The sequence below is a fragment of the Aphelocoma coerulescens genome, chromosome 7 (assembly GCF_041296385.1).
Source record: "Aphelocoma coerulescens isolate FSJ_1873_10779 chromosome 7, UR_Acoe_1.0, whole genome shotgun sequence".
Classification (NCBI taxonomy): domain Eukaryota; kingdom Metazoa; phylum Chordata; class Aves; order Passeriformes; family Corvidae; genus Aphelocoma; species Aphelocoma coerulescens.
Window position 1 is genome coordinate 11,030,190 of NC_091021.1, and position 288,358 is coordinate 11,318,547.

The window sequence follows — 288,358 nt, forward strand, 5'->3', positions numbered from 1 at the left end:
CTTTTAAAAAATCACTTATTTAAGAATTACCTAGCAAAACATTTTCTCATCAATAGCTTTGCATAAGTCTCATCAATGCTAAAATTAACTATGATTTGCTATCAGTGTGAATGTGTACGTGAAGAAATTACAACTTTTTCCCTATTGCTTTCCCTGCCTTGCAAATTAGATGTTCACACAGGAAAATACGTCAGTTTTCACACTTCATCAGCTCTGTTCAATTGGTACAGGAGAACCACTTTTTGGCTCCCAGGAGAACACTTAATTTTAAGAGCTTCCCAAAATGCAATGTCTGGGTGCAAGTACTGGCTTACGTAAGCTATACTTCAGCACAGCTCCAAGACAACTGTATTTTCAGCCTGTTTATGATACAAACTACTCCCACTGAGGAACAATTGTGTGCCTTAAGGATGGAGATGGAGTAAGATGAATGTAAAAAAAAAAAATCCACATTAAAATAGATATTGCAGGCACTTGCTGACTTGTGTTCAGACAAACACATAGATGTTTTTATCTATCTTACCTTTCTTAGTTTGAGTGGACTGTGACTGTTCTCAAAAACCTGTTCCTATCTGAAGTAGGTGTAGACAACCCAGCAGTGTCTTTGTACAGTGGACTGCATCAGACCTTCTTGAAACTGATCACAGAAACCTGTTATAGACACCAATCTTAATTTTTTAAAACTTTCTATGCAAGCAGTTTTACTGTAAAGCTTCCTTTTGTCAACTCTCTTTTTTATTAGACATCAGGAAGTATCAAAACCAATTGCTCTTTTCCTTCATAATTCATGGCTCTCCATGAACAGAAGCACATAGATGCAGATGCCTCAGAAGCATCTAGAGATGCACAGTCAGAAAATAGCCTTCCTTTTCTTCTAGAAAAGAATTTAACTAAACCCTCACTTAGCTGTATCATACATAATGCTAAAACCTCTACATCTTGTGGACAAACAGATCAAAATTACAATTTGTTCAGTGTTCCCTGTAGGTTTGATGTTTATGAAACTTAAAATCTGTAGATTCCCTGTAGACCTTTTCCAGTTAAAGACTTCAGGTGTCAAAGGTTATAATGTAAGGTGAGAATTAAATGGTTTTAAACCTTTAATATCAGAAACAATACATTTGACAATAAATCTCCCCCTAATATTAAATGTGTAAAACACAACCTAGAAAGGATAAAGTTCTTTAATATCCTATGTGCATCTGTCTGTGCAACATGCTGCAGAGTTTCTGGTAGAGGCAGATTTCAGCTATGACAGCACTGTGCTGTTCCCAAATAATTAAATCAATGATTAAACTTCATATGATTTCACAAAATACAGGAAAGATCTGCAACATATTTCTACACAAAGCAGTAATTCCCTCTATTAAAATACTGCATGGTAATTTCCTTCTCTATTGTCTTTAAATTAGTCTTCTTAGGTCAGTCTGTGTGACAGTATGTGATATGTAATAAGCTTTTATTAGTTGGTTTGGGGTTTTTTCCCCCCTTTTTGTTGCAGTGACTTGGTAAGATGTTCTTTCTCTTGTACAATCCAGGCTGGGGTTAAGTCCTCCATTCCTTCACCAGTCTCTTCTCTCTGGTATTGCTTAATATAGATGCTTGTTCAAGGTGAATATTTTCTATCTTCTTTTAGCGTTACTTATTTTGTGACATTTTTCACTGAAACAAAGCAAAATAACGGTAGTGTGCATGTATCTTGACTTTTTTTTACATAAAATTTAGAAGGAAGCTAATGAAAAAAGTTCAGTGGTATTTAGATCTGTCCCTTAATTAGCATTTCTTTGTGCTGAATATGATGAATGCCTCAATAACTTTGGCAGAAGTTCTGGACCTTTGTTAACATGGAATTCAAAACTTGTATATGTATATAAATATATAAATTTCATATCTTTTAAGTGGCAATCGTGCCCTGTATCCAGGCATTTGCTAGTAGCTAATGACTGGTTAAGGTAAGGAGGTTCTCTCTTATTTTCTTCCTTAATCAGTGACTGCCAACAGGTACCAAACACATTCATTAGGGAATTACTTCAGAAACCAGGGAGAAATTAACATTCCCCCAGAGTCTTACTGCCTTTAAAGCTGGTAACTGTAATTTTGAATAGCCTTGCATCCCTAGTGACTACCAGCTTGCCCAGCCCTACCCGTCCTATTTTCCATCTCACTATAATCTCTTCCTCACCTCTTTCCTGTACTTTCACCCTCGCTGCACTCCCCTTCACCCCACCTTTCCTGAGGTCTCCGCGTGGATAATCTCATTATAACTAAATACCCCCTGAAGAATTGCAAGGGACAGCACCACGCTCGCACGAACTCTTCCAAAGGCTGGCGGCGGCTCCCGCCCTTCCCGGAAGGTTCCTCTTCCCCGCCTCCGCCGGAGCCCCGCACCGGCACCGAGCGGGGGGACCGCGGCCGCCGCGGGAGCGGGCGCGGGGCCCGGCCGCGCCGCCAGGGGGCGGTGTCAGCCCTGCCAGCGCCCTCCGCGCCCGGGGCTGTGAGGGGCAGAGCGGGAGCGGGTCCGCCCCGGGCCCGGCGGCCGACAGGGGAGCGAGTAGCGGCGAACGGGCGGCGGAGCCGCAGCCCCACGCAACCTGCTTCGTTTTTGGCTCGTTTTTAAGAGGCAGAGGAATCCCAACGTGAGTCTTCGCCGTATTTTGCGAGCTCTCCCTTATGCCTCGCACCCACCCACTCTGCTGGCAAGCTGTCAGCAGCCTTAAGGTTCCCCTTACACCCGCAGCCCGCACGACCGGCGCTGGCAGCGCCCCTGTTCCTATCACAATACCTCCACTTGAGGGCTACGCGGGCTGCAGGGTGCTTAACCTAAGTCACCTCTTCCACACGCTGCTTTTACCCTGGCACAGAGGCAGCCCAAACCTGCCTAAAACACGCGCAGGGAAGCATTCCCGCGGCTGCCTCAACACACAACACTCTCGACAGGCGGCACAGCCCTCCACCGGCCCTGTTCTTCAAGGTCGTGGCGGGGCCACCAGGTGCTACAAGACCTCCTACACCGCCCCAGCTGCGCCCCGCGCACCGCCCCGACCGCCCGTCCTGGAGTCCCGCGGGCACGCCCCTCCCCAAGGCCATTGGCCGGCTCCGCGCCGCCGGGGGGCGGCCGCGGCGCTGATTGGCCGGGAGCGCCGTCCGTCAGCGCCGCCCGTCAACACAAGCCCGGCTTCTGTCACAACAGCGCGGGGCTGTGGCTGCACTTCCTGCGTGCTCTCCGCGTCCCCCGCCCCGCTCCTCCGGCACCGCGGAGTCCCGCGCGGGCCCCTTCCCCCTGGGGGCGGGCATGGCTCCTCCGGGGAAAGTTGGCGCTACCGTGCCGTGAGAGGAGCGCCGCGGGACGCCGTCCGTTTCTCTGTCTGTGTGACTCCCCCGCCCTCTCAGCGCCCCGGAGAAGTTGACACCGCTCGGCGGGGCGATGGCAGAGGCTGCCGGCGGCAGAGACCAGCCGGCGGCGGGCCGTGCTCCTCCCGATGCCGCTTACCATGCTGAAGAGGAGCCCGAGCCGGCATCGCTGGACGCTCCGGCGGCGGCCGGGGGCAGGAGGCGGGAGCGCCGCAGCGGTGTTTCGGCCGTGGGTACCGCGGAGCGCTTCCCCGGTGGCAGCCTGGGGCCGGCGGCAGCACCCGACCCCGACGCCTGCTTGCTGGAGGCGGCCAAGGCCACCCCGCGGAGGAGCAGCATCATCAAGGTAAGGGTGTGCCGCCCCGCCAGGAAGTTTCCGCGGGTCCCACCGCCGGGTTACCCGGGCTGAAGCCGCCCTCCGGTGCGTCCCTGCCCGCGGTGGGGGGCCGGGGTGGGCAGAAGGGTGGTGGGAGCCCTCCGGGGATGGGCTGCGCGCACCCTCCGCGCAGGTGAAGCGGCCGCGGCGCCGCGCAGCGCTGCTGCCCTGCCTGCGGTGAGCAAAGACGGCGGGGCCGCCCCGGAGCCCCCGGGCAAGGTGCGTGCCCGGACCGACCGAGCGGCTCTCCGGGGTCTGTGCTGGGGTGCCCCTCCCGTTGCCACTGAGAGGGGTCGGGGTCCCTCCCGCGCTCGTGTGTGACCCATGGGGCAGCTTCCCGCCGAGTTGTAAAGTTTTTGTGTAGTAGCTCGTATCTGTTCTTATTTAATATTTATGAAGCACCTGGAGGGCGGAATAAATAGCTTCTACAGCGCTGGCTTTCTTCGTTCTTGAGCAGCAAAATATGCAGTGTCAAAAATTAACAGAAGGTGTGTTTGGAGACGGACTGTAGTACAGGTTGTTGCGGAGCAGCACCGGCTGTTTAGCACCTATAATGTGAAATTAACTGGTCGGGCGTGATCTTAAAGCCTTCGCCTTTGTTATGATCTGGTAAGGAAAATGGCTTTATGTCTATGTTAGTTTTTTTTTTTCCCGGTTTAATTTTTTTTGAATAAACTATGTGGTTTTGAATTAAATGGCATCTCCTTGCAAGAATGTAGGCTTAATCGCCAGTTTTTGGGGAACCGATGAATGAAATCTCCTGGGCAAACTTAATTTAGCATATGGTCACACGTGATCTTCTTGTAGTGATTTGCACTGGGAAGGCATCGGGAGAACAGCAGAAAATGAGACTTCTCATCTGTAAATGTGTGAAGGCACTGGGTAGAGCTCTACTTCAATGCCAGAAGCGCAGGACTCATGCTTAGCTCTTGCAGCTTCGTATGTCTATTCAGAGAAAGAATAGATAGCGAAACACTTGCTTTTAACATTTTAAAGCTTTAACGTTCAGAGGATACCGAACTCGTTAAATGCAAAAGAGCCTCGAAGATCCTTTGTAAGTTTCACCTTGAAATATTAACCCATTAAGTCCAGCAAAGCGTTGAAGGGTGGTTTTAGTTTTCTAAAGACATTCACTGAGTGTGATGGGAAAGCTTCCAGTCTGAAGTTGCATAAATGTATAAATGCTTTACTAAATCAGGACCAAAGTTCTGTAACTGTACTGGTATGGATATGATATTTTCTCTTAGATTTGTGTGAAGATTTCAAAAATTGAAAATACACAGTCTTGGATTTCAGTTAAAAATGTATCATTTTTACAGACTATACCAGTTCCACGTGGTAGATATGTTTTAATGTCATATATGGTGTATTATTGTTAATAACTGAGTAGCATTTTCACTGCAGCTTGATAACTTGATATTGATCATTTAGCATGTCTACTGAGAGTGATAATGATCACTCTTCTAACTGGAGGAAGTTTCTTGAGCTATATCCTAGGATGGTGTTTATTAGGAGAAAGATTCCTGACAGAGGTAAGAAAGTACTGATATTCTTATACAAGGAACTGGTAAGGCCTCATATGAAATACTGGGTAAACTCAGTTTCCTGTGCTTAGGAATGGTGCATTCAAACTGGAGCAGGTGCATAGAAGGATAGCTAGGATGGGCTGATAAGGTCACTGGATTGAGTACTGTATGAGGGGAAATTTGATTTCTTGGACAAAAGCAAAGGATTCCTATACATAGATCTAGTCTGGAAACTAGAAGGTTATTCCAGGCCCTGTAAGGGTTTGGAATGGTCTTATGATAGAAGTGGAATGAAAAATGCCATTGTTAATCTTAAATTTATTTGTTAAATAGATGGATTAAATTAGATAACATGGCCGTGTCTGATAGCAGGTGTCTGAACTTGAGAATTCACAGGCTGTGCATCTCTAATGTACAGTGTTGAGACCCTATACAGAGCATTGCATTTCTTTTCCCACAAGGTTGTCTCAGTGGTATATAAGTGTTTTAAATCACAGTTTTCCTTGGGCATTATACTAGGAAATGCTATTAACTTGGGGTAGGAATTAAATAATTTATTTTTCTGCATTTTTTGGAATTTCTAATGTCCTAGGACATACTCATCAGGTGTTAAATGCAAATTTTAGTTGGACTTAAGATAAACCCCCCCAACTTATTTTACATTTTTTCTTTTTCAGGATTTCAACATGCAGGATTTCTGCTCAAGCATTGTGTATATTACAGGGAAATGCACTTTGTAATGATTTATTATATTTATTTTACCATATGTTCATATAAATCTATAGTCAAAATAGTATTCTGTTGCTTTCTCTAAGCTGATCTTATCCGCTGAAAAATGCAACTTAAGGAAGCAAAGGAAATTGCACAGTAAGGATAAGCTCTTACTCTGTGAGAGTTGAACACTCTTGCTCTGTTTTGTCATTTGTCTCCCAACTATTTGAAGGTGTACTTTACACATGAGTGGTCTTGGTCAATTAAGCAAAAAGTTAAAATTCTGTAGATTTAGATGGTCAAAGTACACTTTTAACAGCATTTTTTTTCCCCAACTGGCTTTTGGAACTCTGCAAGTCTCAAGATTAGCATCTGAGAGTTCAATTCTAGTGGAGGCCAGACTTGCTTACCTTGGAGTGTTCTGGCACCCCCAGTGTAACTGTGAAGTACAAAGACTGAACAGGGACTTGCTTTAAAAACCTTCCCTGCAGCAAATTCCACTTGGCATATATTGTAAGTAAAATATGAACCCTTCTAAATAATCTTCAGTGCATTCATGTGCTCTATATTTGGCTTCAGAACCAAGAGAACTCGTTTATATAAAAAGAACAAAGTGTAGCCAGAATATTTTTATTCCCATTTTGCTTTGCTGATGTTCACAGCTTTGTAGATTGAGGTAAATTCAAAATAAGATTCATGAGAAATAGTTGTAGCTGTTCTTGTGCGTTAGGTCATTTCCCTAATACTTGTGCATTAGTTGGTTTTTTTAGGCTTTGTGTTTTGGTTTGGGTTTTTTTTTCTAATGCAAGGAAGAGGTAAATGATCTTACTACAGAACTGGAACAAGAAAGGGAGTTTGCCATGAGGAACCTGAAATCAGTGGACAAGAGTGCTTGGAGACAAAACTAGAGAAATGGCAAGAAATCATAGAACTTGACCTGTTTTCTAGGAAGCCTCGAGGTGGACTGTGCATTGACTAATTATTTGCCAAGCATTTCCTTTTTTGTTGTTGTTTTTTTTGGCTTGTGAATAATTCAGGGCCAGTTTTTTGCAAATAAAATAATTGCAACCACTTTTAGGCTGCTAGGAGAGTGGAAGACAGTGCTTGGAGAACTGGATTTCTGCTTTCTTTACATGTGATGCTTTGCAAGCCTTCCTGTGTGGGGGGTTCTAAACAGAGTTGGCTGATACTGTTTTCCTTCTGGCATGTTCCTTCTGACATTGCCGTGTATGAGCACTTTAATAAATGAGTAGGAAGGCTGTGTAATTTGTTATATAATGCTACTGAAATACTTTCTGCCAAAATATTTCTCTGTCAATTCTTATCAGGCCTCTCTCTCTCTGCTTTGTTTGCATGCAAGACAAACTTTTGGGATCATGTGTTTGTTTTCTTCCTGGATCTTTGTTTTAAGATACTGTAGCAGATAACACAGCAGACTGTGCCCATGAAGTGAACTTGAAGTAGCAGCTGCAGGCTCTTTGACTCGAGAGACTTTAACTTCAGTCACAGTAGAGCTATGAGACCTTTCACTGAAGCTCTTCCAAAGGCTACTTGCCTGCTTCATGCAGAGATTTTTTTTTTTTCCTTTAAAAGCCAGTTGAGTTGTCCTTGCTCATAATATACTATTAGCCAAAGAATTGCAAGTTTTAGGGTTTTGCAATTGAATTAATCAGTAGAAGTGTATCAAGATAGCCAGCTGTCTTATTTCAAGACTTGTATTTATGCTTGTGGCATTCTTAGCTTTAAAAAACCAGACCTGCAATACAAGCAATGAGGCTTAGTTTCTTTGTTTGTGTTCTGAAGTGTGGTGATGGAATTTAAGTGTTTTAAATATGTGCCACATCTGTCTATGCAACGTAACTGTTTAAGAGTTTGTTTTCAGAAGACAGAGTTCTTCAGAACTGTAATGATTCTCCAGTAGCTTTTACATAGCTTTTCATTGTATAAGCTTGCATTTAGGCACTTGTTGCTTAATAATCTATGACTGTGTAAGATTCATTAAAGCTGATCAACTATTTGATAGTCCAGTGGTGATTTTATCACGATTGCATTCTTTGACATATATGTACCAGAGAAAAAAAAGAGAATATTTAAGTTGAGATTGCATTAAATAATGCGGTAGAGCCTTAAAAGGTCTTTAGAAGGGCAAGAGTGACGTGTCTAGCCATGCAAAGACTGCCACAAAATGAGAAATTTACCAGATGGATCTGGAAAAAGGTAACTGGTGGGTGTTATTTTTAAGTATATAAATTCCCAAACATTGTGGAGAGAGAAACAGGGAACTAATATCCACTCTCTTTCCCAGGATGTGAAGTCAGGGAAAAAAAACAGTGATAATTCTTTAGCAGCAGGTTGAAAATAAATGGTAGTATTTCCTGATGCAGCATGGGAGTAAATCATGTGCTTTACAGCCCCAGAAATCTGTGCAGTCAGACATATAAATGGGTTTGAGCAGGTTTGAAATGACAAATTGATAAAGAGAGCTTCACAATGCACCCAAAGCATCTGGCTTAGAAAGTTCTTAAACTACAAGTGCTTGAACTCTAGGAAGCCACAGCAAAGAACTGACCACTTTGTACTTCCTTGCTTCTTGTGTCTCCCCAGCATGTACTTGTAGCTGGGATACCAGCCTAGGCTGACCTTTATCTAACCCAGTATCTGTTAAAAAAAACTTAAACGAACTGTTAAGAGACCCAGGAAACTGGTTTCCATTACTGCTAGTGTAAAACTTTCTTCGAGTTTAAAAGAAACTTCTTTGTTAACTTAGTTATTTAGAATAAATGTTTGCCAGCTTTACAGAAGAGAGGCAGTTTGGAGATTTTTTTCTTTGATTGCTGTGGCATAGCTGTTTATATTTTCATAACACTGCACCTGTATTCCATACGCGACTATTTTTTCAGTTAAAGCATCTGTTAAAGACAGGTTTGGCCAGAAAAAAATACTGGTTGTAGACCTGCTTTTGTCAAATGAATTATATCAGTACTTAGTATCAGTGAGGATAGACTTTGAACTGTTGCATTTATCTGTAAGCTACATTCTCATGGGGGCAGTAGGCATTTTGGGGTTTAACCTCCATCTCTTTCCTCTTTGATCGTAAAGCAACATTGGTAGATCCAGTATGGCTGTGCCTAAGTTGGTAACACTGTAGTGAGAAAGATTTAGGTCTTGTGGAATTTTTTATGTCAAGCAGTCAATAATAATTATCCATAGCAATGGAAACCACTATATGTAAAATGATTCAGGTGCAGGATTTGGGCACATGGGTCTTGTGAAGCTGTCCTAAAGGCTCATCTGGCTGTGTATGATTTTCAGAGATCTAGGTTTTGCCAGAAAAGTTTCTTACAGTTTTTTTTTTTTTTCTGTGAAGGCCTGGAGTCACTCTTGCTGCTGGGCACTTATCATGTACCTTGTGCCCAAGTTAATCTGTCAATAATAGTTGGAGTTTTCTTTCCATTCAGTTTCCTGGAATTTTTCATGTTTAGTTTAGACTTTCTGATGGTTACATTTGCCTCAAAATACAGCAATTCTAATTTCCAGGCATCTCTGCCCTCAAGTTACTGAAGTTGTCTTCTTTTCAAGGAGAACATGGGGCCTGGCTAAAAGTCTCTTAAAAACCAATGGGTGCCTTTACACTGACTTACCTAAACTTTATTACTTGAAAAATTTTAAACGAACCCAAACAACCTACATCCAGGCCAAACTGCTTCCTTTGAAGTTTATAGCAAACTTGTCTGCTGACTACTCTAGAGTTAGTAGTCAGTATTTCTTGTCCTTTAAACATGAGGGTACAGATGGATAAAGCATCGTGTTTGGAGTGTCTTTTCATACCAGTTCATAATAGTCAAGGTGATTTGCATGTCTTGCACTGAAATTACTGAAAGGTGACCTTTCTGTAGGATAACAGCAAATCCAGTGGTTCTGCAAACACAAGTTCTAGCAGGTCTTTCCAGGAAGTTGTTTGATAGGTTTCCTAGGTAAGAGCTAGGAGCTGTTAAGGTTGGGAATAAGAGATGAAGTTGGTGATAGTGGTTGATTCGTGTTTGAATTATGTACATGAAGACTTTTGTGCAGAAGTACATAAATAATAACAAAAAATAATATTCTGATGAAGTAATGGTGCTGGTGGACAGAGCAATGGTGGAGGAGGAAAGCTTTCTACTGTTTTCCAAGTATGTTTAAAAGCTGTTAATAAAACTGAGTTTTCATATCTGTGCAGAGATGCAAATCCTGTTTCTCCTGCTAATATTTTATTCATTTTGTAGTTCCACTGAGATCAATGCAATCTGTAACAAAAATGTTTTAATTGAGGTAATGGTATATTTTTTTTTCTGTTCTTCCCTACAGTAGATGTGAAAATGCAGGCAGTTACTGTAGAACCAATAATACATCTGCCGTGGTGAAACATTTAGCTGATCCTTCTTATAAACTTAATCAACATATTTGATTGGTAGGTGTAATTTCTGCTAATATTGGGTGATTTCTCTAAGAAATGAGGAAGGATGATTAATATTACTTTTAATTACACATGTATTCTAGGTTTCTTTTTTTTTAGCTTATGTGACTTGGAGGTTTTGACATGCATGACAGTTTAGAAATGTCTCAGACTTGATTAAAAAAATAGGTGCTACAAATGGCTAAATGCCTTTACTAAATGCTAACAAGTTCTGAAGGCTCATAGAGATCTTTGTATGTATAGGTTTGGAAATGTATTTACAATCAAAACCTTGTTCTTAAATCTGTCTGTGTCATAAATATTTTGGGGTTTGAAGCCTACTTATGTAGAATCTTGTTTTCTGGAAGAGTCTTATGTCAGAAGTTTGCAGTTTTAAGTGATTATTAAGCCCCTTCCTGAAATGTGTTTAAACTGCTGAGATTATTGTAATATCTTCATTTAGTCATGGTTCATTGTTTAATGTGTATTTATTAAGTTGAAAGTCTCTGATCATTAAGACTGTATACAGGCCCTAACTAACTGGAATCAAACAGGTAAAATATTACTCCTGTTCCAGAGCCACTTACATCAACAAAATTAGCCTTGGGATTATTATTTGAGGCAGCATGCATCAGGTAATGTTATTGTGGCATGCCTATTTAAAGGTGTATCACAGTCTAAAAGGTAACTGGCACCAAAGTATTACTACTTTATTACCATGCTGAGGGGATTTAAAAAAATATATTCTAGCTGTAAAGGTCTACTGTGAAGATTTGATCCTCATCCTGAAGGAGGAGAGTGCCTGCTCAGGGGAGTACTGACACAATGTCTCTTAGATAATGCCAGCTGAAACAGCTACAGAAAACACTCATTAGAGACATAGTGAATTTTCCCCAGAGGCTCTCCATCCTGCAGGATCCTGGTTGACCTTCTGGTTGATCTATGTTATGCTGCTTTGGTCCTTCTTGAAGGGTTAAAGGAGCATGTTTTTGCTGCCCAGTTCCTTGTTCAGAGATTTGTTCAAAGTGGAAATGTGTTTGAATACTTCAAAGTTGTCATATATTGATTTATGTGGGTGTAAATGGCTTAAAGAAGCAGAGTGGTGGGTAATTAGGACTCTAAAATCATCATTGTTCACTGGATGCTTGTTTTGGTAACTTGGATATAACTTCTGAATGGGAAATAAGAATCTCAGTTTGATATCTATTCAGTATGAAGCTGGCTACTTAATTGCATACCTTTCAAATAAGTCTAGAATCAGGTAAAGTGCAGTGCTCAACATTTATTATTTTACGGAGTCAAAGTCTGTGAAGCTAATGTTGAATGGTGATTCTCCCAGTGTAATTTGGACCTATTACCTGTATTGTATTATAGGTGGGCACGCCATGTTTTTAATTAATTAGATGGGTTTGATGGACTGGTAATTTGTTTTGATTGTAGGCTATGAAAAATTTTTATGCTATTTCACTCTTTAAGATAGCTTGGAGGGAAAATACAACAAAAAAAGGAGTTCCTTAAGTAAAATGCAGGGTGCATTTGTGGTATGAGATGTGTGCTGCTCATGGAAATGTGTCAATATCCATCTCGCCTTTGTGTATACTGGTGGACCTTTCTGTTTTGTGTTGATGCATCTCTTAGAAAGTGTGTCTGCTTAAAACCCAAACCAAAACCAGAAGAAAAAGCAGCCAGACAAACTTCTGCTAGGAGTATTGATGAAGAAGATTCCATGAATTTGAGAAATTCTGTTATATTGGATCCTACTTCAGTCCGTGCATTTTGAGGAGTAGATGGTGCTTTGGAGACTGCATGAGAATGTCAGCTACACCATGCTTGCAAGCAAGAGGCAGGAAGTAAATAGCAATCGGAGGTAAAACTCCTTGATCAGGAATCAGATGCTAGTTCTTGAGTACACCAGGAAAGCCACAGGATGGAGCAGGGTGAGAGCATGTCTAGAAGCTCAAGTGAAATTCAGAAAATTGGATTATATGTAATCAGAGTGCTGCTGAGAGCAGAGACTGTCACAGGGAGCAGGCAAGGCTGAAATAAAAGCAGGGAGCCTGGCTAGGAGGTTGGGCACTGAAGTCAGGAGTCGGCCAAGAGTGCACAAGCAGGGCAGGGGTGAGGTGAAGGACCAGGACTTGAGGAAGAACTTTGAGCACAGCCATGGGGATCCCATTTGCAGACCCAGCGCTGAGCTCCTCTGCAGGGAAAGTCACACAGGACAGAAAAATAACAGTTTGTTGCCTGAGCTGAATTGCTCTTGTTTTTTGGTCCTTTGGGCATGTACCCTGCTAGAGGTGTGTTGGTGTTAAGAGGACTGGCAACGGAATGATGTCAAATTTTGGGGCGGACTGGGGAACCTGTGAAAGGGCCCAAGGTGGCTGCTAGGAGGCCAGAGGGCTTTTTTTTGCCACAAACATTTATGGCAGCTCTGGTTGAGAGCAAGGGGAGGATGATAGAGGGCTGCCTTGGTCCTGCTCTTGTCAGCTTGGTGGTGATTCCTTGCATCCTTCTCTTCTTAAGTGAAGATTGCTGCCTGTTTGGGCATCACCTAGTAAGCTTTTCACACCCCTGTAGCATTTAGGCAACTTTACCATTGTACATTAGTATCACAGTGATGCTTTAGTTTTGTTTTTGTTGTTGGGATAATTTTCTGAGACAATAGATATTCTTGATGGATTCTGTCAGTTTTAACCTATTTGCATAGAAGAATGAAAAGCATAATGTTTACTTAAGATGAAGTTTTCTCTTAGGACACGAAATACATTATAGGCAACATTTATTGTAAATATAGATGAGTTCTGGGTTCTGGCATTTAATCTTTTTATAAGCTGTAGTTTTGCTTTGAAGACACATGTGATTTGTTGTTGTTGTTCTTTTAATTTAATTTTATAACAGCTTCCATGAATATCTGATTAGAAGTTGCATTTGCTCACCTAGAGGGACTGCTGGACTCTTTGAGCTAGAGCTATCAGGAGAGAACACTGTGAATGGATTGCCATAAGATCCCTTCTCTTTTTCTAAATGAGATTATGTAGGAGGTTATTGCGTTAATTTATCAAATGTAATAGTTTAATAGAAGAACTATATTCCACTGGAGTATGACATACCTCCAGGCTCCCTCATGTAAATGCTGTAATAAAAAATTCTCTCAGCACTGGCTAAAAAATAGATGTTGGAATTCATGAAACATAAGAAAAAAGACTTTCTGCAAGTGTTTTGTGCTCAGTGGTAGATGGAGCCCAGTCCCGCAGACTGCCTGGAAGCTGCACAGCCTTCACTGGGAATGCTGTGCATGAGCTCTGCTGGAGCCGGCCTCGCTCTGTGGGTGACACCCAAGCCTTGGCACAGGGGTAAAGGCAGGTTTGTTCTGGGACATACACATGGATGTATCCTGAAGGAAGGCTTGTCTTCTAGTGTTATGTAAAATCGGTTGTACTTGTGTATGATTTGGAAATGCAAGTCATGGTATTCATGTAGCTTGTGAATTTCTCGCTCTGTGTTATGATTCACAGTGGCAGTTGCTCCCTAAAGCAATGCAGATTTTCAGTATAAACATAGTTTCTGCAGTCTGAAATAAGTGGCAATTTTCCCATTGCCATCAATGGAGGAGGGATTGGTTTGAACACAAATGCCTAATCACTAAACCCTGTTATTTTACTTTTAAAGAGTCTGAAAAAGAAAATTTTAATGTTGTTAATTTTGTTATGCTGATTCTACTTTGAGCTAGGCAAGGTTTGTTTGGCAAAACTGTATGACTTTAAATATCAGCCCTAACACTGCTGAAGAATGAATTTTGAGGGATTGTTTCTAGGTAAGTTCTTATTAGAAGCACAAAAAAGACTGAGTTTTTATTAGAACTGAGAAAAAAATAGAGATGACTTAACTCGCAGCAAGTACATTTGTTTATTGTTTGCTTGGCAGTGCTGCTGTGGCATCTGTGTGCTGAATGCAGATTTACAATTCTGTTCATATTCAATACTTCTTTTTGCTATGTCTTTATGGATGAGTGGGAGCTACCCTCATACATGGTAGTGAGATACAATACTGTGGTGGACCGAGCTAGTGCTTAGAAGTGACTAATTTCAATGGACTGATCCAAATCTCAGTTTGGTCTGGAGATCAAATTGGAGCCTTTTTGTGGACTTCAGAATATTCTCGTGGTACCCTTGGTTGCCACAGAGGAGCATTCCCTGCAGCAATACCTCCCAACTTTGAAGACTTGGCTGCTTTTTAATTTTTTTTATTTTAACCATTTTAAGTACTTTAATTATTTTATATTCTCATGTTGAGCATAGGTTATATAGACCAGTCCAAGGACCGTGGTACCTTTCTGCAGAAGAAGCTGGGTTGCAGCAGTAGATGGAGGAGGAGAAGTAAATTGTTTGGCTTGGGAGAGTGAAATGTGAGTGAGTTAAGCATCGTGCTTTGCCTAGGCTCAGCAGCTCTGCTGGGAGGGGCATGGGTGTGGGGAGCAGGCAAAGCTTAAGTGGTAGGAAAAAGGTTGTTTTAATGAGATGAGGTTAATATCCTCATTTGCATTGATCAGCGTAAAGACTGTAACGATGTCCCATGAGCTGTGAAAAGCTGACATACAAGCACTTGTGATAAAATCTTGTGACTTTGCCCAAAGAGCTCACCTTTCTAAGGGCTAATGGCCAGTATCATGTTTAGATGTGAGCTGGTGCTGGATGGATGATCCCGTTCATCAGGAAGAGATGAGACCGAGAGGAACAGGGAGCATGTTAAGTGGGGCAATGCAGAGCAGAGAACTGAGATGTTGGGAAGCTGCACCTTGTACCTGCTTGTGGCAGTGCCTGTGATGTCTGGGGAAGAGAGCAATTTTGTTCCTTTTGAAATTATCAAGACTTACATCCTGACAAGTAAAAAACCCTGGAGCTTAAGAGTACACTCTTATCCTGTATAGCAGTACCTTGTCTTCCAAGTATGGAGGACCACACATTTTTCTTAGCTTACTGAAGAAAATTGGCATAAAGCTGGTGCTTGGCTTCCATGTAGCCCTGCTCTGCAAAGAGGAAACTGTATCTTACTTGAGACCAGCTTTTAACTTCTCCAATGATATACAGCCCTCAGCTTGAATAAACAGCTATATCCTACTGCAAGTGCATTTGGCATAGTTTTTAGAAATTTGAGGATTGGAAAGGAACAGTGTGAGCACAGTGTTCTGTTCAACAGGAGAGGAAAGATCAGCTTTTTAACCTAAGAAGGTTGCAGCATTTTCTGTCTGGTTTGAACAGTTGTGAGGCAAAAGATACGACCCTGCTGAAATGCACCATTGGTGGGGTATAGTCTAGAACCTTATATTTAATTTGAAATGCCATTTAGTTTGTTTACTTATCTGTACACCTACTCAAGGATTGCAGAATGTCTCTAGCTTGTGTTGTGGCATATTGCAGCCAGGAGCACATATTGCACAGCTCTCCAAACACTACTCAAGTAGTGTTTGTGTCTGGATATCTGTATGTTCTAAAGAACATAGTTCCCACTTGCTCAGTTTATTATCTTCCCCTTCATCTATGTGTAGAAGTGTTGTATATATTTTGCATGATAATAGAAATGCACAGAATATGTTAAATTGACTTTTTATGCACTAAATTTAGCATACTGCATAATTTTAGCAGTGGGAAATTATAGTGTTTTTTCCTTGCATGAATCCAAGAACTGAACATGGCGGTTATTGGAAGATACAACTTTTTTGAAAAGGCTATTTTAATTCAGTATTGCAGCAGAAGTATATGAATAAGAAAGTCAAGTATGGTTTACACTGCTAAATAACTTGCATATATTGGAAATATTTCTTTCCATCTCGTGCTCTTTTTGGTATACTGTAAGTACAAGTTGGAATGGTTTATTTGAAAGGTTTTTATTAAAAAAATTGTGTATGGGCAAGTATCAAGTTTTGAGCTGATGGTCATCAGGAGATAGCTAGAACTAAAGCTGGTACTAGAGTGCCTATGTAGTGATTTGCATTAGTTCTTAATTAAAACAAGTTTCTGTGTGGACAATGGCCACAGGCCCATTTCTTGTAAGACGGAGATGAAAATAAGAATGAGAACAACTAGAGAATGCAGAAGACCAAACATTGCATCCACAGAGTGATGTGTGTGCTGCAAAATTTGTGTGCGGACCTACAGCCTGAGCTGGTGGTTTCTGCAAAAAGCTGCTGTAGGAGGAAGACAGGTGCAGACTCTTGTGCTGCTGTGGCTGACTGAGATACAGAGCACTCCTTGTCCCAACAGAATTGCTTGAACAGAGGTGTTGCAGGCGGAGATTTTGTGTGTTCTTCAGGCCTGTTACACCAAAGTAGGATTTGATCTGTAGGGTACTTAGGTAGAAAAGACTAATCAGGAGCCTTTGGTAAAACTCTTGGTATCCCAAGTGAATGTTATCTTTGTGAGTGCTGGATAGTGGTAGTCAGAAATGAATGCCATCTTTCAGGGTAGGACCAGTGAATGCCCCCCAGTGGAAAAATACGAGTTACTTGCATCTTGGGCAGGGGAACTTGTTCTTTGGTCTTCCTGGCTGTGTATGTAAAAGGTCAGCTATACTGTTGAGTTAATAAAATAGTTTGTGTGTTGGTTTGGTTTTTTTGTTTTTTGTGTTTGTTTTGGGTTGGGTTTTTTTTTTGTGGTTGATTTTCATGCCTACCTGTATTTTTAGTGGTTGTTCAAAATGCATTTTCTCTTCATGAACTTGGTATGTTTCTAATTAGGGGTTGATATCTGAATGCATTGGGGAGCATTTGGGTGTAATGTTGCGTTGCCCCTTTGGGTTTATTATGCTCCAATAAAGTAATTAATGGATGAATGCAAATATGAAATTAAATTATATGAAAGAGTAATGTTGTAGAAAAGATGTAAACATGCTGTGTGTTTTTATAACTTGATATCATCAGTTGCTTCTCAGGTGACTTGGCTACTCATTAATCTCTACACCAGATTTTGTTGAGATACAAAACTTGAAGATTTTCCTCCCTCTTTCATGTTTTTGAAAATACAATGGGTTTTGTTTGTTTCATTTGGTTTGGTGGGGTGTTTTTTTGTTGTTGTTGTTTTGGGTTTTTTTAGTTTAACTTTTTTGTTTTTACTGTTTTACCATTGCATGTATGATGTGTGTTTTGGTTGCTGTATAAAAGATTTTACTACATCAGGAAGGTGTCTGGGGTACCTGTCACGCTTGGCTGTGTGGGTAGTGGCAGTTCCATTGCAATTATAATTTTGGATCCCTTTTAAAAAAAGGCTGGAGAGTCTAGCTTCAGGACGATTCAAGACTCAAGACATCAGGGAGGTATTTAGCATCTGTCTGGAAAGACCTGAGATGGCCTGACACATAACAGCTTTTAAATGAGCTCCTAATGGTGTCAGATGACCTACTAAGAACCAAAGAACGCCAGGCTTCTCTCTTTTCTGTGATGATTTAGTGCTCAATAGCAGTAAAATAATCTAGGCAATGCACTAGGGAGAATTGCTGCTTTTCTCAAGTGGTTCTTTAACTTTTAAGATAAGCTTCATGGTGTTTCCAGTGATAATAATGATTAATGCTTCCTTTGCTGTTGACTGCTCTAGGGTTTGTTTCTTGATAGTTTATACACTGTATGAGAAGTTTACCACTGTCTCTCCCAGCAGGTCACTTCCAGCCATGCCTAGCTGCTTAATTAATTGAGTCATTATGATAATGGCTTCATATTTGGTTTTACAAATCTGTGTGAGTGCCTTCTTTCCTGAGGACTCCACTGTACTTCGTTCTGAGAGGTGTGAAAAGCAAGAGGAAAAGTTTAACTGCCAAATAACTGCACCTAGGTGTGGATACAAAAATGCTGTTAGCAAGAAATTTTCTTGCTTCTTTCTAAGCCCGTGGGTACTTTTCTCTCTCACGAAGATATTAGCAGAGTTCTGTAAACTATGAACACCTGCAACCTTGTAGAACGATGTTTATGGTACAGTAGAAAAATATTTTGATAATGGATGTTTTAGGATTTTAGCCAATCACCCCCTAGGGGTGACTGATCCTTTGTCCAATTAGACTATGAAGAAAAAAGCCTAGAAAAGAGTGTGATTTATTTAATTATTTTACAATCTTGCTGCACAATTCCTGCCTGCTGGATCTCTCGCCTCTTTTCCCTACGGCTGCGGGATACAGTGATACCTAGGATCATTCAGAGACTTGGAAGGGAACAGCTCAGGAAATAATTCCATGCTCCTGCTCACTTTAAAGTATGTTCTGTCTTGTGAAATGGTGTGCTTTTAGGGGAAGGACTGGTTGGCCAGGAGAGAAAGCAGAGCTTGCAGAATGTTAGCGGCAGGACCCTTCCCATGTAATCTTATAGAAATAATCTACTGGAGAAATTGTTCCTTGTATCAATTACTGTATGCATGGAGCCAAAACACAGGGATATACAGGATGGTGTTGGAGTATCTATTACTGGCAAAATACAGGGAGATACAGGATAGTTGGAAGTATGTATTCATATAGACAACAAAGGTTGTGATGGACCTACAAAATCCTTTCCTTGGAATGGGGCAGGGAAGGGGGGAAAATGTCTCATGAATCCAGTTAAAAATTTTTCATAACATTTCTCCTCTAATTTTTTTTTTCCTGTAAGCAAGAGTAGTTTGTGTGAAAGCTTCATCCTGGCTAGCCATACTTTGTCTATCCTGTAAAGCCAGTGCCTGGTGTTGAAAGTCAGGAACACAGGAGCCTGGCATCTCTGATGTGTCTGGCAGCTTGGCAGAATAGGCTGGATGTGTAGAGCAGGGGAGCAGTGCAGAATGCTTGCAGTGAGACTTAATGTGGTCTTGACTTTAGTATTTCTAGCCTTTGCCAGAGACGGCTAGCCATTTTAAAGCAGCTGCTATACCTTGTTTTATGGCCAAATACCTTTGCTCTTTCCTGTTCTTTTTTTCCCCCCAATCTTATCTTGACACTTAAAAATAGAACATTTTATTTTACTGCAAAGCAAACTGGTCATCAGTTAATGGTGAAGATCATTAATTACATTGTCAAGTTAAAAACTGTACATCTGCAATATATTTTCCAGATAATCGTGGTGTTTGCCCTGTAAGTTGGATTTAAATGTATGCTGCTTTGAAACAATTTGGAATGTGATCACTGTTTTTCAAACGTCTGGAAAAGCCACAGTGATGGTGTTCAACCTGTGAATATTTGCTCAGATTTTTATTTTTCCCCCCACTCACTCTCTACCATAACCTTGTTGCTGTCATCTCAGAATCTGCCCCTCGATCTTGGTCTGTGGCCTTGCCTATAGTGGGAATTTCTTGGGAGATGGAAGTCAATTTGACTAAAGATGTAAAAACAGCACATAGAAGCCCAGATTATAAGAAAAAGTAGTCTACTGCCATTGTGATTTCCTGCTATGTGTAGGTTCAACTGAGACATGCTTTGACTTGATGCAATTATCTAGTCAGTCTTGTATCTGTGCTGCCCCTGAGTAGTTGAAAGCTAAGTATTGACCCAGTTCTTTCAGTGTGTTTGTGGTTCTGCCCAAGATCACCTTGCTCACCTTTACAACAGTAGGGTTTGCCAAGACTTGCGGGAGTGTTGCACTGTGGTGCCAACACTGAACTACTACGAGTGACAATATCATGTTGTCAGCAGACTTGTTGAATCCCAGTGCGTTCTGGGGGTTTTTTATCATGCTTTTAAAAACTTTTGTTGTATTTAACAAAAGTATGGTGCTGTGATTACTCTTTCTGTACTCTTCCAGTGTCCCAAGACTTCAGAATACGGAATAAGATAGAGAGTTTTCAAGCAAAAACTAACTTTGGATCGTGTAGGAGTTACTGTGTTTGTTTCTTTTACCCCCATAGTACTGATGAAAGCTTTATTATTTTTGTTGCCATGATAACATAGTGGTGAGTCTTTAGTTCATGTGTAACTATAGTTTCAGAGATGAAAACCCCATGCTTCATGTGTGTTTAAGATTGATGGTAGGAGAAAGAAAGGCAGACACTCTCTAAAGATGCTATGCAGCACAATAAAAGGTTGTTTGTTTTTTTTCAATAAGCTCCTTCCCCACAAGCAGTATGGTTACACTTCTGATTAAAAAGAGGATGCTGAAGAAACAAATGCCAAGAAAGCACAGCCAAGAGATTATTTCATTGAATATGAGAGGAGTCTTTGTGATCGCTCTGTAGAAGGATGAGACTTTTAAACCACTGTATGAGAAATTAATTTATTTTCTTCTTCATTTGGCTTTGAGGATGTCAGAGGTACCTCTTGTGTTTGCTGTCAGTGAGGTTAAAGAGGACATAATGTCTCTTCTGCTGGGCTGTTTGGCTGCAGCCCCAGCCTGCACAGCCAGTCTCCCTGCTGACCACAGATGTACAGGTAGGAAAATCACTTTGGAATTGCTTTTACTGAAGTAGACTGTCTCAAATATGACAAATATTCTTTGTGTGACTAGTTGTTAGTTACTCTTCCTGCAGCAGTTGGCTTAGTATATTTATGTCATGTTATCTTTCTGCAAGTGATTCTTCCTTTTTGCATAGAAGGATGGAGATGGTGTACGTTACTTTCCCAAGCAACATGAAAAACTGAAGATTCTTGGAGGCTGATCCTAGCTAGCATTCAGCATTCACCTTTTATAGGAATGTGTCCTGAAGCTATTTAGGCTTCTTATTTTTCCAGACTGATGGAGTCTCTTTTGCCTGAGGATTTTTATTTTCAGTGCAATAATGACACTCTCTTGGCTTCATTTTCTCTACCATTTTTCTGATTTTTTCAATGCTTGAAGCAATTTCACCTTGGTATTTGATTGCTCTCTTGGAGTCTGTGCATTTTCACCAGGTTGGATACTTTCCCTTTGGACTTGTTCTCCCCTCCTGCAGCTGCTGTGGCAGTGTGGTGTTGTGGTAATTCAGGTAGGTCATAAATAACTCTTGACAGAGGCCTTGCTATAAACTAATTTCTTGGCTATTTGGGAATCCTTCAGTCAAAGAACCAATCCTTGATTGCCAGTTCCTGAAATCAAGACCTCCTGCTGCAGTGTAGGGAATCAGAATGTCTGACATTTCATTCTTTCCTGCTCTGCCTTGTGCAGTTGTCTCAAAGACTAATTCAGTTGTCTTCCTACATTGCCTTTGGAATTTGCCAGCACTGTTAAAACTCCATTATTTTAGTAAGAAGCCCCCAAACGGTGTTATATTCTATGGGTCCTATAAATTATAATTTTTGACATTGAAAATATTTTCAGAATGAAATTATCCATACTTAAATGGATGAGGAAAATAACTGAAGGATGCAAGTATTATTATGCTAATCAGTTTCATAGGAAACGATGCCAAGAGCTGCAGTGATGGAACAGTGTAATGAGTTGCTTTAATCATGTGTTTGACACAGGAAAGTTTATTTGCCCTCCTAAAAACTGCAGGTTGAGATTATTTTATCCTAAGATGTTTACTTTGGATACAAACAAAGGGATTTCAGAATGATTGCTTCTGTAGCCAAGCAAAACTAGAGGCTACTGTTACCAGAAGTCAGCAGTTATTATTTCACTTAAAATCTGTGTAGTTCTGCTTTATTTTTCAAATATATCTTGCTTTATAAAGTTACAACCATGCGAACGGTAATCTGCTTTCTATGAAATATCTACTTCTGCTGCTTTTGCAAAATACTTTGTCATGCATGTTTCTATAGAAAAGGCAGATTGCTTTCTCAAAACTCTTGAGACTTTCAGAGTGGTGAAACCTCCTTCTCCCACAAGAGACACCACCAAGAGAAATATGCTTGGTGTTAGGTACCAAATAGCTGTTATTCTGGATACTGCACATGATGTATTGGACATATATATATGTATTGCCAGACTATACAGATTCTGAACTGCATAACCTGTTTATTCTTCAGATTCTTTTATCTATGGGAGGGTCTGCTCAATAGAAAAACCTTTATTTTAGTGGGTTGTCAAATCTAAATAAGATCTCATTGAAAAATCAGCTCATTAAAAGGTGTAATTGCAAAGTATGTGAAAAGTGCTGGGAGGAATCTGCATTACTGTAGCCATGTCTAGAAGGTATAGTTTAGTGTGGGTATTAGTGAGAATAGAAAATTCTGCAGCTGAGCCTGGTTTAATTTCTTCCTGGTGCTTGTTCTTCTGAATGTTTTTGCATATAAAAGCTCTAATTTTTTTTCCAAAGATGGAGACATATCTGCTGAAACAACCCCCTCCACAGAAAAGCCCCTCCAAGTCTATTCTAGTAATGACATATAACTAGTAAAAATACAAATAGAGTTCAGTTCTTTTTTCCTTTGAAGAAGCAAATGGTGGAGTTACGAGTTTTAGAGCATATAAAAATTTTTTTAACTGTTACTTTGATTTGAGTGACAGAGGCATAGCTGTGGCACTTCTTATGAAAATGTGTTATTCATAACTAACTTGCTATTACTAATTTTTGCTACCAGAATGTTATTTAAGGCCATGAAATTTTCAGGTCCTATCTGCAATTTCTGGTAACCAACTGATTACTTTTAATTTTCTTTTTTTAAAGTGACTAATACAACTATTCAGGTAATCTATGGGATGTATTTTTGGAGGAACTGTTTCCTCGTTTCTAATTACCATACTTGGATTGTGTAAGGAAAAGCTCTGCAAGATGCATATTGCAAAATATTCTAAGCAGTGTTTTCTTGCCAAGGTCCAGGTGCTAATGCTGTCTGTGACCATCCTTTTGAACTTGCTGCCAGTGCTGACAGGGAGGTGGATGCTGTGGAGTTTGTAACTTCTGGCAGAGTCCCTGCAGCTCCCTGTTTGGGTGAAGAGATTGTCTAGGGAGCTCTGTTGGTGCTCTCCCTCCTGCAGTGACATAGTCAGCCCTGTGCAGTCTGAGGGGATAAGGTAGAGAGTTTAGGGGTATGTGAGGAGCAGCCTCAGGCTCTCACGGGTAGGGAATTGTAGTTGTAAGCAAAGAGGGATGCAGAGGCTGAGGATGTTGCTGTGCAGCTGAGGGCATATGGGACAAGGCATACAGAACGTTATTCCGCCTCTAATTTTCAGAGGATATTTGTTCAGAAGTGTAATTTCTTATCTTTCTCATGTTAATTTATTTTGCAGTGGCTTATAATGACTATCCCAACTGCCTTGATTTTTTCCTCACTGGAGTTGCTATGTTTGGCCTTGCCACAGAGTTCATGTACTGAAGTGTCCTTTTGCTCACTGTTCCTCCAGATGCTTTGTTTTATGATAGCTATTTTCTGATGATCCAAGCCTTGTAATAGTTGAATCTGTAAATATTTTTATTACATCTTTGTTAAGCAACATTACTGCAGAGCATGTTATGACAGTCCTTCAATTCCAAGTAAAGGAAGCTAACATGCTTTCCTTTTTTTCCCTTGGAGCCACAAAATTTTGGATGTTGAATATAGTTCCTGCTGTAAAGCAGCATGGTAAACCAATGCACTGACTAACATGACCATTAAATTAACAGAATGTGATGGTTCAGAGCAAACACCCTCCCTTGGGTTAGTTTACTGGTAATTTCTTTTCTTGTGCTATAGAAACTATGGGGTTAAAATAGGTCTAGATGCCTAGACCTTTAGATGTAGTGTAGCTCTGACACAGTTATGATTTGGGCAAGATGCATTTTAGCTTATTATTTCATATTGAGATATTTTAAAGATCCAATTAACTGAAAACATGAAGAAAATGTTTTATTTCTTGGTTTATCTTGTAATTATGAATGGAAACTGATGGTTTCCTTTTTTTTAGTTCTGTTTTTAGAGAGGTTGACAAGGCCAGCTTTTCTTGTGCTGGGTGGGTCCTTCCTCTAAATACTGTCTTGGTGATTCTTCCAAGGTCTAGGAAGGTTTCAAAGCTGATGAATGAATTATTATTTCCTCTTCCTGTCTTCATTTTTTCAATTTTGTTGTGAAAGTAGGAAGCAGAGAACTGCAGGCTTGGTTATAAATTAAATCCTTCAGGCTTTTCACAGGTGCTTTTTGTACTAATATGTTCTTATTTAGCAAAACCTTGGGTTTTGGCTGTTAATCCAAGCAAGATCTTTAAATGATTAGTTAGGCCTTACGAGAGTGTTTTTACAAAATGTTTATGTATGTTGATCAAGATGAATTAGAGATTATGCTTAAAGGATAAGTTTTTCTGGCATCAGTGAGAGATAATTGATGCTGTGCTGAAGCAACCTCAGGAAACCTCACCACTTAAACTATTGCATGTACTCATTGTGATAGGCTTCTCATTAACTTCTGGTCTCCTCAGCAGCCTCTCGATAATGATAAAGCTGACAGCTTTACAAATGTGTGAAACAAAATAGTCCGGGATAGCAAAGGCCTCATTGCTTTGGCAGATGACCGTAGAACCTACTGTAGTAGCAGTGTGTATCCTTGAAAAGAAAACTAACCTTGGGGTATTAAATTGTTTGGCATTATGTAAGTTTCTATGAAAGTAAATTTAAAAGATAAATTTGGACTAGACAAACCTTTTTGAGGAGGGAACTATATTAGAAAAAGATGATACAATTCTCCTAGATAATACTGCTCTGCTGAAAAATATTGGTACTACATAGGTCCAGAATTTGTTAAAGCTGTGCATCAGAGATAGGTGAAGAAGAAAACATGGTCACTGAGACAGAGGTGTTAGTCTAAGTACTAAAATAGCTCATAAATATTTTTATTCCCACCCCAGCAATTCATGTAATGTAGACAGAAGCTTAGCGTGTTCTGCTGCAGAGTGATGCAGTATGGACTAGAGTACTTTGAGAAATGAGAGGCTTATCTCTTGGATTATTCATTTTAATCATGGCAATGGACTTGTAAAGCACCACTTATAGACTTCTGGCTCTGTTCTTTGCCCTCTGTGTCAACCAGATGACCTCCCACTGAATTTGTGATGTAAATCACTATAAAAGTAGACTAAGCCAGATACTGCCTTTTTTTTTATCCACTACACACTTGTGGATGGGACTTCATCGATACTAATGGAGGCATTTTTTAAAATAAGACTGAGACAGAGCACTGAAACAATTTGCCCACATGGACACTAAATATCACCTTTAGGTTGCTTAGTGCCTTTGGGCAGTTGTACTGACAATTCTAATGTTGGCTTAGAAACATTTGGTAGGCCTGTGGCTCACCAATGATGGTTAATGTCAAAAGAATCTTCTCAGTGTCCTGGTGAATGACTGAAGTAGATACATCTTTGCAGTCTTCACACTCAACATTTGAATACAGATGTCATTCTTGAGTGCTGCATCTTCTGTTAGTGTGTGCAAAAATCCTGGTTTAGATATGTCATCTGTAAAATCTTGTTTCACTTACTATTTCTAAAAGCAAGTAAAATCAGCTCTGATGTTTGCCAAGAGCAACAGATAAATCTATTTAATCAGTAAAATCGCTTTGTTGCTGATTCATAGGGATGTTCCCTGTGATCTAAAGCCTTTGTATGTATAGGCAAGGAGTGAAAAGACCCCCACCTTTGTGTGCAGTTCCTTTCAGAAACGGGAAAAAAGAAGAGATGGAGTAATGTTTTCTGCTTGTCCATAGTGGGAATGATACATTTATAAAACAAGCATAAACATTTATATTGTAATGCCCAATGTATTATTACAGTTGGACTTGATGATCTTGAAGGTCTTTTCCAACCTAAATGACTCTGGTTCTGCTTGGACCTCTCTTTCTGACATTCATTTTCTGAGTTGGCAATTTTCTTAATTGGTGAAAAAAGTCATTGTGTGTGGACAAATATATCCAGAGAATACCATGTAAAGTATAAAAATATACACACTTTGTCACCACTTTATAATCTTAATCTTTCATTTATTTGGCCTGTTTTTATATAGTTAAGAAGTGAATTACATGCTCTAGTCAAAACTGATTTGAGAGACTTAATACTTTCAGGATAAAACCCACAACACTGTGTGAATTTAGCTACATGTAGCACATACTCAGCAGTAAAGCTGTTCTTACAGATGTGATGACTATTTGAGATGTGCAATAAGTATAGAAAGGATGTGAAACTGATTTGCCTAACATAGACATTCATTTGAAACTCACTGTATATAGATTTAAAAACAAGTAGCTGCATTTGTTTATCCCTTTTCTGATATCAACACAAACAACAGATTTAACAGAAACTAGAAATATGAAATGTTGTATGACTTAAGTGTCTTTGACATGATGGGGGTCAAGAGTTTGCTTGGAACTTGTCCATTGTGAGCCCATGTGTAGCTGATCATCTGTTTGATTCTTCACACGTTCAAAGTCCAGTGGCTGAGTTCGAGACTGAATGAGTGTGAAGAGTCCAGACTTCATCAGCCAGGCCAATAAATAGAATTTACTGGCACTCTGGGTACACAGACTGCACAAGTACCTTTTGCCCAGCTCCAAGGTGTACTTTGGCTTCTCACTCTTCTGCTGAACAAAAAGACAAGCAAAGCATGTTGAGTGTCGCTTGGGGTGGGACTTCTGTAGGGGTCATCCTTAAAGTTTTAATGAGGTTTTTCAACAGATAGAAGTAACTTTTTCTTTACAAATAAAAATAAATGGAATGATTGCTTCAGTCTTTGCTGTTTTCCAGTGTCCTAAATGGCCTTAAGTGTCACAGTAGGCTTAAGTGGCTTGCTAAGGAAATTTAGGCTTATGCAACGTTACTTTGGTCTTTTAAAAAAACCTTTTTAATTTCACTGTGTATTCTGGAGCCTGCAGACAGCTGTTAAGCTCACAATTTAGTATTGCATTTGAAAAATTCAGGGTCAGTTGTGGTAAAGGAGTGTAACTTTTGTGGCTCTGTGGGCAATAACTTGAATTTGTGAAGATGTGGCATAGCTTTTAGGAGTAAGCAGCAGGTTAGAGTTTGAATTATAGAAGATCTATTTGAGGACTGAACTGTTTGACTTCTCTCTGTACCAATTACTGTTACATGTCTTTGTCCAATTTTCATACAAACAGGATAAAAAAGATGAAGTACTGCAAGAGGAGCAGTTTTGCAGCTCATAAGAAAATGGAGTGCTAGGCAGATGGCAATGTTTTCAAAAAGTAGAATACTTTTCAGTCCCAAATCAGGGGATTCATCACATACAGAAGTTGTGCCTGGGTTGATGCCTTAAGAGGCCTCCTAGAAACAGAGACTAGACATGAGTAAGGGAATAAAGGTAGGTATTTATTTGAAAGGCCTTCAAAGGTACCCCCTGGGGAGCCAGAGGCTACTGCCAAGATGGACCCCAGGTCACAAGTTTGTCACACTTTTATAGGTTTGGTTCATTTGCATATCAGAGTTAATTATCCAATTAAAGCTTCAGTTTAATGATATAATTTCCCCTCTGCTTGCCGTCCTTAGAGGCTCTTTGGTTTATACTTTTTGGGCCTAGGACAGTCTGGGTGTCCTTGGAGAGCAGGCCTGGAGAGGCTTTGTTATGTCTACCTAGCATGAGAGAGCAGAAGTTAACAGGCTACAAGAAACTTCAGTGTTACACACTAGGCAGTACAGAATTTGAAAAATATAAAAGTTAAAACCTAGGGTATCAGGGTTCGTGCTTCAGCTCATCCTTGACCTGCAATTTTTGAGGTCACTGACTGGTATAGATGTGGAAACATGAATGGGAAACCACCATAATAGATGCACTGCTAATAAGGTCGTTGCAAATACTTGGAGAAAAAAATTTTAATCAACATAAATTATTAAAGTATGATAGTGGGATAATTGTGGACTAGAGGTTAGCAGCAGCTGTCAGCAAAACAGGATTTGGAGATCCCTCTCCATTTGTGAGCGTTATAGAAATAAACTGATTCATATGTAAGACTCATGGTTCAATGCTAGCAGGGAAGACCTGCTAAAAACTACCGGAGTTCTTAGCACATGGTTTCACATAGGTTGCAAAGCTAGGGAGGAATGCCCATAAAACTCTTGATTATGGAACACCCAGTTAATCCTAATAGTTCTATTCCTCAGGCTGTCCTCCAGCCTTACCAGCAGAGAAGTGAATCATCCTTGTCTCTTGATGGACAGGGAAGAAAACATGCTGTCGGTGAAAAAAATTGTGGCTTTTCTTTCTGTTACCCTACAACTCAGTCAGTAATGCTCAGAAAAGTCGGTGGAGCAGAAGACTTCTCAAAGAGAACCATGTCTGAAGGTAAGAAAAATCCCCAACTTTGCTCATGCAGTTTTTGTCACCCCTTGTTCCTTTTGCTGGACTTTGCAGTTCAGGAGGTGAGCCTGCAGCTCTCCTTAAGCAGTAGTGCTTCTGCCCCAGTACATACTTGGTCTAGAACAAGACCTGAAGGACTGACCATAGTACTGATAATGAGTAACTTCATCTGTCTGCTCCATGTACGTTTTCAAGTACTCCGCTTCTGCAGCAGTATTTGGGTGGCACAAAGAGATACTGTGTCTTTAACAATGTAAATACAAGGGGTTTACCAGTTTTTGCAATTACCAAAGCTTTAAGTCTGCAATCAATTATTTAGTATTTATTTGCCATTTTTATCACATTTCCAAAACAAAGTGGCAATTAGATTTAGAGTTTATGCAGTATATCCCTCTCTGTGACAAGCTTGCAGAATTCCACTGCCCTATTCAGCTAGAGTGAGTAATGGGTTTTGATGGTGTGCAGTTAGGGATTTTCTCCCCCTTGACTATCTATGTAGGGATAGGTTCTGAGCTTGGATCAGTAAGTTTTCCTACCTTTCATTAATTGTTGCTTTCCTGTTAGTTACAATTCTAGCTTATGAGAACCTGCTTTTTATGCTCTCCCTCTGGCTCTGTCTGTACAGGTGGTGCACAGATGAGAACAATCTGCTTACTGCTGCATCCTGAAGTGTTAGGGAACTGTGTCCTTACCTATGAGATGAAAGGAGTTCATTGAGTGCCATGCCAGCCTGAGCCTCCTGAGGTTTGGTTGAAGCAAATGCCTAACATATTAGATTTTTACAGGGATTCTGCTGCAGTGGGTGTGCTTCTATTGCTGCAGGCAGATAGTTACGCTTTGCAGCTGTAGGACAAGACTGCAGCAGGCACCCTTGACTACAGCACTGCCTGGTCTTGTGGGAAGCCTGCTGAGGTGGGCACGAGGCTGGCAGGGGCACAGTTTGGCAAACTCCCCTGCTGTGGTCGTTTACTGGGTACCATATGCCACGTTCTGCCCTCCTTCTTGCTTCTCTCCTGCTCACTTGGGTACGGATGTTTTCCCACATTTGACTCCTTCCTCTCTGATTAAGCTGCTTGATGCATATTGCTGAAGTAGCCACAGGAGCAGGGTGGGTGAGACTCTGCCATGGCAGGGAGCAGAGAGGAGAGGGCTTTTATCGAGGCTCTGACTCCTCCTGGGGCTATGGCAAGTGATTTTTCATCTGGCTATTTACAACAAGGAGCCCTTCTTTGAGTGCTACATGTTACAATGTAGCTTTCTTGAGAATAGCATTTTCATTAATTCTATTGCATTTATAGGACACACCAAAGGTTAAATAACTGGAGTGATGGAATGTGGTTATTCCAACATGGTGCTGTGCTTTAATGAGGAGTCAGAACGATATTGTTATAATAGAGGCTACAATTGTGATTAAGAACCTACAGAAACCTCTTTAACAGTCTGCTGCTGCTGTTGTTGGATGAATACTTAGTGCAGATTGCATAGGGAAGGAAAGATGGTGGGGAGTTGCTTCTCATTTATCTTTAGATCCATCCAGCCAAAAAACCTTTTATCATTTTTTAGGTCTAGAAGTAAATGTAGCTGCAACAGATTTCATACAAAGGCCCTTGCTGTCATTATGGTTTTGCGCAATATTTCCTTTTACATGTGTATGTACAGATTGTTTCATTGAACAGCATGCTAAGAGTTTGGGAATCAAAATTTATAGTACAAATTAAATACATTTTGGGAAGCTGACACTTAAAATGGAAATAGTGGAGGAAAATGAACATATTGAGCCACCCACTTAACTGCTTACTCATTCTGTTTCTTGACACACTCAGCTTCTGCTGGGTTTGCTACAGCACAAAGATGACAAGAGATGATTCTTCATTTCCTTGTCCCTTGCACTGCTGGTCATGCTTGATGTGAATATTGTTATATGATCTTGGAAGGCTGTGGGGAACAGCAGACATCAGAGATGGACTCCCTGCTTTGTTTCCTGGTCAAGGGTAGGTATCAGCTGTGTAACATAAGTAACTAAGGAGTTCTTTAACTCTTTGGCTATTTGTGCAATAAATTTTTTTTTACTAGAAGGACATTCCAGAAAACAAAGACAAATGCTCCAGGGCCTGATTCTTACAAGCTTTCTACAAGTGATTGCCTCATCTCTGCCTTCTTGGGAAAACACAACTTTCAAAAACATATGATGAAAAGCATCATATGCTTTCACTACATATGCTTTAAAATACAAGTTGAGGTGAGCTCAACTGGGACACGACTCCCCATCTAATAGTACATGACACACAAAAAGCTCTTTCAAATAGCCTTAGAGTAAGGTTGCAAAGTCAGGCATTCAAAGTGTAGGTGCTTGTGTGCAATTATGTCTTTGAAATGTTCTCCTGACCTTTTCGAGACATTGGCAAGGCAACTTATTTTTCCTAGCTTTCCTGCTGAATTATTTTGGTATTTTTAAATTGTTTTGTTCTTTAAAGGCAGGCACCTGATATGGAAAATTTCAGCTCAAAGTTGAAAGATGGCAAACGTACAAACAACTGAAAAAGGCAAGCTTTTGCTAGTGAGCAAAATTATCAATAGATGGTTTCGTTGGCTTGCCCTTCACTGTGAATGACTTTTGGACATATAGTTTAAAGAAAGCTAAAAATATTTTCTCAGCACTATTTAGTCAGAGTTTACCTAACTGCAGTCTAATTTGTTGAAAAAATCTTGATGACAATCACAAGAAAGCATCAGTTTTGCTATTTCAGTTTGCTAACAGCCTGTGTAGGTCACACTGATGCCCTTGGATTCTCACTTTCACGAGTAATGGGTTTGCATTAACATTATAAAGCTTTTACATGGTGTGAAGAAGATAAAATTAAAAGCATCTAAGCTCAATTGCAGAAAGCCCCTCCCATCTTTTCGGCATTAGGAGAATATTTGTGGCTCCATTCAATCCTATTGTCTCTGAAAAATTGTGTTCTACTGAAGTTTTTAGGGTGAGCAGGACTCTAATTTTGCTTACATGCACACAAAGCTTTGCTATTTGATTCCTATTCTCTAGGCAGCACACTGCAGACAAGTCTCAGTTGTGAAAAATTCAAAGAAAGAATACTGTTGAGCTGTTAAAGTAATCTTGGTCTTCCAGCCCTTTTCTGGGAACCATGGCTCTATCACCAATGAACTGTGGCTTACTGGATCAAATGAATGTAGTCCCTCAAAGGTAGCATTGCTGGGCTAAGCTGGGCAGCTCTGGTGGCAGGGTATTGAGAATCAGATGATGTGTAGGAACAGCTCAGTTCTTCGTCCACAGCAGAGAATGTCATGCTGTAAATGTGCCTATCTTCCCCTTAAGGGGAACCAACTGTAGAACGCTTTAATTGTTTGTGAAGAAAGAAAAAAAAATGGCATGTACAACACCTTGTCATTACCCCCTCAGCACACCCCAGGGGTGGCGTGTTTTCACTAGCATGTATTGTTCAGGTGAAATAGAGGTATTGCTAGTTCTTACGGAGTTTTTCATTCTCTTTAGCAGAGATAATTAACACAGAGATAATACATCTTCTTGGTGCTAATGCCTTGTTACAAATATAAGCAATTGGATTAAGAAATGAGGGAGAATGCATTTATTTCTTCCCAAAGCCCTAATGGTTTGGTTAAACACCCCTGACAACTGGTCAATATTCTTTACATAGATAGATGTACTTAGTTTGCTGCACTTTCGTGAAACAATTAGCAGCCTCCTGTGGATGCATTTGTCTCAGCTTTTCAGCTGTGTGCCCTTGAATCGAGCCCCTGATCGTTCCCTGTTACTCAGCCTTGGATGCTGCAGAGGGGTTTGGGGGAGAGCACAGCCAGGCACTGTGGAGAACAGGGGCGTCAGGGATGCTGTGCTTCCTACTGAGTGTCCGGCCTGGGGCTAGGTTAGAGCTAGTCCCAACAAAGCCCTTGATGTGTGTGAGGGGGAAATGGGAGAGGGGACAGTGCAAGGGTCCAATGCCGACTGTTTTGTACTTCCAGTTGGGCCATGCTGCTTTGCTGGTGTACAGTTAACTTGTGTTTGCATGTTGAAAGGGTTTTAAAGATGGGCAGAACCAAGAGAGAGTTGTGTAGCATAATACATACAGCAAAATCTTCAAATGGTGTTTGTGGTAGGGTTTTGATCATGTGTGCATAATTATTTGCAAGAAGCTATTTTTATTTTTTAGCATAGATACTCTGTAACAATCACTAGCATTTAAAAAATTAAATCTCACTTTTTGGTCGCCATGAGAATCTGAGGCAATTCTTATGGAGTGCTGCTGGACAGCCCATTTTTCAAACTGTTGTTTGAGTGTAATTTCTTCTTCAATTATGTTCAAGTTTTATGAAATTACCTGAGTTATACAAAGTTTAAAATAGTGTTTGTTAATAGATTTGCTTGCTCTCTTTGGCTTAATACAACTAATTAAACAGTTATTAAGCTGCTCAAAACCAAAACTATAGAAAACAAAACTATTCTGGAGTGCAGTATTGCTTGAGGAGATCTTGGACAAGCCATGTATATGAAGTTAAGGATACCTTGGGGACTCTTAGTGCTTTGCAGGATGTGGCTGTTGTGTGTTAGTGTCTTGAAAGGAAGCAAATAACTGTAAATGAAGAGAATTTGATTTTGTTGTGTGTAAAGGGAGAAGATAGTTAACTGCTGTGGTGCAGATATCAGCTGGTCTACTACATACATTTATTTACTCTGTGGTGCTTCACAACCACAGTAGAATTTAAACAAAAATTTCTTGCAGTGGGTTAAACACTAATGTGGCATAAAGACTCTTTTCTGTTGAGTTACTTGTGTTGTACACATGGGCGAGGAAGCTATTTAGTCCTTTCTGAGTGTCCTTGATGGAAAAAAGCCTTATAAAAAAACCTTTGAAATAATACTTTGATTATTCTTGGCCTGTTTTACAGCTTTCTTATCTTTTAAAATTAATGGAATAGAAGCAAATTGGTATATAGCAATATATTTTCAGGGGTTTCTTTCCTAATACTAGGCAAAAACCAAACAAACAGAGGCAAGACATCTAAGTTCTTCTCTTTGATTTTTGTGGGTTTTCTTGCAGTCACTTTATCTCACTTGAATTTTTTTTTCTGCCCGCAAACTGTGTGGAAAATACATATGCAGCAAAGGAAATTGATTAATGCTCCTCAAGGGAGTACTTCCGGCTATGAATAAACCATTGTCAAATGTAGAATGTAAACAAACTGAAAATTTAGGATTTCTACCTGTCTAATTGTTTTTTGATGGTAACGTTGGAAGAAAACCCATATAATAGCAGTGAGAGCTTTCCCCAAAGAGGCAGGAATTCAAAGCCAATACAGCATTGTCCAGTGCTGCACTAGCCTCCTGTCTCTTATTTTCTTACTCTTCCAGCCCCGACCTTAAGGTTGATAGGAGGCAGCATGGTCTGGGAGAATTGACTCAGGAAATGGGGCTGCTTTCCCCTCTGAACAGCAGAGTTCAACTCTTCCTGCCTGACATAGTGATTTTCTTTAATACAAGAGAGTGTCCCCATGTCTCCATGAGGCTTTGGTTGTGGTTAGTTGGCTGGGCATAGACTAGGGATCCAGAATGTTGTTTAGTCAGACTATAAGGGATTTTGTTCCTTTTTTTCCTTTTATATTCTTTTATTTTCTTTTTATTCTTTTCGTGGTTTCCTTTTTCATGGTAAGAAGAGACCACTCTGCTGAAGAGAGGGAGAGATCTTTGCTCCTCACAGCAACGGGGAGTTGTGGCCACCACAAATCTGTGCAAATGTGTTCCTCTGCCCTCAGTGCTGGCTCTGCCAGCTTTTGGGACCTGGTGAGACCCTCCTGTCAGAGCAGCACACATGCTGTGTTTTGGGTTTTTGTACCCTTCTTGGCTGTGGAGACTGAAGGATTTATTGGTATTTGATTTGTTTGTAGTCTGGCAGAAGGAGCTTGTATATCAAAGTATAGTGGCTTAGGACTGCCTCCAAACCTGAGTGCAATTACTATCCTAAATATTTATTGTGGCTCTGCTCAGGAGAATGTGAGGTAAGACCATGTTTAAAACCAGTTGAAGATCCGTAGAGAGCGTTTCCAGCTTTGTTTGTTAAATCAGTTCTGTTCCTTTACAATTCTAGTGTTTTTCCCTTCCTTGAGGGCTGCAAGTATAGCAAAGATTCATTGACCAAATGATTGATATTTGTGGATGTACCTTGGAGCCACTGAGGCTTAGGAAGCTTAGGCAGTTGTGAGATAATGGCTTCTTCTGTACTACTGCCTACATGACTGGGTACCCCAGGCTGCACAAGATTCACCTTGGAGTGGATGTTGTCTGTCTGGGCTGTTGGTGGAAGCACTACAGCATTTGCAGGTGCCAGGTGAAGACCCAGAACACACTGCTGGGGTGACCACTATGCAAACCTGTATAGGCATAATCAAGCTGTTTACTAAAAGCAGCTCTTAAAGTTGCTCGTAAGATCAAGTCTCATCTAAAGGAGCATCATTTGTGACTATCACATATTTATATTCCTAAGAAAGCAATCACTGGATACCTTATCAGCTGCTGGTTGTTTCTCCAATTTAAGTTGAATCATGAAGGACAGAAAAAGCTTTTTTGCTTTCTTGGGTTTTACTTTGTACTTTTTTTGTTTTTCTTTTTTTTTCCTTTTTCATCTTGAGTAAAGAAAACAGCATTTGTAAACACTTTTTCTTTCTTATCTGTGGCTTTTAATGAAACAAATTGCATGGTACTGTCACCTCCACAGTCCCTGCAGTCCTTCATCCTGTGCATACAAAGGACAATATTCAAACCTGTACTGTGCTGTAAATTGCTGCAGAGGCAGTCAGCAGGCACTGACCCTGACGGCTCCTGGTGGTGAGGGAGATGAATGGAAAACTGAGAATCCTTTTGTGGTTGTGTTGTTTGCTTCTTGAAATTGGAGGGACTGTTTGAATACTTCATGCTTCCTGATTTCTACCTTCTCTGCCCTCCCCCCAGGATTTAAAATATTTAACTTGCTAAAAGACTTTGGTTTGAAATCCCCTAAGTGGGAAAGCACTGATTGTTGGCAAGTTCAAGTGTAAAATTGGTTTTAAGTACTCGTGGGGGAACAGTGCAATGGAGCTGAACAGTACACTGAAAATGAGAGTACTCTAAATCAAAACACGTTTGTTAATTAATGTTCACTGCTGGTTTCTGAGAGCACAGCTAGTAAACACGCAATCCAAAGTCCATTTAAGTCAATCAGCAAAATCTTACTGGAATTAATTTGGGCTGGATTTTTAATTAATTCCTTTTTCCAAGACATTTTAGCTTAAATTTTTTTTGTAAGGTGTGGATCTCTTTTCCTTGGATGTTTCATGAACATGATTACATAATGGTTTTATATGACTGTGCTGAACCAGATAAGTATCTTAGCCATTAATTAATATGGAAATCTATAATTAAACAATTTTGATTCTTAGGAAGGAACAGATAAATGTGGATTCTTTGCATTTATATGTATTTTAAATAATTGAAGCATTAAAGAAGAGGAATTAAAAGCAGTGTTTAGGGAAAGCCTAAAGTAAGTTAACATTGCTTTTTAAGGCTTACTTTTGCCTTGTCAGAATTGCTACGTGCTCAGATTAATTTTATTTATTGTCTAAACTTAGCCTGACCCCTCTGTAGAGATGAGGGTTAATCCACTGAAAAATTGCTCTGTTCTGCATTGTATGCTGCTAAATCTTGCAGAATGGGTTTGGTTAGTGATTATATTCCATCATTCCTGTTACACTAATTTAAGAAAAGCAGTATTTGAGGTATGTAGTGGTCTGTAGGTCTGATGCTGTGCTCCAGCATCAGACCATATAGCATTGGAACATTTTTCTGTTTACCCAGAGCTGTGCTGGTACTGCTGTCTTGCAGTACTGGAAGCTTGTGCCAGAGCTGTTTGGCATCTTTCTTTTCAGCTCTCCACACAGTGCACTCTCTCTGCCTCTTCTCCCACTTGTTTTGGAAGAACATGCTGGATATTTCTCCCCTTACTATTTCTGTGTCATTTCTGTTTGCTTTGTGAGGGCCTGGAAAGAAGTGCTGCTCCTTCATCCTGCCCGTGAGCCCACCCACTCCTTGGCCTCCGGGGTCCTCCAGGGCTGCTCTGTGTTTGGAGCCAGCTGGGTTGTAGCTCCTCTTTGCTTGGGGAGGCAGTTTTCAGCCTCGTGAGGGCTTGGACATGGGGCATTTTGCTATGTGTGGTGTTTTTCTTTAAAACTCACCTAAATAATTGAGCAGGGATGTATTTTCCTTTATCTCCCATAAACAAACAGCTTTTCCTACATTAAAAGATCATCAGTGTGGTGGTGAAGTCAGCTCTTGATGGGAGAGTATGGCAGATTATTGCCCGGGTGGTCATGCCATGGCTTTCCATGTGTATAAGTTTTAATGCTCTCCTTTATGGTTACATTGGCCATGCAGAATGTTTTCTCTGAGACTCCTATTTAATCAGCACACAGGAGTGGCTCTTTACCTAATGATTATCTCTTCTTTGTTTTTGTCATTGTTGTGTGTGTACCCCAGGCTGTATTTCCTATGTGGTGTTGAAGTGACGCTTTCAGGATAGGATTATTAACTAATTCATGAGCTTTCCCTTGGTTCTCATTAGTATAATAGCTTAGCATTGCTCAGGCAATAATTACTTGTGCCTGCAAACTGAGGGCATATCTTTAATTTTATGGACACAGTAACTGAGACATGGAGAAAAGAGCGTTACTTAGAATCTGATTTAAAAGGCTTTTCTTTTGAAGAATACTTAGTATTATATATCTGTAAGAATGGATCAAAGATGGGGTCATCATATTTTTCTAACACATCAAGACAAGGAGGAAGGGCTGGGCTTTTTCCCCCTCTAATGTCATTCTTGTAAATTGCAGATCCGTCTGATTTGAAATTCAGCTGGTGAAAGACAACACTTAATTTGCCCAAGGTGGAGAGTGTTAAATAACCTTAGGAGTAATCAGGCTCATCAACGATTAAGTCTCTGTTTTATCAGGAAGATGCCTGCTCTTTCCCTGCTGTTTGTCTGCACAAGCTAGTGATGTTCTGCACACTCACTTGTGGCAGTGGCAGATGGTTGCTACCTCCTCCATACCAGCTACAATCCTTGCAGCACTGAAGTCTAACATGTGGCAGCGGGATGCTGCCCCCTTTTCCTCCCCTGAATGTTGTTTGCTGGAGCTGCCAGGGCTCTTGGGACACGTGGCACCATGCAAGGCTGGCTAACCCATGCTGTGGGAGTGGGTGCCCAGGGCAGCTCTTGGGCAGCCCTGGGAGTCCCTGCGTGTGATGTTACCATGGCTTGGTGTCCCTGGGAACTGCATTGCAGGAGAAATCCAATTACCATCTTATTCCATGGGATCTCGTACTAACTTCTCACTTCAGTCAACCAATCATCATTTTTGCCTTGTTTTCCTGGGACCCAAAGTCAAATGGTAATAATTACATTTGGCTGTGGGCTTTTTCCTTATGAAGTTATTTGTTTTGCTTTTTCTTTTAAATAAGGGCTTAGGGGACTCAGTGGAGGTCTGTGTCTCAGTCCAGCTTTGTGTCTGTGACAATGTGAAAATGGATGTTTGCATATTAATATAAAGCAGTTAAATGGGGACCAGTTAGATTTATAGATGCTTTATTTTTTTTTTTCTTTTTTGATGCCAGAAGAATGTAAAGGGCTTTCATGTAAGGAGAGTGATGACCAGAATGATCTAGCTCATCTGGTTGTGGATGCTTTCTGACTACAATATAATACACATCCAGTGCAGGAACATAAATCATAGGTCACAGTGAATCATGTTGTGAAGGCCAGTGGAAATGGTATGGCTGTATTAGATGTGTCCTTGTGAGTAAATTGAGATGTGTATTGCAGTAATACAAAGAATGTTGGGTTTTGGGGGGTTTTTGTACATAACTAAAAACCCAAACTATGCTAAACCATGACAACTGGGCAGGTAAAGGAAGACTGTTTACAGAGCAAAATAAATGAGGCATATGTGTTTTGTTTCATCAGTTTCCTTGCTTTATATGCTTGAGTGTCAAAAATTCACAGCACCCATGCCTGTGTAACAGTGTTGGATGTGTACTTAGCATGTATTTATTCAGTACCAGTTTTTGTAACTCATTGACATTTATTCTTTCTGTTCCTTTGTAAGCTCTCTGTTGGTTGCAGCATGGTGTAACTTCTCTTAGCAGGCAGGATTGAAACCCTTCTGTGTCAAATCACTCATTTGCATGAACGCATCTCCTCTTGCTGATCGCAAGACACATAAATACGGAACAAAATGAACCAAAACACATAAACAGGCTCCTGCAGCTTCTGATGTTAATAATAATTTACAATTGTTTTTATTCTAACTCCCTATTCCACCTGCCCAGTCATCAGGGTTATGGTTCCCTCCTGACCCCAGTTCAAGAAAGCACTTTAATATTAGTCTTAAGGATATTGTTATTCAAGACAAGTCCTTTAATATTTTCCTGGTGTTAAACCCTGTAAGAGCTGGATTTAATCCCCTGTTTGAATTTCAGCATGTCCTTTTCTATTCTGAATATGGATTCTTTTTAAATTGAAGCCTGATGGGTAACTGGGTAGGGAAAGAATACTTCTTTAGACCTCATTTGATATTTTGTTACATAAAGAGGGAAAAAATAACCCTTACCAACGAGGCTATTTTTCCCATTTCCCAGTTTTACTTTTTATTATTTATCATGTTGTTGGTAAAGATGCCCAGAGATCTCTGCAGTACAGGGGGTGGTTACAGTGCTATAACAAAGCACACACAGATGAGTGCTTTGTCCTTCACCCAGGTAATCCCTTCTGAAATGCCGTGGCCTGGGAAGGGCAGGGAGGCAGCAGGTCTGGCTGTGTGGGCACAGCAGGCAGCCACCACCAGGAGCTGCTGCCCTGTGTCTGCCATACACCCCAGTCAGTCCTCACTTCCTTCTGCCAAGCTCCTCAGGGCTGCTGTCTCTTCAAGGGGAAGGATGCTGTAGGCCAAATTGACCTTGTTTCCCACTGCCTTTACATCCACTCTGCTCTGTTGGTGTTGTTTTTCTGATTTAAATAAAAACCCTCTGTGAATTAAGTGAAGACCCTTGGTTTCCAGTGTGGCTTGAGCTGGACTTGTTTTTAAAATGTCCTCTACTGGTATATGGAAAAGATGTTCAGTTGTGCCAACTGGCTCTTAAATAACTGTGTGTTAATTAGGTGGGTCAACAGTTTATCCTGTTGCTGGCTGTTCTGGTGTTGTTTTTGAAATAAAGATATAAGTATTTGCAGTAATTTTTCTCTTCTGAAGTTACTTTTTATGCAATAGAGATGCAGACTCTTCTGGGTTTTTTGGGTTTTTTTTGTGAGAAATAATATACCTCAAAAGTTTTTAGCATGTTGTGCACTCAAATGAACTAAAAGCATGTAGCTGTGCCATTGATTACCCTCATTCATTGCTCTATTACCCTTGTTCATTGCTCTTAGGGTTTATAGATGTTGCATGCAGGTAACTGATTGCTGTGCAGTTACATTTTGATTAATGTGCTTATCTGGCTGGAGTGATTTTGCCTCCTTGTTTTTGCACTGCTTCCTATTTTAGACTCAAAATACCAAATACCCAAATCACAAAAGATACACACTGTGGTGTAGAAGCCTGAGATTCCTGAGACTGCTGTGCCATGTGTCACGTTTTCAGTGTGGGAAAGCAATGAGGATGGGCAGTGTGGTTTTTTTCTACTGCTGTCACCCACCCAGGCATGCTGTGCGGGCACAAGGAAATGGTCTTCACAAATTTTAGAGCACTCTTATGTTTAATTTTGGTTTTTCTTCTTTTTTTTCCTCAGAAGAAGGGGCAAAGAAGGAAAGGAAGGGATGAGAGGGTGTTGGAAAAGCAGGGGAATTGACAAACCGACCAAGGATTTGTTTTGTTCATGTACTGAGAAGCTGGACTAGAGTAGCACATAGAACTTTTGGAGATCTTGGTATCTTACGGTAGACATTTGTCTTCTGAAATAATGAGGTGCTCAGCTGGAAGGGAAAAACTACTTGCAATATGGAGTCAGTGTGATAGAGGAGATTTGGGGAGAGATCTGAGTACTAACATATAAAGGCAAAATTTTGGAAAATAGGTGCCATTCTCCAGGGGAAGGAAGAGACTATCTAGAAAGGGTTATGCAGGAAGATATATAGCAAGAAGGACAGTCTGGAGAGATGGAGCTGACATAGGAGAAAGCTACAGGAGTGAGGGCTCTTGGTGGTTTGGTATATAGGAGAAGGAAAGCAGTACAAAATTAAGAAGTTTGGTTCACAAATTTTTCCCTCATGTTCCCTTAAGTTCTACAAGTCTTGCAAAATGGAAATCCAGAGACAAATTGACTTGTAAGGAAGAGCATGAATGAATGCCCATCACATTCTCTAAACAATTTTCTCTTCAGAGGTAAAAATGCAAGATGCATTTGGTTTATAATCTTCAGAGAAGGCAGCTGTCAGTGAAGACCTTAATAATGTCTCACTAGTGTAATAGGAAAAATATGTATTCATCATCTAGGGAATCAATGCCTAAAATCTACAATAAATGTGGCTTTTGCTCACTTAAGAGACTACTAAGACTGTGACAAACTGGCAATTAATGTCATCAGTGATTAATGTTTGCTTGTGTTAGAAGTTATATTTAATGATTAATAGCAACATCAATGTATGTACATATATATATATAAAAGTTAATTGCTGTACTAGAATTTACTGGCCGAGGAGAAAATTGGTTGCTTCCTGTTAAATGTCAAGTTATTGCTACTTCAGTCTGAGTTGTATTTGTAACTAGGCAGCATTGTTTACTTGTAAAATCAACATGACTTTAATATTGTGAAATGCATTTAGGGCAGTTTCTCAAAGCTAGATAAATAGAGCTGAAAGAGAACCTGAAATTTTTGTATTGTCTCCTTCAATTATCTGTAAGTGAATTCAGTTTGTACTAATGTTTTTCTTAGCCTTATCATGGCTCAATGAAAATGAGCATGCAGAAGAAAGTTCAGGAAGAGGGAAAACTGCTTTTAAGTCACATTCCCAATTGTTTTCCTGATCTGTAGTGGAGAAAGACAGGCAAACACTGATCTGTGTTTTGTTGGCCCCTGCAATTGCATGTTAGCTTCTTTCATGTAACTTAAACTCTGGATTTGCTACTTCTTTATTTTATTTGAATGTGCAACACAAAATGAATGAAATTGTATGTGTTTTGATCTGATGTTCTAAAGTTGTCATTTCAATAATCAAAATTGGGTTGCTGTCCAAGGGACCCTGAGTTTTTATTTAAATGATATTACCTAAGCAGCACAACTCTATGCAAGAGGAGTTGCCTTGATAAATACAACATGACATTTGGATGTTTGTTAGCTTCTCAAAACACACTCTGGTTCCCAAAGAAGTGTCTCCAGGTGTATCTGCCTGGTTTAGCTTGGAAGGGCAGGATTTATATTACAGGTACTCTGAAAACTAGACAGACAAACCACCTTTTTGTTATTTAGGTTTAAGAGTTTGAGTGAGATTTAAACTTCTAGGACTTGAGTTACGATGGGTTTGAGGATGCAGAGGAAGCTGCTGTAGATACAGAGACCGTTCTTGGCTGTAATTACTCTTATGAGCTGTGTAAGGCATCCTGGCACTTCCTGGCGGCACTTCCTGGCATTGCTGCCCCTCGCTGGAAGCTGAAGTCCCATGGTAGCAGTGCTGGTGGAGGGGGACTGTTGACTTATTTTTTTCTAAATTTCTTGTATGTAGTTTTTGCATCTGACATGTTTCTTCTGGAACAGCTTCCCAGAGAAGGCTTTTAGGCTCAGTATGAGCTAGTGCATGGGAAGCACAACACACAGGCTTTATCATGGGCTTGTCTCTTCCAGTAAGTTCAGGTGACCTTGGGTGAGTTAAATATCTTCATGCTTTTGTTTCCTCTCCTACTCTTTGCCTTTGTCTTTTGTTAGTTGAGGTGGTATCTTTTACTGAGCACAATAGAAAGCTTGTCTTAGATGGGTCATCCAAGTATTATTGTAATGCAAATGAAAAAGAGGATGTTTTTTCCTCTTTAGTTGCAGAACTTTGACCATGTAAAGCACTAACATTTTGTTTCTACTGTTACTTTACTACTGATGCTTTTCTTGTTGGGCTTTTCTCTTTATTTTGCATCAGAAAAATATCTATTTTATGCAAAGGCCTGATGCTTCCAGTTGTTGATCAATCTGGGAGGGTGGAGGGAAAAAAGTGATTCAAAGGTTATTTTTACTGAAATAAAGGGAAACTGAATTTTTAATTTTTGGTCAAATGCAGTGTTTTAGATGTGTCAAAATAATTGATCGTGATGCATGTGAAGCTAATTGTGTTGACATTTTCAGAAGTGTGTTGGTTTCCCCTTGCAAGGGAAAGTGAAGTTCTCAAATCAGAGCCAGAAGTTACATTCCTCCTTTTTGTGCTAGCTTGAACTAAGGGCAGTGGGTAGGGTTTTCATTCCTGTTGGAGGGGCTGTGGAGCCAATTCCCAGCACTCCAATGGCAGGCCATGAGCAGCTACCATCCTTCAGCAGGTTCAGAGTGGGAATGGAAACTGGGATTTCCACGATTTCTCACGTAGGACAAGAGTAGTGTAAATAGGATCATGTAGATCCTCCACAGCTGGGGAGGGACCAGTGTTGAAGGGTAAAAGGAACAGTGATTGGCAAATCTAACATTAATTTGTTAGTGGGCAGGTGTTTATTACAAGAGCTTGAAAATTTAATGTTGTGGAAATATTTATAGTTTATTCTGGAACTGCTGGAATAAACTGTTAAGAGATTTTTTTGGTGTACTGTTTTGCTGAATCTGAACCAAATAACCCCAACATTTTCAAAACATTTCTTCTTTTGTTGTGGCCAAAGTGTTTGGGAAAATTCACCCGGTTATTTCCGTCACTCTGAAGTACAGGTTTTGACAAAATGAACTGTCTAAAACAAAAGCTGAAAAATATTAAGTCTGGTTCTCATTTTCTAGAGAAATGCCAACTGTCTTTTGTACTGGCTATGCATGTTATAAATTAATTCAGTGGTTACATGAATTAAAAATAAGACTGTCTGTTAGCATAAAACTTTATGATAATGTAAAAAAACCTTTTCATTTCCATTGCATTTCCTTGTTTGTGGTACATGCAGCACAACAGTCATAGTACAGTAACAGTAGTGAACTGATTATCATTCACAAAGTAGCTGAGACTGAGGAGTTAGAAATATGGACTGGGAATGACATTTATAGTGTTGGCTGTGAAATACTCATGGAAATCCACTTCTTCCATAAATATTAATTTGACATTGGTTTAGGATTTAATAAGTGGAATGACTCAAGATGATAAAGATGCATTATTACATCTAGATAGACTTAGGAAGTATTTCTGTCTGCCATAAAAAAAAGGTATGAAACAGATATGAAAAGGTTTTTAAGTTACAAAAAGTAAAAGAGGGTTGAACGTAAAGTTAATTGGTATTTAGAGCATATAAAGTAGGGTCACAGTTTTCTTTTTCATTTACATAAAGGGAGCCAAAGCCTATTCTGAATGACAAGGGAATGCATCTTGATTTCCTTCCAAATTTGTCACATATTTTCAAGGCACCTGTGCTCTGAGTTTAAAAAAGCCCATGTGCAAAGTATAGGCTTTGTTCCACTGTAGCACACGTAAAAATGCTTTAACTGGGGAACCAGAATAACTTGGCGGTGACCTTTTGCTTCAAGACCTAACTGCTTTAAAGGCAAGTTGTAGAATCATAGAATCCTTTAGCTTAGAAAAGATCTTTAAGATCATTGAGTCCAACCATTAACCCAACACCGCCAAGCCCACCATTAAACCATGTCCCTAAGTGCCACATCTATACATTGTAAATACCTCCAGGAATGGCAACTGCACCGCTTCCTTGGGTAGCCTGTTCCAGCATCTGACAACCCTTTTGGTGAAGATATGTTTCCTAATATCCAATCTAAAACTCCTCTGACACAACTTGGCCTATCACTTGTTGCTTGGGAAAGGAGAACATTCCTTCTTAAGTGGACCTGCAGATTTCCTGAAGTGAGTTCGTTGCAAAAGGAACGTTTCCAGGAATGTTTCCAAAACTGTTCTTCATTCTTTGTTTCCTTTTGTTGATTTTTCTTGCCATGTTATTTCATGGCATCCTCCAGGTCATAGGTTTGTTGTCATGGTGATGATACTCATCTTTGTAAAGTAATAAAATTTAATTTTTTGACAGCAGGAAGAGAAAGTAGATCAAGTTGTTGATATGCAGTATCATAAGCATTCTTCTTGGCAGGAAACTTGTACAGATAAATCTTCTAACAAAAACCAGACTTTTATCTTCATAGGGAGATTTTAATTGAGTTTTTGATAAAAAAAGGTTGACTGTTTCAAGCTGTTGTTTACTTTTCTATTCTACAGCCATCACTACTTTTTTTTAAGGCAAATGGTACTACATGTCCTTTAAAAAGGAAAGAAGCAAAAAAAAAACCCCAAAAAACCAAAAACCCAAGCCAACCCAAACCCCTAAAAATACATCAAAAATAAGTTAAAATGTTCCTGCAGTGCTCCTTGGTAGCTATTTTGGTTTGACATTTTAATTACAGTCCAAAGGCCTCAACATCACTCTAAACCTGGTATTTATATAAAGCAGAGAATTGTCTTTATTCTCAAGAGCTTGTAGTCCCAGAGAACAGGCAAAGCAGATGTTTGAAGCAAGCGTGGGGACTGGGGTCACTTCAGCTGAACTTGCACACTCAGTGCTGCCAGGACTGGCTTGTACCATAACCTCCTACTAGGGCAAGGTGCAGTTGGTCCTGTTGTCACAGATAAATGGTTTGAACTTGTTTTCATATGAGTGGTTTGTTCACTGTAAGGGTAGGCAAAGCTGGCAAACCAGGACATCAGTTTGTCTGAAAATTCACTGCTTACTTATTGTGCTTTAGTCGTATAGATTTTATTTTTTATTTCTGGACTTTAATCCCTGGGGTTCAATTTCTTCTTGCTGGACCAAAGACATTTAAGAAAAGATTTTATTGCAAGTCACAACTAAAATAGCTCAACCTTGTGAGAATGTGCAAGTGAGGTAACAGCTGCAAGATCACTTCATGAGAAAGATCCTTCCAGCTATCCAAGGACAATTCCAGTATGATGGGAATGCCTGCAGGAATAGTCTACAAAGACCGTCCTTTTTAGCTGGTGAATTTATAATAATTTTTGACATCTGATATATAACAGTTGGGAAAAGTTGATGATTTTCTTCAAAACCCTGGAGGAGGTTCCTCTAAAAAGGTAAGAAATGCAATGATAGGGACTTAAGTGAAACTGCAGTTAAAGGCAAACCATTTATATACTATTGAAGGCAGCTAATGAGCTAGTTCTGAACACTCTCCTTATTTAGTTTACTTTGAAATAAAACTAATGTGACTCATCTACACAAGCATCATCTTCCAGGGAAATACCTTTGTTGTCAGTGAAGAGCAGTGGTCAGTTCCTCTGCTGCAGAGCCCAGGGCATGATGTACTGCAACTCCCAGGTCATTGCAGTTCCATTGCTGTTGCCCCTTCACTCCTGAGGGTGGTATTTTTTGTTTCCAGTGTGGGAGAAGGGATTAGATGGCTTCCATTTTATTATGGAATTTAATATTTTCATTTGGGGGGGAAGAAAAAGTTTTAGAATTAGCTTAGTTGTGTTTTGAGAAAAAACAATGAGCCTGACACATGCTCCTCTCAGCTGTGAAATGTAGTTGGCTGGTCTCCTGTGCATATCCTGACAGTGAGAGCTAATGATCTCTGAAAACACTAAAGGAGCAGCAGTTACTGAAGGATCAGAAATCCCAGCAATGCCTCCTTTGGTCCTTGACCATTAATTACAAAATACATCTTTGTAGAAATGTGAAAAGGCTCTGCTCCGGCAAACCGTTTGTTGCATTTCTTCATCTCATGCTTTGAATGAATGCTGAACTTGATATATTTTTGTTTAGCATATTGGGTTTTTTTTTTTCTGGTTTTGCTCCCCCTTCTACCTCCACTGAAATCTGGATGCAGCTATATTTGAATATAGCTGCTTGGGTAACTTATTTCTCTCAGAACACCATCTTAGCATGAAAATGGAAGCTATTTAGAGGTAAATGTGAATAAACTGTAGTGCAACAGGTGGGTAATTCCTAGTTTGGGCAAGGTATAAAAATAGCCATAACTGCTTGTTCTTTTGGTTTAATACCCTGCTAAATTATTTCATTATCCACTTAGGATATGCATGACTGAAGTATTTAGAAGAGGAAAACCATAGGCACAGTGTAGCTCAGAAGTGGGCCTTTTATCTTCAGGTTGAAAGTTCAACCAGTTTGTAAAGCTGTTTTAGCATGTGGTGAACTGGATAGTCAGTGCAGTCATTTGGCTAAAGCTTAGACTTAATGAGGGTTCCCAGGCATCCAGGAGAGAGCTGAGGATGGCTGGGACACTGCTCCTCTTTCTATTTGGGCTATATTACCTTGAAAATGGGACTGGGGCAGTATTTTGAACAATTCCTAATGCTGTAGCAGTGTGACTTGGCTATCAGTTCAGTCAGAGCACAACAGCTGAAGGAGAAAGAGAGGCTCTGTCACCACAAACACCAGTCCTTGTTTTGATAAAGTAGGAAAATGGTATTTTAAATATAACTGAAGGTAGGTTTTACCTTCCCAATTACACTGTTCTACTTTTCAGCCTGCAGATTACTTTTAGATGTTTAAAAGTATTTGTCAGGTAAAGTCTGAATATGAAATCTTCTTTGAAGGGCCTCCTTCTTCAAGTAAATTGGCAGGGTATGATGTTTGTACATGATGCTTTTAGTTTTTCCCCAGATAAAGCTTTTTTGTGTGTGTGTGTGGTAGTCACACTCATATTTGGGTTGTTTTGGTACTAATTTTATATTAATCTTTGTGGAAGCAAAGCATATATTTAGAGGTGGCAGAAAATAATTATTAGTACTAATCTTCTGGTTAATAGTTAAAACAACAGGGAGACCCAGTTGAAATAAACCTTTGTTTTCCTTCAAATTATGACAAGATAAAACTTTGAGCAGTATCATGCCATGGAGAAGACCATAGATCTTAAACAGTGGTCAAGAAAAGGCTTTGTTATTCCTCAGAATGATTTGCCATATGGGAGATTTGAATCTAGGTGTCTCATGTATGAGAGCCATCAAAAATTTGGCAATATACTTGTGATTGCAAGGTTCAGTTTTGTTTTGTTTTTCCCCCTTGCAAATGATGTTCTTCAGGTTAAAACTTAATTAAAGGAATGCTGGGATACCAGTCCAGTAATGTCCTGTGCCACTTCACAACCACTTTGACATGTAGTAATGAATTAATTAAATTCTTGAGATTTTATAGCCAATACAACACATACTGGTTTTCATTCATGCATGCTTTATGAATGCAATGCTATGGGTGTTAATGAGTTCATCCTATTGTATATCTTACTGAAATCAGGCATGCTAGGATTTACTATGTTAGAGAACTGCTTTAAAAGTAAGGCCCCAAAATCAATAATTAAAAAAAAAAAAAAAACCAACAAAACAAACCCAATGCATTATACTTGTATTTATATTAAACTTTAAAAATGGGAAGTGCCAGACTGATAGTCTGGCACTGAAGTGCCAGACTGTTCATTCTTTGTGTTCTGCTTTTATTGAAAACAGGCAAGACACTGGACTAAAACATTCACTCAACTCTTAAAACCCAACTGAACACCCCCAAATGAACAAAAACCCCAACAAGTTGCTGGAGACTACTGCTGTTTGTGGGTGGAGACCAGAGAAAAGGAAAGCAGTTGGTAATACCTTTAAGAGGACCCATATCTTGAACATGAAATTAAAATGTTAGCCTTGACATCACATCTTGTGCTTTTTTAAACCAGATTAGTGGAAAGAAGATGTGAATTGAGCCATACACACAGTTTGTAGGCTTGATTGCTTTGGAATTGCATGTACCTATTAAAATAACTGAGAATGAAGAAGGCAGGGATTTACACAGATCAAGAGGCCTGTTAAGTAGAAAAGCTCTATGGCTTTCTGTATTGTAGAGAAGAAAAATGGTAGTGTTGAGATAAAAGAAGTTTACCTACTGCTGGTTTTGCAATGAAAGGTTTATTGACTTTTCACAGATATCAAATAAGTGTTCACTTGCTTTTTAATTTATTGCCACGCTGATGAGCTTCTGAAGGGCCTCTGTCTCAGTGCAGAGCCCAGGCAAGCTGTCCAAGTGCTAGTCTCAGTCAGCAGCCCCCCACAGCCTGGTTCAGAGCCTGATTGTTCAAAGTACAGCAATGGGCCTGGGCCATCAGCATCCCTTGGATAAGTCTACTCTAGCAAAAAATCATATTAGGAAAGTATTGTTTCTGACAATTCCTTTGCCCATTTGAGAGGAAGGAAGCGAGAGGAGGCCAAGGCAGTCAAGTCTACTTTGCAGGCTGACAGCCTTGCTTTTGTAGCTACAGCTCTCTGGCCCTATGAGCTACATCTTCTGGTCAAGGTGCATGCCCTGCTGATGCTGCCCCAGCACTGTGAAACTACCATAAACCTTGTCTAGGAGAGGGCCTTAGACAGAACAGAAGTGTTGCAAGGAATCCTATTGCTGCACTTTATCTGCAAACTTGTCTTGTGTGAGACTGGCCCTGCTGGTTCTGGGAGAAGATAAAACTGAGACATTTCTCAGAAATGTGTGTGCACTCACTTGTGTATACAGAGACCTGCATCAAATGCTTTTTCCATGTTTGGTGATGGAGTTTCTGCCAGACCATTTGGCATGCATTTAATCAGGGATTAAAAGAGAAAGGAAATGTCCTTGTAAAAACTTTAGCAGTTAGGAAACACTTTGAAGTTCCATTGCTGTTGCTTTCTTCTTTGATCTCCAGATGTACCAGTCATTTTTATTCCCATGCATATGCTTATTAATTGCTTTTATATTTAATGTTTTAAGGGGGAAGACTGTTTTACCTTTAATCAGCAGTGAAGGTGCTGTGATCCCATCAGTTCTCTCCAGAGCAATAGAATTTAATCAGGAAATATGATAGCAAGGTTTAGATTTTTTTTCTAGAGAATACTGGCACTACAGCTGTCACTTGTAATACTGAATCCACAACTTACATCCAGTTCCTTTTCCAAGGTTTTAACCTTGAGATTCTTCACTATAGTACCTCATTGTAAAGTATTACAATTTGTATTTATTTTGTCAGTGACAGGGACTTCCCCACAGTGAGAGAACTATAGAAATACCCAAATGTCTCGTATTTGGTTAAAAAGAAATGGGGGAGAAAGATGTTACTAATGCCCTCTGCAACAGTGATTTGTTTCCTGGATCTGCCACACTTGCAGTGTAATTCTGAAATATTTGCAATATAAAACAGTTTACACAGCTTAGCCCAAAGGCCCAACTCTATTAACAGTTCTAGAAGCCAGAACAGAAGGGAAGGAAATGGAGGTGCAATCCAACCCAGTAAAATTCTGGGTTATTAAAAAAAAAAAAGTGCTAATGTTTTTTGAGACTCCCCCCACTGTCGCCAATACTACTGACTTAAAGAAATACAAATACACAATGCCCTTCACTCTATTTGGAACAGTTTTAGAGTGACTGTGGATTTGGGCTAATAAAATTTTGTAGATATTTCACATAGCTCACACTTTCAAATTTACCAGTTTGAGGGCTACAACATTATTTTTATAACTAAGCCCTGAGAGTATAAGGGTGGTGAGGCAAGTTGCCCAGAGAAGCTGTGGATGCCCCATCCCTGGAAGTTTTCAAGGCCAGGTTGGATGGGGCTTTAAGCAACCTGGTCTAGTGGGAAGTGTCCCTGCCTGTGGCAGGGAGGTTGGGATTAGATAATATTTAAAGTCTCTTTCAGACGAAACCATTCATGTGATTCTATGAATAATGTTTTTTAAGTCATCACATCATTTAATGACCTGTGCTTAGATCTGGTCCTCCTGCTCTGAATTTATAGTTCTTTGAAGTGATTTCTTTCCTATTTGGAGTAAAAGGGAAATAGTTTAAGAATATTTCTGTAACATTTTTCATGGAACAATGCAGTTCACTTTGTAGTGCTTGAAAGCCAATAAATAGTCCTAGCTTTTCTTTGCAACAGCAGCGTGCAGCCAGTTGGGGCTGTTTGCCCTGAATTATAACACAGACTGCAGGACTTGATAAGAAGACACTGTGTGGGAGCAAGATAAAATTACATCCTTGGGATTATACTAAAAATACATGTGTGAAAATGGTGTTTTCATGGCACAGTTTGAATTAACCTGTCCTTGAAGATACCACACCTCTTTTTGCCTGGTACTGTTTTATCTTGCTTCACAGATGACATATGGGGAAAATAAAGCACAGTGATAATGGCCAGTGTCCTGTGTATCTGAGGCTTTGTGAGCAGCAGTTGCACACCGTGTTTATAACCTCAGGCACTGCATGATTTTTGTACTTATCCCTGCTTGTCAGACCAGGGCTCCCACTGGGCATAAGAGCTTGTTCGACCTCCTCTCTTAGGAGCAATAGAGGAAATGTCTGTTTTACAGAGCACGTTGCTGGAGCATTGCCTCTATTACCTGCATTCTGAAAACTGTGCTCAGTTGGCTCAAAGTTAAGATAATGTTATGCAAACAATTAGGCACAGTAACACTTAAAAATAAACACAGCTTTTGTTTTGCACTAAAAAAAAAAAGTAAATTAGAATATTTGATGCTTGGAGCTTGATGTATAAAAATCTGTATGAAGTAAGAAAGGTTTGACTCCTCATCATAAATGTACAGATTGTTTACTCTCTTGTAATCACCATTATACTCAGGCTGTAGAGTCCTGTGTATCTTAAGTCTTTCTTAGGGTCTTGGGGCTTGAGTGAATTTGCATACAAAGATTGAGCCATGAGCTAGTATCCATTCAGTCTGGGAGAGGGAGGAGAAATCTGCGTGTCTCAGTCTGGCTTTATATCTCTGGAACATCTTGTATATCCATATTACATTGGGTTTTTTGGTTAAAAATGAATACTCTCACTTTTTAAGTAGTGCTTGCCTATGTCAGCTCATAGAATATGCTGCGTTGGAAGGGACCCTTTCTTACAGGATTTCTTAATCTTACTAGATTCTTTCACTTTATTTCTTGTTTGTTTGTTGCTGACTTAGGCGAGGGAAGACATGCAGACAACCAACATGATTGATAATGCAAGCTTTGTTTATTGGTAATCTAGAGGCACTTTATATAGTATTAGTATAAATGCTTGTCAGTTCTTGATTGGTTTACAATTATGAGAACACTGTCTTGTTTCTGCTTGATTGGTGTTAGATAAAAGACTACATTGGCAAACTCCTGCCTGTATTAGATACATTAATGTTATGATTTGAAAAATTGGAGTTCTACCTGCTACCTAACGATCAGTACATCTTGTCAGCACATCCTGTTGTTTATCTATAACAGTACTGTCAAGAACACTGCGTTTGTGTCCTTGCCTTCTTCCTTTATTTTCATGATTTCTGTTCTCATGGTTTTCCTTAGCTAGCAAGAGGCTCACAAAGGCCTGCTGATTTCTGCAGTTAGCAAGAGGCCTACTTATGTCAAGCTAAAGAGGTGTTTGCTTGTACAGTTCTTTTAAAGTTCTGTTTCCCACAGCTTTTCCAATGATTTGTGCCCCTGATCCTTTAACCATTTCTCAACATTTGTTCTTTCTGTAAGGGAAGCTCTGTTGTTGTGTAAATGCTTATGCAATCTTAATAGAGAAGAGTAGGATTTGCTGGTGTATCTCTTTTCCAGTTTGATTTTGAGTTATTCCCTATTCCTATTCATCCTCCCTCCTTCTCTGCCATAACCACAAAACAGTCAGTCTACTATGAACCAAAAATTAAAGATTAGAAAGATTAGAACGCAGCAATTATTCAAAGCCCTTCTCTGAGAGCTATAATAAAACTGAAAATCCTTTATGTAATGTGCTGTATCCACTGAAGTTATTCCTTTAAATAAGGAAACAGGCTATTACTGTCAGCATTTGTTGTGCATGGTGAGATGCTGTGAATTTGGATGAGTCCAAAGGGGTCAGGTCTGTGATGCAGCACTCCCAGGGCTATAAAATTCATGAGAACTACATAGAACAGGTTTCTAAATGTTGTCCCAGAGTGAACAGGTCACATATTCATTAGGTGGAGATGGATCAGACCTTTCAAATTTCTCATTTCTTCACTGAGCTGAGTTATTTTATTTTGTCCTAAGCAGTGGTTGTCTTGCCTCCTGTGGGCAAGAAGTGCTAGAGCAGGGTCTGGTGGAAATCAGGCGTGAATAGCCTAAATTACAGTGGGGAGCAAGTGCTTGTTGGGCTTGACTGTTTAAAAACATTGTAAATGTATTTCAGGAGAGAAACAGTCAAACACTATCTACTTAGGATAAAGCAAGTCTTCCTGGCTTCACCACCTTCAGAGCGGCTTGGGCTGCAAGCTGTGTGATGGCAGTAGCCCTGTGGGACAAAAAGGGAACTGAGGGGTTGGTGGTGATCAGAGCTGAGCAGGGCAGGGAATTGGAGAGAGCAAAGACCTGATTTCAGTCAGGGTAGCATGTGGATCACAGACACATGGTCCATGGACTCTTAAGGGATTTGTTGAAAAGGAAAGCACATTTCTTTGTTAGACTTACATTTCAGACTGCCACTAGAAGAAATACAGGAGCCTAGTTGTTAAAAGAAGTTTGAAAACTATTATTTATATACAGCTTTTTTTCTGTCACCTTCCAAAAATCATCCTTTTCTGCTTTCATGAGACGTGCATCTGTGGGAGAGGAGTGGATATGCCATTTCGGCTGCTCTCTCCTCCTTGTCATGTCATATGAATAAATCTCTTCTGAAGGCTGAGTGGGGCAAAGGCCAAGATGCAATCAGGTTTTGCTTCACAGGAATAACAGATCAGTCTGACTCAGCATTTTTGTTTCTATTGATGTGCTTTTTTTTCTCCATCCTCTTCAGGCATTGGGTTTATGCTCTAAGCAATGTGATAACTTGTATTTAGACTTAATTTCTGTGCTACTTAATTTAGCATTCAAGGTGTTCTTAAAGACCTATGTCAAGCATTAACTTGCTCCACAGGCTAAGAATGACTGGATTGTGGATATGGTTGTAGCTGCTGGTACTGTCTTTGCTTCCCTGCAGGACAGGAGAGGTCATTCAAATGCTGCAGTAAATGTTGAAAAGCCTGAAGCTTAATTCCTGATAGATTTCCCTCTCCCACATTCCATGCCTTTTGAGGTTCCAGTTTTGCTAGGAGTAAAATTATTTGCCAACTACTTTCAGAGCTCTCTTGATCTTTGTGAGACAGATTCTGGCACAGCTCGTCAAGTTGGAGGTAGTGCCTGGCTTCTCGTGCTGGCAGGTGGAAATTATCCAGTAGCTCTTAAGTGTGCAGTGTTCCTGAGAAACAGCTTATTTGTCTGGGATCCTACTTCAAGTTTTTGAAATAACCTCTTGTCATCCTAAATAATGTTATTGAATCCCAGGGGGAAGTTGAATTTTCTTCAGTACCTTCTCTGTACTAGTAACAGAAGAGGTGAAGGCATTTATAGCTGACAGGCGGTTTTGTCTTTTGATTTTGGAGTGCTTTTTTTCAGGGATGGGGAGGTGAGAAGCAGAGCCTTTTCGGAGAAGGATCAAAATTAAACTAATTGAGGTGGTTAGTTTATAGTACAGCTTGCAGCTTTTACTTTCTACTTATTTGTCTGACCTCCTCATCGTCTTGCCAGTTTGGTTGCCTGGATTTTGCAGTTTCAAAATACAGTGGAATGTATTGTGTTATCCCATTCAATGTTCACTTGGTTATAACAACAGTTTGTCTTTGATTCTAAAATCCCAGTTGTACCATAATATGCAATAATGTCTGCAGAAGAATTAATCATGAAAAAAAGGAGTCAAAACCAAAAACCCTGGAGGACACACTAGGCCAAATCAAGTAATGGTGTGGTTTTTATTTGCTAATTCTTTCTGCATTTATTTCCTCTTTCCTTTATTATTTTCTCCCTGTGGTTTGACAGAAGATGCTGGGATGGGAAGGATCCAATTTTGACAGACGTCCAAGAGCCTCCTCTAAATTGTTGCAAGGCAGTTGCAAATGTAGTGTGGCCAGCACTGGTGGTGTATTTTATATAGACTCAGTACCCACCATCTCTTTGCTAGTTTTAGTGTTTTTTGGAAGTTTGCCTCATTTCCTGGCACTGCTGATTTAATTTCACAGGCTGTATTAAATCCCTTTTTTGCTTAAAAATATCTTAAGGGGTTAAAATATTAACGTATTATAATTGTGTTATAAATCTTCTGAATAATGCATCTCTGACACAAGTTTGTCCAGGTTTGCCTACAGAAGCAATCAAAAAACCACATTTCTTCCTAAGGGCTGTTGTAGTCTAGTTGAAACACAGTATGTAGCAATTTGACATTTCACTGAATTATATGCAATCATGTAGGCGAAGCTGTATCTCTTGTGTGTATTTTCTGCAGCCCTCTGGATTTCTTGTGCTTAGAAAATCTGCCTTGTTGTTCGTTTGCAATTGCAAATAGCTCCATTGCAATAGCACCCAGAGGTGCTTCAGTAAAGAAAATACAACTTACTTAAAGCTGACCATAAATCAGTAGGTCTCCAGAGTAGATATAGTGGTTTGGCTATATTCCAACTGAAATTAAAATCATAGAATTGCCATTAAGTTTATTAATAAAGTATGTTGTGGAGATTAGAAGCAAAAAAAAAAAAAAAATACATAAAATGTAGCCAAGATATGAGAAACTGCTGTTATTAAAATATAAATGTTTTACATCCTACATTGGTAAGTAATTTTTGCCAAAAATAGAAATGCCACAGGCTTCCACTAATGCATTAGGGACTTCCCTAGGATTGATTTTTTCACAGAAAGATGCTCAGCTACTGTAGTAAGGAGTGACAGTAGAAAAGAGGGAGAAAAAGTAATGCAGGTTATATTGTGTGACACATGGATTGCTAATTATTTAGAGCATGCAGGAATGTGGTTGGGATTTCTGGCCATGCTGAAAGAAGTAAGAGTGGTGGTGGCTGCCACAAGATTAGTGTTCAGCAAGAGATGCTGAACACAGGCTGTGGAGATTTCTATGGCCTGTGCCTTTGCAGGGATAGTAGATAGTAGATGAGGGCTCTCTCCTTGAAGGTCTGAGCAAACACAGCTGTGTGCTGAGCAGCAGTGAATTCCAGGCATCAAATCTTCTTCCCTGGTGTTCACTTGCACTGGCAGAGCTACAGAGTGATGGTGTGGGCTGAGATTCTCAACATTGGTAAATGAGGAAGTCTGCAAAAGCACAGCAAAATGACTGTGGGGGACTTAATGATTTCTGGGTAATGGTGTTGTGAAGAATTCATCTGCTTGCACTTGCGCAGAGCTCTCTGTAGTAATACAAGAGCCGTATGGTGAGGGTAGACAAATCCCAATTGTTGGAGTACCACTGTTCCCTGGTAAATCATACAGATGTCATTAAGGAGGTGTTACTGTTGGACAGGACTTGTGCAGAAGTCAGTCTGTCTGGACTGAGGGTGACCTGCTAGAGGGGATAACGAGAAATGTTTTGAGTGGAGAATGGCTATCAGCCATCAAATGCGATGCTTGGTCTGTGTTGGAAGGAAATACAGACATCTGGAATGGGAGGGAGCTCTTGTGTACCTTGGCCAGGTCCTCAGTCTGGCTGAGGTTTCCACAGTCCCAGTAAGCAGGGAGACCTGGCTTCCAGGCTGGTATACCAGAAACAAGACAACTTGCAGATCGTAGCATATTGACAAGAATTGCAAGTGCATTTAAAGATGAATAGCAAAATATGACAGCTTGAGACATGAGGAATGTGAATAAGAGACAATGAAGTTCAGCCTTGTGTGTAATCAAGTATATTGTGTGGTTCTCTATAGAAGAAAGCCAAAGCAGACATTTCAATGGGGCAAGACATTTGACAAGCAATGGTGGTGAAGGAGACTTCAGTCAAAGTTAAATGAGAGCCTGCTTGTAACTTACAAGACACAGGTTTGTAAGTTACAAACCTTTGAGACGTGGTTTATAAAGCTGTGGTATCTCCACTTAAAATGCTATTTTATTTCTGCACTTTTCCAGTGTCAGAATGACACAGACTAAATGGAAGGAGTTTAGATAAGAAAGCAATAAATAATTAAAATGTTGTAGGAGAGTCTGAAGAATGAAGCAAGTACAGATTAAGTTTGGCAAAGTGTAGACTGTGGAAAGCTATAAATCTACACCCCTTGGAGTGTAAGAGCAAGGAAGGGAGTGCATCAGAGTGTGAGCAGACTGTTCTGGCCATTGGTTGTGATAGATGTCTGCAGGCCTGGCTCTGCAGGGCTCTGCTTGAAGAAGTCAGACTGCAGGAGCGGGACCTGCATGAAGCCCGAGTGCAGTCATGAAGGCAACAAACGAGACGCAAAGCTCAGGGAATACCGGCTGCTAGAGAGTGAAATGAGAGTAATTCTACTGTTTGAAATGGTTTAGCTTTAGAATTAGGCTAGAGGAGGGTAATAAAATACCAAATATAGAGAAGACTCATATGGTGAAGATGAAGATTAAAACCACCCCAAAAGAAGAAAATGGGAAATGCAGTATATTAGACTTTAGCCTTTCCTTTTATTCTTTGCATGTATGGCTCATGGTACTATAGAAAATACTACTGGGTGTTGTTTTAACTTTTTTTTTTTTTTTTCTTTTCTTTTTGTTGTTTCTTTATAAGCTGGAAAATGGACAGGATTAGATTGAATGTACGGAGCTGCAATTTCATTACTGAACTGAGCTGTGCTCTCATAGATTGAATGGGCTTTTCCTTAGGAAAGTAATTAAGGAATGAAGCAGGCTTGATAAAATAGCACAGTGATTTAAATCTCTATTTTTTTTAAAGTTTTATGTTGCAGTGTATGTTGATTTAAATTAGCAGTGTAAGTAATCTTGATGTTAAAACTCTTTCTGCTGTGGAGACTGTGAGTCTTGAGGCAGTCCAAGAGGTTTTCTCTGTTTTGCATAGTTTGCCACTGGTAAGGTTTTATTTGTTTCCTAACAAAACAAAGAAATTAAGAGATCCAACTCCAGAGCAAACAAGCTTTTCTGCTGGCTCCAAAGACTGTGTGTTGGCTGCACTGATGTTTATTTAGGATACAGCCAAAGGCTCCTGGTGCCACACCTGGAGAGAATCCTGCAGGGCTCTGCCTGCACCCACCCAGTTGGCAGCCAGTGGTCCCCTGAGACTGCCTGCCTGCCTTTCATCGAGCTAGGTTACAGCCACATCAGACCTCCTCCTTCAAGGCACAGGGCTGACAGAGCCCTTAACATTGTACCCACATGGCAAAGGCACCTGCAGCTTCAGTAGGAGAAAGAGGAAGCAAGATCTCCGTGATCCTCAGATAACCTGTGGTTTATGGTACGCAAGGCTCTTACTGATTATCTGATTGTACAGAGAAACTAAACCAGTGCGGTAATCTTGGGTCTGGTAACGCTGTACAGGGCTTGAGTAATGCTGCCTCACATGGAGACTCCTGTGATCCCCATCCCTGCCCTGCTCCCCAGAAGGATATTTGAAGCTCTGAGAAGTCATCTCTTGCCTGCAGTCGAGGTCAAGATGATGAGCTGCTTGGTTGACTGAAAAAGTCCTTTAGGACAGCTGGAATGGAGCTGATGAAAGCAAAACCTGAAGTGTGTTTTTCTACCAGAAGCAATGACTCTTGGCTAAGCTACTCTACAAGATAAGATTGAATCAAAGCTGTTCCATATTTGGAGCAAGCTGCAACACACCTGTCTGTCTGCCACAGCCCCTGCACTGTTGTCATCTATAAAGAATAAAGGGAAACAGGAAAAAGGCATTTTGGGAAAGCAGACAGAAGCACTGTATGAATCCGAACACCCATACTGGGTATTCAGCTGGACAGCCTGAGATTCTGTATGTACCTGCTGTTAGATTTATGTAGAAATGATACCTTATACTGTATATTTACCAGTTCAACTACATGTGTAATGCAATCTACCACTGCTGGACTTCCCTGGATATTTGGCTGGGGGAAGAAGGGGGCAGAGTTAATGACTTTGATCAGTCATCTGTTCCATTGCTGTGGTTGTGAAGCAGATGCTGGTTCTGGTCTTGTGGGAAACTTAACCTATACAAACTAAGTAGTGTTACCACTGAAAATAGGTGTTAGGGTAACAGCAGTTTTGGGATCAATCTGGGGACAGTGCAAATGGGATCTTTAAAACTTATGGTGCCTCAAGACCCACCCTCTTTGAAAGGCTTCCCAGTGATTGTCATGACCTAAAATGCCCCCTCCTCAAATCATAAAAGTGGGGCTGCCCTGAGAACTCTGCGTTGTTTTAAATGCCATTAGCTACTGAGAACAACTGACTGTGGTTTGCATCTGGAGGATGTTTGGTGGGGAACCACCTGTAGGTAACCTGTGAATGTGTTCTGTGTGATGAGTATAGTGAAGGGCAGGGCACCTTGAGGATATTGGGATGGAGCTGCTGGGAGTCTCATGCATCTCCAGTCTACTTGTGGAAACACTGGCAAAATCTTAGGAATGTGGCATTTGCTGCCAGCATCTGGGGATTCACGAGAGAGCCAACATTTCTGAGGCTGGATTAAGTCCTTATAAACCAACAGAACTATTGGATGTAGCATGACATGTAGATCCAATAGTCCATAAAGTTTGCTGGAGTATTACATGTCTTTTATGCATACAGAAGAAATCAGATGGCCTTTTTTGCAAGTTGCTTGTTTTTCTGGCCTCCAGATCTAATGCTTTTTTGGTTTCTTTATTTTGAAATAAGGGTTGCAGTAATGGTTATGTACACAGAGATTCAACAACTAGGAGCTTGTGGAACTGCATATCATTTATACTAATAAAAGATGAATCATTAATGGCTCAGGTTAAAGGAGTTTATATTGTAGTTACCATTAGTTTGGGTTGGGTTCCCCCCTCCCCCCTGCTGCTTTAAGACAAGTAGCATATGTGTGCTATACAGGAGGTATGCCTGTCATTTGTTCATACATTTTCTTCACATTCCTCAAAAATGGAGCAGTTAGATGACCTCAGGATGTTGTTTCACCCTGAAAGACTCTGTTGAGACTTCCAGTGTGTGTTGCTATTTGGCAACCTCTAACTTGTTTAGTGGGTGTAAAAAGTTCATACTGATGAAAATGCCGAGAATAAACTCAAGAACCTGAACGTTTTTGTTTGCTGCAGCTTCCCATGTTAGGAATCAACTTTGTTCAATTTGGTTTGGTGCATATTGCCAAGGGGAAATTTAGGGATGTTGGAGTGTGTGAAGTGTGTGTTTTGAGGGTTCTAGAAAGGTTAGGTATTTATAACAGATGTGTGTATTTTAGAACACAAAAAATTAGTGCGCTTTTCATTTAAATGCTTTGTTTAGTGGAACCAAAATAGAAAAGGAAGATAATGTTGGCAGAGACCAGAAGTAAACAGGATTGTATCACATCAAAATTATACCAAATTGGGATAGGCTGCCGAAACAAATACTTACAATGGAAAAAACCCAGACTTGTGCCTGTTGGAACAGACTGTGTTCAGGCCTTTTTTGGACCTTCAAGGTGATTGAAGGGAAGGAGGAAGAAATGATTTATGTACTCTATTTCACAGTTGCTTTTACTGTTTTTGGACAGTGCAGGAAAAAAACCCCTTCAATGCAAAAGCTTAGGAATTTTGCCCAAAGCAAGTCCCATAGAAAATATTTCATCTGTGTTAGAGGCACAGGCATAGATACTCATGTCCTGATCCAATAAACTAAGCACGTCTGTAGTTTAAATGTTGTTGTAGTGTGTTTTAAAATTATGCATATGCTGAAGGAATCTGCTGGACTGGGGATTGCTGCCAGCCTAGGAGATTTGAAGGATGCCACATGGGAGCATAGCCCACCCACCACTCTGCCTTTGTGTAGGAGGAACCATGGTCGAAATGTTTGCATTTGAGGGTACAGACCTCCCAAACTGTGAATGAGTTTGCTATGGCATTTGCAGGATCCAAGTCTGTTGCACTCTGTCAGGGCTTTCACTGTGGCTAAATGCCACTAAATGCTCTGGAGCTCTTGGAAGCAGCCAAGACAACTCCAACATTTGCTTAAGGATTAGCCCTTCCCATCCTTCAGCTAAGGCTGTTAGCATTAAAAATCACAAAAAATCTCCTGCTTGCACTGCCAGATTAGAAAAGATAATTTATTAGCACTTTTTCTTTAAAAAAGGGAATTTGTTAGTTCACATTTTGGATTTGATAATTCAAACTATGCTTGTTGCTGAGATGTTTCTTACAATGTAGGTTTGCTTTAATTAGTGGTATCAAGTTAGAGGTCAGTGGCCTGAAGGAACAAGCAGTTACCTCAAATATTTATTGTTTTGAAAATGCCAAGCAGAAATGATAGCTGTTTAACTTCATGCGTTATTTTTCATTTTCTTCTTTCTGAAGCAACAAAACAGTTTTTGTAGGAATTTGCAGGGATACATATGATTTCCTGCGAGTCCCATTAGAAGAGAGAGGTTACCAGATATTTTTCTTTTATACCGGCTGGTCCCCTCTTATGATGGGAAGAACTTTTTTTGAATATAATAGTCATGTTGTTATTAGGCTACTAATGAATCAATAGTGATGCATTATTAAAAGAATACTTTCTTGGTGCACATACAATTAGTTAACTGTGAGCCATTACTGCTGAAAATGTAATAAAGATGCTCATTACCACTGATAAGCCTTTCAAAATATTTGAGTGACTAAAATTAATGCCTCTGGGATGGTTTACAGAGGTTCTCATCTTTGGTTGAGCCTTGAAAAAAGCTGTGTAGGGGGTAGTAAAGCTGTTCCAAGTATTAGAGTTTTCAGTGTGGTCAGGTGGCTCCTTCCACAAGATGGATATGAAATACAAAGTTATTACTGAAAAGGAAATGTGAGTGACTTCAGTCACATAAAGGTCTGGTGCTAAATAAATAGTTACTATGGCTGAAAACTCACTCAGCTGACAGGGAGTAAACTCAGCAAACAAATGTCCCTTTTCATCCAGGGCATTGCTATGGGTAGATGTTACTTTGTTAATGCCATCATTAACATTAACTCCTGTCTTGGTGTCTCGGTTTCGGAGACAAAACTTTAGGAGGAAACACTCCAGAATGAGTGTCTCCTCTGAAGGGAAAAGGGCCTCTCCTTTTCTTCCACCAATAAGACAAGTGGGTCACAGCAAATGAGAGTGGAAAAAAACCAGTTTATTAACACCAAACAAAACAGGGTAGAACAGGGAAAAAAAACCTAAAAGTACAACAAATGCCCGGAGAGAGAACAAACATGCGGGCTCGGACCAGCCAGGGCCACCCCACGGCCCCACTGGGGCCGCCCTGCGGCTCCCAGACTGGTGAGGAGGGAAGGGAGGCAGTGAGGCAAGGGGAAGGGAAGGAGAAAAGAACAAGAAAAAAAAAACCCAACAGAACCTTTTCAGCTATCTGGAACACAAGGGAAACCAAAAAGCAGCACAGCGCTCCCAGTGCACTCCCTCCCGAGCCCTGCCAGGACCCTGGAGCTGATGGGCTCAGCTGTTAAACTGCCCCGCACTCGGGTCCATCTTAAAGGCACAGCGTCCTTGGGCATTGAGCGGATGGTTAAGGAATAAAGCGGCTTCATAACATCACCCCAGGACACTTGGAGAAATCTTGGCTTTGTAAGAAGAGGCTTAATTATTTTAGACTGCTTGCAACTACAAGCAAGCCAAGCAAGCTGTGGCACAGTGATGGAGTAGCTGTTTCAAAGTGGAAGCAGGTGCAGCTGAACCCATTTGAGAGCTGCAGTTGTGTTGTTGAAGTTGTGCAGGGGAGCTGCAGTGCTGCACCCCAGGAGTGCCGGGCCCATGACACTGCTGCTTGTCCTCCAGGTGCCCCCTGCTCCCATAGTAGAGAAAATCCAGTCGGGCTGCTTTCAGCATAGAAGATGATGTGTTAACCAGTTTTTCACCCACAAAATTAGCATGAAAGACAGTAATGTGTGGCAGTGAAAATTTTTTCTTAACTGCATAGGTTTGAGAGAGCATTTGACAGTTTCTACTGCAGTTTGCTCTGGCACATTTTCAAATGTTAGGGTATGCCAACAGAAACAAAAATTAACAGCGCTTTAAATCAGGTTGCAACTTTCATGTTTAAATAAGTCACTCAAATTATGTTTGCTTTTGTGTAAACACTGGTGTGAAAAGGAAACCCCCTTGCACCCCCCTATTTAATACTGCTCTTGACTATAGTAGAAAATCCTAGAAACAGACAGCACATTTGTCACATAGCTTAAAAATGGTACTAGAACACATCTGCTTTGCTGATGGCACAATTCTCTTTTGTGGCAACTTAACCAGTGTGAAAGAAAAACCTTGCAGCCGCTACCCAGAAGACTGTGGGAATGGGGAAGAGCAATAACAAGGCATAAGATGGGAACAAGTCTTCTCATAGCATTGTGATTCTCTAAGCTAAACACAGCCTTCCCCATCGCGTTTAATATCTTTTGGTAGATACTTCTTCCATAAACTTGTCTGATCACTTTTGAACCCTTTTATGCTCAGGGATCTATATCCAGGCAGTATCACAGAGAAGCAATTAGAGAGAAGAGCTCGCTCTCCTCCTTTCCAAGTGACTTGTGACCAACAAGACTAGCAACAATCACTCTGGGATGGTGTTGTCATTCTAAGACACAAGTGGATGAAAAATGCAAGGCTATAAAAAAGAAGGAGGTAATGCTTAGATCCATCAGAGATGAGACCCAGAAATACAGGGTAATAGATGACTTGGCTTATGTTTTCCCTTTGGAAAGGAGAATTTTTCTAGGCTGCTTGGGTAAAAGGTGGAATGTTGCCTTACTTCTATTTCCAAGGGTGTGTCTACTCTTAAAAAGAGAGGATAGTGGATCAGATTTTAGGAAAATTTTTTCCCCTCCCCCCTCTTAGGGCAACCCAAAAGTGGTGGGGGAGTTTCTGCTAGAAAGTGATGGTGCTTAAGTTTAGCTTTCTTGAACTTCTTCTAAAAAGACTTAAGTTATAAATATGGTTTTCAGAAACTTAAAAGAATATTTCAAACCAGTTTATATGGAATGAACATCATGCTGAAGTGCAGAGCTACTGTGGTGCTGCCTAATATGCAAATAGGTAATTAAATTTTCAGAAACTCTATGTATGTTCACAACTGTCTTATTCATAGGATATTCCCCCTAATCTCCCAGTTATGCAGACCTGTTTGTTAAAAAGTCTTTTTTTTGCATGTTTTCAGATAATTTTAAACAGCTGAGCAACTCCATCCAGGTAGTTATATTTACTGAAGTTTATCCAAACTATGCTGTTGCTGTTGATAGAGGTGAAACCTGTACAGGGCTTAAATTACCGATGGGTTCAAGTCCTTCTGTGCCTGCCCCTGGCATTGCCTCGTGGTGCCTGCAGAGGAGCTGCAGAGTGTTGAGTGGAGGGAGGTGTCTCCTCCTCTCTGTGCCAGGCCAAGATGTACCTGTGCACCAGAACCCCCACCACGCTGGGCTACCCTGGCCCAGAGATCAACCCCAGCTGGCTGGGCTGCATTCCCTGGATTTGGTAGGGTTAGCAAGCCTTCCTCTCTCGAATGCCCCATTCTTTTTAGTGGGCCCTCTGGGGGATGAGAAGTAAAAAGAACAACTAGATGTCATGAATGACTGAGAGACATGCTGTGGGTGCTACTGTATGACAGCTGGTTGGGGGTCAGTAGCTCTGACCGAGGAAGAGGTGACCGGTCTGGAGAGATGGTTCCAAAAGGAATCGCCTTCCTGAGGCCCAGTGTCTTCCCTCAGCTGCTGGCAGGAGGGCCCTGCAGAGGCTGTCAGCTCTTTAGTGATTGTCAGCTCGTGATTCCAGCTCAGCTCTGCAGGGCAGCCTCCAGGCCAGACCAGGGAGAGAGATGAGAGGCTTGTGTAGCTGTTCCACACGGGATAGCTTTATTGGTCTGTACCTGGTGAAGGGGAGCTAGGGATGAGCTCTCTCTGCCCTTGAAGGGGCAGAGGGCTAGCTTTATAGGGATACAGGGGGTGGGTGTCAGAGGGTAAAGGCCAATGGGTTACAAAGGATCTGCATAGGGTCTCCCAGAGGATTCTGGGTTTGTCTTCTTGCTGTGACTGAAAGTTAGCTGCCTTCCTGGGGGGGTCCTGCTGGGAGATTGCTCAATCACCTTATCTCAGCAGATGTCCCTCCAGGGCAGTGGCTGGGCATACCCTACACTACTGCTTGCTGGATTTAAAAGCAAATTAATAAATACAATAGCAAGGCTGATCTGATCACCAAATGTTTTCTACCCAGTTTATCTGACAAATGCAGTTTGAAGGGTTTGTCTAGTTATTCTTTCTAAGCAGTTATTTATGGTGCACCACATAGTGCCATAATAAAGGCAAACTCACTCTTTGTTTCTGCTTTATTGAAGCTACCAGACTGTGAGAGCTTATCAAAGCTGTGGGTGCAGAGGAGTGTCTGCTGACTCCATTTAAATGAATCCTAGAACAGAAAGCTTTGAAGAGCAAGGTCCCTGAGAAGTATTTTGGGGTCTTCTCCTTCCCTTATTTCTGCTTTCCCCCAGATCATCCCTTTGCTTCCTTTTTTGACAGTTTCCTCCTCTTCCTGCATAGCAGCTGGCTGTGACCTTTGTGGGAGGCCCATCACAGAGACCTGCATACCATGATAAGGCAGACACAATCCCATAGCTCAGAGTGGTGGCATGAATTTAACACTGCACCATGTGGACTATCTGACTTGAGTCTCTCTTAGTTTGGGCATCCCCTGTAGATTTAGAGAACCTCTAAACTAGCAACAGCGATCCCCGAATTCCACTATGAGCACCAAATCATGGCTCTTGCTGAGGTTCTCCAAGCATATACAAGTACTTGGCTATTCTTGCTCAGGACCTTATTTTGCTCTCCTTTGGGCATGTATTGCATACAACACAGGGAAAGATGCTTACCTGAGTAGTGGTTTTCTGAAGAGTGTTTGAATTGAAATGCCTTGAAGGCAAAAGGATAAAGTTTAGAAAAGAAAGTCTGGGTCAGCATATGTGTGCTGAATGCATTGCTACAGCAGATTTGGCAGGGACTTGTATGGTGCACTAGACACTGGAAGCATGGACTATTCATCCAGTGCTGTTTCTGTATTTAAAGTAAGAAAAAAAGAATGCTGTTGTAGTGCCATAAGTAACTTCTACATCTTCCTTGGCTTCTCATACAGTTAGCCTTTCTTTTTTTTTTTTGAAATTTTGTATTCATGTTGACAGTATTTAAAGGTGCATTTGAAACAGAGCCTAACTACTTACATTTTTGTTACTTTGACCTTTGTGGTCCTTGCAGATACTTGTTGATTTCTTCTCTGTGCTCCCAATGATTTTGATTAATGCATGAGACTGCAATTAAATACTTACATGAGTGCTTGGCAGACAAGAGCTTGGCTTAGAGGAAAAGTACAACTATTAGCTCAATTTTATTTTTAAAGGCTTTCAGGATCATTTCTTTTTCAGGTCTCACACGTGTTAAGAATGGAATGCAGTCATTGGAAAAAGAACAATAGTTTCTTCTAGCTACGAAAATGAGGCATGGGGTTTGGTTGCTCTGCCTTTACACCAACAGATTTTACTTGTAGGCTCTTATTTATCCACTTGATGTATGGTATTTCATTTCAGTAACATTCTTTAAAAATGCGAATTTTTGTTTCTTGCATATTTCATTCTGACAGGAGTTTACAGAGACTTCTGTAGATATTGGTTAGAAAATATTGACATATGTAGGTGAAATAGTTTCTGTCAGCAGTTCTTTGCTCCACTGGGTATTATGCATTGCTCTAATTGTTCCTTATAAAATTGCATGCTCTGCTGTATCAGAAAGCACAGTGCATTTCTGGGGGCTGTCAGTTTGTGACTGTTCCCCTGACAATAGGATTTTTCCTCATCATCTTTTTGCCACATTATGTCAGGCTGTGTTGAGAGGGCTGAATTGGGGATGAGAGTCTCTCCCCCACCCACGTGGCCCTTTCTTTTTTCCTTACCTCCTGTGAAGATTACCCTGTCCCCTCTGGTGCGCTAACAGCTAATGACAAGCCCTGATGCAGACAGAAGCAACGTGATCCCCAGACTGCAATGCCAGCTGCTTTGGAGTTGGGAAAAGATCCAAATGCTCAGAGCAGCCTGTTTTGCAACAACAGCACTAGTACTGGATTGTTTGGGGGTCTGTGTGTGAAGGAAGCTCTACTGTATTACTTGTTTAATTGTAGATGTCTAGAGATAAGAAACAAAACATGTCCATTCCCTTGTGTCATGTTTACCAGCAGTTGCTTGAATGTGGCAGGGGGTCTTCAGATAACTGCACTTGGATAAAATCAAGTTTTTCACATTTTAGTTTTTAATTCTGAGCATTCTGAGTTTTTAATTCGCAAGCCCCTGAAGAGAGGATTCTACCTGGCATACAGTGTCATGGGAGATGGGGGGGAAGGAGATTCCCCGCTCAAGACACAACTTTTTTCTGTCAGCACCACTTTCATGCTAAATTTTGTTGGCTCTGGAAACATTTGGCTTTCCAGAAGCTGCTGACTGACTTGAGGCAAGAACATGCTGTGTATCTTCTGTGAAAGACTACCTGTATCCAGGCATCTGGAAGAGCTAGTTACATCTTTATTTCTGGACTAAGATCCACTCAGTACGGTTTTAAGGTGGCAAGGTGATGACAAATTATGCTTTGTTACCTTGTGCTGCCTCATGTCATGTGTATCATACCATACTGCAATGATGAAGAGCGTGGAGAGGGAGGCTGTACATCATTGCTTTGTCCTGTGTGCTGAACTGGATGCAAGTTCACCTTTGGGTGTCCAAAAGGTTCTCTGAAAATAGGACCAAATATGCCTTTTTTGCGGGAGTTGGAGGCGGGGATGGGATGGGTAATGGAGTGGTGATGGGAGCAGCTTTGTAGCTCCATATGTGTTTGGTAACTGTGATATGATGATGTGGCTTATTAGTGAAAAACAGAGATCACAGGTACACAAGTGAAGATTTCTGAATTCCAAGTGGATGTGATTTTAGGGTTCGTGTACCCCTGAAACTGTCCTCTGTCATTCCTGTTTTTCCAAAAGTTGACATCATTTTACAACTCTTCTTACTGCCAAGTGAAACAGTGGAGACTAATGAAACGATTGCATAATGCCATTGAGAATGTGCTGAAAAATACTCAGAAGACATGCCAAAAAATGAGCAGTCCATTGTGACTAACTCTTGGAGCAAGAGCACTGGCTATTTAAAAAAAAAAACAATAAAACAAAACAAAAACCAGCCCAACAGAATTTTCCTTTGAATTATTAAAAAAAAACCCCACAAAAGAATATGGAAACTAAATAAGTAAAAGTTATAGGAGGTTTTTGTTAGCTGCACAACTCAGGCAGCCTTCAGGAGTATGGAGTAATTGGGAAAGTGATGGTTGTAGCTCTGCTGAGAAGAGTATATATGAGATTAGACTTAAATCTATTTAAAAGCAAACATGATTGCTATGGGATTGGTTTTGAGGTGGAGAAGAGGTTGTATCTTGCTCATATTCAATGAGCGGAACTGCAAACAACACACGTAACTTGTTCAAGAGCTTCTGTGTGCTACCAGAACCTGCATGCTTCTGTAGAGATGAATATAGATTGTGTATGTCAGCATGTGTTTGGAAGGAATGCCAGTGGCACTGAATGCTTCTGGAGCAAGTCAGAAGGGCAGAACCTGGAAGCACCTGGTTGGTGAAGGATGGGGTTTGCTCTACTACCTCGCAGTGCTGTGTGAACAGACAGAAATACTGCCTCAGGCTTGCATTTGTCCAAGTGGGTTTTATCCTCTAGCAGAGCTGTGCGAAAGTTTAAAGGAGATGGCAAAGTGTTTAAATGGATCAGGAAAGAGCAGATTGTTTGTCAGCTGCTTCATCTGCTTCATCCACTCCAGCCGGTAGAAGCTGGGGGGGGGGGGGGGGTAGCTGCACTTGCAGCTTGTAATTACAGGTGACTTCTGGTACCCTGCTCTGGAGGGTCCGAGCTGCTTCCAGCTCTGCCGAGCCACAGGAAAGGAAAAAGAGGTTGCAACAGGTGAGGAGTGGCTCAGAGGTAGAAAAGTGGTCAAAGAGTTAAATGTATGAAAAAAAAAAAGGAAAAAACCCACTAACTTAAGCTGCTGTGCATGTGGTCATTGCATGTGGCCGCACGCTTATTTGGAGTGATGTTTGATGCTGGGACAGGCATTTACGACAGCAGATTAAAAGATTTTTTTGGGTTTGCCTCAGTAGTTGCACTTATCCCTCAGGGCAAAGGCGTATGTGTTTGGTTTGGTTCTTTTCTTTTAAAAGCTGTTCTTGCTCCCTTGTCAGTAAGCTTGCCTGACAAGTTAAACAGATAGTAGGTGTAATGAATTTATGGATGGTTTACTGAACATCTAAAAAGAGTAACTAGTCATGAGATCATTAGTAATTATACTGGCTTTGCTGAAATAATTCCTTTCCAAGTAACTGCTACCAGCAGGCATAAATTGTTAGATGGAAACTTGTGATTCATGTGTATTAGAAAAAGTTAATATTCTAGGGAAAAGATGGGATCAGCTGTATTTATGTGGAAGTTGCAACATTTCATGTGATCCCCTTCACTGTATAGTATAAGCCAAGAAACGTAGTTTTCACACATTTTTAGAAGAAAATTATCCTCACAGATGCTGTACATTAGCTCAGAGAAAGCAACATGATCAATAGGGCTATGGGAGAGGATTGAGGAGATGTTTAGGGCATGTGATTCTTTTTAACAGTGGTAATGCATTTGTTCATCCTGTTCTGGTATGATTAATCCAAAGCAATACACTATAACAAATGAAACATAACAGCACAGCTAATGTGGGAATTTTAGTTGGAGTAAAGCTGTATAGCTCCATTGGCTTTTACTGGGAAGATGCCAACTTTCTGCACTTGAGTATGTGGCCAATAATTTCAGAAAAAAAGTAGAGCTCCTTAAAGATGACTATTTTGTGAAGAAAATGCATATTCTCTACTAATTTTGGTCTTGAAAGCTGCTACAAAATAGCCATGGAAAGCAGTCCAGCTATTTGTTGAAATATTCCAGCTACTAGTACAAATAACTTTTGTTTGAAATTACGTTATAGTTTACTTAAACTGATAAATGAGTCTTGGCAAGAGGAGGCATTCAGAGCTGAGCTCAGACACATGCAAATGGTTCTTGTTTTCAGCAGAGCCACAACCGACAAGGAAGGAATGGAGTGGTGCTTCCTGTGGTTAACATGAAGTATTACTGACATTGAACAGTCTTTCTCAACCTTGTTAGTCAGGAAAAATAATGTGACATAAATATCATACTAACCTGGCACTCAGAAAGAGACACAATTAGTACTAAAGTTGTCTATTTTGTGACGTTACTCCAGGAATTGTCCTTAGCAGTGTTCATAATTTCTCTATTGGCTTAATGTCCTTTTTTTGTAAGAGCACTTTTAACCCTCTAAACAAGGCCACTTTTCCTTTAAGTATGTGAAAAATAGCACTCATTATCATTAGAAGGATTTATGTGCACAGTGAGAACAGAGTTTGTAGATTGTAAAAGTTTACGTTTTAGTGTCTTTTCAAAAACAAAAAATCCCCAATGCAGTGGAATGTAGTAAAAGTTATCACTGTCTCCAGGTACAGCTATACTGCAAACTGATCTCAGAAAAACTCTAGGAAAAACTTGTACCAGAAAACCCCTTTTTGCCAACAGTATGTGAGGCAGTTTTTAAAGGATGCCCACTATTGGGAAGAAAGCTCTGGGCTATTTCACTGATGGTTCTACAGAAATGTAAGCTAGCTGTGGAAAAATACCTACCAAAACCATTAGCTGCCACAGGAGCCAGCAGCAGCTCAGTGGTGCCCTGCCTGGAGGGACAGGGATGCAGTGGAGGAAGCAGTGCTGGGGTCATTGCTTCCTTCTGGGGATGGTGGGGGTACCTCCCATCCTTCACCCTGCAGGGACCTTTTATGGGCCCCCACTGGGGTTGAAGGGCAGTTGTGGATGTGGGGCATGGCCTGGCAGTGGCTTAGCACAGATAGCTCAAATGAGCTATATTTATTATAACCTGTATTTCCTTACTTCTTCACACAGGCCAAGGTCAGTTTTGTCCCTTAAATGCAGGAGCCTCAAAGCAGCTGTTAACAGTCCCTTGAATGATCTATAATCCAATAATGCTAACAGACTAGGGAACACCTCCTTTCAGGAATCTGAAAAAAAATTGCCTTATGCAGCCACAATGCAAAAATAAGTATAAACCGTGCTTAATGTATACCCAGCCAGATGAGCTGTGCAAACCCACAGCCTTCTTTTCTGGCTGAAAAGAAGGAAGAGGTGGCCCAAAAAGGAGGATCTTGGGGGGGGGGAAATAAAATCAACAGGCTTCTGAGTCAAAAAATTATGTATAGTTCTGTATCAAGTGAGACAGTTTCTTGGCTCTAATCTGGGAAGGGAAGTCTGGAGAAAATCAAGGGGCAATAAACAACATCAGGTTATAAAGGACAAATTCTGCCAGGCAGATTTGATCAAAACTTTAGATCAAATTACACAAGTAGGTGATGAAGTGCTTGCTCTATCTAGGAAAGGATGAAACTGCGTCGTAATGAAGGGATTAGTCTTGCAGAAGCTTCTTGCTGAGCTGTGGGATGAACAGGGCAGCTCAGGGAAGGAGGGGGGAACAGCAATATGCAGTACTGGGAGGAGTATCCAGGGAACAGGTTTTGTATAAGGGCTCAGCTGAGGAGAATAAAAGCAGATTCTTCACTGAGGCTGTCAGACATGTAGACTTGGGTCTGCCTTCCCAGACTGACTAGCTGGTGTTGTGTGCAGAGTCCTGACCCGGACTGAGGGTGATTTTGTAAAATGGCCTGTGCTGTTCAACACTGTTTCTCTATAAAGGCAGAAGTGAGCTGCAGAGGTGGTTGAACTCGACAGTGGAATTTATTTGCTCATGCTGCTTGGGAAGTCAGAGAAATAATGTAAGTGGGAGAAAGTTTCTGGAAGCTTAAAAACATAGTTAAGAAATAAAATGAGGTTTAAAGTGGAAAAATACAAGCTGGCACATTTTTGGGAAATAATTAAAAATGCAGATACTCCATGAAAGAAGGCTCTTGGAAAACAATAGTGCTGGAAAGGACCTGGGGTTGATCATGGGAAGGGAGAGCAGCAGGAGCTTGGTGTGCAGCAGAAAATACATGCCAGTATCTCTGTCACATTGCCTCCAGGACTCTAGGGGACCCTGCTGTGAGTCAGACACTTTTCCCAAAATTAGCAGGGAGGTATGATTTTAAAATAAGGATTTTGTATATTTCAAAGCGTTTTTTTTAAGGAGTGAGTTGTTGGTAGGAAAATGTCAACTGGCTCTGTTAAAATCACTTTTCTAAAAATGAAAAGTTTTGTTTTGGTTTTCTAAGTGATAGCATCTAGGTTTCAGAATCAAAACATCAGGAATGGAAGAGCTTATGTCTTAAAACTAGGCTGGCTCAGGCAACTGGAAATGTAGATGCCTTAAGGCAACTCTCTTTGGTAGTGTAGTTGGTGTGTGCCCATCAAACTTTAGCATGCTTAAGTAAGTTGGTTTGAGGAGCTATGTGGTTAAGGTCTTTAAAGTTCAGACACTGATCCATAAGCAAACTAACTACAGAACACTTTCTAAGTTTTTATTTTTATAAATAAATCTTATTTCTTTTGGAGAGATGTATGGTTTACATACATCTCTCCAAAAATGTCAAATGTTTAAATGTCTTAGAAGGGAAGAGTCTCAGCTAGGTTAAAAAGTAGATTCTTGTGTTCTTGCAGCCAAATTGCATACTATGTTATTACTGTGAAACAGGCATTAAAATAAAAGCATGATGAAGTTAAAAACATCAGAAGCTTCTGCTTGAAAGACATTTGTTACTTTAGAGCTGTAGCAATTCTAATTAGCAGACTTGCCCTTCCCAGAGAAGAAAATTTCCAAAGGTCATGGCTTCAATCCAGCTGTAATTGTGAATGTTTCTTATATTCTGCAATCACAACTGTTGCCGCTGGTAAGCAATGAATGTATTCACCAGTCAGGGAAGGATTATTTTTGTGAACCCAGTCCTTTAATGAGCGCCTCACCTTGTAAGTAACTCTACTACCCAATGTTAAGCAATCTGCATTAGCAAGGATCAGGTGCTTAGCAGCAGGAGGCAGGGGTGGTGCTGATCTCCCAGCATCTCTGTGCAGAAAACAATGTTCTGCCTCAGTAGTCTCCTAAAGTTTCATTAAGCTTATGAAGCAGGTTGTCACTGGAGAATGGCTAATACCTGTACTTCATTCATAATTTTGATAGTGTTTGGGGAGACTTCCTTCTCAACATGCTGGTGTGATTGGTTCAAGTTTGAAGTTGGTACTGATGAGGGCTTCTGTTCAGCAGTCTAAAATCAAATATTTGCACCAGTAGCTCCCTGGTGCTCTGCTGAGAGAGTGTGGGGGGATCTTCCTTACAGAGGCAGCTCTTGCTAAGCACCCTCATTTGGGAATAGAGAGCGATAGATAATCTTCCCCCCACGTTGCTTTCTCACAGGAAAGAATCTGTCTCCTCCCTACTATCTGTTTTTGGAAATAAAATGGTTCAGCCCAAGCAGGATAATATCTCTGCATTTTCTTGAATTGTCACTTAGAACAGTTTCATCATGTTCTGACAGCTTTTATGAGTGAGCATGCAGTCTGAGAGCGTTTTTAGGGAAACGTTATGCAAACATTCAAGTCAAGGTATAAAACATCTTCAGGCTAGATTTTTTAGACACAGCTATAAAAAAAGTCCTTATTTCTTTTTTTGGGGGGTAAAGCAGACTTGAGAAACCACAATAGGAAAGTCTTTTACCAGTATGAGCAGTCATCTGAGTTTAAAAAAACAAACTGACAGCTGTGCAATACAGCAGGGTAGGGGTTGTTATGTTCTGAGGAAGGCATTTTGACTGCTTTTCCTTTGTACTTGTTGCTGCAAAGAAGGAAGGTGCCCTAAACTATTGATGAAGGACAGTTTTGCTAACCAGTGTGCTGATGCTGGAAATATATTGCAATTTTACTCCTGGTAGCGATGTCATGGACACTCATTAACTGTGGAACTGGATGTACTACTGGAAGTAGTACCTGAAGTACAGGTTATACTTCAGAATGTTACTATCTTGGAGAAAAGGATTCATGAAAATCCAGCTATGGGGCATCCAGAGGTCTCCTTTGATACTTTTATATTTGGCATGAGCAGGTGTTGTAGTGACACTTCTGTTGCTAGAGCCCTGCAAATTCCCCCAGTTTCATTCCCCCAGAGTTTAGATTTCTTGTGTCTGCCAAGGGCTCTTCCTTGACCTTGTTGGTGGACCCTTGTGCCCTTGGGTTATATGATTAGAAGGGGATGAATACAGGCAAAGCATTTCAGATTGGTGCTTGTGCTCAAACTTAGTTTTGAAAGGCTCTTGCACATAGAAATTAATGATGATGCACTTAGTAAGTACTACATGGAAAACATTTATTATATTGAGAGGGAGATGGACAATTCCCATAAGGATGGGAATAAACCTACTCAAGGTAACTGAATGACTCAAACTCCTGCTAAGGCAAGGCCTGTAGGAGCTCCTCAAAACATGGAGGAGATACCTCAGGTTATTATAAAGAAATAAAAGAGAAAATCCCCATACTTTTCTCTTACTCAAAAGTCTCAGTCTGTATATTGTAGGAAAAACATGTTTTACAAGTGATTGTCTTTTGAGACAAATGTTTTACATCTGTTGTCTAGGGCTGACGGTCTAAATGACATGAAAGGAAGAAAGAGTAATTCCATCTATTGACTGTGCAGCATTTTATCAGACTCATTGGAACTAAATTCACCATCTGTGCCTTTTTGTCAGGGTCAGTAATAGCTTTTCCTAACCTTTTTTTTTTTTTTTTTTTTTTTTTTGAGAAGACCTGGTTTTTCCAGCAGTTAAAGTAACCTTGTGCCAATGTACATTTTGAACAAAATCATGGGGTAGTTACTACATTTTTTACAAGGCATGTTTGTAAGAAATAAAAAACCTAATTTTTTGAATGAGCAAATTGAACCATCTTTTCTTTGCTTCTATGCTGAGAGATTATTCCCAGAGCACCTTGTGCATTATGAGGCTTTTAAAAATAGACTGTTAAAGCTGGTAAACCAGAAATGTCACTTAAGAGGCATATTATGAGCTAGAGACACCTCTAATTTTGGAGTACCATGTCCCATGTTTACGTTGGAAATAGGGTACAGCTCCTTTGTGGAGTACTAGAAAAAACAACCTCAGATTGTATTGTGCATGGATTTCCTCCAGCTTGAATTTGTCACCCTTAAGAAAAGGCAGCAGTTGGTTTTGATCCCTACCAAAATATTGCTCTCTGGTGTGAGCAGTGGGGGTTAGCATTTAGCCCTGTGTGTACCTGTCAGTGTTGCACTCACTGCCTCCTTTTAAAACTCTTCTTATTTTAATATCTTTGGTGCAATTTCTTCATGCTGCATTTCTTAGTTTTGAGAAAGTTCTGGATCTCCTTGAGGAGCAGGTACTTCTGATGAACTTTGGGGGAAAAAAGCATCTGCATTCACAATACTGCTCCTCAGCTCCAGCCATATCTGGCTGCTGCATTTGCTCATTAGAGCAAGGATGCAAACAGCAGCAGATGCTTGTTGGTGGTAATTAGATAAAAGAGTACTGCAAATGCTGCACTGTGAGGGGAGGTGCTTCCCAGACAGGTTGGAGAGGGATCATTCCTATTTTGAAGGGCTGTTATTAGACTTTCCATAGCCCAGCTTTTCTGACTGTTTTGCTAATTAAGCAAGTGCACCTCCTCTTCTCTGTCCTAGTTTCTTTCTCCTTCTCACTTTTGCATGTCCCTCATTCTCCTATTTTCATTGCACAGGACTCTATTAGTTGTTAGTTGGTTATGGTTAATCTGCACCCCTGTGTAGGGACAATTGTTTGGAAACACCGGTCTCTTTCTGCCTTGCATTTTGCAGAATGTGGCCCCAGCTGCCTGGGGACACAAAGCAGAAAGTGACCTTTATGCGGCTTGGGCTCTGGTTGCTGTGTTTCAGGGCAGTTCAGTGTCGAGCTTGTGGGCTGGCTCTGGCTTTTGAGACAGGTCGTCTTCTCCTGTGCTAGAAAGAGGTGGAAGACAGCTGCACAGAGCAGCGTGGGGAAGAGAGACAGGGAGGAAAAGTTCTTGGTTAAGAAAGATGAGCTGCCTTATGATAGCTGCTGTGCTCAGCTCAGGACCTCTTTACATCCTCAGCCACATAAGTCATACTTGCATGCGGAGGGGCCGTGGACAAATGAACCTGGAAAGAGGAGGGACTTGGTGGCATCTTGCTTTTTTAGGCCAGTGCTTTGACTGACCTGGTAACCTTAAAATAGGTAGTTACAAGGGGCAGGAAGACTGTTATGGCAGGACTGCAGGAAAGGGATGCCACAGACACTGGGGAGCATCAAAAGCATCCTCTTGTGCTTTATCCAAATTGACATTTAGTCTGTTGGCAGGTTTCAAGCCTGCTGCATTCCTGTCTTAGGATGAGATGTGAATAGTTTGCATTTAAGATGCAGTGGTTTTTTTAACATAAGCTACAAGTAAGTGCTTTGCTGTGTATTAATATTCACAGTTCTTTGGAAACTGTGAATATGGTGCAAACTTCTCTTATGTTTAGTGGTGGTATACAAAGCTCATTCCAGCCTGCTGTTTTGTCTTTGTGAGGTCCTTAGCTGTGGACTTTATCAGCAGCTATGTGTGACTGCAGTGCTTCAGTCCAGGTGTGGCAAGCTCTCCTAAAATGCATTTTTGTGTGGTGTTCAATCTATGCTTTACTACTTGTGGTCTTGCTGCACAGATTGGCAATTCCTCATCCACAGGACCAGTCTTCCATTTCAGTTTGCCTGTTCAAAATGCCTGGCTGCTCAGGGTGCAAGCACTCCCCTTCCCTCTGTGCTGTACCGGGGTGTGCCCAGCCAACACAGCTCACCTGAGACTGTACCAGTATAGACCAGGAGCTGGTGTCACCCACGCTGGCAAGTGCAGCTTAATTAAGGGTGTGAGCAGCACTTCAGAGAAGAACATGCAAAATCTGGGCATTGAGAGGATACTTCAGTCCCAGTTTTAACTTTTACAAACGAAGGGATAAACAGAAATGAAAAAGTCTGCAAAAAGACCCTGTTACCTACCTTTCTGTCTGTTTGGGTTATCTCCATGGGCTCCTCATCTCACAGCATGGGCAGGGCTTCCTGGTGGAGGTTTTTATGTTCTTTATTTTCATTCAGGTATTGTGCAGGAGATAGATCTGGGGAGCCATGGCTCCCCTCTAGGCTTCCAACCCAGCTGTGAATTTTTCAGATCCAAAACCCCCCCTTGGGAATTTCTTAATCCTTACTTTGATTGAGAAGATATTTTGGTTAATTGGTAGGGTTTTTTTGCTTTGGAGAATTATGAAGTCCCTTGGATGTAGCTGTATGAGATTAAGTGGAATCCATTCAGATTTTAGCCAAGCAGAAGAGCCCTCCATAGCAAATGCAGTAGAATGGTGATTGCTCTGCTGTATTTGATACAAAGTTAAATAAATAAAGATGCTAAGTAGGATGGTGTATCATTTAACAGTGATGGTAGTAAACCAATCCTGGGGATTCTTTCTCTGTGTCTAATGCCATACTTAGTTTGCAATACCCTGCCCTCACATTATATTCTTGCTTTTCACAATAAGCCATAAGTGCTAGTTATCAGAGAGGAGTTAGATCTTCCCACAGATTGGCTTAGGGGAATGTTTTAATGCATCTCTGCCCGTATCCTTGACTGTCTCTCCTGATCCTATAATTCAAAAGCAGTTGACAGCTGCAGATAAAATGTATAACATAGGTCATGATTCGCATGGGAATTGAAGAGGAACCTCTGAGAAATATGCTCCCTTTGCAGAGAGAAACATCAGCATGTACAGTTGAGTATGGCACTTAATGAGCTTCCTTAGTCTGCAGGTCAGACCTGACATTAACCAAAGTGACTTGGAATAATTTTATCGGATGGCTTAAAAGGTCATACATAAATTGAATTTTGAGGTTGCAGATGACCTTCTAATGGATTACAAGCTTTTATCATGAAAGCATCAGGTACAATCGGTTTATACTTACGAGGGGCTCTGACTGAGACTGATTAGGTGAAATTAAAAAAAATAGAAAGCCAAGTTGAATTTCTCTTAGGATTCATGGGGCTTAATTTCTTCTTAGACGCTGAGACCCCTTCAGTTTGGGGATTATCTCTCAAGTAAAATAATCACATTCCATTTAGGGGCATCTGAAACTAAACTGGATGAAGTACTGGAAAACACCCTGTCAAGAGCAATCCAGCAGTAGTAGTAAAATGGACTGAATAACCTCAGACTGTTTGAAAAGGCCATGTTTACCATATCAGCAGAGAGCACACTGCAAAGTCTGGCATATTGTAATTATTTTGCTCCTAGTGTACAAAAATATGGTGATGTCTGTGATGTCTCAGGTATGCGCTGATAAAAGCTGCTATGACTGCTATATTTTGTCCCTTGTACCTCATACTAAAATAGAGGGAGACCATTTTCACCTTGTGTTTTTACCTTCTGGCTATTTCAGGACTGAGCTATTCTTTCCAGCTGTACAGCTGATGAGGATGCAGGGTTCTTGCCTCAGAAAGCAAGACTCTCCTTTGCATGTTTGATATCCATCTTACCAGGATATGCATGAGCCTTTTCTTTTCTTGCCACTGTTAAAATTAAGAAAAAAGAAGTGGTGAGACAGATGAATGTATTATCAATGTAGTAAAGGACGTGAAATAAAACGCTGTGGAAGGTTTGCAAAATCTGGTTAATGGTCATAAATATTTTACACAGTGTTAATCCCACAGATGCTGATGGCTGGTTAGCTGCCCACATCTTTGAAACTAGGTGTTTGGAAGGACTTGCTGTCATGCATTTGCAGGCAGTTGTTTTATGGAAGTTAATTCATGGGAATGTGACTGCTCTTGAGGATGCAGTCAGTGTATTCTCACAGACCAGGGAATGAAAGTAGTATCAACTGGGGTGAAGAACTATGTTCTTGAAAGTCAAACCTGAGTCTGCTTTCCTTTGAAGCTGTTTTAAATTTGGATTTTCAGATTCCAAGGTTGACAGTCCTTGTTCAGTAGCCTTATTGAGCTTGTAGGTCCTTCAGGGTTGGCAGGCTATATAAAACCACTGATGTTCATTCAATGTTTAGTCTGCAATTGCAGAAATATTTGCACAATCTATGTAATTATTCAAATATGTTTGTTTTATTTACTATTTACTGTTCCTGAACCTTTTAGGTCTCAATTAAAATGATTTTGTAATTGGTTTGTACTACTAGATAACGATGAGAAGTGGGGATAATGATATTTCAATCTAGAGGATATTTGGGTAATGTGTAGTTTAGGAGCAAACAATTTTTCATCTCTCACTTTTTGGAACAAAAGAGCTAATTCATGTTCAATTGACAGCGATTTTCATTTATAATGGTAGGTCATGCTGAAGAGTTTGTGGCAGTCATTTAAAAATGACATCCATATGGTTGGCTTGCTTTGAAAAGTGGTTTGAAAAATAATAACAAAACATAGGTCTCTGCTGTTCCTTTTCCCATCTTAGTATACAGAGGATAGCACAGTTGTTGTTGGAATGCCTCAAGTTAATTGTTGTTTGAAATCAAAAGTGCAAAAGGTTGCATGTTGTTTGGATATTGTAGTTTTAGGGGGTTTTTTGTTTATTTCTTAGGAGTGGTACTGAGAAGAATGAAGCAAACACAGAAAGCAGGCTGTTTGTGTAGAGGCTGAAAATGGCTGCTGAGCCTTTCAACTAGAGATTAATTATGGGGTAGTCAGCAAATGTTCTAGGGAGAGCTGTCTGTGGGGAGTACTTGTAGGTCTGGCTGGTGGATGCTTACTGAAAGACTTAAGGATAATAACACATAGTTAATGAGATGATTAATTAGGCAGAGAATACAATGAAACAGTAAAAAAATATTATGATAAAAAACCAAACATCTTTCTAATAAGCTGTTCAAACTCAATAGATACCTGGCTTTGACTCAGTAAACCACTGCTATCACAGAACTGAGGAACTGCAAAGCTGTCTGGGGCACAGACTGAGAAAGAGGGTGGGCAGTCTTTGGCTGAACATCTTTAGAAGACAGCCTTTTGTTTGAGTAGATGTTCATGGGAGAAAATTTCCATCTGTAACAAAGTATGGAGAATGTTTGGTGTTTCTGCCCCTCTCCCCCCCAGTTTATTTAAAAGAGACGAAAACTTGAGCTATTTATATTCTTTTATATTTTCTGGCAGCCTCCCAGGCCTTGGGAGTGCCAGCCCTGCCTTCCCAGAGCAGAGTGAAGGTCTGGACCCTTGTCATGTTGTAATTTAAAGTATGGGTCTTATCAAACTAACTGCTTTGGGCTTTAATTTAGAGTTGAAATGTGGAACTGTCTAGCACATTTCTGTTGCATGCAACTCTTAAAAGCAGGTTTCAATTTTCTTTTGTTTTCAATTTGTTTTCAATTTTCTTTTAAAAAATAGAGGAGGTTGCAACAGATATAAAGAATACCGTGGTGTCAAAACCTTCCTGTAGGCAAAAATGTTTGTTGCTCTGACCTTCATGTGCACGATTCATTTATCACATCAGTGGAAGGGCTGGAGTCAGGTCATCTCGTGGCATCCGTCAGACATTCATCTTACTGTAGGATGTGTAAGTCATATCAAATGCTTCTGGATTGCAGGTTCCATAGGAATTGGTCATAAACTGCATATGGCATGAAACTCCAGATGTCTTTTTGAACTGACAAGCAGGGAGGGAGGAAACAGAGCAGAGTGGCAAACAAAGGTTGAATAGAGTCAGCGAGCACAACCCACAGGTCTGTGCAGGTGACTCCCCTGTTGGGCTCCATGCCCATTTGATGTCCTTTAGGCATGGATCACAGCAGAGCATATGGAGAACTGGTAGCCCTTCTTAGGCTGTGGTGCTGCCTGTCTCCTACTGTAGGAGTGTCCTATGGAAAAGAGACAACACAAAAACAGCAGTGATCTAATGGAATGGGTATAAAGATTGACAAGCAGACTTTCTGTCACCTTAGGTCCCCTCTCCTACACACTTTAGTTTGCCCATCCACTGCCCTATGTTAGATGGGCAAGACCCACGGTCTGTTGGACTATACTCTGAGGAAATTGAAATCTGTGTTTATTACACCCAGGACAGCTGAAACAGACTGATAAAGGTACAAGCTAACTCCAGTAAAACCTGCAGCTTAATTTGATGACAGTGAGCAGTGAAAAACAATTTCCCTTTAATTACATATGTTCCTTTAGTTTGTATTTCTGTTTTTTGAATAATGTAAAACAGTTTCCAGATTTTCTGTGGCTTTAAATACTAAAATGAAGATGTGTTTAGTGGAAGCTTTCACAAATGTGGCACAATGTGGAAACTTGGAATATTTTATGTGTGTAACAAGGCTGTTTTGTTTTATATGGAAAAAATACTCACTGCTTCTGCAGTGGCAGTTTATATTCCTGCAAGACTGCTGTCTAGATGAAGAGTCACAGTTTTGCTTGCAAGTGGAAGCAGGGGCTTAAACGGCTGCACCATCTTATTTGTATTACTCTTACATTTAATTTATATGTTATACCACATGTAGTGATTTAGGCACAGTGTAGATCTATCAAGCACTTAATTAAGAATGTGGAGTCTAATCTATTAAAAGTTGCAATAAGGCTTCCTTGATATTTATGGTGTATTCATATGTAATGAGCAGAGAGGGATGAGCAAGTCCTGGTCTGGTCACTTGGCAGTTCAGTTGTTTTCCCTCATGCAGTGTGGCTCCACGTCTTCAGGGCGTTTGTCTGCCAAGCCTGGAGGTGTCAGGGAGAATGGGTCTCGTTCTTCCTCCTCCCCACTCCTCCCTGGAAAACAGGCAGGGCTCAGGCTCCTTTTATGCCTCTGCCTCTCTCACAGCTGGAGCTGAAGCAAAAGCTTGCTGGAGGGCTGGCTGACTTTTCTGCCTGGGAAGGGTGAGGGACAGGTTAATGCCAATGTTAATCCTTGAAGGGAGGGATGTGCTTCCACAAGCAAAGTCTGCTTTGTGCTGTCCTAAGGTAGGGCAACCAGGCTGTCTCCTGTAGTGCATTTGCTAAAATTTTAAAGTATGCTATTTCCTTTCCAAAATACAATTATCCAAAAAAACTCATATGAGGAAGAGGGACCCAAACTGCCTTTGCAGAAATGACTCACTGACCCTTATAAAGCTTAATGCTCTGTGCCGTCTTTCAGCAACTGGATTTAGTATTAACTGAGAGAGAAGATGGTCTCCAATTTACTGTGTTTCAGCAAGGCTGAGTAGTAAAGAGCTGATTTACAGTGGTGAGTTGTGCAGAGAAATCTTGTGCTCTGTAGAAAACAATGCTCTGTGTGCAGAGAAGGTTCAAGGCCATGGTCTAACCCCTCTAAACAAAGCAATGGTCTAAACATCTGTTAGTGGGGTTAAGAGCCAAATGTGATGGAAACATTTTGGAGCTGGAGGTTGTGTGCTGGAGGTTTCCATCAGGATATGGATAAAGGCAAACCTCCTTTGAAACAAGCGTTACTTTCTCCTTCAATTCCAAAGTGCTATCTGCTGAAGACACTGCCACCAGCAAAAATGCTCTTCTCTCAAATAACTGTTTCCCTTTAATGTTAGAGCATCTCCTTTCTGTTTGGTTTTTCTTTTTTTCCCCCTTTAGCTGTGCAATGGATTGCACAGATGGCCTAGCATAAGGAAGAAGGAAAATAAGGATGATGCTTTTTGATGGATTTATTTGTATACAAGTCCCAGTGGACCTAAGTATTAAATAGCTTCTGTTTTTTAACGTTGGCATGAGTATACAGAAGACTGGGCACACATCACTAAAGCTGGATTATTTTTTTTTTAGTAGATCAAGTGGATTTTAGTCTTAGAGTGGATTTTTAGTAGAAGCTTGTGAATGACTGAACTTGAGTTTGACAAGTATAACCTAGTGGGGGAGAAACACAAATGGGGATTGACAAGAAGTAATATTTTAGAAGAAAACTTGAAGCTGTTGTTGGGACTAGCAGATACAAATTTCCTCTACCTATTAGTTTTTACATGCAGAAATGTTTAAACAGATGATCTGAAGTATGGTTGGGTATAAAACCTGCTTGTCTCTCTTGTGAGACAGTGATGAAAGTTGATGTGCCAGAACTCTGTTGGTCAATACCTGCTGAAAAGCTGTTTTCCACTAATCCTCCATTAAAAGCTTTGGCTGCCTGCTAAATGTCAGAAGGAAGGGACTGGTCAGAAAGAGGTTAAAGAGCTCACCTCTGTAAAAACATATGCTGCACTTTGATTTTTCATTTCTTTTTTCTTTCCAGTGGTGGCAACTGGTCAGTTATCTCGGGGAGAGAGAGCAGTATCTCCAGTTGCTTACAGCTCCGTTTAACATGCAGTCATTGTTTACATGAATTGTAATGCAAAGGAGTCTAGACTGAAAACTCAGCTGAAAGCAGGATGTTTGCATGCAAAGCGTTGAGGATGATCTCTGAACCTTTAAATGTAAAGGGCTAGCCAATATTTTTGGCGTTGTTAGGGTCGATGAATAGCCCCCGGTTCATGAGTGGCAGTGCTTGGGGTGCTGTGGAGTTACAGCTATAAGGAGAAATGGCATGTGTTAGCTGAGTGTGGACATCGTGGGATTGCACTTCAGGCATTTTAACTTCGTCCTTCAGCTACTGGAGAGGAGGACGGGGAATGATCTCTCTTTCCTCTGCTCTTACTCATCGACTTTGGAGACTCCATCCATAGTTAGTTATTGTGTATTTGAGTTATTTATGGCTCATTGTACAGTTACATAAATATTTGTGCTGGAAGAGTGCAGGGGGTGGGAATATTCTGCTAGAGAGCTGGAGGCAAAGTAGAGATACTTTGCTTCTTCCCCTCCTGACAACAGTGCTGGTTTCAGTGGGAGTGGATTTAGGGTTTGGGAGAACATGTTACTCTTCCTACTTTTTATTTTGTAATGTTTCATGCGCCTGCCCTCAACGACTGCTCTGTGTTCTCACAAGTTGATGTGGTTCTTGTTTATTTCTGTGTCTTGTCCCCCTGCAGTGTTGCTGGATCCTGCTGGATTGAATTGTAGAGATTCCAATTTTACCCTATTGACAAGGTGATAGCAGTGCTTGGAGGTACCAGAGATACCAGCAGTTTCTGGAAGAATCTTCATGTTTGATATAATTCAAAAAACTGCCTTTTACCCACCCAAGAATATTAACTCATGTTTTGCAGGCAGAGTTTAAATTCTACAGGAATAAAAAAAATGTGGGCTTGCCAAAGGAAATTTCCCAGGAACAGGTAATTGAGAAAGTGGGTTGGGTTTGGTCTGGTTTCTTTTCATGCCAAAGGAATGCTTCTATTTAAGGGGAACTTTCTTGAACATATACCTTTCTTTGTAGTGCACTTGTGTGTTTTTCAGTGTGAGATACATTTGCAGTTTAACCGCAAACTGTTGCTTGGCAGTCAGAGTTACAGCAATTTGAATCACCTGTCAAAAACTATATTGATTGGCCTTGTCTTTCTGGGCATCTTCATGAACTGCAGCATGAAAGCATGATCTGGTGGTGCCTAAAGATAGAAAATAAGTTCTTTGGAACTGCAAATACTGATAACCTCTAGATATGTGCTTGGTTATTGTCGAGTTGTTCTGTGCATGTATGAGCATGTAGGCAACCTGGTTTCTGTGTAGCGACTACAGTATTCTCTCATATTTTCCTAGTTCAAGACAAGTATACAGAGGAAGCTGGAGACAGTGGTAGAGAGATATTTTGCCTTCCAGTCACAGAAAAATGGTCTGATTTGGAGCAGAGAGAATGAAAAGTCATCATGAAAAAAATCAACAGGTAGTACAGTATAGTATGTGTGGGAAATTAAGTTCTTTGGGCACAGAAGGGCAAGTTTTAAATGCCTGGTGACTCACAGATGAAATGGAATTGGTCCCACAGCTTTGCAAATGGATCAACATCTTTGGGTATCAAGGCAAAGAGGTTGGCCAGCCCTTTAAGAAATGGGGAATAAGCAGCCTGTTTGGTGGGACTGAAGGTGGAATGTGCAAGAGGCAAACAAGCCCAAGAACCATGCGGGTTCAGTGTCTGTGAGAATGAAGGTGGCTTTTGTGATCACCCTAATAATGAACTATTAAATATACCTTGCAGGCCATTAAAGGATGGAAAAAAGTTGTAAAGGACATGCTAGCTTTTACTTACAAAGTACATTATATTCTAGCTTTAAGAATGCTAATAAAAGTGAATCATATGTGGAAAATATATATATCTGTAACTGAATCATCTCTTTATTGTATGTGTGTTTCCACGTGTGCATCTCACATACTGATAAGTGGGATCTGTTTGCATATATACATGATGCCATTTAAAATCACAGCAACAGAAGATTTAACAAAAATAATATTGAAGGTGTGATTTGCTACGTAAATAACCCTTTTGTCCTGGTAACTACTCTTTTCAAGTTTAAAAGGGTAGGGGCTTTTTTAATAGAACATCTCAAATCAGAATGTTCATTTTGCACAGCTAAGGTATAAAGGTATGCTCAAACCTTGGCTAGTAATTAGCTTATTATCAGATGGTAGTTGCCTGGGGACCTGAGACAGTAAACTGGCATATTGCCTTGTGATACGGAGATAGCTGTTTCTACATAGACTTATTTTCAGTGTCGTTGAAAATAGATTATTGTTCCATTTCTAAAGAGACAACAGTAGAAAGAGCAGAGAAATGAGGCAGTATGAGGCTTTACAAACAGATAAAAAAAAAGCTCAGGTCAAAGAGTTTGAGCTCTAAATATTGTTTCTTTTCATTCACTACCAGGATCACAATGCAGGGTGGTGGCAGGCAGAATTGCAGTGATATGTTTGCATTTCATGCAAGCAGTTGAAGTGAGCAGGGCTGCAAAGCTGCAGGCCGGGTCCATTATGTTTTACTGAGAGATGCCAAGCAGAGCTCTGGTGCAGAAGACTGTGAAATGATTAAAATTCTCATGTTCTGGTTAATATGCTTCTTATCAGTATCCTTATTTGAGATTCATGACTGTACATCACCGAAGGCTGCGTCGTGATTAAACCCACTGCACTGGTTTTCTCTTTTGCATCAAACAGGTGGAGACAAAAAGGCATGAAAGGATAGCTGGCTGGAAGACATAGCTGGCAGAGGGATGAGGTGACAGTTGAAGAGTCAAACTCTTGGTTGATGTAAGCAGACACAGAATTAGACTGCAGTCCTGGAAAAAGTGAAGGAGATTGTTAGCATGGCTGAGTGCCAGACTTTCTTTCCTCCTTGTTTCAAAAACCATGGTGAAGTTGGAAACATGAGTGAAATGTTAAGACCTGTTAATAAAATCTCATTCTGTCAGCCACTATGTAGCTGGTATTTCCCTTCTGGAATCAGAATGAATGGGTGAATGGTTATTAATATGTAATGAGATCTTATGGGAACAATAGCATTGCAAGCAAAGGAAAAGAGGGATTTAGAGAAGGGAATCATTCATGTGAAAGTTAGGCTTGCCATGCTGGCATGTTAGTGCTAGTAGGGCATGGTCCTAAAGGCTTGTGCCAGTGTTTTAAAAGCTAGAAACAGCAGGATGCTTTAACCATGAAAGCAGGCGCCCTCCTGACACTATGTTGTATCAAGTCTCTTGTTCCACTTCCCTGCCTTTTACCATGTTTTCCTCTATCCACTGAAAACTGCTGGAGGCAGAGGTCATGCCTTTTATTTGTCTATTAAGTGCTGCTACTTGTAAGGAATGTATTTTGTTGGTTGCTAGAGGAACAAGAGCATCGGTTACAGACCCTTGCATATAAAATTCTTTAAGTCTTTATAAAAATGCATTTTCTCAATCTGTGTGGGAGCCTGTAACTCCTGAATTTCTAAAAACTGAAGGTGTACACTAGAAAGAGGCTCAGTCTGTACTCAGACCAAGCTCTGTGCTGCTGACTGTTCACTGTCTGGGCTGGATGGGCATTCAGTCTGACCCATTCACTGCCCTGGTGCTGTGTCACATGGACAGAGCAACCCCAATAGAGCTTGTGTTCCTCCTGGGCAAGGGAAATGCCAGAAAACCTCCCTTCAAGGGACATCCCTCCTTCAGTGGCTACACAGTGTTCAGTGCAAGCTTTGTTATACTGTACTTTTTATTAAACAGCTTCATGACTTGGGCTTGATCACCAAAGAATTTTGAGGTTCGTCATTTCTGATGGAGCTCACCCTTAGTGTAGCAACATGCACCTTGCACTCCAGTGCACAAACAACCATATATTGTGGCTTTGTGTATTGGAAGATGGAGAATGAATACATTTTTAATGCAGTTTAACACAATGTTTTCCAAGCTTTTATTACCCAAGGACTGTATTGTGATGGAACATAAACCTTCTGTTCCCAGACTTAAAATGATATGGTCTCTTGTTAGCTAGATATTAAGCATAGGATATAAACTGGATAGGATTACTTTTTATTTGGCCAGTCTTGCTCGGATGATTTTGCTGTAAAGCTTTCCTGGTGCTGTTTCATCAGCAGCATCTGGGCTATTTGCAGGCTGTGTTAAATTTGTTTCCCAAACAGCTTCTGTTGATCCATTATGGACACAAATAGACAGCTAATATGTACCTAGGAGAATATGTTCATGGTACTCTTAATTGCCTCTCACAATAGGTTGCTGCAATACTTGTGTGATATCTAATTCTTCCAGCACCTTTGTGGGTGTCTGCCCCATTCCCCATCTGTAAGGTGGCATTTCCCTTGCATGGCTGAACCTCTCTGTGTGAAAGAAAGGTCACTGGAGGCTGAGCAGAGCTGCAGGTAGACAGGTGCTCTAAATCCATGCCCAAATAGAAAGGCTGTGCAACAGGTACAAATGCTCATTAAAAAATTACTATTTTGATATAGCTCTCGGATTTCAACTTCCCTGCCCTCCTTCCTTTGATGAGTTACTTTTCAAGTTTGTGTGATCTTCCAGGGTAATTTCTACTTCTAAGATCAAAAGGCTTTTCACAGTTGTACAGGTGAAGCTATGATGGATTTCAGGTATTTCAGAAAAGCTTTATGCAAAGGAATTTCAAGAGCTGCATCATAAATATAACTGAGCAAAACAAGTACAAAGGTGGTAGGCTGGCACTTCAGTGCTGAAGTGTGTGTCTCACACCCAAACCAGCCAATGAACAGATTCAAGAATTAAAATGCACAATGTATACTCAGAAGCAGAGGAAATAAAGATTCATAGCTGTGTAATGAGGACTGCTTCTTGTAAACAGAGCGGCATGAGGGCATAGATGCTAATTAAGCATGGAAATTGAATTTGCAAGGAGTTCCAAGCAGGGAAGACATCTAAAAGCAGGTTTGATTTTTCCAGAGGATAGCATTAATGATTTGCCTTTATTGCTTACCAGGATGCCTCTAGGAGCTTCGATTTAGTGGAGTTCAGAGCTTTTTAGAATGAGCAGGGGAAGTGCCAGGGACGAACTGACAGGCTCTTAGCCCTTTCAGAAATGCCAGATCTGTCCTCCTGGCTCAAGAGTTAAAAAAAGAAAAATTAAAAAATAATTTAAAAAAACTGTTTAAACTTTTTAAAATTTAAGCAAAACATTTATTACTTAGTTGGTGATTGACCTTTTAGCGCTCTCACTCTGATCAGTGCTTTGCTAGACTGTTAAAGGATTTTTTCCTCTGCTGAGAGTTACCTGCATGAAGCTGTAATTGTGGGTTTTATCTAGAGTGAGGTTTGCTGACATACCTTCCCTGCAGGTTAAAGAAATCACAGCATTTTATAACTTTCTGGAGGCCAGCGGCAGCTGAGAGTCTGAGCCACAGTGATCTGTCACTGTCCTTATCTTCCCATTCACAGAGCTGTGGGAGAGGGCTATTAATCATCCTGCCTAAGGCCTGGGAGCGTGTGGAAATGCACAGAGAATTGCCATAGCTTCTGAACAGTCAGCATGGCAGGATCTCATAGTTGCTGCCTGCTTTAGGTCTGAAATACTGACAGATTCATCAAAGTCTGAGTGAGGACCCATTTTTCCTTCTGGGCTGGTGTCAGAGCTGCCACCTTATCTCCCCTGGAGAAGGCAACAATTGGTGCCTTGCTCAATCCCCTCCAGGAGCAGTTAGTGTGGCATGAGAGTTGGTTTTGGCAGGAGGGACTATAGCGTGTTTAGGTTTGTTGTAGGTGTGGGCACTGAGGCAGTGGTGGTGAGAAAAGAACAGAGGCCCCTTTCTATATCTTTAGGGAATCTATGAGGTGGGATGAGAGCTGGTGCTGGAGGGTGAATGCGCCAGTTTATCTTCAACATAACTTCTGGTGATCTGAGTACTATAAGGCTGGAGTTAAAGTTTGCTAAAGTCAAGTTTTGAAAACACATGAGTGAGATTTTGCGTTTCTTGGTAAATATTCTGTGGTTCTCAGCTTTAGGATACAGGTTGAATTGAGAAGAAGGGTTTGCAAAACTTTGCTATGAAGTCAGCCACAATTAGTGGTTTGTGCATTTATTACATTGGTGTTATCCTTAGAGTTTGAAAAAAACCTCTATAATAATTACATCTGCAGAGACAAAAGGTAGATATTACTGTCTTCCATACAGTACAACTTACTGCAAGCACTGGTCCTTCCTTTCTTCTTTCTACATTCCCCTGTAGAAATTTCCGAATAGTTCTCTAATAGCCTCAGGGTGAAATCTTGCCTCCACCAATGTCAGTGGGGAATCTGCCACTGACTTCAGCAGGATCATTATTTCATCCTGTTTTGGGAGGAATCTTTGCCTGAGTGAATGCTGCAGGACTTGGTCCAGCAAGAGCTAGTGCTCTCTTGTCAGCAGCACAAGCCCTCCTCTTACCTAATTTCCATACTAACTTGGAGACAGCAAGGCGCTTCCCCCCCCCCCGCCCCCCATTAAATCTAGCCATGATGGATGCCCAGTGGAAGCTGAACATTACCTCTGCAAAACAATCTCTGCAGTAACTGCAGAATTTAATGGCTTTACATTCCCCAAACAGGCTGTGTGTACAACAGGCAGCGGTGCCAGCCAAGAAGTTGTTGGTATTCTGCTTTCTGTGGATATAAATTCCAGTTCTCTTCACTCTTCCCAGTTAAAAGCTTCTCTTTGGATGAAGGAGCAGCTGATCAAAAAGGGCAGTTCTAGTCAACAGTCTTATTAAAAATGACAACCCTAATGTCACCGTCACTTCCATATGGTTTCCATCTCAGTGACGTCACACACTTGCACTCAATAAACTTTCTTATACCTGGGTAGTCAGCAAAATATTGGTTATCTCCTCTACTTCATTTTGTCTTTTATAATCTAAGATAGAATAGTGAAATTACGTGACTTCCCTGCAGCAAAGCAGAATCCAGAACTCAGGTATTTTCACCTTCCATATTGCTCAGGCTCCTTCCAATCTCTAGTCACACACAGCTCTTTTCCTCATTTAAGCCATCTCTTGATGTATCTTAAAAAGATACCGCAGTTTAGGTAAAATATAATTCAGGAACACCTGTAATAACCATTTCTATCAGTACTGACACCAGCTGAAGAAATTCTATAAAGCAGTCACAAGCCTGGTATTTGCAACACTGTAAGGGAATTTCAGTCCTTCAAATGGTTCATGTGCTCACAGTCTGCCTGCTAAATTTATTAGGAAAATGTTAATCACTGTTGGTTGTGGAATTCAAACAGAGAAAGTCACGTCTTCTACGCCAGCCCCAGAAGACTGCTCAAATTTATAATTTGTACAGAGGGATGGAAATTTTAATTATTATGACAAAGACCTTCCCAAACTGATCATGACATGTTATTCCAATACCTCTGGCATTTTATAGTCATTCCCATTTTTAAACAGGTGTAACTCTCTTTCTATGGCGTCCAACAAGCTTGTCTTTTAAGAAGCCAGATGCAACAGTCAGATATGCCAATAGCTCGGCTTACCTCTTGAGAAGCAGACATCACTTGGGCACCATAAATTTCAAAATCCACAACCCTTTTTAAAAACAAACCCAAACCACACACACAGTAGGAGAGCAGGGTATCTTCAGGAAGATACTATACCCCCCCAGCTTTACAAGACAAACCTGCAAATGTAACAGCTGAGCCATTCTGTGGAAGAGAACTCGCAATCAAAGAAAAGCTTAGAAAGAAGCATTAACTCACATCACACTGTGTTAACATGATCCCCAAATCCTAGACTGGTTTCATAGGAGAAGAAATGCTATTGCTTACTTTATAGAACAAAAGGACCTTCCAAAGCTTCCTTTTCAAAAATTCTGACTGCCAATTACTGTTTTGGAGACTAATGATGAGCAAAAATGTGTAAGTGCATCTCTGAAATTAACGGGTAGGCTTTGCAGAAGGTGTTGCAGAAAGGCCCTGGGTACTGTGTGCACAGGGATGAATACCTGACACCTTCCACCACAGAAAGCTGAAGCCTCTTTGAGAAAGCACCTACCCATAGCTCTCTTTCCCCCGTTACTTCATGCTGACCTTTAAGAGGTGCTGAATGAACAGCAGATGTTCATTTGCTGTTGGCGCCTCAGCGGTGACAGGGGAGTGTGAAGGGTCCTGCTGGAGTTCACTCTGCCCAGCAGACTCCAACAGTGAAATCCAGCATCCTGTTAGAAAAATGTTCTTCTGCCTTGGCTGTGACAAGAGCAGACATTCCTTTGGTTCTTTCCTCTCACCTAAGACAAAGTTGAAACTTGTCAACCAAAAATCCTGTGAAAGAATATTTGCAAGCAAAGGAATAGAATAGATTGCTTCTTCATGGAAGATGCAAACTAATCCAATTTACCTCTCTGCAGTCACGATCCAATCTGCTGTACTAACACATGTACACACCCACCTTCCCCGCTCTGCTGTTGCTGTACAGACCGACTTGAATATACAAAAGAGCCCATATGCCTGAACATAAACCTTTGGCACTATATTTGGCACTCTATTTGCACTCTGCATGAACATGTGAACTTTCAACTCTGCAGCTGGAATCAGCCAGAAAGTCTCAGACTTCACACATTTTGTGAAGATAAGTTGTGATAATCTTTCTGCATTTTCAGCCAGCACTTGCATATCCCTTGACAATGAAGGTGCCAAAAGGCATGGCTCAGAGCCAGAGGAAAAACTGCCATCATTCTTAGCAGTTTTCAGATTCGGTGCATAGATTTTGTTACATTATAAAAAAGGTGCCAAAGGCTCTATAGAGACAAAGTCACCCTTATTCTGCAGTGTGCTGTGTATCATGCTGTAAGACTGGAATGCTGGAAGGCCATTTCACATATTTACATTGTAAAGCAGACCAGGGTCTTGAATCTTACAAAACCACTTTGTGTGAGGGAAAGAAGGGAAAGAAAACTGTTGTTTTAGCAACCTCAAGTGCTCCCTCCCTTTAGGAAAATGGCATGAGAATGCATAGGCATGTGCACGGGCAGGTTTCACAGCAGCTTAGCTCAAGTAGGGTTTCTCATCATCTGTGGGTTTCAGAACAACTTACTGAGCACCCTGAGGAAGCGTGGGTGCTGCAGCTGAGTTCACCATAAAGCAGAGAATTCCCCAAATTGAGGAAGAAGACTGGAACTCCCAGCTCATCAGTTTGGTAACGCATTTTTGAAACACCTGCCAAAACAGTATGTTTCTAGTATTTTGAGCTTAATTAATTTGCAGCAAATCAACATGAATTTTTCCAAAAAAATGGAAAAGGAGACTGGTTGTCACTGAAGGAGAGTGTCTGTAGGACATAAAAGGATAGGGGAGGGTCCACCTTTTCTGTTTCTGAAACCCTCCAACACGATGGGTAGTGAATACCTTTGATGTTAAAGAAAGGGCCTTTGAAGTAGAGATTGGTCACATGGTACCTGCTGGAAATAAGACACCACGTACACACAAATATCATATCTACATAAACAGAGCACAAATCATTGTGCAGTAATGCTAGAAACAAAATCTGCTGTGTTTAAAAAAATCAGGATGTGTATTACTTTCAATACTGGTGTAAAAGCAATCCACAGTATTACACTTAAACACATTCATTAAGGCTCCAAGGTGTTTTTCATAAAAGCAAAATTAATGGATACTGCTAAAACAATAGAGTGATTTGATTTTTACAAGGCTATAAAGCCTTGTAAAACACAAGAGCAAGCAGCAATGAAGCTGGGAACTAGAAAGCTCAGGCTTCCTTTCACACTCAATTAAATAGTTAATCATGTCATGTGCTCACTTTTTAATTACTTTAAACCAATACAGCTGTATGATAATTTGTTTTTATGAGAAAGCTTCTGATGTACCCTTAGTTGGCAGGAATGAGAACTGTTTTATGAAAAAGTAATTTATAGCAAAAGTTCATATGGAATATAGAGCTTCATGCATATCAAGCTGTATGAACAACAATTCAGAACTGACAGAAACACCAATATGCTAAAGTTCAGTATTAATTCCTCATAGTTCTGGGACCTTTAATCTACAGTTTGTAAAGATTGTATTTATATTACACTTTCCACTCTTTCATAGAAGTTTGTATCTTTTGAGGTCTTCTAAAACTGATGGAATCCTGTTCATAATGTGCAATTAACAATGAGATTGGTATGTTTTAAAAATTGGGACTTCATTATGGGCTCTGTTGCTTTCCCATTAAATAGGTGAAAGAAAACCCAGAAGAAAATGAATCATGTAATTTACATGACTTCCATACAGTCTTCTCCTAATCCTAAGCCTTACTCCAGCTGTCTCTGTACAGTGCACAGCCCAAACCCAGCATAAGGTCTGAGCACAAGAAAATGCACCACTGCCTGCAGCACCCCCAAACCTGGCCCTGCAATCCATAAAAGTTTCTCCAAAAACACAAACTTCACCTCACTTCTTTTATGACATATTTTCTCTTACTTGAATCTTTCCTTCTATATAGGTGCCACCAGCTTCAATTCACTCCAAATGTGCTTTACTGTACTCTGGGGTTTATTTGTATTAATTGAGGCACATTTATTGCCCTGCAAGAGCTCTTATAAAACTACTGTTTTGTGCAGACCAATGGGCTAGAATAACTTCCCAGTGCTCTCACTTTTCCTTTAGTTTAGTTTATTTCAAGTGCAGCTTTTCTCTGGAAAATATCTCTGTCCAAATGACATGGTAGCTATGTCCTTGCTGCCAGCTGGATTCAAATACACTGTACAGACAGGTCACCTGCAACCTCTGCAGAATTCTAAGTCAGATCAGCCTCATGTAATTCATTTGATATAAGTCATTCTTTGTACAACTTTTTTTCTGTTATGTGGAGGGATAAAAAATTGTGTTATGTGAGTATCCTTCCAATAGCAGCAGTCTGTATAGCTGTATCCTTTTTTGGGACTGACAACATGGGGAGTTAATTTTCTGGAGATACTTGGCACCTTGCACTATTGGCTTCTTTGGCTCATGTCCCATGACAGTCAGGAGGTGGGAAAACATCAGGAGCTGGATGGGGCCTGTATTTTTTTACCTCTTGCACAGGACAAACTGTGTATTTTGGCTGTTTACCTGTAAGGATAGAGCTACCACTTCTGCAGATCCCTTTAGGTCATCTGGCAGCTTGTTTATACAGCTGGGACCACAAAGAGCAGTGGATTGCATTCAAAAGGATGGCAGAATGAAAACAGATATTCCCAAAGGCTAAAGTCTGTTTTTCTTTGCTGATAGAATGGGGCATTTTTCTGTGTTTCATGACACCAGGTTATTCTTTGGAGTCATGTTCCTAATGCTTGTTCTTGCTTGCCCCACAGGGCTCAGCAGTGACCCCATGCATTTCATACAAGGTGGTAAAGACACAGATCAGTCCTTTTTTTCCATAGGTGTCTTGTTCCCTCATCAGTGTCATGTACATCACACAGTTCCCAGTAAAATTGACAAAGCTCCTGATTTTCATGGGAATATGATTAGGCTCAGATGATTGAAGTCCTTGTTCTCATACAGCAGAGCTCCATGTATCTGGACCACTTCCATCATCCTCAATATGATCTCTGAAGTGAGGAAGGCTATTGTCATGCATATATTTTTGTAAATTGGCATCTTGGTATAACCTTTTTTTTTTTTTTAATTCCAGCAAAAAACAAACATCCCAGTAAATTCCAAATGCATGGGAATTAGTGGGTGATGCTGAAGGAGGCTGGGACTCTCTACCCTGAGAAGGTGATGGAGGTGAAGTGGTCGGCTCCACAGGGTCAGGCTGTAACTGAGCTGCAAACAGAACACGTTGCTTGTGTCAGTAGGAATCTCTGTTTTAAGTGTAGTGAAAGGGTTTTGCTTATGGAAATGAAATAGTCTTCCCAAAACCTGCTTGAAAAGCTATTTGATGGAGAGCCTTGCTCTTTCAGCTGTTGAGTACAGTGTTGTAGAGCTCTGCCTGGCTAGCTTAGATTTTCTTTAAACTTTTTGTTTAGAAGGCTTATTGTGCACTGTTAAATTCTGCAGGATTTTTCCCTTACGGAAGGACTGCAGGTTTTGATCCAGCCTTCATTAAAAGGAAGTGTGTTAGTTCATGGCTTGGAACTGCTTTTGAATTTTTATAGAAATAAAAGGATCTAAACAGCATGCAACTGAAATTAAAAGCCATGGAAGGACAATTTCAACCAATGTATTTTCCTGAACATATTTGGAAAACAAGAGAGACAGGATCTGTGAATTTATAACTGTGAAGCAATATAAAAAGAACCTTGAACTTTCAATCAAACAGGCATGTAATTAAATTTCTCCCTGCTCCATAATTTTCTATTGTATTCTTGTTACCTTTTTTGTCATATCTATTTGCAGCTTCACAAATCCAAAATATCTTAATTTGAATAAAACAAAAGCCTATTCATGCTTGTACTATTCATGTGGTTTAATTGGTTTACAAAATACAAATGTTCTTTGAAAGAAACTGATTTGATTTCAAGAGGCTGGTAGCTGTCCATCATATGTGGTCCTTCTGCTCACAAAAGGCAAAGGAACAGAACTAGACATAAATGGGTTTGCTTCAGCTTGCTTTGTTTTTGCTCCTGTTTGGGCTGGGCTCTCGCTATTGCTCAGTGAGTACAGTAGGAAAACATTAGGGTTGCAGCTTATTGCACAAACAAAAATAGTTTTCCACATGTGAAGTTTAAATGGGGAACTGAAAATACTTTTCAAATGCTCCACTTTCCTGTTCTAGGTAATATCAGCAAATATTTGACTGCAAAATTCATTAATGCCCTTGGAACACCTGGGCAAATGGTATATGTGGTAGAGGTAATAGGGGTGCATACCAATGTCAGTCGGGGTTAGAACGAGGTTCCATATTAGTTTGATAGTCTTTCTCTCAGTCTCTGCTCCCAGATTAACAGTTCCTTCTTTGGGGCACCTGGAAAAGGGAGGAAGGGGATGCAACCCTACAAGCTTTTCCATCACAGGCGGGACCTTCTTGCAAGAGCTGTACAATAGCAGTAAGGCACTACAGCACAGGCTAAACACCTCAGTGTACAGGATGTCTGGTGTAATTCAACACAAAAGAAGGAGTTAATGGAGGAAACTATCAGTCAACTCATTAAATTGATCTGTTTATCTGGAGAATTATTTATTCTTCTGCAGGAGGAACTGCATTTAATGGTATGACTAGTTATCAGTTTATTTAAATTTTTTTATGTTCCCTCATGCAACCATGCTGAATAATACTCATGTTGTCTTTGGGGCCCTTCTGAGACTGGAGGAATATGTGCAGGGTATTTCAGGGAGGTTGCCTGCCACTGAGGCATCTTCAGTGCTGTCAGCCCCTCATCTCTGTGCCTTCATGAGACCATACCCAGCATGTATAGGCTAAACTCTGACAGGGAAACACACAGAGCTGTCAGTCAAATATCTCTAGCTGTCAATATAGTTTATGTGTAAGCACAGACCAAAGGGCAGAAGAAGATGCATAACTGACAAAGTAAATCAAATCACGGTTGACAACAGGTTGCAGATGCAGGAGAGAGCTGACAGTGGATGGGCAATGGAATTATAAAGCAGAGGGAAGTCTCTGAAGGATATGGAGATCATAAAAATGGAAAATACTGGTTACTGGCAGCAATAATCTAAACCCCCGCTATGTTACCTCAATGGGAAAATATTTGCATGTCAAAAGAGAGCTTTATGCACAGCCTAATGTGGTGGTAATAGGAAAAAAGAAAAATCTATTTGCATTGTCATTTGTTGCTCTGCATCTCCCTGAGTTCTGAGGCTACTTGAAAGAAAATATTAACTCTACTGAACTGCAGATTAATTAGTCAAGCTAATGAATAATTCAAATCTCTATTTTACCCAAAGCATCTCTTCTCAGTTTATCTGCTTTGCTAATAGGAAAAGAGAAGACCAGCTTCTTGTTGCAGTTTCTTAAAAGCAAAAGTCTTGGTTTATGCTTTGCTAAAATGAACTAGATCAGGAGCTCACAGTAACGGATTTAGCAACCTGCTGAATAGGCAGCTCTTAACCATGGAGTGCTTTTGTTGTGAGAGTGCTTTTGTTGTAAGCATTAGCTGAATGTTGTTTAACGTGTTTATCTCTTGACTTTCACAGATAAAAAAAGGTGTAACAACAATTATTGTTTACTTTTTATTTGCCATGGGAAGTGTCTTGCTTCACTTTTTCTGTGCAAAGCAGAAATCAGCCTGGAATATGTGTTCAGTATAGATTATAGAAGCATTTTACAGTGGTGGAAGTAGAGTTGCTTACTTGCTGTTTACTGATGGTAGGAAGAGTTGATCACATCCAGTCATTTGTACGAGTGTTATAAGTCCTGTGTTTGCCTATGGGAAAACTGGAAGGGAGCAGGTCTGTGCCCAACCCAGTGATGCTGAGAAGCCTCTGCATTATGCAGCTGCTGTCACCTTCTGGTAATCTCTGAACACCTTTGTGTCCCTTCTCCCTTCGTACACTGCTAACTCACATGAGCGGGAGTGGCAGGGCCCAGTGCTTCTGCCTCCTGGCCTTAGGACAGATGCCTTCTCTTGACATCAGCACATTGCAGTGCCTGGTGAAGAAAGGGCTCTAGCAGGGTTGTTTTCTTGTGGTTGTGAGACTACTGTGCCTTTTGGGGACAAAGGGGCCAACTTGGTAGGAAAAAGATCAGATTTGGCTCAAATACTGTGACTGCTGAAGTGGAGCCAATACCATGTCTAGGACTTTGTTGAGCCATGGAGGCTTTGATGCCCAGAACCCCTGGTACTTTGTGTAAAATTACTTTCTGAGAGAGGTCATGAGTATAATTAGTGATTAATGTAATCAAAAGGTGCTGTACCTGGACTGCTTCCATGCTATCTCGTCTGCTGAATGAGAAACTTCAGAGCCCCCTGTGTGGCTGGAGCCAGCTGCTGCACAAGTTTGTGCTGCAAAGTCATAGAGCAATAGAGATGGCTGGCACACTGGATGACTTGAGTTTTAAGTATTGATCTGGAAGGCTGATTCCTGCTTCTGAAAAGCTGGTAACCAGCCTGAGTTCATTTATAACTTGGTGAGCACTGCCTTTCTGAGCAGGAGGAAAGAGGATTATGGTGGTTGGAGTGGGCTGCTGAAAAGCTGTGTCTTTCTGCCACTTCTCTGAATGTGGCACAGAAAGAATAGTGCTCTGCAGAGCAGAGAGGAGTAGGCTTTGCTCATCTGAATTTGATTTGACCATTGCCAATGAAGAATGTTTAATAATACTGTTACTGCTCAGTCTTTTAAACTAAGACTATTTAGAACCAGCTTTCAGACTTCTTCTGAAAGCCCTTTTCTGGTGTAGGCAGATTTGCAGGGACATAATATATTCTTGTTCCCTAAAGGTTTTCCTCTACCTGCTTAGGTACAGTTCTCTGATGTTATACAGTTGCTATGGAAATAAATGACATCACTGTCTGGGGAACATGGCTTCATATGAGAAATCAATAAACTAATGCAAATGAATTGTCAGGCAGCTATGTTGCCTCCCTGTCTTACTGATATGGAAAAAAAAGACATGGATGAGAAAGTGATTAATATTTTTTTTTTTTTCCCAAAGAAGTATGTGTTTTCTGAGCCAAGTATCTAGTCAGTTTAGACTTCAGTAGAACTATTAGTAATTCCCTTAAAGACATATAGGGAATTCCAGTTAGTGAGTTGGTAATTTCCCACAGGCAGCATCATATCTTGTGTTCCAGTTATTTCCATTTCATTTTCTGTTTTTGGTACCAGCTGAACAGTAGCATGCCATAAAAGGAGCTGGGAGAGATGTAATCAGCTGACTCCAGAGATAATTGGAACTCCTGCAACTCCCCTCGTTAGGTGCCCGGGTCGCTGCCTCTGCCTTCAGGCTGGAGGCAGCGGGAGCAGGGCGTGCACGGAGGCCACCTGCCTGCGGAAAGCCGGGTGCCACTGCTGCTCCCCTTGTCCAGGGAATTCGGTACAGCCCCGCTGAGCCCGGCAGGTGGAGGTATGTGACGCTTGGCAGCCCCACCAGAGCCCAGCCCACTTCTTGTGGTGATTTTACACGTAAGGTATCTCTTCCTGGGAATAAAAGGGCTTTCCCTGTTCCTCCAGGGGTTATTACGGGTGCAGGTAAAGATGCTACTGCTGCTGCTGTTGCAGCATCATTTAAGTAGTGTCAGTGCAATAGTCCCCAGGAGGAACACAATCAAATTAAGGTCCTAATGAAAAGTGTGTGTCCTAAATAGCTCTTTCTGACACAGTTCATCAGTTAAGGAAATTAAATTAAAAATGCTTTAACTACCAGAAAAAAAGACTCTAGAGTAAGTGTTAACTTCTGTACTTAAAAGAAAAAATGGTTAAAAAATCTAGATAAGGTCTATTTTGTGTGTCAAGTATGAAAACAGCTATTATTATCAGAAGTAAAGCAGCTAATAACTTTGCAGATTACAACATTTTTCATTGTAACGACACTGGTCCTTACTAGTCCTTACTAGTCAATGTGTGATGGATAGTCCTAAAAGGATTAGCAACAGATTCACTCCTTCACAGCAAGGCTGAGCACAAGACTGTGCTATTTAGTGGATTTGCTGTCACTTAGTGAGGAATTAGCCAGCTCTCTTCGTGACTGGAGCACATTTGAATCCTGGGATAATTTCTGGATGAATCAGCCATGCAAGAAAAGCACTTTCAGAGGTGAAATGTATGTGTTGTATGTACCCATATATACAGTAGTGGGTTGTTTTGCAATAGTTCCTTAAACAAAAAAGCAGGCTTGGACTTAAAATATACATAGAAAGGAGTCCAGCTCTGACAGGATGTGTCATTACAGCTGAGATGTCAATGTAGGACTGCTGTGGTTTATGGCTGAATGCAGGAGTTCAGCACTGCATACTGTGTGGTTCATCTCTTTGTTCCTAAACATTATATTTATCACTTACCAAGTTGTACAAATGCAAAGGAAGCAGTAACGATGTCACCCAAGCGTGCCCAGTGCAGCAGCCTGAGCTTCCTGTGCAAAGATGTACATATGTAGCTTCAAACTGAGACACTTCAAAAATTGCCAGGTGTTACTTCTATGTATGAAGTCATGTATCTGTGCAAGGCGCAGCGGCAGGAGGATTTGGTGTAAAACCTGGTTTTTGTAACACCCTTCAAGACACTGCACATTTGCCAGCTGGCATGATTGGGTTCACCTTACAGTTTCCCTTGTGCAGTAACTTTCCACTCCATATCCCAGCACAGCACAGTGATGACTAATTCCCTAATCCCCAAACTGGTATCAGAAACCCCACACAAGAGGGTTGAGTTTGTAGCATTTTCCTATTTTAAGCACTGGGGAGAAAAACAGTATTGGGAGAAATTTATCTATGTGAAACAGGCACTGAAATGCAATAGAAATATTTTGGTAAGAAAAAGATCTTTCACTTTGTCTTCTCTTCTGACTCTCTTCTTTAGAGCTGCATATGATGGCAGGAAATTGTTTTCTTCAACATCTTTCTGTTTAAACTACTGGTGCTTTACAACTTTGGCATGAGAGGTCACCGAAGTATCAGGAGCAACCTTCAGGGACATGGCACATAGTTCTTGCCAGAGGCCAGTCCCGTCTGCTTCGCACATATAGATCTATTGAAGTTGATAAAACTATTTGTGTGGCCAAGGCAAGGAAGATTTGGCTCTCTTGAGAGATAGCTTTTAATAGCAGAGGTTCACTAAGAAGCCATGATCCTGTTGTCCAGAAATGTCCTTCATAATAAAGAAGAGAATAGAAACAGAGGAAAGATCTCGAGGAGCAGAATAGCTCCTAAAGAGTATGTTTTTCATGAACTATCAATGTTTTATGAGGGTTTTTTCTATAGCACCCAGCTAGTCTAGAGGAGGAGCACTCATACAAATACAATTAGTGAGTTCCCAGAAACTGCCTAAATAAATAAAGCAGGCATAGTTTTGCTTATTAAATACTGACTGTTTCTCAGCTTTGCTTTAGCATATCAGGGAGTTTGAGTGTGCCTCTCCAAGTCAGGGGAAGGAAAATAATAAAGAGGATGGAAAGTGAGAAGTGGTAGAAGGCACAGATTTAGCTAATGATAACAGTAGGGGCAGACTGATTGCCATCTTGGAAATGATAAATACAAATATCCTTAAGTTTGTGTTGCAACTCTTCAAATTTATTGTAGACTCCTTGCTATTTTTGAGCATGGAAGAGGGACTGAAAGTTCTTTGGAGCCAGAAAGGAGCCTTGATGTTTGCATAATGCAAAAGATGGGTCTGGAATATGATACATTATTTACTATCTATTCCTGTTTCTCTTTTGAACTAACAAATGTCTGTTGTCCCTTCTAGCTGCCTTTAAATTTTTTTTAGACCACAAATGACCATTGAAGGCATCAGGCAGCAACATCTGTGAGCATATATTGCAGTAGCTAGTGCAGCTGTACCCAGGGGAGGAGGCATAATGAGCTCAAAATAGTTGACCAGACAGCTCCCACTTGGCAGGGCGAGGTCCCCTGTCACATGGGGCAGATCAGTCCCCTGCCCACGCTGGGTCAGCTTTGCTCCATGGGACCCTAGCCAAGCACCTGGCAAGCCAGCACAAAGAGACCACAGCTATGGGAGAGATCATCAAAGTGCAGTGACTCAGTGTCCTTTATCAAGCTCCCGGATAATGCATGCAAATTCTGTAGGATGTGTGTGCAAACTCAAAGGTTAAAGCTCTCTTGTGCAGGGAGCAGCTTTCTGATGTGGTGGCAAGAGGACGTGATGCATGGAAGCAGCGTTAATTAAATGTCACATTTTGGAAAAATTAGGTGCCAGGTCATTGGGCTAAAATACTGGTGCTGTGTAAAACAGAAAACATGAGTCTAACAATTAGTTCTAGAAACATTATCTTTATAATTTGCTTATACTCTGGTTGCTGCTGGAAGCCCCAGTCAGCAAATTGCACTATGCTAAGTGTGTTTGTGAAGTACTTCAAAGCAGTCCTTTCTTTAATGAGGGCTGGGTTTCTCCCTCTTCTTCCAAGTCCATATGTGAGAAGGCACAATTGCCTGTTCATTTATGCACTGTGCCTACACAAGAAGATAATGTGCCAGTACACAAGTGGCTGTATCTAGAGGTAGTATTTATAAAAATTACATATTGAAAACTATTTTGTCTGCTGCATATTTAAGTAAATACAAGATGGAGGTGGGAATTTGTTATAGGCCATTCAGTCTCAGGAGAGAATGGGCTAAATGGCACTTTCCAGAGAGCTAATTACTGTGTAAGGGGAGATGCTTGGTGTAAGCACCAGCCAGGCTGAAGGGCAGGATGTCTCCCCTTGTGCTGTGGGGTGCATGGAAGGGGATTCTGTGTAGGAGCAGAGGTGACAAGGCAGTGTCTGCTCAGGTGTTTTGAAATCCTTCAGTGCTGAGAAGTAATGCCCAGAAGAGTTTGGGAAGCTGGTTCCAGCAGTTTCTGAAGCAACATTGATTCTTAACAAATCTGTAAAAGCTGGGAAGATTCCAAAGGCTTGTGGGACTCTCAGGCCCTTCTGGTGTTAAAGAAGGGCTAAAAAGCATAACCCTTGAGCACAGGTGAGGTTGGCTACAGGCTGACACAGGCTAGCTTTTTTGGGACTCTGTATTAATTTAATACTGGAAAGTATTAAAGGCTAAAAAATATCATTCCTACTTACTATCCTACTTACTATTGTTTAACCACTGGTAGATTTGTCAACTCTTTTTTTTTTTTCTCTTTTGGTAGGGTTATACGCTTTTATGATAGAAAAACAGCCTTTATATAATATGCTTGGATTTCTCTAAATCGTTTGAACTATTCATGTGTCTTTTTGATTAAAAACAAAATCCAGAGACCTCATGTTCTATTGAATTAACCTGCTAAGTGGATTTAAAACTTAAGATTTTTGAAATGAATTTAGCATGTACATATGAACAATGAGACCTATTCGTGTCTTCCCATAGCAATTGTTGGCAGTGCAGGTTTTGTTGGTAGAGTTTGCATATGGAAGTGCAAGCAAGTAGTGAGGAAATCAACTTACAGAATGATGTAAATCACTTTTGTTTCCATTCAGCCAAAAGTAAAGTAATATTGTAAGGAACTAAGAACTCCACTTACACAAATAAGGTAAGAAATTATGTATTTGTTAAATGGTAATATTAACCAAGCCAGTTTTAGCTATTATAACCAAGCCTAGCTTGAGCTATTAGAAAAAATCTGCTCTAAGCAATCCAGCAAGTGAAGCCTGAAGTGCAACCTGAAATGCAGAGAGAGGTGCTGATCTAGAAAAGGATTACATTGTTGAGAAATGGTTAAAGGATCAGGGGCACGAATCATTGGAAAAGCTGTGGGAAACAGAACTTTAAAAGAACTGTACAAGCAAACACCTCTTTAGCTTGACATAAGTAGGCCTCTTGCTAACTGCAGAAATCAGCAGGCCTTTGTGAGCCTCTTGCTAGCTAAGGAAAACCATGAGAACAGAAATCATGAAAATAAAGGAAGAAGGCAAGGACACAAACGCAGTGTTCTTGACAGTACTGTTATAGATAAACAACAGGACGTGCTGACAAGATGTACTGATCGTTAGGTAGCAGGTAGAACTCCAATTTTTCAAATCATAACATTAATGTATCTAATACAGGCAGGAGTTTGCCAATGTAGTCTTTTATCTAACACCAATCAAGCAGAAACAAGACAGTGTTCTCATAATTGTAAACCAATCAAGAACTGACAAGCATGTATACTAATACTATATAAAGTGCCTCTAGATTACCAATAAACGAAGCTTGCATTATCAATCATGTTGGTTGTCTGCATGTCTTCCCTCGCCTAAGTCATTAACATTACATCTGTACCATAGAGAAATACAACAGTGTAGAGAACCATGAAAGCCAATTCTAATGTGCAGATGGCTCCATTTGTACTCCCTTCTCAAAGCAGCCACTGAATTGCAAAGGCTGCAGCAGCACAGGCAGCGGGGGCTCACAGTGGGCAGAAGTTAATGGTTGGCTGTGCAGTAGAGGCTGATGAGGTCAGGATTGCTTCACAACCCCACTACAGCTCCAAAGGCATGCTGACTAACAGGTACATGTTTTGTGAATAAAATAGCTATGTGGCAATGCAGAATTCTTATTATACTGTTATTTAGCCCAACAGACCCAGTTGTCCATGGGTTGAATGGCTTCTTTTTGTGCACAAACTCTGGGGAAGGTGTTTAGGAAAGAGTTTCTCTTTAAAATTGCCATTTTTGAGGCCCTGATAGCTGTAAGCTTCTTGCAAGAGCAGCATCCTTTTGTGCCAGCTTTAATTCAACTTTTCCCCTCTTCTCCCATTTTCTCCCTCTCTTATGTGAGGGATTATGAGCTTGCTGCCCTGGAACAAAATGGTCATAACTGTCTTGAATGTTTTCTTTTTTTTTGTAAATCTGCTGTCCTCATTTGCTGGGGACATTTGTAAAGGGGATATGTCAGCATCTGCTCCAGAACAGCTCCGTGTGCCAGTCAGCAGGGCAGTGGGGAGATACTTGGCAGAGTCCTCCATCCCATCCACCTGCTTTGGCAGCTGGATGCCACCAGCAAGAGCAATGGGGCTTCATTGCGTTTAACAGTGCAAAGCCCTGCATACTGCTGGGCTGCCATGGACACAGTTGCAGCTCAGTGGGTGCCTCGGTGGCAAATTAAATTTTCCATTCCTGGACTGAGTACAGACATAAAAATTAAAATAAAAAAATGGAGAGAAAATTAAAAGAAAGATAATTTCATTCTTTCGTGACACCTGCATTGGGCACCAAAGTGCCGAGATGTGCAAATGCTCTGAATCTGCACACTGTTTGCAGGAATGAAGCTTTAGTCAATACCCTTCTATGAAATCATTAAAATTAAAAGCCAGACTGTCAGGGGTGTGTCTTTATTAATTGAACTGGAACTTCAGATTGGAGTAGAATGTGGCCAGCAGGTGCTGGTGGATGCTGATTGCCTTCAGCTATTAGTAATGACCCCAAGGCATTTCCTAAACGTTGCTTTGAGATATGTTAAATGAATTGTCAGCTCTCACCGTGCTTTAAAATTTACTGAAGCAGTGACTCAGTGAGCAGAGCCGCCCATCTCAACCAGGCTGGACTAGTCTAAATGGTACTGGAAGGGCACAGTGTGGGGTGACAGGAATGGTTCCAGGTATGAGATGTCTTCTAAATGACTACAGACTTCCAAGGTGAAGGTTCTTCATCCGCTACAGAAAGGAGCTATTCAGGCTCTACAAACGTTGAGCAGTATGAATAAAATAGGTTGGAAACAAATGCTTATTTTTGCTTGTAATAAAGCTAAGGTACCTCAGGTGAAACTGTCAGGTGGCAGTTTCAGGACCAAAGAGTATACTTCTTTTCTTACAAGAAATATCTAAGCTTAACTACAATGTCAAACATATTTTGATGGGAATGTTAAAAGCAGAGCTGGTTTCAAAAAAGCAAAATCATGATGAAAAAATTGTTTGGGAGTTACTAAAAAGTCACTGCTAGCCCAGGAAGTCTCTTATTCATAGATATCTAGAATTTGTCCAGGGGGCCGCACTAGATGCTCACCACCTAATGCTCTCCTCTAAGCCTCCCATGTTCACAACTGTCAAAGAAAGCATAACAGGTTCTTGGTTCACCTGTTTCACCCATTATGTTGTGATCATTCAGAGATTTCTGAGTGCTTGAGAGGTTGGGTAGGACTTACTTTTCTTTGGTATTGGCTTTTCCTTCCTGGATATGCACTGTCATTAGAGAAGGACATAGCCTATTTGCTTGTGTAGGCCTACATGGATAAAAAAATGAAATTCATCCTGAGGAACAAGCATCCTGCCCTCAGGAGTAAGAAATCATTCTTCTCTCTTGTGAGGGCTCCCACTGACTTTAGTGAGATGGTCATCATGAGTAATGATTTAAAAGCAAACTAGACGATGCACAGATACTGGAGGTTCAAGAGGATGCATGTGAACAAAACACATTCATGTTTTTGCCTTACTGGCTGGCCTAGTACAAATATCTTGGTCACTACAGGTGGCCTGAGAAAAGGCCCTCATTCTAGGAGGTGAGCTTTTGACCATTGAAGGAAGAAAAGAGTGTGTGACACCAGAGAAAGTTGGTATGGTGGTTCTTTTTTTAATATCAACTTTTTTTTGTTCTGGCTGCATACTCAGAGAGGAATATTTTCTCCCCTGTTGCGGAGCTGTATTAGTTTTTCAACAAAAAGCACAAGCGGCCTGACAATGCACAGATAAAATCATACTGAGCTGTGCTTCCTGGAATGTGGCACATCAAACAGGCCTTTGTTGGGTGGTTAAAGAGCCTGTTTCGTTTAGATGCTATTGAGACAGAACACATTGTTTTCACAGGCCCTGGGAATTATGCCCATAAAATGCATTCAGCAGTTACATTTATGAGGCTCAATTCAGCACTGCTACGGTGTTGTCTGGGGACCTTTAAAGACCAGACATGAAAGCAGAACCGTAATCCTCGTGTTGAATCTCATCTGTTATGCTGGGCTGTCTTTTGGTGCAGCACATCCAGCACTGTGCAGGGAGGGTGGGCAGGGGTCCAAGAAGCCCCTTTGCCACTTTCTACCAAAGGGAGGCAGCTTGTTCTCTGTCTGGCAGGTTGCCTGGGGGCTTCTAGGGGAGGTGGGTTGTGCTGGTCACCCAGGGGAGAGGCTGCTGTGGTGGAGAAGAGGGGAGGCTGTGGCAAGTTGATGTGCAAGGCACCAGCCAGGATTGCAGCCCCCTGTTTGGGCTGGTGTTCCAGGCACCCGCATCTAGAGACAGCAGGTCATTCCAAGAGCTGCCAGCCTGGCAGGGCTCAGCACTGTAGCCTCCTAGGCTTCTGTTGAGCTGGCTGTGTGTCTTGTTGGGTGGATGGTGGTTGACCTGACCAACAGGGCCAGTTTCTGGACAGGAGGGAGAGGAGGAAAGAGATCAATCTTTCATTTAATTCAGAGTAGACTTTTTCTTTATGGATGGTATTTTCCATATAAATTCTCCCTGTCTTCACTGCCTTCTTCCCTAGCCTGTGGTGGAGTGTGGTTGAGGGTACCAATTATTTAATATTTCTATATAACACTTTGTAGCAGTATTTAATATATTATTTTGTAATAGTTGTGCAGTGTGACATAAGTACTGTATAGTATTACACATATTCTGTGTGACACTGTAAGTCCTTCCCCTTGCACTTTTCTACTGGCTATGCTGAAATGAGGGCCACAGCTCAGAGTGCTATGCAGAATTGCTTTTATATTCCTTAGTTCTAATTCCTAAAAAATGACAATAAAAATATTTGGCAGTTTTAGGGAAGGACTGTCTAATCTGTTAATAAATACTGATAAGGTGTTTTGTGAGTATTAATATGTAGGAAGATAACTTAAATACAGATGAACAATTTCTGAAACTTCTAGAAATAGAAAAACCCCATAGAAATTCTATGGGTTTTGAGGGGTAAAGTGTCCCCTGATACTCCTTCAGGGATGTTGCTGACTCTTAGGTGCAGGTATGCACCATCCATAATTACATGTATTTTAGCACACACCTGGATCAGTTTCCTGCTTTACCGTGTGGTTGTAGGATTGCACTGCTGACACAAGAAAGTGAATACGTGGAAATGTTTGGTTTCAGGCTTAGAACACCCTCTGAGGGAGGAGTTTGGGTTTGGACACGATTTAAGACACACATGGAATTGCATCTTCTGCCTCTAGAGTGTGACCACTTCTGTCAGGAACCACCAGCTATTCAGAGCCTGGGGAGAGCCTAGAGAAGCTTTGAAATTGAGAGCACCACAGGCTTCTGAAGTTAATTGACTTGCTCCTAGGTTAGGAGAGAAATAGAAAACTAGCAGTATGAGCTGATGTATTATTTCTTACGTGACTACATGAGTCTGGTTATATAAGATATACATGTACAAAGTCATGCTATATTGAATTTGCTGAATTGCAGCTGTTGGTGGCATGTGATTATTTAGTTTTAGTTTGGATATTTTTTGTCTGGCAAAACTGTCCAAAGAAAAAAGAGTTTGGCTGGAATGGAGCTATACTTTCCAAGAAAAAAATAAAGTAGTCTTGCTCCTGGCACAGCTTTCTCCATTACCTGAACCCGTACAATCTACTCTACTTATTTTGAGCTGTACACTGTATCTTCAGCCAGCACTGTTTATGGTGCCACTACCCAGACCTACTGTACACAAAATATAAGTTTTCCTTATCTCTGTGTCTGTACATGATTTGACTAAAGCTCATGGCTTCCTGCTTACATTTTGTTTCTTCTTGGGAGTGTTTTTGGGTTTGTGGGGATTTTTTTATTTGTCTTGGTTTTTTGTTTGTATGTTGTTTGTTGTGGATTTTTTTGTTGCTGTTTTGTTTGGAACTTTTTTGGGTTGTTTTTTCTTTTTCTTGATTTAGCATAAAACTTTAGGGTTTCAAATCTATACAGCCAATTCCTGTAGCAGCGTACACTCTTGGCAGGGTGAGTGCTCTTTGGGCTCAGACACCTGGAGATGCGACCTGTCAGGGCATGGTTTTTCTACAAGGTGTTGGCTACAAAGGGCTGCAGCCTGGAAAGGGAATGTCCTCTTGTGAACACTGAGGATTTAGTGTCAGTGCTCCAGCAAAAAGCAGAGACCTCTCTAAATACCACACTCTGGAGCACCAGGTATATGTGTTGTATGGTACAGAGATTCAGCCTCCGTGCTCAGAAACAGGCACTTGAGAAGGAAACCAGTTGGCCAGGATTTGAAGATGAGAGTTGGATGAATGTGGTGTTTGGCATAGTGCACCCTGTGCTCTCCAGCAGGACCTGCAGTTCTGGCTGGCTCTTCTGAGTCATGGCAGGAAGGGGATCTCCTGGAGAGAAGGCAAGTGGCACTTCATGAAAATCAGGCCCCCCCTCCAGGGTGTGGCAGGGGAGAGTACCTTGAAATAAAAGGCCCAAACTTGCCCATCACTTTTGAAGTTAAGAAATTTAATCAGTTTATAATTATTTGGACCCACTTCTTAGAATGTTTAAACATGTGCATAAATATATTATTATGAGAAACCTTAAAGCTAAAACTAGGCACAATGTTTTGTAGTGCTAATTGGTGAATGGTAACATGGAAGGGCTGTGCCTTGTGAGTGGGGCACATCTTAATTCTGGTTTTACAGTAGAGTCCCCTTCCTTTCCTGCTGGTCAACTTACTTTCTTTAGATGGTGAGAGAAAAATTACTTCCTTCCCCCAAGTGATGTCAAAGTCTGATGGATGACCTTCCTTACACAGAAATCCTGTAAAATGATCAGCTCCAAAATACTTTGAAATTTTGCAGTCTCTTCACTACCTGTGGCTACTACCGGTGCTTTTGTCTGTCTGTTTTGAGTTGGGAAGTAAAAGGCCATTTAGTAAGATGGGATCTTTTGAACTATAGCAAAATAGTGTTAGGGAAAAAGAGGGGTGAAGTCTATAAAATTCCTGGAGGAAAACAGTGACTATATTTACCACCAAAACTGTACTGGATGAAACAGATTAAAAATCAGGTTAGTAACTTGCTTTCCAGAGGACCTTGCTTGCAGAATTCTTGCTTGTTTGTGGTTTTTGTTTCAGTACTGTACTCAGATTTAGTGTTGTTTCACTCTAAGTGTGTAATTTTAGATCTGCTCAGCTGTTTGTCGTGTCCTTTCAGCTAATAGAAACAAAATGAATCATCTTTATTTTAGCAATGCTTTCTGTATCTTAGCTAATGAGATTTCCAGGTAGATAATTCTTGGATTAGTTACCAGTGTTTGCAAACCCCAGACCTGGATTGGGTACTTGAGAAGGTGATGGGAACAAAGTGGAAAAACAATGTACTAAAAGGTAGATTAAACAGCTCAGTGTGTTTTGCAACACGTGCATAAGATGGTCTAGAAAAATGTTGGCACTGCCCAGCAAAGCATCCTATGGGTAAGGAGGCCCTGTGTGACTGGAATTCACCACCTCTGCAGTTATGCAATATGGTACTTTTGTTTCTTACATACTTTTACTTTCTTTCAGAAGGGATCTCACTTGTTCTGTTTTTTTAAACTTATATTTTACGTTGATTCCTGTTGCTTTAATACTTTACTGCCTGCTATGATACTAATGATAGTGCAAGTGTTAATTGGGTGGCTTTGGATGAACAAGTGCATTTGTCTCTGGCTTGGTTGATTTATCTGTAGGAGAAGTTAATCATGTTTCTCAGTGATGAGGTGTAGCTTACTTGAAAGAGCTCTCTTGGAGGGATCACCACAAGTTTACTGTCACCTGTGAGTGGAATGTGGACATTTGGAGCAGGATGAGACAACAACCTGTGCACAAAACCTCCCAGGTTTGTTGGGGGAAAGCGAGAGGTGGACCACATTCTGATTTGTTTTGCTGGAAGATCTGGAATTGCCTAAATAGATGATGATGCCTGGTGTGTGCATGCAAGAGACGTTCCTAATTAAAAAAAGAATCTATTAGCATAGGGATGCCAGGAGAAAGCAAAAGTTATTTTTAAAGCTTCCTTTCATACAGAAAATATTTTTGAAATGCTAATGGTGGTATGTTTGCCTTGTGCTGCTGTATCATAAGCAAAATTTGCAAATGTTTAAATGCTGTCCTATTTTGACACTTGGCAACGTCCGCTCAAATTCTGCTGACATGTTTTTACAGCTTGTTACTACACGCATTGAAGCTCCAGTCTGGAGAAATACTTTGCATTGAGAATGCACAGGCATTTAGTATATACAGTGTCTCTTCACAGCCCAACAGAAGGGTTCAGTGGTCACTGATGGAAGGTGCCTGTAGTTTGCAATAGTAGCAGAGGACCAGTGGACTTTGCCCTGTGCTGTTTGTTCAGAGAGCAATTAAAATGCCTTAGGTTGTATTTTAGCCTGGAAGAAGACTTTTCTAAGGATGTAGTGATTATTTTAAGAGTTTTTTGTTCTTTGCTGATTCTGGGCAGAGTACAGAAACCACACTTTGAACCAGAAGCACCTAAGTCCCTGGGGACTTACACGTGCCTTGCAGTGGGTTGTTCTGCACAGTGGTGACTTCTGCCCCGGGGCATAAGAAGTCCTCAAAAGGGATTTTTTTTGTTGCCTGTTTTAGTGTCTTTATTGGAGAGTCTTCTCCTGGCAAAACCAGAAAGTTTTTGGCCTCTATGGAGCTGAGCAAACAGATTTTCTCCCCTTCTCCTCTGGAAGTTAGAGGCTATTTCTGAGGAAGCACTAACTTTCAGAAGAGCAAGCAGCCCACTGAATCCCAAAATGCTGAGTGCACAAGTAGTTTATTGAGTTAGAACTTAAATAGCCCTGACTTGGAAACCAAGGTACATTGACTCTTATCTGCAGTTGCTGCAGTCTGCTGAATTTGAATTTGAGGCTTTCATTTGAATGGCAAGAAAATCGTGAGACCTTTCAGCATCCTATCAGCCTCTGAACACTGGCATGGGAATATGTCTTTTCTTTTGAACTGCCCTGGTAATTTTTTTTACATTACTGCCAGCATTTAAGACTTTCTCACCGTGAAGATGTACAGACAGATGTGTCATAAGGTACTTCATGTTCTCTCAGCTCTCACAGCCTTCTCCTATACTAAGGAGATGAAGTTTTGGGAAGAGGATAAGGAGAAGTGCAGCTAAAAATTAAGATTATTGGATGATAACAGTAAGGTAGTCTCTAGTTCAGTTTAACTTTGCAGTTCAGAGTTACCCTAAGGAGGAATCTGGCCTAATCTGTCTAATATCAACAGGAAGCTTTTCCTTGAGGTCAGGGACCTTGGGGACCAATTTTGCCATGCATATTGATCATGAATGGTGCAAGCACTACCAATGAACAGAGATCTACCTGGGCTGCAGTTCCACCTTTACTGACAACTGGGATATCTGCCATCTTTGGCTGTTGCTGCGCTCTGCCAGTTAATTCAGAAAAGCTTGTGTGTGGAGCTGAGGAGTGATGTAGTGATGGGGAGCCTGGGTGGCTTTTGAAGAGCCCTCTTTGCATGGCTCAGCTGATAGAGCAGTGCTGTAGTTACAGGGGCTTTTATTGTATAGACCAGTTGGGTTGTATTCCTACCCTTTAAGGAGTAGCTGCTGAATGTGTCTTGTATCTGCCCCAGGGATCTGGGCTGCACGGTGTTTGTATCCCATCCATGGGTCTTTCCAGCTCCCCTTTCACTGGTAGCAGCTTAAAACTCTGACATGTTTTCCTGGGCAGTTCTTTTGGATATAAGCAATTGCTAAGCATTTGCAGACATGAAAACCTCAAGCAGGTAAGGAGAATGGTCTGAGCATTCATTATTTGAGGTTGAAAAGGACCCACAGGAGACTTTTAAAGTTAAGCTGTGGTCCCTTCTGTGAAATCCTGTGAGAGCCAGGCTGTGTAACTGTAGGCCAATGGATGTGGGAAAGGCAGAGGAGTATTGAGAGGCATGGATAGAAGAACAAAGGGAATTAAGTGCTTGCTGGTGTGTATCTCCTGATGATCTAGTGTAAGACCTAAGGAAAAGGGTGGTACAAATGATGTGATGGGGAGGAAAGGAAGATTAAAAAACCTATTAAGCTATTGGTGTAATGATAGTGCTCTGTGGAAAATGAAAAGTTTCTTGTCTTCTTAGTTAAAATATGTAATTGTAGAAAATTCACACCACCACTAGAAGGTGAGTCATAAGATAATTGCAGCTGATCCGCAGGATAGCTAACAACTTAATAGAAGCAAAGGATCCTGACATCCTTTAAAAATGCTGCTTTCCAAAATACTGAAATGTACAACATGAACGGTCTGGCTAGCTTTCCACGTGTAATAAGGAATATGTACTTTTCATATAAACATGTGTGGACCATCAAAAGGCAGCTGTCCTTAGGCACTGCATCTCCCCATGAGGGCTCCCTGCTGCGAATGGGAGCCGTGCTGTTCTCCCAAAGAGCAAGGGGCAGGGAGCAGCAAAAAAAAAGGGAGCAACAATTTCACTTGAGTCTGCTTGTTCTGAGAAGCTTTTACTGCTCTCATGCTAAAACAAAAATAGCTTCCTCTTCTACTGAGCACAGTAGCATCTGCCTGCCGCAGGCAGATAGTGCCAGTGTCCAAATTATTGTGAATGCTCATTTGTTGGGCTGAAAGAATAACTAAAAATGTTCTTAATGTATATAGTATAAATATGGAGTAATGTTTGTGGGTGATCAGGAGAGTGGCAGGACAGCTTGGGGTGACAGTTTGAAAAATGTGGCTTTGTGTGGAGGTTTACTGAGGTTTTGGAGCCAAGCTCTGTTTGTAATACACTGCAAAGTGAAAAGCTCAGGAAAAGATGAATGTGAAGGATTTAACATCAGGACACTTTGTCAGTGATTAATGGAACTTGGCTACTTTTGCTGCTTGGCAGTTTTACCTCTTCACAGTGCCTGTTATGCTGTGGGCCATCTATAATCACACTGGCTGTGGCTGTTTGGACCCACAGCACAAACCAGGACAGAGCAAACCGTTCTGGTGTCCTGCTGGTGGCTCAGCTTTTTAATCAAGTACATTACATATCCACTGTGACAAAGAAGCAGACATTTTCAGGTTTTTTTAAAAATAAATTTAAAAGGGCTGGATTTGGAGGTGCAACATCCTTTTGGACTGTTATAAATTACTGTTGTTATCTTGGATGAAATTAAATTTTGGAGTTCAACTTCATCCCTCTGAAGGACACATTTATTTGTTGTTACCCTGAAGCTTGCTTCAATTTTTAGCCTGGTGTCAGTCCTAGTGTAAATAAGGGGAGCTGCAGTGGCTTCATTGCAGATGGACAAACTTCCAGACTGGGCTGTTGGGAGGGTGCAGGCTCACTGTGCCACAGGACCAGCTTTCCCCTTGCTTCTGGAAGGGGAGGAGCAGCACTGGCTGTGAGCTGACTGGGAGGCTTAGGATGGAGCAGCAAGGAGCCTGACAGGAGCAATCCATCGGCAGGAGCCGCAACAGCATTATCTGCCAGAATTTTATTTTCCTGGGGGATAGGGATTCCCCAGTGCTGATGACAGTGTAGTCCTGTGCTTCACATCCCTGCTTGCTCCTGGGGGCTTTCCTGAATTTCTTTATTCTCATTAAGGAGCTGGATCCCTTCCAATTTAGGATATTCTATGATTTAGTCTTTGCCAGTCATGAGTCTTACGTACAGATGAAGCCTGATTTTGCCATCACTTCTTGATAAACCTTTCCAGGTCAAAAAAGAATAATTCTTTTCTCAAAATTTCTGGCCTTGGTTACCCACAGTGGCCGCATGTGCAAGACCAGTCAGATTTTGCACTCCCGCCTAAAACGAAGCAATGGGTTTAGAGGCACGCCTCTGTGGAAACAGCTGTATTTATGCTAGGAGAGAACATTTCCTCCCTGCCGGCTCCTCCCAGCAGAGCTCACTGCAGCCCTGCCAGCCTTTTGTGGAAGAGGAGAGGCAGTCGCTGCCAGGCTGCCAGGCAGATTCCCCGTGCTGCCTCCAGAGGCTGTGTGGGGATGCTCTTGCTGCCCCTGGGGAGCTGGAGGGTGGCTGAGAACCAAATTGGTCACTGATGATTGTTCCTGATATGTGCCAGAGTAAATCTCCCTGCAAATTTGGGTCTGCATGATTTCCATGGCTTTCAAAACTTAGCAGTTCCTCCAGACTACAGAAAATGTGCATAATAAGGAAAACCAGAGGAGAAAAACTAACTGCCTGCCGTGCTAGCTTATGATGGCTCATCAATCATGCCTCCTTTAAGAGAGCACCTGGAATTGGAGAGATCAGGCACCCACATCTGCCAAAATACCTCACCCTCAGCTGGGAGACCAAAACAATCAGGATTTCATCGTCCCTGCCATACACCTGAGTTCTGTCCAGATGGTGCACCTAGACAGCTGCATTAAAGGGCATTACAGTCCTTTAGGGGAAGTTTGTCTTTCACACACATCCCGTGTCTCTCTTACTTGACTGGGAGCTACATTTTTGCATTCTTATTATTTCAGATGTATGATGACAGCCTTTAAACAGCGCAGCACATAATTAGCTCTGAATGCATAACTCCACTGCTATGAGTATGGGAAAGTGCCTTGCCCTTGCTTAATGTAGCAGGTGAAATGCAATGTATTAAACTCAGCATGGTAAAATAGATGTCTTTGTCTTAGAGCAGGTCCATATCAGTGTTGGGCAGCACTTGCTTTGCTGTCACTTGCCTGTTTGTACCATAGTGGTTATAATAGATTTTGCTAGAAATGTTTCTGCCCAGGAAGATCACAGTTCTGGTTAGGGCTCGGTGGTTCCAGTTTTTACTGCCTGTAGTGGTCTGCATGGCAATAATAGCATTCACAGATGTTTCAGCATCCATAAATTACAAAGAAGCATCATGCAGTATTGAGTGGTTTGTTCAAGAGTGGGTGTTGGCATAGTGTGAATGTGTGCTATGTGTCTGCCTGGGGCACTGGTGTGGTGGAGCCCAAATGTGCTGCTACAGGCGCTACTTAGAGAGTAAAGAGCAGCTTAGCAATATTTTCATTCCATCGCCCTGGTGAATAGCTTCCTGTAGCATCATTTGTTTTGGGATACTGTTCAGTGATACCAAACATTAAGAAAATACTCCTCTGTTTTGTTTCTAAGGTGATTAAAAATGTGGGGGAGAGGGTACTCCCTTCTGGGCTTGACAGTTCCAGAAATAACCGTGATTAAAATCTTCACAACTTTCATGTTATCTCTGAAGTTTGGTTGGTTCATGCAATTGAGAGCAATAAAAATGCTGCCAGGCTGTAAGTCTGTCTGAATTTGATAGCTGTGCTTTTCAGCTATGGGTGGCACACGTCTCCTTTCTGAAGAGGTGTGCAGCTATTGCACAATGTAGTGATGCACACAAACTTTTTCAAGCCAGGTTGCTTTATCTTTGCTCCTAAACCTCTGGACACGATAGGTCCTCTCGACTATTCTACCAGCTTAGTGGTGCCAGATTTTAATTTGCTCCCAGTTGAGCTAAAAGCTTTCCTGACCTCAGTGACAAGAGGATCCTGTTCTGTACAGCTTTGCACTTCAGTGGGATAAGTACCGTGTTCAGGCACTTGCAGACCATACAAATCCTATCACTTTTCCTTGTGAATAAACAATACGCTGGCTCTTTTATTCAGGGCCAGAGCAGCTGAAATGGCATTTATTGTATTTACAAAGGAGCTGTGCTATCTTTGTCAGCAATAACAGGTTACCATTAACTGTTCTATGCAACAATTTTCTCATTAGGTGTTTTAATGAACACAGAAAGGTTTACATTTCTTCTTATTTCCAACTTCCTTGTGGTAAACACAGCTCCTAAATGTACAGGAACCACAGCTTCCAGAGCAGGTCTTGGTTCTGAATGTGGGCTGCATTGATGAGTGTAGGAATTACAATACCAAACTCATCAGTTCAACTAAAATGCCATCTAGACTAAGGGAAAGGGTCTTTATTTCTAAAGCTTCTTTCCCCGCCCCCCTCCAAAAAAAAAGAGAACTTGTGTATCAAAGAGTTGCCTTAGGGATTTTTGGTTAACAGAGTAATTACACTACTAGAACAGACTGGGCAGCAGCTTTGCTGCCGTGCTGGAAAACAGACTGTTGCTTCACCATGCCTATGGAAGATATCTTTTGGGGATGTGCTTTGGGTCATAGGAAAGACCCCTTCCTGTTGTTATTTTCATAAGTTTAGCTCCTTACCTCTCTCTGATATTTCTTCTTTTTAAATATCTTCCTTCTTTTCCATATTCAGTTTTTCCTCATCTTCCATATGGAAGGTGAAACCAAAGGAGAAATTTTTGTGGAACAGATTAATGGAAATACTGCAAATTTTGAGCTTTTTTAAACAAAAATAAACTGCTGTTTTCCAACCCTTTGGTATTTTCCATATCTCTGATACTGACAGAGGTGTCAGTCTTCCCCAAGTGACAGCCTCAGAAGGAGCTATGGAGGGAACCTCCAGCATTATTCCTTTACCTGCAGTCTATTTTTTTTGTAACCTGGAGATTTTTGCATTTTAATTCAGTTAGTGGTTGGTTGTCCTTTCCCCTTGCTCACTCTCCTTTTACTGCAGCCCTTCAGTGGCAAGGTTTTTCCTCTGGTGTCACTGTGATTCTCCTTCCACTCTTCCAGTTCTGCCTTCACTTCTCTCAGTGCTGGTCTTTCACCTCTCTCCCACAACTCTAGGCCCTGGGTGCTGCTGGGGTGGATGTGGGAGAGTGCAGTGTTAGGTACCTGATGTGCTTATGTGCTCTAGCAGGGAATGGGGTATCATGACCCAAAGGAACCTGTTGTGAACCTGCGTTTCTCACTTCATCCAATGTGTATGAAAAAATGCCCATGAAAGTGCCCTGAAGATTATTTTCTTCAACCTGTACACAGTATCTATTAATCTGTTTTTTCAGGTAAAACTTAAACTATATTTTTTGCCCAGAAAGTAGTAACTCCCATATTCTGTGCTACTTGGTCCTAGTACTGTCTCCATTTGTGGCCTGATGTTCCAGCACTGCTCTCTGTGCTGGACCCTGCAATGGGACTAGTGATGTTTAATTATTTCAGTTCTCCCAACTGAAACAAGTACTCTTTCTTAATCTTTGTTTAAACACCTCAGTGCCTAATGTAACTCACTCTTAATCAGCCAGCTTCTTTCAGTTACTCTTAATCCAACTCAGATGCTTTTGTACACTGCAATTTCACTTAATTTCTGCAGGAGATGAACAGTTTGCCCTTACTACTTGTCAGCTGGGTAAACTGAAAAGAGATTACATCGACTCTCTGAGCTCCACTGAGGGCTTCCCTTGCCTTTGGTATAGCATCCGGCTTGTCGTGATTTGTAGGTGAATGTGTGGCCTTTTTGCTGCTGCTGTCTGCCAATACGAACCACAGTAGCTATTTATTTTCAGAGTATTTCTAGATTAGGTTCAATTTTCAGTCACTTACATGCTCAGTGTATCTGACCTTGCATATTTGTTGGCTGTTGTCAAAGGTTTGGTTCAGGTGTTTTTCAAGACACTCAAAATTCTTTTCAGTATCTCTGGATTTTTGCCCTATTTTAAGATGTCTATGCTCTGCTTTTAACCTGACAGAGGGAAAACAATTTTCACAGCTTCTGCTATGTAGCTGTCAGTTTTGGTATCAGAGTGGTTTGGGGGTTGCTGTACTGTGAGGGATGACTCCCACTATTTCAAAATGATGACAGGGAAAATTTAGGAATGCTGAAAGAAGCAAAGACATATTGGCAGTCTTTCCTCTGGAAAAAATTAGAAACCAGTCCACTGGCATTTCAGAAATGTCAGCTTCATGTTACAACCAGAACACGTGTTTTTCCCTTTTGCATATGCTGAAAATCGGATATTTAACCTCAAATGAAATTTGAAAGAACTTCTTTACTCGAGCATCAGTCACCATGTATCTCAGATAAGGCTTATAGATCAGAAGAAATGTTTTATGCCGGAGTGTAATAATTTCAGGTTTGTGGGTGGATTGGCCATGGGATGCACAAATTTTGAATCATTCTGTAGTCCTAGGTATGTGAGTAGATTTTTAAGTCAAATCTAATCTTGGCTGAAACAAATAGTTTTTTAAAACAAATTCTCAAGTGCTGTGTGAGTTTGCTAAACCACTTTAAAAGGGGTCTTAAAGCATGAAAATGTGAATAAGTGACCTTATTTTTTTAAGGCTTCAAGTATTTGCAGCACTAGCTGTAGTCTGTGGTTTTAATATGGGGATATAACATGGACTAAGATGTATGGCTTTGGCTTTTCAAATGTGAAAATATCTAGCTTAACTTTCTTCCCTGCATTTGTGTAAAACCAAAGCAAAACTTAACTAGTACTGATGTTTGTATTGTTTTGGGTTATTTTATGCCCAAAGCTGCAGTATTCTGTGTAACGAACTACCAACTTACCTACATATAAGTTCTGCAGAAGCAGAGTTAGGAAAGTCTTTGTGGTCTACATTGTGACTTTCCTTGTTAACTGAAATGTGAGGTTTATTCCTTCCTATTTTTAAATGGATGGGGTTGATGATTCCTTTCCCTTCAGAAGGTCTCATGAATGAGCATGGGAGAACAAGCTTCTTCAAGTTGTCTTCTTTTGCTGTGCCCGTGTGTTGTTTCAGAAGCAGCCCAGTAATAGACTGTTTTCCTCCTCATCTGCTGAAGATACAAGTTGCAGCTGTCCAGGAGGTCCCATCCATATTGGAGAATGTGGCTGGCAGGACCTTGGTTGGTATTCCTGAAGACACCATGTGCCCAGAGCTGCACTTCCCTCATGTTCATTCCATGTGCTGCCATGTCCGTGTTTGCCTGCATCTCTCCCTGGCAGCTGGTGCTTATGCCCATTTGTCTTTATTTCATAGCAAATGCGTGGCTCATTTTACACAAATCTTTCCTATCCATCCGTTAGCCTCCCAGGATGTTCCTAAGGATCCAAACTGGAAAAAAAAGCCCATGCAAAATAAGCAGCATTTGGCTAATGAACACCTCCATGCAAGATTTTACACCGAGCACATTTCCCTGAAAGTCTATTTGGCAAGCAGTGACGTTCTTGGAAAGAAATACTAACGATGTACTAAGCAGGGGAAGCTCCGTGTGTGCTTGTGATTTGGAAAAGTGAGAACAGTCTTTCTAAATCTTCATTTCCTGGGAAATTAAAAACATTTTAATGCTTCACAACTTGAGCTCAAGCAGAATTTAAGTAGGGGAATGTGTCTCAGAGTCAGCAATGGTGAGAAGGAGTAAGACAGCAAGAGAGCTGAATCTGTGAAGTGTAGTTGTGAGCAAGTGGCGGTATGAAGAGTAGATGCCAACCTTGTTAGCACAAAGGAAAGCTCTTGTCTCTCATTTCTACAGACATGTCCTGGGAGGCACTTGCCATGAACAGGAGGAACCTGCAGCATTAATAGCATGCAGAGAGACTGTTCTGATGCAGAGAAAGCACTAGGTGGTTGTTATTTCCTGTGAAAACTAAAATGGAGGGAGAGCGTGCCAGAGGAATAGGGAGGAAAAGCTCAAACTAAGTTCAACTGAGGTGTTCCCCCCCCCAAAAAGGAGGCTAGTGGGGCAAGTTCACTTTAATCACTGAACATTTGGAAAATCATCCTGTGGGTTGATAGTAGTATTGTGACATCTTGCAGTGTAGATGTTGACAAGAATTTGGTAAAATAATTCTAATAGCTTACACTACTTGGAAGGAGAAGGTTCTGATTGATTTGGCATGTCTGTTGTCTGCCATATGGGTGTGGAGTGGCAGGACATGAACGTGGTAGAAGATTCAGGTGTCTGGGTGATGTTTGCCTTCATCCTGCTGAGCCAGCGTCACGAGAGGAAGGGGAGCAGCAGCACCCTGCCTGAGTGGAAGCCCCCGTGGTCAGGACATGGTGCTTCCCTGCTGAGAGTGGCAGAAGGGGTCACTTTCCATGCAGCTGGAGGAGCAATGTGAGCAAGCTGAGTTCTGGAGGGAGCTGTGGTTTCTTCTCTTTCTGGCCCCTAAGGTTTCTTTGGCCTGAGGGCTGAAGATACACATAGGAGAGGAAAATGTGATCCTAAGCAGAAATCCCTTGAATCTTTATTTTCCATGAGATATTGAGGAAGGGTCAGAGGTTCTGGGAAGAAACGTCCAGTATTTTGATCAGCGAATGAAATACAATTTATTTGTGGGCTTTTATTTAATTTCCTGTTTTTGAGATTACTAAGGGATTTGCAATAAGGAGATGCATATTCCAGCTCAGTTTGTGACTTCAGACCTTTGGTGCTGGAGGTATACTCTGTTTACAGAACTGCAGTTGACCTTTTTTAAATAAACTAAAAGCACTGGAAATGTATTTCAGGCTTGCAGAGTTCAAGATGTCCCATCTAGAACATGCATTCACTTGAATAGCCTAACAGTCACAGTAATTGCAGTTGTTTTTCAGCTTTCAGTGGTAGACATGTTCTTTATAGAAGGGTTTTTGAGGGAAGCTGGACCTACAGAATCTGCTACTGCAACAAAAAACCCAACCAAAAAATCAGCAAACCAGTACTTGCGAAGTTGATGCATCACACCTGAATATCCCAGTGTTGAAGTGGTTGGGGGTGGGTGCTAGTTTTGCATCCACCCTGTGCACGTGTCCAGGACCTGCAGTTCTCAGCCGTGAGCCAAGACCATCCTTCTTCTCACAAGGCTGTGGTGGCCTTTTCCAAGGAAATGCAGTTGGCTGGACACAGTCCGGAGCATCTGTGGGAGGAAGAAGCTTGTGGTCCTGCTAACCAAAGTAGACCCTTGGGCAGGGTGGGAAATGGCCCGTGGGAAGCTGCAGGGTCACGATGGGGTGCTGGTGGCTCCCATACAGCTGTGAGTGCTGCCTGGCTGTAGGAGAGATGCACTGGGCAGTGCTCCTGCCATGAGCCCTGGTTCATTGAGTGCCCTCAGGCCTGCCTTTCCCGGTCAGGCCCGGGTGGAGCTTCAGGTAGCAGGCTTATGTTTGATGTTGGAGCCTTGGTTTTCTTTTCTCTTTCAGTGAAGTCTTCCTACTTTGTACCCTTTTCTTCAACAGCCTGTGTCAGAAACTCGTTTGTGGTAAAGAAAACTTCCTGTTTTGCTTGATGTTGTCTTGCCAAGTCTCATGTTCCCTCTGTGCAGGCAGAGGTGCATAGAACTGTCCAATTTGAAAAGTGTTCAGAAAGTGAACTTCAGGTTTCTGTAACTGGTTGAAATGATCTCTTTAGCAGATTACCAAAAAATGGAAGTTCATTGAGATATCTGTTGATTCCTCTCCCTTAAATGTTTCTAGATGAAAAAATAAATTTGTACTGAGTTGTAGAAACATCAGTAAGTAACCTGACCAGAATTGTTAGAAGAATGCGTGATGGATTTTATTTTGATAGAGGCAAAACAAATAATTCTGATGAAGTTTGACTGTCTTGGGCTTTCTGAAGCTGGTGCTGCCCTCGTACCTTGGTTTGTTTTTGTTGGGATTTTTTTTGTTGTTTGTTTGGGGTTTTTTTGGCAAAACTCCTGAGAGTTAGGTGTGAGAAGAGTAATTCTCCCTCAGCTTTGAAATAAAGGACTTGAAGACATATTTTTACCTGAATTTTTTCCACTTAAAAATACTTTTGTTGTACTCCAGTCTGTTGAAATCAGCAGAACTATGAAGATTTGCATCAGCTTGGAGACAGAACATTTTCTTGATGCATTTGTAATTCCAAACTCTTAAAAGTATAAAAGTATAATAGAAAGAAACCTTTCATTTCAAGGTATGTGTAAAGACTTTTGTGGACAGTTAAATAATCTAAAGTCACCTGGAATTTCTTTCCTTGTGACATTTTACTTAACTTTCCACATTTTGGAGAAAAATGTGTTGCTTTCAGATGATCAGTCTCTTTTTACTCCCATTAAATTCTACGTGGAGGTGTGAATATATATAATTAGAGACTTGGGGATAGGCTGTGAAATGGAAAATGAGAGAGCAAGACTTCTCCATTTCTGAAATCATCTCAGTGTCATCCACTAATTACAGTGACTTTCTTGTACCTGGGATATTGTGTGGCTGTGAGAGCACTGCAGCATCTCCAGACAAGCATGGGGCAGAGGGAGCTTAAGGCAAAGCTTTTGGCTCTCACAGGAAGGGAGTCCTGGAAGATGCACAGTTTGGGAGGTGCTATGGCTGCTTTCAATGAGTCTGAAGCATATGAAGTATGTTAAAAACACTGTGGCTCTTTCCAGAAGGTGCAGCTGAATGAAGTGCATGCCAGAAGACCATGGTGTTAGGCAGAGCTTAGTGCAAAGCAGACCAGTATTATTGTGGGATGAGGCTGAATATACTGTCACACCTGTACAGCTCAACAGGCGTTACTTTTTTACAAAAGTATGTTTGTCTGCAAATTGTGTTGATCTTAATTTCAAAACAGCAGTAATATGCTTAACAGGCTAAGTAAAATATGAATAGTCACTTGACAGTTGAGAAAGTCTCTTTTGTCTTTTTATTTGTTCACATAGGCTCCTGTTGAAAGCTGATGCTTTCTCTTATACACAATTTTGAAATAGCTTTTAATAATCTGACCTTAGGCCTCAGAGGTTGTACTTAACTGTCAAGTAGTAGAAGCCTGAATCAGACTGAGAGATTAAAGTTTCTATACAGGGAACCAAGTTCATATTTACTATCTGTAAAGAACTTACAGTAAATGCAACCCCAGGTGTAAGAGTGTTGAGGCACTGTGCAGGGTGTGGTAAGCAGCAGTTACAGTAGAGATGCTGTAGATAGGAGCATGTGGATCCTTTATCTTGCTCTTCTCTTGAGACTCTTGGTGCAGCTACAGAAACCTCAGCCTGTGCTTAAGGGAGCAGGGGTTCTTGGGGACTATGCAGCAGATATTTTCAGTGCATTAGAGGTATTAACCTGTCAGTCAGCTTGGAAGAACAAACTGAATGCTTTTGAAGAGAATCCTGTAACACTGTTTTTCACAAGTACACTGCATTTTCTGAGAAATGTCAACTAACACCCACAAAATTTTGATTTATTAAACAGTAGATAACCTAGGGTGTTGGTGTTTGTCCTGCTGTAATTAGTTACCTGAATGAAGCACTACACAGGTGTTAGGCACATGGAGGTGAAAGTATGTGTATATATTCCTTTGTAGACCATCATCTTTTAAAAATGTTTGTGCAGGTCCATACCCGAGTTTTGATCAGTGAATTCCCTTCACGAGATAGCCAAGTGCTTTTTGTTGATACAGACTTCAGTTGGGTGGTGCTCTGCAAATTTTATGGAAAAGAATAGCTAATATGGACTTCATGTACACTCATTAATTGCTTTTTTTTCCTCTTTTATCGCTTCTGATGGAGAGGTTTAAAGGATACTGAGCCTTGGGGAGCTAGATTTGCCCTTTTTGGGGGAGGTGGGAATACTGACAAGATAGATGACCATCCCCAGAGCTTGGGTAGGTCATGGCTGTCCTTGGAGGAAAGCAGTATTGCTTTGGCAGAATATCCATCTGTTGTTTTCAAACCTTAGCCATGTATTCTGGTTTCCTTGCTGCATTACTGACAGTGTTTAACAAGGCATGTCGCTAATGCTTGTCTTGTGATCCCTCATCAGTCAAAGGCACGTTTGCAAGGAGCAGAGAATACATCCCAGTCTGATGGACCATCCCAGACCAGTCAGTCTGGATGGACTTTCTAAATGCCATGGAAATAATTGTTTAGTTGTGTGACAACTAAATGCTTTTAAAATTATTTTTGTAATAACTTACTTATATTTGCATTGCAGCTTATGGGTTTGTGTCCCTGCCACAGCAGGAAGCACACTCATCCTGTAGGAATGGTCCACTGCTGGGAGAGTGAGTGCAGAGGAGGGACACAGGGCCTCCTCCCTGGCTGTGCCCCTCTCCATTCTGGTGTCCTTTCCCCTGCTTCCCACCTGTGCACCCTGGTGCCTCCACTGAGTGGAGGAAGGCAGAAATTAATCTGGAGGGGAAATGGTTCTGCCTGAGTGGGCAAACAGAAGGAAGTTGTCTCATTGACTTTGATGCTTTAATCTCTTTTTATGAGCTACCTGGAGTGCAGAGCCCTTTATTTGACCCACTATCAGAGCTGGCAGGGGCACAGCAGGATCTCTGCTAGTTTGAGCTGAAGGATTTACTGGCTTTTGCCAGCTGCCTTCCCCTTGGCAAATCTCCCTGTGAGCAGAACCAAGAGCAGGGTGTCTTGGTGTGTGCAGCTGGATGCAGCCCCCGGGAAGCCCAGCAGCAGCTGTTACCCGAGTGCTGCACTGTGGCGGGCCTGGGCTCCTGCTTCCCCTTCTGGTCTTGGAAGGCCCTGTGCACTCCATGGCAGATGGGTGGGAGCGATGCCCGTGTTTCCTGAAGGTTCAATCCCGCAGGCCCTTGTGTGGGCCAAGGGCTGCCTTCCCCTCACTGCACACTGGCAATGTGCCTGGTGAAACTCTGCTTTGCACGTGGGCTGCAGTTAATCTGTATGAAAGGAAATGGTGCATCCTTGTTTACCTTTCACCTTCCTATGTCCTCCTGCAATTGCTCCCTCATCCCTGGTGAACTGCAGCCCTTGGGCCGGGACTCACCATCAGTTTGGCAGGGGTGTTCCTGCTGCAGCAGGATGAGATAGAAAGGACCTTCCCTTCCTTAGCCTCACTGGATTGATAGGCTCCCTTCTCTTTCCCTTGTCTCCTCCAGGCAGGGGAAGAAGCTTGGATCTCCTTCCTTAAAATATTCACCTTGTTGACCTTGACAATGACCACTTACTTTTTGTGTGTGCCTAAACTGTGCTGTTTGACTTCCATATGTGGCTGGGGGAAAAATTTCTGTCTGCCTGAGAGACTGACTGTAGGCACACTCGGCTTCCTCAAGAGACTGAGTTTTAGTCTATAACGTAACAGGTGCATGAAAAGATTTAAATGGAAAATCAATGGAAGGCTAATGATCATAGCCAGATTAATGCTTTTAAACCACTGTTTTTCATATCTTGCAAATGAATATAAAAATTTGCAGTTTCAAAGGAGATCTTGAACAATGTAGTACAAGTGTTAAATTTAGCATGAATTGGGGGAGAAGGGGGAGAGTGTTGCATATGGTCACGTCAAAAACAGGAGCCATGAGTGAGACAGGCCACTGTGTTCCCACAGCCACAGCACTGAGAGCAGAGAGGGGTTCATGGGAAAACTGAGGACATGCGCCTTTGAAATCCCGGTGGGTTTGTTACTCTTTCCACAGAAACCTTGAACCTTTTGTTTAAAGTAAGCTGCTCACATCAGTGGGAAGCTTAACAGCACTCGAAACAGCTCCCCACCAACTTTCCATTTTCATTGAGGGTGAAAAATACAGATGAATGGAGCCTGATAAGGTCAATTCATTTAATGCAAGTCTTGAGTCCATTTTGTGATTAAATACACTTTCATTTTTCATAAACTCTTTTCCACTTCAATTTTAAAATTACTCTTGTATAACATGGGGGGAAATGTCTTAAACCCACCACCCCATACAATGAGCAGCACATGTAGTAATACAGAGAAGAAAACCACTGCTCTTATTAGGCTTTATCTCAGACTATATAATTTATTGTTACTGCTCTGCATAATTTCTCTTTATTGTTAATGCAGTATTTATTTTTAATTATTATTAACACACTTATTTTGTGTTAATAGCCTGACTGATGAGCCAGTGTATTTTCTGAGTGTCTTTTACATTAAATTTCCTTCTAAGATTTTTTTTTTTAGAAATTAGAATAATGCAAGCAATATTAACAGTCAGCCCTTTAGGCCAACTGTTGCCTCTTTTTTTCACACACCTACCAGCGTTCTGCAACATCCCATTGCAACATCTGGTTGCTGCCATCACACAACTGTTTACTAACCACTAATTATAGCACTTGGCAATAGAAAAGAAAATGTTAAGCATACTGTGTTGGTATTTTTAAGGGTAACTAGCTGGTTTTATTTCCTACTACTCTTGTAGTTGCATGTTAGCTAACTTGCACCCCAGTGTGTTCTGCTGAAGGTTGTTTATATCTTCCATGCTGAGGTCTTGTTGGGCTGCAGTTGTTATTTTTCTGATGACAGGGCTATAAATTAATTTTGAATTGGATAGCTCTGGGAGACAAAACCCCCACATGTAACTAACGGTCCATAAACAGATGAAAGTTTGTGTTTGAACATCACCCATTGTTTGTGACTTTGTTTTTAATAAAAATATTTTTTACTTTAATAAGGAAAAGCAGAATAGAATTGAGCTTCACACTTCTCAAAGGGAGCCAAGTTTCAGCATAGGTGACTTACTCGGGGCACTGGAGGTTCATGACCTGAGCAAAATCTCTCAGATTAGTCCTAAAACCAGCTGGGCTGCCACTGGGCAGGGCTGGCAGTGCATAGCTGGAAGGGCTATTGCAGTCTTGGTGTCTCAAGAGCACATCTGTGCTAACCAAGTCATTGGGTTTTGCTGTGTCTCTCTCTTTCATCTTTCTAAATATATTTATAGAAGAGAAGTACTTCCAGACACATCTTCCTACAAAGAGGACTTGTGAGAAACATTATGTGCTTTCAAATAAGGAATAAAGTGTACTTGCTGATCAATTTTCTGTCCTCATTAAGTCTCTCAGAGGTGAGTTCAAGGGAAAAAATAAAGATGGGAAGAGTTTGGAAATGAATTCTATTTACAGTGAAAAAAGATAACTCAAGAATACTGAAAAAAGGCTGAAACTCAATGGCTGGAGAGATGGAGAACAGACTCAATTATCCTAATGTTGTGCAGCTGTGCTACCACATGTATTGTTTTCACTTTACTATCAGATATTTAATGCATGTGGGTAGCCAGTTTGCTCTTTTTGTTTGTTCTAAATATTTCCTATGTGTAATGCAGTAAAAGATGTTGTTCTCAGCTGTTAGAACAGAACAATTTGGTAGAGCAAAAAAACACTCATCAGTGTTTGCACACACTACAGATTTAATGACAGAAACAGACTAATAATAAAAAGTTTATTCCTGTAATAAAGGAAAGGGGAAAAAAAAAAGGCAAACAAACTCATACCTTGAGTGTGGAATTTCAGTTTAAAGAAAAAATTCTTATCATAGTGATCCACTTTTAGTAATTAGTTGTGTGCACTCTTAGACCAAATTTGCACACAACGTGCAGGGTGAATCATTTCCTCCATGCACAAATGAGATTATTTCTCTGTTGTGTTCCTGGAAATTCCAAGGATGCACAGAAAAGCATCCTCCCGTGCTTCTACCAAGCAGGAATGTGTCTGTAGCCAGCAATGTCCCAGAGGTTCCGATCCAAAGCTATGAAACTTGGTTTTTCACTATATAGGCTACTCCACTGGGGGAGGTGGTGGGGAGAAGGGGCAAGATGAGTATTTTGGGTCTTGAAGGGAAATTAAACGAAATTGTTCCCTGTGAGGTGAGGTTTGTTTCTTGGATTTGAGGTCATGGCAAGACAGGCAAAAATAGTGTTAATGCATAGCTATATATTACCAGTATTTTCCATTTATCTGACAGATGAAACAATGCTGATGAAGTTTAATGAACAAATGAAGTAATTATGCATTATCTTGTGATGTAGTCCTTACAAGAAAGAGAAGTATATAAATCTAAAGACTGCATAAATGAGGGAAGATGAGGAAAAGCACTCAGATAATTCTGCTGGTTTTCTACAATGTTTCATGATTTGCTGTTTTATTCTTCCATATTAATGTTACATTTCAAGGTGCAAATTTTGTTAAAACAATCCTTCTTCCATCACCAGTTTCTTATATTTGCTGGTGTTTCAGAAGACATGTGAGCTAATAATTGTTGAGTTTAGGGAAGAACAGTTTTCTTTCTCTCCATACCTCGTATTTTCACAGACACAGCATACATTCATTCCACTTTCCTCTTGCTTCCGATTTTCATAGAACGAGAGAGAAAGGGTTAAACATGTGGGGGGGGGGGGGGGAAGAAAATGGTTAAACATTGTGCTAGTTTGAAAACAAACCAGTGGGAGGCACCAAGTCAGAATAACAATTTAATGGAAATTAAAGGAAAGGAAAAGAAAGTAAAAGAAAACACTGACAGAGTCAAGATACAACCTGAGTCCCTGTTAGGCAGGGTGGTGGTAGCAGTCTGGTAGAATGGTGGCTGCAATCCTCTGAAGTGGTGATCCTGTGGTAGAAGGGATCTGCTCTTCCTCAGAAAGCCCAGTGGTGGCTGTGTAGCTCCTGTCCTCTGGAAATCCAGTGGAAAGAGTGTCTCTGGTGTTCAGAGTCCCAGATTATATCCACGATGGGATGCTTGGTTCCTCCCTCTGGGTGGAGCATCTCACAATAGGGTAATGAGTCATGAGGCCAAGTGTTGATTAGGCTCATTAACAGAAGATAGTCCGGAGGGAGTTATCTCTGAGTCATGCAGCAGGACAATGATGGACCATTAACAGAAAGATAGTCTGGGGAGAGGAGGCAAGGAAACACTGCCCCACCTGATTTCCACAGCTCATGAGGATGGTAATAGAATACACTGCAACCCAGGACAAAAATCCTTTATTATGTTTGCTGTTGGGGAGGATAAAGGGAGGATTCAGCCTAGAAGGCCTCAATTAGGCACACACTAGTGAACAAGCAGTGTAGTTTTAGTGGGCTGTTTCCACCAGGAGGAAGTACCTTCAGTGTGAAGAGACTTCTTGGGTTTTGCGGCAACCCTGGAAGCAGGATGTGAGGATCATGCTTTGCTTTCCACCTGCTCTGCTGAGTGTGTGCCGGCATTTGGAGTTGAGTTAAGGTTTCACATGACCCTGAGATTGTCTCAATTACATAAAGGATGAGAACAAGTCCTGACCCCCTCCAGGACCCAGGGGAAGATTTAAGAAGATGCATTGTCATGTTTGCTCTTTTCCTTGCTCTTTATCAAGCTCAGGTCTCCCTAATATTGACAATGGCACCTTGAAATACAGGTTACAAGTTAGGCCTATTCAGTGACAATACTTTGTCAGCATGAGGAAGGTGAGGGGCAACTGGATCAAACTTTAGCCTCTACATGTAGTGGAAGTGTATACCTTCCCTTTTCTTTCTCATCTCAGTAGACTGTGGAGGGAGATCAGTGTCAGTATCCAGGAGGAGGGGGACTTTCAGTGAGAGAAGAGTGGGAAGGTGAATGCCATCTTATGACTAGCTCCTTGCTGCATGTCCTTCGGAGTCAGCAGTTTGGTGCACAGGATATTTGCATGCAACTTACACTTTGGAATATGCATGTCAGAAGCCATTTGCATTGGGAAGACAATTACAGGTTGAACACATTCCATATTTTTCCATATACTTCATTGTGAATATGTACAGAATAACGTTGCTTTTATGTAGGCTGCTTTTTAACTATGGTAAGTGTCTCAATGTTGGTTGGAGCTCAATAATTAAGTAATTCTAAACAGGGTTTAAAATCCGAGATAGCTGAAGCTATTTTTAACGTGGATTGTGATTTGGCTCTCCACAGTCTTTGTCTTCTCACCCAGTTTTGTCTATTGTAGCATGGCTGATAAAGGGCTGGTGTCGTGTGCTGTGCGCTCTTTGTCTCAGCTATGAGGCTGCTGACTTCCTCCCTTTTATTTCAGGAGGTCATTAGTGCTGATGAGATTAGAGGTTTATAACTTCAGGTCTAAGTCATTATTCCTAATTTAATCAATGCATTTGAAAATGTTTCCTCTAATAAAATTGTAATGCCTTTACATGATTTGTCATACTTATCAAAAACATGGTTTTAACATTTTTGTATTTAGAGGCACTGAGCTTCTGGAGAAGAGTACACGTTAGTACATCATTGCTGGGCCAATTTCCTGCCTCTCTGTCTCTCTCTGCTGTAAATCAGAATAACCTAGTCAGTGTAATCACAGTGATGTACAGCCAGCATGGCACTGGAGTCAGGCCTTTGCAAACAGCATAAAATCCTGGGAGAGGTCCCTCATGCAAGCATGATTACTTCTCTGCCGCCACCTTCATCATTCAGCTGGGTGCTTTGCCTCCATATGAAAGAGACTATCAGCGGGCTCATGATAAAGGAAAAAATAACCATCTATAATATAGAGGCTTGACTGGAGAAATGGCTTTTATGTTGCAAGGGGAATGAGATAAATAGCCTCCCACAGTTACTAAGGTAAGGGGAAAGAAGGCAGTGTTACAGCAGAGCTGGGTGTTTGTTTAGAGGCTTTTGAAGAAAATTCATTCAAACGCTTGGTTTTCAGGAATGCTTCTGGAATGTGCTAGGACTACTATTTAATTCAAATTACCTCTCTCTTAAACAGTGTACTGTATGCATTTGGGTTCAGGCAGGTGAGGAAGGAACAGGGGACGTGAGTTTACTGTATGCCAGGTAGATGAGTTCCCTGTTTGAACACACAACTGCTGCTGCTCCATGTGCTGCTCCCCCAGGTCAGCTTCTGTGGGTTGGAGCAGGAATGGAAATCAAGTGAGTGATTTTGATCTTGCAGGTGATGAACTGATGCAAGGGGGGAGTATCTGACTGCGTCTATGGTCAAATGAAGGGATCTGTGGGAGGGCTGACAATTTTATTAGCTCTTGGCCTTGCTTGGTGTCCAAAAAGCAGGTGGTGGAGTTGACAAGGTAGATGCAGTTGTGATAGAGGGGCTGCTGTCAGGCAGTGCAATGCACTGGCAGCAGAGGGGTGTCACTGGGATTCCCTGCATGGACTTTGTGGGTGTTACTGCTCCTCACTGCTCCTAGAGAAGAAAAGCCTCCCTGTAAGGCAGTGTTTAGGATATAAATGACCAAGTCCTTCTGCCCTCTTCCTGTAACCCTAAGCCACTTGCTCCTTCTGACAGAAGCAGTGTGTGGGTAAAAACACCAAGACAGGTTTTTGCCTGCGTGTTTTAGCAGCGTGGTGGCTGTGGATACAGCAGCCTAACTGGCAAATCACAGTAGGCAGATGGCAGGTCTCGCACTAGGAGAGGATGTGTAAACGACCAAAGATAGGTTTTAACAGTTTTTTTTCAAAGCCAGAAGTTTGTCACTCTATAAACTCTCAGTCTAAACATCCCTGCAAAATTTCAAGCCTCAAGTCTACTAGTGGTTTATTAAACAGTTTTGGCAACTGAAATGGATGCTGTGACTCACCATGTGCACGCCTGAGTGTGGGGTGTCTTGCATGTCTCAGGCATCTGCTGCCTCTGTGCTGGCTGATGGGCTTACCCAGCTGGCCAACCTGCCTCTGGTCTGCAAAGGACGAGCAGGAGGAAAACCGACCCTGGGAAACAGCCATGTGCAAAATGCTTGTGTTTGTTGACAGCTTAGGGCAGAGCCATTGCTGGTAAAGTTGTGGCATGTTGAGTGTCACTGGCTGCCCCTGGTGTGTCTCTGCCTTTGGGTGTTCACTGGAACCACGTGCCTCTGCTGCCACTGGAGGGTTGGTTCAGTTTGACCTTTAGTCTTAAGGATAGGAACTGCTGATTGCCTTCTGCATCCCCAGTCTTTGCTGTGCAGGGCTGCATGGGGGTGTGCTGGTGCTCCGCAGACAGCTGAAAAGATCAGGCTGGCTGTTCTGCTATTCTGACCTCTCTTCTTTCTTTTTTTCCAGACTGATCTGTTTTAACAGCAAGACTCAGTTAAGGAGAAGAGTATTTCCTGTACAAATTGCCCTGTGCAAATATGTAATGTAATTCAGCTCTGTGGAACCTCCATATTCTCTATGAACATCAGCACTGGCGCTGCCCATTTTCTTTTTTCTTTTTCTTATCCATTTTCTTTTTTCTTTTTTTCTGCCGTTTTACTACTGCAGAGAAGTAATTTTCAGTTCCCAGGACCTGACAGGTACAACGATGTTAGATACCTCAGCAGCGAGGAACCAAGGGATGAATATAGTCCGATTACCGCAAAATTAGGCTCAAACCATTAGCAGCTTGGGCAGCAGATCATCATCAAATCAGCAACCCAAAACTAGCTCTAGTGATTAAACTACCCTCCTTTTATTGACGTCAATAGTGCAACTCTCAGTAACATTTGTTGAGAAGGAAATGTGCTCCCAGGAGAACCAAGGATTTTTTTTTCAGATGCTTTTTTAATGAGGATGGAAAGCTGAACTGAGCAAGGTGTCAAAAGCTCTAACTTGTCCCCTTCTGAAGTGTGCTGCCTATGCCTGACAGCCACTTCTACATGGGCCCCTGTTTATTACTTCTGTCTTGTGTTTGTAATTTTTTCACCCTCTTTGTGTATTGCTATTTTCACTGGTCTTTTTCCCTTTTTTTTCTTTGACTTGAACTCTATGACTCATGCCTTAATTTTTGTTTATGTTCCCACTCTGCTTAAGGGCTCCCTATTCACTGTAAGAGTACATTGCAATATGTAACATTTCATTGTCTCTCTTATTTATTTCATAGCTAGAAAATGAAGTTAAGTCATGGAATGGGCTTTATTTGTGGAATCGGAGAAAGTGTTTCAGCAAATGACCAGCAACATCAGTAGAGCCTAGTTGTGTATGGTGCTGGGCCCAAAATATGTGTACACTTAGAAATTCAGGCTGAAGCTGGTGACTAGTTTGAGGTGGACAAAGTTTATAACTCTGACTTCTTTGAACCAAACAGATGAACCTTTGGAAACATCAGAAACAGTAGGTTTGGAGAGAAGAGCTACAGGTCTCACTTCATGACAGTGGTCCTTGGACCTTGGATGTAGATTGAATAGTCTGATTAAAATCGTTGTGAGTTGGATGTTAGGAGTAGGTCCAAAATGGATCTTGGGGAGCATCCCCTGGGAGCTGTTGGTAGGTGAGTGCTGGTGTGTCAAACCACGTTAGCTCATTTGAAGCAATTTGCAGTTGGAAGAAGTGGGGTTAGGCTTCACCAGAGCAGTGGCTCTGGAAAATGGGTGTTGCACTCTGTGGCTCCCCTGTTATCACCTCTCCCCAGGGGAATGTTTTTGGAGAGGTGGAAGGTGGTGTTCAGCCACTGCATTTGAGTCCCACCCAAATGCTGGGGGAAGCTGAGGCAGATGAGCACACACCATGTGTGTTTGTGTGGGGTGCTAGTGGAGTTCAAAGCTTCTGTTTTGCTAAGGGGCCATTTTTTGTCTGATAAGTGAAAAAGCTGTTTGGAGTTTCCTGAGTCATGTATCATTACTGCTATACTGCATTTAGGAGCTATTTGCTTTTGTTTTCCTGCTATTTGACTAATAGAGTTCGGCTGGGCAGTCCCTGATCCTGCTGGCATGTTACTGGCACTGAAAGGTAAGTATAGAACCCCTGGAACTTAATTCAGTGGTGCCAGTCCCTGCTGCTGGCTGAGCAGACTATTGCTTGAAACTCTTGCTCTTAGGTGTTTCTTCTTATTTTTTGTTTTATTTGCATTAGGGAGAAGATAAATCTGTTCAGCAGCATCTGTGCATCACCACTGACATTTTAATTTTCAGTTAAAAGATTTTAATTAAAATCCAACGTAATTTGGTATGAAAAATGAGATTGAATTGGTATTATACGAGCTGACTGAACTACTGTCAATTTATGTATCAGTTTCAGGAACAGCTCTGTCTGATTAATCCAGGCAGTAGCAATGTTTGCTGGAAGGGGCTCTAGTTGCTCTTTTTGTATAATTCTGCCATTATTCTACCAAGATAATTGTAGAGAGAGAAGCTTTGTGCTGGTTTTCCCAGTTTCTCTCTGATGGAGTTCTTTTCTTGTTCTGCTTCTCTGTCTCCTTCTGGATGCTGTGTAATCATCCCTGCAAGACATGATTGCCCTCTAGGCTTCAAGGAGAGATTTGTGTGGAGAAAATGTTTATTCTTGCAATGCCTCAGAATGTACCAAGATTGTTTATAATTATGCAGGTTGCATTTGGAAAGGTGTTGGTGGAATCCCTTCATGGCTCTCTCTTAGCTGTGTGTCAGTGTGTGACGTGTGCTTACACAGCTACATGCTGGTGCTTGTGTGCCTGTCTCAAGCCACAGGACTTAGCACAGCTTTACTCTCAATTCCTTGTGTTAGTCACAAATGGAGTATAAACATGTTCAGGATGTGTATTTAAAATACATCTATTTGCCAAACATTGTCTCTTTGCAAAGGCTTAAATAGAAAACAGAAGATTTTCCAGGCCTTAAGTCCCATTCTTCCTGTAGAATAAACATCTGCATCTAATAAACTTAATAGACATTTTCTGTCTCTGAAAATTCTGATTAAGCTATGGGCAGTATGTAATTTTCTTGCTGAGGCTGTGCATATGGACATGCTTGGGAACCTGGTTTTGGGTTTGTATGGGAGCAGCTCTGGGCAAGGTCTGCCGAAACAAACATTTTTTCTTCTTGTCGCTGTAAAAGTCTATAAAAAGGAAATGGCAGGGGTAATGGGGCACTTCTGTTTATATTTTCTGGTAGTACATGAATAAGAGCTCTCAAATACAAGAAGACAAAACAATTACAATGAAACTTCTAAGTAAGAAACCAGCATATAGGATTATCCAAACTGATCTGTTTATTATACCTTAATTATTGGGAAACTCACGGTGATAGGGATATGGTTTAGGTTGAGGCTTCAAGTCCATGTCTCCTGCCTGCTCTCAGATTATGTTTATGGAAAGAAATGAAAAGGGTTATTTTTCAGGTATGTAGTCTGTCTTTTTTCCGGAAGATATTCCAAGCAATCATGTTGAAAAAACACTTGGGAATGATGTGTGGTGTCTTTTCTGCACTCAGTAAGAGACATCTTATTTTACCAAGTTGTTATACCAAGACAACTGTTTCACTTATTTTTGCTGCATGCTGCTACATTCCTACCATGAAGATACGATTCACAAAACGTGTAGGTTTGATACGGAGCTAAAGCAGTCTCTGAAAACAGAGGGGTGGTTTTGTGGCTCGGTGTTACAACATGTCAGCAGCATTCACAGCATGTCTGCCTTCTGTTTCCTGCGTGATTTTGGGTGCCTTAGAGATCAGCAAAGCATGAAAATGTCTCTTAAGTTTCACTGAATACAGTAGATCTGTGTTTAAATGCTTCGTTGACTCAGCAAGAGCTGAGGATGTATCATCAGATCTGTGCTTCATGCAAAACAAAGGAATGGAACTCCTTTCAACACGATGTGCTTGTGTGGATGTTACTCTGGAGTCAGATCTGTAGCTTCAGTGGTTGATATGTAAGTACCCCTGACTCTGTGTACAACTTATGGGACACCTGTACTTGAGATTTTCAGAAACGGGGTGCAAGGAAAACCTGCTTCATACCCAGTTTTGTGTATTTGCCTACTGGATTTCAGAATTTGATTTCAAGCCCCAAGTGTTTTCAGGCAGTAGAGAAAGGACACTTAGTGTTAAGGTACCCAGAATGAGTGTGTCACCAAAAGTAAACTATAAACTGTGGAAGGTAACAGCCCAGCTCAGTTAATACTCTAAAAGTGTTCCACCCTTTAGTGCTTCACAGGTTTAGTTACATTACTTCTCCTGCTTCTGATAGCCACGTTAACCCTGAAATCAAAGGATGTATGCAGACCTCTTCAAAATTTGTCCTTTGAATTTTAGGATTTTGTCTGATTTCTGGATGGTGTAGTTTCCATAGTTTCATACACTTTCCAAGTGTTGTGTGTGAGTCTGTTCTGGGGCACATTCTTATTGATAGGAAAAAACAGTTTTCTGTGAGAGTTTAGGAGGAAACCACAGATTGAGGGTTATGCCAACTTTACAACCAAAATCTCTCTTGGTGTGGTGGTGCACAGTGCAGTGCGTGTTGAATGACCACATTTCACTTGGAGCTCTGAAATCAGTGTTTGAGTTTTAAAATACTAGCAAATGGTTGCAGGGTGAGCATTTATTTTTCATGAGGGCAGTAATGCTATTTCAGTTTGCTGAGCTACAACAGTGTGCTTTGATCAACAGAGTAATTTAGCAATTACAGAGTATCTGATGTGCCTCAATTCACCTAGCAGCTGAAGAACTCAATGGCAAGTAATTTTTCATTTTTAATTGTCTTTGGAAAATGAGTTCGAAATGTATTATTTTCCAAAGAACATAGTTAAAACCCAAATGTTTTCCACTTTACTGCATGCAAAGAGTTGATTCTTCTTCTCTCAGTTACTAATGATCTCAGATGAAAACACCCTATGGGAAAAAAAGAAATGTGTTTGGCTTATGTATAGGCGTAAGGAGGAATATAATTTCAATAAGCTTCAATATTGATTCAAAATCAGAAAAGAGCAGAGACAAAGCCCACTGAAATTAATAAGCTGTGGAGTTTAGTGTCTATGGTAGTTCTAAGAAGATTTAATTTTTGTTAATGTATGTGTAAAATGTCTGGTACTGTTACAGTGTTTTGTACTTTTCTGACTCCAAATATGCCTTAAAATAGTATATCCAGAAAATAGGGTACAGTTAAAAATGGGATTTTCACAAATCTCATACCTTGCTCCTGTGGGCTAGATTCTGCGTTCATTACACTGAGCTAAGTAAAGAACAATTGCTTTGTGTGAGCTAAGGGAATGCAATGTGATTCAGATCAATGCAAGCATTAGGGCATTCATATTTTACTGCAGCCTCTGTTGCTGAACTACAAGACAGAAGCATGTGCACACCATTTACTGTATCCAAGGACATTGTCTAGAGTGTTTTCTATCTTTTCTGTATTTTTGCTTTAGGAAACATGATGATAGTGTTAGAAACTGGACTGTAAACAATGTGTGCTGTATGCAGCAAGTAGAGCTGTTCTGCAATTACATAAGGTAGTTCAGATGAAAGAGCCTCTGTGTTCTGTGTCTGAGAGAGGAGACTTAATTAAGACAGACAAATTCTCCTGGGTACAACAAAGCAGTTCTCTGGTTACAGCCCTGATTAGAGTGTAGTTCTTCTAAATGCATTACCAAAGTCTTCATTATTATAATTAAACGGATATAGAATATGTTGGCCCTTCATTGCATAAAGCTTTGCTTTAGGGTTAAGACTAGAAATTTCATCAAGAGCTTTGAAATGGAAAGCTGACAAGCAAAGCAAATGATTTCTATAGTTTTGTATAATTCAAAAATTATTGTCCTTTTTAGTCTTCCATTTAAAGACAGACACTTAAAAGAAATTACATCTTAAATGGTCTATTTACAGCAATATTATTTTCCTGAGGCAACCAGCTAGAAAAAACTAGTGTCATCTTTAAAAATGGAGCTCAGAAGTTGGCTTCTCCCACATATGCTGGGTTTGGAGCAGTCCAGCCTAAGAATGGCTGTGCTCCCCTGCGTCTGTGGCGCTCACTGCTGCCTGCCTCTGGTGCTTTCTTGCTTGCCTCTGGCCTCTTCTTTCCAAGAGTTAGCAAGTCGTGCAGCTAAAGAGAGGTGTTGCTCCAAGGCAAATAAAGTGGAGAAGTATACATGTTGGGGAACATTCATTGCTCTTACATCCAGTGAAAGGAACTGATGAAAAATAGCAAGAAAGAAGAAGGGAGGGAGTTAATATTTCTAGAAGAAAAAGACCTTTCCTTAACATTTGTCTTTTTACTGTATCTGCTTATGTAAAAAACATACCATTAAATTTAGAATTTGTTTCCCTGGTGGGAGGGATTACATTTAAAAGTCTCGAGAAGCCAGACCACTGGGGTTTAAAAAGGACTTGAGGAGATGTTGGATGAACAAATGCAGAGTCGCACCTATTTTAATCTAAGTTGAATATTAACAAATGAACAGTGTGACTGTGGGGACTAAATGTGTGTGTTTGTAAGATTAAAACTTAAAATGAGCAACAACTGAATCACACAGTTGTTGCAAAGCATAATCTATTCTAGAGGGCCCATCGAATGAACTGAATGCTGAGCTGATTTTTGTCCATACAACAGTGGTTCCCAGTGCTCACTAATGTCACCCTTCTGCTACCACTTGTTCACACTTGCAAAACTAAACATGGCCAGTATTTAATAGTCCTTTAGTACCCTCTGGAATTGCTCTGGGCAGAGTATGTTGGTGTTAATGACAACTGTGCAAGATAAGGGAAACTTGTGGTTTAGCAAAGGAGCCTGTGACCTTCTGTCCTGGAGAAGGCAAATACCAAACTTGGACCTCTTAAAACAAAAAGCTTCCCCAAACCACTGGCCCAGCTGCTCCTGCCTCCACTGCTAGACAGCCCCTTTTGTGCCATGTATTCCCCCCAGGTGAGGGAGGGGATGGAGACCTGACAGAAGCTGCCTTTTCTCTGAAGATACTGATATTTGTGTGTCAGAAACATTTTTGAGTCTTGTGGAAACCACAAGACAAATCCAGAGCAGATAGTGTTTCCTAAGGGGTCTTCCTGGGCTCATGAGCTGAACTAGAAGCCAGGAGGTTCCAACTCTTCTGGCTGCAAATCCAACATTTTTCTTCTTGCTCAACATTTTCTAAATGTTGCAAGTGTACAGAACTATTGGAGATTGGAGGTGTTACTTTCTCCACGTAAGTGCTAAGTTATGTTGCAGCTGAAGTACAGTTGTACTGTGGTTAGAGTTCAAATTTTTTCTAAAACCCCTATAACCACTAATTCATAATGTTTAAATATTAACTGGATGGAAGCAATTTCAACAGATTAGTGATACACTTAAACTGTAAAAATGTATATGTAAAACCCAAGGGATTGTAATACTCAGGCATGCTGATAGTTTCATTCTAAGAGAAAAGATTTATAATTATTTAGCAAATATATATATTGACCAGGATAAAACTACATTATAATTGCATTCCTTTATTTGTTTAAAAAAACCAAAGCCAAATGAGGAACTATGGTTTTTTTTCTCTAAGACATGGGCTCTGGGAAGTAAGAGAGTTCTGCCCTTGAAGGTGGATAATTTTGAAGAAATGAGATGAAAAATTGTAGCACATCTCCATAGCAAATCACTTATTCTTTAAATAAATTGGGTGTTTATGATGCTGCAGTTTGCATCTTACCGAGGTGCTTGTAACCTGCATAATTTACTCCTTATTTTGATGAGTAATGTAAACATTCTGTGTCTGCATTGGTAAAAATTTGGAATATTCCTACTTATGAGAGTCACATAATAAGATTTAATGAGGCTACCACAGCTGTCTCTTGAATACTTCTTTCTTTTGTATTAATAGAGAAGTCTGTGTTTTGCTTGTAAGGGAGATGCTTAATTTGTCATGCCATTGCTAAGTGCTCCACCGAACTAATTGTTTTACTTGTATGTTGTTTTCAGCCCTGCCAACTCCTTTAGCAGTGTAGGAGCACATTTTGTGGCTTGAAACTGCTGTGATACCAGCAGGCATGATTTATGTCTACACCTTCCTCTTCAGCCCAAGGATGCTGAAGGGGGATGGATGTATGGTATGCACCGTGCCCATAGTTGCAAAGCTAAAAAGCTGTAGATGGGAGAAAAATAAAAGTAAAAAATACTTGAGGGATTTTTGAGTCTGTAGTTAAGTACAGACACATTTCAGTGCTCATATTGTAGAGCAGCAATCAGAAAGTTTTCCCTAATCCTTGTTGACAAGGAGCTTGTTGACAAGGTGTCAACACAAGGGTTAATCACAAATGGGACAGGCATGCCACCGTGCAGGGAGGTGGCTCACACCTGCACCCACTGCGGGTGAGCTGCAGAGCACCGGGGCTGCCACAAGGATCTGTCCTGTGGGCTCCTGTGGAGGTGGTGCCCGTGCCCCCACAGGAGCCTGCACGCCAGCTGTACAAACTCCTACACCTCAGGGGCACTCCCCCCAGTTGATAAACAGTTTCCTCAGAGGAGCTGATGCATTTGTTGGGTATGCTGAAAGCTGCTTTTCTCTCTTGCAGAAAATGAGGGCCTTTAGATAGCATGTGGCAAAATTTCACCGCCAAGTACATTATAGGTCAGATAAAAGACTGCCCTGTCTTGCCCATATCTTTCGTATTTGACTTTATGCATTTTATCTCAACCTATTTAATAATTCAATTATGAATGACAATTGGAATTTAAAAAAAAATCCAATTAAACCAGTTTCATTACCTAATTTTATTGATTTTTTGCAACTTCATTGCTAAATTTAGGTGTAGGGGTTGATCTGAATCGGCGTAAATGTGATTAATGAAGAAATAATTTAAGTTGATTAAAAAGGGCTTAAAATAATGTGATTAGCCTGTTGAGATTTGTGTGGCTTATTGGATTACACATTTTATTCCTGGAGGATTGCTGTAAGATTCAGAATAAAATTAAATTGGTCACCCTATTTGGGCTCCCAGTGCTTGGTAATCTCCAGTGCCATGATACCATGCAGAAGGCACAGTCACACTCAACCATTTTCTTTTGGAAAAACAGAGGATTTAATTTTTGAGTTAATACCTAAATAATCAGGCTGAAAAATAGCACCAAAGTCTGGTCTGCACTCCATTAAATAGGGCTTAAATGAAATCATGTTTGATCTCATGGGACATCCTTTTGGAAGGAAGGAGGTGCTGATGAAAGAGTGATGAAGACTCTGCAGCCATCCTTGTGGAGATTGTGACCGTTGTCAGTTTGCTTTTCTTGTTCAAAGTCTTGGCTTAATATTGAACGTGTTGATTTCCAGGATTTAAAAGAATGTATCACCAGACAGTACTTATCTTCAGATAATCTTTATATAATCATCTTAATAATCAATGATCCTTGTAGATCCCTTCCAGCTCAGAATATTCTGTGATCTAAAATCTGTGACATTAGTCTACATTTTAAGTTTCTAAGGGATCCATAGGGAAATGTAATTTGAAGGGCTTTTTAAAGTACATTATTAAGGATTTAATTAAACTACTCAATTGAAACCATTACATTCTGAATAACAAATAATTCTGAATAAAAGTGCTCAGATACTTCTTAATTAGGGCATGATGTGTCTCTTAAAGTTTTTCCTTATATTAATGCACATTTTTATTAATACTAATTTAATAATTATTAATATAGACAATATGTGTATTGAATTAAAAGAATCTGTACTCCCTTACTTAATTGTGTTTTCTAAAATCTTCCTTATCCTTGTGGCACTTGTGAACTTTCCAGTTTTCAAGGCAATTTCTAAACTGAGAGCATCACATGATGGACAAAGATATTAGAACTTTTCTATCCTGAGTAGATACTATATTTATACAACCAACTATACTGTTTTGTGTAGGATCTTTTTGTTATATTCTTTGCTGATCAGCCATGATGACGAAAAAATTTCCCCAGAATTATTCTCCTGCATCAGAGTCCTGTAAATAACGACTTGCCCCTTGTGGTTTTAGAATTATGACCTTGTATTTTTCTCCTTATTGGAAGATACTTATTTTTTTATGTATTGCTTGTCAAGCAGTCTTTTGACTCTGACTCACATTCTGGTATTCATCACTGTTGAAACTTGGCTTTGTATCATCTCCAGACTCCATGTGTATTGATTTTATGCTTTCTTCCAGGTCACTCTAAAAATGCTAAAGAGCACTGGGCTGAAGAATGGGTCCCTGCAGGATCCCATTTGAAGCATTTCCTCATGATAAGTGTTTCACGTTTACTGTTGCATTTGAAAGTTATCATTTATCTTGTGTTTGATCCATTTAATGTGTTCTGAGTTTATTTTTATTGCTGTATCTTCTTAATCAAAATGTCATTCACTACCAAGTCAAATGCATTGCAGAAACCATAATGCATTACAGAGTCTAATACCAATGACTTTGTGTATCAACCAAACTTTTAATATCATAAAAGCAGAGATATCAGGTTAGTCTGACAAGCTGTTTTCCATAATGTTGGAAATAGTTAATGCTAATCATCGTTTTATTCTTAATCAAATCTTTTTTCAGCTTCTCCATTATTTTGACAGTGAAAATTACCCACTCACAGACACAGTGCCCATCAAGTATTTAGAGATGAAATGAAGGGGAGTACCAGTCAGGCATGTTTTTGCTTAGCCAGGTCTTTCTGAACTTATTTGGCTTTTCCTCCTTGGTTGCTACTGGCATTCTCTTATTCTCTTAGTTTTTGTCCCAGATGCAGAGGAGGTTCTGTAACAGAATGAGGATTTGTACAGTGGAGTTCTCCTGGAAATGCTGCAACTGAGATCCCCATTTTCCAGACCTTGCTGCTACTACTTCTGCTTAAAGACAGAAAACAGCATCTTTCTGTCTTTCTCAGGTTTATATTCCCTGCAGGGTGATGAGTTCAATCCATGTCCAAGGTGCCCTTGCAGACTAAGAAGGATTAGAGCCTGTGAATAACCCAAGTACTTGGAAATAGCAGAATATTTGGGAGTGGTAGTGGTTGGAGATATTACATCCAGTGAGCTGGGTCAGTCCCTTACAAACTGTAAGTTTCCTCCCAACTGGAAGTAGATCTGGCACTTGGGGTGTCCTAAGTGAAGGGGCTTTTTCCTCAGGGAGAATGGACAGTATCCGTGAAAAATCTTCATCAGGCAGCATCTTCCGTAGGGTTATATGGAGACATTGAGTGTATGTATTGAAGTGTCATACAGGAATCTGTTTCTCACTGTAGATGTTGCTTAATGCATAAAAGGATACTTGCACTTGTGGAAACCAGTTGGATGAAACTTTAACAATAATGGCAAAAGGTGCTGTGAAGTGGTAGCCTCATTATAGGCTTTCATGTTATTGTGCTCCTGGAAGATTTTCAACCTTGGCTTCATGGCCCTACTTATAAAGAAGAAGGGAGAAGTAGTAACTTCAGCAGAAATTGTATTACAGCAGAAAAGAAACCCTTCTTGTGTGCTTTTCGTTTCCAAAAAGCATTTCCAGATGGAGTCTTTATGTGCTGCTGGTTTTTTTTCTTTTGCTCTAATTTGTCATTTAAATAGCAAAGATAAATCTTCTTCAAGGTAAAATTGAATAAATTTAGTAATGCTAGTCATTTAAAAAAGAAAAGGAAAAAAGCAAGTACACAGCAAAGCATTTCTTAAACAGCAAATCATTTTGGTTCAGGTGTTTTTCCTAAAGATCTGCTCCAGGCATTCGTTTGTATCTCCTTCCAGCCTTACACAACAGTACTTGGAAGTGATTTTTAGTAATGGAGCAAAAGAGGAAATCAGACAAGCCATTATAGTCTTGCCTCCTGTTGAGCTTCTCCCAGAATAGCTAAGCTATTGTCTTCACTCAGTTTTCCTGCCCTGGCAGTACCTATTTTGCAGGGTGACTTTTTAAATGAGAAGCTGACTGTAGTTATTATTATAGGTCTTGGTGACAGTCCAGTGCCCATACTCAATGTCTTGGTAATCCTGGGGAGCTGAGGAAAGCCCACTGTAAATGCAGATATTACTTACTGTTCCCCAGGACACTTTTCTTTTTCTGTGCCTGAGCTTCCTTAGTCCTTGCTCTCTATGAATTCTGATAGTGCTGAGGCTTCTGCATGGAGCTTGCACTTGAGTTAAACTTCTGGTTAGTGACAACTCCCTGGCTTTGCAGACATGCTAGCCAGGACTATCTTGGTATTTGGAGAATTGTTGGACACTGTGTATTTTCGGTCTGCCTTAAGTTTTCTGTTTATTCCATTATGTGTGTAGCTCAGCTTTTAACAGCGCATGTGTTAAATTTTTGACCTGGTCTTTGTTCCCCATGTGCACAAATCCCTGAATCAGTAGGGATTTTGCCTTGAAGAGGCTACCAAGGTTGATCTCACAGCAGTAACATCTGCTCTTGCAGTCTTCTGAGCTGTGTGTTAGCCCAGGTGTGACTGGCAGCATCCCAATAGCTGCCTGCACCAGGGATAAGGTGATTTGGCTGTTCAGCCCCTGTGCAAAGGTAGCTGCTTCGTGCCATGAGTCGTTAACCTGGATTAAATTTGAGAAGGCAACCAACCTTTTCTTTGTTGACCTGTGAGTTGTCACAGTGGGTATCTATCTGATACCTACATCCTACAGGCCTTGCCAAGAAAGATTAGAGGGAGTTTAGCTCCTTAATTTGATGTGATAGCTGGGGCTGTGAGAAGAGTTGATAAAATCTGCAGAATGGGCAGCCCAAGAATTCTCTCTGAGGATGGCCAGAACATGGCTGAGATTTACAGAAGAAAGCTTTGTGTGCTAATGATGAATACCGGCATCCAGTGATCATTGCTACCTGTAGTAATCATGTGCTGGTACTGTGGGTTCAAGCTTTGAGCTGCACCTGATCAAATGCACTAAGCCTCACGTGTATGAGATCCAGTTGCAGCCCTGGCCTAGGCTTTGACTTTGTGTTCTCTTGGATGGTTTATATAAGTCTTCCCTGCTCTGGCTTACTTCGTTATAGAAAAATTACATTGTCATTTGTCAGCCTGCTACATGGTGCTTTGAGTGCCATTAATGACTCACTGACTTCTTTACTTTCTGTTTAAAAGTACGTTTTCCCACCACAAGTACAGTAAAGCCTTAAGATTTTCAGGGACTGGGATTCTGTCTTTGTATAACTGAGATATCTAGAAGTATCCCAAAAAAACTTATCTTGTAGAACTTCATTTCTCTTAGAAAACAAAAAATCAGGTAATCAGTTGGCCAATTAACTGGATCATCTGGAGTTTCCAGAGCAGATAGCTTTTACGATGCACTGTTTCTTACAGTCTATTTGTCTGTGAGGACAGACTAAGCTGTCTGTTACTGATTTCCTAGTGCTAGGTTCAGGAGAAATGTCAAAGATTAGAATCAAACTGGTGAAAATGTGAATAGTTTTTTTGGGGAAATAGCTCTTAATCACACTTAATGAGTTTATATGAATTTCATATCCTTTCACAGGAGCCCTGCAGCTCTTTAAGGGTTTTTGGCGTCTTTGACTAGGTGATGGATTTTGCCTTTCTTATCCTCCTTAGCAGAATCCTGGAAGACTGTCAGTGCTTTAGAGAGCCTTCAAGTAACTTAATTTCAGACAAATAATAATTCATGAGTTTGACCTTTGTGTGCAGGTTTGCTATCCAGCTCTTATTACTGCCCTGGTTCTTAACTTCAGATGGGCAATTTATGTCCTATAGTTTTGACAAAGAGGGTGGGATGAGATGGAGAGCATGTTTACTCATATTTTTTTAATCCCACTTATTTATTTCTGTTAGCTCTTTGATTTAAACAGCAGAAGTTTGAGCAGTCAGAGGTCAGGGTGGATGGGGTGGAGTTTTCCCACAACTGCTGATGGCTTAGTGATCCCACTGTTTATGTATCCAGTCCCTCTGACGAGGATGATGTGTTCAACAGGAGAGCTTCTCCTATTTTGGGAGTGTGCTTAGACTGCTGTTCTGAATCCCTGCTTTAGAAACATTTAGAAAATGTTAGGATGCAGTCAGGCCAGCACACAGATACATCTCCTTGGTCCTTAATGATTTCAGAGCAGCAGTGCATTATATCTGATGTGCTCTTGTGTTTGAGGTCTTGAGGTATTTTGTATAATGGATACTATGCAGGCTCAGGAGCAGGAAGGAGATGGAGTCATCCTGTTAGACCACCTTAAAGGGGATAACCAAAGAACTGAAAGAAACCATAGTTTTGAGTCACTTTGAAAAAAGTGTCTTGCCTTGAAAACATAAGGTTTCCCATGTAAGTGGGGATTTCCTTTTTGGACTTGCATGTTGCATGCAAACTGACTGTGTTTGTTTCCAGGAACAGTGCTTTGTATAGAGCGTGGTTGTCTCTGGCAGGAAAGGTCTTAGGATGAAAAATCTACAAGTTAGTTCCTCATTTTCACATTGATGTAGATTTCTCTTTTTGGCAAACATCATCTTTTGTTTTTGACTTTTCACTGCCACAATAAATCCAGTTCCATCAGTACAAGTGACTGAGGGTAAAGGGCAGTCCTAGGCCAGTTACTGTCCAGTTACCTAGGCAAGATCAATTTTGATGACCTTAGCATATTGGAGAAAGGTAGAATTTCCAGCTCCAAGATTCAGGGCTGCATCTCATTGTGCTTTCTAATTGCTTTGGTTAATGAAGACGAACAAGTGCTCTTGCATGTCTGAATGCTAAGGAGAGGTTTTTTGATAACTTGCAGCGTTTGATACCTTGGCAGGTAGCACAAGAGAGTAGGTTTCCTATTTATCCATGTAAGATTTTGGCAGCTTTTAGTTTGCTAGGTGACTGTACTTTTCCCTGTTCTTAGTATCCAGTAAAATGGAGCAGCAGTTTAGCCACTGGAGACATTGCAGCACAGTATTCTTAGCTGGATGTCTTGTCTTAGAAGAACAATCTGTTGAAATTGGATTAAGGTAGAGATTTAAAGAAGGAAATAGCTACACTAAAATTAGAACCCCAAGTCTGGAGTCTCAGTTGAACTAAGCTCAGCATAAGATCAGTGGCAAGGCACAGGGTATCTAAATTGTCCTCTCCAGGCATTGATGTGAGTAGAGCTCAGTGGTGGGAGGGCACTTCTTGAAGAAAATACTCCTCTGCTCCCCAGGGTGGTCCCTGGGGATCTGGAGGTGTGTGGCCTGGCTAAACCATGGTGTCAGGATCCAGAGGTGCTTATTCAAACATTAGGAGTGTGGTAAAGCAAAGGAGAATGCTTGGGCTGTAGGCTGAGAAGACAGCTTTGGAGCTTACAGAAATACCTTTTGAGTTTTTGCAAGACTGGAATAATTAACTTTGTGATAATTATGAATGAAAACTGTCACATTATATCTGAAGTAACAGCTCTCACTTTCAAAGACTGAGAAGACTGAGTATGCTCCTAGTCTAGGGAGACTGAGAGGGGAATAGTTGATGCAGTGATAAGCTCAGTTAGCAATTGCAGTTTTGTGGGGTTTGTGTGTATTATACATTAGATTGAGGATATTGTTAGTTAAAATAATCCCATCAGTGTCAATAATACTTAAATCTTGTTAGTTGTAGGCAATTAGTCTGGGTTAGGCTTGAATTCTGTGCAATTGATTGAAAGATATAGGCAAGTCCTACTTTGAGATGACGAAGTGCTATTATATAATTCTGATGTTCCATACATACCGCTAAGTACAAAACCAGAAGTATCCATCAAAAATAAAAGCAGGGAGAGAGGACACAGAGGATAATCTAATCCCCACCAAAATCCCTGAGGGGTTAAGACTGAGTGTTAAAAGGAAACTTTTATCGTTTGTCATGAGGGGTTAAGACTGAGTGTTAAAAGGAAACTTTTATCGTTTGTCCATGAGGTCAGTTAGGCTTTTTTTTTCCCACCTTAATACATGAAAAATGGCTGATTAATTCCCTGACTTACTTTGATCAAAAGGCACAGGTATCTTGAAACTAAAAATAAATGTCTTTTATTTTTTGCAGAAAAAAAGTAGTTACATAACATTCGCGCCTCCCTAGTTAAGACAAAATGTCAGACCTGTAGATAAATCAGATAGGCTGCTCTGATGAGATTTCTAGGTCTGGCCCTGAGGAACCTCTGTCAAAGAATGAGTCACTGCAGATTCCAAGACCATTAATACATCTAACTATATGAGAAAAATATTCCTAATTAATCATCAATCTTAAATCTAAATATTGCTCCTGTAAACATAAGGAAATAAAAAAGAAGATTACCCGTGGGGTAACCTGCTGCATTCGTTTGTATTCATTAGTGTCTACTGCCTGAAGATTTCCATAGCCAAAGCTGTGTATTAAAACACAGTATGTTAATGCAGGAACAGAATATTTTTAGCATAAAACTGTAATTAAAAAAGTAGGTGACCTGAGGCACTCGCTTTGTTGACTTTCTTCCTGTTTCTTTAAGACTCATTCTCATAATAAGTACTAAATAAATGGAGAGAGGAATTATTCTTGTCAGTAGAATTCTCTCTATTAGTTTAATAAGAAATCTTTATCATAAGAAGTTCAGAGGTTTTAATTTTGTTCCCAGCAGATACCATGCCTTTAAATTCAGTAGTTAGAGGCCTGGGGGTTTGGAAATATTTTGGATATTATTGAATGAAGTGAGTGAATGACAACAGCACTTTGTAGAAACGTTCATACTGACTCATTTGCTGAAAGTATCTTCACAAACAAGCAAATGAAGAGTGGAGAGGTTCTTATGAGCACCAAGAGTGATGCCCTGTGGCTTGGGGAGCTACACAAGGTCCTGCTCAGATGGTGCAGAGCATCAAAGGACAGAGATGGGTGGATGGAGGGCCCTGCTAGAGCAGGACTTATATGTAGGATTTGCAGAGGAGTATGACTTGGGGGAGGTTGAATGACACAGCAGATAAACTGGAGCTCAGTGGAACCAGCTGCTGGGGTAGGGTAAGGAAGTCCAGGCTGCAGAGGGTTTGGGAGTCGGGGGTTCTGGTGCCTCAGAGCAGATCCCCAGCGGCTGTTGGGAAGCTGGTGCACATCAGATGTCTAGGCCTGAGGCAGCAGGGTGGAGAGCTGTGTGCTTAGGCCCAGCATTAACATTTCCTTGCCTCGGGACTCCTTTTCCATTCAACATCCAGGCAGCTGAGGTCGCTTCAACAACAGAAGGCAGAGAATTAAGGAAGTATTGCTGGTGGCTAGGGAAATAGGAGGGAAAACAATTTTAACAAGTCTTTCACAATTAATTGCAGTCTTGAGTGATGTTTTAAAAATACTTTTGGTAGCTGTTGGATAGTTTACATACTAATGGGGTAGATGGAAATCATGCAGAGAAAAGAAGGATTTATAATTTATAATTATTGTGAGATGTTTTGAATTGATAATATGCAGGGAAAGGTTCAAATTTAGTTGCTGCACTAACATTACAGACAGCTTTGCAGGCAGCTGCGTTTACATCAGTTGATACTGAAAAGACAATCGCATGTCTGGCTGAGTATTTTCTAAAGAGGAGTTAGAATACATTTCCTAAAGACAAAGGCTTTGGATTTCTTGTCTGGCTGTCCATTTTCCTACAGTGCTTTGTAGTTGTTGTACACAGAAGTGACCAGAATAACTACTTTTCAAAACAAGTGGGGAGACAAGAGAGTGATGTATCTGCTTTGAAACTGGACATAGTTTATACAACTGGATACTGACTCCTCACAGCTGTAGCAAGTTGCTGAGATCTGGAAGACAGTTTAATAGCTGCAAATGTCACTCATGAAAACTTGCTATCTCTAATGCCACAGTCAATCAAATTGCTTTATAGCTCAGTATATTTTATAGCTCAGTATATTTTATAGCTCAGTAGGGAACTGAATTGTGGGGAGGAATAATATGTTGTGTTTTGAAGTTCAGAAGAATGCTAATTATCTTTACATAAATGTACCTTTTATATTATTTATGCACTCGTGGAATGGCCAAAGAAAACCTGCTAATTTTTTTTTTAAATGTAATTATTCCACAGGATCCTTCAAACCAAAAATGTGGAAGAAAGAAAACAGTGTCCTTCAGCAGCATGCCATCAGAGAAGAAAATAAGCAGTGCCAGCGACTGTATCAGCTTTATGCAGGCTGGGTGTGAATTGAAGAAAGTTCGTCCAAATTCCCGGATTTATAACCGTTTTTTTACTCTGGATCCTGACCTGCAGGCTCTTCGCTGGGAGCCTTCCAAGAAGGATCTTGACAAAGCCAAGCTTGATATTTCTGCTATAAAAGAAATCAGACTAGGGAAGAACACAGAAACATTCAGGAATAATGGACTTGCAGATCAGATTTCTGAGGACTGTGCGCTGTCGGTAATTCATGGCGAGAACTATGAGTCCCTTGACTTGGTTGCCAATTCAGCTGATGTGGCCAATATTTGGGTATCAGGATTAAGGTACTTAGTTTCTCGTAGCAAACAACCCCTGGACTTGATGGAAAGCAGCCATAATACCCCACGGTTTGCCTGGTTAAAAACTGTATTCGAAGCAGCAGATGTTGATGGCAATGGCATAATGTTAGAAGATACAGCTGTGGAGCTAATAAAGAAGCTTAACCCCACCTTAAAGGAGTCAAAGATTAGATTAAAATTTAAGGAAATTCAGAAGAGTAAAGAGAAACTGACAACACGAGTAACAAAAGAAGAGTTTTGTGAAGCATTTAGTGAACTTTGCACAAGACCTGAAGTGTATTTCTTACTTGTTCAGATATCCAAAAACAAAGAGTACCTGGATGCCAATGACCTGATGCTGTTTTTAGAGGCTGAGCAAGGAGTGACCCACATAACAGAAGAAATGTGTCTAGATATTATACGCAGGTATGAGCTTTCTGAAGAAGGGCGGTTGAAAGGTTTTCTTGCAATTGATGGATTTACTCAATACTTATTGTCCTCAGAATGTGATATTTTTGACCCAGAGCACAAAAAAATTGTCCAAGACATGACACAGCCTTTGTCACATTACTACATCAATGCATCCCACAATACATATCTAATAGAAGACCAGCTCAGAGGCCCAGCTGATATCAATGGCTATGTCAGAGCTTTAAAGATGAGCTGCCGGAGTATTGAACTGGACGTCTGTGACGGCCCAGATAATGAACCCATTATTTGTAACCGCAACAACATGACATCGCCACTTGCCTTTCGAAATGTCATTGAGGTAATAAACAAATTGGCCTTCTTTGCCTCAGAATACCCTCTTATTCTCTGCTTGGGGAACCACTGCTCTGTACAGCAGCAGAAGGTGATGGTGCAACACATGAAAAGGATCTTTGGAAACAAACTGTACACAGAGGCACCTTTGTCCTCAGAAGCCTACCTCCCATCCCCTGAGAAACTGAAAATGAAGATCATTGTGAAGGGGAAGAAACTGCCTTGCGACCAGGATGTATTAGAAGGAGAGGTCACAGATGAAGATGAAGAGGCTGAAATATCCCGAAGACTGTCAGAGGACTTCTCAAGGGAACCGAAGCTGATCTGGCTCTGCAGGGAGTTGTCTGACTTGGTGTCCCTATGCAAATCTGTCCAATATAAAGACTTTGAGACATCCATGAAATCTCAAAATTATTGGGAAATGTGCTCCTTCAGTGAGGCAGAAGCCAGTCGGATTGCAAATGAATACCCTGAAGATTTTGTTAACTACAACAAAAAGTTTCTGTCCAGGGTGTACCCAAGTGCTATGAGGATAGACTCCAGTAACTTAAATCCTCAAGATTTTTGGAACTGTGGTTGCCAGATAGTGGCAATGAACTATCAGACCCCGGGGCCCATGATGGACCTACACACTGGTTGGTTTCTACAGAACGGGGGATGCGGGTACGTTCTCAGGCCCTCAGTGATGCGTGACGAAGTGTCTTACTTCAGCGCAAATACCAAGGGTATTGTTCCGGGGGTCTCCCCCCAGGTCCTACATGTCAAAATTATCAGTGGGCAGAACTTTCCTAAGCCCAAGGGTGCATGTGCAAAAGGGGATGTCATAGACCCCTATGTCTGCATAGAAATACATGGGATTCCTGCAGACTGCACCGAACAAAGAACTAAAACTGTGCAGCAAAACAGTGATAACCCTATTTTTGATGAAAGCTTTGAGTTCCAGATCAATCTACCAGAGCTGGCTATGATCCGCTTTGTTGTTTTGGATGATGACTACATTGGGGATGAGTTCATAGGGCAGTACACCATCCCACTGGAGTGCTTACAGCCCGGATACAGGCACATACCACTGCGCTCTTTTGTTGGTGACATCATGGAGCACGTTACCCTCTTTGTTCACATTGCAATAACCAACCGAAGTGGAGGCGGGAAGGCACAAAAGCGCAGCCTCTCAGTGAGGATAGGGAAGAAAGCAAGAGAGTACACCATGCTGAGGAACACTGGTCTCAAGACTATTGATGACATCTTTAAGCTGGCAGTGCATCCACTGCGAGAGGCTACTGACATGAGAGAAAATATGCAGGTATGAGACTTCCATTGTGTGTGTTGGTGTGTCCTGAATGTGGAAGGGAAAGTCCTGGTTTGAGCTGCTGGTAGGGCATGCTTGCTGAAGCTGGTGGAAGCTGGTGAAGCTTCAGACCCACAGCTCTTGTCAATCTTTAAATGAACATTGGCAGGCTGATAGTTACAGGTGCTAACTAACATGCAAATGTAGGATTAGGCAGAAACATTTTAAAAATGAGTTTTTAAAAATTGTGCCCTCTCCATGTTTTATTAGATATTTTTTCCTGGGAAAGCAGAATTGAGGGTACATTTGTGTTCCCTGCCTCCCGTCTCAAATACTTCATTTCCTCATTGGTTCTAGAAAACGTCAACAAGCTTTTGGTTTGCTAACTGAGTGAGGGTTATGCTCTTAATTTTCTTTGGGTGAGTATAAGAAGCAGTCAGGGGATGTGTCATTAAGGTCTTGTCTACACCAAAGAAACCCCCTGTGCAAAGAGCAGCATCTTTTCCCAAGTGTGTGTGTTGCCACTGTTTGCCGCAGGGCTGCAGATGTTTGACATAGGCACTGAATGCCACTTGGATTGCAGTTTCCTCCCTGCTGAATAACTCTTTTGTCTTGGCTGGTTGAGGGCTGGCACAGACACCAGTGCCATGTCTTGGCTCAGAGGGTCCCCGGGCACTCTGTGCACCCATGCTGCTCTGTGCAGCAGAGCCTGCTGTGGCCAGCAGCATCAGGGCCCAGGTGCACAGGCACTGTCACAAGTGCTTGGGTTAGACCTTCGTGGGTGGCAGGATGTGAAGTGGCAGCGAGGCCAAACAAGAACCTACCCAGTGCTCTCTTCTGTGATGGGGGAGACTGCAGGTTGATTAAAGGACAGCTCAATTCAGAGCTTCAGGCACTGCCTAGAAACAAAACTGAGTAGCATTAAACAATGAGTTTTCCTTAATAAATAGCTGGAATCAGCCGTAGCTATCTTCTTGGTAAAGATACAGAAACAGTTCTTTTTTTTTTTTCTCTTGAAAACAGAAGAAAAACACATAGCACTTCATTGACCCCACTCTTCTGGATGGAGTCCAAAGCAAATGAAATGTTGACAGCTGGAAAAGTTTACAAAATGACATAAGCTTTAAATCACTCTCAAAGGAATAGTCTCAGCATATTTTTAAGAATGGGAAACTCTTCCCAGCCTTTCCTTTCCTTCAGGCCTTGAAAGTAACTAGCTTGAACTGCTGAGTCCACCTTCTGTCTAGGTCAGGCACTATATATGAGCTATATAAATGAAAATATTTGGATTTTGTCTCAGAAACAGCATTAATGTGCTTTCCAAGCAAAAGTTCAGTAAAAGATTATGTTCTGGGGAATGCTGTGTAAAGACATAGTTTTGCGTTTAACTGCATGCTCTCGAATTTAATTAATGAGAAAACCATCTATTACTTAGCCAGGCATTGTCTGACCATTGTTTTTTTTTCAGCAAGTTGTGGGAGGAACATTTGCAAGGTATGGGTTGTTATAATACTCTTACTTGGGTTTTGTGCATCTTGGTCACTCCTTGTGCAACTCAAGAAGCGAAATGATGAGTGCATGTCAGCTGTATATCCTCTGACCTGATAAATAAATAAATCCTGGCATGTCAGTTTGGTTTGACCTGCATATCCGGTATTGATTTTCCTACATGGGACCTATGAAGGGGAAAGAGTGTTTGTGCTTCTTTATGATGTGGTAATGTAAGGCTGAAAACAAAGTGAGTTTTTCCTGCTTGCCTTTCCCATGGGAAATACAAGGTCTGTCAAACTTGTTCTTGCTGGAGGATGATAATGATGGGAGAACAAAGTGATTACAGCATCAAAAGCAATTGGAGTCTAAGCAGTTGGTAAGAGAAATAGCATTTTAGGCTGATGGTTTAATATGCTGGGGAACAGAACTTGTCCCTGTTAGAGCTGGATTTGCAGTGCAAAGTTGCTGAAGAGCTGGCAGTTGGGATGCCTGAGCCTGGGAGAAAGCTGGATCTGGCATTAGGCTTCAGGACAGAGAATGGGGCTGGCAGGGAATTCCTGTGTGAGATGGAATCCTGTGGTCCATGGTGGGCCCGGGGACGGTGAAGAGCGGGATAGCACTGCCTCACATCAGAGGGGAGAAGAAGAAGGGGCTGTCAAGGTAATGGCAGGTGGAGGGGACTGAGTGGCGAGTGGCAACACGTGCTGAAGTGTTTGTGTCCCTTCCCCAGAACGCCATGGTGTCGGTGAAGGAGCTGTGTGGGCTGCCGCCCATCGCCAGCCTCAAGCAGTGCATCCTGACCCTGTCCTCGCGCCTCGTGAGCAGCGACAACGCGCCCTCCGTGGCCCTCTGCATGAAGGACACCTTTCCTTACCTGGAGCCTCTGGGGACCGTGCCCGACGTGCAGAAAAAGGTCCTGGCAGCGTATGACCTGGTAGGCACTTCGGCACTGCTACCTCTGCCTTTCCCCACTGTTGTGAACGGGGCAGGCTGTGCCCGCTGGCTTTCATGCACCCAGATGGTCCAGTTAAATAAACAAGGCTCTTCAAATGACTCGGGCTCTGCAAAGTTGGCCTTTAATCACCACAATGCCACACTGGGCTTTTTGTCGTCGTTTTCTTTTTTAAACGGTTGTGGCTAACACAGGTTGGCATTTGAAGAGGACTTTGTTTACAAACTAGCAGCAATTCATCCTGTACTGGCACTGTTAGTCCTTGTCCTTGGGAAGCGGCAAAATTTGTGTGCTGGCCTTTGCTGGCCTCCCCGCAGCAGAGCACAAGGCTGTTAGATAGGGAGCTGCAGCATGGGAGTTCCCAGGCAAAGCTGAGCCCTCCCTTTCCCTCGGCTTTGCAGCAGCACTGTTAAGTACTGTCCCTGTCCCTGTCAGATCAAGTCAGTGTTGCTCTTGGGGAGGGCATGGCAGAGTTGGAAGGGAAGATTAAAATGCTGTTTTCTTGCATGGGGAAGGAGAGTTCAGTGTGGTACAGGAATGCTTATACAAATGCAGCACCACGAACTGGAATCATTCCAGATGAGTGCTGCTGCTCATTGTATGACATATGTCACTGCTGTGGGTGACTGAGCAACAGCTGTGCGTGACTTCAGCAGCAGAAGTTGCTGTCACACTGTGCCTCTTGGGCTGTGGGGGTGCCCTGCTGCTTCCCGTCCTTTTTGACGGTCTGCGGCAACCGATAGCAAGATGCACAGTTCTGCCAAGCCTGACTTAAATATTGCACTGTGGCAGCCAGACTGAATCACAGCTCTTGTTAAGAGGACAGCAGTTATTTCTGCAGCTTGTGTTCATAAGGAAGAAAATGGTGAATAATGCTGGGAGTATCGAATTGATTCCAGAGACCCTGATGTGTTGCAGAGAGTGATCGCAGCTTAGACCAGCTATTCAGTGTGCCAAATGCTCACCTCCTTTCCATCTCACTTTTTGCCTTATAACACACTTTTCAAGGGAAAATCAGCTTGTGGGGTGGGGAAGACACTGAAGGTGATTAACACAGAAATACCAAAAGTACTCTGAAATAGCCCCTAGGTTCCTTCCAGAGTAGTTTCTATTACCTGTGAGTAATTAAGTTATCAGTTGTAACAATACCAGAACAAGGATTTGCAAATCCAGTTGATTGCCTTATTTCAGACGGAACTTTTTTCGGGTAGATTTGTTACATGGTGTCTTTCTGAAAGAGCAAATACCACATAAATACGAGATTTTTCTGTCTTTGGAGGCCTGCTTAATGGAGTTTTACCAAAATGAAAGTGTCATCTCTTATCTTTGTAATTATATACTGAAGAGTACACATGGGACCTTTCAAGGCCTCCTGGTACTCTGGAAACAGTTTTTCAATTTAAATAGGTGAAAGGGCTTTTTTTGGATGCAGACAAAAACACTTGTATAACTGTTTTAAATAATGGTTGTTCTCACCTTTGTCTCCGATAGGGGAAGATGTAACTTGAATGTCAGAAGAGCATGCAAACAGTTTAAAATCAGAGAGAGAGAGAAGGGAGTTGTGCCTTGCCTATGTAAGGATTGATCTGAGATATAGTTAAGAAGAACATGATACTTTTTTTTCCCCCACTTTGGCTGTGACTGCCTCTTACTTACTAAAACTATTTGCTTCTGAAAAAGAAAGCTGAATTTAATAAGTGGTTCTGCTACATTTTGGATGTTTGCCTTTTGAGACAATGCCAGCAGCAGAATATTGAAATCTATTTAGCCTTTTCTATGTTTGAATAAATGAACTGTCTCTATCAATCTTGATATTTGAAATCACAGTGTGGGAAGGGGTTTGCATTTTGAATGTTGACAAGGGGCTTCTCCTCTCTGTATAATGACTTCATATATTCCAGGGTGTATTTCTTTTTAATAATATTTTTTTGTGTGCAAATGAGAGCACAAGGAGATGTTGTTCGAAAGCAAAACAAAATATTTTAGCCTATTTATTAATTTTAATTCAAGGTATACTACAGTTCAGCCTTTCATATTGTTGATAAATATGGCTTCAAGGAACTGGATACACAAGTGCTTGCTGCATGTCTCTTCACTTCAAAGCACTTTTTGAAGGAATAGGCTTAAGAGCGTTTTTAAATGCATAAAATAAAATCTGTTTATATTGGCCTGTCTCTTGTATGAACAGGCTATACTTCTTAACTCCTTTTACAGTAAAATGGAAAAAAGTTTGACCCCAAATCTCATAGTGTGACTGCAGGTCTGCCTCACTCACTGGGCCCCACAGCACAGGGAGCTTCAGTGCTGGGCAAACGCTTCCTCACCACCTCTGAAAACACTACATGTGCCACATTCTATAAAAAGTCTGCTTTGAAAATGATTTCTGATAAAAACAGCCCTAATGTGTTAGAATTTTTTCCCCTTACAGAAAATTGCTAACTGAATATACCGTTTTATTTTTCCATGGAGAGTATAGACTCTGCCTGTGTGTTTTATGGGGCATAAACAGGGCTGATGGTCCAGGGAAATGGAGGTGCAAATGCTCAGAGACCTGCCACAATGATCTGGAAAACAATAAACTGTCTGTTCCCTCCTGCTCAGCCTTTGTCAGCTGTGAGATAGACAAAGACCCGTTTGTGCAGGTTGTTTGTTCTTTCCTGGGCAATTAATTTTACCATTGTGCTCTGCATTAAATATTTTCTTTTGAGAGTGACCTTATTAGAATAAAATTTAATGTGCTTTGTTTAAGGAACCAGAACAATTTTTCCGGATTGTGTTTCTCTCATTTTATAGTGGCATTGCAGTGGTTTAGTGGAGCTGTACTGTTGGCCATGTCTCATGTAGGAAGAGGCTTCATTGATAATACTGGGTTGTATGGGAGTTTCTGCAGAGGAGAGCAGGGAATAGGATTTGCCAAAACCAAGAAAATAAGATGGACTGTTGGCAATACACAGACAGCATTTTTGAAAAGTGTGTCAATGATCAGAATGTGTAGAATGTAGTTTAGAATGGCTAATTTCAATTTACAGCTTTAGTTGGTACCACACATAGAGTGTGATTAATGGATTCAGGTCATGATGTCATTGCTTCCTACACAAACATCCTAGGATAGTGTACCCTGTCACTTTTAGAGTTGTTCTTCAGAGCTTTCCTGTCCCATGAGGAAGGGCTGTTGCTCTGCCTCTCTACCTCTGTGCTCCCCCTTGTCAGTGGTTGCTCAGGTGGGCAGCATGTGCAGTGTGCCTCACAACCTGTCAAATTAATGCTGCTGTTCTTTGATCACACCTAAGAAAGGAGTTACTCCATGTGAAGAGAAGGGATGGGGCCCAGCTGGACCTGGCAGATGGTTGAATTATTCATTGCAAGCGGTTATCCTGTGAAGTTAGGATTTTTTTTGGTTGAGAATTGTTTGGAAACAGATTGTGGTTACTCTGTCTGCACGATGTATTCATGTGCTGATGCAAGTGTGCATGGACTCAGGGACACTTGTGCACTTTGCATTTCAGTTATTGGTTAAGCATTATTTCCCTCCAAGATCAAATGATTGAATCATTTGAAAATCAAAAGCAGTAAACAAGTGATAATAAGTGTTTTTGGTTTTACCCAAACTCCTGGCTTGTGTGCATACAGAAATTTTTCTAAGAAAAATGAGATCTCCAAGTTATCTTTACATGCTTTCAAATCATAAATAACAAGAAGTGGAAAAAAGGTTGAACAATGAAGCTATTTGTTATATGAACTCACGTTGACATTAATGTTTTTCTCTGTATTCAAGCCTAATCTTGCTATGTTGAAGCAGATAGTTATGGAAGGACAGGGTGGCTGTAGGTACTTCTGGGAGATGGCAGGGTAGTTAAGAATGTCTTGGCCAACGTGGAGATGGATTGGGGATTTTTGAGAGGAGAAGCAGCATCGGTGAGGTTGCTGGGAAATAAGTTGAGATATTTAATGGCAGTAGTTTTATTGATATGGGTATTGGTCCATGCACGCTAGCAGAGGTCTGCTGAGGTGTGAGTGAGGTGAGCTGCTCTTTGTCTGCTGTTTTTTCGTATTCAGTCTTTTTGGGCTTGTCTTGTTGCAGGCATGACTCTATTCCCAAGAAGAAAGTCCTTTTTCCCAGTTATTATGTAAATGCAAAATGACTAAGTAGATTTTTGTGAGCTTTTTCACTGAAATTCTTACCTCAGCTGGGATAGTCATCCCCAGAGAAACATTTTTTCACAATTCTCTAAGCAGCTGAAGACAAGGGATATTGCAGAGCGGAGCATCCACTGCCAAAGAAGTGTCATAATGCACTGATGTCAAACACAGTCCAGCACATGGGCATTGTCTTGAATTTGTATTTGTTTTAAAGAATTTTCCATCCAAAATTGGACAGGGACTGGGAAAGTCAGTTTCTTTTTCCACTTCTTATTAAGGAAAGTCCTGTTTCTTTCTCTACTTACAATTCCCTTACCCACTGCTCTCAAAGCTTCTTGCTTGGATTGCCCATGTCCATTAGTCACTACTAAAACAGAGTCAAATCTGAAAAGAGTCAAATCAGAACTTCCCTTAGAGAATAAAGTTCCAGTTGGGTACTTTGTTACTTTGTTTTAGCATAAGCATTTTGAAAACTGACCTCACTCTCTCTCTCTCCCCCTCCATTGCTCCTGTTGTTCTGTAGGGGACTGGTCTTCATGCCCAGATCACATCCTCCAACAATGATTCCATGTTTCCCTAGAAATATTTCTAACTGAAAACACGAAATTGGAATTTAAGGTGAATTTTATGCTGTTTCTTCTCAGTTTGTGTCAGTAAGGTGTTTCGGATGTTTCCAGCTCACATAACCATCCTTGATAGCTGTTTCTTATGCTGGGCTGTTGCAGGAAAAGTCTTGGATACCAAAATCTGGCTTGAACTACACTAAGACAGAGACAAGTTGGTGGACAGAATGGTGACCAGCAGCATTCCTTCCCATGTCCTGGCGCTGCATACCCATCTTTCTTTTCTTGCAAAACTTGCTGGCACACAGTTGATTGCCTGACTGTTTCTTGTCCCAGATGTGTACAAGAAATGCTCAATGCTAAAGGGAATTCAAATTTTCATGAGCTCAGTTTGCTCTTCAGCTGTTTTATGAACTGGTTGTTTTTGTAACCTCTTTTATTTTTGATTGATGGTGGGTTTGGTTTGTTTTTGAGGGTTTTTGTGGTTTTGTTTTTGTAACCAAGCAAAACTCTTCATTGTCAATGAAAGGCATAGAAGATTGGGACAATGGCCATGAGGAGACACCTAAGAGAAAGCTTCCTTTTAGTCTGATGTTCAGTCAATTTCTGTTCTAAACTTTGGAATATTTATGAAAGGTTTCCTTGAACTGTCCCTTTTTTCTCATTTATCTTTCCAGCAGGAGCAGTGCTTTAATTTGGCACCAGGAGCTTTTCCTCTCTTTTTTGTCTTTTCTTGGTGAGATGCTGCTGTGTTAATTTCCTCTCTCCTTTTCAGTTTGTAGAATAATTCATAATGAAAAGAAGTTGGTCTTTAGAACAAGAGTTCATTAAAGTAAAAAGAACATTCTTTTGTTCAGTTTGTACTGATCCTGTGATTAAACTGCCTTTAGTACAGGCAATAAATAACCCTGTTAATTTCATGTGAGTAATATGATGCCTTCAGCATTAAGATATTTTAAATTTCACTTAGTGACAAAGTAAAGCATTGTTCTTTGCGTGAAGCACTGGGATTTTAAATTTGATATTCCATGCTATTCTTAGACACTGAAGGGAGACAGGTCAGTTATGTTTTCAACCCTTGGTCTGTTCCACTTTCTGGGTCTTATATACTGGATAAGGAGAGAACTCCTGGGTTTGTGCCAGCTCTTGCTTCCTGTGCTTTTTTTGAGAATTCGGCATGATTGTTACAGAGTGCTTCAGGTGGATTGAGATGAATCAAGTTTATTCTTCTTCCCTATACCAGAATCAGGTTTTGTGTGCTTTCATTCTTATTTTTGTCCAATTCCCCCCACCCCCCTTCCCCAGTTAAGTTAAACAGACCAATCAGTAAAGTTTATCACCTTCTTTCTGATGTGGGAAATTCAAGTTGTCCCAAGAAATCCTGCCAGCTTCAGCAGCTGCTGAAAATTTCCTCTCTCTGAGTGGACCCAGATCCCAACATCCATCCTCTAAAGGTTGCTTTTCAGTAGATGTTGCTTGGACATTAATCCCTTGAAGTTCAGTGTTCAGGAGTTAACACACTCTGGTGGAACTCAAGACTCCTGAGGGAGTAGGACATCTCTTGCTCCATGAGAGTCACTCATGGAAGCGAGCTGCCATTTGGGAGCTGACATTAAACAGCATTCTCATGGGCTCCAGCCAGATGGCTGGGACTACACAGCTGCTTGGAGGGCTGCTCAGTGCGGATCTGAGCAGAGGAAAGGTGCTCGAAAATTCATGCTGCAAACGTCAGAAAGGTCACTCTTCACTTTTGAGGCAGGTTGGTGGGTTTTGAAATATTACTGGCAAAAGTGGGCTTGAAAATCTCAGGCTGTCATGTGATTTATGGGGTTACCTTCCCAGCAGAAAATCTCACAGCCTTCCATGTCGTGTTTTTAGGGCTGCTGGTTCTTGTCACTTCTAGAAGAAGTAGGTGATATCCTCAAGCAGGGTTTCAGATGTGAAGACAGCTGGAAAAACAGGGAATGATTCAGACTGGGAAATCATGGACTCATTTCAGAACTAGTGACAAAAAAAGAAAAAGCGTATCTAGATGCCATGAACCTGTGCTGTAACTTTGTTCCTGGATAGCAGTTACTTGCCTGTTGTACTCTTGTCTGTTTGAATCAGTCTGTTCTTCAGAGGAAATATCCAGGCTTTGTCCTTGCCCTATCCTGTTGTTGCCATCCTTTATGGCAGCATTGGGAAGCAGGATCTTGTGCCCACTGAAACTGCTCATGCAGCTCTTGCTGGGAGCAGAGTCTGGCCTGTAATGTAGGGATACAGGGTCCTGCACACTATTATCAGAGGTGGTAAATGTGCCATTGGCCAGCCAAAATCTTTTCTCATAACTGGCTTGGGTCCCATTATTTCCACCTGGTGCATTACCTCTACCAAGTGCATAATTTCCTAGAAAAACATGTGAGGGAGGATGCCAGGTGATGAACTGAGGGTGTCCCCTAACCACAGGCACTGAGATGAGGAACTCTGAAACCACTCTCAGGATTTGTCATGGGACAAATGCTGCTTATTTTTGTCAAATTACTGCTGAGCGAGCAGGAGGATAGGAACAGGTTAAATTCTGATACATGATCTGTTTTTAATTGTTTGTTCTTCCTGAGCTGAGAGCAGTGAGACTTTGATGTCAGCATCAAAGGAGTGGAGGGTTGCTCTACCTACTCTGCAGTAAGGGAAAATTGACATCCTAGTGCTACTTTTCTCTTAAAAAATGAATATAATGCCTTCATGTCTGAGAATCCTAAAACAGACATGCCAGAAACTCCTGGGAGTGGGTCCAGTGGTTGCATGATTCTCAAGCCTGCTTTTTTTGTGTGTGATAGGATAATTTCCTGTGCTTGTATATGTATATGTGTGTGTGTGTGTGTGTGTGTGTGTGTGCATGTGCCTATATAGAAACCTCACAAATCACATTCTGCTTGAGGGATCTGAGCACAGGAGAGTCTGACATGAGAATTGGATGTCCCATACCAGCTTAGCTGCAGCTGACCTCACGGGGCAAACCTTGCTGCTGGGTAGGAAGCGCAGGCACAGACCCAGTGGGGACCCAAGGCCAGGGTGATGGCTGCACGGGGTGCAGGAGCCATGCAGATGCTGGGCTGGGCAGTGTGGGCACTGCCTCACAGGCCCCAGGTCTGCATGTGCAGGAGGTGCACCTTTGGCCTCTGGCTGCTTCTTTAGTGACTTGCAGGATTTTTGGGACTCGTACAGTCTTCACTGCTCAGACCAACCTTCGGCATTTGTAGCTGAATGGCTCCTTCAGCACAAAAGGATAATGTGCTGTGGTACAGAAAAGCCAGAGGGTGGGTAGAAATCGTCATTTCTTTCTAGATGACAAGTGAAATTATCAAAGAGGAAAAAAATGAAGTGAAGGATGAACAAGCAAGTAATAAGAATGAAAGGCAAAGGATACTATGGAAAGTAATTTAAATCTTGGGCATATCCACTGGTCATGTACTGTTAAAAAACAATTTTGCACTCTGTACATATATTGGGCTTTTTTCACTCTGCCTGTGAAGCTGATAATGGATTTTGTTTTCCCTGTGTTCTTTATATCAAAGGAAAGGCATAGGTATTTTTTTTTAAATGCAGCCTTAGTGCATTTAATTAGAAATAAAGCTGGAATGAGGAGCAAAATTTGCATCTAAATTTCTCCAGAATTTGTAAGTTTGAGTGTGACAAGTGGAAGTGTCTCTCATTCCTTGTGTCTAATTAAAACAGTAAGACGTGCTAATTTGCAAGTGTTAATTTATTACTGTTATGCTGTCTTCCACTAAAATCATTGAAACCTACTAGCTGGGTTTTCATTTTTAGCATATTTGAAAGTAGGAAGGCTTTTAGCAGTTGCAGCATTTTGGCAAAGCTTCCAGGTGGTGACTTTTGTAATTTCAGGGTGTAACATTAGGCAGTCACTCTTCAGCTTGCTTCATTTCTAATTGGCACTGCTCTTGTGCTGTTTGAGGTTTGTGGAGAACATCGCAGGACAGTGAGGTTATTCTCAGGCACAGTTGGTTATACAGCATGTTCCTGCCTTCCATAACACATGTATGTACCACCTTTTGCAATTTCACAGAATAGAACAGTGGAACAATATAGGCTTCTGGGCTTCTGAGAGGTTTTCTCAAAAGAGAATAGTATTTGCATGCAGGGAGGCTCAGGAAACTTGTCAGGTAATGAGCCCTTCATTTGTTTGCTGTTAATGGGCTATTGTAGGAAGATGTCTAAGCAGGGAGGTCTCTTGAAACCTGTGAGTAGGCTTGTTGAAACTGCTGCTTTAGTTTGTTTGGTTTTAGGTGGATTTTTTCTTGTTTTGATTTTTTGTGGTGTTGTCTCTTCTATTAAGCTTCAACAGAAATACTGAGGATAGGATAGGATTTGGATCTCAGTTTCTCCAAGGAGAAACTCTAGAACTACTATAGGTGTCTGAACTGTTATATAGCATAAAGTTCTGCACAGGCTTAAATACCTTTTGGAATCAGCTCTATTCATGACTTGGTAACTTTTTTAATAACCCCCTGTGTCAAGGACTATACTTCCTTCTCCTTTTAAGAAAACTACCGGTTAGAAAAGGCTTAGTTGAACATAGAATGAAGTTTTTCTGCTAACTCTGCTTGCTTCTGAAATCACTTTTGTTTCCTTCATATTGTTTGCAGTGGTGTCTCATGGATGTAAAACTGCTGTTCGTTAACTTTTGGAGCAAAACATTTTCAGAGCAACTGATTCTTAGCTTGATACAGATCTGGGAGCCCCCCAAAGGAAGGAAGGATCCAATATTTATTGTACTGCTCTCAGAACAGACCTCCTCTCCAGTTTCAACCTTTGTGCTTTCTGTGTGTTAGATGTTGCAGGAAACCCTAGTAATGCTGATTTTTTCCTTTTTTTTTTTTTTTTTTGGACAGATGATTCAAGAGAGCAGGGTTCTTATTGAGACGGCAGACACCACTCATGACAAGATTGTTCAGTGCCAGAAAGCAGGTAATCCATCTTTATTCAGCAGTTCTGGATGGGAGATAGGAAATAATGTGCCATAATTTACTTACAGTTTGTGACTAAAGTAGCATTTTTCACCTGGATGTAAGTGAGCATTCCAGTCTTTCTCTGGCATGCTCTACCCCCCTGACGACTCATCTTCCAATAGCAATGCAGGTGTGGGATCAGACAAAAATACTCAGCTTTCACCTTAGAAGCTATTTCTCCATCTGCTCTACAGCTCTGAACTGTCTTGACAGTATTTAAATTAGTCAAATGAACCCGAAAGGCATTAAAAAGGAGGGGGGTGAGAAGGCGTGGTGCTTTAGTGAGTGCATTCTCTAGCTCAGTTGTTCCTTTGAACACAGAGCAGCAAGAGATTTCTATACCCACAGGACCACAACAGTCTTAAATACTATTGTTTCTGATAGGCATTTTTGGATTTGGCAAGTGATGCAGGCTACAGCCATTTGCTTCTATTAAATATAAATAATGAGTGAAACTGCTCTTTTGTAGTTAATACTTTAATTCATCTTTTTATTTAGGGGAAATTGGAAGCCATTTCAGCAGTAGCATTTAACTGACTGTATGTGGTGCAAGAGCAGAATGGAACCTAGTCTTTGCTCTTCAGACATGCTGGCATTGTGGTACCAAAGGGGTGAGAGGCAAGTGGCCATGTCTGGCTGGAAGTCGTGGACCTCATCATTGTGGCATGCCTTGGGTCCTGTGTATCTGCGGAAGCAGCATAAAATTTCTCGTCCCAAAGCCTTCATCGTGTGCAGAGGGTTTAGGAAAGGGACAGTAACAAGAAAATGCAGTACCAGGAGGGTGTCTAGACGGTATAATTTAAGAGCAATACTTTGCACTAAACTATGCAGACTCTCAGCAGCATCAGCCACCTCTGCACAGCTTTATCTGTGCACAGAGAGAAGAACCCACGACATTTGCCTGGGCACTGGAGTCTTTGTGAGCAGGAGATGTGTATAGAAAATACCATGCAGTACCATGCTACCACACTGATGTTCAGAGTTTCGTGCAGTTCCTTCCTTCCTTCCTTCCTTCCTTCCTTCCTTCCTTCCTTCCTTCCTTCCTTCCTTCCTCCCTTCCTCCCTTCCTCCCTTCCTCCCTTCCTCCCTTCCTCCCTTCCTCCCTTCCTCCCTTCCTCCCTTCCTCCCTCCCTCCCTCCCTCCCTCCCTCCCTCCCTCCCTCCCTCCCTCCCTTCCTCCCTTCCTCCCTCCCTCCCTCCCTCCCTCCCTCCCTCCCTCCCTCCCTCCCTTCCTCCCCCCCCCCCCCCCTCCCTCCCTCCCTTCCTCCCTTCCTCCCTCCCTCCCCCTGGAAAAAGAGAAATTTTTCAAGAGTGTTCAATTTGCTGCTGCATCCACTTGTATTTTCATTTTTGTTTGCCTTATTAGCTTTACGTTTTCTGATTGAGAAGGCAGCTGGAGAGACATGAAGCACTTCTCTGAAGCCACGGGGTTTAGAGAAGGGAAAGGGCTAGGAGAGAGAGTATCCCTCCCCCTGCTCATATGCCAATTAATTTGTTGCAAATGTTACCCAGGCAAATTTTTATGTAACACTTTCCATGTGGCCAAATGAAGCGCTCAAAATTAAAAGGTGTCAGAGGTACAATTGCCTGTGACATTGTCCTTTACCCCTCACCCCAGCTGTGCTTCCTTTGAACATGTGTTCCACCAGACCTCTGTTTCATAGCCTGTTTTGGTGTGGGTTCCGTGTGCCTCAGGGTCCTGCTGCCTCTCCCAGACTGGTTCTTGTGGGACTGGTTTTGTTGTTGTTTTTTTAATGTGCAGGCTCAGCCCAATATACAGTGGTCAGCAGCAGCTTGGGGGTCTGACCCTGCTAAATGCTTTCACTGGTGTTGCTACCTGCAGCCTAACAAATTTTTGTGGCTCCCTCTCTCTGGGGCAGTGCTGTATCCAAGTTACAGATGGAGAAGTGAGGTCTAGAGGGAAAAATAACTAAAAGGATGCTGCATAAAGGCAGGGCTGTCCACGTAGAGCTGAGATCCATTAGCCTTCATATTTTTTTCCAGGACAAAGCAAGTCATTTGAAGATTTTCTTTTACTAATTGAAGTGAAATGTTTTGTAAGTCAGTTGGCATGAAGCACACCTGCAAGGAAATCTTGCTTGGGGTGCAGTTATTTAGACTGTTTTCCAAAGGATGTACTGCAGGAACTCCGTTACCCTTGACAAGCAAAGCCTGTGAGTGGGTGAGGTTTTGGAATATAAACAGTAGAGAGAGAAATCTTGCATTGTGTGGGGTTGAACAGCCTCAGTGTTATTGAGCTCCTGGAGTCAGTGCAAGAGAAGAAAAAACTATTGTTAGTCTTCCAGGAGTGCTTTGGGCAAGCTGTGCTGAGTGCAAGCCTGCCTTAGACTGTCCTTCAGCAACCTGCCAAACATCCTCTGCATCTACACTGTGCAGATGTTCTCTCAATTGGCATTTCTTTGATGTCATTTCAGTGAAGCTCAAATTTGTGAGTGACATTTACCCTAAAGTGCTAGGGAAGGGAAAGCTATGAAACAACTGGAGATGGAGCTTGGTTTGTTCAGCCAGGGTAGGCTTCAGATGCTTTGGAGTTATTTAGTGCCAGTTTGGCCTTTGTAAGGTATAACTTAAGGGAACACAAGCAGCTCTTTTCCATTTTGTCTCTTAATCCACACCAGACTCAGAGCAAGGTTGCATACACTGTGCAGATCTTGTGAAGCTGGTGGGCTGATTGGATACCTTAAGATTTTTAATCTGCTCCCAGATTTCCTGAATTCTTGTACCATGCAAAAGATCTGCAGATGTTTGCCACAGAAACTAGCAATGAAATGCAACAGGGCTGTGGTTGGAAGTCTAAGTTCTCCATGCTGCAGGAGTAGCAGTCCTGTGATTAGAGTTACGTGCTTCTGACAGAATTTATCATTGTGAAGTACAAGGGCTTTTCTGTATGACTGTGATTAAGATTAATGAGGAGATGTGCATTGGAGCCTGCATTTGCTGTGCTGAACAGATATCTTCCACGTGTGTCAGACAGCCTTCCAAGGTGCAAAGTCATCAGCTCAAGGAGAGTGACAAGTGACTGCCTTTTGTCGCAGTATTGGCAGCAGTGCAGGTGGAAGTGCTGGAGGAGTGTCTGTGCAGGGACCAGTGCTTGTGTGGAACCCCAGGATTGGCAAGAAGAGCCACAAACCAAGTGGAAGCACAGCCCCAAAACTGTACATGACACCTTTATTCTGGAAAATGTTCTCCCAGGATGAAGCCATAAAAGTAAAAGGAGGCAGGGGGAAAGCACAGAAAGAGGTTGTAAGAAGTCCCAGCTGCAAGACTGAAAATGCTCACTCAACATCTGTAGGGAAAATCAACTGTGCACTGAGTGATGTGTCAATCTGTATTTTTAGGAATGGAATTCCATGAAGAGCTTCATAACCTTGGGACAAAAGAAGGTTTGAAAGGAAGAAAATTAAGCAAAGCCATTGAGAGTTTTGCATGGAATATCACAGTGCTGAAGGTAAGCACAGAAAGTACCACCTCCTGTCTCGTATTAACTTTATAAGTAAACCTTTGCTCTTTTAGCTCCTCTGTTTGTACATCTTACTAATGCTGAAGCAACATGTTGTTCTTTTTTTAATGGGATGTTTCAACTACCCCCACTTATTGATATTTATCAAATATATCCATTACGCCTCTGATTTGGAAGCTGTAAAGGGAATTATCTAAGCCTGAACAGAAGAGGAAAGATGGCTTGTGGTTTGTATCATCAGGGACATGGCTTTGGTTGTCTGTTCTGCCCCATGCACCCTGAAAGTGACATGTTTGAGGTCATTGTGTCTCAAAGACTTGTTTTTGTAAAATGAGAACTGGAGCATCTCTTTGGGAAGGCACAGGGCAGGAGGGACTGTCAAGAAAAAAACATGAGGAATATTGTAGATCCTGCAGGGTTATGTTTCCAAAGCACAGCGCTGTCCAAACAGCTAGAAAAGGAATTTTCATTCCTTCATGCTGACTGCACAGTGATGTACCTCGGAGTGAAGTGGTTACTCCCTGGGCTTTAGCTGCTGGTTCAGCACCAACCAGCCACGAATTGTCATGGTAGCTGTATGACTGAGCCTGGGTGAAAACAGCTAGGGACAACCAGAGATGGAAAGAGGAGAGGATTTGGTGCAGCCACAGCAGAAGACAAGGAGAGGACCTGAGCCAAGCATTCAGGTTGTTAGCATTCAACTCACACCTTTCACAGCCTCATTTCCCACCTTGCTCTGATGGATCACACTTCCCTTCTCTCAGTCCCTGCTCTCTGCTCCAGCTCCCAGGTTGCCCTGTCTGGCAGTATCTCCCTGTGACCTCCCAGTGCCTTTTTCTTTGCTGAAATCCCAAAGCAAGCCAGTTGATGAACTGTTCTCATCAAATATACCCCTAAATGTAGCGTGCAACAGTAGTAGGAGATGCATGCATCAGCATTGTGCTGGAAAGAGCACTAACATATCTTGAGCAGGCGAGGGAAAAAGGAGTTGGGAATAGAGGGGCTGAAGAGCAAAAGTGTGTGGGAGAGGCCACTGGTGGTAGAGAAGTGTTAGAGAAGACCTGGGAGACCTGTGGTTTCTTGCATACCTTGATTCACCGTGAGAGAGTGGAAAAGTGAGTAATGGAGTCAGTGTCAGCTCAGTTAATGGGACCTCTGATGAAGAGAAAAATAAACCAGTTCAAACTTACAGACTTAAATAGACAACCTATTTCACACAGAGCAATTGTGGTTAGTAGCTAGAGTCCCTGCCTCCCAAAAAGAGCACACTAGGCAGTTCTGAACATTCATCTGAATACCTTTAGCTGTGTTAGGTAAAATAAATGTCTCACGATCAGGGTCACTCAAAGTGTTTTCATTTTTTTAGATGTTTGTCAAATGTGAGGTTTGTACCTCTGAGGGTGGCTTGTGATTAATGAAGGTACAAGTAGGGTATCAGAGAAACATTTTCCATGAAAAATAATTGCTGCCTAGCACATATTGTCAACATACTGAAGAGCTTTTAAAACATCTAGTCAAGGTCAAGGAATAATTTACTTGTTTCATTTATAAGCCACAACTTCTTTTCTACCTTTCTCACACAATAAAATATTAACAGAACTTGTGACAACTATCCATGAAATGCACATGAAACACCTTTTCATTTTGACTGAAGTCCAACTCAGGAATGACATTAGGAAACTGGGAATGAAGTTGTGCCTTGGGTGTGAAGTTGTGCCTCAGGTGCCTCGATCTCTGATATGAGACCATTAGTAATTGTTCTAATTTGTCATCATTTTTTTCTTCTTCTTCCCCTTAACTAATCCTGTCTTTCAGTGATCCTGCCCATAACAAACCTGCATCTCCTCTTTAGCACTGAGTCCTCTCAGTGCTGGTGAGAGCTACTCAGGAGGATTTGGTGGGAAGAGACCAACAGCCCTGCCCCACTCCAGCCATAGGTGTCCTCCCTATGTCCAGTGGCAGGGTGGACACTACAAATATATTTCACTAGGTGTTGGTATAGTGTTGTAAGAAAGGGAAACATATATCCCATAACATCTCACAAATGCATCAACTGCTTTCCATGAGGTGAGGTGAATGAATGGCTGATGAGAGAAAGCCTCTTTGTGTGCTCGGGGTTGTTGGAGGCAATTACATCATGCAGCAGGAGTCAGTTTATGTGAGCTGCCCGTGAGCAACAGCAGGTATTATGTTGTGCTTGTGCTGTGAAATGATTAATAGTCTTTTTGTAGGCTAGTGAAGCCAAGGCATATTTAATTAATGTGTTTCTTTATAAAGACTCATTGCAGTAGGTAAGCTTTGAATAAAAGAGGAGATGCAATAAGAAATTGCCACTGGCAAAATCATTAAATAGCTACAGAGTGCAAGATTAAAGTGTATTTTATAAAAATCCTAACTGTGGATATTCTTCAAGTTTAAAAATGCCCTGGGGTACTTTTAAGAGGTGAATCAAAATAGTATGTCATTTTCTTCCTTAGTTTATATAAACTTAATTACATATTAGTAATACCCACTATAAGGACAAACTGTTTGCCAGAAGGTAAAAATGTCACTAAGAACATGGATGTTATAACTCGGTAACAGTCTAACAAGTCAGCTTTGACATCAATATTTATAAAATGTCACATCTTCCTCTTTGCTTCCATGTTGTGTAGAACGCTGTCAGGCTCACAGTCAGTAATACTGAGAGGCATAACTTAAGTACACTAGACAGAAGAGTCATGCTCTCACAGCAATATTACAGGAAAGGTTATGATCCCAAATTTAGTCTCACTTTCATTTTTATTTCCATGCAGCACCAGCTTTGTGTCTTCATTTTCCTCTCTGTATTTAATTGTGTGCCAGTAGAATGCAAAGGTGGCCAAAGAAATTTTATGTTTACCGCTGCACAGGGACCGTGGTGTCAGGAACCTTTCATTTCAGCCTACCAGGCACACAAAGCTGCTCAGCTGAGGCAGCTGTTTTGGTCTGGCCCTCCCTTGTCACAAAAAGTCATGATTCATTTTCATTAGGTATTTCTTATTTTTAAAGCAGGTGACTCTCCATTTCCCGGAGCAGAGGCTTTTACGTGGGTGTGTGGGCTCGTGCTTGTTTCTCCCCAGATGCTGGTGCTTCTCCTGCCTGCCTGGTGAGGCCACCTCTGCTCTGGTTCCTGTGGCTGCTTTTGCAGTGAGCTCCTCCTGCCTGCGCTGGGAGAGAGGGGAGCTCAAGAGCCTGGAAGGCAAAAGCTGAGAAGACTCCTGGGGGCAGTTCTGGCCTTGAGCTGGATGAGTCCTCCTGACATAACCCCTGCCCTCAGTGCCACTGTAGAGCACTGGGTGGTTTTTGGGTCAGGTACACTCACATGTGGGTGATGTCATGCAGAGCCAGCTTGGGTCTGCTCCTGGCCTTCTCAGCTCAGGACAGAGCCAGCTGCCACCTCTCCTGGGGCTCTTCTGCCCACTCTGTCTGCCTCTCCCATGGGATCTTGTACCAAGCATTTTGCAGTAACTGAGGCACTCTTAGCATCTGTCACATGTGCAAACCACTGATTCAATGACTGCTATATGAGTTTTTTGGAATGTTTGAAGTAAAAAAGTTGTAGCCTGGAAAACTACTCTCCTTACTGAGGAAAAACTGTCACAGACTGCCAGGAGGTGTTTACTCGAGCAAAGAAGTTGGGATCTGCCTGAGTCCCAAGAGCCTGGCGAGTAAGTCAAACAAAGTTTGAGTATGTTGGCTGTGGTTCAGATTTATTGCTCTCACGTGGACATGCTTTGACTGTCTGCAGACAGATTTTTCTGGGCCATTTGTGCTTTGGTGGATCAGCACATACAAAGTCTAGAAACAATACCAGAAGGTACTTGTATGCTGATGGTAAATATCCGGATAGGTAATATGCCAACATACTGGCTTATTTATAGACAAAACATGGGAAAAAGAAGATAAAGTGGCATTTACTGTTTTGGTCTTCTGCTGAAAGGGAAAACACTCGAATGTTTGATTCTAATCTGCTCTGAAATGTGCTTGTGTTTTTAAATCTTTTTTTGCTGCCCATGATAAGATTTTGCCTCTGCTGTCCAATGTCTGTCTGTTCTGTCTTACTAGGACTCCAGCTGTTAGAGCATGCCACAAGACGTCAAGTGGTTACGTTTTCAGGGATCGTTTCAGCTGTCATCCATGAATGTATCTGTTAATTATCCTATTTAAATTATTGCTGATTAGATATATCAAGACAAGTTTGCTGAATGCAGAATGCATACAGTTACTGAATTGCTAATGTAGTTCTCTCTTGGGGAGGGAGGCATCCACAATTTTATGATGTGGTAGTGATCCGTGTTAGCTCTGGTGTAAGTGATTTTATGCAGCAAAACTGTGCAGAAATAGCACTTTTGCAGGCTGATGTCCACAAATGACATCTTTTTTCACCACAGTCATTTGTGACAATCAGCCTTCAGTTGCTTGGGAGACCTGCAGCATCCAGAGCCCCAAATGCACACTTTAAGGCTACTTGTAGAGATAAAAGTGAGATTTCTGACAGAGGTACATACAGACTACCTGGCCTCACCTAAACCGAGATGAATTTATCATCGCTATAAGGTATCGGTTTTCTTTATGAAGAAAAGCTATCTGTCAGACAGTGATTGTTATTCTAAATTTCTGATGAATATCTAAGTTTCTGATGATCTTTGGAAGAACTAGGTCCATTCCCAGCCTTAATTTAAGGATTATTGTAGTGGACTATGGAAGTGTTTTTGAATGGATACTTGACAGTATTGTAAAGCCTTGGGAGATTTGTATGAGTCTTTTCACATCAGTCCTTTTTCCTGCAGTTAGGCAAGAACCATGGCTTTGTTCCTTGGCATGCTGCAGAGTGGACAGCAGAGCATCACAGCAGAATGTTAGGAACTTTATATGTAACTAAGCACAATGGTAACAACATATTCTGCCACATTATTTAAATGCTACTAAAGGATTTGCATGACAATTTATTCTATCTGGATCTCAAGTGAGAGCATGATGGATTCATGAGTCCCCACAAAGCTGCTGCATTCTATGTACCATAAATTTTATTCACTGTAAGTGTCAATTAGGCTTTCCCCAACCCCCAAAATTCCTGATATCTTATCTCCTTCCTTTTCCCAGCATATCTCAGTGGACATAAGCACATTGGTGCTCTATTTGTGAAACTGCAAAATAGATGGAATGTAAGCCATAGTGTCTTAACAACAAATTCTTGTGATTTGCTGTCATCTTCTGACAGTGATAGTCCAGCAAGAGCAGTAGGCAGGAGCAGTTTGTGTGACACGGAGTCTTCACACCTGCCTTTAAATGCTCGCTGTGTTATTCCATATCAACTACTCATACCCAGATCTAGATAAATGTATTTTGAATGTGATTACCCCAGAGGCTCTTTTTCCAGAGAGACTAAATATATTTCCTGCTGTCTTGTCCCCACATGGTTTGCATTTGCTTTGTTAAGGCAGTTCAGAGTGGTGTTTCAAACTTTTAAACCTCTCCAGACTGTGTGCCCTGGCTACTTTTGAGGGATCTGCTTCCTTCTGCCGAGACCTGCTCAGCTACAGTGGAGATTGGCTGAGCCAGTCAGTCTTTGATTGAGTGGCAGATTTTACAAACATGAGGAAATGCCAAGCTGTTCTAATGATTCACATAGTGACTAGATCAACTTGGTCTCTTATACATGAACTGAAGGACAAAAAAGAGAAAAATAATACAAACCAGATGGCTTTCTGAGAGTGCTAAAGACAAGGTGAGGAGGTCCATCAAGGTCAAAATCCATTTAGTCCTGTAAATATCAACCTGCTTACTTTGAAGTAGTTAATTTAAAAGTAGCGGGAAAGGTGAGGGAGGAGGTAGATTTAGGTTTTTCTTTCTTGAGTCTGTGAAAGAGTCTGGAGGAGCCACACGGGAGTACAACTTGTTCCCAGGCCCTTTGTATGCTCTGATTGCAGTGGTGAGTGCAGTGGAGGCTCCCAGCTTCAGAGCTGGTTCCAGGGCAAAGCCTGTGCTCCTGGCTCTCAGGACAGGCTCCAGGGCTCTTCTGTATGTAGAGGTGTTGCAAGATTTTTCGAGGAGAGGGGATTTAGAGTCCTTTAAATGATCTTGAGTTACACGATAAGGAAGTAAGTGTTGTGCTTCACATGCCAAGCTGTTTTGATCAGTGTATTTTGTAAACCAAGGGAACCAAACCATGTGATTATTAGGCAGGATAGGCAGATCTTTCTTGTCCCTAGCAGAGTGCTGTTCTCCACTGATTTGGTTGATAAAGGCCTCCTCCATAAATGGTGAACACACTGGTTTTTGTCTGTTTTGCCCAAGCCCAAAGGCAGGAACCAGAGCTCTTTAACAGACATTCTCCATGGATTTTGTCAGTTGTATCCGGTGATGGAAACTTCACCAGTTGCTTCAACACTGTGTATTAGGGTAAAGGGAATATAATCCCAGTCCATCAGGAGTACTAGTTAATCAGCTGGAATATCCTGTTACTCTTGGCCCTCAGCCATTCTGCCAGAGCATTGCTCCGGGGAGGATGTAGTGAGCGGTCTCAACAAGTACAGCGTGACCTCTCTGGATACCTGGCTGTTCCCTGCGAGTTTTTGAAGCACTAATGGTGTTTCTGACAAGGTCTCTGTTTTCTTGGCCAAGGAAAATTCTGAGACATGAGTTGGATTTAGAACAAACTAAATATTGGTCTGTTTAAAATATACATGAAGGCCACCCAGGCAACCTTAAATCTTCAAGTACCAAGTGCTGGCAATAGCAGGGACTAAGCAGAGAGCAAAGATCACCAGGGTTCAGAGCTCTTGATGACCTCCTTCATGATCCTGTGAGTTTCTGTAGGGCACGAAGTCCCAGGATAGCCTGACAAAGAGGAGAGACTTTGTCCCCTGTTAATCAGTTATTGCTGGGGTTTTGTTGAATAATGTCACAGCAGGAGTGTTTCACTGACTGGCAAGGAATGATTGTCCAGACATTCGGATCAGGCAGAGTCTGTGCCTATCTGTCCAGGCACAGGGACCCACGTGGGCCTGCACTTGCCTGCCTGCAATGCTGGTGCTTGTGAGGAGCAGCACTCACCTCCCCAAGACACAGCCCCTGAAGAACCAAAGCCAGTTAATAGTTTCTGTTCTTCCAGGGAGTGCACACAGTTTTCTCTCTTTTCTCCAGCCTTTACCACCTATTTGGGTGCATAGAAAATAGGACTGGAAGGGCCTGTGAGAAGCTATGTAGTTCCTCCTGCTGATGAACGTTTAGCTGCTGTGGATATAAGCTCTGCTCAGATATTTGGCATGGAAGGTGCTTGGTATGAGGCTGTACTGTTTTCCATGGTGATACCAGTACCTGGCAGACCCAGGGACCCATCTGGCTGTTGGGGAAAGAGCTGATGGCCAGGTCATCTGAGCAGAAATGTGTGTTTCTGCCAATTTTCTCACTTTGCTCTTCTTCCTTCAGTGCCAGGGCTCTACTCCTACCAGTGTTTCTCAATGGTGGGTTTAAGGACAAGACCCTCCTGCAGTCAGTGTGGACTCAAGTGTATGACAGACCAAAAATGGAGGGTCACTGAAGTTCATCTAGAAAACAAGTACTGTGAGCTGCCTTCCTTTGATGTAAACATTTTGGGGTTTTTTGCTGCAATACAAAGTTCTGCAATTTAGGTCTAAATATTACTCCTTCAGTTCCACTGGGATGGGTTGATATGTGTGCCAACACACATGGATGTATGTGTATAGAAGGTGAGACAGGCCATCAAATATATGTGCAAAACAACAGCAACTTTGACACAAAAGGAAGAGAATAGAAAAGTGAAAGGCGGTGTGAAAGGCCCTGAGTGATACCTTTTGAGTTCTTGAATTTGACTAAAATAAGCCAGAGATGGATCACAAGAATCTTGTGATGTCTTTTAATTTGAATGATGTGACAAATTGCCAAAAACCATGGCTCCGATGCCAAGCTGCTGGCTGTGCACGCAGGGTGAGATGCATCGTGTTGTGGTGGGAGACAGGGCCAGGAGCATGTGGGGTCACCATGCATGGTACCCCTTGTGCCAGGGCCACCTCAGCAGCATGGGCTTTGAGCCCAGCTGAGGATTGGCACACTGAGGTGCTGTGCATAGAAAACCACTTTTAGTGTCACTTCACAAATGGAGGCTTGTCAAGATGTTTGAAACACAAAATAGATACCCAGCTCTCTCCTTGTGTAGGCTGGAAGCTCAGTGAAGCCCTCTGCTTGGTTGTCTGTCGTAACTCCATTATCTCTCTGTGCCTCACTTTCATCTCAGTCTTTACTGTTTCTTCTCCCCTGCTTCAAATCCTATTCCCTATGCAATGCCCCAGTTGTATCATCTAAATCATGCCAGTGGGGGGGGCGAAGCACCTGTGACCCCCACCCTTGATCTGGACTAAGCTTTGCATGGCTCTCACACTGCCCATCACCATGATGCAGTTCCACCTTTGCCCTGGGGTGGCTGTGTGGGACCTGGCCCTGCTGTGCTTGTGCCTTTGGGGCAGACCCATCACAGCCTGAGCCCCATCTGCTATGCTTGTCACCCTTCTCTACCAGCCTGGCAGGGATTTTGGCACCTGGGTGTGAAGGCCAGCTTGTCCTGAGGGGGTGTGTCATTTGGTCCAAAGACTTTGCAACTGGAAAAGTAATTAATAATGTTCAGGTGGAATACAAAAAGAGTTTGTTCTCTGAAAGCTGTTTTGTGCAGGAACAAGATTGTCACTTGTGAAGAGGTTATTTGAAAAATCAGCTGGTAAGGTTACAAGTTTCTCGAAGATACTCATCTTTTGAGGAAAAGTAGCTACTCCTGCACGTATGTGCTTGGGCAGAACTGCAGAACTGTGTTGGAAAGTTGGTACTATTAAGGTGAGGCAGTGGTAAGAGGAGGGGTGGCATGAGGGAAAGGTGGCTAAATGTAGGTGGTTCCCCACCAAAGGATGATTGCTTGGGTATAAAAACTGGGTCAGTGTCATCTCACATCCCTTGTAGGAAGAGACAGTGCAGCCAGAAACTGCAGGTGGCACAGGAACTTGGGCAACTTCTGCCACCATCCCCTCCCTCCCCTGCAACAGTGATGTTTTCATCTGAGACATGGATATCAAAGACTGCTGTACTTGCAGTGGAGTTAATTAACACAGCCTGGAAGATGTGGAAGTTGGGAATCTAGTTTATGCCCACTTGACAACATGACCTTGTTCGGAGGAATTAAAAAGGCTGTAATGAAAGTAAAAGTTTCCGCAGAAATTCACACATTTCTTGCTTTTATCTGTCAATGGCTGTACTAACAAAGAACAAAGGAAAAGAAGCAGCTGCCTCTGTCAGGTGTTCCGGATTGCAGTGTAACCCTAGGCAAGCTGCCAGCCCTGCCCACATGGCTCAGGCGGTGAGGCGGTGCTGGGAGGCTGGGAGCCTTTGCTCTGGGCCCTCCGGTGGCACTGGGTGAGTGCCCCAGGCAGGGCCACTGCCCCAATGCCTGGCACTCACCGAGGGGCTTGGAGAGACCTTTTCCTTCCTGGGTTGGCAGTGTCCCACACCACCTTGCCTGGATGTTTATTCATGGCACTGAAGGGCTCTGCTTCTAAGGCATCCATGGTGGGTCTCCACCAGGGAGCCTCCACCCACAGCTACTTTGGGAATTTGTTGAGTATCAGAGCACTGATTTGTACATGGCAAGAACATTAAGAGAGAATTGCTTGTACACTGGTTTTTTTCCAGCATTTGGTTGTTGTTAAATCTGTGCTGTGCCATTCCCTGGGAGCTGTAACTGGTACTCGCCTGAAATGGTTGTGTTTGAATGGTGTGTGATAAGAGGTTTAACATAGTCTAAAAATTACCCTTGTGGTATATTTGGAGCTCCTTACAGCTCCTGTCAGCAGATCACATACAGTTTCCCAGAGCTTACAAATGATGACAAGCTGACTGCCCCTTTTGTTGTGTGAATTATGTGCCAGCATCTACAAAACCTGCTCCCTGTGGGGGAATGGGTGTCTAATTTAAGATAGTTCCTTGGGGGAGCTCAGGAGGCAATGAAAGCTGCCAGTTGCTCCATTGGAACTTCCTCCTCTGCAGTTACTAAGATGGTGTTTGGGTTTTCCCTGGCACTGTCAGTGGCCTCAGTGAAATCCAGGAATATATTTTATAATGGAGCAGTACCTGGCCCTGGTGCTTGGCTGAAGCTGGGGGATGGCATGTCTCTGTGTGAATGCCGAGTCCTCACCTTCTCCCTTCTGCCGGAGCATTGATAGAAATCCTCTTTCCACATGTCAGAATGTGCATAATGCAATTGTTAGTTAGCCAGGACCTTTGACTTCTTCTGTGCTTGTGTGAGTAAATGAGTCGGGGGAGCCAAACTCTGAATCCAGCAGGCAGTGATTAGCTGGCACGACCTTCCCCATTTCATTGTACCAGTCTAGATTCCATTACTGCCTTCTGACATTGAAAAGTGTTCATCCTCACCACTGCATATTCTGAGGGTTGTGGTTAAAGTGAAATGCTCTTTAACTCAATGGTGGTATTGATTCATTTTTATTGTCTGGAGCCACTAGCAGTCGAAGGCTGTGGAGTAAAGACTTCTGTGTTTACATGTGTGATTATTGGCAATATGGGTCTGCAGGGAGGGCTGTGACAGTGAAAAGCCACAAACTGCATTAAGTGAAAGTTGTGGGTGTTCAGTGAGACCAGGCATTTGCTCTGCAGTTATTCTCCCCTAGATCTTATGGTAGATCACATAAGCCCTAAATGTGGCAGGCATTCCCAAAACCCTCCACAGGAGCTAGGGAAATCAGAGGCCCAAATACCTGTGGGTGGAAGTAAGCTTTACTGTAGAACAATGGATTGGGAAACTGCAGTCTTGCATTTTTGACAGCCGCAGTCTTTTTTTACCTGGGTCAGATGAGTTCAAGTGTCAGGTGATGAACCCTGTGGGAGATAAAGGACACTATCTTGTGGGTTATTTCCCCAGGTACAGGTGGGATCCATTTGCAGAGAAAAGTGGGCACAAAACCAGTGATTCAGGTGCTGAGGCAGCTGCTATTTATTTTTAGATCACAAAAAGATGGCATTTCTGATGTCAGAGAGGCTATTATATGAGAGCAGTTAGACTTAAAGGAGTAAGTTAAAAATGCCTACTTAGTAGTTCTTTTCTCCAGTGTCCTCTGTGTTACAGAAATGACACAGGTCCGGTATTGGCAGGAAGAGCCTGACTGATAGGCTGTGGTCACTTTGAATAGTAACAATAGAGGTGATAATTGCAGTTATGTTCTCACTCTGTTCCCTGGGTTCCCACTCCATCGGGTGGTGACCTAGGGATGCTGGTGTATGTAGCAGTGGGGAGGAGCTGAGCCACATGAAGGCACAGAAAAGCACCCCAACTAGTTTTTTTACCTTTTCAAGCGTTGGTGGGGGCAGGAGTTGGACAACCTGAGCAGCCTAATTTAGCAGTCTGAAATAAAAGGGCTGGGACTGGAGGCTGCCAGCAGCAGCAGGATAGTTTCCTTCAGAGGGTAGCTCAGTGGTCTGATGCTGGGTAGTCTAAACTCATCTTCTCTAACCCTCCCCAGTAAGGGTGGAGGTGTTATTACAGCCCTCTGTATCAGGCTTAAAAATTGAGTTCAGTTTGGCTGAAAAACCTCGTGTTTTCTGTGGCATAGTATTGTAATGGATTGTAAATTATTCTTGTTCCGTTTCCCTCATTGACATTTTGGGGCAATAAATTTGTAAATGAATACTACCCCTATCCTGCACCACTAATTTTTGTGCTTAGCTCACTCAGTTTGCTGTGGGTTTCCATTCCCATCTTTCACAGACGTTTTGCACTTCCACCCAGGCCTGTTTCTGACCCCTGCTGATTTTCTCCTCCCCTCTCAGTTGCTTCCTTTCAGTAGCTCTCTGCCTGCTGGGTCAGTCAGTGTTCTGCTTACAAAAATAACCCTACCCGCTCCTGTTCGTACTTGATTTCACATCTGCGCTGGGAAGGCAGGGCTGGGATTCTACCAGGGGAAACAAGCCCTGTTAGCATGTGAGGCCACAGCTTCTGTGCCCACAGGAGCCTCTTTAACCACTAGCTGGCAGAACATGAGCAGAGAGGGTGGCTCAGCTCTGCTTTTACTGAGCTCACTGTCCAGTCTCACCAGCAAACCTGCCTTTGACTGCAGGGGACCAGAATGACAGGGCTGATCCCTGGACAGGAGTGAGGCGAATCAGAGCATTTCCTTAGGGATCCTGTAAAAACCTGTTCCCTCCTAGTAGGCAGTGGTCTGTGGTATTATTTTCTTTTGGCACTTAACCCTTCATGTTATTTGGAGGCTTTGGTCTTAGCTTAAAGCTTTCTGCTTCAGCATAAAGTTGTTTGTGGCCTGTGCTGCTTGTGAACTGGTTAGAAACTGGCTGCCCACAGCTCCTTGCACGAAGAGAGGAGAGGGGTCTTGTCCCCTCTGGGGGAGTAGGAGTAGGGAGCTTGGGCAGCTTCTGCAGATTCCCATGGCCCAGTCAGCTGGTGGTGTTGGCCAGCAGCCACTGCAGCAGCAGGATTTGCAAACCACATAGTTGCTAAGGCATTAGTGCTTGTGGCAGGCCGAAAGGAGCAGAGCCTGAGGAGCTGCATGTGGGAGCAATGCTGAGGGTGCTCTCTCCACAAACAATCTGCTCTGACTGGCACAATTTGATTTCATCTTGATTAGATTATTTCAGTTAGAATTAAGCACAGCTGTAGGTATTTTTTTAGCTATTATTTCCAGCAATTCGAGAGAGCAGTAACTGGTTTGTGTGACATTGCTGCAACACTCCCTCCCTCCCTCCAAAAAAACCCAAACCAGCACAGGTGCATGTTGTCTTCAGTCAAAATGGAGTCAGCTCAGAGTTGGCTGCTAAACCCTTTCCAGGTTCTGATGAACTTAAGGGACATTTTGCTGGCTACACTGTAATGAAGGACATGATTTTGATGTTAACTCTGCTTGCAGCCTGTGCATCTGAGAGTCAGCACAGAGGGCACCTGGGAGCAAGGGGTGCCAGCCAAATGTTTTGCTTGGGGGTTGCTTTTCACAGGTGTTTCATTAGCTGCAAAACATCTCTTTTCCTGCAGCTGGTCCTTTTACTCAGAAAAATCAAATGCAAAAAAAAAAAAATTGTGCACTTTCTGCCTCATCTTTCTTCCCCTTGTTTTGTTTTTCTGGGAGTCTCTGGACCTTACTGGAGTTACCAGTTAGTGCTGGCACTGGTACCTGTTAGAAACTGGGTTTTGTGACCAAAGGAGAATTAAGAAATAAGTGCCTGGACATACAGCTTCAATTTTCATTTCATGGCTGTGTATAAAAAATAAACTCCTGGGCTCCCAGCCAACCCTGTGATTTTAAACTTGTCACCAGAAAAAAAAGCAGGTTCCTAGAATGGAGGGGTCAACAGCCAGAGTCTGTACATTTGTGGCTGTGCTTGCAAACTGTCTGCCTGATGTAGTGCCTGAGAGACACACAGGCAGCTGAACTGCTCAGCGCATGGCTAAGATCAAATTAATGGCATTATTTCTGAAAGCAAATTCCTGCTGCAACACAGCTACAGTCAATGTTCACATTCATTGCTTTTGACAGCCTGATATAGCATAATTTAATTTAAATGCCCATGTGAGACAGAAGCATAGGCATTTATTTAAAAAATAAAAATAAAAGCCCACTCTTTTTATACATAAAATGCCTGCTTGAAAGAATAAATCAGTAGCCATACAGTGCAATTGATTTGCAAGAGCCCCTGGATTTCAGTGAAGAGCTCTTTTTAAAAATCAATAGGGAAGGCTATAGCATGAGTGCTTTTGCCACTTAGGTGTTCAAACAAATGCTTGGTGTTAATCCCTTGTCAGGCTTTGGTCGAGGGCCAGTAGGGTTTGGGAGGGCACTCAACTGAGTCTGAGAGCAAGCTGGCCGTGTATGTCCTTCGCCTTTGTCATGTTAGGCAAATCCTCTAAGAGAATTACAAATACAGACCCTCTTTCCTAAGTTGCCATGGCTGCACAAAGCAGTGATATCCTCGTGCTGGCAAGGCCAGTAGCCAGAATCAGAAGGTTTTCTGAGTATTTGCTTCTTTGGTAATTGCCTGACTGTTCTCATTGAGGATCTCCTTGTTTGTTCATGTCCACCTCCCAGGCTGCCCTCAGGGTCTCTGTTTGGCTGTGTCACATGATTTCGGAATATACAAGTGGTGGACTGGCAGTTTTGTAATAACTGGGCAGCCACACCCAATGTGGTGGAGTGGGAGATGTCTCCTGGTGTCCAGCACAACCACTTAGATTTTAACTGCACCTTTCCAACAGCTGGAAAAGAAGGCAAGAAATGGTATGGATGTTCTTCAAGGGAGAGCCATACCAGCGGAGACAGACAGCATTCCCTCTTCTCAGCCGTTCATGTCACACCTCGTGCTTTGGGATGGACTGCTTGGCTGTGCAATGAATGTCACCAGCCTCCTAGAAAACTAAGCAGGCTCATGCAGAACAGCTCTGTAAATCCCTTTAGGTCATCCTCCCCAATCCAGATGTTTGGGGTGAGATCCAAATGGCGAATGAAATCAGTGTGAAAGTTCTGGGTTTTGTGTGGGACAGGCTAATATTGAACAACTGTCAGATTGGTCTCATTTGAGAGTTTAAACAAAAGTAATTAAAATCAGATGGAACTGGTTTTCAGGTAATATGAATATTGTTTTTAACACACCACATTTACATGGTTAGCATCAGGCTCCATCCCTGGGTTGGAGTACCCCCCTGCAGTCACAAATGCCCTGGGTGTGTACAGCCCATGGTGTGTAATGGCATTCAAGCCACAAGTGAGGTTAACATTTGGTCTGTGTTACAAGTTAGGGCCATTCTAATTTCTGCTTACTTTGCTCATTTTTTATTTGTTTATTCTATTTATTGTACTGTATTTATTAACTTCCTTTGTGTCCTGTTGCTATGGTATCTGAACACCTACAGAGATCTTTGCGTCAAAGAGGACTGGGCTGATCCACTGGAACCTGCTGGGTGGTTAGGGCAAGCCGTGGCTGAAGGGGCTCTGTGCAAGTGCCATAATCCAGATTCCTGCCTGCTTTCCCTTGAACTGCTAAGAGACCTTTCTGCTTTTATATGGGACCAGGTTGTTTTGGGAGTTGCCTTGTGAATTTTCCCAGCCACCCGGAGTAGTGCTGTTGTTCTCTCTCCCTTACAACTGGCTGCTCTGAAAAAGAGACTGCTTTGTAAATGGTATGTGCAGAGATAACTTGTCCCAGCAGTTATCCTTAAATTAGGTGCTTGCTGGCAGGAGGCTGCTGGCTGGGATGTGTCACTTTAGGGCTGTGTGTCTTGGCGAGGCAGTGAAGGCAGTGCCCTCAAGGCCTCGAGTGCTTCTTGCAGGTGTGGTTTTGTTTTTGAGACTCGTGCAAATATCAGATGCAAATGGGATTTTCTCCCTAAGGAGTAAAACAGATGGGACATACAGTGCAGTCAGGGCTGGTTCTGTGCTTCCCGGTGCTTTTCCTGGGAAAAGGAGCTTGGGTTTCTACCTGCTCAGCCCCCTGAGCAATGAGAGATAGGCAGGAAAGCCTGGAGCCAGCATCCATATGGCTGATTCACGAGCTAAAGGGACAAAAGATGACATGAAGCATAATTTGGGCTAGATATAGAATTAGGAGAAGATTGTTCCTGTTAACTATCCTCCTCTTTGTCATCATCCTCAGCCTTGTTCTCCTAGGTGTGCCAGCTGCTGGCTACAGTGCATTGAGCTACAGTGCATTGAGCTACAGTGCATTGAGCTACAGTGCATTGAGCAGATCAGCCCTAGAGCTTCTGACCTTGTTGCTTGGCACAAACTTAGATCATTTCATTGGTTTGTATTGTGTAACCTTGTGTCAGAACTGCACACAATAATCTATTCCACAATAGTTACTCTTTGCTGCTCTTGCTTACAGAGATTTAGCACTTTGTATGTAATGGCGACTGTCTTTCCCTAGGTGGATGTTTTCTTTTCTGTACATCTCAAATCTGTTCTCTGTGTGATATAATTGATTCTCAGCACTTTCCTTCTTGCAAATTTTTGCTGGACCCCACTTTGGGAAATGGGAGAGAAGGTCTCTGGCTGTCAGTAACATGCTGATATACCAAAATGAGATGCTCAGTTAGATGTCTGGAATCACCAGCACATCCTGCAAAATGTGATGACTCAGGCCCCAGCGAGCACTCGATCAGATTGCCTGATTTACTCAGTGTCAAAATTGTTGCTGGTTGCCAGGTAGAAACAAGCTCTTGCATTTGGTTCAGAATGGGCAAGTGGGAAGCTGTGCCCAAAACTCAGACCTTAAATGATACACCAGTAGCACAAGGAATGCCATTTAAGTGCCATCTATTATACTTATGGCCTTTTTATTTTCCTGACAGGAAGTGAATTTCTGCTGTGCAAGGATTTAAAGATAAATTGGCAAGTAACATTTGGACCCTGCTTTTCCTGTGGTGTAACTCGTTTTTGCAATCCTTTATTTTTCAGTGTGTGAAAAGTGATTATAGCTTTGTGTCTAATCTTTGTGTACAGTAACTTTTTGTGCCAACATGTGCATTATGATCTCTGTCACAGACAATAAAGCAAAGCTCTTGACAAACTATCTGCAGGTCCCAATGAAAATGATGGGTTTTTACAGTCTCCATTGATTCAGCAACACTGTTTTTTTGGAGTAGTCTGTTCTGAAATGTGAATGTATCATGGTCAAATTCCTATCAACTGTTCCCACATTTAACCTTGAAGGAGGCATGGAAAAATATCTGCTTTTTGTAATAAGTTTAACCTAACAGTGTAATCTTTTCATTAATGATTTCCTCCCCAAGATTACATTTTCAAAGCCATGTGAGGTCATTTAATTGTGTCCCTCCTTATTAATATTAAACACAATTAGTCCTACTGTGACACTTTGAAAATGCACCCCTTGCAGTAAATGCTGCCTCCACCCAGAGTATCCCAATATGACAGCAGCTCTCTGGCATTTGGAGTCCCTTGGCACAGATTGTCAGTGCTGTTCCCATGCCTGTGCTTCCTCTGAAATGCGGAGTGGTGCGGTGCTTGCGGCAGTTTCATTTGACTGTGGCTGGCTTTTTCAGCCACCCACTGGCATCCACTGGCAGCCTCTGGAGATTTTACTTTGTGATTAAATAGTAATGAAAGAGCTTGATTCTTTGAGAATAAGTTAAAAAATAGCAGTAATATCATGAGCATGATGTGGGATGGGTGTTAAGACCTCTGTTATTTGTTTGTATTTACTCAGCCCTTGAGGATTGGAGAGAAAAGCTCCCATAATGTGCTGTCAGAGAATGTGTCTGCTCAGGAGATAAGCAACTGTCTGCTTTAGCAAGCAGCAGATTAGAAAATGGCTTTCACAGCTACTGCTTCAGCCTCCCTGGAAACATGGCAAGTTTGGAACACCAGGAAAGCCCTATTGCTCAGCATGGGATTTTCTTCTTCACCAGGAGCAGTGCAAGGTGCTCATGTGGGGCACCTGTCAGTGCAGTTCACTCCTGCATGGGCCCAGCATTGGCCCTCAGGGTCCTCCTGCAGCCCCCAGTGCTGGTGTGGGAGCTGCCAACACAGAGGCTACGGGTGCTGCTGGTGCCATAACCAGGGTCCCCAGCGCTGGGGGTGCCCACAACAATCGTGTGGCACGGCCTATGTGTTGCAGGGTGTTTCCTAGAAAGCATAGAAATAGTAATTATTAATGTACATGCCCATATATTTATATTTACATAGAAATATACATGCAATGTATATAAAAGAAATAGTATTGTGAAGTTGAACACAAAAACGTGCCACTAACCTAATCCACCTTTCATTTCCCCAGTTCCAGAAGGGGTTGCTGATGGATATAGAGCTGTCATCTTGACTCATAAAAACTTCGGTATTTGATTTGGAAAAAACCCGACTGAACCTACAACTATATGGAATTTGTCCCATCTGTAGCCATTGCCAGTGTCTGTCTAGAGCTACTTATGCTTCTTAAAGCCTTTCATGGGTTGTCACTGGAACTGAACAATATTTAAAGCCATGTCAGATTATGGGTTTTCTAATCAGTATTAACGTGTCAAGGTAAAGGCTTATAATCTTGCAGTTGGTTGACAAGCTGCATTATTTGTCCTGTAATGTTAATTTGTGCTGAGGCTCTGCAGTTAGGTGTATGAAACCTGACTTCTAATGCTCCCTAAGGCTAAATGAAAATGGACCCCTTGATCAGTTTTTGTTAGAACACTTGATTAGTCTCTTCTGGCTTAATTCACTGTCCTGCCAAATGCTGAGTTTAAACTTTCTCACGAGTATTTATTTTCAGAAAGGCTGGTGATGCCAATAGCAGAAGGGAGATGGACTGTCGTGGTCTCTCCTTGTCTGGAAGAGAGATACTTTGTTTGAAGGGCAAGCAGGATGGCTCTGTGCACAGAAATGATCACAATGACTGGTTTGTGAAGGTTGTTTCAATGCAATTGTGCTTGTAAAGTTTACTCTAGCTTCTATCCAGTATTTAGTTCATTAAGGTGTTGACACAATTTTGCTGACATTCTTCTTAAGTGGATTATGCTCGCAGCCAGTTTTTCAAAGCAAACAGATGGCTTTTCAAACAGAGCATGCACACAGATTTTTTTTTTTAATGGTGTCTCTAGAATTATGACAGCTCTGTCAGAGAGGGCTAGTTTGTTGTTAATTTTCTCATGACAGATGATTCAAAATCATTTTTGCTTCTTTGTCTTGCTCAAATGAACCAGCTGTTTAAAAATAAAAACCACAAGGAGACTAAGACATAAATCACTTGGTCTGTACATGAATGGAATTGCACTATTTTGATAAGTCCACTTCTGTTTTTAGATCACTGTAAAATAAGAATGTCTTCAAAATATTGGAAGTATGCTCAGGAGGTGTGTGTTTCTTCTTGGAACTCAAAGACATGTTGTGCATTGCCTCAGACAAAATCTGTACTCTGAATTGCCTGACTACCCAAATGTGAAATCAGAATATGCATAAGGGAGAGTGGGGTGGCTTGGCCACTTTCATGTGGGGTGTGAAGTCCCTCAGCTCCTGGGGACTTCAAATGTGAGTCTTGGCAGGGCAGACTCAGGCTGTTGTCCTCTGAGCGGTGCATCTAATCCCAAATAGCTTCTGTCCGTGCCTGTCTCAGTCCCTGGACAAACACACAGTTTGTGGGCCACCCTGAGAAAGATTTCCTTGCTTTGCTCTCACCCTGGGAAGGGGTTGCTTCTTGAGGTTGCTTCTTGCTTCTAAGAGGATTTTTCTATTCTTGGGCGTGAATACACAGCGCCAGGTTTTGGCTTGGAGAAGTTAAGGCTGCAAAGCATCATCAGACTGATTTTTCCCTGTTTGATGGTGAAGTCTTTGGTGTCTTTGGTCCTGTGTGCATAAGAAGTAGCAGCCACCCCACTGCAGCCAGGGGTATTTCATCCTAAACCCAAACTATTTAAAACTGCATTTGTGCAATTTGAAGAGATGGAAGATGTATTGAGGAGATACACCCTTTTTGATAACATTATCCTGTTGTTAATGATGCATACTTGGTTTATGTGCTGGTGTTGTCCCTGTCACTACAGCACTGGCAATATTCCTGTGCCATTTGTAGACAGGGAAGAACACCAAGGTGGGCAGCTCTGGGGCTCTTGAATTCCTGCCTACTGTCTCTAACCATAAGCAAAACCTCTGACATAAAAGCAAACTCACAGCTACAAGAAATATCTGCTGCATAAATTACTCTTGTTTTGTTTTTTCACACCATGCCTGCTGACTGGATCCCAAGCTCTTTGTCTGTGTATTCCCATAACTGTCATGCTGCCGAAACACAAATCCCTTCAAAAGAGCTTCATAGCAAATAGCACAGAGCTGCTCATGCAGTCCCAGTGCTTTTTGTTATTCTCACACCGAGTTGTATTCCCAGCATCTGGATGGTGATTTGCATCGTTCAGCAGGGACAAATTCGTGACACCAGGAGATGAGGCAATCACGTTCTCAGGCACAGGCTGCCGTCCCTGGATGACGTGGTGTCCCATGTGGTGTTTACCAGTGCTGCAGCCTTGCAAGCCACCATTGTTTCTTCGTTGTGAACATTGTGTACAGGGGTTCAGGCCTTGTGAGTCCAGTGCCAGGCGCTGGCAAAAAGGGAACTGTGCTCATCAGTGTAGGATAAATCCTTCCTCTTAGCTCTGGGGAAAGGGAGAGCAGAGATGCTCCCACTGCTGGAAGGTGTCACGCTGTGACTCATCCAACACATCTGACTTGTTTTGAGAACCAAAGGAGGCGCAGTGTTCAGTCACCCCTCCAGTGAGCCCAAGGTCCCGCTGCAGTGTCTGTTGTCTCCTGTGATTTGCAGGAGATCAGGTTAGGTGGCAGAGATCCAAAAGTGACATTTCTGTCAGTGGAGGTATTCCTTCTGAATATGAGTGTAACCAGCTGCAGCATGTGCTGTAATTCAAGCTGTATTTGGGGTGACATTAAGAGAGAAGAGCTCAAGTTCTTACTGATACTGAATTTTAATAACCAGATGCATCTCCTGTTTTTTTTTATTTGTATCCTGTAGCTCCAGAATCTTGTCGCCTCACAGCACTTCAAATATCAATATTGCGTAAATATTCGTTTTGGCATTTCTGAACCCCAACTCTTTAATATAAATTTCATATAACACATTTTTCCTGATTGTTACAAATTGGTTAGTCACCTCACGTTTATATGCTCTGAGAAGATACAGAAGCAGCGTGTTGTTTATGAAGTCTCGTTCCCATCTGACTTCCCGAAGATCCCAAACAAAATGGTTCAGAAGGATTCACTGAAGTGCCACAGGATGATGTGTTTCATGTGGGCACAGCTTGGCCTGCTCTGCTCAAGGCAGGCCCAAGGCTGGGTAGCAAATCCAGGCACAACGAGGGGTGGGTTATCAGGGTCACACAGCTTGTAAGGGGCCCCTGGCTGGGGACACGCAGCCATTGCCATGTGGGATCTGATGCCAGGGAGCAGGGACAGAGCAGTGGCATGGGGAGAGAGGTACCATATTCCCTCACTGCCCTGTCCCTGGCAGGACCTTGCTGTTGACTGTGGTAGAGGAAATGTCTTCTCCCGCAGCCTCCTTCAGTTCAGGCCGAAATTACCTCCCAAGGGTGGTGATGTGGAAGTGGGGGGAGTCTGGTGCCTGTCCCACCCTGTCCAGTGCTGGCTGCTGCCTTCCTCACTGTGCTGACACCAAGCTGCAGGAGGGGCTTCAGTCCCATTTCCAGGGGGCAGAGATGATTTGAGACGGGACCTGGGACCTGTAGGGACATGAAAGCAGTATTGCTGCTTTTGGTCCTGAGCAATGTGTGCAATCCCTGACTCTCTCCTGCATGTCTGTGCATCCCCAGGGCCAAGGAGATCTCCTGAAGAACGCCAAGAACGAAGCCCTGGAGAACATGAAGCAGATCCAGCTGGCGTGCCTGTCGTGTGGACTGAGCAAAACTGGGAGCGGGCAGGCGGATGCCAAGGCAAAACGGTGCCTGGAGGCAATACAGGAGAAGGATACTGGAGATGAGAATGGGAGGCTGTGAGGAGAGGCAGAGCTGTCGCGTTTTTCACAGATTTCAATAACTCTAAACTATTTTTTTAAAGCATTTAAAAATTCACACAGGAGTGCCCTCTACAGGGTGTGATAGTATTAAAATCCTCACAGTGTCAGTATTTTAATGCAGTTAATTTATCCAAGTTAAACTCTGGTAGTGAGATTTCTAATGAAGCCAGGCTGTCTGTATGCAAGTGCGTGTGTGTGCGCACATGCGAATCCTGTAGACACCCTTTCGTGCATTACATTAGCCATTTGCTAATTTATTCCTTTGTCATCTTTGAATAGGCCTGTTCATTCTGAAAATCAAAACAAATTGAGAGCACTTGTATCAGTTTTGGGCTTTATTTTACTCTCCAGCTTTTATCATTTAACTTATAGGTTACATTACTGTTATGCTGTTTAAACAAACAAAACACAACAAATATCACTGACAGCTGTTCTTGTGAGGACAAAACTGGTGGTTTGCTGCAGACCCTGAAGGTGATTTTTAGTGAACAATTACAACCAAGTAAACAAGATATTAAATGTTCAGAGTTGCTAGGTAGATTACCAGTAAATTTGAGGTGTATTTTTTGCTGAATTTAGCAAACTGCTCTTCAGGATACACCCAGACAGCACATACTAACGTAAGAACTAGCTAATTTAGTTTATTCCAGCAAAACATTGCTACCTTGTAGATCTGCAAGACAGCTACAGTCTTTGCTGATAGGCATTAACTTGAGTAGTAATGACCATAGCTAGTCAGCCCTGTAATTATGGGGAGAGCTGTGAATACCCTTTGGTGGTCATGAACTCTGAAGGTGACCTTCAGGCCGTTCTGAAACACCCAGTGGTGCCAGTATTGAAAGGACGGTTTTCCAGATTTCACAAAATATGAGCTTTAATGCAAGATGTGTGAGAGGTCAGGCCTTGCTTGTCACCTTCTGTGTAGATGTTGGCATCAGCTGGATGAAGCAAGCAGGCTCTGGCCTTACGTTTTTGTGGTTAAGAATAATGCTGTGCTAGAGATTTAAAAGCAGGGCTGAAGAACTGCTACAGATGTAGTGTAGAGAAATAGCTTGGGGAAAAACAGGGTGCCAGCGTTTTTGTGCAGCAGCTACAAAATCCTGACGCATGTCATGTGTTTGGGGTAGTTCTGAGAATTGGCTGCCTCTTTGTGCCACTGTAGAAAGGAGTCAGAGAATGTCCCGAAGGAATGCATCCTCATCCCTCCTGGTGTCCGGCCCATGTGTGCTCACAACATTCATTTCAATCGTTTAAGTACTGTGCTTGAGTGGAGTATTTGTGTTACATTTAACAGGACTAAGTGTTTTATGGTTATAAAAAAGACTATATTTATTTAAAGCATTGCTTTTATTTTTAAAAGCTACTTTTTAAATTAATTTGATTAACAAATATGCTAATTTTCTGAACTTAACAAAAAGTAATTGCTGAAAGTTTGATCATTGGAAAATCTTAAATAGCTATTGTGTTAAGTTATTTTTGACTTCTTAATAACACTATTATGTTCATGTTGCACATTACTGAAAGAGTAAAGCTATGAAACAACTTTGACCCATGATTTTGCAGTGATTTAACACATGATCCTGGATAAAGGTGGGTTAGAGTGGGTAAGTTGCTTGAGAGAAGGTCCTGCTCTAACAGCAACTGTGTTATTGCAAAGGTTGTAACTCAGGTGCCTCAAATACCATTTCAGTAAAATTTGCCATACTTGTTCAGATCTGGCCCTAAATCCTCTGCTTATCTCTCCCTTAGATCATGAGTGTGTATTCAGACTTCACTGAGGTCTGGAGAAGTGTCTTTTGTGTTTCAGGCAAGGCATAAAGCCCACATCAGTGGTGTAAGTGTGCATGTTCATATTTTGCCCTCTTGTGTTACCTTCCTGATTTCATAATGGGTTATGGGTACAAAAACAACACTTGGCCTTCAGTACTTACAGTAAGGGACAATGGAAACTGTTACCCCAGCATCACCAGCTGCAAAGGATGAGCCTTTGGAAAGCATCCTTGTCAGAAGGGAGAGGTTGCTTCAGGAAGGGTGAGTGGCTTGCCTCTTGGTGCTTCATCTAAATCTAGAAATACCTTGATTTCTCAGTCTAAAAGGCTGTCCTAATGTCTGTACAGGGACTGCTGGCAAAAAACCTTCTCTGATTTTAGGAACAAATGAACATGAAGTTACAGAGGGAAGGGCTTGCTTTCTGTGCTCACATATACAGGGGCTACCACACAGCTCTCACTCTGGATGCATTAGGAGAATCAGAAGTGGCTGGATGGAAATCCCATAGCATGCACACACACCTTTTATGCCATGTTTAGCATTCATGTCATGTCCTGTGCCAAGGTCATGCATTCTGTACCAAAATACAGACAGTGGAGAATTTGGGGCACCCTGGATTGCCCCAGGCAGTTAGGACTATTCCTGGTGCTGGTACCCAGAACCCCACAGCTCCACCCTCCCTCCTCCACCAAGAGAGGGGCTGGCAGCAAAAACTCATCTCACCTTCCTCTGAGCTCCTTTGAAGTTGCTGGGAGTGGAAGTGAATGATAAAGTGGCAGTTGGTGTAATAAAAATTCAGCCTTGAGGGAGAACACATGGAAAAATCATATCCAGCATCAGCAACAAACACAGACAGGGGACTGACTGCCTGGCCTTTTTGGGAAGTGTTTCATGGCATGCCTGGCTTCTTGCAGTGGAACAACAGCCTTCTCTGGGCCTCTGCTGGTACAATGTGCCTGATGTCCCACATGAATGGGTACGTATTATCTGTATCAATTCTGTGGAAGTTATATCAGGGAAGTGTTACAGGCATTTGCAGTTGCTTACAGCATAGTTTAACAGCTAGAAATTGGAGAAGCTCTCAGGGACTGGTGTGGGGAGGTGTCTGCCAGAAGGGAGCACAGGAGTGAATCTACCTGGGTTCTCTCTGCTACTGAGTCCTCCATCTTTACAGTATTTGTTTTTCCTCTGTCATGCTCTCAACTGTAGGATAAGACTGTTGATGTTTTCCTTCTCAGGCACAGATTAATTACATGTTTCTGGAATACCTTTGCGTTTGCTGTTGCTCTCAGGAGAACAGCCAGGCACTGTAACACCAGTGTTTGCCAAGTCCTTTGGCTGCTGGTGAACACAGGTGAAGCAGCATGTGTGGGAAGGGCTGAGCCACCACACACTCACCACTCCCAAGGGCCTCGGTTCCTCCAGGGATCAGGGATACCTTGTCCACGTGCTTGTGTGTCTGGCCCCTCCCAAACTGCACCTCTGGTCAAGTGTGGCAGAGGGGCAGCCACCTCAAAGGTGTTAAATTCCTGCAGGTTTCCCAAGCAGAGTTGGGGCAGGTGGTTCAGAGAGGCCTCGGCAGCACTTTCCATGTGGCACAGGGCTACAGTGTGATCTGTACCTGTGAGGGGGACACTGGGGTCTATGAGAGAAAGGTGGATGCAGAGGTTTCACTTGGATTTTGCTGCTTATATACATGCATGAAGGAATCCAGCCATGAAGCACGGGAAGAGGCTGAATTAGTTCAGCTGTTCACAGACCTGATTAGTCTTAAATCAGCAGGAATAGTTTTTACCGAATTTCATGTGCTGGCATGACCAGCAGGACTTGACCCCTTTCCCCTCCCTTTCCTGAACTCGGCGCGAGTTAAAGCACCACACTGTTCTGCTGCTTTCCGTATCATTTTTCATGTATTTAGTTCCCTGTTTTTAAAGAGATAATGCAAAGAAGGTGAGTTTTGTTCTTCCTTCTGAGATTCATCTCCCAAAATAGATTATCAGATAATTGCATGCATAGAGAGCACTTTCCTGTATGATATTCCATCTCTTCAATCTCTATGTTCAGACTAAAACATTAGGTCATAGCCTCCTTGGCAGTGGTCCCACTCCTACAGGGATAGACAGCAGCCTCAGGCAGGGGACTAACTCAGAAAGCTTCAGAAAAAAAAGGTGAGGGGGTCACAGGAGCAGTGTCTTCAGGTCTCCATCACTTGCTGTGGGGCTGAGCATGGTGGCCCTGGCTCCTATCTCAGCAGCAGTAGGTGAAGTACACATCCAATAAATCCAAGATTTTGTTCTTTTTGTCCCCTCTCCCTGCCCTGGGTAGGCATACCAGTAAAGCTGTCTCCAGGTTGCCACACCAAGCAAAAGGCAGTGTGTGTCCCCAGGCAGCTGGGCAGCACTGCTGGGGTGCGTTTCTTGGGTCCAAAGTGTGAGTGCTCTTTGGGACTATTCTGGTACAGTCCTGGCAGGTCGCCTTTGCACAGTCTCAGGCTGAGCAGTCTTGCATTTGCTTTCCACAGCAAGTCCTTGAAAAAATGTTTCCTTTTTAAAGTGGTGTTGAGGGCTTTGTGAGTTCAGTAACCAAGATGTAACTGACCAGGCCAGAAATGTGATGCAAATGCTGTCTCTCTCACCAGCTGTTCCTCTGCAACAGAGTACTGTGTGAACATGCCCCTGATCAAACAGGTCATGTTTTGAATTAGGATATTACACTCTTTCTGATTATTTGAAACACTTTATGAATAAATTGCTTTTGCAGAAAATATTCATGGAGTAATTCCAAGAAGACGTGCAGACATCAAATTCTCAGCAGACAATGCTTGAGCAGGAGACAGTGTTGTGTTTGACAGCTGCTTGCTGTGCACAGTCCACACCACCCTCCTCTGGGACCTGGAAGAAAAATTAATGATTCCAAAGACAAGTTTGAGTTACTGAAGATGTTAGAAGTTTTTTCCGTGTTGAGTTGCACAGCAGAGACTCATTCATTTATAAAGACATTAAAATAGTAGAATTGGGAAGCAAATGTGATACTTGAGGCCGCAAGTGTGCGTGGAGAGGAGGTGGCATGTTGAGTATGGGAATGCTGGGTGTGAGGCTGTGCATGGGGGAGCACTGGCCAAGAGCCCAGGAGGAGCCATCAGCCCCCCTGCAGTGGCAGGAAGGGGCTGTTTGGCCAGGGAGCAGTTTGGTAACCAGTGGGGTTGGTTTGCACCAGCAGAAGTTTGCACAGACCTCAGTGAGGGCTGGAGGTGTGATGGCTGTGGCCATTTGTCCCATCCTGGACAAATGGTTTACTGAGGCTGTGCGAGAAACCCTCAGGGGATTGGAGAGTCCGTGGCTGCCCCTCCGGGACGTAGCAGCATTCCCACCATTGGAGCACTCCTGGAGCTGGATGGGTTCACAGCACTGATGGCACTGGATGCCAACAGCTTGTCACTGTGGCCTGGTGGGTAGGAGTGCTGTTCACACCATTCTGGCTGCAGGCGTCAATCAGTTTTAAGCGACATCTCATTAAATCACCTCATGGCTCTGGAATGCAGAATCACAAAACTGCTGTGCTTCAGTGACATAATGTGCCACTGAGAGCACTGTAGATATTTCTGCTTCCTATAATGTATCAGGTGTTATTTTTTGTAAGACAAAACTAATCATCTCTTTTGATCCAGCCTGACTGCCTGTAGTTCACCTTGGTCTCTGAGAAGGATTTAATCGTGAGTTTAGAAGATGGGAGGAGATTGGATGTGCTAGGTAAAGCATTAATTCTGGATGGCAGGTGAAAATAAGATACTAGATACACAGGATGGACATGAGGTTAGAAGCAGACAAAGACTAGGATTAATCTGGCTTGTTTGGAAGCACGTATGGGGAGAATGGAGGATAGAGATGAATTATTTGTATGCTTCCTCAGATAGTGTCTGGTGAACCAGCTACACATAATGCAATTAAAAACAAGATACAAATTATGGTTCCAACAGCAGGAGCTGCTGTGATTATTTATGATGCTGATGGATGGAGAGGGGAGCTTTGCAGTTGCAGCATTAGTGTGCCCTGTGTGGGGGGGAAGCCGAGTGCTGCTCCTGCCGTTGCCTCCTGCACCAGGCAAAGAGGGCAAAGTATGGGTTGCTGCTGTGCTTCATTGCTGGGTTCTCCCAAGGTGGAAAGTGAGTGTGCTGGAGGGGCAGAAACAAAGCCTTGAAGAACATACCAATATTGGCAAGTCCATTGGTTGCTGGTGTTGATGTACGTTGCCTTCAGGATTCCCCAGCCCTCACTCAGCCATGCTTGGCTGGTTTGCAGAAGCACAACGCTTGTACAAAGTGTTTCCAAAGCCAGGGCAGCACAGCTGAGCTGTGCCACCAACTCCTGCTTGGACATCTGGTTTGCTCCTTTTCTTTGTGCCCCTTGATGGACTCTGAGCAGCAAGAAGGAAATAGTGCAGTACTTTAGGGCAGGGACAGTGGGCACCCAGCCCATGGCCACAGGGACCCTTCTCTGGGATATGTGGGGCTGCCCATGGCTGGTGGCAGCTCCCTGTGGGGCTGCTCCCTCAGAGACTGCCTGGTGAGGCCATTTTTAAGATGCTCAGACCAACCACAGCATGAGGGGACTCAGCTCCTACCAAAGCCAAGCTGTAATTTCATCTGCTGATGCTGTGTGACTACATTTTGCAGGTATCTTGTCTGTAAGTAGCTGGTTACCCACACAGACTGCTCTGCTGGTTCCTAGTGAGGCCCGTCCCAGCTTCCCACTGCCTTGCCAAGGCAAGCGGTGTGTTGTCCCAGCTCCAGAGGGGGAGGATGGCATCACTGTTTCAGGATTGCCATTAGACTGTGGTGCAGAAACAGAATTATTCTGAAGGATTTGATGCATTGGCCAAGAAAACCATCTAGAGGTGTACAGCAACAGGCAGCTGATGACGTGGCAGGGTACCCCTTTGTCAGGTCAGCTGAAACATTTTGGAAGCAGTTGAGTGCAGAATTGAATTGTCATCAGAGCAAACAAAAAATGTTGACTCCATGACACTGGCTCAGGTTTGCAAACTGTGTTTGAGCTTGGACTTACTTCGAGGCACATGCCCCTAGGGCAAGCAGAAGCTGATCCTGTGTTTCTGGAAAGCCTGCTTTGGTATTTAGGGTCTGAACAGAGGCAGGATATGTGTGAGTGACTGCCTGCAATCCAGCAGGCTGGGGGAATCAGCAAACCCAGGTTTGTCTTTTTTGGTTACTGATTCTAACTTGATATTTCTTAACAAGGTGATTGCAATTAACCAGTAGCTGTGATTCAGTTGGCATTGTCCCCCTCCAGGTCTTGAGGAGATATGTTATGTGAAAACTGACACCATGGTCTGTCACGCTTTGTGCATGGAGGCTGTTGCCTGGGGATTTTTTTTTTTGTTAATGCTTAAAGGTCATAATTACCATCAAATAAACACAAATATCCACAGGAAAATTGTTTCTATCAGGCATCAAATTAAGGATAGATGAAAGTCTCCGGTGTGAAGTCAGATGACAGCATTTATGAAGACAGGATGGTACCAGTTTTGATTTCTCTCATTATTTGTGTGAATTTAGATGTGAAAATTGACTGAATAGTATTTATTAATGATGTGCATGGGAAAGAGGCTTAGGCCTGGTGAGGAATTTTTATGGGGTAACTTTGCACCTTGGGGCCTCTGGATCCCAGCTGTCCAGCAAGGAAAATACAGCTCATGTGCCCTTAGTTCCTAAGGGAGCAGGTAGCTCTAAGACCTGCCCTTTTTTCTGGTAGGTGAGCAGAACACAGATAATACCCTGAGCCATATCCTGGGGAGGCTCAGACGCATCCCTGTGCAGTACCCTCCAACCACTGGGAGCTCCCCAAAAGGGGGCCAAGGGGCTCCTGCTCAGAGAAACTGCACAAACAGCAGCATCTCAGCCTGATGGGGAGAGCAGGGGGTCTGCTGAGCACTGTCTGGAGAGTGATTCGGGGCATGGGGCTGCCAGCCTTGTGCAAGGCAGCTTTTCCCAGGCAGCTAAACCCTCTCGATTGTCAGTGCTGAAATAGATCCCTTTAGGCAGCCATTTGTCCCACCTGTTTTAGCTGTGCACTTCAGGAGAGGAATAGGTTTATCTCAACAGTACCTGGTGCATGCCATATCTTACAAGTATTTATAGTAGAAACCCTTAAAGGAAAACCAAACTTTTGTCTGCATAAAAGACAGCTGGCTGTGACAGCTTGCTGCAAGGTGTACACTTGCACACAGTCATGTGATATATCTCTAGGGTCATTTTTTGGGTTCTTTGAGCAAGAAAATCCAAGGAAGCTGGTGGGTATTCAGGTTACCCTGCAAAGACAGGGGCAGATGCTTGCATGTAGCTGCTGTCTGCAAAGAACAGTTTTGTCATAATAAATGATTGAATCATGAAATGATTTTGCACGTCTGCAAAACCAAAGGACAGGGAGAATGGGTGGCTTTCAGTCTCACAGCCCTTGTGCTCACTGCCTCAGGCACTGGGGCCTGAGGTGGACTGTGGCTCTGCCATGGGGTGAGCAGCTGAGAGAACCCCCTGTTGCAAATGCCATACACTCCTATCCTGAGCAGGAGTCGCAGAGAAAGTCACAGGGAGGAAATGGAGACCTGTCAGGAAGCTGAAGGAAACACATCTTCTTGTGTGTGGTACTAACATTACAACCTGGCCTGATGGGAACAGGACAATAATCTGCAAGATACTGAAGCAGGCACAAGGACAGTTTCCTGAAATTTGGGAGGTCAGCACTGGGGATCCTAGGGTGTCTCTGCTTTCCCACATAACATGTTTCAGCCCCCACAGTGAGGCAAATTAACCTTTTCCCTGGGACTGGCTATGCTTTTACAGCACATCATGAATCCTCTATTTCCTGCTTCACTGAAAACAGTTGCACCTTCTCCTGGGAAAGGGAAATTGATTGTAAGAAATTCAAAGAACAAAAGCTGAGCAGGTGGCTTTCTAGATTATACACTTTTCTTGGCAAGAGCTGCTTCTCTGAGCAATGTGCCTGCCTGCAAAAGAGAAACACCAAGAGCACTCTAATTCCCTGGGACAGGAGCAGCAGCAGCTGGAGAGTGAAGGCTCTGCAGAGTGAAGCTGAAAGGATGAATCTGTTTAACTGCACATCCCATTAAAACTGGCGGCTGGACAGAAAATTGCTTCCAATGGCATCTGGAATGGCTGAGATGTCAGATGGGGATTTAGGGCCGTTGCCTGTGTGATGATGTCTTCCAGAGAGACTCAGTGGGGAGCACAGCCCTGCCTCTGCCTCCTGCCAGGGCGCAGGGTCAGCCCTTGAGCACGGACAGAGCAGGGCAGTGGGCCCTGGCACGTGCCCTGCTCAGCACTGGGGATGATGCATGGGCACAGGGGAGCTGCCAGAGGGGTGTGAGCAACCTCTGAGCTCATGCTGTACTTTAGCAAGTGAATGTCTTCATCTTGGAAAAGGCACCTCAATCCTGTGAGGTCCCTGCTGAGCCTTTGGTTTGTGCCAGATGGCAGTGGAATAGGCCATAAAAGCACCATTTTTGTAGTGCCCATTCAAGGAAGGGAGAATTTTGTCCTCTTCAATGGAGGAGCTCCTGTAGGACTTCTGGCCTCCTGTGGCTGGGACTGTCATTATTTTCACAGTATTGTACCCTGCAGTGTTTCTGCTTCCCACATCCATCAGGTGGGGCAGCATGAGCTCCCTGGACACACGAGGGACATGGAGACAGTGCAGAGTTTGACTAGTGGGGACCTGAGGTATGTGGCAGAGCAGGGAATCAAACTCCTCCCCAGGAATGCAGTGCAACTCTTTGCCTTTCCCATGCAGGCCTGTCCTCTGTGAACTACCAAGTCCAAGGTAAACTTTTAACTGCAGGGTTAAGCTTTTCTTTAAGACAGATGAGAGAGAGAGATGGTGAGGGATTAAGGTAATTAATGACATCAGTCTGTCTTTCAAATATAGGTTGTTTTGTGAGTGATTGGACAGAAACTTCTGAAAGCAGAATTTAAGCAGGCATAAGATTAGCCAAGATTAGTAAGGATTTCTGCCTGGTAGCCTAAATCTAATATCTTTCAGTTAGTAATCCTTCTTTCAGGTCAATGAATCTTCTTTAAAGAAGGAAAAAATATAGGTTATCCAAGAGAGTTCAAGAGTTTCACTTATCATGTGAAAGGGATTTAGAGCTGTTTCCAGTGCCTAAACTGCTTCCAACATTTAAGGGAACCTATACTAGTCTCTCAGAGGAAGCCACAGAGACATCTTCTCTTGTGCTATGCTGATGTTCATATGGAGAGTTGCCCAAAAATGCTTCAGGCACAGAATTTTCCTGGTCCCTTCATATAATGGTATCTGAGCTCATCATTTATGATGAGATCACATACTTTTTTTTCCTCAGAGATAGTTATACATGGAAACCCCAGTCTGCATAGCCTGAGCACAGGCTACAAGTCAGCAAAGTCTGTGTGGACCAATGGCTGCCCTTTCCTTCAGTGAAACTGCTTGTGTATCACACTGATGGGGTGGGAGTTTTGTGCTGAAGGGGAGCAGAGAAGACCAAAGGTTTCCTGCAGCTGAAGCACTTTCCCACCAGGGGTAGGACATCCCTGCAAAGGGCTCTGCACTGGCGGTGGTGTGCTGTGAGCTACGCTTCACGTGTGAGGTGCCTTGTGTGAGCCTGGGGAGGATTGCAAATGGCCTTCATGACTGTGTTCCACTTCCCAGTGGAGGAGGTGCGCCAAAGTCATGTGCCACACGGACCCTCACTTCATGGAAAAGAGGCTTCTTTGACTGTAGATGAACTGATGATCTTTAGGTGACTTCACTTGACTGAGACAAGAGTGTCCTTTCCACAGAGCATACATGTCATTTCATCCCATAGGCATTTCCTTGGGTCATTTCTCTATTCATCCTGCAGGCTTGATCCCATTCTGTTTATTTGCAAGAGCTGAGCTAATGCTGCAGGTACTCCCATGCTGCAGCAAGCCTTCATTTAAACCTCACGGGCAGATATTTGTGTTAATGTGTTGGAAGTCAAGTTTGTGAAGGGTTACAATGTGAGCACAAGCAGTGACTGTGACTCAGCTGCTGTGCTGTAACTTGGTTGCCTGTTTGTACACCAAGAAGAAACCTAAATTCTGTTTCCCATGAATCGTGCCTCAACCGGGCCAGGAGACACTTCAGAGACAGAGTCAGAGAAGTGGGTATTTGCTTTATTCAGCGCGCCGGGTGTGTGGGGATCGCTCCTCCAAACACACACCTGGTGCTCTCTACAGCACAGTATTAATGGTTAAATTATGAATATTCATCACATTCCTTGGGACAGGTGTGGTTACACAAATTATTTCTCAGAAGTCATTAGCATATGGGCCACGCATGCGCTGTGTGTCCTGGTGGTCGCGCTGAGGAAGGCCTCTCCTCTTCCTCGGGGGTCTTTCTGATGAAGGCCAGTACTCATCCTCGCAGTGAACTTGTCACCTTTCTCCCTGGGCATGCGCAGTCCTTTGAGGGATGATTCAGCAATCTCTGAGATGATCCTTGTCCCCTCTATCTTGACAAGATTAAGGTGAATTCGGCTTCTCAGGTTTTGTAATTAACATCTTCTGCCTGAACTAACATTTGCCGTCTCCCAATAGTTAACTTGTGCTTACATGAGTTAGTTATTGACTGCCCCTTCTTCACCCAGTGGTTGAATGGTGTTCAACATGGACAACTAAAATAGCCTAGATTTGAAAATTAATTAAGATCAACATAATTAAAGCTAAAGTAGTTGTGTATATGAGTATCCCCAACAACATTTGATGCAGTTTAGCAAATTTCCCTTTAGTTCAGGCCTTTAGTTAATGGAGACTAAACTTCTTGTTTGACAAGCACTGAGCTGGTGAACTGCCCATGGTTTCAGGGCAGCTCCCAGTGGGTTAATGCATGGCTGCTGCTCAGCAATGGAAAACTGGCAGCAAGGTGAGAGAACAGGGCTGTTAACTAAAATAAAGAAATCCCTGATTGTTTTGTCAGTGTAATTGCTCATGCTTTGGTTGAGCTGTATGGCAGTGGTTCCTTTCCCAGCTCATCCCCAAGGCACAGATGATGTCAGTCCCCCACTGGAAAATCAGCTGGTGCACTGCTGAACTGGGTGGCAGTGTGAGCACAGAAGGTTATTGCACAGTTAGTCCCCTGCAGTCAATGTGGTGCTGTGCTTTCATCACTCAAGTCTTGCCAAAAGGAAGAGAGGAACACAGGTGCTGGCTGGTGGTCAGGGCTCTCTCAGTTCACCACTCACCATCCTCCCTGTTCCCAACATCTGGAGAAGCTGAGGAGACCCTGCCAAGCCTGTCCATCATCGAAGAGTAGTGCTTCTCCCTCACAGAAAGGCAACCACTGAGGAGGCTGCAGCAGCAAGAACACAGCTTGGGGACCTGAGCCAGCCCATCATCGCATCCAGGCATGTGACTTCCTCAGTGCCTCCATATCCTCTGCCACCAAGGTGAGGGCAGTATCTCCCATGCCTCTGTCAGGTGAACCTGGCTGCTTCCCATGACCTCTGGAGAGCACCTTTCCTTGCCTTCAGCTCAGAGGGAGGTTGGGGATAGCATAGATGCACCTCAGCAAGGAAGCCTTACTCTAGATTTCGTGGGGAAGCACATTGTTCAGCCTGGAGTTTCTGGGTTTTGTACATTGCTCAGCCTGACCCACTGCTGAGCTGGCAGCCTGTCCTCTGCATGAGCAGCTGAGATATTTTCTGTGCTAGGTGAATGCTCTCCCAGCTCTGAAGGAGTTGTTCATCCCTCTGCTTGGTAAGGCTTTTGCACTTGTGTTTTCTTCTGAATCAGAGTTTGGTGGTGCACACCACTCAGTTGCTGCTACTGAAATTCAGGCAAGCTGGAAAGCCCACACCACATATACAGGTAAGGTGGTAAAATGAGCCCTTTCTATGACCTATGTAAAGAGAAGTCCCAGGAATTGTTTTCCACTCTCTCAAATCATGAGGGCATGTGAATTACTGCTGACTAACAGAGGGGAGATGAGAAGGGACAGGAGTCTCCTGGAGGCCTGGAGCAAACACAGTGTGTTTTCATTCTGTGGAGAATACCTTGTGCTGTGACTATGTGGAAAATAAGGCGTGAATTTCTCACCTTGACTTCCAGGTTGTACTGGTGAAGCCTTCCTGGATGAAGCAAAGCTGAACAAATGTGATTAGTTTGAATCCAACCTACCTTTTCATTGTACTCTGATGCAAACATGAAACCAGTTGTGCAGTGGTGGCATGACCTTCAGCCTGCTAATTTTTTCAGTATTTATTTTTACATTGTTTCAGATGCATTTAAGGGAATATAATTTATTTACCACCCATCTGGCATCTTTATCTGAACTTAATATTCATCTGTGGTTTGAGTAAAATGAGTATTTTACACTTTAAATTATGCATGCACATTGTGAATGATGCCAGCAGTGCTGGCATCTCAGGCTCAAAGACCTGTGCAGTTACCTGAGTTTCACACATATTTTGGGGTTTCCTGGAAGATGATGGGAAATTTTGCTGGCCTGCCAGAGAGCCGTGCCTGGCTGCAGCAGACCATGTCCTGTGGGATGCTGATGGGGAGGCTGGCAGAGCTGACCTGTGCTGGGAACTTAAGAGCCTTCTCCTTGAATACCAACCGTGAGCCCTTTGCTTCCCCTTCAGCAACACTGGGCTTTGCTGCTCCTCTCCCACCTCCATTTTTCCCTGGTTAGCAATTTCCTGACTGTGCTTTCTGGGTTTAATTCTCCCCTCTCCCTTTCTTCCCTTCTCCCCCAGTGAGCAAGGTGCTGCTCCCTGGCAGTTGCCGTAGAGATAAGAGCCTTATCTCTGCCTCTGCTTTTCTCTTCTGCCCCTCTGGCTGAGCCAGCTGCATCATCCCAAATGTGCCAGCCTGCCCTGCTCCCTGCCACATGAGCAGGCTGTCCTGCAGAATGATGAGCTCAGTACCCCTGTCCTGGGAGGGATGGCTGAGCCATTATATTTTACTTCAGACTCCCAGGAAGTTGCATTGATTGGTGCAGATTAGTGAAGGACACTGAATCTCATCCTATGCATGACTGGACCCAGTTTCCACTGACTCTTCCCAGCTCTGTGCCTTTAAATCTCAATCCACCTTCTACCTTCAAGCTGCCAGGGACCCTGGTCTCCTTGGGTGCAATGGCCAGAGCAGAGTGCCAGTGCCTGTGAACACTAGAGTGCCTTGAACCCCTGCTGGGTGGGGTGTGCAGGACAGAGGCAATGAAGGAACCAGGGACATCACCAGGGCCAGTCCTTTCATTTCCCTCCCTCAGTGCCCTGGCTGTGACTTCAGGTTGCTGCAATCTGTAGCTGACTCACAGCAGCACTGAGAGATTCAGTGCTGATGACTGGCTGAGAGATGAGAGGTAACTGTTTTTTCTCCCAATCTAATCTTACACCCCAGGGAGAAGAGATCATGTGGAAACAAAACAAAGTGCTCAGAGTTAATGTCCTCTGCTGACCTCATGAATATGATTATCTGAAAGGATAACTTTTTTTTCTTGGCAGCTTTGTGCATGCTGTTCTGGGTTCAAAATGATCAATGTGCCTTCAAGAAGCTTACCCTAAATCCTTCTGACAAATTATAAATAGAAGTAATTTGAGCAGTCAAACTATACAGAAAACTTAGACTTTTTCCTGTTCAAAAGCTTGGCTGCTGGGAATGCAGTATGCAAGATATTAATTTTGCCTTATACTTCCCCAAGAAGATTTTCTGACAGAAGAGAAGCTTTGTTCTTTTGAAGTGCACTAGAAATAGCAACATGACCACTCCAAACTGAGTGTATATTTGATCAGGTGCAGATAGAGGTATGGAAGAGTCTGTATTTTCCTCCTGTGTTCACAGACATTTAGAGGAAATATGTTTTTATATGGCAAAAATTAACAGAACATCAGAGAACCTTGAAAAGTTCAGAAAAGGGTGTGTATTTGAGCAGTTTCTCAAGCACTGCAGGATAAAACCTGTCCTGCTTCCACCTACATTGGACTAAAGGAGGGAGATTATGAACTGAGTGATACTCCTAATGTGCAGTACCAGTTAATTGTTGGATGTTACGGAAAATATTCTCTTTGTCACCTTCAGTAGGCACAAGGGATTTGACTAGAGGTGGAATCACAGAGAGATGACTCTTCCCTGCAGAGACTTGGATGGAAGAGACTTTGACAGGGTAAATTAGATGCAGGACAAAGACCTTCTGATCGCTGCTGGTTTCAATGGGCTTATTTGAATGGGAAAACTCTGAGCTGAGGGCAAACTCTGCTGATGACTCAGAGTTGTGTATTGCAGTAAAGGAATTGTAGGGTTTTTATTTTCAGTACTTCTGAGATTTCCTGTTCCCTACTGACACCGATACTAAAATGTTAAAAGATCTGAAGGGATGGAAAACAGCCCACTTGTGATGTTTGCTTTCCTGCTGAGCAGCCACTAGCAGGGCAATTTTACCAATCAGTCAGAACTCTAAGAAAATTTTGCTGCAACTTTGTAAAATCTGACGCTGTCCTTCTAAAGAGGAAGCATTGCCTGTAGAGATCACACTGACTTGGCCCTCTGAAGCCTAAAGCTGAGTTTGAGATATCTCATCTTGTTTTGGGAAAGTGCCTAATCCTTGTCCACTTCTTTAAAAAGTCTGAATGATACTTTTCTAGTGAGGCTGGGCTGTTTCTGTTGCAAGTTCTTCCTGGCATTGACAGTACTGTATGTTTGAGGTCCTGCCACCACAGCATCTTGATATTGTCTGGAGAACTCTTGCTTTAACTGTAGGATACCTATAAAAATTGAAATGTGGGATGTTGAAAGTACAATACTAGTTCATATAAAAATGGATTCTGTCATCAAGTTATTCTCCAGGACATTGGATTGTGGGTCAAGACTATTCAGCTGTGTGCCAGCTGTCACTGCCTCAGGATTTCAGGCTCTTATTGCTTTTGAAGATTGCTGCTTGTCCTGTGGCTGATGGATGAGTGTTTGGGTCTTAAAGCTGTCCCAGCAGCACTTCTGAGCCACAGGATTTTAATATGAAATAGTAAAAAAAAAAGTCATTACTTTCTCCCCCTGCTGACTAGAGAAAATAGATCCAAGAGATAACAGCTTTGAGATAAGCCAGATGTGGATATGTTTTCCCCAGACCCAGAGCTTCAAACCCTGTGTTCATGGTCCCAGCAGCTGTACATGTGCACGTCCCCTCTGGTGTGGCTGACCTGTTATCCCATGGAAGCAGCCATTGACTCCAGAGCTTGTCTGGTGCCTGGGTGGCTGCAGCAGCACCATGGTGGGAGTGACAGGTTTAGTGTTGCTACAGCGCTGCTGAATGATGTTACTGGAGCTGAAATAAAATGGAAGTGGCTGAAGCCAGTGGCTGTGCTGGCTGGGTGAAAGATGTTCCAGATGTCCTGATCACTGTGTAATTTCCAGAAATACATCTGTATTTCTTCTCCCACAGTATTCAGAAAAAAGCTGCAGGGCAGCAGCAAGAGACACAGGTGGCCAGCAGCTCCAGCACACCCTGGTCCTAAGGGGAAATCTAGTCTAAGCACATAAAAGTCTGTCTGTGTGCATCTGTGTCAGAAGCCGACACCAACTTTTTCACTTCTTTCTCATGCCAGAGAGGCTGCCTGCTCACCTGGCTTGCCATGAGCATTAGAAAGTCTCTGGGGCAGCCTGAGCACCAGCTTGTTGAGGCCTTGTTTTGGGAAACTCATCACGACCTCACCTTTGCAGGTTGTCATGCCTGTGGTGTCACTGCCCCCACCATGTGGTGCTTATGGACAGGGCCCAGCAAAGCTCTGTGGTACTGTTTTCCTGGCTGGATTAGCATGCACAGCATCTGTTTCTTCCAGAGACAGATCAGAAAGCAAATGAGATGAATATGTCCCATATTAACACATCATCAGTAACCAAACATACAAAGGAAGAAGGTAGTGACTTCAGTGGAAATCATCTGACTGAAGCCAAGGGTGCTTATACATTTCCATTTCTTCTTCTTGCCAAGATATTGTTTGCAAAAAACCCAAAACCAAAAGGTTACATTTTGAGCATAAACTTGACCTTGCTTTAGGATTGGAGAATCCTGGAAGTTTTTGTGTGTGTTTGGTTGTTTGTTTCTTCTTGCACTGATTTCCTGGCTATTCCTGCTTGAAAGCTTTACTGGACAATGACTGAATCGTTTTGGCTTGCCTGCCAGAAAGCAGATCCTCACAAGCAAAATATTTAATGTATCACATTTTGCAGACAAACCAGAAAAGAATTTGGATGCTTCCCTTCCCCTGAACTTGCTCCCAGATCTCAGGGGCCATCGTATTCAAGCAACGTGGCAGAAGCCTGCCTTGCAGTGACTCCAAAGAAGCCTCAATGAGCCATCTTTATTAAATACTGGGCCATACTCCAAGGAGAAACCTGAGCTATGCTGCCTTTGGGCACAAAAGTTGTGATGGTTCTGTTTCATGAAGGCTTCCATAAAAAGGTTTGTGTGACCAGGTATGCAAGGCTCAACACTGATGTTAAATGGACCCTTTGTACACGATGTTTTATGCCCCAAAACCCAGTGTATTCAAAGGCCGATTGTAACAATAACCTGTCCTCTGCAACAAAAATATTGGACAAGATGCTGGATCAAAGTAATCTCTTGGACCTGATTATTTAAAAGTTTTCCTTATTTTGAGAGCACTGAGTCAGAAATGAGCTCTTCCTGAGCATGCTATGCACTCAGCAGCTGGATGCCCATCACATAAGTAAAGATTCTGGTGCTGTTTCAGGAACTCTGCTCAGCGCTTGTTTCCCGGGAGAGGTCTGAGGCAAGGTGTTGGTGACCTTGAAGTGTGACCTAACCCCAAAAGCTGAGATCTTTGGATTATCAGTTTCTAATGGAATATTGCAGTGAGGTACCTGGAAACAAACCTATTTTAATTGTAATAATCCATAAAATCTTGATGTCTGTCACTAGGCTGTGCCATGCTGTCAATTGGGTCACCACAATGTCTAAGCCTGCTCTCTGAGGCAAACTTCCTCACTAGAGCAGAGAGAAGTCTTGTCCTAAGGTCTGGACCTCTCTGGAGGCCTGAGAGTATTTGTCCTCAGCCAGGTGGGTGGCTGGGCAAAGCTGCGGCCTGGGAGGCCCCATCTGCCATCAAATATCCTCAGCTCACTTGTGCTAAATGAGGAGTGCCCTTGTGGCCAGGGCAGAGCTGGGCTACAAGCCATGGGTTTGTGCACAGAGCAGGCCAGGCCTAAGGCTTGGTGAGCTCAAATACTCTCCTGGGGCTGGCCCTCATTCTGCAGCGTATGCGAGGCATCGCTCCACAGCTGCAAAGGGCACATTGCACCTGCCCCCCCACTCAGGGCTGGGTAGTCTCCGTTTCAAGGCCACTGGGATTTGAGTATGAGGCTGGTTCTTCAGAGGCAGCATCTGTTCTGAGCTTTATCTCAAAGTTTTGTGCAAATTCTCTAGCAAAAGTAAAGTTTCGTGAGGAAAGTCTGTCCACAAATCAGCAGAGGTGGTAAGAGGGAGTGGGTAGGAAAGAAACTTGCTCACCTCCAGTCTATTTTAATTATATGTTGTGAAGTAAAGGGGTTTTAACTATGTTAATCAAGTATCCTCAGAAGAATAGATCTGCATGTTTTATCTTCGATAACACTGGGGGTTTTTCACTTTTCTATAGGGAATTAAGCTGCTCTTTCATGAAGTGGATCTGGGGCAGTGTGTGCCTGTGCCCCAAATTCCTGGTAAGGGGAGAGGAGTTATGTAACGGGCACAAGGAGATCAAAACTCCTGCCATGCTGGGCTCACTCAATAAAATGGTATCAGGGGAAAAGACGTGCCAAATTAGGCTTAAATAAACAGCACAGAGGCAATGGACCTGAATGACATATGGAAGGGTTACAGGGAAGACACAGTAATTTTAGTTGTGATTTAACAGTTTAAAGGAGCAATGGCAGATTAGGGGTAAATCCAGTGTTCATCTGTATGTTACAAACATCTGATTATTTTCATTAGAAAGTTTTTTCTTTTACTTTTGTTTTCTTTTCTATCCAGTCTTAGCTGCCTGGTGTGAAATCTGGTAGTGTGTGTTGGATCAGAGCACGTTCCCACTGAAAGCCAGTGTAAAGGCTTCCAAAGGCTTGTCAGTTTTCCAGGGTCTAGTGAGCTTCACAAATATTTATCAAGCAGATAAGCTTTTACGGCAACTCATTCTAAACCATCAGAGTTATTTCTTGGAAAAGATAAATTTTGTTAAGAAAAGAAACCCTCTTAAAATTTCCTAACAGATAGCACTCCAATGACAACTAGCCTCCTAAATGTCCAGCATAAAAGGGAAGAATAGCATGGCATTTGATTTCCTGAGTGCTAAGAAACTAGCTAAGAACAACAAATATTGTCCCTGTTTGATTTGAAATGGAGCCACGCACATGCTGGCACTCCTGTGTAGTCCTTGCAGTTCTGCAGTGTTTTCCCACCATGCTTGGAGCCTTTGTACAGGCAACGTGTGTGTGTGCCTCCGTAGATATTTGGAACGACCCAAAGAGGTTCACACTGCTCACCTTCCCCCATTCCTGACGTAAATATAGATGGGCTGTAGCTCCTTTCTAAAACCTGCTTCGTTTTACCAGGTTTTTCAAGAGTTATTCTGTTGTATCTGAAAAACAAGAGGAAGACTATAGCCTATCTTATATTGTTCGTGTGCACACTACTTTTTGGCTTTCTCAGAACTTGGTGTAACAGAGTTTTCATTGGTCAGATCCCCCTCTCTTTCTCAAGCCTAATAAAAGCCAACTATAAATCAGCTATGCATTGCTTTCACAATGCTGGGGCACACACAAGAAGGGGTCTGATGGGCAAATGTAGTTGGTAAAAGGCCAGACTAAGTTGAAGGAATTCCAAGTTAAACAGAGACCCTTTAACAAATTTCCACTGGGCTCTGACAAGGTTAGAGCAGGATGTGTGAAGGGCAAAAGAATCTCTCAGCATTCAATAGGAGCAGAAGGTCTATAAACTCTGGAGGATCATTGGCACTTCTTGCTCTTTGCCTCCCATTTCTGGTCTGAAAATTGTCAAGGCCCCAGTCTCTTCCGAGCCTCATCACTGCAAAAAGACATTCCTCCCTGGCAGTCTTATCTGGCTTTGGAACACAAGGATCTGCTGGAAATGCCCCTGGTGTCCCTCAGTGGTGATATGCTATTTTACACTGATTGCCGTGTCGTAGTGTTCCCTGTGAAAATGAGAAAATGCCCACCTTTGTTAAATGTCAGTATTTTCAGAGGTGTGGGAAGAGATATCAAAGGACATGGGGAGATAGGAAAGAGAATGTTGCTTGCTTTTTGTTTTAGGATTGGGATAGCTGAGTCTCACAGAGGTGTTCTGAGTCCTACCACTGCTTGGAAATAAAAACCAAGGCTGGAAACAAAGGCTTGGCTATAGCAACAGTGCAGCTGAGAATGCTCATTACAAACAGTGTGTGTCAGTATGGTGGTGTGGAAAAACTCTTCAGTACTTCTACTACCTTCCAAGGACTCCTATCTTCCTTCCCTCCTCCTGGCATGCTCTTGCAGTCTGTTTCTAGGAGGCCTTGTACATCCTGCTTTGTTTGTTCTCCTACTCCTGGCCCTTGGTTCTTCCATCAGCTGTTTTCAAACAACATTTTTGCCACTCTAATACACACTAGACATCTAATTTTAAAGAAGAAATGATCCTAGATACTTTTCTGACTTGCACTGTAATACAATTTTCTTAAACAGCAGCTTGATTTTTAATCTTCCAAAAGTGATGGTAGCACTTTGGAAAAGCAGCCTCATTTGGGCCTCCTTTACCTGCTGTTTCACATTTCTGTGATGAGAATTACAAGTAAAATCACACTTCAAGGTCTTTAATCATGATCTGAAAGTTAATACCAAGGAGTCACCCTCTGCATCTCCCTCAAATCTTAGCAGGAATACTTGGTTCCTGTGCACGTCACAACTTCTGTGCTATACCAGCTGTTGCCTGGTTGTTACTGAAACCATAATAGAAAATCTCTTGGTTGGAGGTAAAGCTAAGCTGTGATACAGTAATGTGTCACTCTGGAGTTTCATAGGGGAGCCCTTGATAGAAAGCCCTGTTCAGTGATGTAAATGCTCTCAAAATTTGCTTTAGGAGACTTTCTTGTTTTCTTTTATCAACTTGAGAGAAGGCAACTTACGAAGAATTTGCACAGGAACTCAGACTCTCAGCCAATAAATATTTGAATGCTCCCAAGTGAAAAGCAAACTGGCCTTTGCCTGACGGGTTGCATGTGACAGGGACAGAGTTGTGTGGAGTGCTGAACTTCTGGGGAGCACCTCTTGGCTCTCCAAGGCTTTTAGTTCAGCTGGGCAAGTGAGCCCTGTTGGCCAGCGGGGTGCTGGCATGGCAGAGCCACCTGCACTCGTTGGGCCAAGCTCATGAAGACTGTTTCATTATATGAAAATTGAGTCTGTGACCAACTGAACACATTGAGCTCTTGGTAGGGAATAAAAGTATAAACACCCTGTACAACTGGCCAGTTACTCCCTTATATCTTTCCTGGAGATTTCTTACCAGAAGAGCCTATTCACTTTGCCTTCATCAAGGAAATTTGGTCCTGTGCATCTTTAATCTGCTCATCTGGAACTGTGACATCCAAGGAGATCCGTTGTCTTTAGATAGATCTGTATATGCCACTTCTGTAAGTGTTTTCTATGCATACTTTAAGATCACATAGCAGGAAGAGCACCATTTTCTCCTTAAACCCACTGCCCAACAACAGACTGAGAAACCAACAGGCTTAAGGTCCAGTGCTCCACCTCCGTCTCTCTCATATAACTAGTGCAAGACTTTCTGTGAAACAGAGCAAAGCTTAATTTCTAAACCTGTTTTCCTTCTGTACTTCAGCTCTACCTACCTCATCATAGATTGCCACAGGCTCCTCCTGGGCCTGGTCTGCCACTTCATTATAAGTTTGGCTGCCAGCATGGTGGAAGGGCAGGGAAGAGGGTTGCAGCTGAAATAAGCCAGACAGTAATTAGACAAGCAGTGTTGCTGACCAGTGTTACTCATCATACCTGCTATTACTTATTGGCTATGCCTGCAGGATGTGATGGAGATGCTGGTCTAGCTCTGAGTAGAACAGCTTGAGCATTAGAAGCTGTGACCAGCTGATCACACCAAGTGATTGCCTTTGTTTGGACACCTCAAGTAGTTCATTGGGACCTATTTCTCCATAGCTCCACTTCTGACCCTTTCTCCCCAGCATTGTCCTGTCTCTAACCACACGTTTCTTTCTGCTTGGAATAGCAGAACAGTGTTTGGTTCTGCTTAAGCCTCATAAAACACAGAGATCCTAGACCCAAGGGTTCTACTGTGATAGCCATAAATGTTCTTACTGGAAGCCACATTAAACCTAAGGTTTTCCATGTGTTTGAGGTGTGACTGTCTGGCTCTGCTTCTAGGTTCAATATGAGCACAAGTCCTAACCTGCTACTATGTTGTTTGAAAACAACCATCAGAGACTCTTGGGTGGAAGCCAAGAAAGGTCATTGCTTGCTGTCTTGAAATGCAAAGGCAAAGTGGGAAGGTATGAAGGCATGTGATTGCCAATGCAATAGTGATAATGTGGAGTTACAATCAGTAAAAATGTACTCATGTATTGCTTTTTTGATGGTTGCACCACATACATGCAGCATCCACTGGATGCCAGTAACTCCTGAACATCTGACCTTACTGTGCCCAAGGTAACCAGACCTCCTGTAACTTCTAACTCCCAGCAGTGTGGCAAATGTAATTTGAACCTTGCTAGGTCATGGGCTATTTGCATTGTTCGATCTTATCAGACACAAGTGTGATGCTAAGATCCAAAGAGTGATGGCTTTATCCTTTAGATACCAAAGCTAAATATTCCAATTGTGAGGAAAAAAAAAAAGACACCATTTTATATCTGTGTGGGATGTCGTTGGTACTTTTTCTGTCTCCTACCTGAACTCAGGTACCTGAGGGTTACTTTTTTCTTGTTGACTCATTTTTCTCAGCTGAATTTACAGCACCTGTGGCTTGATCCAAAATCTGCACAAAAGGATAAAATATTTTTAGAAGATTTCTTTTTGACTTTAATGCTGTGGTGTCTTTTCAGGAAGAATTTGCACTGATTCAGTAGCATGACTACTATATAACATGCTATAACTAGCATGACTGACCTAGCTTTGTCGAGAGGTGTATTACAAAGCAAAGACAAAATTGCATGGTCTTGGGGAAAAGAAAACAGAATACACAAGAAGACTGAGAAAACTTTGTTTCTTCCCCATAATATCAGCTGGTTTAATAAGAAACATAATTTTTCTGAAACCTCAGCCTTGGATATAATCACTGCAACCTTACAGAACAAGACACACATTACAGTAGGATGTCTTGAAACATCCTTTTCTTTGTTTATCTGTAGTATCCCTGGGAAGAAAGAAACCTGACCTTCATTTAAAAATGAATCATTGATTAAGTGTCTGAGCAACAGTTTAAAAAAAAAGAATAGGAAAAAAAAAAGAAAAAGGCACAGCAGATACGTTGATGACTAATCAAACAGCAGAGAACAGAGTCCCTCTTGCCAGGCATGCATCATTCTAATGTCACTCTGTTGTCCCCCAAAGGATCAGTATGGTTTGTAGATGTACACAAATACTGGGGAGTGGCAGACTCTCTTACAAATACAGCCCCTCTCACCTCTTTGTTCTCAGTACCTGTCAGCCAGGATCAGCAGGGTATAATGAGCCCTTTCAATACCTTCACTTTTCTCTTCCATTTTAGGGTCGTCTATTTAAGCCTTCTTTTGGTAATGTGATGCTAATTCGATTATAAATCAAAAGGTTGACAGGTGTATGCTTTCTCTGTAGGTTTAGAGCTTGTGGGTGAATAACATGTCTGTGTGCCACATTTAGCTTTGTGCTTTGGTGGAACAGTCTGTTCCAACACATCAGTTTTTTTCTCCTAGACCTCACCTTTCTGGCCATATGAAATGCAAGCTGCTTGCTATTTCATATCTTGCTCCTTTATAATGAGCGAATATTTTTCCTACACCGTCTTCCTCCCACTGTCCCACCTTTTCTACATCTCTGTGATCCTTCAAGCAGGAAAGGGGATCTCTTCAAGCCAAGTGCTGTGCTCAGTTGCTGATGTGTATTTAGGGTAACTGTGGTGCTCTAGTGGCCCAGGGTCCCTGGAGAAGACCATGGAGACCAAGGAGATGGTCATGGTTCCCAGGGAACTGAAAGGCATTGAATTTGCATCCTGTGTTTTGATGCCAAATCCTGGAAGGAGAGACTAGGCATTTCTTAATGTCTCTGTTTTCTTGTAAGCAGGAGCTGCAGTTGCCATGGATATGTTTTGAGATCTTAAATGGAAGGGGAATAGGTTGAGAAGGCACATGCCATGGTGCAGCCTGTGCACTTAGACCACGGTCTCTTCAGGAGCTGCAGCCAGGTAGGCCCAAAGTCAGCAATGTGAAGTCCAAACTTGTCTATGGAATGGATAGAAGGAACCTGGACAAACAGCAAAGAAGGACTGGTTGAACATGATTTGTGAGTGCCAACCAGCAGTGAATGCTGCTCAAGAATCAGGTGTCACTGGACCTGCTGCTCAGCAGCAACATGCAAAGCTACTCCCATATCAGTCCTGTGTTGGGAGCAGACCCCAGTCCTTGAACTACACCCACCGTGTGCTGCTACTGGAGCAGGGAGCAGAGTCATGTAAAAAGAAACAGCACATCTGAATTTCCTCTCCCTATTTATAGTTCTGTTCAAGGGAACACTACATTTTTCCTGGAAAGAAACAATCTTAAAACTACTGGGTGGAATAAGAAATAGCACTTCCAAGCTATCTCCAGATTCAAGTGTTGATGTGGGAATAGATTTGGACTAAAAATATCCATTGATTTAATTTTTGGCAGGCAAAAGGCAACTACCTGAGGGACAACATAGGTAGCTGGGGCTCTTGAAGAAGTGCCTGCAGATTTGATCTGGGATCTGTGCAGCTGGATAGACCATCAGAGGTGTACATACTACTGCATTTTTCCCAGTAACACCAGACTTTTTGGTGCTTAATGCTTTTCTGTAATGATGTTTGAAGTTGATGTAGAATGAAAAATGCCCCAGGTGCCAATGATGACTCCTTGCTTTGGAGGATGTTGGCTGTTAGTCCAGCCCAGGCCACTGGTTTCAGATGAGCCTGTAAGGTTTCAGTTTTAATTCAGAATTGTGCCTTCTTCGGCACAAATCATTACAAAAGACATTTTTCTGTTGGAGAAAAAATGCAGTCCCTGGCATACTCTCCTAAAACTCTGCTTGTGCTGATCTTTCTTCTTTTCTTCTGTTACCTTGCATATTAGGCAGGCACTTGAAATGTCTGGGCTCTCACTCATCAAAGATATCCTGGAATCTTTTAAGATTGTGGTACTTCAGCAAGGACCAAATCATTTAGTGGTCCTACAGACACCATGTGTCCCTGTGTGCCTCTTTCCCCCATCTCCCCAGTGTCCTTTGTGATATGCTCGAGCCATTGCTGCAGCATCACCTGGTGCCCCAGCCCCATCACCTGTCTGTGCCCCGCTTGGCTGTGTAATGGTGACATTGGGGCTGGGTTCATCCCACAGCTGCAACTGCAGCCACAGCTGGGTCAGCATCTCCAGCATCACCACCACATTCCAAAGGCAAGAACTCCAGGATCTGGGAGGGTTGAGGATCCTGACAGCTTGGCTACTGATGACTCACAGAGACTCCCAGGACCAAGTCATTTGGGGATGATAAGGACCCCACTATCTGGGGCACCCACCCCACCTCTTGGGACTCAATGTGTATCTGCTTATAGAAAAACAATATTGCAAAGAAAAAGTGATCTTAGTGAATATTTCTCTGAGTGCCACATACAGTATATATTTAAATTGACTCACTGCATTCAGTAACAGGTTTTGCCAGCAAATGGACAATCTTCTGTGTGAAATAGTTCAGTTCTAACAATTAAGGATCTGTCAGATTTCCAGCAGATGAACAGTTATTTAAGTAAGTGAGGATATATGTCCTGCACTATTTAATATCTAATAAAATTATTTTAATGAATGTGTGAGCTAAGATTAAGGCTGCTAATTTAATCACTGACAGCAGAGTCTCTCTGTGTGGAAAATAATGCTTTTGCATTGACACATTAATTGTTGCTAATTTTTCCATGCAGTTATTTTAAATGTAGAGATCCAAGAAACTCCATTTTCCTGGAGGCAGGAATAAAACTGCAAAAACTTTAGACAAAGTTGGGCAGGGAGCTGTGGTTCTGACTTTCTGACAGAAAAAAAAGTCATTTTGGAGGGGAGCAGAGTCTGTGACTTTTTATTGGAAAAATCAGTCAGGTGGAAAACTCTTGATCAGTCATCCCCGTTGCCTCAACGAGTTCTGAACATCTTACTTCCCAGTACCCAGTACCAGTTTCAGGTGTTTGGGGAGGAACTGTACTCCCAGCACACTGATTTCTCCAAAACAGATTGTATGATTTTGTATGAGTGCTGCATCTGCTGCATGTAAAGTTAATATTGTGTGTACTGGTGTCAGGAGACAGAAAGAATAAATAGCCTCTAAGCAGACAGAAGGCTATATTTAGGTCTAGGCTGAGTATGCCCTCTGCCTGCCAAAAGCAAAAAATCCAAACCCAAATGCCTCTTCATTTCCTGCTAGAGACTTACATACAGTTTTGTCCTCCCTGTGTTTTAAGACTTTCAAACATGGTTTCAGCCTTGTGCCAGGCAGCTGCTCTGTGACAGCTCCAAGACCACATGGTGTGACTTCCACGCTGTCAGGGCCACGGGGCACTAACAAGGGCCCTCCCTGCCCCTGCCCAGCCTCCCCTGGGGCCTCTCCTCAGCCCAGCCATGGACCAGAACCCCACTTGACCCCCTGCACCAGTGCTGCCATAGGAAGCTGATCTCCATCTCGGTGCAGCCATGGCTCTGCCAAGCCCAGTTCCATCCCCAAGGCCCTGCCCAGACATTCTGGGACTGTGTATGATCCTGGTTTCCTGCACCAAGTCTGAACTTGACCCTGGGGATGCATCCTGGCCTGGCCTTGTCCTATCCCCATGCCCAGGGAGTTGCTGGAGCTGCTCCCAGGCTTCCCTGGTCCTTGGCTGGGGTGGTAGGATAGGTCCCCCTGGGAACACCCACTGCCTCTGTCATTCACAGTGCCCTGACACCACCACACAGGTGGTGTCCAACCTTCCAAATGCCACCCCTTTCACCATTTCAGCTCAGAAAGATTAATCCAGAGAGGGCTTGGGCTAAAGTGTACATGAAGGACTTCTGTGGTTCCTGCTTTATGTTTTTTCACCAGGAGCACAGGACTCCCCTTTAAAGAGGCAGTGTGTCTCTGGGAAGCAGCCTCTGTCATGGTGGAATATAGAGATTCCTGAGTTAGATTTAAATGAAAGGCACTGGATATCACAGAGGAATCCAGCTGTGGGACTCAGCATGGGCTAAATTTATCCTGTTCTCTGCACTCTGCTGTACTCTGGTTTAGAGGTTTGAAAAATGGTCTACAGGTCTGAATATTTCAGAAACAGCCTGGCATTAATCCCAGGTTCAAATAGGAAGTAAAGACTGCCAAAAGACTTGGGAAAAGAAAAAGAGCTGCTTGTCACCAGCACTTAGAGGACTTCAGCCTTTCAAGAGGAGATTTGGAGCTCCTGATGAGAGCAGACTTTCATAAACTGCATTCTAGTTTTACAATTGTATAGCCAGGCTGGATCTTTTGTTCCTAGAACTTCTGAAGTTGCTAAAAAAAAAAAAAAATCGGTTATTGAAAGCCTCTTTTTTTCTTCCCTTTTGCCAAGCCTGATTCTCCTCAGTAATGCTGAGCCTGTGTACACTGCTCTATCAGGAGGGAAACTGCAAGTTATCATGAAATGGAGAACCACAGCATACACCTTTCTGGGGAAGACAGTTGACAAGATAGGACTCCTTCCCTGTGCAGACTACGGCTCGCTATCAGTCGAAAACCACCTAATCCATACCCACAAACTGGAAACACATTGTAGCATCAAAGTCAGGTTGCTCAAGTCCCATTTAATGCCCAGCACAAAGTAATGCTTCATGACCTGCTGTTTCAGAAAAGGATGGTTAATTTAGATGTTTCAGTACATGACTATGCCTCACTGGGTCATCTGTGTTTTGAATGCAGCAGGTTCTGTTTTGTAGGTACACATATATATGGTGTATATGTTAGCGAGAGAAGCTAGGGGTGACTAACTGCTTCCACTTCTCATTTCTATGAACTAGACAGGCATCTGTGTCATTGCTTAACCTCAAGCTAAGCATACAGTAAATACTGGATGGTGGTATTAGAAGCTTTCTATGCAACTCACTGGAGAAGTAGCAAGGAGTTTTTCCACAACCAAATGCTTATTTCCAGTATCCAGCAGAATGCAAGTCTCCTGGATGAACTGCAAATTCAAAACTGATGATGAATGACCAAGGGAATGATACAATTTCTTTAGCTGACCAGATAAGACACGGTCTTTGAGTAAAAATGCTGCTTTGATTTAATCGTCACTTAAATGGGTATAAATCAGGAATTGCTCGTGTAAATCTTACATCTCTACTTCACCTTCTGGTAAGTCTCATGGGCTCAGTGGTGATGTGATCTAATTTAAAATGTCTTTGAGTATTTATTCAGAATGAGTTTTACGAGAGTACTCTGGAGCACTTCTCTATTTGAAGGAAGAAAGTAGATTTAAAAAAAGGTGTTTTACAAGGAAAAGTCAAGGCAAGAACACTCAGCATGAAGGTCTGGTTAGACACATGCCAGTGTTTAATCCTTACTGTTCCTAATCCTTCAGGCCAGGCTTGCAGCACTGGGAGCTTTTTGGTTCTTGCTCCTGGACATACTGACTGCTAAGAGGACAGAGCAGGCCCAGTCTCCTCATTTTGTGTTGGCTTAATAGGAACAGTGTAAAGGACAAGACACAGCATATGTTAAATGTATATGCCTGTGGGCTACATATGCCATGCAGCTGGAAGGCTGCTGCCTTATAGGAGTAATAAGTAATATGACCAAGAAACAACCATTATAATCAGGCATATGGGCAGCCAAGTGAGTAATACTGCCAGGAGGAATGCCTACAGTACAGCAGTTGTGAAATAGTGATTAAAAAGTCCTAAAGTGGCTGCTTTCCCCTGACAAGTCATTCCTGCTGAAGCAGGCATCTTTCCAGGCTAATAGTTTCTAAGTGCACTTTCGGGCTTATACGTTTTGGATGTCTTTAGCTGAAGTGGGTTTGTTCTTCCTCTCTGTGTGTGCAATGCCTCCTACCATAACCCATCATTTCAGCTTATCATCACCCTCCTGGGAATCTTGAGTTCCTCAAGAGAACTGATTGGAAACCTCCCCTCATGCATCATTTCCTGGACAATTCAATTAAAACCTAAATAAGATAAGCTTTCTTATGGTAAAGAGAACACTAGATGTGTCAGCTGCTTTTCTTCTTTTTAACTTCTTTTTTCTTTTTTTTTCTTCTCCTCATCCTTTTTGTACGCAAAAGGTGAGGCTGCTGTTAAAAATAGACGTCTCCACTCAGATGTTTTGGGGCATGGGGTATTGCTGGCAACCTGATCAAACCTATCACTTTGGAATTTTTGCTTTCCTACTTTTTTTTTTTCCCCCAGTTACATGAATACATTTTTGTTCAGAAGTTTTGTTACTTATATTTTAAATGAACTCTTGGTACAGTAGTACCAGCAACCTAGAAATGAAGCAAATTGTTACGCGAGGGTCAACAATGAATATTATATATTCTATATATTTAATTTAGCCAGTGTTAGAGCTTTATCCCAATAATATTTGATCATTGTGAGAAAAGCCATGTTAATAATATTTAAGATAAAATGGAAAACAGAACTTAGTAACATTCCTGTTCTGCAAAACCATGTCTGCTTCAAAACAGCCTTAGGATCTTGACAGCATCTCATTCAGCACAGATGTATTCATAATATTGCTGTGGGCTCCTGAGAGTTATTCTGCTGCACTCAAGGGCATTACTGGTTCTAGTTCTGCCTGCAGTCTGCTCAGCTCCTCACTACCAAAAGTGTTTGTCAGACTTATTTTGTGATGTATATGGCCTTTTGACATCTCCAGTTAAAAGAAGCGTTAAATCTACAAGACATTCTTAGCTGTTGACATCTACAAGACATTTTCCTAATCAAAAGAAGCAAGTTCAGAGTATGGTTGTTATTACTGCTCCTGTTCTTTTTTAAACTTCCTTATGGTAATTGTGCCAAATGTCACTATTTGAAGAACATGAAGGAGCTGATCAAGTTAAATTCCAAGATTGCTTTGTCATCATAAAAGGGTAAGGAGTGACTGCAAATATTCTTTATGAAAAACAAATGGAGGGCCTAAGTTTCTTTTCCCTGTTTTTTCTTGAGTGGAGTAAATCCCAATTTGTGGTGGCAGGTATGAGGGAAGGACAAGAATCCTAGGCAACAATCCAGGGGAAAATGCATGCCAACACCTAAAAGTGAAATAATTGAGAGTTGGTTCCTCCTTGCACACTTAAGGCTGGAAGTTAATGACAATTAGTGATGAAAGACTCTTTCCTCCGGCAGAACAATGTCCTGCTTTAGTTTACTGACATTTTCCTATTTGTGTTTGTCCAGTGTCTCTTCTGGAGCATGAATGACACTACAGCAGACAGCGGTAATATCTTCTGCTCTGTGCAATAAAAGCTTCACTCTCGAGGGTTCAGAGTAGAGCTTTACAAGTTTTTAAAGAAATGCACATATGTTGGTGTGTATGTCATACACACACACAGAGCTATATATCTACATATAAGGGCAAACTCATAGTTTATTAATGTTTTTGTGGCTGTAAATACTAATGATGTAGGAAAATGTAATATGGCCTTATAAAAATAATATGTTAGCACATGGTAAAGTACAGGCTCCCATTGCAACTCAGTTGCTATTTGTTAATTAACAAAATTAAGTTTCCCAGACACAAATGGGAATTATTGTGGTTTAACTGTTATTTTGATTTTTGGTTGTTTAAAAATTTTTGTGGCTAATTTCTTCTTTATATGTATCAGATGCTCTTCAAGGTTAGCTTGTGTAATGCAGTGCTGAGAGCAGCTGAATTTTCTTGCTGGTGACTCCAAATCTCCTGCACATCTTGCAGTGTGCACCAACTGCTCTGGAGCAGAGGTACCTGCAATTGCCTGGATTTCACTGGCAGGTATACAGGAAATCAGTAGTGGTATTTGATATGATCAGCTCAGTTTCATTTTGGGCGGGGGGGGAGTGTTTACAGTGGTGATCTGAGATCTCAGCAGAGTTTAGACAATGTGATCATGCTGAAATGCAATATTGGACAGAAGTGAGAAATACGCTTACTGAGATATCCAGCTGTCAATTCCTCTAAAAACTTCTCCACTGGTTGTGGATACCACTACTCAGAGCACAATAAAAAATAAAAGTTTGCGTTAGGAATTGTGCTGTCCTTAGTCAACATCTTGCTGTAATTATATCATGAGCTTGAACTTGCCCTGTTGCTGTGTGAGCTCACGAGTGGATTGGCAATGTAGTAGTGAGTCTTTTTTTGATGTCAAAACATTAGAGTGCATTTAGAGTTGCCACTGGCTAAAGCCGTTTTAAGTGTGTGAGAGAGAGAGTATGAATGAGATTTACAGTAAAGGTCCTTCCTTAGTAGGTCACTGAAGGATGGAAATCCTCGCCCTGCCTGCCTGCGTGAACTTGGCTGTTTATCCACATAGCAGCAGGACCTGGGGCTCCTGCAAGGTGAACTGTTGAATGCACACGCTGCCCATAGACAAGGGGGTAATTGTATGCCTGACAGAATGATCTCAAAGTATCAAGGGTTGTGATATGTGATACACATGAAAGATGGAGTGAGGGAAAATGGAGACAGAACTGTAAGAGAGTGATGACAAAGTCTCTTTAGAGTAAAGATCTTGTGATGATATGAGGTTCCCGATGGGAATGGTGTCACTTCAACCATTACCTCTTCAGGAACAGATTTCTATTCACATCCCAGCATTTGGCTCTGTTAATGGAACCTCTTTGTATGGAACAGCTGCTCCTGGAGGGCACGATATGTCATGCTGGTATCAGTCTTCATACGAAGCACAATGCATGAAAAAAGCCATTTTATGCTAGCAAAGCAAAGAGTTAAGTTCTGCTCACTGAAGAAAAACACAAAAATGAGAAAACTCAAACTTAAGTATATCTGGCACTTATCCCTTGGATGAGAAGATATCTGAAGCATCTCAGCTTCACAAGCCTCAAGAGACCAATTCAGAAATTCACCAAGATGGTATTTTTCAGTGGGCCTCCATCCATTTCTTACTGTTATTTGGGACAGAAGAATGGTGTCCTTTTTGCTGAGTACCAATGAAGCTTTAAAATCTCTTTCATTCAGAATAGTTTAAAAATAAGGGGCCCCTTAGGTAAAAATACAATTGGAAACACTGTGGCCATTGGAGAGCACATCTGTGTTCTGCACATTCTGCCACTATTGCAGGTGATAAGGAAGATGCAGCCAGCCCCATCTGTCAAGCTGTTACCTTTTACATAAAGGTGAAGATAGCACATTTTAACATCTGGGATTTTTGGATAGGCTTGTGTCCTTCTAAAAAGCCACAAGATATCAATTGCACTTATCCCTGGAAATCTTGCAGTTTGCACAAAAAAAGCCACAAGGCTTTAAGTTTATACTAAAATCATGTAAGTATTCTGTATTTTCTTCTCAAGGATAACACTATTCACTGTCTTATAATTAAAATCTCCTGTTCTTGGTAGAAGCAAAAAGGCTGTATTGGTTACAGATATCTATTTTTCTTACAGCTTTTCTCCTCTGTAAACCATGGGGCATGCCAGTATCACCTTAAAAACAAAAACATAACATATGAATATGTGCTTGTAGATTTTATGCATCACTTACACATCTTATGTTAGAACTAATATGTCTTAGTCAGCTATTTAATGTTATGTGACCCCTTGCTCTTGCATTCCAATGTCACCAGTGTCACACCATTAAACATTAACTTGACAATTATTTTGAAAAGCACAACCCGACTTCATTAACCTTTTGTAAGGACACTTGATGTTAAAATATGACATTATCTTGTTCTAAGCCTAACGTGGTGATGCACTTCATGCTTTATTGTTCTTAATGCTGTACTAGCAGATACAATTCGCCCTTTCATAGAGATAATGAAATCATTATATATTTATTTGGCCCTTGGGTCTAAGATGCAGGTATACTTCAGTGTTTATTATAGAAGCTAACAAAACATTTTGGTGGGATATTAAATCCTTAATTGCTTTCTGTTTAGAGATGTCCATTAGCCATTACTGCTGAAAATGCTAAAAATACCAACAATGCTTCCATATCCCCAGTGAGACTGAAACTGGGCAGTTGCCTGTATTTCTTGCTAATATTCAGGGGAGGTTTCCTCTCCAAGAGTCTTATTTTCCTGAATAATTGGTCTCAGCTGTCCAGTTTGGCCTCTTAATGATTTCAAATATTTTATGATTTAATAAAAGAAATTAATAAAATAAGCTTGATACCAATTTCAGCCTAGGGCTTTCTTTTCTCTCATTCTGTACCAGCAGTGAAGATGATTGCTTTTCTAGCAGGAATATTCTTCCTAGGTATCTTTTCTAGGGAGTGCGGTAGAGTTCATCACTGTGCTCTGATTTCCTCTTATTTGTCTAGGGACTTTGGGTTTTGTGGTGTTTTGTTTTGTTTTGTTTTCCTTATGGTTCATGCAGGAACTAAGCTCTAGGCTAAAGAGATATAAACAAAACAAGAAATTATGGGGGTCTTATCTCTCAAAGTAATTTTTCTTTATTAATTTTTGGTGCTGATGAAATCCCAAGCAAACTCCTTATTTGGTCAATTTAGGAGAAGGAAGAGGTAAAGAAGAGACACCAGCTGTCGGATGGAGAGCCTTTCCGAAAACCTTTAGACCAAACTTTAAGGGACACTCAGTGTAGACAAGAACAGTATTTCTGAGTAGATGCAGCTGTTTAATCTTTCCTGGGATGTCCCTGGGACAAGAGTTTGTGAGACACTACTCTGTTGCTAGTTGTCAAAACTGGATCTGGACAATGAAATGGAGAAAGAGAAGCTCTTGTTATTTTCCTGCTCTTCTACGCCTCTTTCTTTTTCCTGTAACTCATGTGCTCTGGCTGAGCTGGGATCACCAGTGAAACTTCTGTGCTTTGTCTGGAGATGGGCAATGCATTGACTCTGAAAATAACATCAGGGACAATTATCCATACAATGAACTCCCATAGTAAAGCCCTGGATGAGAAGATTAACTTAGAGGTCACATAGCTAGGTACAGGCCCCTGAGCTGGGTTTGCTTCTGGTGCCTGAGCCATACAGCTCTGCCATGCCATGCACAGGTGTTTCCTCATTCTAGATACATCAGAACTCCAAAGCAGGCAGAAACTAGAGAGGCACGTTATCGCTGCAGAGTGCTGGTGAAACTGCAACAGGAATTCTGTATCTGCTTCTGGTAGATTTGTTTTTAGCTTACAAGGAGTACAGACCTTGAAAAATATAAAATCTCTTCTGTCTCTCAGTCCTGGGCAACTATGTTTGTCCAGCTGCCTCTTGATTTTTTTTATGTACAGGGTTCCCTTATCTCATCTTCTTGGAAGTGTCCAGTTGAAGCATGATAGGGGACCGTGTCTAGAAGGATCAAGAAGGATCTTGCTTTGAAAGCATTAGATAAATCAGATTCAAATCACACTGATAGCTATGTAAAAAACCTAACTTTCTCTTTCCTTGGCCTCTTCCTCAAAGAGAAATGCCCTGAATAAGAATCCGCAGTGCTTTGCTTAATCTGTAAGAATAACATGCAGTCCTGTTTCTTTTCAATGTAGTTGTAAGCCATATCTCTGGAATGCCAGTTTCATTGCCTGTACACACTAGGAGGTAAGTGACTGCAGCACACAAACTAAAGAATTTTTATTAATCTCATTCCGTGATTGTTGTTTTTACCTCCTAGTATTTAATGATGGGAATTATGGGAAAGCTTTTTTTTCTCTCATGCATATGCTGTAATTCTTGCAGGTGACTCCTTTGTGAAATAGCGTGAAACTTCCAGTGAAGTAGTACATTGTGCTGCTGGAAATACGCATGTTTTCTGGGAGTCATTCTCCGGGTAAGACACCAGAATGTCATAGCTGCTCTCTTTGTTCCTCCATTTCCCAACTGCATCCTGTTTGACACAGGATAACCCAGGCTGATCAGGAACCAGCTGCCAACCTCTGCTATGGGTACGGCCCTTCAGAGGAGCTCAGCGGTGGCCGTTCACAGCAGGGTTGTGTGTGGCAGCAGAGCTCACTGCCAGTTCTGAGCAGGTTGACAGCTACATTGGTGACAAACAGAAAACTCAGTGTCATTTCAGATACAAAAGCTGCTTAGAAAACAATTCTCAGCAAACTGAGCTCACAAAGCGCTCAAGATTGAGACAGTAGAAATAATTTCTATGACTTCCACTCCCCTTGCCAAGAGGAATCAAGCCTTCTTGAGGGAGGGGAACTCTGAATTGATCCAGATACAGAGCTGGGGAGGCAGAGAAGGTGAATGCTGCTGGCAGCTGGGCAGAGAGCCAGCGTGCTGTTCTCTTCCAGACTTTCATGGCTGCACAGAGCATAGCATCTCCCTCTACCATTTAGTAAATTTATGACACCACCAGCTGTTACCAGGGAAACCCAGAAACTACAGATTTGGATCTTGGCAGCTAGGTATAAAGAGAAAATATCTTGCTCTTTTGGGGGTCAAAAAGGAAAGCTGAAACAAATTCCAGAACAACTTTGAACTGGAACAAAATTGAGGTAGATCAGTAATTCCCAACCAAACAATTTGCCTGCTAAAGTGACAGTGTGGTCCCTCTTATGTTCCTCACAGGAAACAAACATAGGGGATCAAGTGCAGGACTTGTAACTTCATGCAGCTTAAACATATCCTTCAGACATAAGACCATTACTGTTGACTTACAACTTCAGTTCTGATCAGTGGATTTAACAAGTTGCTGTTAGGGATGTGATATCCTCTCACCAATGATTTTTCAGAAAGTGCTGATTGTCACTTCTTGAGAAAGAGTTTGCTGGTGTTTCACAGCAAAGAAAGTATGTAGTGTTGAGTTTAGATAAAATGGTGTGCAAATACCATTACTTTTCTGGTGAAGTATGTGCTTTTAATAGCTTTTAAAAATGTGGGCTTTGTGAGAACTGATGTTTTCAGACATGCATTTTATGACTTTTAGGTGCTTGAGATTTTTGAAGTTACGGAAATCACATTTTTGTCTTTTAGTAGCATTAGCTAACATTTTATTTATGTTGCATGTTAAAATGAAAACACTGCTTTTTAAATGGATTATTATTTGAGTATTGAGTAGTTGAGACCCAGCCAATACGAGCTCTTGTGCAGGTCTGTTTGATTTCATTCACACTGCACAAGATGTACAGGTGTGGTGTGTACTTGAGCTACTGAGAAACAAATGCATCTTTGCAACAGATGGAACAAGCTCAAGTGGGGACTCAAGCTGAACTCAAGTCTGGAATTGTAACAGCTGCTTTGTCTCTGTTAATGCCTGCAAGGCTGTGGACTGTATGTGACTGGAGATCCCAGGTCAGAAAGGTAGAGGTTGTTATGCTCACCAGATGTGCAGGAAGATCTGAGACAATCTGTACGGAGTGCTAAAGACCTGTGGACTCACTGTATTTGGCTATATCTCCACTAAGGTGCAAAATTATGTAGGAAAAAATCCCCCTAAATCTAATCTGGTGTTAAATATATCCATGATGAAGGTTCTTGAGTGGATATTGAGCACATTTCTAGTGCTGTTCCACAACTCTTGGCTTAAACAGCACAGGAACATGTTTAATCTGATTTGTGTCCTCCATACTGAAACTCAGGCAAGATCTGCTTGCCAAACAAGGAGTCTCTTTCCCCTGTTTTGTTGGTGGCTTTGGATCCTGGAATTTCTATGTCACAAGAACAGTTTGCACACAGTCTGGATCTTGTTATCTCCAACATGGTTCAATGTTCCCTGTTGTGCCTTGTTTCAGTGGGATAATGACCAAGGAAACTGCTGAGACATGGATGGATTGCCAGGGATATGTCATGAGAAAGCTGTCCAGAGTCCTCTGCCCACATGCTGTGATGCTGGCTCACATTTCCAAAGAAGGGTTGCAGACAGAGGAGATCATTAGTGCTCTGAAGAACTCAGCTATCTGTGCAAGTTCCTTTTTTATCCTTTAGAGTGAGCCACTTGGAAAGGCTCCTTTTTTGGTCCTCTTCAGTTCGACTGCTGGTTCCTTTTGCTTGTATGCCCAGTCATAGCCCTGAGACTTGTGACTGGGCCTGCCATAGGCACTGGGGCTGTTGTCATGGTTTGTCTCTCTGGAGTGGTGGAAATATCATTCTTCTCAAGGGTTTTTTTTTTTTTTTTTTTTTTTAAAGGACATCAAAGATGTTTCTGACAAGGAAGGAATTTAATTCTTAGGAGAATTCATGGACAACCAGGATGGAGTTCCACATGCATTTCAGGTTGCAGATTTGCTCTGAAATTCCCACGAGGAAGAAAACATTTTATTTTTTGTGGTCATTTCATGGTGTTTGCACTCTGCCATGGTTTTAGAACTTGCTGCACTCCTGTGGTCTGCACATACGTCTCCAGTCCACTTTCCAAATGCTGTGTCCACTGGAGCTACTCTTAAGTACCCACAAGGGATCAGTAGAATCACAGAGTCACCAGGTTGGAAGAGACCTTCAAGACCGCCAAGTCCAAGCCATGCCCTAACACCACCTCAACTAAACCATGGCACTGAGTGCCACATCCAATCTTTTTTCAAGCACATCTAGGGATGGTGACTCCACCATCTCCCCCAGCAGATGATTCCAGGACTTTATCACTCTTTCAGTAAAAAAATTTTTCCTAACATCCAACCTAAATTTCCCTTGGAGCAGCTTGAGACTGTGTCCTCTTGTTCTGTCAGTTGTTGCCTGGAAAAAGAGACAAACCCCCACCTGACTACAACCACCTTTCAGTAGGAAGTACTTTGGCCCTGTGTACACCCCATACAGGCCTTTAAGAAAACAAATCAATATGACAAGACTGCATTAATCAGACCAATATATAATACTTATTATTTTATATACACTGGCTCTTATAATTGTAAATTACTACAGGGCACCTTCACATTGTTGCTGATGTACTCCCAATATGTGGTGCAGTGGAACAGGAGGGGCAGTTTTATAGGGCATACAGGGACAGAAAGACAAGGAGCTTCAACTGGATGGGAACCCTGTCCTCTGAAGAAGTTACTTGTGAAGAGCCAGAAAATAAATCATTAAATCTGGTAACTGCATTGATGTGAACAGGTAACACAAATGTGTGCAGCCCAATTCTCCCCATTTCTTCTGGATGGCACTGTTTTGGAGAGGGTAATAAGGAACATTTCTGCTGTGCTGGTTATATTTATGGTATAGATGAAAGCCCCTCTAAAGATGACACTCTCTTGTTCTCTTCTGTGACTTTCCAATGTATGCTAGGTCTTGGTTGCTGACTACAGTAGCAGCACAGATAATCAAGCTTTTAAAGGCCCTATTCCATAAATCTAATAACAACATTAAGAGAAGCTGAGGTGTATTCTCCTCTTACAGTGTATCATTAAAAGAACTGGTATCATATTTTCCTTGTAAAATAGCTCCTAAAAAGTATCTGAGCTGACTTTCAGGCTCCAGTGGGATGACCATTAGGAAGGAAACCTTCCTGCTTCCTTCTTTGGAAAGACAAGGACACTGTCTGAGAGACACTTTGAAAAGTATCCCTCACCATCAGCCCTGTGCTGAGGGATTTAGTGCCCTGCAGCTAGGAATACTTAGAAGTGTCATGCAGAAAAGGGACTCGAGCCAGTTCTGAGTTGTTCAGTTCCTCTAAAGGGATTTTGCCAAAAAAGGAGAAGAATTTATCACCTATTAGAACATAATTTGGCTGTACTATGCAAGCAATTTAATAAAGTCTCTGTATGTGAGTACTGGCAGTCTTTGAAATGAAAGAAGTAGGGCTGTTTCATCTGCACTGAAGAATTTTTGCTATTGACTTTGCTGGAGCCATGGTTCTTCACTAGTTCCATATTCTGAAGGCCTAAAGTGCCCTTGAAAGAGTGACTGCAAATTTATAAATCATAATCAGAGTCCTCAGCTGACATAACAACCAGCACCACCCCTGCTTAGGATCTCACCCTGCAAACCTGTAGCCCCCTATCTATAGTACCCACTCAGGAGATTGCTTTGTCCCCAGCTATTTTTACTGGAATTTTTTTGACCATAAAGAGCATCTCCTTTCAAAGGAGTGTTTAAAGGCAAATTATACTCCTGAGTATGTAGTGTTTCAGTGCTTGGGCTTCAAACACTCTGGAACAGGCTGATTTGTTTAATAGCTGTAGTCCTGACTGGAATGTTTTGAAATAGTGTAAACATTCCTACTAGTTTTATGCGTTGCTAAACTTTTTCTTTTTTTAATGTGGGTACAAATTTAACTTGACAGCATACTTTCCAAGGCTCCATTAAATAGGGCCAACTTGCTATTGATAGAGTAATATCTCTGAAATAGCTTTACGATGTCTTGCAATGGAAGACTTTTCATTAACTCCGACTAGAAAAAGAATCCCAACCTAACACGTATTTGTGAGCGCTTACTGTGCCTTAATGTCTGTGAGACCCCTGCTGGTGGAAAGGGGAAGAGATGGGAACGAAAAATCCAAATTTAATGGAGAAAGGAATTTATTTTCGGAGTATGTTGTGTTTGCCAGTCACTGTTACCATGCAGCCACCAAAGACCTCAATGCTTTGAAACTTCTCACTTACAGGTTGCAGTTTGTTGGTGTTTTCTTCACATAACTGCGTTTTACCTCTCTTCAAGTGTGTCGGTGCTGCTTTAAAGATCAGTATAGAAATCTTCAGCTACACCATCTGGTTTCAGTTTTGCTTAATTTGGTGTCAGCCAAGATCAAGCTCACACAGTCCAGGTAATTAAAAGGGACAGAGTTAAACCTGCTGCATTTTAGGGATTTAAGCCTTCCTTATCCTCCTGTAGATTTTGACCTTTAAAAAGGAGCTCCCCCCCCCCCCCCCCCCCCACCAAGAAAGTGGAACATAAAGCAAATGTTTGCTACTTTTCCAGAGGAGCCAGATTCCATGCATTCTGGCTGCTTTTCACTGACAAAAAAATTATTCCAAAATAATTTGTCATTATTTACAAAATGACGTTGTATGTTACTGTAACAATAACAGCTAACTTGGCCCTTTGAAAGTTACATATTTTCTCAAGAAAAACACTGATTATGATGACCTTGGGAAAATACAACCTCAAGAAAGTAGTGGATGTTTGCGATTATTTTGAAATTCCTGGCTGGAACAGTTTCCCATTGAGGCAATTTGTGCTTGTGTCACACCCCATGGAGGGGTTCTCTTGCTTGCCCTGTCTGCAGCCTGGATCCTGAAGAGGTAACGAAGGAGCAGGGGCAGCTTTAGTCCCCTCTGCTGAGGAGTTCCCTGGGGAAGGAAAATATGCTGTGCTTAAGCAATATCGGTAACTCATGTTTGATTGTCTGCCTGATGATGGGACTAAACAGAGCCGGGGTGGGTACCAATCCATGCCCTGTAGACTTGTTTCCTCTGTTCCCGGGAGCGTGACTGAGCCTTGGGAACAGTTACTTAGTGGGATCATTGAAAAGGCTTAATGAGCTGCTGAATTCTTCCTTGTCTAGTTTCCTTTGTCTAGGCTGCTTCAAATTATCATTGAACTTTATTATTTTTATACGCACACAACTTTTAAATCCACACAGATGACACTTCTTGTGCTGAAAATGCATTACACACTTCTCAGACCTTGCAGCTGGTTGAGCACCAATGAAGGAAATAAATTTGGTAACTGAGCTGGGAAGGAAAGGTGCTTGGAGATGCAGTTTCTTGTGCTTTCTTGTATATATTCCCATCAGACCATACAAAGAACTCTTCCTGTCTATATTAAGAAAGAAACAGGAGAATATAAAAATTTAAAAAAGTCTTTTAAAATTAAAACCTTTGGGAGCTTAATTAAATGTACTGTGAGAAACGTGCAGTTCACTTACAGCTATTGACTTGAGGTTTATACAGTATTGCCAAGTCCTGGAATGAATAAAGCTTTAACGTTGGAGCATTTGTTTGGTGCATTTTCTTAGGCTGAAGCAATGGGAAAATACATACCTAGATTCCCCATATATACTAAAAAGGAGGGGTTTGGATTGCAAGTAATGAAGATGACTTGTTTAAAACTTGCAGTTCTCTTAAGAGAAATTTTTCAATCAGTTCCTTGAAAATTTGGGACGAAGATGAAGAACAGCATCTTGTAAAGTCTGCATTTTGGTTGACATGTAGTTGAGATGTGGGTCATTTCAGCTTCACTCGTGCTGGATGCTCTGTTCGCAGACTAACATGCTGGATTCTGCTAAAGACACACCGTGGAAGCGTCAGCCGGGCTTTGGTTCCTCATCAGGAACGTCCTTCCTCTTATTTGTAACTGCAGCGCACACCCGCTTGTCCACTCCTTTTCACCCGTTCATTTCTTTTTCTGCGAGTTCCACAGTGCCATCATCTGCCAAGGAAGCCTCCCTGTTCCTCCAGCGGTCACTCGCAGCTCCCGTGCGGGCTGTTTTCCCGTGTGACCGTGAGCTGGTCCCGCGCTGGGGGGGAGCGGCTGCGCCGGGAGCGCCGGGAGGCGGCGGCCGCGGGGGCCCTCTGGCGGCGGCGGCGGCGCAGACAGCCGGGGTTCGCATCTTGCGCCTTGCAGGGGTCTGGGTGGAGACGCTCGTGTTCCAGCCTGGAACGGAGTCGGGAAGTCTCACAACTCCTTTCTCAAGAGCAAGAATGTTTGCTGTCCTTTCGTGATCGGCACAGGTACTGTTACTGACACGTTCGGTTTTACAGCGACACAGGGTCACCTGCAGAAGCAGCTGGTACCTGGTGTCTCCCAGAGGTTTGGGAGTAAGAGGCAAGAAATAAGAACATGCAAAGAGGGGCAGCACGCAGAAATGCAGGTATAGCTGCTATTATGTAGACAGAGAAGACATGAAGCAGATGGAAATCAGAACTATTTCAAGAAATGCCGGAACTCTTGGTGAACACGACTGCAACTGCAGATAGAGGGAGATACTCTCAAAGCAAGGCAGGAAAAAAAAAAAAAATAAAAGGGCATAAGAAGAAAGCTGAGGACTCTGTCTCAAAGATGTGATTTTGTGGAGCATTGCACAATAGCCTCACATTGAAACAGAGGATATACTATTGCATGTAATGAGAGGGGCTGGGAAGGAAAAGTATCCAAAGACAGAAAAACATATCCAGAGTGCTAGGGCTGGAAAAATTCTCCAGAGAGAACATCACAAAGACTGACCTCATGATGGCCTTTAGTAGAACTCAAAGTTGTGAAGATCTAGCAAATTTTTTTATTTTTATTTTTATTTAACTCTGAGGCTCTGTGTGGAACTACTGTATTAGTAATGTCACTGTTTTAAAGCAAAATTAGTTACAAATATTTCTTAGATGAACATTTAAAATTATTGTTACTGTGTTGCAGTCTTTCAGGTAATTTTGTCTTTATTTGAGGACACACGATTTTCATGTAGATTGTGGGTAGTTCTGCACATTTTGGGCATGCCCATCACAGGTCCTCAACTCTGTCCTGTATTTACTTCACACCACACAGAGGGACACTACACTGATGACCTCAGCTTGTTCTTTAGGAATGATTTCTTGTTCCTGATAAAACACGTCTTCTTTTAAGCACTGAGTTCTATGAATACGTCACCTATTTAGATGTCTTGTATCTTCAATGTGATTTTTCCTACTTCAGAACTATACCACCAACAGGAGAAAATATGCATCAGTGCACATCACCTCTAGTGCTATTTGTATTTGCCATTATTTGAGAGTAAGGAACATGTAGGTGTGTATTTCTGATATATTCCCAGCAGCACTTTCTATGAGTAACCAAACTGGAAGCAATGCATTCCCATTTTTGAAGAAAATTAATTTTTTTGTCAGCAAGTATGTCAGTAGTTTGTCCATCCCAGTTCCTTTTTCTGGGACTGTTTGTCTTGGATATGATAAAAAATCCCAGTGATTTTAAATCGCTGGCAAAGAGATTTGGACTAAGCTGGAGGAAGAGCTGACCTCAACAAGGATGTGACAACAAGCTGAGCAGACAAGAATGAAGGGAGCATCTGATCCCTCAGTTTCTCTCCCAGTAGTAAAACTGCATGTGTTCCTCAAGGGCACATGCCAACAAGAGCTACTGCATTTGTTCCATGGAAATTACCATGAAGGCAATTTTCCTTTATCATTTACTTGCCATTAATTCAAATTTCCATTTCGGTGGGAGAAACTCCCTTCCTGGGAAAAGTTCTCAGTGAGCCTACAATCTGTCTTGTAGATGTTTCTGCTTCTCCCCATGCTGTGACTTTGTATGACCAGTTTCACCCAGTGTTGTCTAGAATTATATTATGCATTATAAAGGAGAACTGTGTGATTTCCAACCTCTGGCTCATGCCTTCTCAACATTTGTTTTTCCAGGCATTTTTGGTAAGGCTTTGCTTTGTTACCTGCTGCACCGTGTTGGGATTTCCTGTTCACAGAGTTTTCCTCCTGGACGGAATTTTAATCATGGGTGTGTGTGCTTGCAGGTGTATGCAGGCATGCATCCACACACAAGTGTTTTAAATTATCCTCACTAGCTTCAAAGCCATAAAGTGGGTTTGGTCACCATGAACAGGAGAAAACAGTAAGGATCAGGTAACTGAACTGGGCACAAAACTGGAGTGAAAAGGTAACTATAGAGACAGGGATTTCCCCTGGTAAAGAGGAAATAAATTACCACCATGACTCAATAAATCTGGGCAAAGGTTCCAGTCTAGGATCAGTTTCTAAGGTGCCTGTCTATAAGACTTAATTGACAGGCTGGTGGTTTTCAACATGAGTTCACTTCCAAATGCAAGAGAACTAGCAGTAACAGGGGTGGCATAAAATACAGATTGATTCATCCAAGTGAGGTAACTGGACTTAGACTCCATCTCTAGGAATATCTGACTCCTCTAGTGTAGGTCCATTAGATGTAGGAACTCTGGCAAGGAGGAGTTTGACCATCCACTTCTGTAATTATGATGACAAACTAATCTTGCGTCAGGGAATCCAATGTACTTCACTTTTGTCTTCTGAATGTTTAAAGAGAAAGGCTTGGCTCTCATGGGCTCCATAAAAGCCCTGAACACAGCTTCTGGCCCCTGTGGAAAGTCCCTGCCTTCAGGTACTGCAGGGATAACAGCTGGGAGGAGCACTGACTCCTATGGAAAGTGTGAGAAGGCACCCTGAGAGCTCACAACAGGGCCATAAACCTGAGCAGAGACTCTCATGGGGAATGGCAGCTTGAGCAAAGGTGTCTGAAAGAGAGGATTGGCATGTAAAAGGAGGCCATGAAATAGCCTTATTTTAGCTTACCTGGAGGCGAGGCCTAGGGAAAGACCTAAGGCAGGTTAACCAAAAGTGGTGAGAATCCCAGTTTTCTATCAACTACTACAGCCTTTGTTTTATTGCACCTCATTGCAGCCAGGGTGAACCAAGGGATCAGCATTCTGGTGGTGAAGATTTGGCATGCTTGTGAAGATGCCACTTTCTCCCTTAGAACCCTAGGAAAGAGATGAGGTTTGCTGGATCTGTTTCATTCTGTTGGATCCATTGGAGAACATGTCTGCCAGGAAATCCAGCTAAGTAACGGCACAAGTTGCACCCTATGCTAGATCCTTCTGTTGGCAGTCTGGAGACAAAATGTGTCTGGCATGGCTGGGAGGGAAGGAGGGAGGGATGGAAGGAAGGCATTGTGTCCAGACTGGTCAGTGTTGGGACCCTTTTGCCAGCCTGCAGCTAGTTCACATTTGTAACTCCTGTGGTGCAGGAATGTCTATAACACCAAATGCTTGCTGGATGGGCTTTGCTGGGTACCCAGGGTTGCAGAAACATGCAGATCAGTGGATACCCAGAAGTATCATCAGGACCCTTCACCAGGGCAGCTTCTGGTGACAGAGAACACAGGATTCCTAAGCTTGCTGTGTCTCATTCTTACTACAGAAAAACTGTGCACCTGTGCATGCCATGCTCAAGTGAGCTGCTGCGGAGAGGCTGTGTGTGCCTAGGTGGAGCCCCAGACCATGATAACTACCTCACTCAATACCTGGGCTGTGCTGGGACACTGAGGAGTATTGAAATCAATCCCATCAGGATGCAGAGATAAATAAACCCTACTCTAACCAAATGAGCAAAATACAGGCAATACAAAAAACATTGTTACAAAATTACACCAATTCTTACCGTGCAACTTTTTTTTTTTTTTTTTTTTTTTTTTTTTTTTTTTTTGGTGCAAAACTGGCTCAGTGGCACATCTCTTGAACTGTGCAGAAGTGGGTGAGATTTAGATGATCAGAGAAAGAGTATCAAAGTAAAAAAGTCACACAGCTGAGCTTTGTCACTTGGAGGTGAATGCTGGCAGGAACCAGTCAGGAGCAGTAGGTTTTACCGCACTCAAAAAACCAAAACAAAACCCAAACAAATCAAGAAGCTAGAAACACTTGATGTTGCCAGTGCTAGGGTGCAGCTGGAGCCATAGGAAGCAGTGCCACAGCTTTTTGACACATATTTTGACAAGTTCACTTCTACTGCTGTGTCAGTGTCCAAACCCTTGGCGTGCCCCTATGGGAGACCTGCAGTAGAGTGATGGTGCTTTGTGATTTACTTCTGGGGTGCTTGTGTGAGGAAAGGATGGGCACTGTGCAGTCACTGACAACACAGACTCAGATGCTGATTTTTCAAAATAAGGATTTTCAGGCTTTTTTACCAGTTTGAGTGAAAATCATCAAAAACATAGTCCTTTTTTTTTAAAAAAAATTAGGTAACTGGCCATTGTACAGGAGTCATTGATGTAGAGGATGCAGCATTGGTAACCACTGCAGTTCACAGAATCACACTCTCAGAACGGGTCAGGCTGGAAGGGACCACAGTGGGTCACATCTGGCTGCACAGCCCTGCTCAAGTAGCATCGTCCTGTTGCATAGGATTGCACTACCAGTTGTTCGATAATGTCTTTTACTGCTTTGAGGAATAATAACGGAATTGTCAGTATCAGCTGTGATGGCAGTGGTGCAGTGCTGTCGTGTAAAACCACGTTTGCCGAAGTGCGCACTACAGTGCAGACAGCGCAGCCTTGAAACCCTCACTGGCTGTCCTGATGTTCCTAGCCCCAACGGAGGTAAACCTGGTGAGAACGTGTAGCTTGTCCACGAGGGCCGCGCTCCGGAGCGTCTCTGTGTGGCACGGGGAGCGCCATCGGCCCAGCAGAGCGCTGCAGGGCCCGGGGTCGCTCCCGTGTTCCTTGGGGAATCCCGGGTTTCCCGGGCGGGCAGGGCCGCGCGCTCCGCCCCTCAGAGCGCCGGAGCCGCGGTGCGAGCGGCGGCCGGCAGGGGGCAGCAGAGCGCCGCGGGAGGCGCGGGGGTCCCTCAGCCGCCCGGCCCGCGGCTCCCGGCGCCCGCCCCGCGCAGCCCGGGCTCCCACAGCCCGCGGCCCCGGCCCGGCCTGCGGAGCGAGCGCAGCGCAGCGCCCGGCAGATGGCGGCCCTGCCAGGCGGCGGGAGCGGCTCCCGGCGGGAATGGTCGAGCGGCCGCGGCTCCCCCCTGTTCGGGACCGGCGACCCCCCGCCCCAGCGAACCCACGGCCTCCGCGCGCCTCCCGGCGTGTGGCAGCCCCGTGAGGGGCCGGCCGGCGGCCAAACGCTTCGCTTTGCCATTGTAAATACTTCAGAGCATCTCTCTGGAACTGCCCTCCCCGCGGGCGGCCGTGCGCCGCTGCCCCGGCGTTGTTCAGCGCACGACCATCAGCTGATACCATGCCCCGCAATTTGACATTTTTGTTTCTTGACAATTTCGTACATCTTTTTGTCAGGTTTTGTTTTGCACAGAGGTTTTCTGCGTATTTACTGTCTCTTCTAAACCAAGTGCAATGTGTAATACTTAGACATGTCGTGAATAAGCAGAATTTGTTAGCTTGTTAAAACTAAGTAATTCCTAGTAAGCACAAGGTATAATCCTATACTTAGGCTTCTGACTCTTATTTATTTAGCAGCACAACTTTTTGTCTTGGACACACATTTCAGTGCTACAAATTAATCTTTGAGGTGAGGCACCGCGTTGCCGCTGGCAAAGAAAGCTTGCTTTTGTAGTAGTAGTGACTAATTTACACGCCTGCCCCCGCTCTCTTTCTAGCCTTCTATTCATAAGCAATATATCAAGGGTGGACCAATGCCAGCAGAACAGTCTGTCTTCAGGAAAGATACTAGCTTTTTTTTCACCCTTGCTTGACTCTCTACTTGTGCTGGCACAGAAAGTCTGTCAGTACAACCTCCATCATTACCTTATTTTTCCTTGTTTCCTTTCTTCCTACTCCAGTTCCCTCCAACCCTTCAACTTCTTCCTGATAAATATCTTGATGCTGAGGAAGGTGCTAACAGGAGTTTGAGTGTTTTAATTTAGAAGTCATACTTTCTGAGATTGATTTCGAGGAAGCAAAAGTCCCTTTGTAACTGTCACTTGAATATTTCACGTCTGATACAAATGCCTTGTCTGTTTTGCTCAGGTTTATTACAAGCTGCTCTGTAGCCACAGAAGTCCTTGGGCTTCTTGCTGAAATTGCACCCAGCCATTCCTTTCCGCAAGGCGAGGGAGAAAGGACGTCCGCAAGAGTTCATGTTAACAATGACTCTAAGTGCCCATTTCCCACACATCTTTGCTAGCACCAACAGCAAAAATAGTCCACTTGCACAGAATCTGATTCAGCTTTCTTGCATTCCGCAATAACAGATGGATTGCTAGACTGTTTACTGTTGCTTCCCACAAACTTCCTGTTAGTAAACTCCTGTATTATTTATGAAACAAAAAAATTACAAAGAGGTTATCTTAGCTGATTACTGCCTGCTGGTGAACCACTGCCAGATAAACTTTTTATACAAATATGTGTATGGGAACAAAGATCCCTTCTGATGCAGTTGTTTGGGTTTTGTTATTTTTTTTACATTTGTTTGTTTCACAGTTTTCTGTGACCCTATTGTGCTGTGCTCCCGAGCAGGTATTTCCTGCACTCGGACATTTGCAGTTGAGTCAAGGTATCTGTGACTGTATAAAGGAACGAGGGGGAAAAAAAAGGAGCACACATACATGTTACAGAGATCAGCTATGAAGAAGAAATATTTAAAGCCTTTTTGTTTTGCAATGACAATGATGAATGATATTTTACTAATGTGATATTAATCCCTGCTGACCTAGCTTAGGAAGCCGACTGTCTCAGAGCTTTTCGCAGAAAACAAGGAATAGTGCGGTATTGACCACCTTAATGCTACTTCTGACATAAGTAGACAGGAGATGTGAAGAAACTTTATTTTCCTCTCAGATTGGCTGTTAAACTCCACAAAACAGGGGAGCTGAGAGGAGCACTTTGTTTGCACTGCATATCATAGATTAGACTGATTTGACTCTCAGTGATGTGAGAGAGGAGGCCAGCCTGAAATCTGTACAATTTTATCAACAGAGCTAGTGAATTTTAAAAATCATCTGTAACAAAAAAGAGCAGAATGTAATGCAAAAATGCAAAATTTGTGTATTAATGAAAGTAATTTTATTGTTTTTAGAATAACACTTCACCTAACAGTCATTCAGTTTTTAAAAATTGTTGCTATTGTATTTCATTGAGATTCTGTTCTATTTATGTATTTTGCATGAATGAATTGGCTGCTCCACCTGATATTTATGATTGTAGTTATGCATTATATATACACACAGAAAGAGAATGAAATTTTTCCTGATCTGAGGCACCGATAATTCTTCCTCAAGATTTTTTATTTGATTCCCTAAACCAAAGTCAAACCTCAAACCAGCACTGCAGATCGAACACTTTCTAAGGTTAGCCCTGCTACTCGGATCATTCATTGCATGAGGTTTAACAAGAAAAAGCTGCTGTGCATTGTAGGCAACTGCAGGATGCTGATTAAATCATTGCATACCTTTATAAGATCTGTATTTGCAAAAAAACAGTATCAGATGGAACAGGGCATTTACTGATCCTGGGGCAGAGCTCATTCCTGGGTTTTTGTGTGAGACGGCATCACGTAACTGATCACTCATTTCAAGTAATAGTAAGAATATGTATCCTCTGAGCAAACTCTCTTTTCTCTGCCTCCTTAAACACCCTCGCTCAGAGCTGCTACTGACAGAAACAGAATTCAATAGTATTAAGGCAGATGATCAGTGGCAGTATCTCCTGATGCTTCAATCCACCAAAAAGAATCTTGTGACAGATGTTTCTGCACTTTATGCAAATAGGAACTTCATGGATCAGTTTTCTTTTCCTCCATGGAATATATGCAGCTGGAAAATAGAAATCCAGCTCCACGGCACAAAGTGAAAAAAAAAAAAAAATCATGCTGCTGACCAAATAGGCAGCTGGGAGAAAGCGATCTGTAGATGGGAAACCAAATAATTAAACTGCTGGTCCTTAGGATCACTTCTGGGCTTAATCAAGCTGTGTATGCAATGGTACAGGTTTTGTGGGTTCTCTCTGCTACACCACTGTCGCTCACAAGTCATTTCTGAAACAGCAAAAAGAGATCTTTCCTGTGTTGTGTATAATGTTTCCTCATAAATCTTTTTCTTTTTTTTACCTTTTCTGATATGCTGTTTTCATTCTCACAGTAGTTGTGGATAGCTGTGTATTAGATGTGATATGTAAGTATATCAAAATAATGGAGTTTGCACACGAAGAAAGGATTTCAGCCTATTATATGTAATAAATAGGGTATAGACATTTATATAAACTGAATGGGTTTAGGTATGTTCTCTATAAGAGCACGGAAAGCTGGACATGTGAGAGTGACTGATGAAAAGAAGAAGAAGAATTTCCTTCCTGTTTGTTGAAAGGAAAAAATAACCCTTAAATTTAGTGAATTAGAGGAGGTTCTCAGGAAATGTAGTTTTATAAATTATTGTGTAATACATAAAATCATGCAATATGGAGGAGTTGTAGAATCCCACCTATTATTACTCTAGAAAATCATGAAAGGTGATCATCCTAAATGCAATTATTTTTTAAAAGCTATTTTTATTAGTATTCATAAATAAAATCAATACCATTATTTTAGACTGATCTGTTCTTCTGATTTTATATTTCTTTTAAGATTTCTGTGAAACTATTTTTTATCATCAGACATCAGAACAAGTCCCATGAGTTGTTAGACAACATGTCTGTATCTTATTTTCTTGGTGAGGCTTTTGTTAATTTTGTGTATTTTAGGTGTTTTAAAGTCTCTTGTGGGTCACAGAATTTTTTTTCAATATTTTCACTTAGAATTTAATTCAAAGCCTGTATCTGGTATCATGTAAACATTCAGTCAGGATCTATGGTAAATTTTATTTACAAATACACAAAGCCTGATTTTGTATCATGGTATTGTCTAGAATCTTGTCTTCATTTCATGACTAGTCAAATTCTGGGAAAAGATCTTTATTCAATTCAGATGTACTACATAATTTTCTTCAAAAGCCCCCTTCTGTAATTCTTCTAGTTAAATTTACAATGAACATTAGTGATTTTACCTGGATTTATTCTAACTGGGTTTCTTAAAAAAATCAAGCACAAAACCAACACCCAAAGATGCAGTGCCATTTCTAGGAAAACAGGAAAGAAAGGCACTATGTGTGAAAATGACAATCATGCTACACTGAATCTAATTCGGATACCAGCAAATACGTGCCAGTACGTTTGTATGTACTATATCATGTCTGCTTGTGCAAGTGGCTGTGCAGCTACTGATGTTCTGCATTAAGGTACAGTTTGAGCTGACCTGTGTCTGAAGAGTCAAATACAATTCTTGACTCAAGTATTAATAGAATAAACTTAATTTTATTTTTTTTTATAGGTGCAGCTGCATTTTCGATTTAATTATAGGCTCCCACAGTAGTAATTTTTCCATGACCTACTCAATCTCAAAAGTCAGAAAATTGCTTCTTTTTTAAAGCTGACAATTGCACGGTATGTTTCCAAAGGAAAAAGACAAATTACAGCAAATCATTACTTTAAGCATATTTAAATAGCCAGGAAGAAATCCTAATTGAAAAGTTTGCTAAAATGTGAAAAAGTTAGCGGTGCTTTTTTTCTTTTTCAGAAAAAGATTATTCTCATGTTTGTAACATTGCAAGCTGCTTATGATACGATGCCTTTCCTTTCTCTGCTCACCCTCTACCTCTCCTTCTTTCCTTTCTGATGAGGTTAGACACAACATTTTTAGGAAGCAAAAATTTTAACTGGAGAGGAATTAATCTATAGATATGTTTAATAATGTAAGTTGGTTATTCCTTGTGAAGCTGAGACAAAGATAATGGGAATCTTTGTTTTCTTTGCATGGGCTCCAGACCAGTCTGTGAGGCTTTATTATCCAGTAGTAGCATTACTGCCAATAAGCGTATTCTAACCACAATTGTTCCGAAAGGGACAAAAAAAAAAAGGTATTAGAAAATAGACCTGACAGTCATGAAATGCACCCTGGACCTTCCAGAAACCTCCTCCCCATCAAACCTCTGCTCTTTCCCCATTCTTACTGATTCTTCTCACGTTGGTTCTTGCTTCCGAACTTTGCCCCAGCCGGGCCCTTTCCCTGACAGCCCTCTAGGACTGTGGCAGGGGTTTTGGCAGCTCCTGCCCAGGGTATCTGCAGCAGGCCAGCTCCCAGAGAGCAGAGGCAGGAGGACAGCCCAGGTCCGCAGGAGATTTTGAAGGGTTTGGTAAATGCAGACACCACTGGAGGAGGTAGGCTGGCCAGCAGGAACCACTGTTGGCATCCCCTCATGGAAGAGAGGAGAAAAAGAGAGCTGGCACTGGGGTCCTTTCTTCTGCCACAAAATAACTGGAAAGAAAGAGTTGTCTGTTAAGATAGGTAGCCATGGCAATGTGCCTTCAGCAATTTCCCCGAAGGAGCTCACAGAAGGTGCTGCTCTCCTGTAGATGCTGAAGTGCTTGAGCTCTTCCCCCTCCCTGTGTTCTGGATCTCCTATATGTAAATGACTGAAGCTGTTAAAATTAGGCCCAGACCATGGTCCTGTGACAGAAAGCAGTGATTAGTGTGATTCTTATTACAAAAAAAGACAACCATTAGAGGGGAAATTTGCTGTATTTTTGACTTATTTTTGAGCAGGTCAGGTTTACCTATGTGGCTTTGCCTGTAAGACACACAAAATGATCTAGCCTTAGACCTAGAGCAGTGCAAAAGGACAGCGAAAGGGCTGGTTCCCATGTAGGGGGCAGCTTGAAGTGAGTGCAGGAGCAGGACTGCAGTGTCCATTTGCAGTTGTGCTGGGCTGGTTGTCCTGCAGCTGTTTGGAGCTGGGATCCATCAGTCGGTCGGTCTGTTCTCTATCCTGGTGCTACTCCTCTTCTGGTTTGTACGTCAGAGGAGCTGTGTGCAAAACCAATCGGCATCCAAGGATTGTTCTGGCCAGCAGTGTTTTTCATTTAAAGCCAAATGAAAAATGAGGTAAAGTTTGTCATACTTGCCTGATTCTTTTTCTTTCTGTCAGTTCTGTTTTCTTCACTTGTGTGAAAAAGTAGGAGGTTAAGTATGAGGGAGGTGGATTTTTCTTGCTTTTTAAATTTTTTTGTCTGATTTTTCAGTCATTTATGAAACTATGCTGTTGTGTTTTCTGACCCACCTGATCCCAGACCAGGCTGATCTACAATCTCATTTCCATGACAGCTGGCTGATCCCAGCACAGCTGAGTTAGGGGCCTCAAAGAAAGGACCTTGACCCCCCAGACAGCATCTCTTGAGGAATTCTCTTTGTTGGATGTTTTTAGCTGAGGCCTCCCCCAAAGTCGAAGGTGATTTCTATTTGCCAAAGTGGGAAGACAACGGGAGGAAGAATAAAGATGAAAATCTAAGCAGTCAGTTGAACTTGTTCAGACTGATACCAGCCTGCGGTATTCAGGCAGCAGCTAACCCAAGGTTTCCCTAACCTTGGCAGAAGTGCAGGAAATAGTTATAGGAGGATGAAGTGTTCTTGAACTGTTTCTCCAATGTATCAAGCACAAGCAGGCTATTCTTCAATATTAAGCATGTGCTTCTCTTTTCTTCCCCTTTAAAGAAACTTTTTATTGTAGACTATAAAAGGGGGAAAAAAAATCAATCAATCTCTGTTTGCAGACCCCTGTGCTGCATCTACGCTATCCAAGGACAAAGATGCAAATCAGGACCTCCCTAGCATAATAGCATTTATAAGGCAAATTTCTTGCTGCAGTCTTATAGCAAAAGAAATAGCTGTGCTCAAGTGTTATTTTAAACAAAAAGGAAAAAAAATAATTAACCACATTCTTTAAAACATCAGCTTCCCTGTATACATCAGAAACAGCATTCCAGATAAAAGCAGCATGATGTGAAAAGACCTGATCAGCAACAGATTGATGTCTGGGCTTGGGGACTAATGTAAGAACTTAAAGACTTGGCTAGAGAATATATCTTGAGAAGCATAAACATATAAGAGGATGCCAAACCATGAAAGGCTTCCTTTGCACTGAGAATTCAGAAATCGGCGTGTTGACAAGCAGAGAAGCCAATGCTGCTAGCAAAGCACATAGGGTGATGAATAAACTCAGCTTTTGGGAGCCTAGGATGAGATCTAGAAAGGGGCCAACTGATTTAGCCATGTTTTTAAGTCTCTACACCCAGTATTTAGGTGCTGTCAAGCCTCAGGCCTCCCTGCCCAGCTGCCAGTGATGACGTCTCACGGACTGGGGCAGCCGGGTTTGATTCAGAAAGTATGTATTAGTGTTCAGTTCTCAGAGGGGATGGAGAGACTTCCAAGAGACTGACTGCAGCAGGCTGGCTGAGCCATTTGTTGATGCTATGGGAGAGTCAGGTTTAATTTCCTGCACAAACGCGCTGCATTTTCTGGCTGTTGGCTCAGCAGTAGGCTCCTGGAGTGCCTCCCTGGAGGCCAGATACACCTCCTCCCGTGTACTGGAGAGAGCCTGGAGGCTGTGTGGGATCAGAGATGTTCTCCGACTGGCACAGCACGTTCGAGGCAGATGTATGCTTCTGTAACTGTGACATCCCACTAGCCTCTCTGGAGCTACTGCAGCAGGAATGCTGACTTGAAACACTTGAGCCATGAGCAAAGTAAGTGAACAGATATGGCTCATGCAGTTCTTAAATGTGAGACCTGGCCACCCTTTATTGATTGGGGAAGTCTCTTTGGGATGACAACAGAGAAGCAGTATTCTTCTCTTGTGAGGAAAAAATGCAGTTTTCCTCCAGCTGCACTTAAAATTGGATAGTTCAATAATTATCTGAGAAACAAAAGATTTACATACAAAACAATATAGCTATGGAAAGGTAGTTGTTAGGTATTAGCTAATGTGCAGTCTGATTTTTGATGGGTAAGCTAAGTTTAAAAGCTATATTCTAAGGAAAGTGGGCATATCTGCAAAAATATGGGATGTACATAAGATGAGGAAAAAATAAACTCTTTACCTGAAAGAGCAACTTGAGAGGGGAGTGCAAGGGAAAAAACACTGATGGCTTCATCTTTTGCATTTAGCAAAAGCCTACCATGCAACCGCCCAAGCTAAACACTGCCTTTTTCTGGTTTGGAAAAGATCTTGAATGTCCTTTAAACTTGTTGACTTGCTCCACTTTTATCAGGCCTTCTTGCATAAGCACATTGATCCCAACACAATCATCCCTTGAGAAGTACTCGTGTTATTGTCAGGTACTTCCTGGGGGCTGAGCACCTACCCTGGGAGGATGCTGGTAAGTACTGCAGGCACCTCTTCTTTCAGCAAAGCGATCAACGTCTGTGCAGCTGATGGCTCTCATTCTTGTTTGGTTGGCAGGGATGGTGTCACTAAACTTGAGCTCACTTGTCACAATGGAATTTAATTATCTGCTGGAGAGAAGCCCTGACAGCTGTGGCGTAGGTTTTTCAATGTGATGTTGCCTGGATCGCAAGAAAAATATCAAGGGCTGGTGAGAACAGCCATGTTCTAAAAGCATCTCTGCCTGGGTTAGACCACTGCCTACCAAAGAGGTACGTGTGATTATCTTGAAGTTATTTATTTACTGTCGTGTCAGATCGTGGTTAAAGTTTACTGCAAGTTGTCCTCAGGAATTCTTTTAGTTCATCAAAAGTAACTTTTCTTTTCCAGGGCTTAGGTTGGAAGCACAGTGTTTGTTTACCACATTGCCCCTGGGTTTGCCTCTGGCTTGTTCTTCCTGGGGGAGAGGCAGTGGATCTGCTGCTGGTTCCTAAAACACTGACATCTGTGATGGCCTTCTGTAGTGAAACCATTTTCCTAGCAGCAGCATCAGGTAAGACCTTGTCATTTTCTTATAGTAATGGTTATCATTGATAAACAAAGGAAATATGAGCTGAAAAAAAAGAGCAAGTGGTTTTTTGTGTGTGTTTATTTTGGGTTGAGGGTTTTTTTTGTTTTTTTTTTTTTTTAATGGAACATTCTCTTAGCTCATATACCATAATATTGGGAATTTTTTATTTTTGCCTTTATTTCTTGTTGCCAAAGTACTCATACCAGTAGCTCTCTAAGGTCGCTGACATGCTCTGAGATGCTGAAGACACTTTTATAATAAATTCTGTTATACACTTGCACAAGTAAAGGACCCAGACTGTGAATAGGAAGGTGGCCCATCTGACACTTGGTTGCCCCACTGCCAGCCTTGGAGAAGCATCCAACCACCCAGATGCACATACACCTTTGGGGGACCTAAAGACAGACCAGGATTTACCCCCTGACTTACATCCCTGAATCCACCTATCCCCCCCCCCCAAGCATCCAGGGACATTGTCCCTCAAACACTGAAAAAGGAGCCTCTTTTCTGTGGGGAATTTGTGGGGGCCAGGCTACACCACACCAGAGGCTACCATGCATGTCTTTTGGGAAGCCCTGGCTGTGTGCCCTGGGCTTCAGGTAAGCTCTCCCTAAACCACAGAGTGTTCTGAGTTGGAAGGGACCCACAAGGATCATCAAGGCCAACTCTTAGGTGAATAGCTCCTATGGGATCAAACCCACAACATTGGCATTATTGGCACCATGCTCTGACCAGTGGAGCTGATGTTCTGGGGACCATGGCTGCAGTCCTTTCCTTCCCCTCCTGGGGCTGAAGCAGAAAGCATACTTTCAGTGGTGGAGGAGAGGCACTCCATTACCTCCATTAAAAAAGGGTGAAGCCTTCTTGGCCCCAAGGATGTTTTTCTGTCTGGAGCCTTTCTCTGTATTAAAGAACAGATGCTTGTGCACTCTCTAGGCCACTGTCAGATTAAACCATGCTTGGCACAAGCCGGTGTTTTTTGTGCCTGTCGTCCTGGAGCTTCCTGGGCTAGGTTTGGAAGTTAGACCACACAGCTGTACTCCCCAGGACCAGGCAGGGCAAGGACATCGTCCATCCATGCCCTGCCCAGGTGAGGGGTAAGGCCCTGTGCTGCTGCCTTGAACTGAAAGGGACGACCTGTCTGTGGGGAGATTTGGGAAGGAATTTCTTCTCTAAAAAGCGAGTATGTTGTAATCTGTTTACATTATTCACTGTCAGCTCTCTATGACTGCCATTAGGATTAGAAACAATTTGGAAATTCTGGAGTTAAAAGTATGTAAGTTCCATGAAGATAATGCTTAATAAACATGAATACATGGTAGGGAGGTTTTTTTCCATCCTTTTAATATGACTATGACTTTTAGACTTACAAGCTTTTATCTTATTTTATGAGACCATGTGAAATAAATTAAATGTAACACAAGATGCTGTTAAAAAAGATTTTATGACATGGAGAACTGGTTCTATATTAGGACCAGACATAGGCTTATTGATGTGAGCAGTTTTGCTCCCATAGATAAGCTATGGAGTCAGCTATGGCTAACCATTTAAATGCTCAGAATCAGGCCCTCATTTTGGATGCACTTCTCATTGTTAAATCAATGTGAAAGTGAAATCTGTCTCCTCTCAAAAGGAAATTGCCAAGACTTTCTACGCTAAGATTTGGGATCTGTAGAAAATGAAGCCTTTTTATTTTTTCTTCCCTCCAATAATCTGTTCAGTGAACAAGCTGTGAAAAATAGTTCTATATTTTTTCCATGTGATGCAGCAGACGGTAAATTTCCATTTAAAAGAATGATCAGAGTAGCTGCTGGCACTGAACTCTGTTGTCTTAGTCAAATCTACTTACAAAGAGTTTACAGCAATACAATAGCTTATTATTTCACTCAACCAGAAATCAGATGAAAAAGGCAAAGGGGAAGCCGGAAGTAGGTTCATGGTCAGAATTCTTTTCTTTCTTAACATCTTGGGGTTTTTTAAATACAGGAGTTGAGATCAGTAGTTTTATGTATAAGGAGGAGACTACTTCTTTTCACCTCTACTTTTGTATGCTGTGAAATAACCAGACTACATACTTCTATAGTGCCTTTCTTCTGGGGATATGAAAGCACTTTACAAACATTAATTAAAGTCTCACAACACCCATGTGGAGGTAAAGGAGCATTGTTTGTATATCTAATGCAAAGGCTTAACCTGATTCTTTAAGTACTCTACCAGGAAAATAATGGAATAGCCACAGCAAATTAATCTAACTGAATTGCTGGGAGCATTTATATGTGTGTGCCTATATCCATATATGTGTGTGTATGTGTGCATGCATGTGTCTGCAGATCTGTACTGCTGGATGCCTTACACTGCACCTCCTCTGCCCTGCACATCCTGCCCCTTGTTGTCTCAGGGGATTTGATGTGTGCTGCTGCTTCTGTCTGCATGATACCTCGGGTCCATCAACAAATGTGTGTCTTCTGGGAAACCTGGGGAAATCTCGCATTGGCATTGATTATGCCAAGATTAGTTTTAAAAATTTAAAAGGCAGAAAAAGTAATTTTCTTGATTACCAAATTTGTGAATGAATAGAATAGGTGGGCAGTGAGAACCCAGAAGGGGTCTTTGTTGCCTGAGCAGGACCCCTCTGGTGGAGGCTCCAGCACCTCTCCTCTTTGTCTGCCACTTGTTCTCAAGCCTGGTGGCCTCATCCTTGCTGCTGTTGCTTCCACAGTCTCCCCATCCCGGGGAGTTTTGGGTGCAGCACTGCAAAGAGAGAGCTGCGGTGTGGGCTTGGCTCTTGCAGGGCTGCCAGCTTCTCTCCATGTCTGGAGGCAGGAGAGGGGCTACTGCAGTTTAATATTAGGCTTGGCTTGGCTACCCATGGTAGGAAAATCTGCATTAAAATACATTAAATTATTTTACAGACTTTATAGAAGGGGTATTATTCTCCTCAAGTGGGGCTTTTAGCATTATTCCTGCAGAGGTGTATTCCCTGTACTTTGCCAGGGAGGTGCCCACCCCATGCCCTGGGCAGGTAGAGTTGTGCTGAGTATCTCCACTTGTCCACCTTTGCTGCTTTGATTTCCTGGTGCTGCTGTGTCTCCTCAGCCCCAGATAAAGTGAGGGAATTAATCAAAATGGAGGAAACTCAAGCTGAAGGACCAAGAAACTCTTACTTCCATTTTCAGCTCAGTGCTGTAGTGCACAAGCCCTTCTCCCACTTGTGCAGCCCAGAACTGCTGAACTCTTGCAGACTGACTTTCTTTTCCTTAGACAAATCAGATCATAAAAATATTTTTCTGGTGGTTACAGGATGCCATTATTTTCTTTCTTTGGGTCAAAGCGGTAGGCAAAAGCTCCACATCACCACCATGAGTTTGAAAGGTGGTTGGATGGCAGCTAAAAGCAAAAAGGGCCCCAGAGCCACAAGCTTTTGTCAGCCCTAGTCCCACACACTGTTACAATCTAAAAATGCTTTTGGGTCACCAGCATTAGATCCTTTTCTTAATCTTTGTAATGTCTTCTTTCTGCTAATTTTACTTTCTCTGTCTGATGTAGGCTCTAAGATCTTCAGTGCAAAGAGAGCATCTTTTATCTCTGTAAAGTGTCATGCAAACTTAGGGTGGTATGTAAATATTTAATAATAATATTAGTGATGAAGATTAGAGTCCTGGAGGAACATGTCTCCTTCCTTGCAGATGCAGAATATATAGTGGGAATTTGTGTACTGTTTCATTTCCCTGGGGAGAATTGCTCTGCTCACTCACTTTCCAGTTGCCTCTGTCATCACCTTGGATAAGGCTATTAGGGCACACTACTCTTGACTGGGAACAACTTAATTAGAATTAGGCAAATAACTGCTTTTTCACCTGAGACTTTGAAGGAAACTCCCCTAAAATACAAGTTTCCTCTTTTTCATGTTAGAAAAATGGAAACCTGGGGGGGAAATTGTCCAGAGGTGCCCAAAAAGGGGACATATGTGATGCTGGAGGTGGCTGATCTGTGCTCCCTGACAGCAGCTGAGGAGCTTCAAGGTGCTTAAGCTGGGGCAGCATCAGAGGAGACAGGCTGCAAGGAACTCCAGCCATCCCCAGCACTCTGCTCATTGGCCCTTCTTACTTCTTCTTTTCAGTAGCCTAAATAATTTTTTAATAGTTTGGCTATATAACTAGATTTACTTTATAGGAGGGTTTATACTGTACCTTACTTAAATCTTAAATTTTCTAATGATTGTAGCCAATAGCAATTAATTTAAAATAATTAAGACAAATATACACATTAAATTGCCAAGCACTACATTTTTCTCATTCATTTATGACTTAATAGACTTCAGTGTATATGTTCAGCCTTTACTAATTGCACAGTTGACAATTCTTTATGACTTTGAGGAGTTCAACATTTTCTATCTTTACTGGCTGCATCCTCTTAGCATAATCATAGTCTTAATTTTGTTTAACTTATGCTAAAGCAAAATATGAATCTAAACCACAGGAGGCAAATAAAACACGTCATTGTACAGTTCATTCACTACATTTTATAAAACCATTTTACAACATGAACCATCCACTCGTTCTGTTCAATGGAGTAAATGGGATCTAACCATGCTTTAAGGACTGTGCTCATCTTTAAACTGATTAGTTTCTCTCCTTATTACAAAACGCAGGCATTTATACCAGGTCTAACATCTAATTTTATATACAATTAAATGGGTAATCCCTGTTGCTTCCAGCATAATCATTTAATCATTGTTATTTACCTTGAGGCTTTTTGGGTAGGATCAGAGACCCATTTCTCCCTTTGCTGTGTGGTGTGGGACAAAGGAGACCCTTTTGGTCCTGGTTGCCACAGGCAGAATGGATGGAGATGCATACAAGGGTCGAGCTCTCAGCCTGGAGTCAGTGGGAGATCAAGGAAGACTGAGCCTCGTGCCTGGTGCTGGTTGGGCACCAGGGATGGGGTGGGAAGGTGGAGGCAGGGACTGGTGTCAGTAGGGTTCTTGGAGGGGCAGGAGCAGAGCAGTGCTGCAAGCTGTGCCCACTTCCCTCTGTGCCAGATTTGGGTTCCTGTCCTCAAGACAGGACCCAGTCAAACGCTGTGTGGGTGGGTCAGCAAAGCAGGGTTGGGATGCTCACGGGGCAGCTCTGGAGATCGGTCTGGTGGGGATGAACACTTCAGGGAGTGCTGTGATGATCCAGCACTACAGTCACAGGCAGGAGCATTCTCCTGCCCAGGGCACCTACATGGCGATGCATCTTCCCTGCTCTGCGCCAGGAACAGGGAAAGCAAACGGTGCCTTGACCAAAGGTTAATGCTTAAGAAAATCCCCCAGGGCAGGGAGGAGACAGCCGGGGCTGGCAGCAGCTCAGCAGCCAGGGGCTGAATGTCGGCCGGGAGCCCATTTGCTCATAGCAGCGCCTGGCTAAACCCCCAGCCTGCATATGGCTTCAACCAAGTGCAGCGCAGTGATGCGAGCGAGGGTCTGCCTTTGGCATGAGGGCTCTGCTCGGCCCCACGATTAGGAGAGGAAGGCTGAGATTTGCACTGGCAAACAGGCTTCCTTCTCTATTGTTTACTCTTCTTTTTTATTTTTTTTTCTTTTTTAAATCGTGTTTAACACTTGTACAATTTGGTGAAATTACAAGCCCGCGAGGACAGAGGGAGAAGCCAATCTGTTTAAAAAATAAAAAGAGGACATGATTACTTTGCTGAAGCTGTACTTTCTATTTTCTCTTCCAAAAGAGACAAAGGGAATAAATACTTAAAACCCAGTGGTGACGACAGTGAAGCAATCATGCAGTTGCTGGATACCTTTGTCTCAGGGAGGCATGTAGTCATTTTTACATGTCTGCCACTGGGTGTCAAACCTTTCTTTTCTTCCCCTTTCCATTTTGGATGGCCAAACTGATTATCTAAAATAGAAAATTAGCACACAATGGCTTTACTCTGTGATACCCCTTATGCAACTAATGGGCAAAGCTTGTTAATTGGTTGTAAATGCCAGCAGGTTGCCAAGATAATACTTCAGAAATAAGCGGGTATTCTGATAATTACAGCAATCTTCATCTATAAAAGCTTAAGTAGATGAAGTACTGGCTGGCTTAAAACCAAGATTTATCCCGCTGCACTCGCATTAAAAGAAAAAATAAGATGAAAACAATAATGTAGCAAAACAATTATATAGCAGGAAGCGTTGTAGGTTTTAGAGATTGTGAAAACTCAGAAAGTAAAACAGTGCTGTAATAACCAGTTATGGAAAAATAGGCCATTTACATTTGTGTATAATTAAATAGTAGGCTATGCAATTTCACTTTTTAAAGTAAACTGCCTTTTCCTTTTTTTATAGGGCAACGTAGCCATAATTGCTGCATTAAAGCTTTAATGAAAGAAAAAAGCAGCAGATCAAGATGACATGTAACATCCACATTTGTACTGTGGTGTTCTGCTTGTTTAGTAATGGGAAGCAACTGAGGAGATTAAAATTGCAGAATTCTTCTTAGTTTTTTTCCCCGAAAATTGCTATAGGAAGATCATTCAAAATCTAAAGTACATACAATTTATTTTTCTACCTTCAATCCACAAGGATTTAATGACTTTCCTAAATCTCAGAGTGTCTGAAGAAATACTTTCTTGCAAAAAGGGAGATATTATTTCAGCTCATCGAAATTATCAAAAGCAAGCGTCTCAGACTTGAAGCATAGAGGTCTCACCTCATGTTTTTAGACTATTACTGCAAATACCGAACACCATTTTTTAACTCAGGACTGCTTTTCAGCTTTCCTGTCAGAATGATCAACAGGTTGATATATAATCTTGTTATTTGTCATTTTGAGATATTTTTTTTGTACATGTTGCAAACAAATTGCAAAGTGCAGTAAAGCCAGGCTCAGCTGTGTTAAAGCTCCAAAATATGGGTGCGAGATTTCAAACCAAATTTTTGTGTATGATAGCGTAAAACAGGAGTTGATACTGGGGCAGGAGAAAGCCTTTTTTTTTCCTAATGACCTTGGATGCATCTCATAGACTGCTTTTAATCATTTGATGCCTCCTACGACAGAGGGCATATTTTGGCAAATTTTGGCACATTTTGTCAGGAGCAGCTCAGAGACAGAGGAGTGCAGGGCAGTCCTGTGGGGCTGCTTTGCTTGGGCTTTGGGGGAAAAGGCAATGTCAGACTGGGATACCCTTCCTGCTGGGTGTCTTGGGGTCTGTGTTGCTGGCTTGCAGGTAACAGGGGTCTGCCCCTGGGCAGTGCTGCTCTGCTGGAACATTGGCCCTTCCCCTCTGACTCCACTGCAGCAGGGTCAGACCATGCAGAGGTACAGGGGCTGCAGAGAGCACTTTCCTGGTGGCTGAATGCACGTGCCTGGCATGGTCTGGCGTGCAAGGCACTGGCACAAGAGCAGATCACACTGGATTTTTCTGGATGTGGGAAATAGGCTGTGGCATGCCCTCCAGTAGGATGAACCTGGTGGGACAGTGGTGGATGTGCTGCAACCAAGGCACACCATGCTGTGGAAAGTTTGATTTGCATGCATGCATTGTCTCACGGTAGTCAGCTTATCAAATATTTGATGGAGATGTCTTTCCTGTGTGTGGTCATGCAACATCAACTCAAAATTTTTCTCACACATTATCCATAAAAAAATAAAAAAGAGCCCAGTGCACAACTGGGGATAGCTTGCTGTGCCAACAAACCCCTTACATTTAGGCATATAAAGAGGTGCACCATGTCACCTAAACTCTCCAGAGAAACAAGGTCTGAGAGCACAGGGGCTGCCAGGGGAGTGGGGTGCGAGGCCAGCCCTGCTGCCTGCCAGCCACAGGCCCTGCACACATAATGGACTTTCCTAGTTAGTACATAATATATGGCACTTGTCCGAAGTGTGGCTGCAGGAACCAGCGGAGGAAGAAATAACTTGACGAGATCCTTTAATGGATCTCTCTCCCTTGTCTTCCAGGAACAAAATAAATAGGAGACTTTTTCAACCGGCATGTATTTCCATTTATGCTTTAAAAATTCATGAGCATAGGTTTCATATGATGGCATAGTTACTATGGTAATTGTTTATTAATCTGGAGGAGCTTGGTAATTACCACAGTACAGTTTATATAACTCAAACTCAGAATTAAAGTATGGTTATGATTTCTTTACACATCCATCTTTTAGACACTTTTTTCAACTTTTATTTTTTTTATTTTTATTTAGCAGAATATGCATTTTCTCCTCTCAGTTCTACTTTTATCCAAGTGCATACATTTCTGGAAGAGTAGAGAGAGTGCAAAAATGACAGAGAAAAGCTTGCTCGGAGTTGGCAGGCCAGGACAGCCAGGAAAAAATGTGCAGAGTTAAGTTGCAGGTGGATATTTTTTTAATTAAAAAAAAAAGTCTTTCTCTTTTCCCTGGAGGATGGCTCATTTGGGATGGCAGGGCAGCAAGAGACAAAAGAAAGAAAGTGACAAATTGAGGATGTTGCAGGAGCCCATGTGTCCAGCTTGGGACCGTCCCCCCAGCTGAGCATGAGGCTGAGGGATGTGGGGCAGGACGTGTGTGCATTGTCCTGTAGCTCTGGTGTTTGTGTGTGGCAGAGGCACACAAGAACAAAACCACACGTGCTGGACTAAGGATGAATGGCTGGCTGGCTTTGGCATCTGGGTTTCTTCCGTGTTGTGTGTGGTTTTGCTAATGGAGAATCCAAGAGTGGTGAGGTACACCACGGCCCTTCAGAAACCCCTGTTGCCAGCTTCCCTCAAACCTGACAGTCTCCCAGGGGCATGTACTTGCCTTTCCTGGAGAAATTTCATGTAAAAAGTGAGTTTATTCATTCAAATTTTTTTCAGAGAAGCACCACTAATGCTATCACTGTAGTGATGCTCTCCAGAAACCCAAGAAATAGGAAACCATGTGAATGTTTTTCAGTGAATTTTTTTTCATTTATCTAAAAGCTCCTTTCTCCCAGAGAGCGAAAAATTTTGCCCACTGTGAATTTTGTTTCTTTGGTGATTCTAGCTGAGAGACAATTAATGGCCGTCAGTTCATTCTGCAATACCCGTAAGCCAGGAGCAGCCCTGCTGGCGGGTGACCCCTCCTCACCCGTCCCCGCTCTCTCCCGCCGGCTTGTGCGGCTGGTGGGCTGGAGAAACTCCCTGGTCGGCCTGGCTTCATTGCCGAGAGATTCACATTATTTATATGGAAAAAGTGCAGGATGCCATCTCCTCGCTCGCTCTGCCTGCATAAATTGCGCGTGTTTATTATTCATCGTAACACAGCACATTCTCTGTTTCTGTGTCACTTGTCACTAATCACTTATGCATCTGATGTGCGGATCCAGAGCAGGTTCTTAAGCATTCTTGGCTTCAAAACATAAGATATGCATGGGTAAGAGTTTATCCCACCCCCAAAATAACAACTTTGATACATTTTCAAAAGGGAAAGTGCATATGTTACAGTACTCAGGAGCAGCAATAACCAAACTAGCTGAGAAGTGACACGGACTTGGGTTATTTTCTTGTTGCTTTCTTTTTTCTTTTTTTTTGGTTCCTCTTTAGTATTTCATGAAAGTGTGCAAAAATCTTAACATTTGAATGCCACACGCTTCGTTCTGCCTGCGAGATAAAGGACGTTTCTCTAAAAGAAACATACGCTCCTTGTTCCTTGTTTTGATTCCCCGTACAGCTTGTCACAATGCATTTACATTTTGCCCATACATTTGGATTTGCAACCCGAGCTGTGCTTTTGAGGAAGGGATGCAAACTCTTTTCTTTGACTTTTGGGTGTCAGTTGGGCACTGACTGGAGCTGGGCAGGCGTGGAGGGCGCAGGCTGCACACACACCCCTTGCAGCTTCCATTGCTACCCATAGACCCAGGCCCCAGCGGCTCCTTCATGAGGGGCTGCTGGCTGTGTTGGCCATCAACTGGGGAAGGGCTCTTTCCCAGCACTTTTCTGTCCTGTTGCACCTCACTCCCTTCCCAGCCTGCCTCCCAACCCATGGAAGCCAATTGCCAAACCTCAGTGGACTGCAGCACTGGGTCTACCCCACCTTTTCCTGGCATATTTCTTCCTCCTGTCTCTTGTAGATTCTGGGAAATGCCAGAAATTCCCCTTACCTTGTCTGGATCTGCTCTAGGGAGTACTGTGGAAATGCTGGCAACCCTGGGAACTTTGTGTTTAAGACAATGCCATGTTTTTCCCCTTCTCATGGTGCCTGACGAGCAGCACTAAGTGTGAGGCTGGGAATGGAGAGACCCCAAACAGCCTCAGCGGGGATAACATTGGCGCAGTCTTCTGGAGTTTGGGTACCGCTGTAATTAATGGTCATTCAGCTGGGCAAATGCCATCTCTCAAGTTGAAAATGTGGAAAACATTCTTGCATTTTCTGGTAGTTGACCTGATTGCTCTGTAACTCTGCAAACCTGGCGAGCACAGCCAGTGCTGGGTCCACCTACAGGTCTCTTCACAAGCTCCTACATCAGACCCCTGCAAGAAATGAAGGCTAAGCCGTATCTCCGCTGGTCTGTGGCTCACCTGCACCATGCTAACCTGCAGTAGAAAATCTGTGATATTGGCCTGGCCTTGAGGGAGGGCAATGTGCAGAGCAGCTGCCAGAACAGTAACCTGGGATGACCTATATTTAATTTAATTTCCTGGAATCATAGAATGGTTTGGGTTGGAAGGGACCTTAAAGATCATGTAGTTCCAACCTCCCTGACTTTATTTTCTTGCACCAAGCATCAGCAGAGCAAAAATTATGCACAGTGGAAATACTGAAGAAGTCACAAATCTGGTCAAATTGTCTGATGTGAATGTTTTCTCCTTCAAGGCTGCTAAAATTGAAGCCTGCTTACTGACTACTGCAGCTGGAAACACAGGGGTTTCATCCAAGAAGAAAGATAATTTTAATTGTTCCCTGTTCTGCTGATATCTGATGGGAACAGTCTTGCTAACGACTTCCAATTGCAAGTCCTCCTTGACTGTGTAGTGAAGTCAGCCCTATGATAACACCAGAGAGGCAGCTTGAAATTAGGATACAGAAAACTGATGCCAAAAATATGTCAGCTTGGAAGGTCATTAAGAATTATCCATTTGTGCGTGTTCACATGCCAACAGTACCTTAAGTGATTACCTTAGAGGAATGAATTTGTCTAATGAACATATGAATTAACAATATAAAATTGTGATTGATAAATCAAATAAGAATTTACAATTTGCCAATGAATCTAACTGGAATGGAGTTTCACTGGATGTGAATGTGAGAGGAGCTGTTGGTGTTCTTTGCTAAAAATGACTCTTGGTGGTATTTTTCCACTTTATGACACCACAGTTGTAGGTGACTGATCTAAAAACCAGCCTGCCTGTACCTCAGGCAGGGACACGTTGTTCCAAAGATCTTGGCTCATCATTTCCAGTAGTTATTTTTTAAACCTCTCCACCTACACCTTTATTGATCTTTTGGGGTTTTTTTTAAGCTCAACTAAGAAATTAACCTAGACTGGTATTGGCAGACAAATGATGGGGTTTAAATGTAATAGTTGGTAGAATCCTGGTTAAGTATTTTTACATTTCGGCACTTAGATAAAAGCAGCTGATATTTAACTCTGCTGTTCTCCATGGATATAGCTCAGGAGGGAGTTTTGATTTTTGTTTCTGAAAGATAGATTACATTAGTATTTTCCTGAGTTGTGGATTATACCTCCTTCACAAAGAGTTTTTAAAGTCTAGAAGAGCAAAACGTTTAGGTTTAAAAATTACCTGGGCATTTTTTATTTTCCTTATAAATCTCTACTTTTGTAACAGCTAGCATCAGTGCAATCCACACATTGTTTTTTAAAATAAGCCCTAATTGGCAGATATATTTCATTTGACATTTACAATAAACTTTTCATGATTCCTTGCTGCATCTTTACCTTTTTGGCTTGTGCCTTTTTGGGTTTGGGGCATTCGTAGTGAGCACCAGCTCTACAAAATGCTGTTAAAGCTGCTGCTAGTCTAGCTCTTGTCAAACTGCATGTTAAAGACCCAGATAATAAGAAAGCACTAAAAGAGTTGTTACGTTTCATTACTCTGTGTCATTAATGTCTTCTTACGTGCTAATGAACCAAAGTTAGGTCATAAATGTCTTTGAAACAGATTATTATGTAAGATCATTGAGGGTTTCTTTGACTTGATATAAAGGGGTAGCTTCCTCCTGTTGGATCTGTAGTGCCCTGAGTACCACTTCTTTCGCAAACTAAAAATTGCCATAGCAAAACCTACTGTTTAGTTGAGGTGGAAATTTCAAAGAAAGCTTAATTTCAATTTTTCTACTAAAATGGTTTGGGTAATCATGAAATGGGTAACATCAGTTACCAAAACCCTGTACATTATTTGACCAGGCAGAAATGGTGCTGATCTGGGGCTCTCCAGTGTATTCCTGACTGTGGGGAATGCCATGAGGGCATCCAAGGCACACACACACACGGTGAGGAGCATCTTTTATTTGTTGGTAACGTTACAGGATGTCCCAGGAGGCTCGCAGGTCCAGAGTCATGGCCCTCCCTTCTGTTTTCTTTTTTCCTATACCTAGCAGCTGCCAATTCGATTTTTTTCACCTTTTTTTTTTTTTTTGTCCCAGATCTGTGGTACTTTCTGTGTAATTTATGGCATGTAACTTTTAGTGAGAAAAAGCCCTAAATGTAAAAATCATAGTAAGAACATGAGGATAAAAGCACTTGCTTGCTGCTGTAACTGGAAAACAGTGCACTAAGAATCAGTGTATACTTAAATGATGTCTTTGTGCCTATGGACATTATGGATAACACAGCAGCCAAGCTGCATTGTACAGCAGGCTTCCCAATGCGTAGGATTACCGAGGGGAGGGGAGAGGGAGCCCGTCAGAACTGCCCCATCCCAGCCAGTGCCCTCTCCCTGGAAAGGTCCAGGTTTGGAACACACTGTGTGAGCTCAGGAAGCCAGGAGCGTGATTGTGCCTCGCTGTGTGCTGGAGTGGCGCGGCTCCCTCGCACGAGAAGGGAGCGGGAGGCGGCTGCACGGGGCTGCAGCCCTGCGCCGCACAACGTCCCGGGAAGCTGCGCAGAGAAGCATGACACAAGCCTTGAAACATTTAGGGAGGGGGCATGTTATTTTAATATCCTTTTTTGTGCTTAATAGAAAAGGGGTTTGTGGTTAATTCTTTATTATCTCCGACAGCAGTTCTCGCTTCGGCTCCTCTTTCTTTAACTGCCAAGCTAGCATTTTCCTTTTTTATTGCTCCTTTCTTCGAGGTTTGCTTTGGAATAGTGCCAGTTATCATTTCCCATTAGGGCAAATATTGCATCAAACTCATGATTAGGGATTTGAGGGCTTGGGAATATCATTCTCTAACATTTGTCTTTCATTTTCTAAGTATTTTTCTCTCTCTTTGTACACACACATATGCGCACATGCCTGCATATCTGTGGATATACATATGTGTATATATATTTATAGAGAAGAAGAAAGAGTGCGCTGCATGTGCCTAATTACATGGGTAGGTTTACATGTGTGCGTGTGTCTGTTTGCATGTAAAGTTTAAACCTCGTCTCCTAGACAAAGGAAAAGGGAAGAGATTTCTCCTTGTGTGTGATTTCAGAGGACTCAGAAGGTTAATAAAGGAGAAGAATAACAGATTTGTTTGTATGTTTTGGGTTAAATACTTCAGTTTTGCCGAGAAGGAAGGTGTTAAGAACACACACTGTGAGCGTGGAGATGAAGCCACTGCTAGGGAGCTGCTATCAGTTTTACCGACCCTACAAAACTGGGGAACAACACTGCCTATTTTTGAGTGTGCCTATTCTGGCACCTTTTCTATTACCTTTACCTGTACATATATAGTCACTTCATGTCTAGCACATCCCTTGAATAAAGTGACAAAAAATACTACATTTCTAGAAATGAACTATTCTGCTGTATGAACATATGCTGCACCAACTATATTGAAGAACTAAATAGATACTTGGGCTCTGATTTGGACATCCTGAATTACTCATTAAAGGTGCCCATTTCTGTTGGTTAAAGGTGGCCTAAATGTCCCGAGGCAGACAAGAAACTGTGCTGAGCATGTGCACGGTTTTAGGCTTCAAGACGTCTGGGTTCTGGCTTAATCTACTTCTTCCCTTGCTTACCTCCCAATGCTTAGGCACTTCTGAGATATTCCAAAATCTTTCCAGCTGCCACCTATTTCTGATGCTGGCTCACAAAACCCAACACCCGCTTTCAGTTCCTAATTTTAGGAGGATTTTTGCAGAATATATTTTTTTCCTGGTAAAAGTTTGCTTACACCTGGCCTGGGGGAAGGCACGTTACAGGTGGTTCCCCCCACCAGGTGCCCTTGTGGGAATGGGAATTGTGGTGATGCCTGGGGTCTGTGGTCGCTCCCCACTGCCCTCCCAAAAAAGGGTTCCCAAGAGCCAGGCACCATCCTACTTCACACCCAGCAAATCACTTAACCTCTCAGCACGTCGGCTTTCACAGCTGTTAACACGGGGAATGGTTTTATTTCGCCTCCTCTCGTAAAGAGCATTGTGGCTCTGATCGACCCGAGGCCAAGCATTATTTCCACTTACAGATAAGTTGGATTTTGGCAGCTGGTGAGAGGGAGGCAAGCACATTCATCTGGGTAAAATCCCCTGGCTGGAGAAATAGCCAACGGGGAAGTTTTATAAGGCAGGCACAAAGCAATATCAGCAATATCCAGAGCAAATCTTGTATCAGAGTTGTCATTTTTGCTCTGACCTGGCAGTGATCAGCTGGGGAATTGAGGGGTCTGTGAGGAGATTGGAGCAGGCGAGCAGCAGAGCAGTGCTGGTCAGCTCAGCTGGGGTGGTGCTGACACTCACAGCACCCGACAGGTTCCTAAATACATATATTTCCAGGCAGCCAGTTTGCCTCCAAAAATTTATTCGTCAAGGCTTGTTTGCATCTGCCGAGAGAAAACATGTCATTTATAAAAAAATCCCGAAAACCTAACACTGACAGACAGGAGTGCGTTGTTGAGCTACAGCCCTCTGCTTTTACCTGAGCCAAGCGCCGGAACCGTGTGCGGAGACAGCCCTGTCACCCACATGCTTTATTAACAGTCAGCTTTTAATTGTGCTTCTCCTTTAGTCACAGTTCATCATTTCTTTTTTCCAACAAATACTGCACTTTCTTCATTAAAATTTCTGAAAAAATGAACCCAGGCAAAATGACTCAGTCACTGTGCAGATTAAATACAATGTCACCTCTTTTTCTGCTCCTAGTACAATGGCTGTAGGTTAAAATCACTACAGTAATTTTAGTAATTTATGCTGTAATCCAGACTGATAAACTTGACTCCATGTTTCTAGCTCTGCCCTGCTTCTTCGACCCTCCCTTCCTGAAAGTAAAGTTGTGGTCCCCGCATGGGAAAGCTTCAGGTTGAGAAGAATAAACTCCTAGTTATTTTAGAAGTCTTTAAGTGATTAAGGCAAAAGGATGGTTAATTATAAGATTCTAAAAACACAGCTGCTAAAAAAAAGTTTCCAGCAGCCACCAACTTATTATTTTTTCATCATCTTAGACATACTTATGACATATGGGAAAAATAAAAGATTAAATCTCTGTCCCCAAACTGCCCCCACAGCCACACAGTCCTGGAACAAGCAACATCTTCTGAAAGAAGGAGGCTCGGCCTGACTCCCTGCCAGTGTGCGCAGGGGCGGCTTCCAGCCCCACGTTCACTTTCACAGCCTTGAAAGCTGAATCTTCTGTCGGGTTTGCAAAACATCAGCTGGGAAAACTGTGGCTAAATCAAGAGCAACCACAGTTTGCCAGGGAACAAATATCCCAGCTTTGGCCATAATAGTCTTCTATGCACTCCCGCTCAAGTTTTCTTTTCTCACACATCACGGAAATAGAAAAGTCATTGCTGGCATTGCCAGTGGGACTGAACTATGGAGCCCCATAAACATTTTCACTCTGTCTCAGTAAAGAGCAACAGCCTTCTCCTTGTGCCCACATTGTTGAGGCTACCTCAAAAATAAATCTGCCTACAAGAGGAAACCACAATATTTTTCCCAGAGGCGGATGGTGCCTTGGGTGGGGAAAAGATTTTATATCACCAGTCTGTCCATATGTCAAGGCCAAAGGAGCCCCTGGTGTGGTGTGGCACCCGGGAAGTTGGGCAGCAGTGGGCGACTGTTATTGTCGGCAGTGTTATTTATGCTGATGTGTTTTAAAAAAATCACCACTTCATTTTAAAACTACAGATCAGGCAGGATGGCTTCTAACTTATGATCAAGGTGGAGACTGCTGAGGAAACCAGAGACACTCAAATGAAAAGTAGATGTTGCTTCAAACTAACCAGAAGCTGTGGTTGCACAAGTGGCACAGCAGTGTCTGTGGTGGCTTGGTGAGACAGACTTTCTGTGAGTAAGGTCTGACCATGCCCCTATTACAACCAAGCCATAAGCAGCTAAGGAACATAAGATTAACCTTTGTGCTGCAGCAATGTACCAGTTATACATACTGCGATATCATTTCTTTTAGTTACATGGGAGGCAGAGACCATGGCTGTGATGGTGTCTGTACAAAGCTCTGGTGAAATAAACCATCCACATTGGGAGCACAGCAGAGTGTCTCTCATTTCCCAGTGTGACCACCATATTCTGAAGCGGGAGGAAAGAAGGCATGCCAGCCCACTAAAGAAACACTTCCAGCTCCTTTACAGAGAGATGTCATTGGAGGTTTGGAAAAATACTGGCCCGTATTGGTTGCAAACCTTTCCAGGTCTGTCTGTGGCACATCACAGAGTGCTGGCATTGCTTGGCATTGGTGCCCTCGCAGTGCTGGTTCTGAATAGGGGCAAGTGCCAGTGCTGCAAGTGGCTCTCATGACACCCTGAAATCCAGGATGTGCCTTTCTCCCAGCTGTTCTTTCCTCCAGTCTCCCATCACCATGGGCTGAGTGCTCAAAATAGAGCTGACAATGCTTGTCAATGAGATTTGCAGCTCGAGTATCAGGAGAAAGGAAAATTGGGCACCTGGGCGATGAGACCCATCCTTAAGCTAAACATGTGCAAATTTTTGAGGTGTGAGTGTAATGGAAACGTACGGGCTCCTGTACATGGGTGTGTACATACTAGGGTTACCTGGCCCAGCTCGTGCAATACAGAAAGCCTCTCTACAGTCTCCCAGTTACAGGAAACCATTCCTAAAGCTTGCAAGGAAATGTCTGCAGGAGGATGTGAGGCACAAACTGGGGTAGTAGCAGAATGAGAAGCGGTAACCAGGCCTTCTCTGCCAGCATGTGTTTCCCCATGCTTGCCACTCTCCAACCCATTTTTTCCTGTAGAGCAGCTGGGATGTCATGCACATGCACCAAGCTACAATGTGTAAATGCTTGGTACCACAGCCATGCCACCAGCTGGCCATCTGTGTGGAGCTGAAATCCGGCTGCATGGAGCACCAGGGCTCATTCCCTGGGGCAGGAAAGTGTCTGATCCCTCCTCTCCACTCTCTGGCACCACTTGTTTCACAAAAATTATGCAACAAAGTGGTTGTAGCAGCAGGGTGGGATGATGCCTCACCCCAAAGCCACTCAGGATAGTGGAGATGGTGTCCTTCACCCTGGAGCCTCTGGGACAGGACAATAACAGCAATAACACCATCAGAATTGTTCTCATGGGCTCACAGGGCTGTAGATCCCACCAACAGCCACCTTCAGGCTCACACCAGTGCAGGGGAAGGTGTGCTGGCTTTCTGCTCCTCACAAAAACTGTCTGCACTCAGGAGGTTTTCCCACCATTTCCCATGAAAGACTCATGCAAACACCTTTACTGTCATCATAGCTTGTGTTAACTCGGTATAACACAGACCAGCTGAAGTTTATAGTGCTGTTTTTTACAGAGGAGCATTTATTTCTTGTATCAACTCTCAAGGATGTTTTATCTGTTTTATATCCCATTGAATCCTCTGTGAAACTGCACTAGTTTACAATAATTTTATTACTTTATTAATTAAACGTTTTCCAACAAGCTAGCTATGGCATTTCTTATCATCAAGGGTTCCATTAGTTTTTAATGGTGTGAGACAAAATTACCATTTACCCACATGCAATTTAAGAAGCATCATTAACACAGAGAAAGCACCAGGTGGGATTTCTAATAGTTACTGTTTCTCATTTTTGTTTTTATTTAAAAGGAATAACTGGTTTTGAGGTTTTTGCTGCAAGGTTGCCAAATCCTCACTTTGTTTTTTATGTTCAAGATAATTTAAAATAATGTTCTTCTATCTCCTTAGGCTCTTCTTCACACTCTTCCCTTATCAGCACATCGCGCGGTGTGTACGCAGTGTCTCGGTGCAGCCGGGTGAGTGTGTTGTCTGCACAGTAATCACCAAGAACAAAGACTCATCTGCACGGTCAGTGAGCAGAGCTGGGGGGCTGTGTGTGCACACGTGTGCCTGAGACGCTGCCTGGCTTTGCAGGGCTGTGGCAGGAGGGAGCTGAGCTGTTGCAAGCCCCAAACCACATGCAGCTCTCGCCTTGTGTGGCTCAGGGCCCACAGGCGCTGGTCACTGGGTCCCACAGGACCCATTCCAAGCCCAGGAGAGCGGGCACTGCTCCTCAGCCATGCTCCTCCATGGCATCAGCGACCAGCACCGTGAGGACAGGAAGTGGCAACGTTCCTTTTTAAAGTTCTTGAGAAACTTTGACACAGTTTGATACTCTCATACTGGTGTTCCATGCGAAAGACAAGGGAAACCCCATGAATGTAGTAAATATTTATCTTAAATGAAATGGGAATAATTAAATGGCACCTTCATTACTACATTCTATTAAATTATGCTGACTATTAACGAATTGCTGACTCAGTCCATTTACATGTTAATAAATGTCTGTGTTTAAGGTCCCCCTTGGTTCATTTTCTAGGTTTAACAATACAGAATTGCTGGTCTTTTTTTCTCCATGAACTCATTGCTTTTGCTTAATTCCGTGACCTCCTGCTGCCACGCATGGATGTGGGTGGTGCAGCCCTGCCACTGGCCATGGGGCACGTGGTGGGCCAGAGCTGCGGCCTCGCCGGCGAGATGGAGCGTGAGGGTCCAGATGGTGCACGATCCCATGAACCGCTGAGCGCGAAGCACGCGGGAGGGTGTTAGGGATATTTAGTGGGATGTGTTTGACAAGGTGTTTCCTTATTTAAAGGGGAGGGGAGGAAAAGGCAGATGGTGTGGCTGTTTCTAATGACATTCCCTGGCTGGGTTTTTTAACAGCAGACATAAGAGGGGCATAAGCACCTGACGCGCCTGTCTGCTTGGCTGCTGGGAGGGAAGGGACGCTGACAAAACAGGTCCCGCTCCCACCCCGCTACCTGTTCTACTTACTTAATATGCCAGGGTGCCTGGTGAGGCAGATGGAAGGGTCTGTCCTGGGCCAAAGTCCCCAGAGCCACTGGTCCCTGCCCTGCTGCAGTGTTTACCCTGTCGCTCTGTTGCCTCACAGCCACACAGCTTGGGGGAAACAGCTCTCTTTCACAGATTCCCCACCACCCCTGTTTTGCTTCCCTGCACCCTTCTCCCTTCAGCCTCATCCTGTCTTATTTTCCTGCTCTCTCAGCCCTCTTCTCGCCCAGGTGGCTGTGCTGTCACTGCCACCACTGTGCAGGTCTGTTCCACTGCAGGTTGGAGCTGCCTGCCCTGTGGCCTCTTGGAAACACCTGGGATGATGCTCTGGGTGGGAGAAAGGGGGTTACAAGTGGTGTTTTCCTCTTGGAGGTTTTTAAGCACTCTACAATCAGAAGTGGTCCGATATTTTTTTATGCTTACAAGCATCTGTTAAGATAGAAACAAATTCTGAACTTCCTAAATGGGCAGATAGTTGTTCCATGAAAGAGAGCAAACAAATGCACAGGGATGTCCTCTGCTTTAAATGTACGCTGCACTGAACTTCTGGTCAGATAAATTTCTAATTAATTTGCTTGTGCAAAGCATGTAACAAAAGCTCTGATTATATATTAGAGCAAGAGGTGCAAAGACATCTTCCTGCAAAGGGACTCTGGGGTGGCCGTCCTGGGGGTGATGCCACTGCAAGCCGCAGAGGGAGTCACCAAAGCATCCTGACCCCCCTCACCATCCCAGGGAGTGGGACAGATCCCACCGCCCCCTGTCAGCCTCAGGAACCCCCTGCCTGGGCCGGCGGCCGGCTGGGTGGGTTTGGAAGCGGTGCCAGGCGGGCAGGCGGGCAGCGCAGAGCTGTGACTGGCACTTTATGCTAATGGCTCAGTCATTATTTATTCCTTTGGAATTCATTACAATCGCATTATTTGCGATCGGCTCATTTAGTGTCACGAATGCATCCGTAGGATTTTTTTTATTGTGACCTAATTAATAATGAATGATTCTATTCTGAAGCGCCGCCGTACGCCGGGTTTTAAGGCAGGCGCAAGAGTTACAGCGAACGCTGCTCGGCTGCTCCGTGCACGGTGACAAACGGGGCAGCGAGTGCTGCTCAGACGCCGTGGCCCCACGGGCAGAAGCCCGGCAAGGGCTGTGCAGGCTCCACACAACTTCCCTGTGGCCAGCAGCCCTCAGCCCAGGCATCCCGTGCAGCTGCAGCTCCAGCTTTCTCTCTGTGCAGAGTACGTTTTTTTTTGGCGGCAGCGGCTCAGAGCTGACTCTCCTACCAAACCCAAAGTTGAGCACCGACCTTCTCTAAAGCAAGAAAAAATTTCAGAAGTGTTTTGGGAAAATTCTGTTTCAGTTTTCGTTGACCAATAATATTGTAAAGCTGTACAGGAAGAGAAGATTTTCCCTGACAGAAAATCTTCACCGTTTTATTTAAAAGTAAATATTTTCTTTGAACATGGTACTTTCAAAAAAGACCCCAAAAAAACAAAACAAAGAAACATTTAACTTTTTTTTAAACATGAAATTTCCAGCAATACTTAAAAAGTAATTTTATTTTGAAAGCACTGAAGTGACATTGACTTTTCTAATTTTTTTCCCTCCTCAAGAACCTTGGCAATACCCAAAAGAATATACTCTTTTTTTCCCAAGAAAGTTCTCACCCAAATCTTTTGCCAAGACCTAGTTTTATGTGAACCCATGCCATCCATCAGCTCCATTTCTCACTGACCCCAAGCCTGGGTAAATGTGGCACCACAGCATGGAAATGGCTTCATCTTTCCCTTCTCAACACCTCCCTGCTAAATACGCTTCAGTTTAGCAGCAGGGATGTCAGTTCCCACTGATGTCTGGCCTAAATTCATTCCTGGAGGAGCGGTGCAGGGAAGTCCCTGTCCCCTGCAAACCCATCTCAGCTGAGCAGGTTGATCTGCACCATGTTTTTTTATTTTCACAAAGTCACATCATTTCAAATCTCCCTGCAGAGCAACAAGCACATTTTAAAAATATTTCTGAAAGCCTAAAAATAGTTATAATGATATAAGTAATATTTTTGTGAATGCAAACCTAGTCCTCTGTTTCCCACAAGCACAGCCTGGGGGGACAGTAAAAGGGCAGCATGGCAGCTCTGGGTTCAGACACATGGGAATATTTAATGGGAAGCAACAGCTTCTCCTTTCTTCCCAGCCAGGGTACACCCACACCCCTCGCGCATTCCAGGGGCTCATCTCCCTCTGGGTGGTGGGAGCTGGGCAGAGCCAAGGTGGTAGCTGCCAGCTTGGTCTGGGTTTTGCAGCAGGAGCCTTGAGGCTCCCAGTCACCCCGGCAGGCAGCACCCAGACCCACACGGCAGGGCAAACCCCACCCATGCCGTTCATACCTTTGACACAAGCACTGTGGACAACTTCCTTTCAGGTTTTTAAGGCTAAGCTGACGCTCTTGTTTATTTTGTTACAATGAATATCTATAACTCAGGTAATCAACCTGAACTAACAGCAAAAACCGTGTCTGGTTGTGGACTAATTTCCAGAAATAGCTAAAGTTGTAACCTTCTGTGAATTTTCTTGTATGTAGCCATTGTTGGCTACATTCTGAGAGAATGATTCTCTTGCTCTTCCCTGCTGAGAGTTTCAGGTTGGCATAAGACCTTAAATCCTTTATGAACAGCTGCAAGACAAACATATGAAGTACTTGCTAACATCAAGTCATAGAATACTTTGCACTAATACTTCAGGACAAAATTTCCTAAAAAAAAGGTTACAGCAAAGAAGGATTTTTAGAAATCTATTTTTGCTCATGGTGTGACATTTTAAATAGCAAAGGGAAGGGATCCTCACCCACTCCCTTTGCAAAACCTCCCCATAGTGCCATGCTGCTTCCAGGTGGGAAGTCCTCCTGGGCAAGCAGGACCTCCTGGCTGTGCTGGGGCATGCTGGTGCAGGGCTGGATTCCTCCCACACATTGCTATTGGCATTAGGTCCTTACAGAGCAAATTACTCAAGCAAAAGTCCCTTAAGACTTTTGTGTCAGAAAGCAAAAGTGGAAAAATTCTAAGTCAGTTCATGCCTGTGCAGCTTGCTATGTTTGGCCATCCTATTCCTCTTCTCAGGTATAATCACTCAGGACGGTCCCACAGTAGCATTTTTATGTGTAGAGGACAGGGGTGCACAGAAATTTTCAAGGAAAGAAGGAGATAACTGAAGGCCTGAACATTTCCTTCAGTGCATGAGAAGGAGAAGGAGGTTGTTAGTAGCATCATTGTCCCATCAGTGCTCACAGGAGCTGCCTGTCCCCACTATGGAGGTGACAAAAAGCTGTGCGAGAACATCTCTCTCTCAGGAACATTACAAAACTAAAATGTATGTTCATAAGGTGCCTTCAAACCCTCAGAAGGAAACTGCCAGCCATGGTGACTGTAGAGGCTGCTATCTCTCTGAGAACATGGAACTCAGGAGCTCTCCTCCAGCAGGGCCACCTGAAGGGCTGCACATCACTTGCCCCTTTGTTTTTTCTAAATAAACAGAAATAGGCTACTCTGGCTGGTGTGTAAAATCACACAACGCACACACTTCCTAGCAGACAAGCCAAGTGACGTCTTCTTTGCTGTGCATATATAGGTACACACATACCTCTCTCCACACCCATTTCATTATTTTATTGGTGAGTACCTGGAGGTGGGGGGTGTGGAGAGTACGTGTGTTTTGTTTGCTTGTGTGATCACTGCAGAGAAATCCACATTAAACAGGGAATTGGAGACTGTGTCTCTCTACATGAAATCCAGCTTAATTTTAGAGCAAATACTGCTACCAAAAGTGCTGCCAGAGTCTGCATTGCACAACTCCAGACAGCATCTTTCATAAAATGATTATATTTTTTCTAAATGTAGTGAAAGCCTTGAAAAAAGTTTACTTGATGTCTAACCAAGCAATGCTGCATCTTCAAATTTGAAGGAGAGCTCAGAAAGTTAGTTTTTTATTATTCTTCATTTAAGTATTATTTTTTAATTGCAGCGTATTAAACATAAAATCTGGTACAATCTTTAAAAATAAATAGGACCTAACTATAAATGGGCCCTGTTGTGTTTTTATCTTTGACAAGCAAGTAATTGCTTCTCAAATTTATCAGTTTGTTTATGCAAAAACCATTTACCAAGCCTAGCTCAAAAGCATCAATTTCATCATTATCATCTTATTAATTTAGCCAAGCTATAACACAGCTGATTATTCCTGAGTAATATCCTCTGCAGCACATCATGTGTGGCAAAACCATCTGTACAGTACCTATTTAATAAATAAACCCTCGGCTAAATGTCTCTGTTTATTGAGAACTAATGTTTATAGAAAATATAATGGAACTCAATAAATAACTCAGCTTCATCAACCTGCATATGAATCAGTATGAAGAACGCTGACATCATCACCTTTCAAGTACCAGAGAAAGCAAAATTACCCAAAAGAGCTATAGAGTCAATATTAAGGCATTAAAACTGCAATGAAGGCATATTAATGCTTAAAACTTCATTGTTGGCAGTAGAATTGCCACCACGGACATATTTTATAACTCTAAGAATACTTAGGCTTTATGACTGTTTCTTTGTTGAGTGCCTTGCACTTAATGTAGTTTTCCACTTTAAATAAAAAAACCCCTCAAGATCTTAAAAAAAAAAAAAAAAAAAAAAAAAAGGAAAAAGAAAATTGCTGATTCCAAGCATTCATTTTTAAAATAATACAAACTGCTGATTCCAATTGTTCGGATGGAGGAAAAGGCAAACTTATTTAACTCCATGCTTCCTGAGCTCCTGGCAGCAGGCACGGGGTGTGCCGAGGTGAAAATTGCTCAGCAGCACTGCACAAAGATTACAGAGCAGTCCATGCACAGCCTAAGACATTCTTAATAGAATTCCAGGGTTTAGGGGAGAGAAAAATGAATAGCGTTGTGGCAGACATTGGGATACTTATTGATCGCTGGTTGTTCCTACAACAGCAGCTCTCACTCGTTTATTTGATTTGGTGCTTTAAAACTGCTTCTCTGCCACAAATCAGGCATTTAAAACATATCTCTACACCATCAGCAAATAGTGACAGATTAATTTCTTACAGCTCCTTTCCTGGGGCCCTCTGAGAGCTGTTTTTCTTTGTTTATATTTTGCCGTCTTTATTTCTGAAGAATATGACTCTGTGCCTGCAATTTAAGAGAGGGCACTGCAAGGCTGCAGGCATGGGTGGACATCCAGTCAGCATCATCCTCTGCAGTCCCCCCAGGTGCCTCCAACAGGTCACAATTCCACAGGAGACAACTCTCTCCTTCATGAATGCAAAGTCCCACGACACTGTGTTAGTAGCGCGGCAGCTCCAGCTCTTGTGAGTGATCAAGGACACAGTGCACATTCTTACGACTTCTCGCAGCATTTCCCTGCCCGCAGGCAGGGCCAGCCTCCCCGGCGTCCCTTCTGGTGGGAGAGACCGGATCAGAGGGACCAAGTGTGAGACACAGAAAACATATTTCATAATCCACTCATTAGCGCACACGTGATGGGAAACACTTAAGGGTGTGAATATTTTTAACACTGTATGTGTTTACATAAAAAATGTGATTTACACAAATCTTCATTTGCTATGCTGTATAAACTTGCTACGCTGTATAAACTTGCTACATGGATTAGAACTGGTCCATCATGCTTTCCTGGGAGAGACAGAAAAGGGACAGCGAGGTCTGAAGAACCTGCTGCTTTACTTCCCGTGTCCAAAATGGCTTGAAAAAAATAAGAAAAAGTAAATGTGCTTCTGAGTTATGAAAAAATGCATTTTCAATTCTTGAAACATTTTGACCAGATAACTAGAGAAACAAAGCAAAAAAGCAAAAAATCCCTCATGACTACAAATGGAAAAATTTGAGAGATTTTTCTCCAATGAGAGAATATCTGGGGGAGCCCCCAGCCATCTCTCTCAGCTTGCAGACTGCTGTGGCACCCTGAGGTCCAGCTGTCCCCCAGAGTGGGGGCTTGGACTTGGGATGAATTCACCCCTCACACCCTGCAGGCAGCAGCAATCAGTGCCACATCCTGCTGCAGCCGCCTTTGTTAACTCTTGTTCAGAAAGCATTTTTGGGGAGCAGTTGTTGACCCCTCAGCCTGGGGGACTGCTGCTGGGCAGCACAGACAAACCCCCACACACCAGACACGTGCAGCACCCAGGTTCACTCTTCTGAAGGACTTTCAGGCTGGCAAAGGGCAGGAACATCACCGGTCGGATCATCACCAGTTGGAGCATCACCGGTTGGATCGCGCTGATCTCTGCTAGTGACAAGGCTGACGGAAACAAGCTGGGTGCAATCCCACATTAAATCATCACGTCCGAGCATCTCAGGCACTCTGCAAGTGCCTTGAGTTTTTCCCATTCTCCTCAACTTATGTTGCACATATGCAGCTCTTGTTTGCCTTCCTGAATAAAATAGCAGATCCACAGCGCTTCGCCGCCTAATGAAACTGAACATATTTAGAACATATGTGAGCCCGCTCGTCGCGAAAAGAACCATTTGTGGTTAACGAAGAAAGTATTCATGGTTTTGCTGCTAATTGCAGGGCGGTCTGCGTTTTCTTTCTGAGGGAAGAAAAAGGTAGCGCTGCAGTTGGAAGCACACAATAGAAGCATGGCACCTTTTTTTTTTTGCTGAGTTTTGATGCCTTTGGATAAGTGAATCAATCCATGGGGCAAGGACATGGATGGGGGAGAACTGTCATTGGTAATTCTTATGTGGTTGTACATCAGCTGAAAACCCATATGTTTCTTTTAATTATTACTCACAGTGCACATGAAAAGATGGGATATTTTCCTCGCTCAAAGTTGATGGAGGTTTGCCATCTATTATAATCTAGCAGGATCTGCCAGAGCTGGAGACTGGCAGTTCCCAGTGACTCCCAGATAGCAGCACTGCCTACCACAGCCTCATGACCAGGGCTCTGCCATGGCTCAGGGGCCAAGAGAGTTCTCTTCCTCTCCCGGCTTCCAAGATGCTGTTTCTTGTTCTTTAAGGTTTGCTGAGAACTCAAACTGCTCATGAGAAATGTCACTAAAGCAATATATTACACAATTTACTGAAAGTATAATGCATTATTATTAATCAACATGTTCCAACCTACTGTTCTGTGGCAGGCACCAAATCTCCACTAATTCTGGAGTATTGAATCAACACAAATTTTTCTAGCCAATATAATTTTCAAAATTTTAATTAGTTGAAGTGTCTTATCATACCCTACCCTCAAAATTATCCCTGAACCCTCCCTTTGCTTCTAAAGATAAATAATGTTATTTTTTCTTTCAAAAAGAGAATTAAAATTGTGATTAATATCTCCTTCAGAAGTATAAACTGCTACATCTTAACATTATGAAATGTGAAAAAAAATCTTTTGTCACTATCTTTACCAGATTCAGAAATTCATCATAATCTGTGGCTTGAGAATGTATTAGTAAGTGAACAAACTGATACAGAATGATCACAGAACTGGCAAGTCCCAAATGAACCCTAAATTAGAAGCGCGTAAACCATAAATGCACTTGAAGGGACCAATAAGAGTTTTAGCAGAGAAAAATCAGGATCAAAATATGAGATAAATGCTGCAGGGCAGAATATACAATTTTAAAGGCTTATTCATATGTTATACAGAGAGCTGAGCTGATGTTACACAGTCAGTACTAATGTATCTGCCTGAGTGGGAGGCTGACAATTTAATTCAGAGAAAGAATTTAGGTTTTGAATGAGTTTGCACGCATATGGAGAGTTGAAGCACTGAGAGAAAGGGCTTAGTTTCTAATGAACAAGTGTTTCAGAGGGCTAAAGTTTTAATACATGGTTTTGGTGTCCCTGGCAGCTGGCAAGATTGGAGCTGCTGTAGAGGGGCACTTTCCATGTTCCTGCACTCAAATGTCACGTTGCAACAGTTGTCCCCGACAATGCAGGGCTGAAGGAGAAAACAGGGAAAGGACTCTGTGGACAAACTCTGTTGTCCACAGCAAGAATGCGCTGCAAGCAGAAGGGTTCAAAGGCAGAACTAACAGCAGGGCCCAGGCAGACAGGACAGCACATTTTCACCTTTTGAGTTTTGCAGGCTGTCCATGCTCCCCTCAGGGGACTCAGATATGGGTGCTGGAGTGTGCTGCCAGGTGGGAGCCAGTAGGCCGGGTCTCGGCATGAGGGAAGGAGAGAAGAGGGACACACTACTTGTCTGAAGATCAGGTCCTGCCTCCGTGCCAGGGTTTGGCAAGGGTCACGTGGCATGCTGGGACCAAGGCCAGCACCATGGCAGCCTTGGGATGCAGGTGATGGCATTGCAGCTGGTTCTGCGAGACTTCTGCCAGAGCCATTGGATTTATGGCAATGAACACTTTCCTGAAGGGTGCCTTAACTGACAAAATCCTGGTGGCTGAAGGTGAATAAGCTGCACAGTTCATGGGCAGTGGAAAGGAGAGGGAGCAACTGAGATACAAAATGCAGACAAGATATTAATTTTTCCCTCTAATATTTTATGAAGAGGAAAGATTCCCTTTACAGTTGCCTGGCTGCTTTTAAAGAGTACCCAAAAGCGTTATATTCCCAATTATGTCCTTCTGCCCCACTGCTCTGACAGTCACACATTGCTCTGCAGACCAAAACCAAACGAATGAGAATGCCTCAAAATAAAGTGCACTCTTTTTGGTGTTCATAAATAGTGATTTATGGTGCATTATCACTGAGACTATGAGTATGCCATGTAGCAACACCATGGCAAAGTACAGTCAGCATAGAAAAAAGTTTAGGGCTTGGGCTGGAGTAAAACCGCCAACAGGGGAAAACCTGGCTGAGGGGAAAACTGGGCTCTCCTTCGCCTTTCAGAGGGGATGTGAAAAACCAGTATACTTGTGCTTGATACAATAACCTTACAGCAACTGAGAAAGAAGGTAAGAAGATCATTGGAGCAAGATAATTGTAACGAAGCAAGACTAATGCAGCAGCCCTCCTGCAGCTGAATGTCCCTGACCATCAGCGTGTCCTGCCAGGCTCTCATTCCTCTGTTCCTCGCCCCGATCACTGGCCAAGGCAGTAGGGAGCGCCGTGCTACCATCACAGCATGCATACCAAAATAGCCTCAGCAAGGCTGTTAAGAAACTAAATTACATCCTTGATGTCTGCTGACTTCCAGAGGGCTGGTTTTGTTTACAGGATGGGTAAGAGCCAGTGGACTCAGCTCAGCAAGAATAGAAACCCCTCCATTACTGTGAGGCCGGACAACAGATGGCAGGAAGGTCATGGGCTGAGTTTGTAACCGCAGGGTGGGCAAATGCTGACCTGGTCTTTGGGGACATACAGGCTTGGCCAGCAATTCCCTAATCACCCTGTCACAGGGGGCATTTTGGGTGCACTGCTCTCCACCACCCCGCTGATGACACAGTGGCTCGGGGCACCCAGGGTGCAGGTGGCCCACAGGGCTGGCGTCATTGGCTTCCACCCACGCTGCAGCAGGCGAGAGACACTTGCAGGGAGCCTGAGAGGTCAGGAACTGGTCCCTCTGGGCTATTTCAGGTTGGTGATTGCAGGTTGTGGCTTCTACTCCCCTCTGCCGTTTGACTCAAATGTGGTCTGATGGTGAGAGCAGCCAAGGGTGAGGAAGGGCTGTGGGGTTGCTCTGGGGTCAGGCTCATTTGCAGCCACCGACGATGTCACCGGGAAGGTGGATGATCTGTCACCTTGACATCAAACTGAATGGTGCTGCTCAGTGCTGCTTCTGCTGGGGCTGCCTGGACAACACACCCCATCACTGCTTTTTTCCTTTCCATAGCCACCTCCCACCTGAGGCTCCTGGCTCACCCAGAGCTTGATTACTTCAGCTGGGTCTTTCAGCCTCCTGTACCTCCTGGCTAAGGTGCTCCTAGCTAACAACCGCAGTAATTATGAGCTCCCAAGTGCATGACCATCGCACTTCCTTCCAGCCAGCACCCTGACTTTGGCCTTCCAGCTGTTCCAGTACCACATTGCACTCTGTCTACCACAGCAAATTTCATGGGGACATTACCACATTAGTGTCAGGGTAAATGGCTAAAATACAGAAACAATCTGGTTCCAAGAAGAAGAAGCGTGCTTAAAAAAACGGGCAAGTAACTACCCTCTCATGCCACACATCCCTTTGAAGTGTATAGTCACTGTCTCTGCCAAAATGCATGTGGGGATTACTACCTCTCTGTGATGCCACCCATCAGCTCTCACTCTCTAACTCCCCTCCTGCCTGCAGCACCACCATCACCAGGAAAAACAGGGGCAATTATTTTGGGGCCACTCCAAAATTACCTGTAATTCTTAGTGCAATGTGCCCTTGCTTTTCTCCCTCTCTTTGTTTTCTTTTTCTTGATTCTGATAAATAATTGTGGTTTGTTTTATTTTCCTTTGCAGGTCTACTGCAGCTGCAACAGGAGAAGCTTCTCTTGCCTTTTACGTGATGCTTCATAAAAGACAGTAGCTCTTGAATGTGGAGTGAGCCAGAGAGCATTATTTCTGAGGTCCTCAGTAATAATGCACACACCATCCTCCACAGATAAGAAAATAATGTCATTGCCAGGTTAGCTGTTCCTTGAGAAATACAGAATCCTATTCCTGAAGGCAGCTGTTCTCTGATGGAGGAGCACACAGGTTGCTGTGGCAAACCAAATTGAATTGCCAGGCTGCAGCTTTGCTGGGGAGCTCCAACAGTGCAGAGGGGAGCCCTCCTGCCTGGCTCCTGCTGGGGCAGAGGGATCTGCCATCAGCTCCCTCTTCCCAGCAGGTATCTGGGACGCCCAGGTTGTGACAGGGGTGCACTGCAGCCCAGCCATCTGGGGTGCCTTACAGCCTGGTGCTGCTGAGCTCCAGTAAGGGTGTTACATTCTGACCCACAATTACCTATTTAGGTTCTACCCCACTGGCAAAACTGTTTTCCATGGAAAACAATAGGCTCCTCTGCTTGCCAAAAGAAGAAATCAGTCATATTGAAAGGCATTTGACAGGAGTGTAAATAAATAGAGATACCTTGAAACAGAAACTTTGGAGGAAGGTTAATTTCTGAAATCTGTAACTCAGATGTCAGATCAGATTTGTGAAGCAGTGAAGAACATAAACAAGTAGATGAGAAGACTGTGATTAATGAAATCAATTAACTATGTAAGAGGGGCTATTGCAATCTGAAAGACAAAACCAGGTGAGCAGACCCCTGCCAGATGCTCTTGGCAGGGCAGCCAGGTAGGACCCAAGGGTGGCTGGGGCCAGGTCCCTTTTCCCCTTCCCTCAGGACAGAGGAGCTTTGCCAGGTATCACACCAGGGATGCACCAGTCTCATGCTCTGCCCTGGGCTTCTGAGAGGACTGCTGGCTGCCGGAGCATGTGGCTGACACCTGCCTGGGGGTTCTCCCTTCAGCCCCTCTTCCCTAGCTCCAGCTGCTCATCAACACAGCCAGCCCTTCTCTCCATCCTCAGTCCCAGCTCACACCAGAGCAGCACAGCTGCAGGCAGAGAAAAAGGAAGTGTCCCTCAATGCAGGAAGGTGGTTAAAAACATAATCTAAATCACTAAACCTTATAAATAATAAAAAATGGGCCTGAGCATGTCACCCTGCACAGCCACCTCCTCTCCTCTGTGGCCCCCAGTGCTTTGGAGTGCTGCAGGGTGGCCTCGGGGCTGCTCCCTGTGCCGGGTCCCTGGTGCAGCCTGGGGGGCTTGCCTGGCCAGTGCAGCACAGGCCATGGGCTGACCCTGCTGGGATGTGGCGCAGCTTGGCCACACCACACCCACCAGCTGGGGAAAGAGATGTGCTGTGCTGCAGTTGGGTTTCCCTCATCCTGCAGTTATAATTAGATTTCTCAGTGTTAATATGTTGAATTAAACACCTACTTCTGGGAGGGGAGGAAAACAGCGGGTTGTATTTTTTTTCCCCCTGCAAGTAAGCAATTTGCTGCATGCTGTAATTTGTCTGCACGCTGTCCCTTTTTTTGGGACACATGTAATTTTGCTTTGATGAATGACACACATTAGTGATAGCCCTCCTTGCCGGCCGGGCTGGAGAAGCAGGCACTGACAGCTCGTGGGACGCTTACAAAGAAACTTTGTCAGCAACCGCAGAAGCCACGGCCTTTCCAAAGAAAACAAGCTGGCAGAATGGGGTTACAGAGGGACCATGCTGATGGCAGGTCAACAGTGATGTTCTGCAGATGAGGAAACCCAAAGGGGATCAGCATCACAGCAGGTCATGATTTTGATGGGATTTACTCCACAGCCCCTATTTTTATGTCAAAGACGAGGAGTGGCAGCAGGGAGGTGCTGGGGGGAGAGGAGACTCAGCAGAGGCAGGCTTCTGAAGGGGAGGAGGCCTCAGGGGGCACAGTGATGCCAGCCAGAGGGGCCAACCCTCTGGCAGGCGTCACTTTCCCCTGACGTCTGCCCCATAAGGGCTGCCATACGGGCAGCAAATAAACCACTTGCCATATCCCTTCTAATAGGGGCCGGTGCATGGGTGGCAGGAGCCAGAAGCGGCGGTTTGCTGCACAGCCTGCCAGTGAATTTGTGACTCCCATCCAAGCACTGGAGAAGCAACTGGCAGTGGGGGAAAGACCTTATGGCATGCAACAATATTTGGAAAACATTTTTTTTTAAACCTCAGGGAAGAGAAGACTAAACATCTGAGTCTTCTGTTAATAAGCTCTCTTAAATGATGAGCTTCAGCTTTTCTGACACTGGTGTGCTGCATGGGATGGCCTTTCCTCAGTGAAACTGAGACCAGGAGCTTGGACACTGAAAGAGGAATCAAAGGCACATAGCCCTCAGTGTTGCTGGTAGAGGGTAGTGCTGCCTCTCTAGTTGTTTAAAATGCTGAGAGGAAAGCATGTATTTACTCTTAGTGGAGCTAACGTATAAATTATGCAGAGGTGCTGCCTGGGCATGGGTTCAGTGCACACCAGGAACTGAGGAGGGATTCCTGCACCCATGGGTTGATCCCAAACTCCCTGCAACCAGAGCACAATTTTGACCCCCCTGACTGAAGGAAAGAGGCTCTTCTTAGGTACAACAAGAGACACAAGTATGAGCAATTGCTTGCCAAGAAGAGATATCATCTCTCTGGCACTCAGTTTTAAGGAGGGCTAGCTGTTCTCTCCTCTGCGACGCATCTCCTCTCCCTCCCATGCAGTCTGCTGCCTCCTGAGAGCCTCTCACATCATGATTATCAGTGCTGGAGTGCACTTAACCTCTCCCAAACAAAGCCAGCCTGGATCAAGATGGGCTCTTCAGCAAGGGTCACTTGTCCCCCAGTTCATGCCACAGCCACCAAGCCACCAGGTAGCATGAGTTAGTGCATTGTGAACTCACCACAGCCTTCATTTATTTGATAAAATGAAAGATACTAAATCAAAGATGCCAGAGTTCATTGCTCTGTCACTTAATTTTGCAAAAGTGACTCTTACAAAGAAAGAGGAAAATAAACATTTTGAAGTCCAAATTCAAAGCGGGTTAATGGCTTGTGAGAAAGTTTTGACATCTGAAGGCAGGACCTGACCCGATGTGCGGAGGTTCCTGCTGCAGGAAGAGTCTGCAGGGCAGGTCAGTTCTGCTGCCAGCACCTTTGTGAAAATCCACCCTCTTGCTGTGGTCTCCTTCCTTTCGAAGTTATAATTTTCCAAGCTGATAACTAGGCCTGTGCAATGCCCTGTATGGCACATAGGCTGCTCCTACAGCCAGGAATGGCCAGCTCAGATCCCACAAGAGCACAGCTGGGCAGGAGCGCGGGCAGCTGCTGCCTCACCAGCAGCCATGGTGTGAGCAGGACGCACATCCTGCCCCAAAAACGGGCTCTGCCATGTGCAGATCTGTGATGATCTGCTGGAGCAGCTGCAGTTGGGACATGGACAGAGCATTTTGGGTGCAGAGCAGAGGGGGACTGCAAGAAGGAGGGAGAGCAGGAGACAAAATCCCACGGGAGCAGCTGGATGCACCCACCTGTGCATCACCACACTGGGGATAGGAGGGCACTGCCAGCACTGTGGGATAACAGGGCGCAGGGCCTCCAGAGTGATGGGTGGTTTGGGATGATTGAGTCTGCAGAGCTTTATAAAGCTCTCAGGGATCAGACCTGCAGTCCCAGGAGCAGGGCACAGTGTGGACATTGCAGGGGCACAGTGCCAGGGCCCATGGGAACAGGAAACATGGGCAGTGCTTAAACAAATCCCATTCAGCTCGAGGGTAAATGCAAGCTGAAAAACATCAGGGGAAAACTAATCCAAAACACATATGGTTTTTCTCTCCCCAAGTGATCAGGAAGACACGTTCATTCCTATAAATGGGTGTCTGTGCAGGGATTTGTGCCCTTGCCTGGCTGCTGCAGCCTGGGGATAGGGACCAGCCACCACTGAGGAGATCACAGGAGAGCCCACACAGCAGATATGTGCCTCAAAACATGCTGGCAATACACCTGGCCATGAGCAGGGAAACAGAAATTGGGAAGAGAATGGCCTAAAATGACAGAAGTGTTGCTGGGGATTCCACAGCAGCAGCTCTGGGGGCCAGAGGAGCCCTTGAAGCTATGAGCACTTTGGGGCAGAACAGAAATACTGCTGTGATTTCTTAGCAGTGTCCTTGCAGCATCAAGAAACAGGGAGAAGAGGCTCCTCGTGCAGGACGCAGGCAACGGCATTGAAAGAGGAGAGGGCTGATGACCCCAAGTGTTTACAATCCCAACGACAGCATATAAAACTGCTAGCATTCAACAAATCTGGTTGATATCATTCCTTCTCCCTCAGGCAAGAAGGAAACCAGCTCTTTAAGACAGGACGCCTCTATGCAGCCAAACATAACACCCGTTCTTGTGCAAAGCTTTGCAAGAAAAGATTAAAACATCCTGTTGTTTCCCAAGCCTGCTCCAAGCCCCCTCCCTGAACAACCACACTGCACCCCACCAATACCGGGTAGTGTGCTCGGAGCTCCTGGTGGAGATCTGGGGAGGAGGGGAAGGGAGAAGCAGGAGAACCCTCCATCTTCCCATAAACTCAGCCCAGTGAGGGTGGTGTCTGAATGGTCTGGGGGCTGCACAGAGCAGTCTGGCACTCCACGAGCTGCCTGGCCTCACAGCACAGAAGTGAAGGCCCATATTTGGTATCAGATACACACAGACTTTCTTTTCTAGTAGGAAGAGAAGATGAGAGTAGTGCCAGCCAAAAGCTGTGCTTAGATGTTCTCCAGGTGGCATGGCAGCAGCATGAACGTGTCAGTTACCCCAGCACTTTCCCAGGCTCATTATTTCCCAGCCAAGCTCAGCCCATGATTTTGTCCTTCTCTCTTGTTCACACATGGATGCCTCACCACAGCACCTCTTGGATCCTTCTGCGTAAAAATTGTAATTTTAGAATATTCCAAGCTCCACTCTGGAAAATCCCATTTGCACCAGTAAAAATGTGCTGGAACTCAGCAAGTTTATGTTTTTCCCAGCCACTGTGCACAAGACCTGCAGTATGAGATGAGCTGAGGGCAAGAACTTTAATTGGCTTAAATTGAATCAAAGCTGTAGGTGGAAATCTAACTAGAAATATGACAATATCTGGTAAGCTACAAATGTTTATTTGCTTCAATTTCTTCATATCACCAATCTCTCTGAGTAAAACCTGGTCCTTGCTGCACCCAAGGACAGAAGTGCCAGAGGATCGTCATAGCATGGAGGTGGCATTGGGCCAGTGGCACAGAGCTGTGCTCAGGCAATGGGCTGCACTGATGGTATCAGACTGAAGGAAGGACCAATTGCAAGGACAGCAGGCAAATCCCACATGTTTCTCTCTACCTCTTTGGATAAAAGGGTTGGGGTGGAAAGAGAAGACACCAGCTGGTGGCGGGGGGGGGGGAGGGGAGGGTGTTGTGCTTGGCTGGGCTCATGCCCAGCACTTGGCCCCTCTGTTGGGGCACCAGTGCCCAGCAGGCAGGAGCAGGGTCTGCCTCCTTCTTCCTCACTTTCCCAGAGTTCGGCAGTGCAGGTTGCCAGAAACATGCCAAGGTGCTCTGTGCCCCCTACCTTCTGCAGCACAGGGGAAAGTAATTTATCGTAGCATTGCCAAGATTTAGATATTTACCGCCAGCTTGTCTGGCTGATCACCTCCAAGCATGGAGCCAGAGGGATAGCAGCCTGCAGGGCATTGTGGTCAGCTTTTGTGAATGGCAAGAAATGCTTCGAGACAATGGAAATAAAAGCATTATGGGAGCACTGGATGAGAAAACCAGAGAAGCCCCACATTGTTCCTGAGTCCCTAAAACATTTCCTTGGATAACACAATCATATCTAAGAACGAGAAATAGAGGGCAAAGATTATTTTGAAGTATGAAATTAACAGACTCTTCACCTCCTGTCTGGGGAAAACTTTCAAGGCTTCCAAGGATAAAGAAAAGGACCCAAGGACCTGAGCCACCTGCGATCTGCTGATGCCACCACTCTGCCGATGCTGGAGACCTTGAAGCGAATAAGTAGGGACTTAACAACACCATCAAAGGACAGGGACGAAGAATCCTTTTACAAAACACTGAGGTGCCATTGATTGCCAAGACAATGCCTGAAAAAGCTTCACGGTGGGTGGGAAATAATCGAGAGGAGCTGTGGGATCTGCCCCTCCCAGCTCCATGGGACTCGAGAGCGGCTAGGGTCTTCCCTACAGCTTTAGCCCTTGGACACATCATCAGGGAGCTGGGGACAAGAAAAATAATGGAGCACAGACATCAGCCATCCACAGTATAGAGCGACTACTCACTGCCCTTGCAGCAGAGAGGGAGGAGAGTGGCTGAGAAGTCAAAGGGAGAAGTCAAGACAGCTTCAAGACTGTACAAGACCTCATCAAGTAGACTGGATAGCTCAGATCACATATTGCTTGTAGATCTGCAGCGTTTAAACCTGTAGAAAAATATCTGGGAGATACACAATTAATCCTTAGAGCCTCTTGAAAGGAGAACAAAGAAGTGTCAGTATGGCAGGTTCAGAAATAAAGGTATGATCCAAGAGAAAGGAGGAAGGAGGCATCAAAAAGGGACGGATGGATTTTTTCAGTTTGAAGGAATTAGCATCCCTAAAGTCAGACAGATACGGACAGAGCTAATGCTAAAATAATCCAGCTTTTTATGACTAGTTTGTTGGTGGTGTTTAAATATCCTCCTGGCACTGGTTCTTCATCCTAACAAGTTGTCTCAGAGATCTTTGTGAGTCCCCAGGTCTGCTGACACTGTCCTGATGCCCCCAGCTCATACTTAGGCTGGTACACAGATACCCCAAACCTGTGCTGGGAGGAGACCCAAGTGTGTGACTGCAGCCAGCCCTGACTCCCCTGCCAGGGAGCAAGAGCCAGGTGAGATTGCATCTCCGTGCTCTGAAAACTTGCTGTATTTTTTTTTAAATCAAATTCTTCTTCAGTGAGTTTACTGAGACAGAACAGAGACCTTCATCTAGACAGACAACCAAAGCTGCTGCTGCCTCTGCTGCCTGTACAGCCTGATTTCGTGTGTGGGTGCCCACACTGAACTCTTCCAAGACTCTGAAACCAAGAGCTCGCCATCTTTGACCATGATACATGTCATTCCTAGCACTACCAGGCTTTGGGCTGTCAAAAATGCTCATTTGCCCCTAAATTCATTCTCACTGATCTCAACAGGCCTTCAGCTAGGTATTGATCAACAGCACTGTTTCAACAGCCTCAGGAATCCCACAGCTCACTGCCACATGCTTTCAGATAGGGCTCAGGTATTCAGGGAGATACTCAAACCCAACCAGAGCTGGGTATCAGCAACTCAGTAGGTATCACAGGATTAACCCTTCCTTACATGAAATTTGGCTCTCATAACACTCTGCAAGGAAAAACCTCAAGGGACACATACATTGCCACAAATCATGACGCTGAGCTTGCTGGTACATGCAGTGAGGCTGAGAGGAAGGTGAAGTGAAGTAACAGGGATAGAATACAAAAATAAAATGAAAATGAAGATGCTTATTTCTATTGCTCAATGCACTGTGAGGTATTTCTTTTTCTTCATGTGCTGGTTTTCCATGTGCTCACTAAAAGGGATGCAAAGTCCTGGGTCACACAGCATCCATATGGGATATAGACGTAAACCAAGGGAACTGCTACATTTGAACCCTTAGAATCATTGTAAAATTCTCTTTCTGCCACTGAGTCCCCTGCATGTCTGATTCCAGCTGGGGCAAAACAGCTGAAAAAACAGAAGTCCTGCAATGGAGTGAAAAACAACTCTGGGAGGTCATCTAGGGTCAGTGCAGAAGCTTTTTAATTGGGAGCGAAAAGCACGAGAGGTAAAGCTGTGTCTGGGAGGACAATGCCATGGGGCATTAGCCAAAGGCTTGCACTTTTTAGGGCAAACAGAAACAGGGCAGAATCTAAAGCCCTGAAGTCAGTGGAAAGAGTCCCTCTAATTCCAGTGGTCTATGAACCAGGCACATGTGGATTTGGCTGAAAAAATGTTTCATTTCATAGTGCTGTCTAATGGAGTCTCCCAGTAAGCTCTTGATGGTTTATGGGAGAATGGCATTTCAGCTTAAGAAAAGGAGCGCAAAGATCAACACCAAGAGTGGGTTTGATAGACACAATTTCTCTAAACTAATTAGACAAAGAAGAAATGTGGGAGAATGACAGCTGCCTCTTAAGATAATAGGAAACCTGTCTCTTTAAATGTGCTGGGGTTTTTCAATGCAGATCAGGCAGGACTATAATCAGAGCAGCAGCGGGTCAAATTTAGGTTCAGTACAGTATAATTCCATTGCAGGGACCATCCAAGAATACTTTGGCAAGCTCAAATACATTGAAATTGCCTTGGCTAGTGGCTTGCAAAATGGCTGTGGAAAGTCAAGATAATTAGAGCATTGTGGATAGGAGAGACAGTAAAATAAAGGGTAGAAGTCAAAAAAAGACAAGCCAATAAAAAAAAAAAAGGATTAGAGACACGAAGAAAGTTTCAGAATGGAATAATTGAAGGAGAAGGGCACAGCCAGCAGATTGGAGTCATGTCGTTTCCACAGGAGGAAAAGGACATGCACACCAAGGAAAAGAAAGACCAACCTCCCTACAATTTGAGATTAACAAATTAATTTAAAAGTGCCAAGAAAGATACAGCTGGAAATTACATTGGGTTTCTGAATGGACTTAAGTTAAAAATCATAGAGGAAGCATGACAGAAGAGAGTAAGTACTTTTGGAAGTAACGCTTGGAGTTGATCCTTGCCTGTTTTGGTCTGACAGGTAATAAAAAAAATCAGTTACATAAACTGAGAAGCCTTTCACTGAAGAAGCAGCACTTTACTCAAGTTAGCAAGTATGAGCCCTGTTCAGCCAGGTGCTTGAACCTGTGCCTAAACACATGAATGGCACAGACCATCAAGCCCTACAATTACACACTTATCTGCCCTGTTTAGTACCAAATCCCTTGTTATGTGAAACCTGAGATGACTATACATTGTAAAACACCCAAGCCAACAAAATTTTGCCACAACTACAATGAGATGAGTTCTGCAGGCATCTATTTTACAAAAAGTAGATGCTGCACTTAAACTGGTGAAGTGGTGACACTTTCCCAGTGCTCCCTATCCCCAGGGCTGTCCATCCTCCTGTGGGAAAGCAAACCACATACCAGCATTGTACTTGTGCACAGAGAGCATGCTCTCAGCTCTGCCTTTTACATTCCAGTTTCCCAAGCCTGATTTCTACTTGCCATTCGTTTTGTGTTTAAATGTCCAACAAAATGTATTTGCATAAGAGTGTGGGTCTACACAAACACAGTAAGAGATGTTTCTCTCCCACACAAACAGAATTATGCTTCTACATATTACTTACACATGTATATATAATTTATATGTATACTTACTATAAACACAGAGATGTATATATAACTGTCCTTGTGCAGTTCCATTTCCCACAGAGGAAACAACTTTTATACCTAATGAGTAACACTATCACCCATGTTGTTGTGATCAATTATGAAAGCAGGAAGGATAAAGAGTTTTTGAGCCCGTGACTCCAGCCCAGCTCTGCGAGGTGATGGTGGCAGCTGGGGCTCTGGGAGCAGGCAGTGCTTTCAACACACCCTGTGTGCCCCAGCTCTGAGCAGGGTGGGCTTTCTGTGGGGCTGGTTATCACTTGATATGAAGCACAGCTCCCTGCAGAGGCCTGGCAGCCCCCGCTCCCCCCTCACCTGCTACCGATGCATTCCGTTCTCCCAGCTTGCACTGGGTACCCGCTTGGGTTTTTTAAGGCTCCTGGGCCTGATTCTTGGCTGTGTAAACTGACACAGCTGCAGTGGGATGGAGCAGCATCCCTATATCACAAAGGAAAACTTTGGGTCTTGCAGGTTGGAGTTGCTCACCGTCTGACACAGCTATTGCGGTGGGGGTGTCAGCATGTTTCTCCTCATGTCAGCTTTCCTGGCAATTTGCACCACTGTCACATTTATTTACTGCTACTAACCTTCACCATAAAAAAAAGAGGATTACCAAAGAAACAGCAAGTCAGGACAGACAGGACAGACTCCCAATTGGGACAGGCAGAGCACACTGCTGTAGGTAGGGACCTCTCACAGCTCAGGATATGAGAAAGCTGCTCATTTGCCAAGGTTCACTAACTTTTATTTCAAACTTGGCATCACAAAATTTCCTTCACCTTCCTGTAACTCAACTGGCTTTTGCCACGGGTGAGAGCAGGCTGCAAAACCAGATAGACTGATGGTCCATCCAGCTTGGAGATTTCCCTTTTCCTCTGGCCTTATTCAGGTTTTCTGCCCAAAGAGGAGAGCACTAAAGCAAAGAACTTCTCAGAAGAACACAACCCGTGTTCAGTGACATGACACAGCTAGCATGAACTGTGAAAATCATCACCAAAGAAAGCACTAACCACAGCCACTTTCAGTAAATATCCTCTGGATATAGATGAAAGCTCATGGGCCACAGCCCTGCGCTGGGACACAAGTTTGCAAAGGAGCTAAATCTTCCTGCAGAAGCATGTTTTGGACAGCAGCAGAGTAAAGCTCAAGTGTGTTGGGGTGAGGGGTGCAGAGGTTCTGCACAGCTCCGCTGTTAGCCACTCCTGCCCAGCCATTACAAAATGATCTCTGCCAAATGGGCACCAACCCCGCAGCTGCCGTGGCCGCTATCCTGTGTCTATTTCATCTCACAGGCTGTGACAGGCACAGGAACACAGAAAAATGTTTCTCACTTCCAACCACGACGTGGCTATAGCCCACCCCGAAAGTGTAACATCTTAAAGGGAGCACAATGAAAATTTCATCAGGCAGCTGTTCCCTGTGGTCCTTGTGGGGACTTGTCCCAGTCCTGCAGCCTCTCTCTGCCGTGCCAGCAGGCTTGAGGTCCTGTGATGAATCGTTTTAATGTGCAACATGGAAAAAATATTACCTGGAAATGCCTGGATGTGCAACTCCTGATGCAGTGAGCATCAGCCCCACTCTCTTTTCATCCTCATAGATGTGCTTCATTATTAACTTTTCATGTGACAACTGTTTGTGCATTAAGAGTGCTTCACAAAACATAAATATTGGAAGTGAGGACTTCTAACAGCCCGTATTAGCGGGTCCAGCCTTTTAAATGATGGTGACTGAGAAAGTGGAACACAAGTCAAAGAGGTCTGTTCTGACCATCCTACCCTTGTTTTCTATTCTTCAATTAAACCATTGCTTTTAGCTATTCATTTTTATCAGTATTATATAAAACTAGGACAGAGTAAATGAAAATTTATAATTTATAAACAATCTGGGGGAAAAAAAATCACTGAATTATTTATGGCACTTTTGAAATATGTGTTTGCTACTTGTACAAAAATTAGTTGTTAGGTCTTAATCACAGCGGTGCCACAAATATGTTGGAAATTAGGACTTATAAACCTGCTTGTTTGGAAAGAAAAAAGTCCTGTAATTCTACCTACAATTGAAAACCCCAAACCAAACTGATTCTGAATGGTCTAGTCAAACAAGTGCCAATTATTGAATAATTCTCTGACCTAAACAGAAAGTTATTGTATATGGAAAGATTTTTTTTTTTTTCCAGAGAGTGCTTTATACCAGATGCCCTTTTAAATTGTTTTGAATTCTCTGTAGGCAGTAGATAACTAAACCTACAGAATGTAGTAATGGCAAAAAGGAAGCAATCAAGTTGGCCACTTCTAGTTAAGAGTCATGGAAAAGGCATCTGTTCTATATGAATTGCAGACTATAGGAACTTTGACAGGTCATAGACCAGACTTAATTTATTAAACTAAGTTTCTAATATAAACAGTAATTCGTTTCAGGCACTGACACTGAAGGTCTGGATTATGTGAATAAAATATAGAGACCTCCACTGGCCTCCTGAGAAAAAGGTAGTTTTGCTGCATAGGAAGAAAATAACCAAGTGTGCCTTAGCAGCAGGCATCAGCGCTGAGGCCATGCCCTGCATGCACCGAGGCACAGGGTGCAACTCTGCCTGCAACCCTGGCCCAGCACAGGCAGTGCTGGCAGTGTGTCCAGCTGGCATTCCTGTCTGCCTCCTGTCACCTGGGCACAGAACATCCTTGAGATCAAGGATGGCAGTTGTCAGATGTCTTAGCAAAACTGCAGTTTGAAGTCTTCAGAGAGAAGTTCATTTGCAAACAAAACAATGACTAATAGGATGAATGTTGGGAAAAAAGATTGAAGTAGGCATGCCTCGATGCTGCATACCTGCTGCTTATCCAGAAAGGCTGTTACCCCAGACTACGCCTGGACAGGGGCTTGTTGGGCACCCACACACCCAGCCACCCCACCCAGGCAAGGTAGGGGACATGATGGCAACTGGTGCAACGTGCATGCACATGTGCATACAAAAATAGCTTCTCAGTGGCAGTTCTGCCAATGCAGAACAATAAATATTGCTAGAAAGTACCTGAGCTAAGGGAAATACTTAAAGCATGTTTTATGGGAGACCCTCACTTTGTCTGCCCAGTCTTCATCCAGGTCTGAGAGTAGCACAGACCAAGGGGTCTCACGCCATGATGTCAGCAAATGTTTATCTTCAAACACTTTGGTAATTCAGGTGAATGCAGGAGGACAATTTCACTGCTTAAAATTAGGCAGGTACCTAAACAATTTCCTGAATCAAGTTTATATTCATCTCAAGTTTCAAGCAGTGGCTTTTCTGTAGCTTTGACCAAAAGTTTGGTCATTACTCAGAAATCACACACAACTATTTCCTTATGTCATCAGCCCTCAGGAAAGATCGAGTACGGAAAACCTCAGCTAGGGTTTTTCTGCTGGTAAAAAGGTTACGGATATGAATAATGAGATGAAAGTGTTTTGCATTGGTGCTGACCAGTCCACTGCTGTTGGTGAGAATAACAGACCAAAGTTTCCAGAAGCCAGTGTGAAAGCAGCTGCCCAGCCTCCTCTCCAAAAGCCAAAGGCGAGCTCCCTGTTGCCCCACACTCCAGCAGGAAGTGAGGGTTGGCTTTTGTGTGGCACTTTGCTTAGGCTGAACCTGCTGTGTTGCCAACCCCAGCTAATTGTTTGATTCCCCATCTCATTTGCCTGAGAACGACTGAGAATGTGAGACAGCGTAGGGTCTATAAAATCATTAATTGAATTACTAGTGTGGAATAAGTAGTGAATCAATTTGAATTCACCATCATCCCCCTCCTCTCCTCCCCCATGTTTTAGAGACCAATCCTACTGTTGATATGCGCACAGCTTCAGAAGGAGGCTCAATAAATAGATGTGCTATTCTAGCTAAACAAATTTATTTTTCCAGCTGTTCTACTGAATTAGTAAATTGTAATGTTGACTTCAGACTATCTTCCCCATAAAATATATGCTGGCCTGTATATTTTACTGACACTTCTTTTGTGACACCTCATTAAGGGCTTATCCAATCTGTATCCCATTCTTTTGGAATTATGCTTTGACCCAAATGAGCTTTGGACCAGAATGCAATATTGATTCAGTACCTATATTATATTTTATTGTTGAATCATTAGCAAGATTTTTGTGTGCTCTCTCCCCTTACATGGTTTTCTAAGAGATTTTAGGGCAGTAATTGCAGGTACAAGTGGGCTTGGAGTTTTGTGCCAAATGTGCTGTCTGAGCACATGCGGTTTCACTGGCACACAGTGATGACTGCTTGTCTGGGAAGCAATCAGGAATTTTTGTCCAACCTTGATATGGACAATTCTGTTCAGCCTGCTTCTGCATTCAAATGGTCTCAAAAGCTTTTTTAAGGTTTGGTTTGCAATAGTTTGGCATCTTCCATTTCATTTACACCAAAGCATAGTAAGCAACAGAGTTACCAGGTCCCAACAGCAGCATAGCAGCA

The 288,358-nt window shown here is 42.5% G+C and overlaps 1 protein-coding gene and 2 long non-coding RNA genes across 4 annotated transcripts; 2 read left to right on the top strand and 1 right to left on the bottom strand.

Annotated features, from left to right (window-relative positions):
• Nucleotides 1-885: 885 nt before the first annotated feature.
• LOC138113596 (uncharacterized) lies at nt 886-2,974 on the bottom strand. Its single transcript, XR_011152274.1, has 2 exons — nt 2,783-2,974; nt 886-1,662 (listed from the first exon to the last, which is right to left on the bottom strand). It is a non-coding gene; the product is annotated as an uncharacterized lncRNA (long non-coding RNA).
• Nucleotides 2,975-3,205: 231 nt separating this feature from the next.
• On the top strand, nt 3,206-190,856 carry PLCL1 (phospholipase C like 1 (inactive)). 2 transcript variants are annotated; one of them, XM_069022095.1, is made up of 6 exons: nt 3,206-3,697; nt 149,637-152,108; nt 154,315-154,518; nt 164,135-164,210; nt 167,610-167,719; nt 189,111-190,856. In XM_069022095.1, the coding sequence occupies exons 1-6, from the start codon at nt 3,425-3,427 to the stop codon at nt 189,291-189,293; spliced, it is 3,318 nt and encodes a 1,105-aa protein (XP_068878196.1). In that variant the 5' UTR covers nt 3,206-3,424; the 3' UTR covers nt 189,294-190,856. The 2 variants fall into 2 exon arrangements, with proteins under 2 accessions (XP_068878196.1, XP_068878197.1); XM_069022096.1 differs by lacking the exon at nt 3,206-3,697 and adding an exon at nt 6,724-6,779.
• A 40,113-nt stretch (nt 190,857-230,969) lies between these two features.
• Nucleotides 230,970-277,553, top strand: LOC138113597 (uncharacterized). Its single transcript, XR_011152275.1, has 5 exons — nt 230,970-231,089; nt 244,157-244,350; nt 244,469-244,631; nt 262,910-262,977; nt 274,433-277,553. It is a non-coding gene; the product is annotated as an uncharacterized lncRNA (long non-coding RNA).
• The last annotated feature ends 10,805 nt before the right edge of the window (nt 277,554-288,358 follow it).

Excerpts from the sequence above, each read along its gene's own strand:
- PLCL1 (XM_069022095.1), top strand. The coding sequence starts at position 3,425 with ATGGCAGAGGCTGCCGGCGGCAGAGACCAGCCGGCGGCGGGCCGTGCT. Across the intron at positions 3,698-149,636 it reads GGAGGAGCAGCATCATCAAG|GATCCTTCAAACCAAAAATG; the intron begins GTAAGGGTGTGC and ends ATTATTCCACAG. Across the intron at positions 167,720-189,110 it reads GGAATATCACAGTGCTGAAG|GGCCAAGGAGATCTCCTGAA; the intron begins GTAAGCACAGAA and ends GTGCATCCCCAG.